The 210,000-nt window shown below is 35.4% G+C and overlaps 11 protein-coding genes and 1 long non-coding RNA gene across 13 annotated transcripts; 5 read left to right on the top strand and 7 right to left on the bottom strand.

Moving 5' to 3' along the window:
• Positions 1 to 25,275: 25,275 nt before the first annotated feature.
• Positions 25,276 to 28,449, bottom strand: LOC144444364 (uncharacterized). The gene is made up of 2 exons (XM_078133777.1): positions 27,686 to 28,449; positions 25,276 to 25,510 (listed from the first exon to the last, which is right to left on the bottom strand). Exons 1-2 carry the CDS (start codon positions 28,447 to 28,449, stop codon positions 25,468 to 25,470), a joined length of 807 nt encoding a protein of 268 aa, XP_077989903.1. The 3' UTR covers positions 25,276 to 25,467.
• Positions 28,450 to 35,584: 7,135 nt separating this feature from the next.
• On the bottom strand, positions 35,585 to 45,705 carry LOC144444365 (uncharacterized). Its single transcript, XM_078133779.1, has 7 exons — positions 45,536 to 45,705; positions 42,354 to 42,473; positions 41,027 to 41,223; positions 39,356 to 39,506; positions 37,976 to 38,194; positions 36,766 to 37,501; positions 35,585 to 36,291 (listed from the first exon to the last, which is right to left on the bottom strand). Exons 2-7 carry the CDS (start codon positions 42,424 to 42,426, stop codon positions 36,249 to 36,251), a joined length of 1,419 nt encoding a protein of 472 aa, XP_077989905.1. The 5' UTR covers positions 42,427 to 42,473; positions 45,536 to 45,705; the 3' UTR covers positions 35,585 to 36,248.
• Positions 45,706 to 52,403: 6,698 nt separating this feature from the next.
• Positions 52,404 to 76,058, bottom strand: LOC144444666 (ADAM 17-like protease). The gene is made up of 20 exons (XM_078134168.1): positions 75,884 to 76,058; positions 72,991 to 73,254; positions 71,603 to 71,691; positions 70,781 to 70,878; positions 69,600 to 69,703; positions 69,038 to 69,165; positions 68,081 to 68,167; positions 67,212 to 67,307; positions 66,175 to 66,310; positions 63,409 to 63,516; positions 62,479 to 62,603; positions 60,792 to 60,861; positions 59,542 to 59,674; positions 58,193 to 58,357; positions 57,761 to 57,834; positions 56,863 to 57,002; positions 55,989 to 56,067; positions 54,485 to 54,573; positions 53,695 to 53,748; positions 52,404 to 53,080 (listed from the first exon to the last, which is right to left on the bottom strand). Exons 1-20 carry the CDS (start codon positions 75,936 to 75,938, stop codon positions 52,970 to 52,972), a joined length of 2,205 nt encoding a protein of 734 aa, XP_077990294.1. The 5' UTR covers positions 75,939 to 76,058; the 3' UTR covers positions 52,404 to 52,969.
• Positions 76,059 to 76,345: 287 nt separating this feature from the next.
• LOC144444520 (sperm-associated antigen 1-like) lies at positions 76,346 to 112,123 on the top strand. Its single transcript, XM_078133963.1, has 22 exons — positions 76,346 to 76,397; positions 77,186 to 77,321; positions 78,489 to 78,566; positions 80,440 to 80,524; positions 81,840 to 81,959; positions 82,608 to 82,809; positions 83,285 to 83,343; positions 86,111 to 86,210; positions 87,107 to 87,184; positions 87,836 to 87,942; positions 88,414 to 89,236; positions 90,267 to 90,441; positions 91,147 to 91,513; positions 91,813 to 91,920; positions 99,013 to 99,102; positions 99,683 to 99,796; positions 100,369 to 100,530; positions 103,387 to 103,944; positions 104,683 to 104,788; positions 105,421 to 105,495; positions 106,004 to 106,099; positions 106,999 to 112,123. Exons 2-22 carry the CDS (start codon positions 77,197 to 77,199, stop codon positions 107,091 to 107,093), a joined length of 3,723 nt encoding a protein of 1,240 aa, XP_077990089.1. The 5' UTR covers positions 76,346 to 76,397; positions 77,186 to 77,196; the 3' UTR covers positions 107,094 to 112,123.
• On the top strand, positions 95,076 to 96,406 carry LOC144444521 (uncharacterized). Its single transcript, XM_078133964.1, has 3 exons — positions 95,076 to 95,157; positions 95,508 to 95,840; positions 96,065 to 96,406. The coding sequence occupies exons 1-3, from the start codon at positions 95,100 to 95,102 to the stop codon at positions 96,295 to 96,297; spliced, it is 624 nt and encodes a 207-aa protein (XP_077990090.1). The 5' UTR covers positions 95,076 to 95,099; the 3' UTR covers positions 96,298 to 96,406.
• Positions 96,942 to 98,664, bottom strand: LOC144444850 (uncharacterized). Its single transcript, XM_078134401.1, has 5 exons — positions 98,531 to 98,664; positions 98,236 to 98,385; positions 97,730 to 97,999; positions 97,395 to 97,460; positions 96,942 to 97,137 (listed from the first exon to the last, which is right to left on the bottom strand). The coding sequence occupies exons 1-5, from the start codon at positions 98,662 to 98,664 to the stop codon at positions 96,942 to 96,944; spliced, it is 816 nt and encodes a 271-aa protein (XP_077990527.1).
• A 4,996-nt stretch (positions 112,124 to 117,119) lies between the features above and the next one.
• On the bottom strand, positions 117,120 to 120,918 carry LOC144444659 (zinc finger protein 706-like). The gene is made up of 4 exons (XM_078134161.1): positions 120,855 to 120,918; positions 118,651 to 118,822; positions 118,394 to 118,488; positions 117,120 to 117,321 (listed from the first exon to the last, which is right to left on the bottom strand). The coding sequence occupies exons 2-3, from the start codon at positions 118,783 to 118,785 to the stop codon at positions 118,399 to 118,401; spliced, it is 225 nt and encodes a 74-aa protein (XP_077990287.1). The 5' UTR covers positions 118,786 to 118,822; positions 120,855 to 120,918; the 3' UTR covers positions 117,120 to 117,321; positions 118,394 to 118,398.
• A 1,412-nt stretch (positions 120,919 to 122,330) lies between these two features.
• Positions 122,331 to 132,202, top strand: LOC144444439 (RCC1-like G exchanging factor-like protein). The gene is made up of 11 exons (XM_078133850.1): positions 122,331 to 122,930; positions 123,627 to 123,756; positions 125,379 to 125,507; positions 125,781 to 125,899; positions 126,517 to 126,601; positions 127,859 to 127,969; positions 128,830 to 128,900; positions 129,389 to 129,473; positions 129,797 to 129,970; positions 130,858 to 130,943; positions 131,687 to 132,202. The coding sequence occupies exons 1-11, from the start codon at positions 122,367 to 122,369 to the stop codon at positions 131,762 to 131,764; spliced, it is 1,632 nt and encodes a 543-aa protein (XP_077989976.1). The 5' UTR covers positions 122,331 to 122,366; the 3' UTR covers positions 131,765 to 132,202.
• LOC144444440 (uncharacterized) lies at positions 130,803 to 136,527 on the bottom strand. The gene is made up of 4 exons (XM_078133851.1): positions 136,434 to 136,527; positions 136,011 to 136,329; positions 134,340 to 134,518; positions 130,803 to 132,846 (listed from the first exon to the last, which is right to left on the bottom strand). The coding sequence occupies exons 2-4, from the start codon at positions 136,322 to 136,324 to the stop codon at positions 132,539 to 132,541; spliced, it is 801 nt and encodes a 266-aa protein (XP_077989977.1). The 5' UTR covers positions 136,325 to 136,329; positions 136,434 to 136,527; the 3' UTR covers positions 130,803 to 132,538.
• A 128-nt stretch (positions 136,528 to 136,655) lies between these two features.
• LOC144444426 (uncharacterized) lies at positions 136,656 to 158,258 on the top strand. The gene is made up of 21 exons (XM_078133837.1): positions 136,656 to 136,735; positions 137,464 to 137,577; positions 139,301 to 139,378; positions 140,001 to 140,150; positions 141,013 to 141,269; positions 141,688 to 141,849; positions 142,461 to 142,571; positions 143,221 to 143,362; positions 143,664 to 143,806; positions 144,430 to 144,599; positions 145,603 to 145,734; positions 146,064 to 146,212; positions 146,993 to 147,177; positions 147,957 to 148,184; positions 148,875 to 149,014; positions 149,672 to 149,890; positions 150,944 to 151,196; positions 151,708 to 151,874; positions 153,252 to 153,447; positions 154,361 to 154,519; positions 156,037 to 158,258. Exons 2-21 carry the CDS (start codon positions 137,508 to 137,510, stop codon positions 156,298 to 156,300), a joined length of 3,375 nt encoding a protein of 1,124 aa, XP_077989963.1. The 5' UTR covers positions 136,656 to 136,735; positions 137,464 to 137,507; the 3' UTR covers positions 156,301 to 158,258.
• A 1,906-nt stretch (positions 158,259 to 160,164) lies between these two features.
• On the bottom strand, positions 160,165 to 194,320 carry LOC144444686 (uncharacterized). Of its 2 annotated transcripts, none has more exons than XM_078134199.1 (5): positions 194,211 to 194,320; positions 165,870 to 165,962; positions 164,957 to 165,099; positions 161,464 to 161,581; positions 160,165 to 160,771 (listed from the first exon to the last, which is right to left on the bottom strand). In XM_078134199.1, exons 2-5 carry the CDS (start codon positions 165,898 to 165,900, stop codon positions 160,641 to 160,643), a joined length of 423 nt encoding a protein of 140 aa, XP_077990325.1. In that variant the 5' UTR covers positions 165,901 to 165,962; positions 194,211 to 194,320; the 3' UTR covers positions 160,165 to 160,640. The 2 variants fall into 2 exon arrangements, with proteins under 2 accessions (XP_077990325.1, XP_077990324.1); XM_078134198.1 differs by lacking the exon at positions 194,211 to 194,320 and adding an exon at positions 170,964 to 171,137.
• On the top strand, positions 176,851 to 179,842 carry LOC144444524 (uncharacterized). The gene is made up of 2 exons (XR_013481850.1): positions 176,851 to 177,353; positions 178,122 to 179,842. It is a non-coding gene; the product is annotated as an uncharacterized LOC144444524 (long non-coding RNA).
• Positions 194,321 to 210,000: the final 15,680 nt, after the last annotated feature.

Raw genomic sequence — 210,000 nt, forward strand, 5'->3', positions numbered from 1 at the left:
CTTACCTGTGCTAGGCCTATGTTCTGGACCAGATAACTATGCATGTTGTTTAGGTAAGAATGTGTTCATACCTCTTGGTGGTACAAAGCTTTGCATGTTTTGATGTCGCTGCAACCATGGTATCTCTTTTTGCATTTGATACAACATTTCATAATGAGAAACTTTTTCTGTTATGATTTCCAATACCAACGTCGATAATGTGACAATATCATTACACAATAAAGTTTATCGCCAAGCAACGATAAGCATTTCCAAGAAGATGTTTTTGGCTATATCAAAATTGGAAAAACATATCGATTTTATGATTAAATAATTTTCAAATCAGTGTTACTGCATTGTTATTTGTTGCTGTAAAGTATATCAATAAGTTTATATTAGACTATTGTGACTTAAAGCCAGCATTACGAACTAGAATACTACTAGGCTAGGACAATAATGAAGTGTGGTTGTTTTTCTCAACTATTAAATATAAGGACTTGTTAGGATAATTCCTCAATTGTACAAAAAGAGTATACCTTTCTCCTGTTTTGGTTTGATAGAGTATGCCCATGGAATGTATGGCAACATACAAATTTACTGATATAAGCCTTTGAGGCCTCCTAAACAATGTTTATTTTAAATCGTTCATATCTCTATCTGTAATAGATCCATGTGAAGCTGCTCCGCCATATGGTTTTAATGGAACTTGTCAAGACCCCCTTTTACTACCAGATAACTACGTTTGCGAGAATATTGGATGCTCCAACGAAACAAACTCGTCTTACTGTTGCAAAAGCATTGACGGTAAGGATGGTAAAATAATGTACAAATACAATCCGATGATAAAGGAGGGTAACGGTCGGTGTTGATACTTTTTCCAGCTAGCGGTAGCATATAACAAAACAGACAGAAACTTTCTCTGATCAAGGAAACCCCATAACTTTAAATCCAATATGAAGAATTTCCCCGGTAACATACTTTTCAATTTCCAGGTTGTTAGGCTCGTGTAATATACTCTAATGAAAATATCTGACTGAAAGTGTTTTATCCCTCAGTTGTTGTAAATCCGGATCCAAATGCATGTCAAATCATGGGTGGAGTTTGCCAAGATACAAGGCTACTATGTGCAGGATGGTGCCAATTTGGTCTGTGTTCAGGACACCCTCCATTTGTGCAATGTTGTTTACCGCCCGGAAGTAAGAGCAACCTATAATGTTTTTGTTTTTTAAAGTTGTGGCTATTTCTTTTATTATGGTTTCAATGAAAGAGCTATTCTCTTTCTCGAGATCTCTACTATGTACCAACTATACAATGCAATTGAAAAAACAAATCACTTTGTACAAGTCAACGACGTTGTGTCATATTTTAATTGAAGTCGACTTTTACAGTTGACCATGTTTTATTAATTTCACCAGCATTGTAATACAAACATATATATTTTAACAAGAGTGTGTTTTGACCATTTGTCATATACTCTTAGATGAGAGAGAGAGAGAGAGAGAGAGAGAGAGAGAGAGAGAGAGAGAGAGAGAGAGAGAGAGAGAGAGAGAGAGAGAGAGAGAGAGGAGGGAGGGAGGGAGGGAGGGAGGGAGGAAGAGAGAGAGAGAGAGAGAGAGAGAGAGAGAGAGAATAAAATGTTTTATATAATTATTTGGTGTATAAAGCGCTGGTGTGCTGATATATGGATTTACCATCATTTCTGAATGTTAGCTGTGATGTAATTGTCGTGACTGTCGTCATAAGAACAATTTTACTGCATGGTCTGACTAACGTGTAATTTTGAGTGTGTATTATTTGGTTTTTAAGAAACGATATATAAACCACTGTTTTACTAAAGTATTTCAATACTTGATATTTTAGATGATCTCGCATGTACACTACTGGGGGGAGACTGTGTGGACTTATTTAAGGGATGGTGTCTGCCTACAGACCGACCAGTAATAGGCTTTTGCTCTGGACCACCACTCAGTTATCAGTGTTGTGCTGGTAAGAAGCGTTTCATGTGCAATCCCTTGGGAGTCAGGCATTCTTAATTGACTCGGGGGTGTGGTGTTTTTGTTGGGGTGGGGGCAATTTGAAAAACACCACTTGAAGTGGAGGGCCACTTGTGGAGCACCTCTTGAAGTGGGGAGCTACTTTGAAAACAATATACAATTAAAATGTATTTATCATTTGATGTAGCTTTAGTTTTAATGAACGATTTGTACAATTGATGATTTTCAGTGTTAAGCTATATCTTAATAATGCACTTCAATTTCAATAACATCTTGTTCAAGCAGAAGTATTAATTTTGATGACTCATTTGCATAAATAACGATTTTCAGTAATTTGGTTATATCTTAACAATGCACTTTTTAAAATTCAATTTGAATTTTGTACATATTTTAAACTTAATTAATCGCATATGTTCTGTTGCATTCCAATATTTATTGTTGGTAGGAAGAAAACCTCAAAAAACTTGCCCTTGTGGAATGCGCAACGCATATTTCTTATATATACTTTCAAATGATATCAATGAGAAAACATTTTTACCATGTCACGTGATATTTCGAACCATATGTACATGTTAAATGTGACTTATGCTTTCCACAAACAGATCCATGTCAGGATCCTCCACCTCTTGGCAAGGGTGGAGTATGCGTACCCGTAGGACCCGGAGCGTGTCCTGGTGGTTGGTGCGAGAACATTTGTTTAGGTCGGGGCTTTGGTGTGGAATGCTGTGTACCAGCACCACGTAAGTGCACTACGTGTATTAAAACTCACGGTGTCTATTCTTTGTCAGTGTGGATTCATCTGTAGTTCGGTAAGGAAAGAGATTGAAGAGAGACAGAGAAAGAGGAACCTTTAGGGAGAGAGTTGGTGTGGATATTGTGGATTATATATAAATTAAATGCCATTGACCGTACAGAACTGTTTCGTGAGGTGTGTATTCCTCACTCATCAGGGGTAGAATAGTTTCTACCCCTGATGAGTGAGGAATACACACCTCACGAAACAGTTCTGTACGGTCAATGGCATGTAATTTTGTTCATATTTTCAAAACCTGTATATCATCCGCTTTACTAACCTTATTGAGCACTTTTTTGTGGTTATATCAACACCCAGTCAATTATATATATATATAATATATATATATATATATATATATATATATATATATATATGTGTGTGTGTGTGTGTGTGTGTGTGTGTGTGTGTGTGTGGTTCGTTGATAGTGAAATATATATCGTGCCAAATGAACACAACGATTTATTTAATGTAATCATAGCTTAACATGTGAACTAGACATACACTCGATTGAGCTCAAATGTTTTGCAAATATTCAAATGATTGAATACTGTTGTTGATGGTTGTGGTGACGGTGGCGGCAGAGGTGGTGGTGGGTGTTTAGTTGCTTGTTCGTATATTCACAGAACCTGACCCTGGAAATGCGTCTATATGAACAAAACAGTGCATGTAAAACATGTTATTTCTTTTCACAGCTGCCCCACTATGTGCATTTTGGGGAGGTGTTTGTCAGGACCAAAGGAAGAATCCATGTCCAGCTACAGCTCCAGCTGTCGCAGGCCTTTGTCCTGGACCTGCCAATTATCAATGCTGTTTAAGTAAGTAGTGTCTCAAGTTTATTTCATCACATGTTATGCACGATTTAGTGTCATCGGGTTTAAAGTTTTTAATGCTAGTCATGTTATAAGGCTTGTTATAATATCTGATGTTACACTTCTCCTACAAAGCCTATAAAGAGAGTTGTGTGTATCTTAAATATTTACAATAGTTTATACATATTTTGTGAGGCATGCAAGTGTTACAGAAGGGTGGATGGAGAAGTAAATTGTGGATTGCCTAATTACTTAATTAAGACACATTACGTTTAACACGGTATTATTCTTTCTTTTCAGAAGCTAACTCCTTCTTTTGGATGGTAGGGTGTCTTACTAAAAATTAGGGGGCAAACGATACATTGTGAAATTGCTTTATAAAAACAAGATTTTATTAAATTGTGAATTCACAAGGTATTATTACCCTTTAGTGTTTTCGATGTCCATGTCATAGTATTCATAGCATTATGTTTTCATTTTAGAAAAACAAGTATAAGTTACACAGCATTCTCGTACCAGTCATATTACATAACATAGGAGGCAGATGAGCAAATGCCAACCCAACGCATGTCATATCACAAAATCTTATAAAATGTTAACTAATCAAACTAACGCTGGTAAAACAATCACTTTTGTCTATCAACAGGTCTATGTGAGGCTCAACCACCTTTTGGTAGGGGTGGAATATGTATATGGCCAGCTTTATGTATTAATGGTTGGTGTGAGCTAGGACTGTGTCCAGGAGCTCCGTTAATAGAGTGTTGTGTACCACCTGGAGGTAAGAAAAACTACCATTGAAAATAATGACGTACAAAGGACGATAGCTATAACTGTAAGTGGAGCTGTTTTTATTTATGGTGACCAGCTTATTGCAAGGACGGTGTGTGTAATTAACAATATTTCATCAGGGCTTGGAGCTTTATTTCTATACACACATACATACAAACAGATAGGCAGACATGCAGGCTGGCTGGCAGGCAGGCAGACAGACAGACAGACAGACAGACAGACAGGCAGGCAGGCAGGCAGGCAAGTATATGAAATGACGAATTTAGTTTGAAACACTTAAATGTACCATGATATAGTTTCTAGAATATAAACAGTATAAATGATTGAAATACAGTTGTTTGACTAAGATTCCATATACCATATATGTTGTTGTTTTCCAGATGACACAAAATGTACAAATTTAGGAGGAGTATGTCAAGATCAAAATAAGTTCCTTTGTGAACCTTTAACTGTTGCTACCCCGGGTCTTTGTTCTGGACCAGCCCATTATATGTGTTGTTTAGGTAAGGAGCCTGTTAACTTTCAGATACTATTGCGTATTGATACTGTAAAAGTGTTACATATAAATGTTACAAATAGAAGAGATTAATGAATTCTTTATAAAGAGAACCCGGCTTTTTTTTAAAAGAACACACTTTTCAAAGTGCTTTCCAATGATAATAGTTAGGCGTTACGACAATCATTCCCTATTGGTACAGTGAATTTCATGACACCGTGCAGCTTTTCTGCTTGATACAATCACTCAAAATCATCAAACGATATTGTGTGTATCATCAATATAGTCGAAGGGTAAACATATTACCCTTCCTTCTAGATGCAAAATGGTTGTATATTGAGAACATAGTGATTTTGATACATGGTCCTAAAGAGTAATGTCACAGCTGTATATTATGATGTTACGACATCGATAGTCATATATTAGGCCCTGGAACCTGTATCAAAGGACATAATTAATTTGGGATTGTTTAGTTGATGTAACTGGACATGGATTCTCCCGTTGGTCCTAACACACCACCTCCCCTAACGTATTGTTGCCAACAAGAGGGTAACAAAAGTTGAACTGAATTCTATGCTTACCAACACATGTGAATTTCCATTTGGTAATGGCAACTTGATAAAAAAAATGCTGAAAAGAATAACATGTGTAACATAAGGTGTAAAAAAAATTGTGTGGTTCCGATTACATTCAATTTTTAAAATGGTGGGGTAGGTAGATTTTTTTTACTATATATTTTTTTTTTCATATGTGAGTGTCTAGTTAAGGTTTTCCATTGTTTTCCAAATGGTCTCTGTGTTCTTTATTTCTTCCTATCAGATGTACAGCCATTACAGATTGGAAGAATAGTTTTATATTGTCTTTTTAAGTTGATGTCAGTTTCCGCACCCATTATTTCTAGCGAGACTTCACGATTTTCGGATTTTATTAATGTTTTTTCTCGAATACGTAAAAAAAATTAGGATCGGCGTGAAAAACTAGATGGGGTCTGGTAACCGAAACCAAACAACTTTCTTTATTTGGCCCAAGCGTAATGTTTACTTTTGTGGTATTCTTCATCAAAAGATCCTTGCGAAACAGATCCACCATTTGGTGTGGGTGGAACTTGTCAAGATCCATCAGAGCACTGTGATGGTTTCGAAGCTCCTGCACTGTGTCTTGGTAATTTGACTTGTTGCTGTCCTGCAGGTAAGAACAAGTTTAAACAAAGAGAATCTGTCGGGATATACCACTATTCCCTCATTCACTATTGAAATATTAAGTTTACTTCTATTTTATTATTCACTGTTTAAAATAGGTTAATCGTAAAAACAGTCTGTGCACATCTCTTCGAAGTATGTGATATAAACATTACAAACAATTCTCAAAAACAATCATTTCAGCCCCTCATGTGCATTGTGTTATCTGTCCATCCCTTCTTGTGTATGAGCGTTTGATCGATTGCCAGCCATGATTTGTAATTAAAAGTTAATATTTACCAATTCAAAACAATATATAAATATGTAATATATAAATGACACACAGGTGCCTACCCTATATTATCATTTGAAAGACACAGCCTTTAAAGACATTGACCTTGATCTACAGGGTAAATTATCATATGTTCCTGCATTACAAAGTATCGCCATTATGTTAATATCTTTGTATGAGTATTAGACCCACATCATTACCTTCTGTGCCATATATATTTGTTTTAAATTACGTTCATCTGTTGGTCACACAGCAGTAAAGTAATTGAGAGGTCGTGTCTTATAACAAGATTTGTGACGTTTACACCATGTTTAAAAGGCGGACATTACGTAGTAAATGTCGTAAAATATTATTGCTCCAGTAATAGATGTTAAATATAATATAATAAACCGTACTATTTCCCTGTGTCTCTCCTCGAAGGTACTTTAAAAGGTGATCCGCATTTAACAACGTTTGATGGTCATCGCTACGACATGCAAGGGATATGCTGGTATACATTAGTTAAAATCTGTTCTGCTGGTGAATATCCTTCATTCGATATAATTGGGTTATTTGAGGCACGTGGACATGAACATCCTGGACATGAGCTCAAAACAAGAACTGTCACTGTAGTTATAACTGTTGATGGAGAATCTGTGACATTGAATAGGGATAACACTGTCTTGGTGAGAATACATTAATTTGTTATAGAATGGTACATTTAGCTTTAAATATAAGATTTAGATTTTACATGTCCTTAACACATGATCAGGTACACACTTGCAAACCTCGGACCACGTGTTATGAAAATCTAGCTAGTACTTGGGGCCTTTGAAATCATGTGTGTCCGGGCACAATTGTACATAATTACGAAAGGTTCGCCAAGAGGTGGTCAGAGATTACGATGGGCAAAGGTTTACAGAGTGGTCAAAAAAAGACGCTTGAATTTTTAATATACTGCTTAATTGCAGAAAACTATTAATTATGCAAATGCGTCCTCGGTATTCATAGTATGTATAAAAAAACAGTTCTTGCTATTCTCTGAAGAGACATGTATATAATTTCCGTTAGAATTGATGCAGCAGTTTTTGAGATGTTGTATTCATAAGTAGCCAGACAGACAGACAGACAGACAGACAGACAGACAGACAGACAGACCACGTCATGCCTATAGTATGTTACTTAATATACTTTGCCGTGTGGGGAAATGTTACTGACCGTGATTGTTATCACACGATATGCCGCTTTTCAATCACGATTTACCGTTGCAGAAAATGAGACGTGATCAGAATACTATTATTAACGATAACAAGGTAGCAGAGAGAACATTTTCCAGGTCGACAATATCATCTACTGTGGAATCATAACACATACTATTAAGATCTCACAAATAAAAGGTGAAGTCACACAGTACATTGAAATAAATATAGTCAGGATCTCCCCAAATAGGTGTATGACCAAACGTTCCGTGCCTGTGTAAGGCATACATGTACATGTATAATGATATGGAGTGTTCGAAAACTAGATATAAGTCGGGGTGATCCAGTGAAGCTTTGTTAACCTATACCATGTTTGACCATTTCTCAGGTTGATGGCGAATTCAAGGTTAACCCAGAAGCAAAGAAAATGAGTATAACCCGTGATGATGACACAATTATTGTTCGCCCACATGACATAGATCTCATAATAACATGGCAAGGTCGAAACCACAAATTCTTCGCCAAACTTGGCGATCCAAGATACAAGGGAGCAGTTTGTGGACTTTTGGGTAATGCTGATGGAGATAAGACGAACGACTTCCAAAAGCGAGATGGAGGATTCACTCTTGACATAACTGAGTTTGGAGAGAGTTGGAGAGTTCCGGGATTGAGGTATTTGATGGATATTTACACAACAGTCCTTATTTACTACATGCACTAGTGTCTGATTGTCTCAACTTTTTCATTCAATATATTCGAAAGTTCTTTGCTAAATATACATTAACAAGAATGTGGAACAGTTGACTTCACTTATTCAAATACGACAGTATTTCATTCAAATCTTCGACTTTCATTCATCAATACATTCGAATTCTTCAATTTATTACATATAAAATGTTAGATATGCTGGACTCTGACTGAACCGACTAATTTTCGTGTAGCTGATACGGATGCCATTTCATAGGATTTTACAGTGTATACCTAAACATTCATCCAAAAGAAAAAAAACGTAGTATTGGGCAAAATATCTATACTGTACAGAATAATACCGCCTTGCCCGAGTCAATATACTATGTAATACTAAACAGTTTCTAATACAGTGTTATTTCTCACACACAGCTGTTCATCCAGCTCAATAAACATTTCCGGAAAATGAAGTCCCAAGTAATCGATGATATGGTTGACCTGCACGCCTTATTTAAATTTTATGAACTTTTACTCGAGCATCACAGGACATCTACAGGGAACTATAGATCTTCTTGGGTGATGCATTAATAGAGTTTCTGGTGAAGAAATCGTCAATATTGTTAGGAACCAATATCTAGCAGCATGTTCTAAGAAGTATCCAGTTTCATCTCGTTCCAGTCTTTTCTGTCTACGACTAACATCAAGTACATATTAATGTGTTGATTCATTATGGTGATTCGTTTACTATTTTATTTAAAATATATATTTTGAGGTACGAATGTCACTAAGGTATGGGGTTTGAATATTGATAGGGAGAGTTGAATTTGAAATCTGTTATGTACTTGCTCTTCTAAATGGGAATTAAATGGGTAAAATGCACTTATTATTTGTCTATAGTACTTCGTATGTATGTATGTATGTATGTATGTATGTATGTATGTATGTATGTATGTATGTAAGTATAGGTGAGAACATGTGTTTGTATATTTGCTGATAGGCAAGTGTACTTTGAATATAGCATAAAAATCATTGAATACAGATACAATCATTTTATCATTTAGATAGTCAATTATACTGCATTCATTAAACTGTATAATTTTGATTTAAATCTTACTCCTCTAGCTGTTACTGAAATTTCCACACCTTAGTAAAGACACTGCGAGTGATACATACATGAATTCCATACTGAACCAAATGTGAACTACTGGTAGACAAGTTACAATAGTGTTTTACAGCAATTCTTATTCATACACAAGTACAAAACAGTTGTAATTTTCTACTATAGTTTCATACTTCACTGTGGGCTTTTTCAAGAAGTACAAGTACTTTTCAATCCCCAAATTTTAACTTAAGTCAATTTTAATTCAAATACTGCCATACTTAAAAGTGTCCATTGAAACATTGACTGGTTCAGCCGTACCGATACTTAGTTTATTTGTTTCTATTGTCATAACAGATTTTCTTAGAATACCACGAGGTATACGTCTAAGGTGTGAAAACAAGTCAAAGATTCACGTTATTTGTACTTATTTACTGCTGATAAATGTAACCTACATGTACATGTAATTACTTTTTAAACACACTCCCTGCCTAGGGGATCACTTCAAGTTAATATACATGTAAGTCAATCTCATTTGTACAAGACAGACTGTCTAAATTTGCATAAAGTGTTTTACATAACACACTTAGTATCGTCATTTTGTTTTGTAATCATAAAACTATAGACTTAAAAAGTAGCAATCAGTTTGGAAGATTCTTTAAAGTTACGTCAATTAAACAAACAAACAAACAAACCAATCAGCCAACCAACCAACCAGCCTACATACACATTCATGCATACATACATACATACATACATACATACATACATACATTTATACATACATACATACATACATACATACATACATACATACATACATACATACATACATACATACATGCATACATACATACATACATACATGCATGCATACATGCATGCATGCATGCATACATACATACATACATACATACATACATACATACATACATACATACATATACATGTCATTGTACATACATACCGGTACTTACATACCGGTACCGACAGATAGACAGACACATACATACATACATACATACATACATACACACACACACACACACACACACACACACACACACACGACTTCAGAAAATAATGGTAGCCCCCGGCCCCATTCCACATTTGCATATTTTGATCTTTTGAAAATGCCCCTTAATTTGTCAATATAAGTGATGTTTTACGACCACAGTCTACATTTACCAGACGGTTTTACTCTTTTCGAACATGATCCAAAAAAGGTATTGTATTGCAAAATGCATATGTACGATTATTGACTAAACATAAGTGAACCCAAATTTTGAGAACGTTGGTCCTGAAACCTTTCATATCACTGCCTTCCCAAATCATTAAGACAAACAAAAAAAAGTCGTGATATAACAAAGGAACAAGAAATACCAACAAGAAGCCTTGCCAGCAATCACTAAATGCCTACATTACATTACATTACATTACATTACGTTATTGTACACTTCACTATACTCCACTTCACTACACAATGCTGCACTACACTACACTACACTACACTACACTACACTACACTACACTACACTACATTACACTACACTGCACTACACTACACTATGCTGCACTACACCACTACTTTATAGTACACTCTGCTAAGCTATGCTACACTACACTACACTACACTACACTACACTACACTACACTACACTACACTACACTACACTACACTACACTACACTACACTACACTACAATACACTACAATACACTGCAATACACTGCACTACACTACACTTCCAAACTATATCTGACAGGTTGTCAGCATTGCTTTGAACAATCTAAGTGGGGATCTGAGATCTACGTACAAGAATTTAGTTTTATTATCTTACATTGAACTATAGATCTCGCACCGTATTGTATATGTGAACTAACTCATGTCAAATAGCCCACTTGTCGGTTCCTGATATTCTATAACTGAGGTCGCTAATTGTAAAATTCCACTAGATTTCTATTACTTTCTTCAGAACTTAGTATCCTTTCTATAAGTGCAATTTTTGAACATCAACAATTATATCAACTGCACATGTAACAAATTTGAAGTAGCAATGTAGGAATTTTAAATTTGTAGCATGTTTTTTTGTAAATACAGATGCAACTAATAGTGATGTCAATAAACCCTGCGTGGACACTTTATTTATTTCCGAACTTTTTCAATTTAAGTACACCAGTCAATCAAGAAAAATAACCACGTTGGCTAAAATTATATATGTTTCATAGTGATGTGATATTAAGAATATAGTTATGCAGATGTGGACGCTTATCTATGTTATCTTCCCTTTTATGTGAGGACCTGTGACGAATTATGTATGTTATACCATCTATGTCTGCTAATTATCTTATTAGCTGTTACGATCGTGAGATGATTACAGTTAGTCAAACTAAATCATTATTTTATGACGTCATTTTGAGTGAACCAAAAGTATTGCTTCAAGATCATAAATAATAAAATGCTGGATTATATACCCTGTGTCACCGTCTTTGTGGTGCTCGCTATATGGCTTAAAACGTTCCAAATTGCCATTATCTATCACAAGTTTTCATACAATATGCTTGAGGAGGTAATCATATTATTACCCAATATATCATTTCATTCAGCCGTAAAATACTGGTGAACGAGCGACTCGTAGTGACAAGGCCCCCTTAGGTCGCTTGTATTTCATCAGCTGAACGACGACAAATATCGGATAATAATATTTAATTATACTCACTCCTTTGTCCAAATGAGACATTTTAGTTTCATATAAGCATTTCACTTAATAGATAAAATTAATAGTTGCTCAAAATAACCCATGTCCCTCTAATTAACACCAAGATGAATAAAAGCTCACTTTATCATACAGTATTTATCATACAGTATTCAATGATATACACAGTCGCACCCTAAATACACATATATCAATATCTGTAGTGAGTTGAATGTATATGGCTAAATGTTAGACATAACATGACGTCATATTACAATATTCCTCCATAATAGTATTCTACTTCAAATATCACCTTTTATAGGAAGTAATTCATCTTGCTTGATTCCAAATCTACAATATTTAGTTGCCGATTATTACTCATGAAGTAAGCTGCTCATGAGCGGTACTGTAAAAACGTTACTGTAAATACTCCTAGTTACAATATTTCTCGATGAGTATCAAGTATTATAGTTCAAATACCACCTTCTATACAAAGAACCAGTCTCCTTTATGTTGTTGGGTTCCTGGTGTATAATGTTTATTTGGCCAATAATTATATTATAAAGTTGGTGTACAAGCGTTGTTGTTATTTCTTTCAGGCTTGACCGGACATGATGACGTGAAGTCGCGTTGTTGACACCTGCTTGATTTCAAAACCCTGCAAATCTCAGGACTTGGGTTTAAAGCTGGGATTTATCCATTGTATTCCGGTTTAGTATTAAGTTTTAATTCATTTGTAACTATTCACCTGCACAGACCTTCATCATGAGAATTTCAATTTGTATGGACGGTAGTCTGTGACGGGGTGCCCTCACACATCGGCCAACCCCTAACAAAGGAGCCCGGTGAGGGCGAAACGTCACGACGTATCTTACAGTCTATATGGAAGGCTACCTTAGGCGAAGGCAAGGATAATTCCTGTACTCGAAGTAAGCAACCAAGACCAGTCACATTATTAAACACCTCATATACTAACAATCCTCACTGGTAAAGATTAGTTCCACATCTTGTATGACCGAATGCGCGAAGTCTTTGTGATACAGTTTTGGTTTCCAAATGGATACTGAAAAAGTGTTATAATTGAAATGAAATGCAAAATGAAATGTAATTTTTAAACCGCTTAGATCCCTGAGCATCCGGTGTTTAAAAAGTTTCATCGATCAAGAGACATAGATATGCTTTCATTCTTGATCCATTACTCGTCATATCGACTGCGTGAATTGTAACGCGCCACCAACCTGAAAATGAAGAAAAGGGTTCATCATTTAAAACATTGATGTTGTTATCAAATGTTATGATCCATTTTGTTGTTTAAAGATCTCTAGGAATTTCTATTGTTTCCCTCAACTGTGGTTACATTTTGTTTATCCCCATGTGTGTGTATGTGTGTATGTGTGTACATTTGTATCTGTGTATGTATGTATGTATGTATGTATGTATGTATGTATGTATGTATACATGTAATAAATGTTGTCCGGGTAAATACTTGCCGATGTAGGAGCCGTGTATTGCCCGGATGGCATTTATTTTGTACCCTGGCTAATTACTCAATGGTGTCATATTCTTCCCAGGAAGAACTTCATACACTAATCGTTTATGTTTTGATTTTCGATGAGACACCCTGACGCCAACGTGACTTCCAATGGAAGCTGACACGTGTCAAAAAACTGGATACACGCCTGTGTCAACATTCAATGTCACACACGAATATCACTATGTTGCACGACGAAAATAGCAATTACATCCCAATGGACAGTGTATTTCATACCACTCTGTATTTTCCATACCACTATGATATTATTATGCAGGACATTCATACTACAAACTACTCAATACAATCACATCCATCATGATTGTGCAACCAGTGATATGAAATTTAATCGCCACTGATAAAACAAACCATGACTACTGACACCAAAAATACAACTTTCAGCGAAATTGTTTGTCTGTGTCTTGAAGTATGTCCTCAGTTGTCATAACAGCAAACCGTCGCTTTCTTTCTGCCATTATACCGTCTACCTTGCAAGTACAAATTGTGGTATGTGTATTTTATTCACCTTCTAAATACACTCTGAGGTAATGTTTATTATTACGAAAATAGTGTTCAACTTGTGAACGGAAGTTTTATCTGTTCAGTCACAGTCAGGGGTCATGTTTTTGTTTTGATTGTCTGCGTCTAATCACTCTTCCCTGGATGCTATTAATTGGATCTCATACACAGAAAATACACTCCCGCCACCGACATTTGATAAATTTGCTACTCTGCTGATAGAGCGGTCTTCACGCTTTTCCCTGATTGGTCAATAGCCTCATTTGTAACTGTCAGTCGAAATTTAACGTCCACGCCGGAGTACATTTATGTATGTATGTATGTATGTATGTATGTATGTATGTATGTATGTATGTATGTATGTATGTATGTATGTATGTATGTATGTATGTGTGTATGTATGTATATATTTGTGTGTGTGTGTGTTTGTTTGTTTGTTTGTTTGTTTGTTTGTTTGTTTGTGTCAAAGTGTGAAACAATATTATGGATCGAATAAAAAATGTATAGTGTTAACTGACTAGTTTCTCGATTTTAACAGCATGAGTTTTAATTTCCTTGAAATCCGTAAGATTGTTTTTACCAACATAGAATACGTCATTTTTAGATTTAAATACACCCACTCTGTGAGGACTAAAGTAGACTCACCTCACTTTGTCCTTGTTCTCGATTGATTCTATACACATGAAGAACAATGCTATTACTATAATGGAGATGATGGCAACGACTCCTACCACACAGAAGAATACGGAGTACCATGGAAGGCTAATATGATGACTATCAGTTCCCTCAACTATTTCTCCATCTGGTTGAGTCGTGGCATTTGTTCCATTGGTTGTAGTAACATTTGCAGGTTGTGATTGGTTAGTTGGTGAAACTGTTGTTGAGTCATCTGAAACACGAAGAGAGAATTGACTTTAACGTTGACATGGATTTTTATTTGTTGAATAAGTAAAGGCCATTATGGTGTGACGTACATCCCTAATCTACATATTCCACTCATTTAGGAATAATATATCGAATCCCCACAATAGTATACATTTGTAAAACGTTATCAACTGAGGAATACTAGCAGTAAAATAACCAGAGAGAAAACAAGATACACACAGTGGCACATCGAGTTAGTAAAACCGATAGATAGATAGATAGATAGATAGATAGATAGATAGATAGAGAGATGGATGGATGGATGGATGGATGGATGGATGGATGGATGGATGGATGGATGGATGGATGGATGGATGGATGGATGGATGGATGGATGGATGGATGGATGGATGGATGGATGGATGGATGGATGGATGGATGGATGGATGGATGGATAGATAGATAGATAGATAGATAGATAGATAGATAGATAGATAGATAGATAGATAGATAGATAGATAGATAGATAGATAGATAGATAGACAAACTGCTTCATTTCCTGCAAAATCAGTCGCTGTATACGTCACGTTAGTTTTACCGATCGGGAAGTAATCTCCTGGGGTATGCGATGACGTAATATCAACGTCATTATCAACGTTATCATGTGCGGTTGGAACTGTCCAAGAGATTGTATCTTCAGGACAGTCATCAAATGTAGAGGGTCCCGTTTCTGTTGGAAATACTTTATCGGGTTTAAAGATTGATATTGAAAAGAGTGGGTTTTTAAGTGTACCATTTGTAACCCCTTTAAATTTAATGTTAACTGAAAATCAGGGAATTTTTTAAAAGATAAAAATGAAAATATCTCAGACATAAAAACGAAAGTTGTTCTCGTGTCGTTTAATGAGGGCGTGTGTATACGATCAACTTTTAGGACGGTTGGAGTTAATAGGGACGAGCGGCAACAATTACCTCTGCAAGAAAAAAACTTTGTTATATTGCTGTTTTTGAAAGAAAAGAGTAATATATTATCGTAATATAATTGTTTTCATACGCATAATAACTATTTCGTCAAGCGAATAGAAAAATGTATGCAAATGAGATCATTTGCATACGTTCAGAGTACGATTGGTGTTAATGCATGTAATGGGAGCGAAAGCCAACATTGACATCTGTAATTAAAGCTGTCGACAAGCAAATATTATTATTGTTATATTATCTTTAGAAAAGTGTAATATGTTATCGTAATGACATGTCATATACATAACAAGGATTTTGTCAAGCAATTATAACTATGCATACTAATTAGACTATTTGTATAAATAATCATCATTATGCAAAGCTGAAATACATCATAAAGACATGACACATACCTATGACTTGGTATTGGGCGATATATCCCTGTCTGGTAGAAGTAGTATCGCTGATTAATGTTAACTGAATGTGGTTAGACTCGGATTCATAGGTAAACGGATCTTTGAAACCACAATATTCTTCCGTAGCTTCGGTAACAACATCCACAATCTAGAAAACGTCATAAGTATGTTCTCCAAATGATGAACTTCCATTTATATACAGGATGTCACGAAATTAATTTATCAATTTCACAATGTCTACAAAATATGTTTTCTTTTAAAACTGCCTCACCAAACCTAGTAATATAAAGGGTTTTATACGTAACCCCACGCAAACCAAGTTGAACATGTTTGGGCAAAAAATATTGGATATATAACCCTGGTCGATCTATGTCAAGACAAGACATATCTATTTCATTCATACTTCCATATAGCATTCGAAATATGACTCAAAACATTCAAAGTCACCATCTAGCATCTTGGTTTTTCGTAAACTGTTCTTGTGCAAGAATAATTGTTACTCCACAATTGTGACCTTTATACAATCTGAAAACCATTATGAACTAATCATAGTTCAGTGACTTCTCATCTTCAACTCAAAGTGACAAGGCCCCCAAGTCACTAGAATTTCCTTTTTGAATGTGTAACAACATTGGAGAAGAATATTTGATTATTGACAGACGCAGTACTCCGAATGATGATGACTCACAACCATAAGCAATAGTGGAAGAAAATTATCTCTTCTTCTATTTGCATGCAATAATTTAAACATTGTGAAGATGATTCTTAACAATGAATGATCAATAGATACTCTCAGACGATGCAGTCCAATCATTTGTGTACACTTGAAGTAGTGATACGGATGTGAAATAAGCGAATTGTCAATTAATAAAACAGTTTTGGTTTCCATTTGACTAAATAAAAAGATGTGGAAACAGTAGATACCAGGTCTGTGTTTATAACCCGTTAATTGCAAAACAGTTTTAAACTAGATGTACACTGAAAGGGCAACACAATAGACTTTTGGGTCCTGCACACATTGTTGGATTGCAAAATCCTGAGCTATAGGTATTATACATGATGTACCCGATACGTGGAAAATTAAACCAACAAGCTTTAAATGGCACATACACTTCGTTACCATCAATGCATGTAAGTAAATTATTTGACATTTAGAGCTTATGTGCAAAACTATATGGAATTTGAAGGGTGCATTCTTAAGATATCGCTTAATCATTTCATCATCCATATCAACAAATTATGTCTTTATTCCTTTGTATGTGCTTAAGAAAAGTCGAGGAATTCGCTTCTATACGGTCATCTGTTCTAATTATGCCAGCAAACAATTATAACGTTATAGAAGACATACGCCAACATTTACATTACTAGAATATGGTTTAATTGGGGTTTTATGTAAGTAATCCCAATTGGGTAAAAAACTCAAACTCAGTTTGTACCATTCTCACAACGTGATATCATACTAACTTACCCTCAACTTATCATAGCATTTGCCGCCAGTTTCAGGTGGTTCAATTTTAAAATTTTGGAAAAATACTGCAATCCTGAGACCCTCAGCTACGTGTATATCGTTCGTACATGCTACATTTACTGGATAATTTTCTGGATAATTTGGCGACTTTATTTCTCCCTTCACGTCGGTAAAGTTTAAATCACACGATTCTCCTACTAGAAAGAATGGAATAAAAACAAATTGGATAATTTTTTTGCACATATATTCTTGGAAACGTTTGATGTTCTCAACACGAAACCACTAAAAATCTTGAACCTAACAAAATCCTTATGGAGAATAGATGTTCGACAGTGACGTAAAGCACATAGAACAGTGACGCCTAAGTGTATAACTGACAAAGGATAAATAATGATGACGCTACACACAAACGTAACAACACTGCGAGGTTCAACATGAATAATAATGATACTAAGCAAAACAAAATACCTGTGCCATTAAGCGCACACAACTGTGACGTTAAACACAACAAATAACGATGTCCATATAAAGAACGAATTTGTTGTCATATGTACACATATGTTACATTGGCTGTAGCAGAAATATCATGGTACACATATCACTCATTATAACAACTTGTTAGACTTGTTCTATGATGGAGACACCATCTTTGAAAATGAAATTCACAGATTAACTGGGAAAACATCATAAAAGTAATAAGAAAGCAAACTATCTGCTAAAATTGTAGATTTTGGTAATATTATAGACAAATAGCAAGGCGAATATGTTGTGTTGAGTTCGAGTTGCATTGCCAACAGCCATAGTTTCGCGCGCGCGCGCGCGCGCGCGCGCGTGTGTGTGTGTGTGTGTGTGTGTGTGTGTTTAAATGTATCTTATATTCCATATATGGATACCAAGAACTGAGTAGTTTGTTGCAAATATAAACGTGGCAGTGGACTAAGAAACCTGAGTTTAATGGGAATGTACCACAAAACGTTACGTTAAAACACGAAAGATGATTACCACTGATCGGACTATATCACGTATATATGGCGGAAATGAATGCAGTTGACACTTACCTCCTAATACATGCTTGCTATTTAAGAGAATTAGTAACAGTAAAATACAGACATATGCCATTTCAGGAACCATTTATAGAAGTTCTGTAGATAGAGATGAAATCTATAGGCCTAAAAGTGAACATCTTACATTCTTATGTATGTATGTATGTATGTATGTATGTATGTATGTATGTATGTATGTATGTATGTATTTATGCGTGTGTGCGCGTGCGTGCGTGTGTGTGTATGTATGCATATATGTGTGTGCATGTATGTATGTATGTATGTATGTATGTATGTATGTATGTATGTATGTATGTATGTATGTGTGTGTGTGTATGTATGTATGTATGTATGTATGTATGCATGTATGTATGTATTTATGTGTGTGTGCGTGCGTGCGTGTGTGTGTATGTATACATATATGTGTGTGTGCATGTATGTATGTATGTATGTATGTATGTATGTATGAATGTATGCATGTATGTATGTATGTATGTATGTATGTATGTATGTATGTATGTATGTGTGTGTGTGCGTGCGTGCGTGTGTGTGTATGTATACATATATGTGTGTGTGTGTGTGCATGTATGTATGTATGTATGTATGTATGTATGTATGTATGTATGAATGTATGCATGTATGTATGTATGTATGTATGTATGTATGTATGTATGTGTGTGTGCGTGCGTGCGTGTGTATGTATACATATATGTGTGTGTGTGTGTGTGTGCATGTATGTATGTATGTATGTATGTATGTATGTATGTATGTATACACTAAATTCAATTACTGTATTTTCGTACATTATACACAAACACATCTACACAAGTATATCGCAAAAGTAATAATTGTACAGATGTATTTTGAACTGAAATTGTGACGTAATGTAATGTAATCGAAAATGGAAATGCACCCCTTAAATATCATACAAGTATAGAGTTGTGAGTGTGTATAGACGTAGCAGAGAGAGAGAGAGAGAGAGAGAGAGAGAGAGAGAGAGAGAGAGAGAGAGAGAGAGAGAGCGAGAGAGAGAGAGAGAGAGAGAGAGAGAGAGATAACTAATGCAGATGATGAAATACTATGTTAGCACACCTCTTTTGCTGCAACTCGTCTTACCAAAAGTGGCCTTGTAATCATCCGTGTATATAAATAATTGAACTTTCCTTTCCATTTTTAAAATGTGAACCCGCATGTTCAAAACACCAACATGTTTTGTGCTGGTAGATGCTATCTCATAGTACCACAAAGGGCCATGTTTTACTTTAGACCCACGAATACTCCTATGGTGTTTCATCACGTTGTACCTGCGTGGCGTGGGTGAATGTTGTTTTCACACAACATATGTTTCCAACATACTGCTTCGAACTGAAGGCAGACGCACCCAGTGCATATAAATATACTGGAATAAGGTCATTTTTTAATAAAATGTGATGAGGCAATTAAATGATACAGACTGCAGACGTACATGAACATTTTATGATATGCCAATTTCACTAAGCACATTAAATTAGTAAGACATCTGAAGAAAAATATTATTGCCGTCGATCCGCCTATATCAAGTTTTGCTATAGCTATTTCAATTGTTTGAGAGTATACATTAAGCCATTCATTTAAATAGTGTATTAAGCATAATGATATAATAACCAAGCTAAAAATGAGGCATTACTAAAAGATGAGCATTAAACATGGATTTTTGGATTAAAGTTCACAATAACACTATCAATTATCCATTTACGATCTCTAGTGTGTGTGTGTGTAGGTATCATATTGCGTTGCCTTGACAACACATGAGTATTGTAATTATCGTTTCCGAATATTTTTGGCCCTAGATCATGACAATTGCTGTATTTTCTTTATCTACAATATGCACACACATGCGAGGTATAACAATTTGTTGGAGTTGTGAAATTCTACCACAAATATTGTGGAAAGCAATAGATAAGTGAATGGATAGAAATCACATACACACACGAACACACTCACCCGTTATATGCCTTAGGACATGTCTCGTGTTATCAAAGTTTGTTACACTGGGTATATGAAATAATTGTATCAAAAATGTATTTCAAGTGATGTTGTTGTTGTAGTTGTTGTTGTTGTTGTTGTTGTTGTTGTTGTAGTTGTTGTTGTTGTTTTTGTTGTTGTTGTTGTTGTTGTTGATGATGATGATGATGATGATGATGATGATGTAGTAGTAGTACTACTGTTGTTGTTGTTGTTGTTGTTGTTGTTGTTGTTGTTGTTGTTGTTGTTGTTGCTGCTGCTGCTGCTGCTGCTGATGCTGCCACAGCTTTGTTTATTTCATATTTCTTTACCATAATCGCCTTGGTATTGATTCACAAACCGTGTAACATTTTATGATTGACAAAGCACACAGTGAACATGGTGTTGAAATTGTTTGAAATGAAATAAGTATTGACCTAGATTTGAGCAATTAAAATCCGTTCGTTCCTATGTCGTTGGTTCTAACAAAAAAAAATTCCAAACAGTTTATTATAACTCGCAAACTCACATATCCCTTTGTTTATCACGAGGTATTGTAATTATGGCCTACAGTCTTAGCGATAGCTAGTGCCAGCAAACTAAACAATTAATGCAACAAAATGGAAACCAATATCACATACCACGTACAACAATGAATGACATGTTCAACATATTTATACACAGGAGAGTGTGATGTCATTCTAGAACTGACCCCAATTTAAGATGATCAGTTTAATGTCACATTCAGTTGTAATATTAACTGATCACAAATGGATAGTCTTTTAATTATGTTAAAACAAATCAACTGAACGGTAACTACGAATTATGCTAGTTACGGCTATGTAGCACGCGGTATTCAAGCAGACAATATAAGTACCGTACAGTTGGGGAACATTGTTTGAAACATTGATCAGATCAGTAGAGACAATGACACAATTGAGATGTACATAAAACGAGAGAGAGAGAGAGAGAGAGAGAGAGAGAGAGAGAGAGAGAGAGAGAGAGAGAGAGAGAGAGAGAGAGAGAGAGAGAGAGAGAGAGAGAGAGAGAGAGAGAGAGAGAGAGAGAGAGAGAGAGAGAGAGATTTAACTATGATAGTTACTATTAAAAATCTCATGTTCTATGACAGCGATAATGATGAACGCTGGACCATTAATTGTAATTTATCATTTCGATTCGTTAATTTAAAAAAGTCTGTAAATCCAAAATCTGTAAATTTCTAAGCTTCCATATGGAAGAAGCGTACCTTTACACATGTATCTATGGAATAGGATTGTTATCAAAGCTTACCTTTGGCGTAGTTGTCGTGCATTGACGGAAAGAAATACTTCTACATTGAACCAATTATTGTACTCCTCTTGGTACTGTTTAATTTGATTGGTAAAGTAGATACGACTGCTCTCATGAAACACTATTGAATCGAAAGAAAAGATGCGGAACATGTAACAGCTACGCTTTCCTACATTAACTGTGCACTCTGCTTGAGGCTGAACTACTGTATATTGTCATGGACACTCGCCTACACGTACCAATAATTTTTTCAATCGCCTCGCTTACCTCGCTCTAACGTATGAACACTTCAGTTGTACAGTTCTGTCTCTCGAACTTTCAACTACCCGTTATATGAAAACAGACGTGCAGTTTATTTAAACACGGTAACAATTTACATTCCTACAGGTGGCTGGCTTTTATATCGATTATTTGTATTAAACGTATCTCAACCATTGGTTTATATTATTCCCATTGTTTAAGCAGTGTCGTGTTTTAACAAGAGCAGCTGTTGAAATTACCATCCATCACCATCGTGCGTACATATAGATGTTATTGTTAAAATTGACGCACTGGTGTGTGAGAGGTCAGCCTCTGTTGAATTATGATTAAGATGAAAATTATTTGAATTATGATTTTTCTAAATCATTTGATGCACATGTCATACAACTGGTAAATGCTAAGTACAGATTTATGTTAGATTATATCCTCATTTCATTCGTTCACTATCATCGTTATAGCCAGGCAAAGTATCATTGAAATATTGAATTGCTACCACATTCCTATATTTTCTTAACAGACTAAAAGGTTCAAATAAACAAACGGCCTCTGTAATCAGGAAATTTAATGTATGTATGTATGTATGTATGTATGTATGTATGTATGTATGTATGTATGTATGCATGTATGTATGTATGTATGTATGTATGTATGTATGTATGTATGTATGTATGTATGTGTAGGGAGGGAGGGAGGGAGTTAGGTAGCTAGGTAGCTATTCAGGTAGGGATGGATGGGTGTATGTATGTATGTATGTATGTATGTATGTATGTATGTATGTATGTATGTATGTATGTATGTATGTATGTGTGTGTGTATGTGTGTGTGCGCGCGCGCATGAATTTATATTTTTGCATTATTTGTTATGTAGGATGTGAGTATTTGGGTGGAGTTGGTTCTAATTACATTTACTTATGAATCCTACAGAAAATAGCCTCTCAGGTCACCTGAATGTCTTTTAGAGCTCATGTGATGTGTAGTTTTACATCTCGAATTGTTTTTTTTTTTCATGTACACGTAGGGACCATGATGGATTAATGAAGCAAATCAAAACACAGAACGAGTAGGTCACTCAGTCTTGTCACGCATCAAGCAATATATGAACTCTTTGTTATTTAACCACAAAACATATGTTGGGGTATAAAACATATTTCATATTCCAGCAATACAATATGTGGCACAATAAGCGTTGGGATTGAAGACAATTGGCGTATAAAGATTGTCAAGGCATCTGTATAGATTGTAATATCAACTAGTAAAATATAAAAAATTAAAAAGAAATATAGTTCGTGCTTGAAAGCCATTAAAATAAAAAGCTATATTTTGGTTCGTGACATATTTCATAAAACAGACATGGTTCAGTATAATTTACACGATTTTAGGTGTGTAATTTACATTGGTAAGCCAAAATGAATTTTGAAGGACCGAAATATTGCTATATATAGACAAAGAAATTGACCGTGGTAAGATTTAAAAAGAAATCGTATTACAATACTACATTCGTTTCCATGGAAACAATATAACGAACGTTGACTACTTAGAGGAAAGGTCACATGATGCCAGGGAGATAAATTAAACAATATATATATATATATATATATATATATATATATATATATATATATATATATATATATATATATATATATATATATGGGGTTTTTTTAATTTGCCAAGATTGGATCAGTTGTGATAATAAAGAATTAAGAATGTGCAAAACTGAATTAGAGAGATGTTTCAGATCATGTCTTCTAAAGTAATACTATGAAATAATTTGTTAAAAATTGATAATATTATTTTAACCTAAGAACTAGATTTGTTAGTTACAACAGCTGTGTTGTATTTTCAGTCACATACCTACAGAACCAATGATCAAAGTATGCATAAAAATACGATATAACATTTAATCCTTGATAGTAGATTCTTCAATTTAGATTTCTTTTCCAAATTGACACAAAAAAGCTTCTGTAGTGATCTTCGTTTGTGATCCCTTTTTCTATTCTATGTTTAAAATAATATTCACATTCAACTACAAAATATAATTGGAATCTTATCTGCTGAAATTTTTACAAAGTGTTGCTAAACCATCAAACATACACGTACATGGCTAGGGTATGGAGATGACTAAGAGCATCAAGACCAATATGCCCACAAAGCCAGGGAGCTAGTTGACACATCAACTTGTAGTTTGACCTTAACATCATCATCGACAAGAATATGAAAAGTATATGTAAAATCAACAATGAGGCTCAAATGTGCTCGTTCTGATCGTTTTATGGATCGATTGAGATATGCCTTGACGACCACAAGGATAGAGGTAATTTTCATGATACACATTCAGAATCACTGAGTTACCATTCAGTGTTTATGTTAGTACACGTTTATTGTGAATATTCAAAGAAATATTCTTATACGTTAATTATAAATAAAAGAGTTCAACTCTGTCTAATTTGTGAACTGTAATATATGATGTGTTGTGGCTACCCAAGCTTCTAAACCTGAGAGTTAGGTGATAGCTGATAGCATAGAATGAATGAATGTCGCATCGTACAGACTGTCTGATTTGCAACTCTTTTCAATAACAACTCGAGTAAATAGTTATACATTGTTGCGATATCAGGGAAATATTTTTTACCGTGGCCTCTAAAATTACACGTTTTAAAACTTGTTAACTTTCTGTACAATTAAATACCTTATAAGTGGCTCTGTTAAGAGAAGGGACGAGAAACAATTCTAAGTATCGACACTGTAAATATAGTAGTATTTCAATAAATGCAAACCACATCTTTCAAAAAATAACTGACATTAGAATTTTTTCTCGAACATCAACATCATGTTTTTAAAAAAATGTATATTAAAGACAACAAATATTCGAATTGCTAGGAATTTCCAAAGAATTTAATTCTTGATAAAATTTCTTAAGATAACAAAGTGTTATGATAAATTGCCTTCTTCCTGAGACGATCTGTAAATAATGGTGTTCTATAACAATTTGGATATTCATTGGAGCCATTTTATTTTGACTAGTGAATCAGTGTAGCCATTCGAGGATTCTGCCCACTACTTCAAAACCGTACAGTAATGACTGCAAATGTCCACTATACATCAAATGGTTAAACATCGATCACTGTACTCATAGTCCTTCACTTTTGTTTACTCCAATATTTCTTGTAATGAGCAATCAGCCTGAAATGAAAGACACAAAAATATGAATATATGTTTCGAAGTCACCTTTAATATTTTCAGAAGTCGCCGTCATTATCTTTACCGTCGTCGTCGTCGTCGTCGTCGTCGTCACTACTACCACCACCACCACCACCACCACCACCACCATCAAAATCATCATCATCATCATCATCGTCGTCGTCGTCGTCGTCGTCGTCATCATCATCATAATATGGAAAGCCGGTTGGGACCATCGTCGTCAACGCTATATTGCATAGAAAAAGCCTATCAAAGTCGTCATCGTCATCGGCTGTTGTCGACGATAAAACTAGCTACACACGCCAATGTGGACCTTCATCGTCGTCGTCGTCATCACCATCACCATGCATGCAAAAGTTTTCGTCATCGTTGGCCAAAGTATGCGACATCATCGTTGATGCCTTTTAACAAGTCGTCATCGTCGATGGCCTAATATACTAAAAATAGCCTATATGCGACACCATCGATGTTGAAAAACGCACATGCGCAGAAGATGCCTTTTAAAAAAGTTGTCGTCGTTGGCAACTTTGCAACATCGTCGTTGGCCGAGGGCGACGATGACAACAAGAAGTGCATGCACCAATGGCACTCGGACAAAACAGCGTCAACAGATAGCGTTAAGGACGTAAATGCAACACTTTTATCTTGTTTATTTCCGGCTGTTTATACTCATAGCTTGTATTTTCAAAGAATCTGGGTTGTATTCATGACTGACATTTCTAACCCCATGCCTGGAACTCGGCAGTGTTCAGTATACATGTATATCATGTCAAGTTGTCATAGTGTGTAGGGAAATAAATTTAGCTTGTCATTTTGAGACAAAGTCATCATAATCATTATGATATTTTGATGATCCCTTGGGTGTAGTTTTGGTTTTCCTACTTGTGTTTCGCTAAAAATATTTTTCTCAAACAGGGCTAAAAGTAAAACATAATATCATACAAACATAGTCACACATTCAAAACTGTCGGGTGAAATTAGAGATCAAGAAAAAATCGTTTATTTACTACACGTTTATTTACACTTAAGGCGTTACGTTTTTTATGGGTTTGTTTTTCATGGTAAGTATCGCCGTGTACCGGTGTTGGATAACGTTCTGAATTCCGTCACTAAATGACTAATTCCAGGCATTATCATGCAGGTATGCATACGTTTTTCGGCATCGATGGTGTCGGATTTAGGCTATTTTTAGTATTTAGGCCATCGACGAAGAAGACTTTTTAAAAGGCATCTTCTGCGCATGTGCGTTTTCGGCATCGATGGTGTCGCATACTTGGCCAACGATGACGACAAATTTGCATGCATGGTGATGATGGTGATGACGATGACGATGAAGGTCCACATTGGCGTGTGTAGCTAGTTTTATCGTCGACAACAGCCGATGACGACGACGACTTTGATAGGCTTTTTCTATGCAATGTTGCGTTGACGACGATGGTCCCAACCGGCTTTCCATACTATCATCATCATCATAATCGTCGTCGTCGTCGTCATAATCGTCATCATTGTCAACATCTCCGTTGCCGCCATTGTGTCGACCATTTCCGTCCTTATCATCATTATACGAGGTTTCTGTCATATAATATGTCAAACGTACAGTAACCAATAAAAAAATAAATCGTCATAATTAGAATTATATATTAGCGGTTTATCGGTCAACAAAGACAGGCTTCAAAAGTATGTCTTTTAAATAGGCAAGATTGTTTAGATCCAGGAGTAGATAGTGATGTTCTACAATATACGGCCCTAGTTGTATTCCGTTTGTCTCTTATACAACGCTCATGTTGAGATATCAAAAATGTTGGTAATTGCGATTTGAAAATGTGCGCCCAACAACCCGATTATGACCATGTCAATTTTATTCAAATTAAGTCATTATGTAAATGTACACGCACAGTAGAAATGAACACATGAGTTAATACATGAAGCATATGGTGTAGGTATGTGATGAATATGTAACTATGTAAAACCAACATACAATTGTATTTGATAACAACTTCTGGGGATGTTGCTTGCTCGACAATTTTCAAATCTTAATTTACAATTGTATTTCTTCACATTTTCATCACAAGTGTGGTATGAGAGACAAACGTAGTACCACTAACTCCGTAACCAGGTGAGATGTCGTCTTGATAGGTAAAAACAGATACTGAATACCTGGCTTGTTCGATGGTGTCAAGCCATATAAAATAGACACCCATCACGATAAGAGCGACGATGAACACAAAACATGACACCCCGAAGAATATATAATACCAGGCTACGCTAAGATCTTGTCCGTCACTATCCTTTCTTTTTGCAGGTTGAACACTCTCTGTGTGTGTTTCTTTGGTCTTGGCAGTATTTTCACTTTGTGATGACATTATAGTCGTATATGCTGCCTGCGTAATCTGTATCTGCGTCGTTGATTGGCCGGTAGTTTGTGATGCGTCGTTATTTGTAGCAAGGGACTGAGTCGTTGATTGGCTATTTGTTTCAGAAACGTCACTACTTTTTGCAACAGTTTGTGTCTGTGCCGTTGATTGGCCAGCAGTTTCAGAAACGTCACTACTCGTTGCTATAGTTTGTGTCTGGGTAGTTGATTGGCCACCAGTCGCAGAAACGTCACTACTTGTCGCTACAGTTTGTGTCTCCGTCGTTGAATGACCAATGGTCCCAGGTACATCAACACTTGTTGATACAATTTGTGGTTGTTCTGTGGTTGTTTCTGTTAATGTTGTTGCTAGCGCTGCTGCAGATGTTGCTATTGTAGTGGATTCTTTACTTTCCATTGTAGTGGTTGATTTTTGTGTCTGCAACGTTGTCTGATATGCAGTACTAGTTACGTCGCTTGTGACGATTGTTGCAGATGTCGAACTTTGTCTTTCAATAGTACTTTCTTCATTTGTAGTTGAGTGTGAATGATGTGAAGATGTTGGCATGGTAACGACATGGCTTTCAGATGTTGCAGGTAGAGTAGTGACTTCTAATTCGACGTCGACTGGAACGACAGAAAATATAATAAGTAGAAAGATAGGTTACTCGATAGTTAACGCCTTGAAAGTTACCAAAGCAACAAATGTGCTATACTCTACAAGCAAGAAGACCTTATGCAACTTCTGAAAATTGTTATACTTCATGGAAATTAATTTCTGCTTATGGTCTTTGAAGAGTTTTTTTAGATGAAATTTGCTTCGGGGAGAAGAAGAAACAAATATTGTTCCACAATCCCATCCCCCTCCCCTGGATCATTGGAGCAGGTGGACTTAATACACAATTCAATTCATTCACTGTCACCTAGGTCGTTAACTTTTCCATAGTGGAAAGGTTTCTAATATTATAATTATAGTGTGTACTAAACGGTATACTATTCCTTTCTTCTACAGACCAAAATTATTCGCAGTTTAAAAATCGTCTGGCTCTGAATAAATGGCTCATTCCAAAATTCAACTTCTTTTAGGGCCGTCGATATACTAGTATTATCTTCACAATAATTCTAGATCTAAAGTCTATACAAGGCGTTACTAAATGCTTACAACTGTTCAAATGTTTCAAATAGGTTGTGCTCATTTTAATGTTCTATTTAAGTGTAAACACAGGAGACGGAACAAAAAAATGGAGAAAACAGATCTAGACGATGATCGTAAAGGTAAGTAATAAAAGTTTCATCACGTGTGCATTCTATCGGTAGTTTAACTATAAATTTGGAATGACAGACGAACAAACAAGCGCGCGCACACACACACACACACACACACACACACTGACAGTCAGTCCTAAAACAGGAAACAAAGACAGACAGACAGACAGACAGACAGACAGACAGACAGACAGACAGACAGACAGAAACTTACCGACATTGACCGTAAAACTACATGTCGCCCTGTTGTTTGCAAAATCAGTGGCAGTGTACGTCACAATGGTGTTACCAATGGGAAATGTAGTACCCGGACTGTGGGATGACGTAATGATGACGTTAACGTCCAGGTTGTCAACCGCAGTTGGAGCTGTCCATGAAACTGTTTGACCAACAACTGCATTGATGTTATCGGGGCAATTTACAAGAGTCGGTGCCTCCGTCTCTGTAGAAAGAAGTATATCGTAGTACATGGAATACAATCGATGTTGTTGTTTATAGGCATGAACAGGTACTTTGATCTACGACCTTGGTGAATGCGTTCAAACCTTGCTAAGGTATATATATGATTGAATTATTTTTGCTGGTTAATGTAAATAAGTGTTTCATTCGTCACCCTCTTGTCTTAGTAGGCGCTATTCATATAGAACATGAACCTCAGAGCTTTGTGATGGGGCGTCATGTACATAAAAACATGAACAGTGGTAAAACGTTTAACAATGAAATGATATTCATGTTTCCATTTCAATGTGAACAACCTGTCCGAACAGTTGGAAGGTCAGCCGCCTTGGCCAAAACTGTAATGTAAAGTGGCCATACAGATGAGGATTGGGTATTTATTTGCGTTTTTAATAAGCATTTTTATCACGACTTCCTACTAGAAAAACCGACGGGAAACAACATAGACCAATATGTCTTGATAACTCAATATACTGCAAAAAGCTAAAGGGTGTGTAAAAAGTACAAAAACAACCAACATTTTACACATTTATTAAAATACAATGTATTGGGTTACAAAGAAAGATTTGGCATATGTTGTTTCACATTGATATTTCAAGTAGGAAGCCATGGAAACTATTTGTCTTATAAACTAAAAATCCAAAATAGCCACTTTAACATTTATTAATAACTAAATAGATAAATACCCTTTTTTTTACCTAGGACATGATAGGTGGCGCTGTAACCAGGTCTAGCGACTTGAACATCACTTACAAGTCTTAGTTTGATGTGGTTGGATTGTGAAGTGTAATTGAAAGGTTGTTTATAACCACAATATTCTTCCGTCGTCATAGCAACGACATCCACAATCTACACAAGAATGAAAGAAAGTTTGTATTTGACGTGTGGAAAAATCCATGGGGTTGTGCTTACACGTTAATTTTGCAACTCTGTGAAAATGAAACATCTGGCATACATTTCATAAACAATACACAATAGTGATATGCTGTAGTGATATGCTAGTTGACAGGTTTTTAAACTCCCTCTGTTTGATAATCAAATAGACTATTTACAATTATTGGCAAATTGAGAAAACAAACATCTCAGTGGCTGCACTACTGATGAACGGATTGACTCGGTAGAATCAAATGTATAACGTATCAGAACAGTTTTCCTATACATATATATAATTAAGTCATATTACAACTTTTTATAATTATTTGTTTCCTCCGGAGAGTTTCCATGTATGTATAATATTCATATATGTATGATGTATATACTGTTTTAATTGTGTAATTGGGACACTCGATAAATTGTTCACTCAACGTTGTAATTGAATACAAGAAAAAAAGGAAGTGTGGTTATGTTGTAACTGCCGAAAAACATCGTTGCGATTCGTTGAATGGAGTGACCTAAGGAAAGACTTCGCGCAAAGAAAAATTAGCTTAAAGACAAAAAGATAACTGATACAAGAAGATCAGAAGGTGACTCTTATATGGGTTGATGCCATGCTTATATCGTTTTGTCAATAGGCGTATCTGTTGAAGCTATTGTATGTATAATAAACTTCAAAAGAAACAGTGCACTCGCGATCGATTGATGTAGCGTTCTAATCAGTAAACATGGTCTGGGATCCAGGATCCCGTGGTGTTTATATCACAACAAATTGCCGACACTAATTAATTACATAGTATGTCTTTGCCTGAATCTTGTCTCAATCTTGACTGTCATAAGCTAGCAAACGCACCGGCGTTATTTCGCGAGTTGTGGTTACTTGTAGCCATTACTAAGTATGACAATAGCGAAGATTTACATATGAAAATGGTAAATCGAAGGCAAATGAATCGCAATGTGTATGTTGTTAGAGAATAGCTGTTATGTGCAGTACGGCTGTGGGCATGAGGCTTTCCTTGGAAGTGTACAGAATATCAGGCTTAAAATTACAGAGAAAATTAAAAGACCGTGACAAACAAACGTTCTCATACATGCTTTTTTGAGGGGCAAACGACGTGTGGGAGGATTGTATGGGACGAGGGGAATTGAAGACGTCTGGCACACGAGTCAGCAATTTATAAGAAAGAGCCTTAAAAACTATAGCTATTTGTATATAGAACACACTCCTTACCTGCAGTTTATCATAGCACCTCAAAGAATCATCGGGCGGCTCAATTTTAAAGACTTGGAAATAAACTATAATATTATAACTACCCTGTACATGTATATCCGTTGTACACACTGTGTTGATTGGATATATCGACGGGTAATTTGGTGACGTAATATGTCCATATGGTTCTGTCAGTGTTACGTCACAAGATTCATCTAATAGAGAAATCAAAATACCGGATTTAGGTGAGATAATCGCATTTTATGCTTGTATAAATAGTGTAGATACATGTACATGTGGAATGAAAGTCACAAGTCTCGTGTATTTTTCATCCTGCCAAAAGTTTTCCGTTCGCTTTTCAAAAGTGTTAACTGACTTGGCTGAGACTATATTGCTTAACAATGATTTCCAGGGGTAAACAATACAATTTGTCAAGGAGTGCATACTGCTTGAAAAGTTTCAGAAGGTGTCCATGAGATCTGTCTGATGTGTTGAGTGTTAGGACATTAGCAACGGATCTATCACACCATCCATTCACGATCTTATAGGTTTCTATCGTAGGGCATGTTAGTTTTGACAGTTACCGGGTTAGTTTTTCTAGGCTGACTAAGGCTTAATAGCCGTACCCGAATGCATAAGATGAGGTCTGTAATGTTGATCAGCTTGTATTCTTTATGTATTATATATTATTCTTTATCATATGTACCGATTCAATTTGATCTAAAAATGTCAATCGCACAATGTAATCGAAAATGCACCCCTTAAAACATCATAGAAGTACAGTAGAGTTTTGATTATCTACAGATATAGCATAACATATAGGAGAGAGACAGAGAGAGACAGAGAGAGAGACAGACAGACAGACAGACAGACAGACAGACAGATAGACCAGACCAGATCAAATCAGCTAGGAGCATCGATTTATATTGTTACTGTGATCGTGATTTGGACCCCTAACAACAAATATAGACTGAAAACAAGTCAATCCCAGTAAGAAAGGTGTAAAGGTGAGGGTGAAACCCGTTCTTACCTGCAACTATTGGACTTGTGATAACCACAATATGTAGCACCCATGGCCAAATATAGATAACTGCCATTTTTCTTACCGTCGCAGATCTTCCCTTCTAATGACCCAAAATAACATGTGATAAATTGTAATGAAAAATACGTATGCAAGAGAAACTTCGTTAAACAGTATTAATACAAAACAAACCCATAATGTTCCACATGCTATGTGCTTTCAGGTCCGTAGATCACTTGTTGTGCATAAATCCATCTAAAACCTGTACATCTAACGTCAGAAATTACTTACTGAAAAGTATACCTGATCCAACGGTAATATTTCTTTTTAGATTTTTTTAGATAGTAAAGCAAGTGAATAATATACCATGTACCCAAAAAGGAGGTCAATCGGTATGAAAAGTAAATTGTATCTAAATGAGTCGTTTAGTGTGGTTGTATTTGCATATCATTCTACTCAAAGGTTAGTTAGTACTATCAATAAACTTGAAATGAGTTATTTTGATGAATATAGCAGTTGTAACATGTAACACTCAAATGAAACGTTTGCATGATTTGCCACAATGTTTTCTAGCATATATCATACTTAATTATTAATACCATATGCTGTGTATGAATATACTCCTTATTGCTTGCAATCATGTTTGCCCAGTATGTTGTGTCTAGCCTCTTAGCAATATAATCAAACTGTAAACAATGTTAGTAGTGCAAAGTAAGTAAATAGTCAATGACTAGAGTGTAAACATTGACGTAATAAACCATTGTCCAGATCTCTAAATACAATTGTAATGGTTGTTATTCAGTGTAATCAGACTGCTCTTAGCACTGTTTACAAATTGTCTACTTGACAAAACTACATACTGGGCTTATAATTAAACCAATTGACAGGGTACACTTTGTCACTTAATATGAATGTTATAAATGAGTGTGACGTATATAGAAAATACTTTACTTCAGTGTTAAGGTTGCATTATGATATAGACTTCAATTTAGTTTTCGGAAGCAAAATAAGCTCTATTATATTAAGTTAACTACATTATAATAACTATGAAACAACTCTCAGAAAAGACATTTCAACAATGGCTTTATTAGAGTGTTATGTAGAGCTTGTACGTTTTGATATAAATGTGCTTGTTTTAGTTGAAACAAGACATTATTCTGCAACATATGTATTTTATTGGCCTTTACGCTGTTGTAAAGTCGGGCGTAATAGGGGTTAATGAGAATTTACGAGAACATAATGGGAAAAATGAAGTTTTGCAAATTGAAGCTTGGTGAAAAGAAAGTTAGCATTGCATGCAAAATGATAAAATGAAGGAATGGGCAAACATTTCCAAAGAGTAGAAAGAAGGTTAGCAGTATGTAAATGGGGATGTTCATTAGGTTTTTTGTTTGTTTGTTTGTTTACCAGCTAGTACAAACGTTCACTACATACAATTGAAGGACGTAGCATCAACACAGGACTGTTACAAAATGCACGACAGAAAAAAATGAATATTTCACCTTGCTGACCAAATACTTACTCAGTACAGCAGACATATTAGAGGGACAGAAAGATGTCGTAAATATTGTAAATGTTCTAATACAAAGAGTGAATGATGCATTTTCGATTTTGATTTTATATAGAATTTATCATTTATTTTTTTAATTTATTTATTTTTGCTGTAAAACCCCATCTGCCCCTTTTGATAGATACACAAATAATAGTTTCATCGTTCGTTGCCTTAAATTGTTCTTTGAAATGACTAAATCAACAAACGCCTACAACATGATTCTATCAAAATGACCATTACGACAGACGTCAGACTACTAGTATATCTAATATTCTGTTTTGGTGTATCTTTGCCTTGCATAGAGCGACTATGAACATTTCCAAATATCAGTGTTCTTAGAAAAGTTGTTATAGCGACAACAATCATACATACGGCATGTATATGATAATCGACCTTTCTTGTTTTTGGAAGTGGATATATGTAATAAAAGCACACTTACCAACCTACAAACAGCATTCAAATGATAGATTTCACCACCACGAACAAGTCAACTGGTGTTGGACATCATGCTTGATCGCAAACTCTTGATTAGCGAACCCCTGTGGAAGTCGGTAATAATTGCCATTCCAAAACCTGCGCAAGACTCTTCCTTTCTGGTGTCAAAGTTCATGCAATAGTCAGTAAACTACTGATGTGAATTAATGTTCTCATTTGCGCGAGCATTGTTTGAAACATTGTGCTAACGTAATCGCAACCTAAATTGAATGGTTAATCACCGACGTGTGAGGCGTAGTTTACCTATCGATGCGTACCACCTCATTTGAACATACGTATATGTCATCTGAATGTTATGCGAATTTGTCCATGACTAATAGCAACGGCCTGTAACTATTTCATCATAGCCTGCAAATAAGAATGAACTCGCGAGAAATAATATACAATAAATTTCATATTTATATTTATCAAACCAGTATTGTACGTCATAGACTTTAGAACCCTCAAATGAGAGAATGTTCAGTTTGTTACAAAAGTGTAATTATTGCGGGTATTTACTGTCACGACTTACAATGTTCAGGTTTTGTACACATGTATATGCTGGTAGTCTGGTCAACGTTCCCTTTCGAAAATTATAACTATCAGGTGTGGCATGCAAGCTTACGACCATCTGTCACTGGGTCAAATTACTCTCTTATTCACGGGAGGCATATCTCTCTCTCTCTCTCTCTCTCTCTCTCTCTCTCTCTCTCTCTCTCTCTCTCTCTCTCTCTCTCTCTCTCTCTCTCTCTCTCTCTCTCTCTCTCTCTCTCCTCTAAAAGGGGGTTAGGAAACAAGAAAACACAGTAATTTCTTTAGAAACTATCTCCGTGTGTTTATTACCTTATCTCACTTGTGTAACAGTCAGTTATTAATGATCGTAATAGATGTATACTTGTCACTGCACCATCAAACGTGTCACATGATTGAATTTGTATGTTCTCTTCTAGTGTTTATTGAGTTCAGACACCTTCACCATTTAAAGGTGCAAGAGTTACTTTTATGATTCCGTGTTGTTTGTACCTTGAGATATCTCCAATATTGTCCTATTTTCAACAAAATAATCCACTTCCTTGTTTTATCAGAAAAACATATACTCTGATATCTAACACAATATTTTCCGGAAATGTGGTATGCATGTACGTGTAGTTGACTACATTGAAAAACTATATTTGTATATTGAGAAGTTTGGATTATTCGTCTAAGTTCATTCATAGACGTTGGAGAGAAATTCTTTTTGTGTGTTCATAGGAATGTTTTAATCATGACGTCATTGTTTTTTTTTAATTAATCTCATTTATACAATCAAAATTAGTTGATGAGAAAATAAACTTGATAATGATAGACCAAAGTGACCAAATTCGCAATAATTAATTCGTTTTTGTTGGGAAAATAATTATCAGTCAACAATGGGAAGGTGTACCTATTAATACGACAACAATGTTGAAATTTGCTTATCAACATATCATGTGATGATGCCGATGGGGTATTTCCGTAAGATATCGTGTACTTTCGTCAAGCATCGTAGCGGGAACGTGTTTTGTAATGGGCTACCAACCTGTACAATAAAAAATAAAAAACCCAAAATAACTAAGTTCATCTACATGGAATGTAGAACATAGGGAAAATCCGGACACTATAAACATGATAGAATCGATTTCTTTTTCATAGAGGTTGTTTCCCAATACGAATAGTAACAGCAAAGTTTACACCTACAGTGTATTAGAATGGAAGTATTTGTCAGCAGTCATTGAGATGTTAATTATACATACATACATACATACATACATACATACATACATACATACATACATACATACATACATACATACATACATACATGAACGCAGGCCGGCAGACAGACAGACAGACAGACAGACAGACAGACAGACAGACAGACAGACAGACAGACAGACAGACAGACAGACAGACAGACAGACAGACAGACAGACAGACAGACTCAAAAGTATAAACATACCTAAACCTAGGTGAGCTAAAAGTACAAAAGTAGAACTGTAAAAACTATACTTACTTTATTTTATTTTTGTTCCGTTTACCTTCAAGCCATATGTAGAAAGCTACCATTGTAATAATTAAGAGTGCGGCTACAACTCCTGCCACAGCGAAAAACACAATATACCATGGAACACCATTATCTTCTTCTCCGCCATCCTGAAACTTTACGGGTTTATTATTTTGTGTAGTCTGGTCCTTTTCTCCAGTTGTCACAGAGTGCTTATACGTTGTTGGAGTACTAGCAACGTTGGTTGTATTGTCTTCTGTGTTATTATTAGAAGAAGCTTCTGTAGTTTGGACAGTTGCTTCAGGTGCATTCCTGGTTGTATCACTTGCTGCTTTTGACGTTTCCGTGACAATTATTATAACTGCTTGTTCTGTAGATTGGCCAGCGTTTGTTTGGGTTTCCGTTGTCGTTGATTGGCTTGTTGTTTGGGAAACACCACCACTTGTAACACGTTGTGTTTGTGTCGTCGATTGGCTTGTTGTTTGGGAAACACCACCACTTGTAACACGTTGTGTTTGTGTCGTTGATTGGCTTGTTGTTTGGGAAACGCCACCACTCGTTGTAACACGTTGTGTTTGTGTTGTTGGTTGATTAACTTTGGATGTCTCAATGATTGCATTTGATAGCGTGGTTGTACTTTGAGTTTGGACAGTGCTTTGGGTAGTTTGTCTCTCCGTTGGAGCAACTGACAGAGTACTTGTTTGGGTCCGCGTAGAGACTGTTGTTGGAGTCGTTTGGATGGTGCCTGCAATGTTAATATTGATTGGAAAAGACACAAAAAGTTGTTATTTTTATAGGAGTATTTAAAATATATAAAACATATATTTTCATACATAGTCATTGTTTCATTCAATTGTACGCCTTTACTTCTTAATCCTTCCAAATATTTGACAAATATTTTTTCAATTTCATTTGATAAAAGAGGTGATTGATGGAAACTGTTATACTAAGTCATTTAAAAAGGTATTGATTTGTAATCCCAAAAACGTATTCAAATATATTTTACTATTGATCTCAACTGTTGTCGTTGTTACCTGTATAGATCCTTAAACCCTGAATGCATTCCCTCACTGTCTGTTTATTTATGAAAGGCCCATAGCTTAGAGTGAGAGACAGACAGACAGACAGACAGACAGACAGACAGACTGGCAGGCAGGCAGGATTATAAAATGTAAGGTGTGAATGTGACAAAAAGAACGGATGGAATAACTAGACCTACCAACAGTGACTACAAATGAACATTGCGCAGTGTTCGATGCAGAGTTTGTAGCAGTGTACGTCACAGTTGTTTGTCCAATCGGAAAGGTATCACCAGGGTTGTGAGACGATGAAACGATGACCATACCACTTGTATGATCAACAGTGGTTGGAGGTGTCCAAGATACAGTCTGACCCAAGATCGAATTGATGTCATCCGGACAGTTTTCAAATATCAATGCTGTTAAACAATATAAATTGTTTTCATAATTTCAAATTCAGTTCTTCAAGTATCTTCAAATGGGAATATTAATTAGTTTCAAACAGTTTTACACTTTACCATTCGGCAGAGGTTCTTAATATTTCAATTCCAGATTCTCGCTTTAAGAGTTATCGTATCAGTTGAGCTGTACTGACTACATATGATGATTATTCTATTGTTCTCCGCCGACTTTTTCTATAATTCTTCCAGACAACCTTTAAAACCTAAATTTGAAAGTGACTACATGGATGAAGATTGGGTTCTTATTTTGGATTTTTAATTTATATTTTTTTTATCATGGCTTACTACTTGAAAAATCAATGTGAAACAACATATGCCAAATCTTTGTTTGTATTATAAACTGCAAAATATTAATAAATGTGTCAAATGTTTGTTATTGTACGTACAAACTTATTACACATTTTGTAGCCTTTTGCAATGTATTAGTTACAAACGCAGAATAAATTAAAAATAAATAAATACCCAATCTTCATCTATATAATTATTCACTTTAATATCATCCGCGATTAACGCTTTACTTAGTCGTCTGTCAATAGGAAACTTGCAATCCAGACTGAGCATGCTCAGACGCAAAGGACTATGGGATTATCAGTGGTTATTGTAACAGCTAATCTGGAGCTACCGATAAAATAAATCTCTCGCAATGTTAAAGGTCACTATGAATTGATCATTCGTGGTTACAAACAATGTAATATTATTGTTTATGATGCTAATTGGTAACACTAAGTATTTAATATCACATTTCCCATGATGCAACATTCAACATGGCGGGTTTGCAAGTTCCCTATTAGAGTCTCTGAATCTAGAATCGTAACAACGATGCAGCCAATCATAAGAGTAAATTGCTCCTATACATTCCATTTCAGGTTTCTGGATCGTTAATTACAAAAATGTTTCTGCATTCGGCATATGTTTATGCAATTAGAATCAGAATCGCCATTCATAACACAACGATGCATACGTACAAGACATATTTCAATATAATAATATGTAATGTTCTGAATAAATTTGATTTTAAATGTACAATCCAGAAATGTTGGCAATATTGAAAAAATACTATAAATGCGCTTTTATTTCTCATTATCAAAGAGAGTAGTCGAACACAAATATACCGCTTACCTAAGACCTGGTAGGTGACACTATATCCAGGTCGTTCGACTTCAGTGTCAGTTATAAGAATTAACTGGATGTGATTGGATTGTGACGTGTAATCAGGCGGTATTCTATATCCACAGTATTCTACTGATTCCGCAGCAATAACATCAACAATCTAGAAAAACAGTAATATGTAATGCCACCAAACTATACATGAACAATTTGAAGCCAAGAATACGATACACTTGAGTTCTTATTGTGACTCTAGTCGAACAGGGGACCCAGGAACCATGTGACAGACAAAAAACAAAACAAAACAAACAAATAAATAAATAAACAAACTATCAAATAAATGACAAATGAACAAGGAAACGAACGACAAGTATATGGACAAATAAAATGAGTAAATAAATCAGTAAATAAACAGAAACTCGTGGGGGTATACCTAGATAAGTTTTTTGTACCCATCACACAGGGGACCCAGGAACCGTGTGACAAACAAAACAAAACAAAACAAAACAAAACAAAACAAAACAAAACAAAACAAAACAAAACAAAACAAAACAAAACAAAACAAAACAAAACAAAACAAAACAAAACAAAACAAAACAGAAAACAAAACAAAACAAAACAAAACAAAACAAAACTAAGCAAACAAATAAACAAACTATCAAATAAATGACAAATGAACAAGCAAACGAACGAATGACAAGTATAGGGACAAATAAAATAATTAAATAAACCAGTAAATAAACATATACTCGTGGGGGTATACCTAGCTACGTTTTTTGTACCCATCACTTGTGTTGTTTTATAGTGATGGGTACAAAAAACGTATCTAGGTATACCCCCACGAGTATCTGTTTATTTGCTGGTTTATTTAATTATTTCATTTGTCACTATACTTGTCGTTCGTTTGCTTGTTCATTTGTCATTCATTTGATAGTTTATTTATTTATTTGTTTGTTTTGTTTTATTTTGTTTGTCACACGGTTCCTGGGTCCCCTGTGGTCGAACCAAACAGAAAATGTCTTTTAAAGATGACATCATTTTGTTACCTACTTGTCTAGATAAATATGCCAAAGGTCTCGACTTTAGTTTATCTCAAATAATCTATCTGGGCTGGTTTTGGTCGTGGGTCAGTATATTCTTAGCATACCAATGTACTCAATACAGAGGCATACACTAGGACGTCTTCAAATACAAGAGATTTCGTCTTTGCTTGCAAATGCTATGAAACGATGTATCAAGATCAGTGAGACTGGTCACAAGGTTTCATGTTGAGATAGACATAATAAAGATAACACATAGTCATCCCTTACACAATGTCTGCTCTATATTTTGTTACATTTGTATTTGTTTTCGTTATCATTAACGAAGTTGGGATATTTGTGTGTTATATTTTACTGACATGTGAATGGCATATACATCAGAGCTGGAATTAACATTGCTGATTTGCCTGACACTGAAAATGACCTTTTATAGTTCATCAAACTTTAGTTATATATGACGTCATTAATGCCTCGTCACTGCCGTAAAACCACAGGCCTCTTTACGGCTCTGTCCATGACAGTGCATGTAACAGTTGCAAAGAATGCTGAAACTGTACTATAAAGGCATTACTTTTGAAAAGTGTGCAGTTAACTATTTTTACTTAATGAAAAGGACATTGTTTTTATAGTGATTTTAATTTACCTTCAACTTATCATAGCATGAAACGTCATCCGGTGGTTCAATTCTAAAATCCTGGAAATGAACTCCAATTTGGAGACCTTCACCTACATGAATATCAACCGTACATACAGCCCCGGAAGGGTACGGTTCAGGATAGTTTGGTGACGTTACTTCGCCACTTGGTGCTGTTAATGTGGCGTTACATGTACTACTGGTATCTAGATGGGAACATGAAAGACATCTTAGAACGGATATTCAAAGAAATTCAACCGTTAGCATCGTTGATTAAAAATTACTGTGTGACCAGAACGTCGTTTACAAACAAACACGTATACAAACAAACAAACAAACAAACAAAAACAAACAAACAAACAAAAACAATTAAACCGACAAATGAGTAGCTACATACATGAGTAAACAACAACAAACCAACGAACGAACAAACAAACACTACCCCCCCGCAATTTATAATTTATAAGTTTGTTTGTTTGTTTGTTTGTTCGTTGGTTTGTTGTTGTTTACTCATGTATGTATCTACTCATTTGTCGGTTTAATTGTTTTGTTTGTTTGTTTGTTTGTTTGTTTGTTTGTGTGTTTATTTGTTTGTTTACTTACTTGTTTGTTTGTGTTTATGTCTTGATTGTTTGTTTACTTTGTGTTTATGTCTTGTTTGTTTGTATTTAAAACAAAACTAACAAACAAACACTACCCCCCCCCCCGCAATTTATAATTTATAAGTTTGTTTGTTTGTTTGTTTGTTTGTTCGTTGGTTGGTTGTTGTTGTTTACTCATGTATGTATCTACTCATTTGTCGGTTTAATTGTTTTGTTTGTTTGTTTGTTTGTTTGTGTGTTTATTTGTTTGTTTACTTACTTGTTTGTTTGTGTTTATGTCTTGTTTGTTTGTTTACTTTGTGTTTATGTCTTGTTTGTTTGTATTTAAAACAAAACTAACTGAGCCTGAGCTCCCTGTGACTAAACTTCATGATAGCAAGATTGAATGAGTTAGTTCCTCGCTACAATTTCCCTAAATGAAATGATCAAACATACCACAGTGCAGACATCAGATACAGACTCCAACACATTGGTGCCCGCATGTCTGCGTCTAGTTGCATTGCATGTACATAGTTTATTTCATTCAGAATAAATGTCGCTAGAAATTGCCTTCTTATTATAATGAAGTGTAGAATATTCTATTTCTTACTTGTTTGTGCGTAGTTGTATCAACCAGAGCCAGAGAACAGTATCATGCAACACGCTGTATATAACGCTGTGGTGGATATTTGTAAAAGTCAACCACATGAGCAAGGTAAAAAATATTCCCCATGTTAACTCATTGTTCGACTTACCTGCTAATACTGTACTAATCTGTACCAAGAAATACAGGACCCCAAAATACACCAATGACACAGACATCTCCATTTGGTAAATAATGTGCTATACTTCTCACGTGAGTTTCAGCTTATAACCTTTTGTAAAAAATAATATTACAAAGAGTGTCTGTGAAACCGATAACATTGCATTTAAATAATTCAGCATTTTATAGTCAATATATTTTAAATTAGGGAATTCAAATTCAAATCATCCACCCTCAAATCAACAGGACAAAGGAAACTCAATCAACTCTTGTAAAATCTAGTCAAACTGGATATAAGGATGTCATGATGTAGAGAAAGATAGTTGAGGGAGGGCCCCTTTTAGCACGGCGGAGTCGGGGAGGGTCACGTTTTACACAACAGTCCGGGCCTAATCCCCCCCCAGCCCTTCATGTGACTGTTAGTTGAGTGTTTACTGCATCAACAGATTTGTTACGTTTATGACTTTGGAATAGATAAAGTTGAAAGTGGCGTGGGATTAGTAGTTTTGCACATACATTGTTTTACTGCAGAGTATTACTTCGTAGGTACATCGAAAACATGGATAGCATATGACATCTTAAAATACATGCAACTATATATTTAAAGGCCGAGTTCAGATATTAAGGGATGGAACTTAGGTGTGAAAGAATAGTTGTCAGGTACAGTTATAGTCTAAACTATCTAAACTCATAGGAACACGGCGAATTCAGAATTATACCATAATTCCATCAAGAGGATAACACGTGGACAAGACACATCCTCTTAATCCATATTTTGAAAAGTTCCCCTCTGGTCGCAGATTCCGCGTACCAAAGGCACGCAGGAATTTTTATAGACGTTCTTTTATTCCATCAGCAATTTCAATTTCAAATTCCAGGGAACTTTAATTTCACGTTTATGTCGTCTCTATAGCTGTTATCTCATCCAATTCCCATTTTAACTTGCTGTTGATCAGTACTGTCTCTGTAATTTTAGCCTGTCTTGTTGTGATGTTTTTATTTTATCTGTGCTCCTTGATTATTGAATATTGTATATCACTGAAATCGATTTTCCATATAGACTCTGTGGACAATAAAGTTATTTCTCTTCTCTTCTCTTCTCTCCTCTCCTCTTCTCTTCTCTTCTCTTCTCTTCTCTTCTCTTCTCTTCTCTTCTCTTCTCTTCTCTTCTCTTGTCTTCTCTTGTCTTCTCTTCCCTTCTCTCATATTCTATTCTATTCTATTCTATTCTATTCTATTCTATTCTATTCTATTCTATTCTATTCTATTCTATTCTATTCTACTTTTAGTCTACAAAAAAAAAAAGAATTTCGCAATGTTTGCCTTCTGGCTCCACTGATGAGATAGTTACACCAATGCAAGAACCTGGGATAGCAACTCTAGCCTGATATAACTTTACCTATCATATGATTAGTGACCATGTGCGAGATAGGTCAGGTGTGAAGTGGTTTGAGGTCAGAAAAGATCTGTTTTGTTAAATCTCACAAAATCTATGAATATCCAGGCCTATTCGGTAAGGTGAACATGAATTCACGCTCACCAACGTTTGATATCATCCTCGCCTCACTGTTAGTGATAAAAGAGAAATCGAATACCAGTAGATGAGAGAGAGAAAAATACACAATATTTTGAGCGACGATTTGTGCTGGTATGTATATTATATTCTTTCATTGTATGCATCATACCGAGGAAGGTTTCTCGTTTATCTCATGTACACATTTGCATAGACATTATTGATTTAGCGTCGGCGTTTCCTTGGTTACGGGTTGATTGATAAAAAGAAAAGCTAATACGACAATATGCTAGCTGCAATGATGTCATTTATTGAAAGGGCAAACAAGGTCACATAAGAAATGCAATGGCCTAGAATTGGACTTTATCTTAAAATTCCTATTGATGTTTTGTCTTGTTTCTTTAAGGGTTGAACAATTAATAAGAATGGGCATGAATGGATGCTACGATAACTTTTGATACCTGATTTTGTGTCAAATCTCCGAAAATTACTTGCCTTGATATTTGTCATCAACACGTTTATCTCTACTTGTTTTTATAAATGTTATTATTTCTAGACTTAAACACAGTTTTCAGTTACACTTTCTTCTGTCCAGAAAACGCAATCGCGCTCATCACAACATGCCATCCGTTTTTTTGTATGTGTCACATTATTGACATTGACAAAATAACCAAACTAACCATCGCTCAGTCTTTACTACGGTGATATGAATGACTTTCAAACCATTAATTGACAGCATGTGTGTTTTATTGGTACGTGTCATGTTATGGTGTCGATGTAGTAGAGGTTTATGAAGTGTTGTCATAGGCAACGAGTAATTATCAAGGTCAAGAGGAAAATGCGTGAGAAAGGATTGAAGGTGACCAAAGAGATAATGAAAGAGAAATGAAGCAATACCGACCATAGGTGGAGACTAATCGATGGATAGGGAGACAAGGAAATATCGACAGACGGACAAACATGCAAACAGAGATACAGCCAGCATGAGAAAGAGACGAACAAACAGACAGACAGACAGACAGACAGACAGACAGACAGACAGACATCGTCTGTTAAACCAAAAGTATATTTTATACATGCATGTACCGTGGTGTTCAAACGGTTATCTTTTAAAGCAGCCTCTGGTTTTAAACATTGCATACAACTACCGACAGAGATCGATGGTTTGTACACGAATAAACTCAACGTGAAGAGTTAATGAAAACTTAGTTCTATGCATTATCCATAACTATATGTACTCGGCATAATTCAGGATATATAGCGTGAAATTACTGATGTGCAAAAGGTTGATAGAATATAATTTATTTTAAATCGACCCATTATTCTGTTATTTTCCTATATTAAGCCCATTATCCCAGCTGTAACATCTAATTAAATTTGTATTATTCAGTTGGATACTAGTTGAGCATTCGAATGATGTCGGTGAGAGATCAACACACACATTGCAAGTTGCCCTAATAAATACGGAATATGTGAGGTTAAGAAGATATTAGTATACCAATTTTTGGCAGTAATAGAATGTTCTCAACTTTTAAACATCATATCACTTTCTAAAACAAGGAGGAATTTATGTTTGTTTGGCAAGACTTAATAAGGATTTACAGAAAAATAACCCACAACGTTATTAACTTATATGTGATGCCAGTGATAGAAGTACTTACCTACAGCGATTACACGATGGGTTTAAACTCACATGGTTTCAAAAAAGTAAGTTTGATCGACGCTATTAAAAGTCCACAACAATCGAAAATATTAACCTGCAAGCACTTCTCCGTACTTTGAATGGTATAGGCAATCAATCAGGTTTGGGCTGACTTTATCACAGGCGCTTCCGTCATCAGAAAACAAACTACGATTGTTATCTACGAAATTATAACAGATGCAGAGTTCTACGTCACACCTGTGACGTAGAGATCCCATCACACTCTCTTTAAACAAAGGTTTTGACATATGGTCGCGAAACTGTAGAAAACAACAAAAGAATATTTTACAATTTAAATACAAAACTTCACCCATTATATGTCAACAGTAAAGTTTTGTAGTCAACCCTGAACTGAAATATTGTATATTTGTTTTGGGGTCCACGTTTATAGGTGTTCTTCACCTGTGTGGACTACGTGACTTTTGCCAAATTTATATAAATAAAATAAATATACATTACTCACCTTGTGCTAAATCAACGGTTACATATGCTTTAACAAAAGCTGACATAGTACACATTAAATTATGTGGTAATGTATTCATTTTTTTCTAGTGATTGAAGGTTTGAATTCTATAACTCCATTCATTTTTTAAATGGTTAATCTACTTTGCTTTTAAAATTGTGCTGGGTTAAATACTTTTGAACAGTAAATAACCATCACAGTTGCCATTTCATATCCGACATTACTCAGGGCAACTCTTAGTAATGTTAACCCATATAATGTGGTAATAATGACAAAGGAAATCGACTTTCGATTTTTAATATTTTTAATAAAAGTTTATTGCAAGTTAACAATGATCACATATATTATCATCTTTGTTGACTGAACATTTTTCCCTTGACAGATTCACTACAAAATCAATTAAATATACAAAATCGCAATTCAAAGATAGTTGAATGGTGATGTAACATCCGATACTGTGTATCAAAGCAGTGATTTACAAGACAAGCACTAAAGACTTCTAAAATCGATTAATATGTAGAACAATGAACTGACAGTTTAAGAAATACCCATTTGTTTTAAATTTAAGGAGTTTATGTTAGGGCTATAGTTAGGTTAGAGGTAGGGTTAGACCCCTTAACATATACCTGATTTCTGCTGTTCAGTGCAAGTAACCACTGTTCTATCTGTACGCCAAAATCACTTTACATAACAGGTACATACATACATACATACATACATACATACATACATACATACATACATGTACATAGTACAGCTTCCTTATTGGAGTCTAGTTTTTGAAGTGACTACCTAACTTTCGTCCGAATCACTTAGATGTCATCAGTCTAATGATGTTATGCTGTTTGGCATGCCATTACGCTGATGACGTTTGAGTGATTCGGACGAAAGCTAGGTAGTCACTTCAAAAACTAGCTTCAATAAGAAAACTGTGTATTATATTATCACTATATCTCTAACAGTTTCAAAAACTAGCTTCCAATAAAGTAATTTCAATATTACTACTGTATAAAATGGAGTCAAGTATCAATTTCTATTCTACTAGGTACATACATGATTACAAATAACTATATAGTTGTGCAATATAAAAGATATTCAAAGGTTTCGGTTCAAGTAGTGGTGCTTAATAGCATCCCACCACCATGACCCCCACCCCTACCCCAGTCCCTGTAGAATAACTCAATGCCATGATCAGGGGCCGCATATTTCTTGAAAGTTTTATATTTTCAATCCACAATTCTCTATATAAAAAGATAACACTAGAAAAGAGTACAAATCCTCTATGCTTCTCTTTAGTTAAGTCATTTCTGTCCCATTTGGTCACTCATAAAACACATACACAATTTGTAAATGTAATAATATGGAAGAACCATTTGTTTTCGTGCAGGTGTAAACATATTTAGAAGAAAGTTGACACAGGCACACTCAACTAAGTTATTATACAGTAGTTTAGAATTAGTGCAATCATATAGTCAGTCAGTGCTGGCAAATTAATTAAATTACAAGAATTTCAACTGATCAGTCAACTGGTTAAGAATGCACTGTCTATTTAAAGACTGCTATGTTCCTTTAGAATGGTGCTGAAAGTAGATGGTGTAAAACATTCTGATTGGTCAATAATTTGCAGGCTAATGACATTTCTGGGGTGTCCTTCATAGCTGAGAATCTCCCAGTGTCTCCTGTGTCGTTTCTATGAAGGGAAGTGGAACAAATACCACTACTCATTAAAGATGGATTATCTATTGCACTTTACATGAAATGGAAACACAGTCACATCTCCAGGAATCTCTATACAGTCTCCAAAAACTAACAGACAACTTGTGGTTCTGTACTCAAACTGTAGATAGTATATTTTGACTAAATCACCTTCTTCAGCTGTTACTGAACACAGTTCAATGATGCAGTCTTCTTGCATGAGTTGTCATATTATCCAGCTTTGGAACTACGACAATATATAATGTTAGTTTTTATATAGTGCTTTCCGACTCTGTGCTCAAAGTGCTTTATAAGTATCTCTGGCACAGATCTATAGTGGCACAATGGCCCTTTACTTGAACTCCCTGGTGAGCATATATATCATTCTATAGCATGGAAACAACCTTTTTGGTTAGACAACTCATTCTCCTAACTCATAATAATGTTATAAAAAATACAGCACAGGTGACTTATTTTGTACAACACTTGAACCAGTTACTTGACAGGTACAAGTGTATTACAAACATGTGATGCAATATTTCATTTGGATGAACACCCCAAAGTGGGGTATGGCGAATTTATATAATAAAACCATTCATGCATTGTTTTGAACACCTCAAACATACTGTAAGAAATTCAATATATCATACAAAATATGTAGACAGCCTGCATAAATTAAATATTGCATAAAAATCATCTACAAGTACAAAAAACTAAAGAAGCTATCAATCAATTCTCGGTACCTGCTATAGCATTTTACCTCACGCTAGGGGGTCAAAATTGGACAAGAATGTCGACTTATTCTTAGAACCTACAATAGCATTTGACCTCATGCTAGGGGGTCAAAATAGGACAAAGCAGATTGACTTTATTCTTATGTGCCCATATATAGTAATGTATGCATAGCACATGAAGCAAAAGTCATTCTGTCAATCAAAATATCATATGTTAGTTAGGCAGTAAAATGCTATTTCAGGTAATGAGAATTCCTTTCAATGAAAAATTAAGCAAAAAAAAAATCAGAAAATCAAGAACTACTTATTATCAACAATTATATATAATTACACTTTTCTTTTTAGAAAAGAAGATTAATGACTTACAAGTTTTTCAGCCTCAACTCTCCAAAAAATGTCACAAAATGTCAACAATGAGTAAATCCATACAATATCTTCAAAGTCTACAAACAGGATTATGAATTCATTGGTTTATGTATCATACTAACGAAAACTGCACATATCCTAGACACTATTTTCACAAACTAGAGCTGTTGTTTCTTCCACGACACTTCAAAATAATGGGCGGTACATCGTGGACGGTGCTATAAATGAGGCTTGGGTTTTAGAATGATGGTAGACACTTTCCCCCTATATTGACATTTGTAAGGAGCCTGATGGTTTCACTCATGCTAGCTACGTTCACAACATTCCAGGATTAATGTACTTCCACACTAGACTATCATAAAAACCCTAAATTGCATAAATAACAATAAATATATACAAATGAGAAGAAAACAATGATAATACAGCACACAAAAGCTAAATAATGGAAAACAAAATATCAAGCAACCTGACTTGACTATTATTTCTTATACTATACATGTAGTTTGAGTTGATACAAAAAAAAATGTACATATTGTATATACTAGTAAATGATATACTATTACAAGCTATGAGGTGTCCTACAAATCTATGAATACTTGTGCAATATGCAAACCCACTAGTTTTAATGTTTTTGATTTAGCAAATGTGTCAGTAATATAAGCTGACTCTTATAGAAATGTTGAATCATTTCATATGTTCTGGTTTTAATGTTTATTTTTGACAAATTGTTAAGGATATTAAAGTATAATCACTGCATTGGTCATCAATAAAAGTACATTAATTGTAATCCTCATCACAACGATCAACAATTTCAACATCAAAGTACCACCACCATCACCATGGTTACATCATGTTCTGGATTGTGGGTATGTACATGTTATTCCCCAAAAATTTTCATCATTCAGCCAAGGAAAATATGAGTCACCTTAGGTGCCTTTGTCACTATGAGTCATTACAGCACAAGTATTTTTCAGGCGAATGAAGACAAATATTGGAGAATACCATAATTATACCAGCATCAGTAATATCAAAGAAAAATTTGGGAAAGTAATGGCAATTTTGACTCTATTTCGAACACAGCAGAACCAGTGATGTAGACACACGTTGTTGTGACATAGATGCATGTTGTGATGTAGAACGACCAGAGTATATATTCAATATTTTTTGTTGAACCTGGCTTGTGCATGGTATGTGTTCTTAGCAATCATTTGTAATGATCTGTATCATTACTTCCTTTCAAATATTTTGTGCCAAAACACAACAATAAACCATGATAGTGTACACAAATAACAATCAATCTTTGACACAAGTACTTTCACTTCAATTCAAATCAAGTAAAAAGTAACACCACCACCACCACCACAGACACCATTCCTACACTGAAAAGCTTCTGCGAAGAGTGCAAGAAACTAAATCATTGACGTAATATATACTAACTCCCATCTAATAATTTGTGACATAAATACCACCACCACCATAGTAAGGACCATCACCAAAAATACAACCAGCACAAAAATCATCATTATCATCATCATCATCAACTTATTATTGTCATCATCTTCATTATCATCTCAAGTAAGGATCCTCCATTATATTACTGACTGAGTCAATAATTGACCAAAAGGACCACGGATATGAATAGCTCTCAGAATGAAAATGTTCAGGAATTCTATAACAGAAAGTTTGCAACAGATTACCAGTCAACCAATCATACTGCAGTGAAAGTGGTGCTAACAATAGTAACATTTATCAGTGAACAACTGCCCTGCTAGTGTAACCATTGTTAAGTGACCTTATGCTGTAGAACTGTGGTGATAATACACTGGTTATGTGAAACATTATGTTGGTGGTAGTGTTAGCACCTTTCATACATAACAATGAACATACCTTCTGCTAGTGTGATCAAATTTGACATTTTGTGAGGAATGGTGGCGTGTAGAGACTGTTCATTAGAATTGACCCATTAAGGATGGTGGTGAGGTTTGAGAAAACAGTGAGTATGCATCTCTGCTACCAGGGTGAACCAATGAAAACCAACCTACTATATATATATACCAGGTTGAACCACTGGAAATCATGATACCAGAAAGCATCTGTGCCACCAGGGTAGACCAATGAAAACCAAGCTATTAGAATGATGAAATCAGAATGGTGGTAAAACTTAGGATGGAGTGTAGAAATGTATGCAACAGTGATGATGGTGACATCTGTACACAGTAATGAGAAAATCTTCTGCTATGTTACTGGATGGTGGTGTTAGTACACTTTTCACATGCTCTTCTTGATACACAATGTCTAAAGACAGTAATTGCAGCACATTTAGTTTCAGCCATTCAGAATCACATTATATCACCTGAATATTATACGCTTCTGTCTCGAAGACATTTCAGATGCCTGGCTTGCAGGTCAGACCAGTAAAAGTTTCCCGTTATTCCTACCGCAGTGTGAATTTTAAATCATCTGTCTACATCTTAATACCGTTGTCATGGTGTCACTTTGTATATTATAGTCATTATCAATGATATTTATCTATTTGAATATTTTAACTGTATTGTTGTTTATGTATTTGTTTACTCACAAATGCAAATTGCCCAATTTTAGGATACATAAAATGTCATATTGATATTGATACAGTGAGCGTGATATATATATACAGCTGCAGTGAACAGATCTTTCAGTAAAACCAATTTGACAAACTAAATGCTGCAGCAGTCATTGAATTTTGCATGTTTGAGTGGTTAGCACCTGGCATGTAACATCACAGTACCTAGTATTGTATTCGTATGTTAAAATGTGTATTTTTATATCCTTTGTTATTTAAGTTTTAGCATTTCACAGTTCTGTGAACTAAACAGCAATTTACCACAATGTCAAGGATATAACAATCTCAAAGACCAAACAAACAATTTCCGCATAACCTTAACTGCAAGCTTTCTTTGACCGATGTCCTCTAATGTGGTCTGTTTTGCTGCGAAATGTTACGTTGTTCTAGGTTTTATTAAACTCTGAAATCCTATGCTTCCACAAGAAATTTTATGTGTCACATACAATGATATCTGTTTCATACATGGTCATGTAATTATAAATAACACTATAATGTCTTGTCTTTAGTCAACATCTGAAAATAAAAACAAACATCAGATTTACATATCTGTGCCACTGCCCCATTTACTGAGCAAGAACAAAAAAACATGATCGATGTCTAATGTTACCGTTTAAATTATGACAATTTCTTGATTTCATATCATTAATTTCAGTGAAGCATCTGATGCATATAATCCATTTATTGCATTGATGATAATTATTGCGATAGCTTACGTCGAAATTAACCTAATGAGTAAAACTATGCTATGTCAGCTTCTTGAAATGCAAATTTACATTCTAGACAGACTTTTCTCTATGCTATATACAGTCATGTGGATGAAAGCCTGTCAAAGTACTACAAGCTTGCATTCTAGGCGCAAACCATTGCTTATGCATTTCTTTTTAATATTGTATTTCTTATGTTAAAATGTATAGTTTTATAACTTCTTAATATTTAAAGTTTTAGCAGTTCACAGTTCTGTTCCCCTAGATTCTCATTATATTATCTTTAATTAATCAATGTTTGATCGGCTTCTTAAACAATGCCTTTAACTAACTAACTAACTAACTTATATTTGATTGGTTGTTATAACAATGAGTTATCTACCTGATATTTGATTGGCTAAATGAATATTACATTTGATTAGGATGTTTGATTGGGTATTTAAATGTTACATTTAGTCACCTGATGTTTGATTTGTTATCAAAACACTGCATTTAATTACAGGATGTTTGATTGGCTAATAGTATTCAAATTAATTTTATTATCCAATGTTTGATCGGCTATTCAAATGACATATTTCTTACCTGGTTTGATTGGCTATTAAAATTTTCCATTTATTTACCTGATCTTTGATTGGCTATTGAAACACTGCATTCAATCAAGTGGTGCATGATTAGGTCATAAAGATAACGGTTACATCAATGAACTGATGACTGGTTAGTAATTTAAATGTTAGCTTTCATTGTTGTGATAATATTTGTTTGACTGGTTAAATGTTACCATACACCTGCTTTGAGTTTAAGAACATTTAAATTTTCGGGAAAATATTCATATCTGTGACTCCATTTCAAGTCTTGAAGTATGCCAATGGTGTTGTTGTGGTTTCCTGTAATAAGAGATGACCTTTTCCTTGTCCTTTTTTATAATTAAGTCTTGATTCTAGAAGAAAGAAAATTGAAGTTTATGATATTAGGAATAGGAAATCGTATATTTACGTAAACTCCAATATTTGAATCCATGGTTTTGGAATCAAGCAGTAACATCGTATCTGTGAAGACATTCATTTTGACATGCCCAACTCTTTCCAAAGTTCTGCTTTAGAATTTTTTTCTTCACATTATATGATATTGGCCTTTTTAGGCTTGTAAAAATTAAGAATTAACTTTAAGAATGATGAAAAATGACAGAGAGTCTACCAGTCTCAAAATAAATAAAACTTTTGTTTCACATTTGTGAAATTATCTATATCTATAAAAAGACATACTGTAATTAATGAAAACATAACTGTGACTTGGTTGATATAGCATGAAATTCAGTCCCTATTAGTCAACTTTGAAATACATCTTAGCGACGTGTTAGTGTATGTATGTATGTGTGTGTGTGTGTGTGTGTGAGGGGGGGGGGGGTTGGGGGGGGGATAGTCTATGTGATAACAAATGATAATGCTATTCATTGTAGACTAAGTGTATACTGTCTCATAGCTTTAACACAAAATACTCTAATGTTGAAATTTTAGCTGTGTATCACAAAGAAAAATAAAAACTGTATCTTACCGTGGGATGCAACCATTTGTTAGCTTCTTCGGCCTCTTTGTCTCTCTTGGTATCCTGAAAATGAAAATAAAATGTATTGCCTATTGTGTTCTATTTGCTAGTTGAACATCAATGTTGGAGTTTTTTGGTTTGAGTTAAGTGAGAGAATGTGTGTCATATTATCTGTGGAGTGACCAGCCAGCCTTGGCCTTATCAACAAATTATATGCCAGGGAGTGAAAGATTATACTGTGATCAATAGAGAAAGTGGCTGCTAGTAGGTAGTTTTACTACTACTACTATTACATTTGTACTACTACCACTACTACTATTACTACCACAATTACTACTACTACTACCACTACTACTATTACTACCACAATTACTACTACTACTACTACTACTACTACTACTACTACTATTACTACTACTACTACTACTACTAGTCGGCAGTCACTGGAATTTTAGAGTTTCACCCATTCTATTCTGTTCTCCATCACATTTCACAAGTCTTCTTGCAGCACCCCAATATAGGTATTTTTACCACAGCTTGAGGCAGGCAGGTTATTGAGGTATGCTTGGTCAAACATTGTTGTACATGTACTATCACTCAGAGCAGGTGCAATTGCATAAAAGAATACTTGACTGGTTCAATATATTTACTGCTAGAAATGACAACAAAACTAGACTCCTCCTGTCACTATACTAGCTAAGGGATAACAGAACTCATGAAATGATTCTGCTGTAGATATTTATGTTAAACTACATGTCTGAAACCTTACATGTATACACCAGTACATTTTGTAACTTACCACATAATGAACCACACAGCTACATGGTACCCAGATGACAAGTGATAGAACTATCACAGTACCTACAATATTGTCTTCCATAAATTGAGCTGCATGAAATTGAAGAAAAATATATATTAATTGTATTTAATACAGCAACATCTTGAAATTAAAGAAAAACTACAGAAAAGGCTATAGGAGCAATAGTGGTAGGAATGACTTGGCCAAAATTGGCAAGGCATAACGAGATGCATAATTTGTATAACTAATTGAACACAGAAAAACCAGGAATCCCATTTATCCATGCTTTGTGAATCAGATGTCACTTGGGTGTCCAGTTTATGGTGTAGACACAAATATTGATTATTCACTATGTGAGTAACTTACAAAGAATGATGTAATCAAGGTGATAACAGTGTTTTGATGATCAACCGAGACATCTCTCTCTCTTGATTTTGGAATTTATTGATCTTGTTGTGTTTACCTATTATCTTTGCATGACATCTGTGCCTAACACACACACATACATGAACAAGCAAAGACAACACCACAAATATTCATTCACAATTTGAAATTTCTGCATCATTTTCCATACACACCAATGTCACATATTGCATTATATTGTATATTGTATTGTAATGTATTGTATTGTATTGTATTGCATTATATTGTATTGTATTGTATTGTATTGTATTGCATTATATTGTATTGTATTGTATTGTATTGTATTGTTTTGTATTGTATTGTATTGCATTATATTGTATTGTACTGTATTGTATTATATTGTATTGTATTGCATTATATTGTATTGTACTGTATTGTATTGTTTTATTTTCACTATGTATGAATATTAAACATACATAACAGACACTACAGGTATACAATGGTGAAGGACATGACAAAAACTGTAAGAGCTAATGAGACATCATAGATAGTAAGATACCCTGCCTTTTGAATAAACATTACCTCAATACAGTTTTACGTGAACATTACACTCAGCAAGAAGGTATGGGAAAACTTACAAATCTAAATATTTATTTGTCAAACTGTTAAACAAAACATACTTATCAGATAATTGATACTATTATATTGATTAAACAGTGTAAATTTTAAAGTAAATTATAATATTTGACAACCATGTACATATATTGTTACAGTTAGTAATTTCCTTTTGAAAACAACTCTGGAACCACACTGTACAGAAAACCGTAATTGTTATTACAACTGCATTGAAAACTACTATGCTACTCTCATTACTGAAATACAATTTTACAACCGACATTTTACAGTAGTTATGTGTATGTCATAAAAATAACAACCATTCAATATCATGATAACACCACAACTTCCACTGAAGATGCTACACATGCATTACCACTGGGTTAAATAAAAATAAATCAAACTTCATGTTCTATTTTGACCCTCCAATATGACGTACATGTAAACTATAAAATACTATTACAGGTATGGAGAAATGATGACACAAACAATCAAACATCACCAGAATAACTAAGGCATTACCCACCTATACTATTGATATTAATGTCTTCAATGACATCCCAAAATCTTTTGATAACATCTTGTGTAGACTTCACACATATACCCTGGTAGACAAAAATACAATGTGATTAAACTTGCTCAATTCATGAGTAAATCCCAAAGTTTACCAGCATGTCAATTATTACACAAGTACCAGTGATTACTTGCACCAGTGCTTGTGCATACCAGTGGTATTTGCACTGTAGTGCAATACTGGAAACTTTATTGTGTATGCAAATGATATGCAAATGAGTCCATAATTCTCATTGTACTTGAAATGTCGTGATCTCAAAACATGATTTTTATGGAAATTTGCTATTTCAGCAAAATATATGTAGCAATACAGAATGCATAACTGCCAGTGTGGGTACTCTGGGGTATTGTGATTTTAATAGTCTAGTCTTTGTGGTGTTTTCTGCTGCACTTTCACTTGCTATGCACATGAAAGGACAACCCTGGAGAACACCTCTTGCAAATACCCAGAGTATGCAACACTTGTACAATGTACTCACATATCATGGGGTTCAGCCATAGTGTTCTTACACAATTTTAATTTATTTTTTCATGCAAATACACAGACAGTAAAGAAAACTATTTCTCTGTAATGACTCAATCTGCAACATGTAGAATTGGTGTGAGACTATGTGTGGTCATATGCATCATACACTGGCATATACATGTATGTAAGTATGAACCATTAAATCTTTGGGCAAGATTATTGGACACACATACATGTAATCTGTGTTTAAATCTATTGAAAAAACAAAGTAAACTATAATTCTTCTGGAGGTTTCTTCTACCATAACTTGGAAGGTTGAAGGAATACATGTGGTCTATCTATAGCTATCTGTTGTACTTACCCCTTCACAGAAGCCATTGCCACATGGAATGCCATCAGGCAGCATAGTCCTAGTTGGGTATATATCGTCAGTGTAAATGTGGCAATCTTCTATGGAATCCCCATTCAGTGGATGACAGCAACGATAACAAGACTCTGATACTGACAAGTACAAATCAAAATCTTGGTTATTCTCAAATTCGTATTCCTTAGACAAAATTTGATAGCGACTATTTTACATATGTTATGTGATGCCTTCAGTACAGAAAACTCTTCTCTCTGTTCTGAAACAGCCAGCATATAATATCATGACGAAGGCTGAACATTTCTAGAAACAAATTTTGTCAAAACATTTTTCACCATTTAGGGCAAACATACTTAATTCTTTGTTTTTTATTGTAACACCTTGAAATTGATGGGTTGGTAAGTTGGTTAAAAAAATGTAAAAGTATTTATTTTTTTAAAGTAAGTATGTGTACATGTTGGTGATACTTTTATTTCATTATTGTACTAGCATTCTGAATGACTTAGAAATGACAATTAAAATCAGATGGAAACTTTGAGTAATTTGTTTTATTATAGTTCCCAAATTTCAGCAATAAATGATAATTTTTGTTCAGATACATGTATGTGGAGTCACAATCATGCAATCAGTGATGTTGTGAATTTTACTAATCTATCCATCCATTTTTTTTTTTTATTAAATAAAAATCATTTCGCCAGATGGCAGATACATACGTTCAGTTGGGTCATGAGAAACATATATTGTGGCAACATTAGTTTAAAATGTGTTGTCAATTTTCCGTATGAAGTCTGTGTGTGGGGAGCAATTTTTCTGGCCATTTTACTAATTAAGTGTCCAGCTTTCTCGAAAGAGGAGAATTGGGAAGAAAAAAATCTATATTTGTGGGTCCACTTACCTACTGGACATATACATGAGACGTTGCCTTGGGCTTCACAAAATGGCTGACAGTTGCCATTTATACATTCACCACTGACGAAAGAGAAATTAAATTATCATGAAAAGGGTATGGTTGGAAGTTAGGCAGGAACGATCACTGCGCCACCTAGTGATAAATTATGTGACTGCCCCAAATGAGCACTAACTAAGTTATCATTGCGCAAAATTCTATGATTGATTAACAAAGACATGATGTTAATGACTGTGGGTGGCTTTGGTTGAATTTGAAATTTCATCTCGGGACCTCATTAAGCTAGACATAAAGAGATATCTTGAGATTTGATGCCATAAATAGCAGAGAAGAGAGACAAAATTTTAACCACTATATGCCATCAGTTTGTGAACTAGATGTGACATCTCGGAAAGAGATAAAACTTGCATATAGACTTACTCTTCAATACATTCAGTGCCATCATCTGCTTTGTCTGACAATGGACAGTCTTTGGTATCACCACGACACTTTGCTTCCTTTAAACAGCTGATATCATCCTTTTCCCGACATATCATCCCACTCGGTGCAAATTTACAATTTTTACAACATGCCGCATTAGCATCACTGGAATCAAGGAAACAGTTGCCATGGAAATAGTTTACACCAACAACTGAATCACATTTCACAAGAAGTGGCATATCGAGATTGTTGTTACTATGAAAGCATCTAATACACAAAAATTTAGTATGTGACCATTGCATTCACTTCTATACTGTTATTGAGGTAGTATTGATCATGTTAAATTGTATCAATATAATTATTTTTATTTTTTATCTGAGAGTGTAATTTGACAAAAAGTACAGAATATAATACATTTATCACATTATGAGACTACAAGAAGAACAATATGTTGACATCAAATAATCTCCTCTATTTAAAAAAATGTGAATTGCATTGCGTAAACGTAAAGTAACAATTTACTTACAAGTTTTTAAATATCAATAATGTGTAAAATAGGCGAGAACACAAATTTCAAGCAAAACTTTTTAGCACTGAGCTTTCGATCTGTCTTGCATGGTCAATGATGATCTTCATCAGAATTACAAATTCGAGAGTTACAGCTGTCCTCTCTAGTCAGATCAATAGCTCTAAGCTAATTAAAAAAGTTAACCTGTTTGTGATTTGTGTAATATAAGCTTTCTAATTCATTTGATGGACTGAGCTGACCTGATGAACATTTTTTGTCTTAAATAATGTATGTAAAGCAGCAAGTAATACTGTTATGTATACTAAGCATTTACTCTGCAGTGCATCCAATTGCAGGAATAGTCTTAAGGTCCAGCACATGTAACTAAAATATATTTATTATGTATTAGTGATTACTTGCACTGGTGCGCATGCATACCAATACTATTTTACACTGAAGTGCAATACCGAAAAGATTATCGTATACACACATGCAACTGATATGCAAATGAAAGTACGATAATGCTTTACCCACGAAATTGTGTGATGGCACACTATGAATTTTAATAAAATTTGCTGTTTCTGATACAAGACAAATGTACTGATAACAGAACCCCATGCCACATGAGTGCCAGTGTGGGTACTGAGGGGTATTTGCACTCATGCTTGCAGTGTTTCAAGCTTTACTTTAAGTTGCTACATTTGTGAAAGTATGACTGAAAAGACCACTGCAAGTACTCATGCAAATACACAATAGTATATGCTACACTTGCACTCATGCATCATGGAGTTCTGTCTTAGAAGTTAGTTAGTTGTAGCAAAGGGACTGGGGTAATACCTACCTACAAATTGCACCACTTTTAAAGTAGCAGTACTTGTCGCAGCAAGGATCATTATTTTCTAAACCAATCAAACCAGCATCACATTCCTCATCATCTTCAACTTGAAAGTTGCCACAAAATGAGCCCTGACTTGCTGTAAAAAAAACAGAACATCAACAAAATGAGTTAATAATCACATGTTTTCGGAAACACTGGGGAAAAACCACACAACAAGCCCTAACTTGGTAAGAAAATGATTTTACAACAAATTAAAGTTTTAACTTGGAAAGGAAATACTGTAAAAACTATCGGTACTCCTTATATGAGCCAAACTTTCTAGAAATGAAACAAAGGTCACAGAATTTTGATATTAATATACTTAGAGAAAAATCAAGAATTAGGACCTAAGACACAGCAGACAAATTCACAATTAACCATATACACTGTATCTAGGGTCTAATATCATACTGAATTGGTTACTTTCTGGTGGAAATACCAAAAAGGTTCCATATTTCTAAATGAATCCTGATATCTCTCACAAATAAAGAAAATAAATTAAATGATTGCTTGAATTGCATTGACACAAACTTACAAATATGTTGTAGTCAGTGAAGGCCCTGAACAAATTACAAACACATCTTTGCCAAAGACATAGTCCACAACATTTACGGTTACCAATTCATATTCTAAATTGTATGAAAAATATGGTGGCCATTTGGTTGAACTACCGTGAAGGTCACAATATAAAGTGATACACATATTGAACTATACTATCTGACAATTATGCTAGGTTTGATTGAAATCAGCCCATGCTTGTCAGATGTGTACATGATTATACAGTGTATATGTATGTATATGTGTGTGTGTGTGTGTGTGTGTGTGTATGTATGTATGTATGTATGTATGTATGTATGTATGTATGTATATATATATGTATCTATGTGTGTGTACATGTATGTACATGTATATTATATGTGTGTATGTGTGTATGTACATGTACGTACCATACATATGTACATACATACATACATACTTAAACATAATATACGTACATGTACGCAGTCCTACATACGTACGTATCATATCTGCACCGGTGCAGATATGATACGTAAGTATGTAGGACTACGTACATGTACTTACAAACACACACACACACACACACACACACACACACACACACACACACACACACGCATGTATGTACATGTATGTATAATATGCATCATATATGTTGGTAAAAATGAGCATAATATTCAAAGTAGAAAACTTACGAACAAAGCATTTATTTGCCTTTGCCTGTAAAACTGGACCAATGAATCTCTCACTACAGGGTGAAAATTGCTGTAGGAACAAAAAATATACTTTTTAGAACTTTTCTATGGAAATAAGTACTTTAAAACTAAAATAATAATATCGGTAGTAACATTCAGAAATCTAACATATCAGGAAGTTTGCTGTAAATGTTACATTTGAGATTGCAAGAACATTTTGATTTTTGATGTTACAGAATGACGACAACGCTGCACAAGTATACAGTAATTAAAAGGTAAAAAATATTGTAAGTATTGACATACACTTTGCATTACATATTACTGTCCCCAAATATGGCCATTTGAATATGAGGATCAACTGGCATGAAGAGACTGGATAGCTTATGAATCTTAAAGCACAAATGGCAATTTGAAACTGTAATGAATTCATACAAGCCGAGTATACTTTTTGTAAAATAATTATAATTTTTATGATTGCTAACACCAAAAAATAAAAAGAATTGTTTCTGGTCAGGACAGTTTGTCTCTTAAAAGGTGTGATGAAGCAAAAATTTTTTTATTCTCAACAAACCTGTCACTCAATCTACTATTTATGGCAGTTACTGTTCTTTTTATTTAGTACTTTAGAGCAAGTACGTATGTGGGGCAGATGTCATTTGCTTGTTCATGATTGGCTCTGCAGTTATCTTCACTAAAGTAGAATGGGTTATTTTTGTGTTTCTCCCCCGGATCAGATTGCATTGGCTGGACAAACGTATAAAAAAAAGACTGATACATGGGTATTAAAGTTTGGCCTAATACATGTTTCTGTGAGAATCTTATGAAAATTTGAGTTTTGAAATGTTACTTCTTTGTAATTAATATTGCGTGGGGCAAGTTGATCGGCAAATTTCTGGATGTTCTAATTTGAAACAATGCATATGAGGCAAGTCATAAAAATAGTAATTCATCAGGAATCGGGACTCAAGATAATGAAAAATATTTTCTTGCCCACTGGACAAGTAGAAATTTAAAAAAAAATACTTGTCCAAATCAGAAGTACTTGTCCACAATGTGGTTTTTTTTTTTTGTCATCAAAAGAGTTTCCATAACCTTACTGCCAGTTTGAATAAACCCAGGAAATCTATGCTGACTAAATCATTTGTATGCTTCTGTTCATATGTTAAAATATCATTTTGAAAGTTTCTGCAGGGACAGGAAGTTTTCCTTGTACATGTATTAGAATGAGTAAGCAGAGGTTTTAAAATTGAAAGCCATGAGAAATTCTACTTGTCCATTGGGACAAGTACTTTCTAAATCACTTGCCCAGTGCTTCAAATCACTTGTCTGGGACAAGTAAAATGTCCAAGCCTCCAAGTCATATTTTTGAAAGTCTGTGATTGTGTGTTTTTTGAACAAAAATCATATTTTTTTCCCCCCAAATCACACACCGGTGGTAAGATCATTTTGATTTGAACAATCTCCCAACTAGACACCCAAGGTAATATACCCACCAAATATCATGGCAATGGGGCCGGCACTTTTTGACTTTAAGTTGTTTACACAGACAGACAGACAGACAAACAACAGACAGACAGACACTTTTCAATGCCTATACATGTAGCACTATTGAACCTAAGAAGTTCAGTTGTGCTAAAAATGATAAAAATTTCCAGTCCATATGAGGTGATATAGTTAGTATAGATACCTTATTATGAGGTTCAAGACCACTAACAGCTGCAGGATACATGATGTATTTCCCACCTTGGCTTCCATCAGGTGAACATGTAGTTGTACCAGGGTCATGTTCTGCACCAAAATTATGGCCCAGTTCTAGTGAAAATAGAGAAAATCAACACCAAATTACGGCCTAGCTCTGGCAAAAACACAGAAAATCAACATCATACATACTGCGAAAGTACAGAAAATTAACATCAAAATTAAGGCTCACACAGCAGCACTAGAAAAAGTGTAAAAAATTAGCATAAAAATCACACTTTCCCCTTTTCTGGGTCATTTCTTTTCTATAAGGGTTGATGTGTTATTAATCGTTCCTCTCATCAATTTATTATACGTAATTAAATGATTATTATTTTAAGTGATGTAACAGCATCTCTGTACCATATTCAACATATGATATCGGTGATAAAATAACGCTGCAGCAGTAATTCAGTCAACTTTAAAATCTTGTAAAGATGTCCTACTGCACTTGACATGTGTTCACCATTTTGAGGCATTTCCTGCAAAGGATTCTGGGAAAGCCTTCCATGAAGCCTTCACAAATATACTAATCTTTTTGTCTTGACTCATTATACATAAGTAATTATGACAAAAAAGATAAGGGTATTTATGGTGTCATCACTAGTTTTTCCCATAAAAATATGCAGGAAATGTTCAAAACGACTGAACATCGATGAAGTGCTGAACAACTTCTTTATAAGAGTTACATTGTACCTAGGTTTTATGCTATCATCCAAAATCATATTATAAGGTGATAATTAATCAATATCAAGTGTTACAGGGCAGAAACCCAGTGACAGGACTTTTCCTTTACTCAAGTTAAGTAACATTAATGAGAAATTTGTTGAAAGTTGACATCAAAATTAGAATACAATAAAATAAAATAAAATAAAATTACCATGTGCTGTGACTAGATCAGCTTCCTGTGTGAGAATCCTTCGACTCCAGTTAAGTGTTGTCGTCAAACCAGTGTTCAGAAACAATTGTCCATTACCGGAATAGTACGCTACAATATTCAGACATTTACAAAAACATTCTAAATCATAGCCGCAATGTTTTCAAATATAATACGCATGACATATTTACAACATACCATAAAATATTTCAGATCCTGTGTCAGAGAAATTTAAAACAAGGATGGGTAGGAAAAAACACACGGATGATCAACTAACGCAAGAATAACATATCACTTGTTCAGCTTCTAAGTTCTATATTGCATAGTCAATATCATACATACAATTTATCATACATACAATTCTATATGTCTTGAAATCAAGAAATAATGCCTTGAAATAAAGAGTGAATTTTTTGTAATCTCTCTTTGCTGACTAGACTAATTGACATGGTAAAAATTCCATGGAGTCATTAGTGATATGACTGTTGACACTATTCTTTAAGTTTTTGTTTCGTCATTCTGTTCTCTCATCAAAACAATTGTCAATAATTGAGAGTTAATTAATGTAGAAATCAAGAAACAATAATCAAGTACTATCAGATGGTTCAGGATTTTTTGTAATTTTGAAATCATATAAAATGTATATCCCTGTTGTCATTATGATCACTTCTCCAGTCAAAACTTATACCCAAAAGTATTTTTGCTGAGGGATGATCGAACAATGTCACACAAGCTCAATAAACAAACTCTGTTCGTTTAGGATAAAAAAAAACCTGTCACCCCTCCACCTAAACGAATGTTCACATGTGCGACATTGGCACGTTTATATTTGTTATAACCATGATGAAAATTGCAGCGCTCACACCATTATGATCGATACAATGTAAACACATTAAAATACTACCTGAAACCCAGCACTGTATATACACATTATATATTGACATTACTGTAGAAGTAAATTTTAATCAACTTATCAACATCTCTATAGTAAACACAGACCCTGCTATCATTGAAGGTGTGAAACTTTTTGAAATTTGGTTAGAAGTGCGAAAATGAAGTTCAGCAATTGCACTGATGCTAGAGCCCCCCCCCCCCCCCCCCCCCCCCCCCCCCCCCATGAACATAGTTCGTTTATTGAGCTTGTGCGACATTGTACAATCATCCTTAAGGATGATTTGTAACTTTTCCCCAGATACTTTGACATTGGATTCGCCATCAAAATGACGCTACAAGATATAGAAATCTATACATTTACTTTTACTACTTTTTTCCAAACTTCAACAAACAACATCACCCATGATGATGCCTTTTTCATTCACTACATAAGAGCTACCATAGAGGGTGCTCTCATTTGAAATTGTGTGTTTGTCATTCTATATGCAGTTCTTCTCCTTCTTTTTTCATTGCATGTATTTTCCGATGATCTGATTGTTTGGTATTTAAAGAACGTAATTTGGTAGTCAAAATAAACACTTCCCTGAATCATCATATCGAATAGGGATCTCACAAGTTCAAAATGTCAAAGTACAGTCTTCGATTGTCGGGCCTATGTTGGATATGTTAGTAAGTTAGTATTTCTTTGTTGTGTTATTTGATTTCATCTGATTAGTGGCACACAAGCAGCTAGCAATGTGCAGAAGTGGTTAAATAAAAGTGTTACGTTGCACATGCATAAATTAGTTAAAATAACAGTGAAAGTTAAATTTAATAGAATTAATACAACACAAGCATATACTCTCAATATATGAGATCTGCTGTGAAAACGTTCCATTAACATACTGCCGTTGAGGGCGCTGTTTGATTAAAATAGAATTCGTTGTATTGGAATTGAGCCACTAGTACAAGTATGGTGGTTCAATGAAGCGCTATAATATGCCTCTTAATTGAACCAAACAAGTGCATTATCTGAGCATTTTTTGCAACTACTTTCATCACAAAAACAAACACTTTCTTTTGTCAAATGCATGTCATCATTTACATTCTTCTTATCAATTAATAATTTGAACAGCATACTGATTATTGCTCATACATACTTTTTTTATTAAAATATTTTTTTTCAATAATGCAGCTAAAAAAAGGCAGTGCATTGCCAATTTTCTTTCTGCTTATCTTTGCTGTGTGGCTTTTTGTCTAATAATTGTCATGCATGGCACAATGCAATTTTTCTCTTTACAAAACAACTTGAAAAGAATCAATAAACATTTTTTTGCAGTTTTAAATGCAACTCTAAAAGTTGCACACATAAATTCATTTTTATCAAAAAGATGAGCAAATCACATATATTGGACATGTAGTGAAATGTCAAAACTATATATTAAGGAGATATTAATAGTGTAAAACAGAAGACGCTTGGGTAGAATGTGCCTCAGGTCAAATTTCTCTCATAACTCAGACCACTATCTACCGGTCTGAGCTCATAATCAAATTTCTCCAAACATTGCCATGTCAAAGCTCGCTCCTTTTTCTTGTTACAGTAATAAACAAAATTTTGGGTTCACCATCATGATCTTGTTTCCAAATAAATTGACAACCTTTCATTTTCATTTATAAGTGTAAACAAACATTCGGCAGCCATATTGGATTCTAAAACGGCTTATTTTTGACATGACTTCTGTTTCAACAATTTGTATGGTGACCCCCCCCCCTTTTTTTTATTTAAACTTTGAATGTTTCAAGTTTTCTTGAACAAAGTACCATGTTTACAATTGATATTTCTGAGGTGCATTCTCTCATAAAAAAGAAAACAACAGAAAATAAACTAAGCATTACCATTAGAACAAATGCCTCCTACTGCGTAAGATCTAGGGGTTGCGATATAAGCAAGGCCTAACACACCACCACTGAAATCTTGATGCGTAAAAAGATGCGATAAGCATACGGATGAGTAATCATGCTTACTGAACTCCTGCAAGTAAAGGGAAAAGATCTTATAACCTTACTTGGTGAGCAAATTCCTCCTTGTGAACCTGGCCTTGGGGTCCCTATGTATGCAAGCCCTAAGACACCTCCTGGAAAATCTTGAGAAGTGAAAAGATGTGCCAAGCACACTGACGTGTAGTCATGTTTACTAAACTCCTGCAAAATGGAAATCTAAAAAATGTAGCAAATGTGTGTGAATAACATTGTTATGAGCCAATCACTCAAGGGCTTACATCGCAATGTGAAGACTTCCATAAGGTTTGCTCTGATTGGTTAGCAAGCCTACTAAACACCTGGAATAGGAAATCTAGAAAATGTTTGTGAATAACATTTTTTATGAGCCAATCATTCAAGGGCTTACATTGCAATGTGAAGACTTTCATAAGGTTCACTCTGATTGGTTAGCAAGCCTACTAAGAATGTATATGTTGTCCAATCAGTGAGACCTTTCAGGGAGTGGGGAGGGGGTGGGAGGGCTTGATGTTAGCATCAGAGACCATGATGATATGTATGTGTACATGTACAATATATATGAGACACGTCTAGTCAGAAAAGGCCACAGTATCATCAAATACAACACAAACACTTTGAATAGGCCTTTTCAAAATTTGCCATGGGAGCACTCTACTTCCTGTATGTGTGTACCTTGGGGGTATACATGGTATAGGTTACTCTGTTAATCATAGAGCACTGCTGCTTTCCTCGATGTCTGAACAATACGAAAAACATCCCTGATTTACACTTCTACAGAATACTGAGGGACAAAGCTCTTCAGAAATGGTACTATGAGGTAATGATACCCCCAATTTGAGTGAGGGCGCTGTAATATTAATTTCCTGTTTGTCGTCTGGAATAGCCTATTGTGGCAAGATTTGCTCAATTCTCACCGTCAACAGGTCAGACACATCCCAGGGTGACGCTGTCTTCATATTGTAGTGAAGTTGACCAGCAGGTACGTACGTGGAATCTGTGTGTACCAGAATCTGACATGAAAAAAACGAAAACAAATTTACGATCGGAAATCATGAATGGATGTTATAGTGCCATTTTAGTAATGTGTTAGGTGTAAGAAATGTACTCAGTTAAAGTCAATTTATGTCTCAATTGTGAGAGAAATAGACTGTAAGTTTTGTCATTGTTGGCACTCCTGATAACTATTTATTAAAGTGGCCATATGGATGAGGATTGGGTATTTATTTTGGATTTTTGATATTTAAAACTATTTTATTATGGCTTCCTACTTGAAAAATCAATGTGCAATGACATAGACCAAGTCTGTGTTTGCAACTCAATACCTTGCAAAAAGCTAAAATATGTGTAAAAAATTTGTTATAATTATATGTACAATAACAAAGACTTTACACATTTATTAATCTTTTGCTATTTATTGAGTTACAAACAAGGACTTGGCATATGTTGTTTCACATTGATTTTTCACGTAGGAAGCCATGATACAATTATTTTATAAATTAATAATCCAAAATAAATACCCAATCCTCATCCATATGGCCACTTTAATTTAACACTAATGAGTAAATCAAGGGGAATACTGAGAATTAGTCAACCTTCTTGTTCCATTTTGACCCTCTAGCATGAGGCAAAATGCTATTACAGGTACTGAGAATAAGTCAACTATCTTGTTCTATTTTGACCCTCTAGCATGAGGTAAACAGTTATTGCAGGAACTGAGAATTACTAGTCTAAGAGTATTAGACACATGAAATACTGAAATATGAAGTCAAGAATTTATACATACCTCCTTTATCACAAAGCCATAGTTTGATAAACCTCCAGACCAATATGACTGTCTAAATATAAAATCAACTCTGTCTACAAGACCAATCTAAGAAAAAAAAATGAAGAACTAAGAGATTATTTCAACACAATAATAAAATAAATGTCATTAAGGGCATCTTACTTTATAGTTTATAATTTACAATTTGACACTTTCATGTGGTGTTTGAGACACAAACGTGTCATTAAAAGTTATTGTGTTCCTCTATACCCTTTTCTTTTTTATTTGAAGACATGAAAACACACACAGCTTGTACACTTTGATAGACATAGACATGCAACAGTTTTTACAAATTGTATGTAATGTAAGTATGTATGTATGTATGTATGTATGTATGTATGTATGTATGTATGTATGTATGTATGTAATGTAAGTATGTATGTATGTATGTATGTATGTATGTATGTATGTATGTACATGTATGCATGTATGCATGTATGTATGTATGTATGTATGTATGTATGTATGTACATGTATGCATGTATGCATGTATGTATGTATGTATGTATGTATGTATGTACGTACGTACGTACGTACGTACGTGTGTGTATGTATGTATGTATGTATGTATGTGTGTATGTGTGTGTGTGTATGTGTGCATGTGTGTATGTGTGTGTATGTATGTATGTATGTATGTATGTATGTATGTATGTATGTATGTATGTATGTATGTATGTATGTATGTATGTATGTATGTATGTATGTAACATTGTATGTATGTATGTACGTATGTACATACGTATGTATGTATGTATGTATGTATGTATGTATGTATGTGTGTATTTATGCAAGTTTTGTGAGTGCATATGTGTATGTGTGCCTTTCTGTCTGTCTCTCTGTCCATCTGTCTGTCTGTAGTGTAGTGTAAAGGGGTACATATACCGGTACACTCTTCTTATACTGCTAAGTTACACTTACCATATAATTGACTGTACTTGATACATCATCTCTACCCATACTATCATAAAACTTGTAATCTGCTATCAGTAGCAAGGGACAGGTGTTTTTAGGTGTTGCTCTTTTTGCTCTGTGATGCTGCTTCTCAGCTACAAACACAATAAATCAATTAACAACGTAGTTAATATACACTATAAATAAAAACAAACTTGAGCAGACATAATTAGTTTTAAAAAAATGCATTCTCTCTTTTCTGTCAGCCTGTCTGTCATCCTGACTGTCTGTCTGTCCGCTCTCTCTCTCTCTCTCTCTCTCTCTCTCTCTCTCTCTCTCTCTCTCTCTCTCTCTCTCTCTCTCTCTCTCTCTCTCTCTCTCTCTCTCTGTCTGTCTGTCTGTCTGTCTGTCTGTCTGTCTCTCTCTGTCTGTCTCTGTTTTACTGTTTGTCTGTCTGTCTGTTTGTCTGTCTGTCTCCTCTCTCCTTTTTTTTTTTTTTTTGGGGGGGGGGGGTAAATAGTTGTATCACACTAAGCCATCTTGAAAACTTGTTATATTGACCCTCCTAGTACTGGTCTTTGTAACTTACCTGTCATGTTAACGTACGCATTAGGTGAATACTTCCATGCCTGACGATGCTGTTCTAAATCTTCCTGCAGTTCTTCTGGTAAATGGTGACTGTGACCACAAAAACTGTTGAAAGTCAAAAACAAAGAATTTTGATGAAATCAGCAAAACATCAACACAGGACAGAAGTAAATCAGCTTGAGAGATTTTTGCATGTATAAGATTTGTTTACTTTGTTTTCTTTTTTCCAAACTTATCTTATACGTGAAAGTTTCCCTGACCTGATGATGCTATATGTATATGTATGTATGTATGTATGTATGTATGTATGTATGTGTGTGTGTGTGTGTGTGTGTGTGTGTGTGTGTGTGTGTATGTATGTATGTATGTATGTATGTATGTATGTATGTATGAATGTATGTATGTATGTATGTATGTATGTATGTATGTATGTGTATGTGTGTGTGTGTGTGTATGTATGTATGTATGTATGTATGTATGTATGAATGTATGTATGTATGTATGTATGTATGTATGTATGTATGTATGTATGTATGTATCATCTATGTATGTATGTATGTATGTATGTATGTATGTATGTATGTATGTACATGTATGTATGTATGTTGTATGTATGTATGTATGTATGTATGTATGTATGTATGTATGTATGTATGTATGTATGTATGTATATGTAAAAGCTATAATTACAATTTTTGAAACCTTTTGAGTCTACCTTTATTGAAAACACCCAGGTTTCATTTTGTAGGGTTTTGCTCACAAATCCTATTCTAACATTATTTAAAACACATGGTAATCCAGCCCTCGGTTTAAGAAGAAAGATGCAAACTAAATCTATTGTTCTTCAATGTGGTAGATTACACATCAAGTAGGGGCTAGCAGTTCCTCTGCGATAGTAATCATCCTATGATCAATATAGCATACACATTGGAAGTCCCAAAACAGCACTGCAAGTTCATGTAACTCTAGAAACTCAGACCATCCTGAGCTCTAAATAAACTAGTTTTTAGAGACGCCTCCCTACTGAGACTATAATTAAACCAACCCACTTATCACTGTTGTATCAATATATTGAACAATAGTTAACTTATAGTTTGTGTCTATCTTAGCAAATCCAAGGCTCAATTACCAGGGTACTAATACTAGTAATAGTAATGAGGGTATAAACAGACTTTTTCTTACCCTGTTGGTCCATTTCCTGTAAAGTTATATTTCAAATCTGACTCCCTATAAGCTATCATCTTAGAGTCTTGGTCCCCTGAAAAGTGTCTCCAAGATGGCTGTAAAAAGAATAAAAGGACAGATAAATAAACACTAATTTGATATTAATAGTGTTGTATTTCACATGTTTTCATAATACAGATTCACCACATAAGTGTATGTACAACCTCAATGAAATGTAATGAAATGGACACGAAGTTATCATAGATAAGAACTTTTTCAATAATTTTACCTAAGTTAGGAAACCATCTACCCAGTATATTAAAGCATAAAGGGCCATATTTGTATCTGTACAGACCTTGAAAATATGACACATTTGTTATTTGACTTAACAATATAATGACTATATAAGATGGTCTTTGCATACACAAAATACATGCAATGTTGATATCTGAACATGTACATTGTACATGTACTTAGCCCATTTGAAAATCATTTTTGAATTTCAATTGTTTCTAAATATCTGATTGTGCCTCTAATAATTCTCAAACTTTCTACACTAAAACTCCGACTGAATGGTGGTTGGTACCAGTCAACTTATATGTATATGTATATGTATGTATACATATACAAATGTACATGTATGTACATGTACTACTTAACAATAAAAGTTATGATGAGACCAGGTCACGAGGGTCGGCTAAAGTTGAAGATGATGGCATCCATGCTTGGTACTAGGTAATGTTCAGAGAGATTTCTGATTCAATCTGCATACAATACATGTACCTTTACCAGAAATGCAAGAAATAAATACTGGTATACATGATGGTAAGGTCATCTTACCTCAATGACGTAGACATCTTCTTCTGTACTTATTGTGGCAGTTAAAGAATCATGTTCAAGAGTTGCCCTAACATGGGTATCAGCTTCATCTATATCATAAATGACAACACATGGATCTCATTTATACCAGGTGAATAAGATAAAAATATGGAATATATACCCTGTTCATTCTACATCACGACAATGCATGTCTATGTCACGACAATGTGTGTCTACATCACTGGTTCTGCTGTGTTTGAAATATGAGTCAATACATTCAAAATTACCATTGATTTTTCTTTGCTATATTACTGATATTACTCCAATATTTTTCTTCATTCTGCCAGAAAATACTCTTGAAAGTTTTGTCAATACTTGTCTAGTGACTCGTAGTGACAACAACCCCTTAGGTCTTTCATATTTTCCTATTGTACTATGGTAGTAAGACCTTGGATCTGAGCCTTGGGGGTTACTGAATACAGCTCAAGGGTAATGTCTGGGTGTAGCTAGCACCCTCAATGGCAACCTTAGGTCACTTTTTAGAGAAAGCAGAATAGCCAAAGGGGTATATAGATAGCAGCTAGACTAGGGTATCCCTTGCACAAATCTCTTAGAATTTTTATTTGTAGGGGGCTCACTCTAATAATGGCTTCTAAAATAACTTAATTTTGATATTATTTTGACTGCTATTAAAAAACTAAATGCATGGTGACCCCTGATTTTGTTTTCTCAGTTTTAATTGAAAATCAGCTGGATTTTTTTGAAAACACCAACAGCAACCGTTTAAAACTGAGATCTCTGATTTGTATATTCAGGGATGTACCTAATTTTAAAAGTAGCAAGTAAGAAGGGGGGGGGGGGGGCAATATCACTTGCAAGGGAAATCCATGCATCTGCTAAACAATGGATACATAGTTTTTGGAATTCCAGACAAAGTAGCCAGCACAAAAATGCAGAGCAGCCACTATTTTTTATTTTGCTAGCTACCAGCCTTTATCTATATCCCAGGTACTATATCATAGATACAACCCATGAACAATCACCGATGTGTTTGCTTGCTTGTGGTAAGCAGGAATGAGACAAGTTTCATGTAAAGACATACAATGTAATTAGTGTTGGTAACTTACCAAAATATAAATACCACATAAGCCCTGGTTCCCATAACTCTGTTTATGATACATTTGTAGAACACTACACATTATAAGGTTGGGGTCTGACTGTTACTGTTAATTATAACTATCCTACAAACTGATAAAAGTATCAGGTATTGGCCTAAATGTACATCATCATGATATAATTGCTTTTACCTAATTTTGTATTTGTGTGAAGTCTTTATTTGGCTCATTTCATTCAAGCAAACACACCAGCATTTTTTTTGAAGGTTGTATTTTATTTCAACTTTTTCTTACCAGCCAGATGTCCATGGTACAGTACATTTGTATCTACTCTGTGTTCAGCTTTCTTGCCATCTCCATTGACAGTGTGAACTTTGAAATCGTTCGACAGAATTCCAGTTCTTGGGTAGAGGTGAACATTAAAATCTCGTCCCAAAACAGAAAATGAAAGTCGTTTGATATCTTGATGGGTGCTGTCTAAATCTCTCTTGACAATAGAATGTTTGACGTCATCCATGTGAAGTGTCTCATAGTGATGCAATGCATCATATATGGAGCCTACAAATTAGGATACAGATAGTACATTTAGCATTATGCATATACTTAGATATGTAGAGCTTCCAATGCAAATTTCAATAGGGAACTTATACATGTAAACCCGCCATGTTGAATGTTGCATCATGGGAAATGGGATAATAAATACTAATCAATTAGTATTTAAACAATAATGTTACATTGTTTTTAACCACAAATAATCAATTTATAGTTACCCCAGATGGTTACCCTGATTATTCCTACATCAGATTTTAGTTATACTGGTATGATCTGTGGAGAATTAACTCAATTATAGTCTACACAATGTAGTTCCACACAGGACAGTATTAAAAACTTCATTAAACTTTTCCAGTCTAGTCAAGGTCCCGAACAACTACATATAATTCTGTGCTCCTCCCACAGGGTTCACATAAACATGATGACATCCTCACGTCCGCACGTGATCTTAGTTTAAACAAACTAAGTGGAGGAGTGAAACATTTGCATATCATTATTACGTGCTAAAGTCTCACGATACTCAAAACATGGTCAAAACAGCTGTATCAAATGTACTGTTAATGAGCAATGACGACAACCTGTTAATTTGTAATGGATTACTACTGACATGCGCCATTTGTTCTTAGCTCACCATGACGTTCAAACACACTTGACACCTTTTGTTGGGACCTTGACTAGACTGGAAAAGTGTAATGAAGTTTTTAATACGTAATACACTGCTGTCCTGTTTGGAACTAGACTAATTCAATTATTGATTTATAAATTCTTCTCAATCAAGAAAAACGAACACAAAAAATGGACATTTCCATGTAACATAATATCTTACACCACAGTCCCTCTACAATGCCAATGAGCATTTTCTCTTCTTATTAATATTACAATCATTTAAATGATTAAGTTCTGAGCTGCATGATATGCAATTTAAAATTCACCCACAGCCTCTCACACAGTCATTAACATCATGTCTTTGTTAATCAATCACAAAGTTCTAACCAATAACACAGTCCCTCATAAAGTTAGTGTTTATTGGGACAGTTATGTAATGTCCGACTATGATATATTTGTCAGCTCAGGATGTTATTTATACACTGTTTACATCACTATAACAGTTGGGGTTCACTTTTTGGATGAACAACTTTTTGTGCTGATAAAGGGACTTTGACCAGACGTTGGCATCCAGACTAGCATTACCATAGCATCTAGTTAGGAGTTAGGCCATTCTCACTGGTTTTATCATTGTCGCTTACATTTGTACAATTAACTTTAAAATCAATATTGTCCGAGACAGGTGGTAACTTAATGTTTTATGGGAATTTCTGGTGATAGGTTTCTCAATTCAGTTGTTGTGAAAGTATGAAGAACAGCTAATGTGTGTACACTGACTGAATCAGTGTCACTTCTAATATGGCAGACCAACCAGATGAGGTTTTTGCAAGTACATGTACTAGCATAGTCTAGTTCCAGACAGGGACAGTATTACATAATAAAAATTTCATCACTTTCCAGTCTAGTCAAGGCCCTGACGAAAGGTGTTAATTGTGGTTCTACCCCATAGTGAGTGAAGCGCAAATGGCCGCATGTCAGTAGTCCATCACAAATTGACAGGCTGTCATCATCATTCTCATGTTTCTAGGATCTAGGACTGATATGATACATGTATGTAAATGTCCAAGGAGGACTCCACCTCCAGTCTATTTAAACTAAAATCATGTGCGGATGCACTGACATCATCACGTTTATATTAACACGGTTGGGGGCACAGATGTCTGAGCTTGAGCAATGGCCTTGACTAGACTGGGAAAGTGATGAAGTTTTTAATACGTAATACTGTCCCTGTCTAGACTAGTACTAGCAGTGGTGTCTATGAATGTACTTTCCCCTTGCATTGTCCGTCAAATTAAAGTGGACATCACAGATCATTACTTGCTATTCCTTGAAATATGAAATATGCCAAAATTATGTTTATATCATTTATAACATTCTCATTGTTGACGAGTGTCATGATACCACATAATTATTATATTAAATCACTCTTGTCTCCGAAAAAAAAGCCAAGAGTGAAAGCAACTACTCTATAGAGGCCTGGAAAATCCATGGGAATGACACCGCAAATTTTGAAACGTTCAACATTGCAAATTTCATTTGCCCCATTTAATAGCAAAGAAAATATTGTTATTTGTTTATGCATTTAAAATTTGCCATGTTGCATCTAAATTTGGTGCTAAACTACAATGAAACACTAACACTGTACTTAGTATGATTTCTGGTAAGTTTCATAGCATGTCTAAATCCTACAACAGTTAATCATTTGGAAACAAAATCCGGAAGTAATTACAGCAGTATGAACAATGCAATGTCAACAATGATGTATGGTAAATGATTCAATGTCATGCACCTCTCAAAACAGAACTAATCTTTGACATACATACATGTATATCTCTAGAACTGTTTTTAGAATATCAACGTCACTTACAATCTCAAAGTTGAAAGCCCGGTGCATACAATTACGCTATACGGTAATATTGTTCCGATTTTATTTTATAAGAAAAAATCAGTGAACAGATTAGCAAAATGATGGTATGTGATGTCCTTGAGGGAAAAAATAATTTTGTCAACAAACAATGTCATTACCCACCTCTTGATTCCTGGAAAAACACGAACAAAAATAACACCGACAATTTTAACAACATGATTAGGTGCAAATAACTACGTATAAACTACAACTGTGCGAACTGTTTGATTTCAACTACGATTTGATTTATCGAAATAAAGCACAACAGCGCGAACTCGTCTGCGTTATCAACTGTACAGCGCCATCTTGGGGAAATACCCTTCCCAGAGTGCAACATAACATAAGCTAAGTTTTGGCTCGTACAAGCACAAGTTAGCTTCCAGTTAAAATTTGCCTAAATTCCCTGTAAAATATTGTATGCGCGAATTATAGCGATTCTTAATAACTTTAAATATTCATGGGTAAATCTTTTCGATTGTTTTGTGAGGTTTTGTCTACATTTGACAACTTTTAATCGAAGTGGACATACTTGGAAAATTTCTTCTAAAAAGGGTGACCCCAAGCGCCATTTCATATCTGGGGTCACAGCTGTGTTAGCAACGTTTCGACGGACCGCCGTGTTTCTGGACTTTTCGCCGTAAGTATTAGCAGAATTCGCGACTAGTTTTACCTTTATCATTTTGGATAAGTTCTTTTAAACCCATTTTCAAAATTTGAAACGATTCTGTGTTTATTTTATTGACATTTACCATCCGAAATCGTTGGTAAACGTTTCTGTCGAGCCCAAATTCCATTGGACTTCTGCCATCACGTGTTTCCCCCTTTACGTCTTCATCGTGTTTTGTCGGAAACGAAAAGTGAAACTCCAACACAAACTTCAGACATGAAGTCAATAGTTATTAATACTCTTTACTAAACATTTAGTTCACTATTAATTGAATTACAACATAGCATATAATGACAAACAAAAAACCGGCTCTCAATGATGGCGCGGCAATCAAACCGTCCAAAAATGTAGTTCCAGGAAGATGACTGGTGAAAAACCAGCATCGTGCATTTAAACGTCAAGGTGTCAACTGCACAAACATACTTCCCTTTTCACCACAAAATGTTTTAATGCATTGTCGAATTACAGATTATAGCACCAGAAAAAATTGTGTCATTAATGTTAAACAGCCAGGCATAACGTCCCAATCTAGACATCATAACCACAAGAAATTTTGATACTGAGCTGGTGACACTGATACTGTGATAGAGAAACTGTGACTTGATATTCGAGAACAATAAAGTTAACAATTAAAATATCTGCCATCATCACTAGTTTCATAATCAGAAGTGTGAATTATTTATTGTGTTATTTTCTGTGTTTTGTTGATTGATTGATTGATTTATTGATTGATTGATTGATTGATCCTTGATTTTTAGGTTGGTACAAGATGTCTGCCAACATGTTTGGAAGTTCAAGTTCAACAACAAGTGTCCCACTTGAACACCTTGACTATAAATACATTGGGAATTGTACAGATATAAAGGAACTGGGGAAAATACTGAGAATTCTGAAGTGAGTACAGTGTGTTTTGCTAAGATTATAGAAATCAGGTAACAGTTGATGGAATCCTAGTGAAATTAATGTTGTGTTTTCTTTTGGTGACAGATCATTTGACATCATTAAAGAGCAAACGTTATTAATACAGCCCAAAGCTGATTTTGTAAGCTGTGTTATTTAATATGAACAACTACAGTCGCCACAGTTTGATATGCAATTGATATTCTTGAAGTTCAAATCAAGTGGCTAGGCTACATTTTTTGTAGATTAGTTTTCTCAAAACTATTTTCTAGTCTCTCACCCACAACTTTAAATCGTTTTCTTTTTTTAGATGTTAATGTTTACTTGTTATTGGTATGTTTACCTCTCTTGTGGGAAATAAATTTCAATTCAAAAGTACTGAACTTGAAATAATCAATGTTTTGGGTAACGGTCTTTCGGTTTCACCAAAAGTGATCATTAGATTGGGCATATGAATAATACAATGGAGTCTTGTGAAGTAAATGAACAATGGAGTCTTGTGAAGTGAATGATACATTGATATCAATAACAAGGATAAAATGATAACTATGTATGTATGTATGTATGTATGTATGTATGTATGTATGTATGTATGTATGTATGTATGTATGTATGTATGTATGCATTTATGTATGTATGTATGTATGTATGTATGTATGTATGTATGTATGTATGTATCATGTATGTGTGGAAAGATCTAACTAAAAACACTATAGAAGGAGTGTGTACATACACTGGTTTGATATCATGTAAATCATTTCAAGAGTATAGTTAAATTGTCACAAGTAATAATTACTGAAGCTACAAATTGTAAGCTGATATCATGTCTAGAAATTATCATACAATGAGATACTGACTGAATTACTTGGTATGTGCATTAGGGACGCAGATAAAGGACAGTACATGTAGTTGGCAGAAACTATGTATTTTTTCGTATAGTCAACTATTTTTTTGAAAATTCTTTGTTTTGACCACTATGTACATGTATGATACATAGGGATACTAATTACTATCTATAGTTGGGCAGATTCATACATGTAGGTCTCCTGTGTAGGTTTGACCACCACCATTACAGTTTTACCTGCTAATTTAGATGAGCTTCGCCCCAGGGCTTGGGCCTGAGTATTAATTACAACTTTCCCAACTTTTTACTTTCTTCAGTTCTGGAGATGAAGGTTACTATCCAGACTTGATTAAATACTGTGAGAAGAGAATTGAAGAAATAGAGGGACCTGGAAGGTATGACACAATAAATCATGTGTACACCAATATCTATTACATCATCAAATGTTGTGTTTATTACCTGTATATGTTATGTGTGCAAAATTATTTCATTCTTATTATAGATTCTCCACTTTTAAAATAAGCACTTTGTTGAAAAGTAAGAAGATAGTATGATTCCTACCACTCAAACCTTTGATGGTGAACGACCAAATGTTTGACTTAGGAAGTGATTAGTGATTTGTGAATAATTTCCATTTTGTCATTTCTGACATTATCATACTAGATCACAGTTGAATTTTTTTTTTTACAAATGTCCCACTTTCCTAGTGTCTCAGAGATAACCAATATTCCACAAGTGACTCTTCCACTGTCTCAAAGATACGACACTGGTAATCCACCCTTCGATTTAGTAAGATAGGCGCAATCTAGATTATTCTATTGTTTTTTCAATGTGGTTGATTACACAAGTAGGTGATAGCGGTTCCTCTGTTGTGTGACTAATCACCCTGTGATCAAGATAGTGTAAACATTGGAAGTCCCAAAAGGGTGTACTGCGGCAAGTTCATGGAAACTCTGTGATGCCTATAAGCAAACCAACATCCATTCAATAGCTTATCACTATTGTAACAAAATGGTTGCGACAATAGTTTTAGTTTGTGTCTATCTTATTAAACCGAAGGCTCAGTTACCACAGTAATAACATGAATAGCTGTATCTATGTATATTGGAAAATCTATGTAAGGAAGAAAATATTCCCCGAGGCTTTATATTTAGGAGATATATGTTACTCTGTGATTGCTTGTGAACAGTGAAGGAGAATTGGCATAAATGTATATTTGAAATTCTTTTTGAAAAAAAATGTGTTTATTGTTATATACAAAGCTATCATGTAACAATAGAAAAAGTATGCACAGAATCCCTACAAACACAGAGATTTGTTGCTTAATAATCAATTTTGACCAAAATAATCTCATCACGTTGCAAAGTCAACAAGTCACTAAATGGAGACCACTTTCTGAAATGAATGTCCAGCATTGTAATGATAATTATTGTCATTAATTCTTGAAAGAATATAATTCAATTTCATATAATTTCATAAGAAATAAAGCAAGACCAGTGAAAGATGGGATTTTATATATTTTAATTCTGTTGTTGTATCACGGTTTTCTTTAGTCTGTAAGGTACGCCGTGACGGGGCGCCCTCAACCATCGGCCAACCCCTAAAGTGTGAGAGGAGGCCGGTGAGGGCGAAACGTCACGACGTATCTTACAGTCTAGGTTTTCTTAAGACTCTCACTGTCATTGTTGTCTGGTAATTATTATAATACCTGGTAGGTAGCATGAGATGTATTACAATGTTGAATCTAGTATGACTTTATCATGTTTGTAATCTGTAGTTTCAAGAAAATATTGATAACTTCTCCTGGTAATGATATTTAAAAAAATAAAGTACCTTGGTCAGACACCAAATGTCATATAGCAGGACACTCTATACCCATACTTAACTTGACAGTGGAAATATCGCCGAAAATTAATAAATACACCGGCTCTCTGACCTGTCTATAATTATCATAACTAAATATGTGGAAAATTATGTGTCTAGATGAGAACAGTAAAATTTTACCAATCTCATGCCCTGTAGTTTAATATCACTAGAGGGCAACAAGTGGGCCCTCAAGTGATAGCCAAATTTTGTTGTGAGTCAAAATGATAAAAACTGGCATTTCTTATGAGTCATCACATAGTAAGAGATGGGGAAAATACTAAATTTTGGTGTAACACTAGAAATTGTGTGTGTCAATGGTGCATCAAATTGTCTTAGAGGGCACACTGGAGGGTGCCATTTCATAAGAAGCAATCACTAGTGGTCATTTATGTATTTTTTCAGTAAATACTTGAGGAAAGACAAACCATTGACGACACCAAGAGACCTTGACAAGGATGAATGGAGTCAGTTAGATTCAGGCTTTAAGGTAAGAAATTTTAAAGCTTTACAAGGTGAATTTTCACCCTTTTAATTCTTGGATGAAAGTACTTTCATTAATCCTCTCTCTACCAGGGTGTGTTGGTTTGTACACACAAACCTATAAGTTGAGTAAAATAGGATTAAATATACCTTGATTTTTGTTCTTGTATAAAATAATGATTATGTAAATGTTAATGTATGCCTTTGGTGGTATTCAAAATCATCTTCTGGTTTTGTTAGTTTAATTGATGGAATTGGGTAACATTGCACTTAGTTTTCCATGTTGGGAAACTCCTGTAAAATGTGTTGTTAATCAACGTAGATTAACCTTGTTTTTGGCCTCAAAGTTAGGGCAGTGAACTCCAGGGGTAATATATGTGTACATCTGTGTCTATGGAAAAGGTGCATTAAAGTGGCCGCATACATGAGGATTGGGTATCTAATTCGGATTTTTAATTTAGAAAACAATTTTACCATGGCTTCCTACTTGAAAAATCAATGCGACACAACATAGACCAAGTCAGTGTTTGTAACTCAATACATTGCAAAAAGCTTACAGATGTCTTTAAAAAAAAGTGTGTTATTGTACGTACAATAGCAAATATTTTACACATTTATCAGTCTTTTGTAATGTATTGAATTGCAAACAAGGACTTGACATATTTTGGTTCATGTTGATTTTTCAAGTGGGACACCATGATAAATTGTTTTAGAAATTAAAAATTTAAAAATCAAAATAAATACTCAATCCTATAAGGATTATAACTATAAGGAAATAAGTAAACATGTATATTGATATTGAACCCAGACATGTTTCTGTAAATTGTCAAGTACTAATTGTAAGACATGACATTGAGATACATGTATGGTAAGGCCAAATAAAAAAAATAATGTGTTTCCAATAACACAACCGACCCTCCAACCCTAAACATTTTTTTGCATGCAAAAATGTAAAATGGTAACAATTTACTTCTATTTCCATCTACACCTTCATGTCTTTGTCTCATCTATAATCACTTTTTTTCAAAAGTCGAACTCCAGAGAGAAACCAGGTCTTTTTAGACTATAACAGTACAGTCTGCATAACGTATTCATCTAATTTACTTATAATTGTCTTCATTTACTTCTTTAACACCTCATCAAACTCTCATGGAAGTATTGTGACCAATGTGTCTTATCTTGGGGTTGAAGTAATTTTTTAAATATTTAAAAGAAAAAGAAAAGAAAATTCTGCCTTAATACCTACATGTACTCTAATTTCTGATGTCATGCGATCAGAAACGGACATTTTTTTTTATTTTGCCTATTTATTGGGTTTGTAGGCATGGACCAATGAGATGCAAGAAAAGGATAGTTCTCTGAAGACTAATCCAGCAACGTCAGCTGATGAGGCCCTTCCACCAATCAGATCAGGTGTTACAATTAACACTAACACAGGAGAGGTGAGATGAAAATTAAAAAAAAAAATTAAAAATAAGAAAGACATGATACTGCTTTGATATGTCAGACATTGGTATCAAAGCAGTATCATGTCTTTCTTATTTTTTTTTGATTTGATTTGATTTGATTTGATTTGATTTGATTTGATCTAAAAAAAAAAAAAAAGAAGACATTCAGTAAAGTAATAATAATAATACATTCTTGTACCACAACCAAGGGTCCTTATTACTTACGAGTAATGTTTCACCTGATCAGTTTGACAGGTGCTGTCAAACTGGCCATTTGTTGCCGTGACTTTCCCCGCTAGACCTGAACAGGTGAACCATTACTTGTAAGTAATAAGAACTCTTGCTCATAGTACAAGAACGTATTTGTTATTCTCAAATTGTTCAAATTACGTCCAAAAGAGTGATTTTCTATCAAAACAGTCCTTCTTTGGACACTTGGAAGTCTATGAGATATGGTTATATAATGTTAAACAATCACTTGGCTAAAGTCCACGGGATGTCCCATTATCCTGTAGGGGTGTTTTCATGTTTGTAGTGTGTTTCTCTCACTGTATGTGTATGTCAGACATTGAATTTCAGTTATACACATTGCCATTGGCAGTATTTTTCTCTAACATGAATTGTTCTTTTTTATTCCTTTAGGTTACAAATAATGAGGAAAGGCCATTCTACCAACCATCACCAGATCGTATACGGTCTGGTGAGTACCGGAAATGGGATAAATTTGATGTTGACAAAGAAATCGAGAAGTTAGATGAGCAAGAAAGCTCAAACACACCAGTAAACAATACAAGTGCTGGTAACAATAAAGCACCTTTGATTGAAGATACCATTGATGCTACTGGTAAGTGGATTGATATATTTGTACGTTATCAGCATTAAAAAAATGTGGATATGCATGACTTTATAATCCTATGATAATGATTGATTGCTGGAATGGAGGTGAGGTGGCGTGGAAAACATTGATGAGATGAGGCATGACGGTTGAATTGAATGTTTTAGTGACAGCTACAGAACTTACTACAGTCACCACACTGATGCTTGTGTATGTGTGTGTGTGTGTGTGTGTGTTTGTGTGTGCGTGTGTGCGTGCGTGTGTGTGTACGTGTGTTTCTGTGTGAATGTGAGAGACAAACAGACAAGAGAGAGATTTATGTATATCTTTGTAATTATTTATTAAGTGGTATACAGTCTGTAGTACAGTCTGCAAGTGACATGTATACACAAACACAAAAAGCAGTTTGACCATACATGTATTACATATTAACTATTTTCTGCAAGCATTGACAAATCTATGAATGATTTATTTATTAACTCAGGTCTGTCTTCTCAAGAAAGGGAACTGAAGGCAAACCGAGAGAAAGACAAGGGAAATGAGGTAATATAAATAATATTGGCTTTTTGAAATAACAGTACTCAATTGTTATGCATTGTTAGTAGGATATAAAACTTAACAAGACAATACACATATAGTATCTGGTACTAAGAAAGTCTAAATTTGGTAAAATGAGATTCATGATTGACTTTTTAGCTCCGCTGTCAGCGAAAGCTGAAAGCGTAGCTTTAGGTATAGGTGGGTATTGAGGTATAGAGAGTAGAGTGAATCATAGGTGTCCGTCAAACTTTTATATTTTTACTATCTACTCCGGAAGTGACAGTCGGAATTCTTCGATATTTGGTGTGCATGTTCCCTGGGGGGAGGCTATTCAGATTTGTTCATGCCAAGTTGATCTGTGCCATTTTAAATTTTTTATGATTTTTTTTCATAAAATGTCATTTTCATCAACTCCTTGAAAACCTCTTATTAGATTGCTTTGATATCTGGCGTGTTGATGCGCAGGGGGTAGCTTACTCAGATTTGTTAATTTCAAGTCAGCACATCCTCATTTTTATTTTTTATGATTTTTTTTTTGTAATTTGAAAAAAAAAATGAATATGTTAATGAGCATAATGACCGACGCCATATTGGAAATCAGTCGACGAGACTTTAAGTAAACTGCCACTTTTCAAAAGACACTATTGACGTCAAACAAGCAATGTAATATGTGCTATAGTCATAATTCTACGCATTGGGCGCCCAAATGACAAGCGTTTGTTCGAAACAGGGTTGTAAACTTCAAATCAGTCCGCAACATCCTCATTTGCATACTCTATCCTGATTCGACCAGAAGCTGAAGGTGACCTCATTTGACCGAGCGATTTTCCACAGCAAGCATCTTGAGTATCAACACAGGACGTTCTTGGTACTCACTAAAATCACACTTCAGACCCACTATAAAAGTGTGATGTTTTCAGATAACATGTAACTTGTGGTTAATTCTATATTGTCGTGCAATTTGGAATGACAGTGAACCAGAATTCAGACAACTTGCGTAAGGAAGGGCATGCCAGACATGCGGTTGAAGTTATGGCCGACAGTTCACATGTAAAGTTAAACGACATGAACGTGTCTTGCCTTTCCAAAATGCAAATATTTGGCAAGTAAAAATAATTAAAATAATTACAACTTTAATTTGGCTTCAGACTTTGCATTATGTTTTGCGTATCTTTCCCCGTTTTACATGTAAATCCGAAAAGGTTCTCTCTCATCATGTCATCAGTGTCAGTGATCATACCGCGCGGGGCTGCTTTGAGTACGAGCGAAGTGAGGCATGTTGAGGTATTTTGTTGAGAATTATAAATATTGCGAAATGTCAAGTACAAGGTTTAAATACAATGGAATGATGAAAAAAATGGCAGAGTCTGCTGACAGGCGCCGGTCACAAGAAACACTGTGAATTAAAATATCAGACGATGTATGTATTAATCGCCGACAATCCACCCGTATGCACGAGGGACTAACCCGGAAGCAAGTCGTTGTCAGCCATACGTTACAGTGGTAACATCGTCCGAGAAATCGCTGCGTTCAGAGTGTCATTATTCACAGAATTGTTGTTTTCGAGTGAAAACCCGTCTTGAATTGTATAACTCTAACAAATGAAGACATGTCAAGTTATATTTTGAAAGTTGTATCGCTAGTTTGAGACGATTTTCTCACGTACTATAGTACTATCGAGGCTTACTTGGAAGTAGTAGGACCTTACTCCAGTTCATCGGGAAGTTTAGCCAGTCCGATAATTCTTTCTGGTTTAGTTTACAACACTTTTGATCAATCACGCAGATTTTGTTGTTGTGATGAAAAGAAATAAAAAAAAGATCATTTCAACCATTTCGTTGTGTTTTCTTTGTGAAAGGTAACCGAACATGAACGAGTGTTACCACTGTAACGTATGGCTGAGAATGACTCTCTTCCGGGTACTTAACTTGAGATTGTCGCCGTACGGAAACTAAGATGGCGATTAATACATTTCTTCCCTATATATATATCTACCACAACTAGTACAAGTTGAATGTTGTTGACTTTGTAAATTTGTTAGAAAATTGAAATTCAAATTGCCTCAAAATTATTTTAGATCCCTAGTTTATTTCATTCATCATTAAAATTTTCCAGGGTTACAGCTGTAAGACACTGGAATTATTTATAGCCAACCTCAAAATCCTCTTTTTTTCTTTTTCTTGTGTGCATTTCCCAGTCATTTTTTTCTGAGATTTTGTGCAATTTTTCGTAACAGTAGATTTTTGTTATAAAATGGTGACTATGGTATAAAAGTACAATACATTACCAACTTCTGTGTAAAATGTGTTTTATAGTGAGACATCATATGAAACCACTAACCACTTTATTGCATCGCTAAAACAAAACTGCATAGTGAAGACCTGAACCACTTCTACATGTCACCAAAATAAAAAATTAAATTAAAAAAAAAAAACAGCGGAGCTATTCTGACCGATAGGTCGCTTGTATTTCATTATATTGATATAAAAATCAACAAGAGATGAAAGTGTGATTCTGTACTCACCAATTTTTATTTCCAAGATTTCATATAAATCAGTCATTCAATATCAATCAGATTTCTATAGCACCATTATTTCTAGAGCAATTTTCTGTTCAGTAGCGCTGAATGGCTAAAGCACACCATATACATTGTACTTTAGTGAACAAGTAAGTCTTCAATTTTGTTTTGACAATCCAGGCTGGCGGCTTTGCGAATAAATCATTCATTCATTTGTCAATATACTGAGGTCATATGTTACTGTATTTACAGGCATTCCGTGCCAATGATTATGCTGAAGCTGAGGTTTACTATTCTAGAAGTATATCTTTAGTACCATCACCTGCTGCCTATAATAACAGGGCCTTAACAAGTAAGTTACACTTTAAAAGCTGAATTAACTATGCCTACTTAATATTGGGCAATGAGTGTGAGGCAGGTTTTGCCTATTAAAGTGGCCATATGGATGAGGATTGGGTATTTATTTTGGATTTATAAAATAATTTTGTCATGGCTTCCTACTTGAAAAATCAATATGAAACAAATCCTTGTTTGTAACTCCATACATTGCAAAACATTGATAAATTTGTAAAATTTATTGTACATATACAATAACAAACATTGTACAAATTGTTAAAATAACTTTTTATAATTTATTGAGTTACAAACACAGATGTGGTCTATGTTGTTTCACACTGATTTTCCAAGTAGGAAGCAATTGTTCTACAAATTAACAATCCAATTTGAAAATAAATACCTAATCCTCAGCCATATGGCCACTTTAAGCATAATTTTTCATGACCAAAAATGTTCATCAGCTTGGTATGACAAATGATTTCTATTAGCCTATTTATGGCACCTGTGATATATTCTGTTCAATATCTCATACCTAAGCTTTTAACTCGAATTGCCAAAAGCTGTTCATATGGTTTGAAAATCTCAATGCATTATTGCCCAATCAGCTTATCGTCACCCTGGAGTATTCAAATGTATGCAGATGACACACATGCAAATGGAGTGTATGCAGATGATACACATGCAAATGAAGTGTATGCAGATGATACACATGCAAATGAAGTGTATGCAGATGATACACATGCAAATGAAGTGTATGCAGATGATACACATGCAAATGAAGTGTATGCAGATGATACACATGCAAATGAAGTGTATGTAGATAAATACATGTGACATGAAGCTGAGATGCCAAAACATTGATGTGTCAGATTTTGTATATTTATACTTTGAGTTATTCTTTTGTCACATTAGGAATCAGACAGAAGAAATTCAAAGAAGCCTTAGAAGATTGTAATGTTGTACTTGCACTTGAACCTGACAATGTCAAAGGTAGGTGTATAGTTCTTAACTTGAACCTGACAATGTCAAAGGTAGGTGTATACATGTAGTTCTTAACTTGAACCTGACAATGTCAAAGGTAGGTGTATAGTTCTTACCTTAAACCTGACAATGTCAAAGGTAGGTGTATAGTTCTTACCTTAAACCTGACAATGTCAAAGGTACGTGTATAGTTCTTAACTTGAACCTGACAATGTCAAAGGTAGGTGTATAGTTCTTACCTTAAACCTGACAATGTCAAAGGTAGGTGTATAGTTCTTACCTTAAACCTGACAATGTCAAAGGTACGTGTATAGTTCTTAACTTGAACCTGACAATGGGTAAATTATTTACATTCAGAGCCATTACAAAATAGAGGAATAATTTTCTTTAGAATATGTTCACAAGAGTCCTAACAGGTATATGTTGAATCACAGAAGAGGGTTATCAGATGGCTGGTTTGATATCATATTTGCATAAAGCGAATGTGCTATAATGGTGATTTTCATTTTATCAAATCACAAAGGCAATCAGAAATCACAAAATGGTTTGATGTCCTTTGTTACCTTGTTCATGGAGAACACTGTGAACTTATTCAGTTATATTACCATTGTATCGTATAGAGTTAATTTCAATAATTCCAAAATTACAATTATGTTCCAGGCTACATGAGAAGAGGAGTTGCAAAGAAGGGACTCAAGGATTATAATAATGCTAAGAAAGATTTCCAACATGTGTTATCTCTTGAACCCAATAACAAGAAAGCTAAGGTAAATACATTTACTTTGACTGAGATGTCTAACATATTGCATTCTTTTGATGCAGTACATAACTTTAAGTGAAGCAAAATAATGTCGCTCTGTAAGACTGCATATTTTGTGAATACGTCTTTATTTCCCATCCTGTTGTGGCCCTTTAGAGGGGTGATTAGTGTAGGGCTTCTTTCTACTTTTAGTGCTATGTAATGTTCTGTAAACGTTGTGTCCCTCTGCCTGCAATGCCCCCCCCCCCCCCCCCCAGGCAATGGCCTTGCTCTGTTGATGTGTGAGGGCGCCCCACAAAGTGTATGCACCTTAAAGACTACATGCATTGTACTAGAGGTGCATTTTTCAACAAAGTGCGCCCTCACCCTTCATTCATTATCTCAGATAGAGTTGTTTCAAAGAATACTTTGTAGTATACACTTATTATGAGATGTTATGATTTTATGATGTACACATTTGTCATTGTAATCTCAACAGGATCTACTGGCAGAGATTGCAACTGAGGAAGCAAAGCAACAGAAATCATCTCAAAACAAGAAAAGTTCATCTGGTAAGAGGGTCATGATTCAGGAAGTGGATGGTGATTCTGATGATGATGAAGAGGAAGAGGATTCTGGGGCAACAGGAAGTGATGTCAGTGGCACAGGAAATGATGTCAAGGAGAATGCAAATAAGGATAGTGAAGTTGTTGACACTGTGAAGTTTCTTCCCAATGGTGACATTGAAAAAGAACAGAAAGTTCCAAATGATAACCCAGATGGGAACGTTTTAAGAACTAATGTAAATTCTGAGAAAAGTGCTGACGCATTGTTAAAGGAGCCAGAGAAGAATGATTCAAAATTAGGAGATATATGGACAGAGGAAGACGATGAAGATGTAGAAATGCAGGAAGTACCAGAATATGATGATATGCAAATGAGAGAAGAGGTCACAGGTCAGGATGCAAATGCAGAGGGTGCTTCTCAAGATGAGGCTAAGAAAGCCGAAAATCAACAAGGAGTTGAAAAAGTAAGCTCCGAAACTACTTCAGAAGCAACTGAAAATGTTGCAAACTCACAAACTGATGATAATGCTAAACGAAGTTCAGAAAACACTAAAAATGTAGAAACACGTAACTCAGGAATTGTTGAGAATGAAAACGTAGCAGTGAAAGAAGAAGCGCCACAGGCTGTACAACCTCCACCTCCATTGCCAGATTCAGTAGTGTTCTTGAAGAATCACGGTAACGAGTTGTACAAAGCTGGACAGTATGGAGAAGCCATTGAAAGATACAGCAAGGCAATTGGCAAACTAAAACCAGGTATGATTGATTATGACGTGTATTTCATTTAGTATAAACTAGTATTAGATTTCCATACCTAGTAGTACTCTGATTTTTGGTTGGAATCCCTGTAAAATACCTCAAGATTTTCCCTAAAATTTAAATTTAGAATGCTACTTTTTGGCTCGAACTAACAAATTTTGTAATGCATATTGTAAACAGAATGTTGTAGTTTGGTTGTCATTCTGTGTTAGTTTGTTCACCCTCATCCAAAGTAATCCCCCAATGTGTTACCCCACAGTAGTGAGTGGTACCATGAAAATAAAGTAATAATACACAGTCCATTCTGTGCTTGTGACTTCATTGGTACAACTTGACTCTGACCTAATCCAGAGAATTTGATACATGTACCGTAGTTGCTGTCTTGAAGTTGAAAGAACGCCAAGGGCTCACATCTGTAGGAAAGGCTGTCAGTATCCTTCAATTATGCTGCCAGGATTAGTGTGTTGACTGTCAAGCAAACATGTGACAGAACGCCATGATGCACGAGGCATTGCAGATGTGATGTGCTTGGGGTATTTACACAAGTGCTTACCATGTTGTCTGCAGAAGTAGTGAGTGAAGTACAGCAGAAAACACTGCAAGCAAAAGTGCAAATACCCCTGCGTATGAGTACCCACACTGGCACTCATGCAGCATGGTGTTCTATTATTAGTATGTACATTGTAATGTTTATCCGAAACAACAAATTTCAGTAAAAATGATACTATGTGTTCACACCCTTTTCTGTACAATGAATGATAGCATCCTTATTTGCATATAATTTGCTTACAAATATGCAGTAATGTTTTCGGCAAATACCACTCGTTAGTAATATGTGCATGCACCTGTTCAAGTAATCTCAGAACATATATATGTAGTAATAACTTTATCTATTATAGACCTGGCTACCATTTACAAGCAAGTACAACAATCTAAAATTGAAAGACATCTACATTTCAGTAAAAAGATGGCTCTGTATCTAGTATGTACTACAAGGATTAACACTTGTCAACATTTTATTTTTCAGAGAGGGCGTTACATGCAGTCAATCTGTCAGTATTGTATAGTAATAGAGCTGCATGTTACAGTAAAACAGGTGACTGTAGACTATGTATACAGGACTGCAGTGAAGCCTTAGATCTGTATCCACAGTCATCCAAACCATTGATGAGAAGAGCAATGGCATACGAGACTCTTGAAAAGTAAGTTGTTGCTCTTTACTGTACACTGCATCAAGTCTTTGGACATTTTTCGCTTTTTATTTCCAGACTTTTTTTATTACGATAGTGTTTGTACATGTGAAATAGTGACCCGAGAGACTGATTGTGAACAGGTGGGTGAACACTAAGCCTTTAGTAACTGGGGAAATTTTTTTTTTAAATTGACCTTATTTTCCTTCACGAAATTTGAAATGAAACAATTCAAAACTTTTGAAGATGATGAGACAAAAAAATTTCCCAATGGAGTGGTGCCAGTCTAGTTTTACAGATTAACGTTCTCCTTGAACAAGGTAACAACTTAAGCAAGGGTGCAAAGCTTTCTTGGAATTATTTTAAGCACCTTCTTGTTAAAATGAACACACTCCCCTAAACCACTTTACAGCCCATTTCAAGTTACCGTTCACCAGCTCTGTTTGATACATCATGCTGAAAGCAATATGAAACTCTACATGCTAAACTTTAAAGATGGCAAGATTGAATGAAAACAGAGCAAATGACATCTAAACATTGACGCCCACGTGTCTGCGTATAGTTACAATACGTTTAAATTGGCTTATTTCATTTTATAGACAAAATATAGCTGTAGGAAATTGTGATCTTGCTAGATCTTAAAGTGTAGAACATGTGGTTTCTTATTGTTTGACTACCAGGTAATCTTTGAAATAACTATTCCATTGTGTACAACAGATATAGAAATGCATATACTGATTACCAGACAATCTTTGAGATGGAGCCATCCAATACAGTAGCACAGACAGGTGCTTCAAGAATTGCTAGAATTCTTCAAGAGTTAGATGGTCTGAAATGGCGAGACAAACTGCCTAAGAAAACACTCGGTCCCACTGTATCAACATCTCCACCAATCATGACAACTGTAGCAGCACCTAAGGTTGCTACGGAAACAGTAACAACAAAGGCAACCAAGGAAACGCCACTGATGTCAGCTGAAGCGAGTGGTAGCACTCCTAAAGTTTCAAGTAAACTTAATAAAAATATGACTAAACAGGAGAAATTCCAGATTATGAAGGATGAAGGAAACGACAAAGTCAAACAGGTATTTTATAAAATGTTTATTACTACAGAAATCAAGCTATAGGCAAAGTAAAATAGACACAAACTAAAACTAACGGTATTGTTGTCGTATGTGATAGATTACATGTACACAAGTGAGTGATAGTTGTAATTGTAATATTTTTAACCTAAACAAGAATTCTGGATAAATACTAAAATATTAACCAATGTGTACCCTGAGAGCTTTCAACTGTAAACTGTCAGTCTTGTTTACACTATGATGGCACTGTTCATGAATATACCCATCTTACAAGTCAATTTCTTTGTACTTTACTTTATTAGGGACTGTATGAGGAAGCTATTACATGTTATACGGACTGTATCGCTGTAGATGACAAACAACCTGTCAGTTACACAAACAGAGCTTTGTGTTATCTCAAAACTAACCAGGTAAGGCTGTTGCACCCACACTGACATGGTGTGTTTGCCAAGGTTTGGGAACACAATTTGGTAACAGGAAGGGAGAGTCTGGTAAAACTAGCAGAGTTCCCAGAAAGGGAGACTCTGGTAAAACTACCATAGTTCCCAGAGAGGGAGAATCTGGTAAAACGATCATAGTTCCCAGAAAGGGAGAATCTGGTGAAACTACCATAGTTCCCAGAAAGGGAGAATCTGGTGAAACTATGATAGTTCCCAAAAAGGGAGAATCTGGTAAAACTACATGTACCATAGTTCCCAGAAAGGGAGAATCTGGTGAAACTACTGGAGTTTCCAGAAAGGAAGAATCTGGTAAAGCTACCATAGTTCCCAGAAAGGGAGAATCTGGTAAAACTACCTTTGTTCCTAGAAAGGGAGAATGTGGTAAAACTACCATAGTTCCCAGAAAGGAAGAATCTGGTAAAACTACCAGAGTTCCCAGAAAGGGAGAATCTGGTAAAACTACCAGAGTTCCCAGAAAGGGAGAATCTTGTAAAACTACCAGTGAGAGTTCCCAGAAAGGGAGAATCTTGTAAAACTACCAGAGTTCCCAGAAAGGGAGAATCTTGTAAAACTACCATAGTTCCCAGAAAGGGAGAATCTGGTAAAACTACCACAGTTCCCATCTATTGCACTCTGGTAAAATAATTTTTGAATCCTATACTGTAGCTACTCACCAAGTCAGACTGATATTTGTTGACATATATAATTATGTAATATTAATAATCTAAATTTATACTGGAAGGTTGTATAGTCCAAATATTTCAATGAAGCCAAGTGTGGGCCAACTCTCCTCAGCACAGTATATTAAGTTTGACAATGTTTAAATACAGCCAGTGTGCGGTGCACTGCACATTATGTGAAAACCCTTGCTACATTAGTTGTAGGCTAACAACCCAACTTTGTAGCTGCCATCCATATATTTGTTTTCAGCAAATTCTTTGTCCACATCTTGGGCTTTTGTTGCATGTTTCAAGGAAGGGGTGACCTTTGACCTTGATTAAAGGATAAATCAGGTATATAATAGTACTCCAAAAGGGTATCTGCGATTTGGAAGTGCGCCTCGTACAAACTCAAAAATGATGTCTGCGCCTGGTCGTACAACGTATCTCCGACTGGTCGTACAACGTATCTCTGATCGGTCATACAACACGAGTGCGATTGGTCTTTGCTTTCCGATGTCCGTCATTTCCAAATACCCAAATACCCTGTTTTGCGTGCGTGAATGTTTACTAGACTATAATCATACTACGATATTTCAATTTGATAAAGAATGCGATTGCATGCGATAGTTGAAGCCGTGTAAAAAAAATCAAACATGCCATCGATGTACACATGCGTTGATCGACGTACTAACGGGAGGTGGGGGCCCCGGGAGGGGTCACTTTCATTCCGCACTTCGGAGTTGTGGTCCCGTGTACACGGTGTCGGTAAGCTCCCTCTGAACTTTGTCGAAAGGCAACGCAATGCTGCGACAATCGTATGAAGGACGTCGGCACCGACATTTGATTCTTTGTGGTCTGTGAAACAATTGTACATTGTAACAATTTAACAAATCTGTAGCTAGCTCTTTACCGCTTCTTTCATCATCGATGTGTTATAATAGTGAGACAATACATCCATGCCTTCCAAAAACTCCGCCAGAGTCTATGGTATTTTAAACAATTAGGGCAGTTGACACCATGCTCCGACTCGTAGTTATAAAACTTTCAGCGACTTTGCAACTCAACTCATTGTCGGCTTTCATCATTCAAAAATCAAGCGTAACGCATTGCCTAGGCTAAAGGGTGGCCGAATCTGTCAACATGGTCAAGTACGAATGTACAAACAATATACAAACATTGGTGTGGCTTCTTATTACGTGCCAGTACACGAGTACATGGGTGTATTATTACGGAGATGGGAAGTTTCGTGGACTACGATCACACTACGATTATAAAAAAAATGTGATAGTTCTAGCCTTCGAGACAATCACGAAAGCACTGAATGAAACAAAAACAACAATCGTAATAATAAAGCTAATGAGTTGCCGTGCAGGCACTTCGTCGTGTCGCATCAAATGTACGATCACAGCGATCGATGACCGCCATTTTTTTTCTAAATATTACATTTCAGCAATGATTTTTGATGCAATTTGAAATTGTTACCACGAATTGCTATTATCATTTTATTTCTAACATGAATGCAAGTAGCGATGTCCGAACGCTCTGCATCACCGGCACCATAAACGAACAATGGGGGGGGGGGGGATTACCCTTCGTCATTCGTGTAACTTTTAAGGGCAATCAAGGAGAGTCAAATTGTTTCATTTGTTCAGATGAGACTTTGATGTATGTAGGCGTTACCGTTCCACCTTTTTAGCTCAAATAACAATAAGACCGTTACACCTAATTGACTAAAATTGACACCTTCGGAACAATGGTAGTCAGTTGCTCGTAGGGACCGGCCTCAGCCAAAGGGGTCGGCGAAAATCTACACTGAAAGTTTATAATCACCCACTATTAGCACCAATGCTAACGTAATATAATGATGTAAATTGAATGTAGATGATGATTCGTTGTGGTTTTAACACAAAAATAATCCATTGTGAAAAAGATATAAAACGACACAAGTTTTTCAAAATTACACCACACTGCCGAAACGAAAGTCGAAGCAACATCATGCCAAACTTAACGAAAACGCAATTGAACAACTGGAAGCAGCTGAAGAAGAGGTCCGACACATACATGAAGAAGACAACCCTAGAAGCATGCGTCATTACCACATATTATGATAAAATAACGAAAAGTCGAAAGTTTCTTGTCCATGGTAGTGATGTCCTTGAGAAGTCGATAACCAGCAGTATAGCAACTCTCATGGAAACCTACCAAGAAACAAGTGTCAGCAGTGTTACTCCTCATCCATCTACAACTAGTCCAACTACTGCTACTGAGAACGAGCTACCAGACCTAAGAGAAACAACGGAAGGCAAACTATCTCAATTACCATATTCAGTACTTAAAACCCTTGTACCTGAACTGGTGAAGGTGTCTGAAAAGAGACTAAAACCATACTGGGGTAATGAAAACCATATCCCAGTGTGGTGGCCACAAACCATTCCGTACTGCAACCCAAGTAAAGGACCCAAGTTGTCTCCAGGTACTTGGACAAAAATGCTGAAATCTGCTGCAAGAGCCTGCTACGAACATCATGGATTAACAGAGTTAACAGGTAGGTTAACAAACAATTTATATGATACAAGTTCAAGTCTAGACTGGTACAAGTCGCAGGTTTTTTTTTTCACATTATTATGGCCATTTTTTTCCATATCTTTTACCCCCACAATTTATGTATAGTTACAAGGCCTTGACTAAGGCTAGGCTCTTGCGAAACATTAGTAATTTTTTTCCTTCCGATTTTCCGACACTAAGGTGACTGACAAAATATTTGATCGAGTTGCTAGGCTAATCATTCCCAACACACCCTAATAGGGCTAGTTGATGTTCAAGTGAAACAATGGGTTATATTTCAAGTCCATGTTTATAGATATTAATTAATTTGTTTCTACCTTTATTTTACAGGGGAGTCGGAAGTCACAATGCCAGACATACACAACACCATGGAACCAATACACAACACAGAAGGAGAACGATTCAGAGCACAGCCACAACGTATACAACCACTCACACTCAACACAGAGGAGCAACCACAACACACACCACCACTCACCACAGAAGAGCAACCACAGCATACACCACAACACACACCGCCACTCACACCACCACTCATCACACCACTCACCACAGAGCAATCACCGCACTCACAGCAAATACACCAAACAATTGAAGACGATTTTCCAGATGTGTTTCAAAATATCCTAGAGTATGGGACAACGCTGGATGAATCTCAATTAGGTATGTCTTCGATCTATTTTTGAATATTTCAAAATCAACAGTGTATTGTATACATGTACATAAAAACTTACTATTTCGACACATTTATTGATGGCGTTATTCCTGGTCTTACAATAACCAAACCATTATCAGCTTTCCAAATACTGTAGTTCTAAATATTTCAATGGTGTATTTTTTCATTCCAACACTGTCATTAATTGAAGTTTATTGTTTCTTTATTCTAGCTATCCTAGGTTTTGACACATCACCCCTTCTCCATTCAAGTTTGCAACCAAGTTTAATTATGACGGATGAAAGTTTATCGATCTCAACTAGCAGTTCTATTGACCAAGAAGCACCAGCACAGCATCAACCAATTACAACTGTTCGGAGAAGTACTCGTCCTGTGAAACGTACGTGGAAGGCAGTAGAAAAAACAAACTCACTGCAGGCTAGAAAACGAGTGCACAGAAGATAGGTTTTTCAGTTTTGTAATTTATTTTATTTCTTCAAATTTACTGTATTGTTTCTTCATTTAATAATATTGATGTGATGTAATGTTGTTAATTAAGTCATAATGTTCAGAATAACCAGTCTCTTTATTAATAAAATTTGATTTTGACACCGTGAATACCACTGATATTTTGTCATCTTTTGCTGTGAATGTGTTTGTGTGTATCAGAGTTTTTTGTCACTGAGTACTGCATATACTTTGTTTTGTTAAGTGTGTATGGGGGGTTACCTGCAATTTCAATATACTTATCAACAATAATTGACAAGCTTTCACTACCACCATCTTTTCAACAAGAGAACTTCACACAAGCAGTCAGACTCAACTTCAAAGTCAAAATCAAGGGAATTGCTCACATCAACAAAACAGTCAAATTTATGTAACAATTTACTATCAATTTCTTGGTGTAAAGTGAAATTCTCCATGTCAAAGGGATTTACTACTGTTAACTCATGTATATAAATATACATTTTCTGATTAAAATAGATTATCAAGCATGTTTATGACTAATTACAGGAGCCGTCAGTAAAATACATGCAATAATAAATTCTTGGAAAGAAAGTTCAGTGATTAATTAGCTATCTAGCTACATGCATTGTTGTATACTAGTACTAAGTTGCTTTCTTCTTGTTGTTTGTGACTGCAAGGAAGAGTGCTGCATGGAAAACAAAATTATCAAGGAGCATGTATGCAAGCTGTGACTTAATCCTGGATATGGTGGCATTTGTTTGCTCGCAGATCTGGCTGTTCAGGTTGCTTATCTCTATGTTCGTCTTGTACGTTTTCATATTGTAACCTGATGAACATCTATGTAGAAAGAATAGAAAAAAAAAATGAAGTGTCAGATTAAAGTTAAAGTTCTCACAAGTACATAGAAATTAACTTTACTCTTTTTAACGCTAGTTTTACTACAAGTACATATAAATTAATTTTACTCTTTTTAATGCTGGTTTTACTACAAGTACATAGAAATTAACTTTACTCTTTTTAATGCTGGTTTTACTACAAGTACATACATATCAAATTTACACTTTCTGGAAACAATTAAAAGTGTGGTAACTTACCCTGTGTGATTACACCAATGAAGCCGGTCCACAAGGAACATTGTGTTCTTGAAAAACACAGGTTCTCTGTAAATAAAAGAGATTGGCTCTCAGCAAAATATATCAATTTATTCTAAGGATAGGGAGGGACATAAAGCAAGATTCAAGATAATGTACAAAATGAATAGTTTTACCATGGTTTCACAGTGTAATTTCAAATACTACCTAAAAAAAAGCTCCCTGGAAATCTGTATTTTTTGGTGCTTTATTTTTATTTTATTTTTGAAAATTCATGGAAGATTGTTACTAGTGTTTATTAATAACAGTAGTAAGAATACTATGAAACTGATACTCACCTATTCAAACAATATTGGTGCAATTTGCAGGAGTTATCGTAGACAATGATTCTTGGTGCTGTTTTAAATCTTTGCTTGATTATTTTAAATGGCAAAGCTGGGGACTCATGTTGTTCCATTACTTCGAACCCAAGACAAACTTGATGCTGACAGTAAAGCGTGAAAATTCCAGGTGATAGAGTAGGATGACCTTTTGAGAATTTATTACAAGTATCAGGACCTCTACAGGGACGTTGTTTGCTTGTCTTTTCAAATGTATAGTTACCTTTCCTGAAAATACATAAAAAAAAGTTGCCGTAATTAACAGGTTACATGTCAAGATAATTTTAGAGTCTCCACAATTTACTTTCAGTTACAGATACGGTTTCAGCTATTTAAACTACATACAGTATAAATAACAATGATATGTTTGCAGCTACTACTGCAAATGCAGTTTTGTGTGTACCATTTAATGTTAGGATTTTGAGAAATGTGACCACAAATTTATCTCAAAACAATAGACTTACCCATGTAATTGAGGCAGATTTGGGAAAAAGCTCAATGGATTAGTCTGTCTAGGTAGGAGGTACTGGTGGTTAATGGATGATTCAGCTATCTTACATCTTCTGAGAACTTCTTGCAGGAGCCGTCGAATATCCAGAGGCAATTTACCATCACTAAATACACCTTCAATGAAGTTAGAGAAGATCGGTGACGTACGTGCATGGTAAATAAAATGTGCTCATTCGAGTCGTCAAGTTCCCATATTGCCCAACTCCCAACTTCTTGTTTTCACAGTTTCAAGAAAAACAAATGACTTACTTTGGTTGTTTCCTCTTCTGAGGGACGTCTTTATCGCAGTCACTCTTCACTACCGCCTTCCTTTTTGTTGCTAGTGATTTCAGCATAGCTGTTGTCTTCTGCTTGGATTTGTAACGTTCAATAAATGATGCCATCGAAACTTCGGACGTGGTGATCGGATAGAACTTGTTTTAATAACTCTCGAAGTACTAAATGAAATGATTCGAGAGGTCCTGTCCTATAACGTCCGGTTTTAAGCTTTGCAGCGAATCGCAAACACGCTATGCGACCAATCGCACTCGTGTTGTATGACCGATCGGAGATACGTTGTACGACCAGTCGGAGATACGTTGTACGACCAGGCGCAGACATCATTTTTGAGTTTGTACGAGGCGCACTTCCAAATCGCAGATACCCATTTAAGGTACTGTTACATACCTCGATAAATGGATGTACTGTACATGTTGCTGATGTTCTGAAATAGATTGTTGTTATATTCACAGCCTTTAAAAGCAGAGACAGACTGTAGCACAGCATTAGGTCTGGAACCTGACAATATAAAGGCCTATTTCAGGAGAGGACAGGCTAGAAAGGTATGTTACAAATGAAAGAATGATTATGTTTTGATTTTACTACCTTTGCACCAGTTGTCTAGAAGTGATGCTGATCAAAACGTTGTTTTATCAGTGGTGGACTATTAAAACTGGCTTTGTAGGTGCCTAAAAGTCTTCTCCTTATCACACTATCAAACTGTCATATTTTGATACAAATATAATAGCGGGTGCCTCAGTTGTAGATGCATGTGATGCTTAGATTATCGTTTATGTCTGTGAAAAATTATATGTATTTTATATGGCAATATGACTAACTTTCACAGGCATAAACAAACTGATAAGAACATGGAGGCTGGAACATGGCATGAATTTACATCAGAGACACCAAGCAATATCATGTGACCTGTCAAAGCCAATGAAATCCTTTCTATGTTGATTGACTTGTATTACATTAATATGGCACTGTGCCAGCAATGTCATGTGACATATAGAAGCCAATGAAATCCTTTATGTATTGATTGACTTGTATTACATTCAAATGGCACTGTGCCAGCAGTGTCACATGACCTATAGAAGCCAATGAAATGCTTCACTGACATACCTTGCTTTCTTTTGACAGGCACTACAGCATTATAAAGACAGCTTACATGATTTGTCTAGATTGCTACAAATTCAACCAAGTAACAGTGCTGCCAAGAAAGAGTTGGAGATAGTCAAGGATTCCTGGAGAAAGGTAAATAACTGTTTGGAATGTGTTTATCATGTTGTCGTGCCTTGAACCACATGTAGGCTGTAACTTCATTCTGTAGCAGAGTTTGTACAATCTCTGAAGTGATAATGCAGAAAGTGGCGAGTTATACATTTAACCCTAATATGTAGCTTTAATTATTATGCAAGATCATTCTTTTCATTCTAACTACCTGAACTAGACACTCACACATGAAAAAATAAATAAATGAAGTACCTACCCCACCTATTCTAAAATTGATAATCGTAATCGGATCCACAGGTTTTTTTTTATTTTTTAGGCCTAATCCTAATTAGAACTGAACCTTTACTTTTACATTTCACTCTTGCTATAGATAACATAATCATAGGGGAAAAAACATGTGATCGTGAAGTCATACATCAATCTCATTATTTAGACAAGATTTGGAATATCCCATTATTCTTGTGGGGGGGAGCTAAGTATATGTTCGAGGAGGAATGGAGCAATATATCTTAATTTTTAGATGGCTTCATTATCCTATGTGAAACATATTGGCAACAATTGATGCTAATATATCTGACATGTTTATTGTACAGGAATTACGGGAAGCTCAGAAGGAGAGCGACAAGAAAGAAACAGAGAAGAAAGCATCAAAGAAGTCGGCAAAGAAGACGACAGAAAAGAAACAACCTCAGAAAACAAAAACTAGAAATCGTCTGACTATTGAAGAAGTTAACAGCAGTAGTTCTGAAGTAGAGGTAATGTTGTCTGTGTAAACTTAGCGTAAATAGTTTGATAAATTAGTTCAGTTTTAGGGTGCCCCTTTTTTAGTCTATTTTTCTCATGACCTGACTGAACCTATATTTCTAAGATCCAAAAAAAAATATTTTGATGATTGATGCCTACTACACCCAGATCAGATAAAATCACACCATTCACTGATGGTAGGGTGGCAACACCACTAGCGTGTGTTTGAACAAAACTTATTTATCGTTGAAATGTTGGACCACAAGTTGAAAAGAAGTCTAGCCAGGCTTACTTCTGCCTTTAGTACACTTGTATTGATTACTGCTATCAACTTAAAGGAAAAGTCCAGTCAGACTTATTTCTGCCTTTAGTACACTTGTATTAATTACTGCTATCAATTTAAAGGAAAAGTCCAGTCAGACTTATTTCTGTCTTTAGTACACTTGTATTGATTACTGCTATCAACTTAAAGGAAAAGTCCAGTCAGACTTACTTCTGCCTTTAGTACACTTGTATTGATTACTGCTATCAACTTAAAGGAAAAGTTCAGTCAGACTTATTTCTGCCTTTAGTACACTAGTATTGATTACTGCTATCAACTTAAAGGAAAAGTTCAGTCAGACTTATTTCTGCCTTTAGTACACTAGTATTGATTACTGCTGTCAACTTAAAGGAAAAGTTCAGTCAGACTTATTTCTGCCTTTAGTACACTAGTATTGATTACTGCTATCAACTTAAAGGAAAAGTTCAGTCAGACTTATTTCTGCCTTTAGTACACTAGTATTGATTACTGCTATCAAGTTAAAGGAAAAGTTCAGTCAGACTTATTTCTGCCTTTAGTACACTAGTATTGATTACTGCTATAAACTTAACGAAAAAGTCCAGTCAGACTTATTTCTGCCTTTAGTACACTTGTAGTGATTACTGCTATCAACTTAAAGGAAAAGTTCAGTCAGACTTATTTCTGCCTTTAGTACACTAGTATTGATTACTGCTATCAAGTTAAAGGAAAAGTCCAGTCAGACTTATTTCTGCCTTTAGTACACTTGTATTGATTACTGCTATCAACCTAAAGGAAAAGTCCAGTCAGACTTATTTCTGCCTTTAGTACACTAGTATTGATTACTGCTATCAACCTAAAGGAAAAGTCCAGTCAGACTTATTTCTGCCTTTAGTACACTAGTATTGATTACTGCTATCAACTTAAAGGAAAAGTCCAGTCAGACTTATTTCTGCCTTTAGTACACTAGTATTGATTACTGCTATCAACTTAATGGAAAAGTCCAGTCAGACTTATTTCTGTCTTTAGTACACTAGTATTGATTACTGCTATCAACTTAAAGGAAAAGTCCAGTCAGACTTATTTCTGTCTTTAGTACACTAGTATTGATTACTGCTATCAACTTAAAGGAAAAGTCCAGTCAGACTTATTTCTGTCTTTAGTACACTAGTATTGATTACTGCTATCAACCTAAAGGAAAAGTCCAGTCAGACTTATTTCTGCCTTTAGTACACTAGTATTGATTACTGCTATCAACTTAAAGGAAAAGTCCAGTCAGACTTATTTCTGCCTTTAGTACACTAGTATTGATTACTGCTATCAACTTAAAGGAAAAGTCCAGTCAGACTTATTTCTGTCTTTAGTACACTAGTATTGATTACTGCTATCAACTTAAAGGAAAAGTCCAGTCAGACTTATTTCTGCCTTTAGTACACTTGTATTGATTACTGCTATCAACCTAAAGGAAAAGTCCAGTCAGACTTATTTCTGCCTTTAGTACACTTGTATTAATTACTGCTATCAACCTAAAGGAAAAGTCCAGTCAGACTTATTTCTGCCTTTAGTACACTAGTATTGATTACTGCTATCAACTTAAAGGAAAAGTCCAGTCAGACTTATTTCTGCCTTTAGTACACTTGCATTAATTACTGCTATCAACTTAAAGGAAAAGTCCAGTCAGACTTATTTCTGCCTTTAGTACACTAGTATTGATTACTGCTATCAACTTAAAGGAAAAGTCCAGTCAGACTTATTTCTGCCTTTAGTACACTAGTATTGATTACTGCTATCAACCTAAAGGAAAAGTCCAGTCAGACTTATTTCTGCCTTTAGTACACTAGTATTGATTACTGCTATCAACTTAAAGGAAAAGTCCAGTCAGACTTATTTCTGCCTTTAGTACACTTGTATTGATTACTGCTATCAACTTAAAGGAAAAGTCCAGTCAGACTTATTTCTGCCTTTAGTACACTAGTATTGATTACTGCTATCAACCTAAAGGAAAAGTCCAGTCAGACTTATTTCTGCCTTTAGTACACTAGTATTGATTACTGCTATCAACTTAAAGGAAAAGTCCAGTCAGACTTATTTCTGCCTTTAGTACACTTGTATTGATTACTGCTATCAACTTAAAGGAAAAGTCCAGTCAGACTTATTTCTGCCTTTAGTACACTTGTATTAATTACTGCTATCAACCTAAAGGAAAAGTCCAGTGAAACATATTTCTGCCTTTAGTACACTTGTATTAATTACTGCTATCAACTTACATAAACAATATAATTTTTTGGTTTTAAAATAGCACATCGGTAACTTGTTTTAAATCTTATTTTAAAAAAAGCAAGTTGAACTTGAGATGTGTGGGGATTTCCTGCAAGGGTTTATGGGAAAACATAGCAAGAAATGACATCACATTTTAATACCACAAATACAAAGTCCTGACAAAGACAGTGGTAAATGTAATATTATGTACATGAATACACAATGAAAATAAAAGCCATGGAAACATTTGATTGATTCTATGTCTCGTATAATCCTCAAAAATTCTACTGTAGCAGTATTCTACAATATTTTAACTTTGTTGTTGCAGGAGGAACCTGAACCTAAGCAGACACAGAAGAAACAAAAAGGGAAATCCAAACGCAAAGATTCTGAATCAGAAACAACTACAGAAGCAAACTCATCACAGACATCATCAAAATCAGAAAAGAAATCCAAAGATTCTAAAAATACAGAACAGAAAAAGAAAACCCCACAAAAGAGCGAGTCTACGGAACATAAGCAACCAGATGTTAAAACAGAAGCAATTAAAATTACAGTGCAAGACAAGAAGGGTGAATCAAAAAGACCTCCCTCAGCATCAAAAGCAGAAAAGAAAAGAAAAGAAACTAAAGGACCTCACACAGAGGGCGCTAATGCTCATCAAAAAGACACTCACATTGCAGACTCGCAGCATAAAAAAGACTTGATAACAAATGGTACAATGAAGCAGGATTCCAAAATAACTGTTCTAGATGGAACAGAAGAGAAAATAAAAGAAGTTGAACCAAGGGTAGAAAATAAAACGTCAAAAGGTAAAAAGAAAGGGAAAGGAAAGTCTCGAGCACAGAGTCCACCAAGACAAACTGCTGATCCTGTTCTTAGCAAGGTATGTACCGTAATCAACAACTTTCCCGCCCAAAGTATACAAACAACTAATTTTTGCATCATTGAAGAATTTTTTGGCATGATTCAACTTCATTTTCGAGTAAAATAGTAAAAGTGGTACTTCATGAAGAGTTAATGGCAAAAGTTTATTGAAGTTTTCATATTTTTAGAAGATATTTCATAGCAAGTAGTTATATATTCTAATATTTGATTGTCATGTTAAACAATTAGATATATGTATAACAACGACAACTTTACACCATTGTGGGATACTAGATAATGTGGTTAAGCTGTCAAGGTTTTTTTTGTTGAAAATCTCACCACTATAGGAAGTTAACTTTTAAGACATTTTTTAAAGGTTGGACCTTCCTTCCATTGTTCTAGTTCACTAATAATGTAACTTCATACTCCAGTTATTATTAATGCAATACAAATATGTTGGTTGGTTGGGCATCGTTTGGTTAAATTATGTATGATATCAATCTGATCATTCAATTGTCCTTCCCGACCATTTACTGAAACATCAACTTGCAAGAGACATACTGTGTTTTGGTATGGCAGAATTCACCATTGATAGTGTATGTTATCCCCACACACCAGTAGAGGGTGCTATATTCTCCACTTCCGGTTTGCATTGTAGAAAGGGCTACTGTGCAAACAAAGAGAGAGTTGCTTTAGGAAAGTGGACCAGCTGTCATGTACTAGTAATAATGCATAGCTGTTTATTTTCCTCCTCTAGGCAACTCCTTATGAATTCTTACATGCTTGGTCTTCAATCAAAACTAAGGATACCGCTGTCTATGCAAAAGTTCTCAAACAGGTCAAACCTGATGACTTTCCAAGGGGTAAGTCTATTAGTGTTAATCAGGTAAACTTGTAAACTTTCCAAGGGATCATTATCGATACATTTTGATGGAGGTATTTTAACAAGTCCAACCATACTTTGGAATCATTGATCATTACGATAACTGTGTTACAAATCAAAACAGCACTGGTTAAGAAAATTTCAACAATTTTCAAATTTGTGTTGTCTTTGGATAATCTTTGGTCAAAGCTGTCTGTCACCTATTGATCAAGGTGATTGACAAGTGTAGGTGTCACTAGGTAGTCGCACCTTTTCTCATGGTCGTTGTACCATTTGGTATTCTTTAGCAGCTGTTATCGTATGAAACCGGAACCATGGCTTTAAAAAAGAGTACAGGGGTAAATCATATTTTTATTTGTAAACAGTGAGAGAAAGCTAAGTATAGAAAATAGGACACCTAAAGTGATACCCACAACTTAGCCAAAGAAGGAAAAATTTAAAAACAAAAAAACATGAGTTAGTGAGGTGCAACTTATTAAAGGGGCAACTGTATTATATATTTAAGTCTGTAATTTTCAGAACTGAATGAATTGAAAACCGTACAAACTCATGAATGCTCTTAAAATTTGTTACCTTGTTCTTACTTTATTATTTTCCTTTGTTGTCTTTCAGTGCTGAGTAATAAACTAGAAGGTGATATGTTGACTATGATAGTCAAATCAGTAGCAGAACACTTAGTTGGTAAAGGTAAGACTGACTAATTTACCTTCTAATTATAATATATGTATGTGTATATATGAACACGAACACAAATGGAAGGGTTAGTACCTGTACCAGTCCTATGTTAACACCTATAGCCAGAGGTTAACATCAGGCTAGCTCCATGCTTAACACTGGGCTGGCACTAACACCTCACCATTGTATGTTTAACATTAGACCCTACACATGTACATGGGTCTATGGTTTAACAAATGGAAGGGTTACCTGTACCAGTCGTATGTTAACACCTTTTCAGTGTCAGATGTTACGATCAGGCTAGCAAATTGGAAGGGGATTCTTGGGCTGTAGTGTTGTCAAATCCATCTTGGACACACTATTGTTTTTGTCATCAAAAGTTTTCATTTAACCCAAAATTCACATTTTAAGTAGCAATTTTGAAAGTGACAATTTTTAGCAAGTCAGTCCAAGTGTATATCATGCCTACTTTAAAAACTATATATAAAACTGTGTTTATTTTGTTGCTTGTTTAATACAGGTGAAGAGGATCTTGGGTATCAGTACTTACATCAACTTTGCAAAGCACAGAGATTTCAAGTAGTAGCTATGTTCCTATCAGACAAAGATAAGAAAAGTAAGTATACCATGCAATCAAATCAAACTATATGTAAATTAAAAAGCCTATTGACATGTGTAGGTAGTTGGAGATTCAAGTTAGTTTTACTCTCGTTCACTGGAGGCAATTTTAGTATTTTCCCATGCATGCATTGTTTGCTAGAGGCCTAAATGTTGAGCCACCAATTTAAGGAGCTTTGGTTGGAAGAATGGAATGGAGATTTTTTACCACTGTAATATATAATTCAGAGCAAGAAAACATTTTTTAGTTGTGCATGAGTTTAGTTTTTTTAATTTTTAAGATATTGTCCACATCACCTACATTTTGTTGTAAAATCTTTTTGGAATTTTTTTTTTTTTTTAAATTCTTATGGATTTCCTGTTGATGTTATTAGAAGTCTCCAAGCCTTGCCCTTCATGATCAGTATCAAATAAATGCTATGCATATTTTTGTTTTGAAATAGCTTCAAAATATATGTATCCTTTCTTGCATTCAGCTAATGTTGTTAATACTATTCATAATGAAGTTTATGCATGGAGTGTGGAATAGTATCTACAACATGGAAAGTAAACAAAATGAATTGGATTAATAATAACACTTGGCTCAGCATGTTGGAACAGCAAAAATTATATTACACACCATATAATAAAAACAGTGTTATGGCCTCTTTATGTGTACATGAAATGCCAGGGGAACTTGTAACTTGTTTATGAACTTGAACTATTATTTAAAGAGACCATAAAACTGTTATCAAATGATGAAATGTAATACAAGTCTTTGTACTTCTAACATACTGTGCCAAGTGTTATTAATCCAATTCATTTGTTTACTTTGCCTGTTTGTAACAAGTTCCGTTTGTCCACTGTGTGATGTCTGCAGTTGTAATACTAATAGTCTGAATTCTTCTCTTACCACAGGTGTGAAATCGGTCATTAGTAAATTAACAGCTCGTTCATCCAGTGTGTACAGTGATAGGGACTTACAGGAGTTAATGGAGAGTTATGGAATTTAGTACAGAATGAAGACGTCTACAGTAGCATACCAGTGACTCGTCATCAGTTTGCTGAAAACTGTCAAGATTATCAGGAACTTGATAACATTTGCTAGGAGGAAGGGAAAGAAAATGAAAATAAGGGTTTTACAATAAGGCAAAATTTAAAAAAAATGTTTGTTTCCGATAACATGACTTCAGAAAATTGGGTAGGTAGGTCAGAATTTCTATTATTTACTTTTGAATTTTTAAAATTACTTCAACTCCAAGATAAGATACTCGTCACAATACTTTCGAGAGAATTTGATGAGGAGTAAAAGAAGTAAATGAAGACAATTATAAGTTATATAGATGTACACATTCTGTGGACTGTACGGTTATACGATGTAGTCTAAAAGTGACTACAGATGAGGCAAAGGCATGAAGGTGTACACGGAATTAGAATTAAATTGTTACCAATTTGCCTTTTTGCATGCAAAAAAATGTTTAGGGTCGGTGGCTTAGACTAGGGCCGGTCAGGTTATCGGAAACACACTATTTTTTTTTACTTAGCCAAAGTATAATGAATATTTCAGTGTGATCTTTGGTCTTATTATAGTTCCTTCTTCATTTAGCTCACATTTCATTCATTAATTATGTTGCAGTAGCACCATGTATTTAGGTTCATGTTCTTGGCATAGACATGAAACACTGTGTTTGATGCTATCATTAGAGTGCCATGATAATGGTTTGATTCAACAAGTTGAAAGAACAAAAAGAGGAACAGGCAGTCATAAAGGCAAACATTTCCTTGTTGAGTCACTGCATTATATTACTACATGGTGTTCCGCTGATAGCATATTAAACTGACATTTGCAATGTAGTGCAATACCATAAACATACTTGTATACAAATTAGCATAAATGTATACAAAATTAAGTTAGTGCGTTCCATGTATGCATAATCAAGTGAATGCATACTGGTATGCAAATGAGCATGAGTGTTCCATGTATACAAAATCAGGTGAACCATGGTTCTATATTTATGATATGAAATGTTTACTTTATGTACTAGTAACATAACCCCATGATGTGTGAATAAGATTATTAGCATGCATGTTTGCAATGATTTCTGCAGCACTTTTAGAAGCACCTAATAGAAATACTGAAAGAACTAAATTGAAATATGCTTGAGTAAGTACACACACTAGTACTTGTGAGTGATGGGCTTCTGTTACATTATCAACTGTGCCATGTTGATGTAAACTTCACACCAAATATTACAAAGTATACAATTGACTAGTACATGAATTTTTACTAGTTTCACTCATCAGCAGGTTCAAGAAATATAATATAATTTCACAGCATAGAGCTAAACAAGTGGAATATTTAAAAATAGTGAGATCGATGTAAGATTTGATTTCCAAGTTCCAAGTTCCCCTCACTCTCAACAACAAATTGTAACAACAAATTGTCTATAAAGTGTGCTGAGTTACAAGTTTAGAGTATAAACTACAGATTTGAGTATTTTGTGACAAATCTGCGGAGGAAATTTACAGTCTGTTGGACAAATTAGTTTGGTCAAATTTAGAAGGAAACATTATACAGATTACATTATACAAAACTTTCAATTATTTTGATTGAATGGTATTAGGTATAGATTACATGATTAATGTGAATTAACTAACTGTTGTGTGCATTGTGCACACATCAATTCGTTGTTTATGTGAACATTCATCTACTACTTCTAAAACTGTGCATAATAATCCGGTTAAAGAAATTATACAACTTTGAACATTTGGAATGAGTGTGTATACTGGGTATGGTTTCAGAGGTGATTTGTTTTCCAAAGTTGTCTACAATATTGTTTGATGGCCATGTGATGCATTACATCAGGGTTGGAATGTAGTCAGGTGGTCAAAATACTCTCTGACCAGACCAGGTCATTGATAACTCATGAAAAAAATGTTGGCCCTGAAGATTAGAAATGTAACAAATACACACTTTATATTTTGATATAAAGCTGGGAACTTTCACCTGATGACTGTTTTCACCTTCTAAAACAGCTGCAGCACAGATCTAAACTTACAGGGCTAACTCAGATAGTACTAAGGCCTCATAAAAACACAACCTAACATATTTGTGAAAGTTCTCCTGTTTATATTGTCTGCATTCCATCACCTTTAAAGTGATGTTGGAAAGAGTGAACTTAGTGTTCCATCAGAAAAAGAAGGAAAAGCCAAAAGTATCCTGAAATTGAGAACGTAAACTGTGAAGACAGCTTCAATTAATGCTACTCATGAAATTGGAACTTATGTTGTCATGGTTACAATGTGTTTATGTTAAACCAATTCTTAGAACAAATGTGCATTTTCCTTATTGTAGTTCATATTAGAATAGTTGATAGTATTTGCACCCTCTCTGTACACAGTCATACAGTGTTTATTTCTTTAAAAAAACAAACTTAATTTGTGATGTAGACTGTAAGATGCATCATGTGTCCTCACCAGACACCTCCCCTGACTGATGTGTGAGGGCACCCTGTCAAAGCATACCTTACAGACTATTTGAATGTGATGTTGTGAATGTTACTTTTTCATCTTGTTTTATTAGTTTTGTTTGTTTGTTTGTTTGTTTGTATGTTTGTTATATAGTTACATTTTTCCTTTCTAAAAGAGAGACGTACAGAAATACTTTCAAATTGTTACTATCTTGGTGTACAGGTGTACATTTACTACCAATAGGTTTACAGTTACTGTTACTTAATTGAGCTGATTTTATTTTCTTTTTCAAAACAAGAATTCGTACCCTTTTTGTAGTTTTATTTATCTTTATTCACTTTAAAATCACATGACCAATTTATTTTGATATTGCAGAATATCCCCATTCTTTTCTACAGTTAATTCCTCCACTGAATTTCACACAGGGTACAAATAAATGGTGATGTCTTCTTTTACCAAGGAAAGGTTTCTGTTAGTATTTTGTACATTTCCTATTACTATAGCAGCACTATAGATTGTTTTCAATAGATTGGACGTTGTTAAAATCGAATCATTGAGTGTACAAGTGTATTTTCTATTTTCCCACAACAAACTCCTTAGGCCACTGATTCAATGATTGGTAAATGCTCTGAGACTCCTTAACTTCATAGGCCTTAACAAAATATTGAATTTCCATATTTAAGTTAAAGGTAGAATCATAGACCGTGAAGCTCAACTGTCTATGATAGAATGCACCCCAGTGACAAATTTCCCTGGAAATTAAAAGTCTCTTAATCTCTCCAAACTTTGCCATATGAAAACTTGTTCCTGGTCCTTTTCAAGTAATATTGGCTCACCATCTTTTTTTCCAGGAAATCAGTAAACATTTTAATTTCCCAGATGGACAACACTGAGTGTTCTGTACGCACAAAGGGTTGTATACACACTACTCAGTGGTCACCTGATTGTAGCACCCAGGATTATAACCAAATCACGATTATAAACCATTTCTCTGTCATTTTTTTATTCTCTGCTCTCTAAAATCACTCACAATTACAAATTACAAACTTTAGGTCAGTATGTCCTTATGTTTCATTATGTAAATGTCCTTTCAAATGATGAAGTTACAAGCCAAAAAGTAACCATAAAAGGTGACGTCATCTCATACAGTGCTTCTTGGAACTACAACAATTGACTGTTCTTAATATCAGCAGATACAAAGACATTTATCTGATCAAATCGATACCATTTAAAAGTTTGATTATATATCTTGATCCGCTCCCAACATTTGAAATCAAATCAACTCGAAGTGTAACTTTTTTTCCACCATCAATGTATGTTGCTTTCTGATTTGGGTGGTGCCCTCTACTTTCTAGCCCATTGTCACGGTTTCAGCCCCTCCATCACATGGGTGATGTCAAGAAGTATGTTTCATTGTCAAACTGCATCATTCTGCTACATTTCAAATATTAGGATAAGAATAAATAAGGCGTTAATCACTAAATATTGTTCTGCATGACTTTCTTCCATGTGTATTATAAACTTTTACGTTCAGATTACTGTGCATCACTTCTTTTGAAATCCAAAGAAGTTCAACCAAAGGTTTCTTCATGATTAAAAATCTGATGATGATGTGAAACTTGACAAGTTAAATATTGAAATACCAGTATTGAAATTAAAAACATTCTGACTCGTAACCTAGAATATAGATTATACCACTGTATGTGTTATGGTGTAAAGTAACATTATGGGTGTAAAGTAACATTGTGGGAAGACTTTATAAAAATATTCAGCATAACTTTGAGGGAATCTTTTGTCATGTATATTATAAGGGAGACAAACTGAGTTTTAGAGGTGAATTTTTATTACGTATAAAAAGTTACCCGTAGTATTCTACTTACTGAAGTATACTTAATCCTGTATTTACCAAGTTGCAGTCTTTTGTGTACAAACCTAGAATAGGCCTTTGCAAAATTTGCCATGGTGGCGCTCTACTTCCTGTCTGTGTGTACCTTGGGGTATACATGGTAAAGGTTGCTTGGTTAAGCATAGAGCACTGCTGCTTTCCTCAATGTCTGAACAATACGAAAAACATCCCAGATTTACACTTCTACAAAATGCCAAGGAACAGAGCTCTTAAGAAACAATACTATGAGGTGATGAGACCCCCAATTTGAGCGAGGGCGCTGTATCCTCAATTTCCTATTTGCAGTCTGCAATGGCCTATTAAGTATGGCCACTCTGAGATGAAATCAGCCGCATTTGTGTTCCCTTAAAATCAAGTTTGTACTTAAATATTCCTTGAAGGTTGTTGAAGCAGTAGTATTAATGTAAGTTTATAGTTATGCACAGTATTGTAGTCATTAGTCTGAGTAGTACATAGTCAAGGTTGTTTGGTTGTCTAACTACATTATCAGTCACTTAGGTTTTAGTTTCTATCTTTCATTTTGTTAAAACTTTGTTTTTGATACTGTTCACAGTTTGTAAGTTACTGTAATGATATGCAGCATATTTTTTCTCTCCATCTTTGATAATTGTGTGTGAAACTTTACAAATAAATAAAATATGTACAATAAATGTGTTTATGGATATGTATTCATGATGTATATTGCTTTGATTGGAAATAAATTTATTGTATAATCGTCAAATGTCAGTTTTGTTGCCATGTATACCTCCTATCAGTGTGTGTGTGTGTGTGTGTGTCATATAAAAAAATTATAACTTGAAAAGGTATCTAAGGCCAAAAAAAAATGTTTCTGGTCATCGTGCGCATCACTTTACATACGTCTATCTTTTCTTTTTTTACGTGTTCGTCCAGCCTATGCAGTCTGCAGATCCAGGGGAAAACACAAATTTAAAATAACCTTCCCTACATTACTTCTGAATCAGTGAAGACAACTGCAGAGCCAATCATGAACAAGCAAATTACATCTTCCCCTATAAACACTTGCTCTGATAAAGTACTAAATAAAAAGAACAGTAACTGCCATAAATAGTAGAAGTAAAGAGTGACAATTTTGACAGTTAAACAACATCAAAAATTGTGTCATCGCACCACAATAGGCAAAATGTTTTTTTTTGGTCTAAGTAGTACTATTATAGTAAGTGCTATACCAGGACACTTTTCTACATATATTGCTAATTGTTCCCTATTGCCAGTGATACTACCTACAGTATACTAACCCTGCTACATATAAAACATCACTGCCAGCATATATATATGTAGAAATGTCAACCAAAGACAGATGCTGAGATGGTCACTCATTATCAATAGTTACATATATCTAAATTTTCTAGCAGTAATATTGTGACTCTAGGCGTATTGTTGATCAATTTTTATCTCTGACATAAAGAGGAAATTACAAAATAGAGCTCAGTCCCAGAAAAGTGAAATACTGTGGGGGTGCTGTTCTGTGCGTTCTATGAATTCTATGAATATGTTTGCATTGTTTATGGTAGGCAGTGATGCGGCATAGAGGTTCACTTGGTTAAAATACTATATACTGCCTGTATTTCTTTCCTATCACAATGATTTGCATAACTCAGTCACTGAACTCGGTTAGAAATATATGCATTTTTACACCAGATTTTAATATTCGGTGACTAATTCCATGGTAACATTACGTTCATTTGAGTCAAAATGGCTATGCTGCATCATACACCCACTTTGTAGGAACAACTTGAAGATACAGATATGAGTTGATTTCAGAGTTGATTTGTCATCAACAGTGTCACCACAGGGAGTTCAGAGGCCGTGTTACAAACAAACAAATAAGCAAACATGCATGGGTAAATGAAACGTCATGTTAAACATGTATACATTTTGTACATGTATATATGGGCCTGTATACTATTGAAATAATATACTATGTTTCTATACATATACTATCTAGATAGACTTTAGTATATATAGAAACATAGAGTCCATACATATATGTTTATAGTCATCCACGAGTTTTAACTATATTTCATTTACCAATGCATATTTGTTTGTTTGTTTATCATTTATTTATTTATTTATTTATTTGTTACACGGTCCCTAGGCTCCCTATAGAGTTACCCACAAACTTTAGGTATACTACTTAATATATACAATATTTAGATTTATCTTCTTCAATGTCTGATTTGCCATCAACAGTGTCACAAACAGCGATACAATTTTATCTACAATATTTATTTTATGGATAAATATAAACAAACTCTGAGAAGCGAAACATCTGTACAGCAAGTTGCTGATAAAGTACATGGAGATGATGAAATTCAAATGACCAACCATACAGTGCAGTTCCAGAGTTCCCTTTCCTAGTTTGCTACTTACAATGTACATGTAGGTGTCGACTTGATGTCAAAATCCATCTACCCTGGTACGAATACAAATACTTATACAGGTGTGCAAAAGTAATGAGTACAACATTCCTGATAAATAAATTAAATCCTGACATTTCAAATCAATATTCTTTCTCAAAGGGTATCAAGGCCAGTTCAGGGCTCGAAATTAACAATTTTTTTCTTTGGTAGTCCTCGTGGGCTACCAAGTTCAGAAATTGGTGACCAGTAGTCCCATATTGATGAACTGAAAACAGAGTTCCTCTATTGGATATATATGTGTTATTAAAATACTTTCATGTCCACAAATCTTCCATCCTTTAAATCATCACATGATCAGTGATAGCCTAAGCAGGCTACCCCAGCTGCAAATTATGGTAGCCCTAGTAACAAGAATTGGTAGTCTGTTGACATGGGATTACTGTTAATTTCAAACCCTATAGATAGTAGGTCATCACCTACATCATCATTCTGACTGCCAGGCCGACTTAATCACATACAAAATATCTAGTCTGAAAGGTCCAGCCATTGGTAATAATTATATAAGTGGAAGGAACGCCTGGATCTTTCAGACTACTAAATGCCCAATAAAACGCCAATTATCCATCACAAATTAGTCACAAAAGAGAGATGCAAGTTTCTGAAAGGAATTTATTTCTGTAATATACAACGCATAACATAGGGGAAGTTGAATACTAAATAAAAGGAAAATGACGCAATTTGCATAAATTATACATCTGGTTAATCTTTCAATGTTTCATCCTATTACAGATAATCACACCACAACATTTATTTACTAACCATTCCGATAGAAAAATACTATAAACATGCATATCAAAAAATTGTCAGTGAACAGTTATGATGTTTTCATTGGTCACCTAAACCTGATATTTCAGTATATTGATGTTTGATTAGCCATTGTGTTGCTTACACTAATCTAAGAAATTACATGTCGCTTGTGAAATGCCAGCATAATACATTGTATATTATATATGTTTCTACCCAAACTGATTAACATCTGATATTGTGAATACGGCTCACTTTGTTTATTTTAATACCTTGTTCCCTTCATTCATTTATTGTTGTTTGTTTTGGTTTTGTTGTTCCGTGGCAATCACTCACAGAACATCAAAATCGAAAACAAACGACACTACATGAAAGAAATAGAGGTAAATAAAGAAAGTGAGTTGTATTCACAACATCAGATTTTAATCAGAGTGGTTTCTACCTAAAACTTATCTAACTTGAAAGAGACATGATAAATAACAAAACAACATATTGCAGGAGTCATCACCCAGTTAATAATAGTGACCTTACCCTTTGAACTTTGAACTCCCTGAATTGTGTTCATAACAGACATAAATGCATGCGGTAAAATAAGTCAGAGAAAAAAAAATGGGTTCATTTCTCACATTTGCTCAAGTGAAAAGTAGACTGCTATTTGAACTGAATTACATTATGACATTTATAGTGGCTTAGCAGAAAACACACATAGTGAGTCTACCATTATGTTTAAGTTTTTTGTTACTGTTCACAGAGAAAATGCAATGAGAATAAACCAATCATTGGCAATAATTCATTGCAGAATTACTTGTCGAGGTCAAGGCATGTGAAGTCAAAGGTTGACGACCATGGACAGAGAGACAAGTCCCCAACTATATAATAATTGCAGAAAAGCTAAGTACATTCACCTATAGATAAAATTACACAGAACATGTCAATACTTCACTGAATTGTACAGGGTTCTCCCCATCCCTGAAAGAGTGCTGATCAGTTAATTGATATTCATAAGTACGAATATTCATCATGTACATCAATATTATCATGTAATGTATGCTAATTGCCAAATGGTAGAAGAGAAATATTAGGCGAAATAAACAATGGCACCGATTGGAAGGGATGTTGTTGAGATCAAATTTCCTGACGGCTGGTTGGTACGGTTCAGTGTTCCAACTGTATGGGGATAGCCCTGATTGTCAAGTGACAAGCTTTTGAGATGTACAGATTTCCTCTGGAGTGCACAAAGCAAGATGGCATTTGACGTTACATATTGGTTGCCTATATACTGATTATGTGTCATTAATAATTTTCTAAAATCGTCATATTGCAAATGGAGTAGTATCCTAATGAAAACGATGTAATAAATATGTCTATTTATTAAGACTTCATAATGAAATGTAAATCAAACATGAAAGTGAACACCCTTGTTTATTTTGTCTTTTGACAAATCCAGTCACTACAACACTTATCACATTAGAGAAGGAACTGAAGTTGACAGGATTTAAGGTAACTCTTTTCTGTGGAATTTGGGGATGTACTGCTCATTTGCATAACAGTGCATTTGATTGTTATGTACATTTAGTATTATATCCCATTCCTAAAGTTACAGCACAGAGATGACAGGCCACTGTCATGATAGAACAGTTCAATGGAAAATGCTGCATTTTAGGTTGCCGCCATTCTAGAATAACTCAATGGCGAATACTGCAAAGTAGAATATACTTCTCATACAAGAGAAATTCACAGAAATGATACTCCTAGTAATAACAGTAATTGACAAATGACTCAAAACAATACTAACAGTACTCGGGTTTCTTATTTACACTATTTTCATAATTTCAAAAAAAAAAATTTTTTAACTTGATACAAGTGTAACAGGACAGAATCCCAGTACTTGGTAAAGTGCATGAACAATACATGTATACTAATCTAAGTTTTATAAGTATTAATTATGAGAGATTTCATTTGACTAATGAGATGCATTTCTTTCTATTCCAGAGGGATATTTACTCTTGAAAAGAATTGATGACAAAAATATCTTAGAAATGAAAATTTCAAGTCAGTGTCAATATTTCTTGGAAGCCAATTCCAAATTTTCGCTGATGTCTATTCAGCATCATCAGGGGTGTACTACACTTTGGGATTCACGTCCACGAAATATTTTGACTCTGTGAGTAGAAATTTTCATTACTAAGTATGAACAGTCATTCTCGCAAAAGATACAATGTTTGTGATAATGTATTGTGAGATAATACAAACTTGAAATGTCTAGCCAATACACTGGTAAAATTTAAATCCTCACAAATCGCATCATCATAAAAGTGTACCTGAAGTTGAATATCAGATCCAAAATCAGACATTTCAGATGTTGTTTTCACTAGGTGACTTTTGGCCATCACTTTTGAAATTGTCATTGAGAACAAATCTAATTTCAATGACTTGTTGGCCTACCCCCTAACCCCCACCCCCCACCCCCACCCCCTGAAATTTCACTGAAAATTAGTCCAACTATACACTTCTTGAAAAATTCTAAATTTCTCTCCATTTCTTCATGATGTCAAACTCCTGCTGAGAGGTCTTGCTGCTTTGCAGTCATTACACCTTTTTTTTCATATTGGTGATTACGATTTCCCATTCTGTCTGTCTGTGTTTTTCATAAACTACTGTAGAAAATATACCATGAAGCTGTAAACAAACAAACAAGACAAACTATGTAAAGATACAAATGTATGATGAGATGTGTCGAGTTCAATCTTTAAAGTAATCTCAATTTTTTACGTCTGAAAGACAAGTGCCTTGGGGTTCTGGAGTCATTTCAAGATTTTACCACACATAATTTTTGTTTGGTTGCCAATTTGAAATTCTTGTTCACCATTATTGTTCCTTCAGTGGTACACAATTGCCTCATGGGATTATCATTCATGAATATTTGTTAGATGCACACTGAATATTCATGACTTCTAAGACATTATTTCCTTCAGATAAAGTCATGAATATTCAGAGTGTGCATCTAATAATTATTCACAAATGATAAACCCATGAGGCAATTGTGTACCACTGAAAGAACAATAGAGGTGAAAAAGAATCAGAACCCCAAGGCGCTGGTGTTCCATTGAAAGAGCAACAAAGGTGAAAAAGAATTACAATTTGGGGTTTATTAGCAACCAAGGAAAAAAAACTAGTGACATTAAAATTACTAATGTGATGTTAAAATACCCCCCCCCCCCCCCCCCCCGAACCCAAAGTTTATGAAAATACCTTATTTCTTGGAGTGTGGTTCCCCTTTATGCATGAAACGACAGACCATGCGCATGTGTGCATGAGTTTGTGTGTGTGCGTGCATGTGCATGTGCATGTGTGGAATTTACCAACTTGCTGACCTGGTTACAAACGGCTACAATATGTAAGTACACAATATAATGGATACTTAGGCCAAATAAAAAAGTTGTTTGGTTTTGGTTACCTGACCCCACCTAGTCTTTCACGCCGACCCTAAACTTTTTTTTACATATTCGAGAAAAATAATAATAAAATCAACCTAAAAAGACAATATAAAAACTATTCTTCCAATCTGTAATGGCTGTACGTCTGATAGGAAGAAATAAACGACACAGAGACCATTTTGAAACAATGGAAAACCTGAACTAGACACTCACACATGAAAAAAAAATAAATAAATTAAATTTAAAAATCTCCCTATCCCACCTATTTCAAAATTGAATGTAATCGGAACCACAATTTTGTATTTATGCCTTACCTATTTTACAAATCTTTAATCGCATCTGGCACGGGTGACTTTGGATGTTTACTGTCAAAATGTTGCTTGAATGTCTTTGGATCCGGCATTTGTGTCTGTGAATAAAACATATATACAACTTCATTTTTTCTATGAATTATTACGCCCCGTGAGTTCAGACCCAATGACCATGGAGACTTTTATATGTTAGTAAGTTGGGATGAGGTTTCTAAAAATGTCCCAGTTGCAGCTAGGGCAGGTTTAAGCTTGATACATACCTTACAAACAGGACATTGATAAATTAAAGCCTTTTTAGCAGCAGCTTTTGAGTCAGCTCCTTTAGCTTTGTCCATCTTCTTCTTCTTCTCTGCATTCTTCTGCTGGGATTGGATCTTTTGTTGTCCACGTGCCATGGTTACTCAAACTTATGGATTGGCTAGTAAAATAAACCTGTGCAGACAATAGTAGACAATGAAATCTGGGATAAGATGAAGCCAATATAAAACAATTTTGAAAGTTTCTTCAAAGCATTACGGTAATATACATGTAGTCTAGTAAAGTAAAAACGGACAGATTTCACTGAAAATATAGCTAAAACACCTGCTGGGGAAAGGCTGAAAAGTGCATGTCAGCAGTAATGCAGTTGTAATTGGTTACTTCATTCCACAACAGTTGCTCACTAATCTTCAATCACTACGGCCATGTTTGATTAACTCAGGAAGGAAGTGATGACATTATCACAGATTATATCAACTCGCCAATACCATTAAACTATCGCTGTCAGTGTAAGTTGTAAGGGCTAAAAAATGAATGTTGTGCTAGAGTAACCAGTTTGACTATACGATGGAGACGATTGTAGTTATCGTAATGCGTATACGAAACTATGGTACATTATTTGAGTTGAAACCCTCAGATATATCAAGTTTCTTCTATATATGTAAACGTCTTTCAGTTTTTTACTTGATATGCATTTGACAGGGAGAGAGGTACACAGTTACACTACACAATAACTGATGCCAAAAGTGTAGTAATTAGTTTCCAAAAAACAGAAAGTGTGACACCAGTTCAAATATTATACCAGTTTGTTGAAAATCAATAAATTACAGTTATGTTTTTTGGGTTTTTTTTAACTTGCTACAGTTTATTTGTACAATACTGGTTTGTGATGTGGTGGTTTATTATGGCTAGCTAGGGAGTCCTCACCTACAGAAAATCACACACGTGTAGAGGCTCAGGTTGGAATAGGAACACACTTTGGCATAATTATAAAGAAAAAGTGGCCCAGAATAACATAAAAGATATCATCAGTGTGCCCTCCTCTAAGGCCTATAAAAAATTGTTTGGTTCCGATTACACACAATTTTAGAATAGTGGGGTAGGTACATTTTTTTTTTTTTTATTGCATTTTTTTTTCAAGGTGTGTGTCTATACATCATTACATGTAGGTCAGGTACTTGTGTGTTTTCCAAATGATCTCTGTGTTATTGAAATCTTCCCATCCTATGTACAGCCATTACAGATAGGAAGTTTTTTATTGTCTTTTTATTAGTTGATGTCAGTTTCTGCAGCCAGTATTTCTGGCAAGACTTCACACAATTTTTGTGATTTTACCACATGCCTTTACTAAGTAGTCATTTCAGCCTTTTTGTAATTATTGTAAACATTTTGTTGTTTTTAGCTTTATTATATTGTTTTACCATGCTTTTAAATCTATTTTATGTACATCGCTTTTGAATACTAATAAATAGAAAAGGCGCTTTAGAAAATAAATAAACTTTAAACTTTATTTTATTATTTTTTCCTTGAACATGCAAAATTTGGTGTTCCTCTATCTCTTACTATGTGGTGACTCACAAGAAATGTCAGTTTTTATCACTAGCACTTTGACTCACAACAACAAAATTTGGCTATCATTGGATCATACTCACTAATGTGAGAATAGCTACACGAATTGTAGCGTTTGTTTGATTTGGAGTTGTTCTTTCTTTCTAGTTTTGACCGTTTTTCGTTCTGTCGTTTGTTTCCGGGTAAACGACAGAACGAAAAAAGATATAAAAAAACAGAAAGGAAAAAAATACTCAAATCAAACGAACGCTGCGCTACTATATTACTAATAATTACACCTAATATGAGAACTAATGTTAGACCATGCTTTTAAAATTACACCAAAAATGACTTTCAATTATTGAATGTTATTTCTCCAGTCTATAACCTTTGGTTACCGTTATTGTGGAGTAATTTGAGATTCGGGGCTTTCGTAACAGCTTGCAATGCAATGTGTCCATACGGAACACGCTGAATGCACGTCATTCATGACATATTCACACAATAAAACATGTGACAAGTTGATAACCCTACCCAAAATGTCGATTTTTGGAGACGTCTATCGAAATCCAACAAAACCCAGATCTTCACTGTGTTTCGACTAACCCAAAAAACAACCCAGATGTATTATAAACAAATGATATTTAGTTTTTCTTACCTACAGATTCTGTCGAACACTGCGCCCTGTTCACCGGATGTGTTAGCTAGAAATGTATATCCCAACATTCACTAAGGCAACTTCTCGGGGTCCACACAGTTGATTGACTTGTGGCCTATTACTAGACAGTGTATTTTGTGGCGTAATTGTTCGGTACTAAAGCATTTTTTAATCATGATACGATAACATCATCGGTGCCGTAATATATTTGATAAGTTTAAATGAGTCAAGTGACAATTGAATAACGTATTTGATACGATCTGAGTCAAATTATTACAAGACTTCTGCAGATAAACCTCACACCTCGACTATATGGGGTGTCCAACCCCTTGACGGACGAGCCGGCCACTTGTACTTGCGTCCGGATCCGGTGATCATAAAATTGACAGAACCAAGCCAATCTTATTTCACATATCCTTCAAAACATATTATTTGTAATTTTTTTTAAATAAGCATACCCTCATATGTCAATACCTTTTGATATAATTATCAAAACATGTCGCTATTCACTGTAATCTCGCGGGCTTTTATGTAACCTCGCGAGATTTAATATTTTCCAAGATGTCTGCGCCCATTTGAGGTAATGTGCATGCGGGAGCCAGTTTTTAAATTGTGTCACATAAATATATAATCATAGCCTTTGCTTACATTTCGTAGTGATAGAGATAGCGGAAAAGATCGTTACACTGTTGCTTTGACCAATTACTTTATTTTACCTTACTTTGATTTTAATTTGTTGCTGGTATTCAATTGGGGAGCGAAATGGAATAAAATTGTTGATATCGATGACGTAGTTCTGCTTGCAGACGGAGTAAAGTTGGGGCTTGATTCGCGCCCCGTAATTTTCTGCAAGTAGGACTAATGATGATGATGTTGATGATGACAATCTAGTTAGGTACCTGTGCTATTAGAATATTTAAATGGGCGGCCCGCTGTTTCATTTATCACTCATTCAAAGTCATCCAACAACAGCAAAGATGATGATGATGATGATGATGATGAGGGTGATGATGATGATGATGATGATGATGATGATGATGATGATGATGATGATGATGATGATGATGATGATGATGATGTTAGTGAAAGTGATGATGATGATGGTTGTGATGATGATGATGATAATGATGATGAAGATGATGATGATGATGATGATGATGATGATGGCAACGATGACAATAATGATTGTGGTGATGTGGATGATGATGATAAGGTGGTGGTGGTGGTGGTAGTGCAGGGTGGTTTAGTAGGGACTATAAAAATATGAAATATTTCGTGAATGGTCCATGTGTACACAAGCATGGCATAGAAGCTACTTTACAAGAAATACTATACACAAGTGATTACCTGTATGTATGATAAATATGTGAAATAGTTTCTTGATGTCTTCATTAATCTCTTTTACCTTTATTAAGATAAATTAGAGTATTAAATTGCTGTTTTTTTATGTGAAATTTTGCAGATGTGTAAAGACATATCAAGTTAAAAAATTACAAGCCATTGTGAAATAAAATGTTGCTGGCACGAAGCGGAAACCTCAAAAATCACCATTTTGTGTGTAGTCTAGTCTCGTATCTGGAAACCAAAACATATGATGGAATCTATTCTAAGTCTCTTTGCGCATTTGCTTATATGCATAGACAAGGACATTCATTGACTTCATTGAGGGATACAAACAATGCAGTCTTACTACCAACTCCCTCACATCAAAGCAAAAATATAAACTGTACAGAATTTGTCAGAAATGACAGAATGCAGTTCAACAATTATTACTCAACTTTCAACACTTCAGAATTCCTGCGTAAACAAATTCGACAAAGCCAGTTACTTTTGAAAAGAGGAAAAACCAAGAAAAACGTTTATGAAAAGAAAATAAAGCAGACAAAAGATGATGTTGAAAATATGCCAATTTTCCAGTATGTAGGTGAAACAAGTAAAAGAGCTCAGAGATTGTATGTTTGGGGATTTTCATTCACTGGTGCATTAGGAATTCCTACATTTGTGAAAACTAAAGGCACTGGGAAACATCGAAGGAAGTGTCAGATGACGCCATACCGATTAGATCTGGATGAAAGGGTGAGAAATCTATTCTTAATTTGTTCAGAAATGTATGTGTATCCAGTGGATTCTGAGTATGGATGGGTAAGAATGATCACCTCTTTCATAATATCTAAGACTCTCAAATGCAGATGGGAAGAGGGTGCATAAATCGTGGAAAGTTGTGCAATTTCAAACAACCCATAGAAAGCCATGGAACAAAAAATTCAAATTTACTCAATCACTCGTTTAAAAAAAAGTGACATTGTCAGGTAACTATAAATGTACTTATGTAGAAGATTGAAATGTACAAATGACCAAAAAAAAGATTTAAGACTTTTTTGGTGTGCATTTATTGAGAAAGTTGTTCTTTCTGTTCTGATGTCTGTCCAAGTTGGTTCCCTTGACAACAGACTACAGTTGTCATTTTCACAAGTCTTATTTTCATTTGGTTTCTGACACAGAGAGAGAGAGAGTGTGTGTGTGTGAACAATCAATAACCACCTGCAATGTGCTGTAGTATGCATTTATTTACCACCATACATTTGTATAATGCTGCTGTTGTCAGAAAATGGCAAAACAGAATGTGCAGTAAAAAAAATATTGTCGCCATCTTTTTTGAACAGTAAATGATGTTTTAGAGCAAAGGGTTATTCTGTCATATAACTACGCAACTAGGGAAAAATCAAGAAATGTTGATTTTAATATCCGACTTTCTATATTTTGTGTGATCAGATCACAGATATATCATGTGGGTATGGTTTTACAGTTCTTGCCAGTAATCAGAAGGACAGTAAGAAAGTCTGGGGTAGTGGCATCAACACAGACTCTCAGCTTGGACTACAAGAAATGACTGGAGCACCAGGTATTATTACACCAATTATGTACCAGTGATTTCTAGCATTGTAGGTTGGCATGCACTCATATACATATACTATCAGTATTTTCATTACAGTACATGTGCTCAAAACAGTATTGCATACCTCTGTAATTTATGGTAGGAGCTTCAAATGCAATATACATGATTGTAATAAGAATAATATTCGTTAAGACACCACCAAGATACTTTTTGTTCATATCGTTTTTTCAGAAACGTTTGTTCTGAGGAAGGCAAAAAATAGTCTGTAAGGTATGCCGTTCCGCAGCGCCCTCACACATCAGTCAACCCCTTACAGTCTAGGCAAAAGTGACATTGCCGAAAAGTAGACATGCACAAAAAGTAACTTGATTTTGTACAAACATGCAAATATTATTGGGTTTGGGAAAAGAAATGACAAGTCATTTTGTCTACGTTAAACTTTAATTTTTGTTACCATCGTTTGGACCTCACACAGGAGGTCTTCTTCAGGGTAGAGTACATTGTTGTAGAGTGTGTCAAGCTGGTAAAAGCGGACAGTGGAGAAACGTGTATGGTGTGTAGGTGAAAACATGTTATTCCAAAGATTATTGTATACCTGTTTGTAAATTAGCATTCAATCACTCTATGTACACAGAATCACATAAATTCACATTTTTAGCACAACTGAACTGAGCTTCAGTGTGCTGTAGGCATGAAGTTTTGTCTGTGTGTACACGTATGTCTGTATGTATGTATGTATGTATGTATGTATGTATGTATGTATGTATGTATGTATGTATGTATGTATGTACATGTATGTATGTATGTATGTATGTATGTATGTATGTATGTATGTGTGGGTGTGTATGTATGTGTGTGTGTGTGTGTGTGTGTGTGTGTGAACAACTTAAAGTGAGAAATATCAAAAATATCAAATTTGGTAGGGACATTGCTTATGGTGGTGTGCAGATGAAAAATTGTTCAAATGAAAGCGATCCGATCAGTGGTTTTCAAGTTACATCCAAAAGAGTGATTTTTTGTCAAAATAGGTTGTCTTTTACAATGGAAGTCTGTGAGGTATGGTTGTATAATCATAGACTTGTAGGGTCTTTGGTATGATGATACATAATCACTTGGTTAAAAGTCCACATGGGATGTTCCATTATCCCGTAGGGGTGTTTTCATGTTTGAGGTGGGTTTCTCTCGCTGCATGTGTATGTCAGACATTGGATTTCATATGTATACATTTATTTTTTAAAGGTAGATTTTTTTTTTTTTATTTTATTATATATATTTTTTTCTGTGTGAGTGTCTAGTTCAGGTTTTCCATTACTTTCCAAATGGTGTATGTGTTGTTTATTTCTTCCTATCAGATAGATGCACAGCATTACAGATGGGAAGAATTATTTTATTTTGTCTTTTTAAGTTGATGTCAGTCTCTGCATCCACTGTTTCTCATGAGACTTCACAATTTTTGCGATTTTATTATTTTTTTCTCGAATACGTAAAAAAAGTTTAGGGTCGGCAGTGAAAATCTAGGTGAGATGTCGGGTAACCGAAACCAAACAATTATTCTTTTTAGGCCTAAGTTTTCGATATTTACTTTCTTCTGCAATGTGTAATGAATCTTGTTATTTTTCTATTTGTAGGTAGAATACTGGACTATGTCATCAGACCAACCCAAATAAATGTACCCCTAAATAAACCTCTGGGTACCAGGGTACAACAAGTATCATGCGGAAGAGCCCACTCGCTCATTCTAACTGACCAGGAAGGAGGTATTAGAAAAATATATCACATAATCTCCTATATTTCTAGGGTTTGTGTTTTCCCCTGTCTACCTATTAGGTTTTGGGGAAATTCAAGGACAGCAAACAAAGTATTTAATTGATGGAGTTTAAGGAGGAAAGCCGATGGGTTCTGTCGGCTAGACTAAGTAATAGACAGGCCAAAGTCTGTCTCACAAAACACAAACACTTTAGCTCAAAATAAGAGGAAAACCATTGATATGAGGCTCTCACAATGAATATTGTAATTGTATTGTTTTACAGTATTTTCTCTAGGTAATAATGCACAAGGGCAGTGTGGAAGACCAATTGTTGAGAATGAACAATATCAAGGTAGTGCCACCATTCACAGGATCAGAAAACTTGGTGATACAGTCAAACAGGTATTATTGCAATCCTGTGATAATAATTTGATGCATACATGTGTAATTCTGGGAAATGATTTGTTCTTTAGTGTTTGTATTACCCTGGAAGTTGAACCTTCGGTTTTCTAAGATAGACACAAACTAAAACTATTTTCGCAACATATTGATACGACAGTGATAACCTATTGAATGGACGTCGGGAAAACTAGTTTATTTAGAGTTCCATGTACTTGCAGTGCTGTTTTGGCACTTCCAATGTTTACACTATCTTGATCACAGGGTGATCAGAATCGCACAACAGAAGAAACACTATCACCCACTTGTGTAAATCTACTAAATTGAAGAATCGATTAGTAAACCAAAGGCAGTGTCATACATGTATCATGACCAAGAGTTCTGAATATCGGTTGCAATGAGTAACATCCAGTCTGTCCAAGTCAACAGGCTTGGCAAAGTGTCAAACGTAGCATTGGGCATTACAAAATAATTCAAGAATATCATTTAACAATAGTCCATTGCTTGGACATCATCAGTTGTGGGGTGATGAAAACTTGAATTGCTGCAATCCTGTTCTATCAATATTAATACTGCCCTCTATGTCATAAATCCTTTATCTTTTGTCTTTCACACCTTAGCTTGCCTGTGGACATGATCACAGTTTGTTTTTAACTAAGGATGGTGAAGTATACAGTTGTGGATGGGGAGCTGATGGACAAACTGGTAAATTTTCTACCCTTATTAGTTGCCTTGCATAGATTTCAACATACACCTAAAGCAGGGTTAGGATAGAGACAGGAGTCAAATATTGAAACAAGTATTAACAATCAGATACTGAAACCGAGAATCATCTCCTAAAAACCCGTAAGTCACATACCAGTTTTCTCTGATTCACCATGTGGGGGCGCAAAGACGAATTCTTAAAAAATTTGGACCAACATGTACTGTACTGGTGTATGTGTGTTTGCATTGGTGATGTTTCGTTTTTGTTTGAGATATTGGTCAAATATAAAAATATTATTACTACTAGTACTAAGTATACTATGCACATGCAATGACCATGTACACTCCAGTATGGTACTACAATTTTTATTTTATTTTTCTTCAAGATAGGCTTGAACCTAGTAATGATTTTTGTCAATGACACCCTCCATGTATTTTGACATTGGATGGGACACGTTTAAGATATCAAATCTAAAACTGCATGCTGAAAAGTAACACAAGACTTCCCTTCGATGCTGCCATTTTGGAAAGTTTTGCCCACACATGGTGATTCAGTTTGTGACTTACCGGTTTAGGGGATAATTTCTGGTCTTAGCGTATGATTTCATTGTTTCAAAATTTGACTCCTGTCTCTATCCCACCCCTGTCAAGGGTCAATGATTTGAAAATTTAAGATGGTGTAAAATTTCAAGCACGTGTTTCTTAATAAATAACACTATGCATGCATATACACTAATGACTTGAAGCCAAATATTCTGGAATCTGTATGATGAAGCATAGCAAAGAAAGTTGAGAATTCTAGTTAGGCAGGAGATTGAAAATTTCCACATTCTTTGAATGTGCTAACACAGCTGGCAGGTTAAAACTGTCTTGTTTTTGATTTTTTGTTTCCAAAAAAAGTAAAGGTATTGTAGAGTCAAGCAACAAATTGGATTTATTGTGTAGTGTTAATCTCAATGGGCAGGCTACAAATTGACGACAAAAACTTATTTCACTCGAAATTTAAATAAAGGTCTTTATAGTATCATAGCCAATTAACCATTGCAAGTGAATCCGGACAGTAGCCTTGCACTTCAGGTCAATCTTGACCATGACCTCAACTTAACCCTAATATGTTGCTGAATGCCATTGCCTCAGGTCAATCTTGACTGTGACCTCAACTTAACCCTAACATGTTGCTCAATACTTTCACATCAGGTCAATCTTGACCGTGACCGCAACTTGACCCTAATATGTTGCTCAATACTTTCATCTCAGGACTTGGTCATTACAATACATCCAGTGAGCCAATGAAATTGCAGGGAGACCTTGAAGGTGAAACCGTTACCAAGGTGACATCCTTTGCGGACTGTTGTTTAGCATTGTCAGGTAACTATAATTTGTACTTATGTAGAAGATTGTACTGTACAACATACAAATGACAACATAAACAAATTAGATTTACCACTCTAGTAATCCAGCCTTCCATTTACTAAGATTTGCACAAACTAAATCTACTGTTCTTCAGTGTGGTAGATTACATAAATGGGTGATAGTGATTCCTCTGTTGTGCGATGCTAATCACCCTGTGATCAAGATAGTGTAAACATTGGAAGTCCCAAAACAGTACACTGCAAGTTCATGGAACTCTAAATAAACTAGTTTTCACAGACACCTCCTACTGAGACTATAATTAAACCAACATCCATTCAATAGCTTATCACTGTTGTATTAACATGTTGTGACAATAGTTTTAGTTTGTGTCTATCTTAGTAAACTGAAGGCTCAACTACCAGAGTAATATATCATGTGGTCTCATTGTACCTGGTTCAGTAACATGCTCCAAAACTCCAGTTTAAATTTCGAAACGAGTTTTGTTAACTGCAATCTAGCCCTACTCCCTAGCTAACTGGTGAAATATATAGATGATGAACTTGTATATTTAGTACACTGAGATACTTTTTTTTTAAGTGTGCATATTCCAACATAATTTTGAGTAAGTATGAATGAGATATTTTTTGTTTGTTTCATTCAACATTTTACAAAAGAGTGGGAACTTAGCTGGATAGCAGAATGTCACTTTCATTTGACACTGTAATTATCAACTATTTGCAATTTTCCAAAGGTTATGTTCATGCATTACATTATGTATCCTTGTACTGGTGTGTTTGTGTGTGTGTGTGTGTGTGTATGTGTGTATTCTTTGAAAGTGAAAGACCGTGTTTGATTATTTTCATTATTCTAATCAGACAAAGGTGAAGTCTTTGGCTGGGGAAATTCAGAATACAATCAGTTGTCATTGGTTACAGACACAACACAGGTCAGTATTTGTATCAGTACATGTATGTTGTTGGATTCTTTATTCACAAGGAACACTATTCTTCATGTAGTTAGTGCAGGTTTTGTGATTATGTTGTTTGTCTGTCTGTCTGGATCATTGTTTTCTGAAAAAGCTGACTCAATTCAAAACGAAATTTATTACACACATACTTCGGGATAATTGCTAGAAATGATTATTTTTGGGGTTGAGATCTGTGCAAGGTAATTAGCATAATTGGCATAAACAATTTTTCGTCAGTGGTAGATGTCCCTATGTAAAAATGGAATAGTCCATATATCCACACCCTCATTGTTGGTAGTGCTCTTACAATGGTACATACATACACCTACAGGAGGCATTCATTTCAAATTTGGTTTACTTTTGTTGTTTTCTTTTCATGTTTAAAATTATACTGCCTAGGTTGAAAAAACCAAGGTAACGATTTTACTGATAAAGAAATACTTTAAATGTGCACTTTATCATTTCAGGTAAACTCACCAACATATCTTCCTTTCAAACTTGGTAAAGTGGTTGACATAGCAACAGGAGGTACAATTTGTGCCATATTGAATGGTAGGTCATGATTAGTATTAATTTGTGAAATGTACAGATCCTGTTTTTTCTCAACTTGTAATTATTTGTGTACAAACAAATGAGGATTAATTTAATTAATGCTTGAGCATGAAATGAATTTATTATACTTAGTTTATTTATAAATATTATGTCTGATATTGTTCCAGATCATTGTGTGAAAAAACTGTGGCTTCTAGAGCATTCGAGTAGTTGAATTTCTGTTTCCAAGATGTATTGCTAATGCTGTGTGTGAATAGTATTATGGGAAACATGGCTGCTAATTAATTAATGGCATTACTAATGCTAGCAATTTCTGTATTCAGAGGCAGGTCAGGTGTTTGTATGGGGATATGGTATTCTAGGAAAAGGACCTAATCTACGGGAAAGTAAAACTCCAGAACAAATACCACGATCTTTGTTTGGCTATAGTCAATTTAACAAAGATATTAAAGTGTCAAAGATAAGGTGTGGACTTCATCACTTTGCAGCAATCAACTGTAAGTCATGTCTTGATATATCTACAAACTTCTTTTGATCAATCAGTATAATATTACAGTCATGCGGAGTCACGATAAACAAATGGTTAGAGTGGCCAGCTCAGAATCTGCAAATTTCGTTTTGAAACTAGTCTGTAAGTTGTGCCGTGATGGGGGCGCCCTCACACATCGGTACAACATGGACACCCCTTTCACATAGCACAGGCCAGCGAGGGTGGAGCAACACGATGTATTGTACAGTCTAGTTTGTGTCTGAATAGCTCGTCTGTGGGCAATATTTGAACAGTGGTGGTGCCCCAGTCTGCACAGCTGTATAATTGGGGACTTGGCAGGATAAAGGTTGCAATGTGGATATGTTTTAATCCCATGCGCTTATTAAGGTTGCAGTGGATTGTATGCTTCCCACGTATGTGAGGAAAATATAAAGTCATTGTGGCATTATAGGTCTGTGCCAGGGGTAATAGTTTTATCTAATTCATACACTCCCGAAATGTCCTCAAAGGACTGTTGGAGAAATGCAGTTGAAGTATCAATTAGATGATATAAATGTAGAAAAATAATACATGTTGACAAATAATATGTACTCCACTGATGAACACTCATGGAAAATGACCAAAGTTGATCTGATTATTTTGGGAAAACTGACGAAAATGTATGGAAAGTCCTGAAATTTCATTTGACCTTTAAACGTATGAACTGTGTTAGAGCACTTTGATCGCAACATTCGCTATGAGGCACTGTATCATCTGTATCATTTATTACCACCCCCACTCCCGACCCCCCACTCCCAACCCAAGGACACTCACAAGTGTGTGATAAGGAGTGCCAGCTATAAGAAATCTTGCAGTTTACCTTCCAATACATATACTTCCAATACTTTTTTTCAGCAATTGGAGAACTTTTTACTTGGGGAAGAAATGAAACAGGATGTCTAGGATTGGGCCATACGAATGATCAGTATTTTCCAATGAAGGCAAGTTTGGCTTTATCACAGAATTCTAAGACTTAATGACAAGTTAAGGATTAAGATTGAGTTAACATGGTCATGGATATATCTCTACTAATTATTACTGTTTAGTGAAGAGGAAGACCAAATGATGTTCACAGTGAAAGTTTAATTCTTTTCAGCTGAATAGAGCGAATGATTATGACTACATAGGACACATATACGAAGAGAGTTGTACGATGCGGTGTGATCCTACTCTCCATGACAGGTTTTTCCTTGGATCTCTAATTCTCAGTACCTGCAGTAGCATTTTACCTCATGCCAGAGGGTCAAAAAGAGAAAGAGGGTGGCCTAATTCTAATGCGTGCCTATACTAATACATATGAAGGTCATGGAGTGTAAATTAAGATGTTGATCAAGAAATTGAATGTTCGTTCTTTTTATGATGCGCCTATAGGCAGTAATATTCTATTTCAGGTACCGAGAATTTCCTCTTCCTTTAAAACTGAGAAACTTAGATGCTTCAGTGGCAAACATATTTAATTAAACTTTGGATGAATTTAACCTATATTATTCATTACAGCTGTATGTAAACTTTAAAACATACAAATACATAGATTGGAAGATTCAACTGTCGTGCTCATGCTCAGTGCCAACACCAGAGGGCAATGTTCATTTTAAAGCAATGGAATGTAATAGGTTAGAACGATGTGTAATATTATGTATAACATCAGCACAGTGTTATATATTGCATCTGTTTGTGTTTTCAGGTACATGTTCCAGGTGAAGTGACCAATGTAGCTTGCGGAGTGGACCACACAGTAGTGATAGCAAGAACTTTCATCTAAATCTAGCAACAGAATATCGAAATAAACTTCTTTGAAAAATGCAACCTCACCACTCTTTGATCAGCCAGGTGTTCATAGTAATTTTATGGGTCACATGATTCGAGTCTACACTCAAAGTACATTTCTCAACACATTCAGCAAGTCTTCATCAAATGTGTTGCCCCACATTTCAAGTTATACTGAATTTTTTCGACAAATGTGGCAGTCATTATTGCACCTGTTGGAGACTAAAACTACCTGTATACAAAAGGTTATGGTGTGGTTTAACCATTCAACATCACTGAACAGAACAATGCTCTGGAGTTTGATGGTTTATAAATTTAAGTGATTGATTAATTGATTGATTGATTATTTATCTATAAAGAGATGTTCGGTGCAGTATACATTTTTTTATCACAAATAAAACTAATCTGTATTTAGGTGCAGATTTATTTCTTATAGTCCTGAAAAACACTTGTCAATTCTTATTTATTTATAACTAACTGTGTACACATAATGAACTGTAATATATTCTAAAGACAATACAGTATAACATTTGTTGATGCTACATGCATCCTTTCCACAATGTGTCGTAGAGGGCACCCTACTTCCTTGACTAGATTACAGTGCAGAACATGCAGAAACTCACGTCCAGATTTCTAAAAACTACTGTCACAGTGTTTTATTCCTCTCTTTATCAACTAAATATGGTTACCATATGGAAAGATATGTTACAAAAGTCAGAATGACTATCAACAGTTTAGTTAATACCCCTCCTCCCCAAACCTCTTTTAATCACATCAGCTTTTGTTTCAATATATCAATAAGTGCAGATCTCTCCTGACTCTCGAGACGAAAACGCTCTTCTCGTTCTTTTTGTTCCATTTGAAGGCGCTGCCTGTCTAATTCAATCCGTTCTCGCTCTAACTTAAGTTCTTCCCTTCGTAGAGCTAATTCCTCTTTTCTCAGCACTGTATCCTCAGCTTGTTTCTGTTTTAAATACAACAGGACACCGTCTGTTTGGGCATTACACGTACAACATACTTTTGATGGTTCTTCTGCCGTATTTGAGTAGTTGTTGTGGCTAATTTTGTCATCATTGCCTACAAATGTACAACAATGAAAAAAGATATAGTCATTTTAAAGTGGCCCAAACTGAGTTTAAACCTTTTTTACTCACACATCCCAGTATAATTTTGATGTCAATGTTGACAATACAATTGTCTTGATTTGATTTGGCAAAAAAAAAAATATTCGAAAAATCACAAACTGAAATGGATATACAATACGACAGCTATCTAATTCATAGGAGAAACAAAACAGATACATCACTGAATACCTTTTGCCGAGGATGACATAACAACTTATTACCATTGTGGTCCTCTCACACAAAGGATACAAAGACCACTACAATACAATACATAACAGACAAAATATACTAAAAAGACAAAATCTGACCAGACCAAATATGGATGAAAATGTAAATAGAACGAAACCAGACTATCAGAAATAAACAAACTCACTTTCATCTAATTCGGATAATTTCTCATACGTAAAAGCTTTAAGTTGCACTGAGTTTGTATTATGAATATGTGGGGGTAAGCTGTTCTAAATTTTTGCGCCAGATATACGGAATGAACGTTGACGCTGAGTATTGAAGGTTGGAATATAAATAGGGAAAGAACTTGATCTAGTGTGATATGAATGTCTACTGATTAGACTGAAATGGTTGGAAAGATAACTTGGGGCACTACTGCTCTGCACTTTGTGACATGATTTGTTCAACTCATTCAGTAGGAAGCCACCCCAATTGTCTTATGGCATGGTTAGAACAGTTGATTGCATAGTAGGGATTGCCAGAACATGTTTTTATATATATCGTAAATTACGTCATCATATCATTTATGAGTTATATCTTAATACCAGGTTTGAGTTCAGTCAAATGCTAGTGGTGATTAAGTGTGCTTCAATAGGTACAATAATACGAGTACCGTTTTAAATATGCAGTACAAATAATCCCAAAACATGATTAAACTCAGTTTGTGACCCTTAACGTATGTTATTAAAGGATGTTTCAGAAACTTGTCAATAAGTTTAGGTAGAATTAAGCAGACAGCAAAGCAGAGCATAGACCCTCCCAAGTCTATGAGCACAGCTAACTTTTGCACATTCATTCTGATAGTATGGTGGGGAGGTGACAGAGCCTAATAAGCCATTCTGCAACTGCTCTCTTTTCTTCATGAAATGAAAAATTGCAGCAAATGAGCTAGGAAGATTTTTATTGCTTGATGTATTGAGGTTAATAGTGGTTGACTTCCAATTTACCCTCAGACCAACAAACAGCTGTGATTCACTCGGACCATATAATACACCTAGTTCAGCAAATACATTACAAATGTCAAGAAAGCAACTCAAATCAAGTTATCTAACACAAATATGAAGGCAATAACTGCAAGTTTCAGGTGTATTATTACTGTCAATATCATTAAATGTTACTTTCAGAATCTTCTAAAGTATCACATACTGTCTGTAATCAGATTTTTATACATTTGAGTATTTCAGAATAAAGCTTTGTAAGTGTATAAGTCAAACATACCACTTGTGATAGGTGTTTCCATAGCAGCTGCAGCTGTTTTTTTCATCTGTGATATTTTTTCTCTTTCATAATCTTTGTTTACAACAAGCTTTATCCGCAAGGCAGTTTTGTTGTCTTCTAGTTTCTTAATGTCTTGGAGTAACTTCTCCTTCTCTCTGAACTCCTCTTCTGTTCCTGTTCTGATATAGATTGGAGGAAAAAGTATTTGCTTAATTGTGTAAATTAACTGGATGAAAAAACTAAAAAGAGCAGAAAATCAAATCCCGACCTACCTACCCTATTTTGGTAGGCCATGTTATCGGAAACACAATTATTATTTTTCCCACCTTTAATAGTATTAATAATTTTCAGTGTTGGTTGTTTGAAAAAAAAATACCCTTTGCACATTTAAATTTAGCTCTCATTTTCAAAATCTTGAATGTATAATGCATCTATTGGTAAGAAAATGAGGTAAGTGGAAATTATTTTCAAAAGTACGTGAATTTGGGGTATAAATTCCATCTTGCTATACAAAAGTGTGTCTTATGAAACAAGGTTATCCTGTAACATAATTTTGCCCTAGCTACCACAGGACATCTTTCAGAGCTAGAGGAAGAAGCTGGATAGTGGTAAAATAATTTTAAACTATATACTAAGTCTCCATTGAGATCATTAGGACCTGAAGAGATCCTGTACTAGCGGCCAAAACACCTACAGTCACTGAAATCTCAGACCACTAAATGGATTTAGTGGTCTGAGCTGAAATCAATATAATTACTAAATATCACATGTACTTTTGCAGAATTCAATGCAGGGCTCAAAATTAACTTTTCTTTGGTAGTCCTAGTGGGCTACCAGTTTCAGAAATTGCTAGCCGAAGTACTGTGACCTGTAGCTTGATATTCCTGAACTGAAAACAGATTTCCTCAATTGGAAATATTTGCTTATTAAAATACTTTCATGTCCATAAATCTTCCATTCTCATCACGTAATCAGTGTTAGCCTGAGTGGGCTATCAGCTGCAAACTATGGTAGCCCCATGACCAGAATTGGTAGTCTGTTTGCAAGGGACTACTGTTTATTTTGAGCCATGATTCAATGTGAGTGTTTCTGTCATGGGTGATAAGTAGGTAAAATCTAAACGAGTTACTTTGTTATGACCAGAATTGGTAATCGTCTTTGGGCATGGGACTACTGTTTATTTCGAGCCCTGATACAATGTCAGTGTTTCTGTCATGGGTGATAAGTAGGCAAAATCTAAATGAGTTACTTTGTTATTTTACCAGGGTTCCCCACCAATAGTATGGGAAACTATGCCAGTTTTAACAGATTTACACCCTTCCTGTTACACAGTTCCCAGCCCTTGGCAAAAACACTGAATGTGATATGCCGTGGAACTACATACCCCAAGTTGATTCTTAATAGTATTTGAATTTCAATAGTTGCTCAAGTTCAACTTTAGTCTGTTCTGAATTGACTTTTATAAATAATTGGTTTTCATTCACAAGATGAACTGGTGAAATATTTTGTACTGGTAAACACTTAAGTTATAAATTATATAACTTATAAGAAAACGAAATGAAATAGGATGAAAAATAAGAACTTCATTGCATCTCTAGAATAAACTAATTACAATCATAAACTTTTTCTCTATACACTCCCCCCTCCCCCAATCATCTAACCCTCTCTTACCTTCGCAAACTAGTAAAGTCCTTCTGCTTGTAATAATCTAGAAGACGGTATGTCCTTTCCCTACACCTCCGACTGTCGATTTTAAACGACTCATCAGTTTCCATGAGACGTTCTGCCACCCTCCCCCACGCTTTTCCCGATTCTTTGAGGTGTACTGCGATAGGATTCTGTGCTAACACCTCTCGCAGGAGTAATATATCATGTCTGACCGAGAAACGCATTATTTTCTTTCTGGGACCAGCATTTTGACCAGCATCGTCACATTCAACTTTTGGAGCAGTAACCTCGACACCAGGATTCGCCCTTTTCGACATTGCGCCTGAAAATACACATGATATATTGAGTATTATGAATCAACCACGGTGACACTGATCATACACTGGTGAAGTCTTTAGGAAAATAACATGAGATTGTCATACTTACGCGTATTTACATTCACGATTACATGTAGAAATATGGCCTCGGCGTAATAACGTCTACCGCCCAAGCGCGAGCAAGCTGTCTGGTGGTCACATGTCAATGACGTTACACGTTTGCGGTTGATGTCACGACGCATGTGACGTAGACAAAACCTCTACACATCATTTGCACATGAAACCGGAGGCTGGGATTATCTTTTGTTATGCAAATTACCACTGACGTCAATGGTTACTGAGGTAATACCTGAAGCCATCGCAAGACCGTGACAGGGAAACGAACGAGAAAGCAAACCTGTTCTGTCCGAGGTAAGTTATTTTGCTAAAATATTATATCTAACTTAAGCGTTGGCCCCAGACAGTACCCGTTGACACACCAGTTGAAACTTGTGTTGATATTCCGTTCGACAGCGCGTCGGAGCATCAATGTACGTCTTGGGATTGTGGAGATCAAGTTCACTAGATCTTGATTGAGCCGGACACAGATTTGAAGCAACAAGTATTCATCAAATCAACTGCGACTCAAAAAAACATAAATACTGTACTTAAACAACATCAATGTAGTATATTCATGTAGCATGTTTTAATTTTGATGTCATTTTGATCAGAATAAACGTTGCGGTCCACTTTTTACTCGGATTCTTTGACTCAAGGAATCCAACATGGCGCCGTGCATTATTTACACGAAACCCCACAACGTCAACAGGTGTTATATTTATCCGTAATTTCATTGTTTATGTGTAGTGGAGTGTTCGTATTTGTTTACATATAGTCAAATAAGGTTATGTTCTATTTCGAATCAGAATTGGATAGTCGACTAGTACTGTTGGCAGTCTCTTCGCAAACGAGTCGGACTGTTTGTAAACAAAAGTAAATACCATTGACTGTCGAGTGTCGTAATCATAAAGTTACACACACTCAGACACCAGGGAAATTGTAGCAACTTCAAATAAAACGAGGTGCAATGTCAACATAAAACTATTTTGATCACCTTTTCATTTTCTGATAACCCATTGTATACTGTTGTTAATCCATAGATTCATAGCTGTATTGAAGGTCTCAGTACAGAAATCTGCCAATTATGGCGGACTCAGAACCACTGAAGAAAAAGAAGGCAAAGCCATCCAAAGTCACCAAAAGAAAGTCAAAAAGTAAGTACTCAATCAAGGTGTTTATTTTTATCAAGTTTTCTTTTGTTATTTATCTGTTTCATGTAATTAGCTCTAGGTATAATAAAGCTGCTTTCTAAAATAACTGCCTAAGCTCCAACTTTTTGCAATATAAACAATAATATTTAATTGCTATGCAATAACATGCTAGTCTTGTAGTAAGACATAAATCTGCACTGGAAAGGTTGCTGAATACAAGCCGAGGATTACAATACCTCTGTTACACCAGCGTCTTTTGTGCTAGCTGACATGTGGTTGCTGTTGAAAGTTTGCCCTTGGGTCTCAGTCATAGCTAGACTATAACTTACAATTGTTTTGCCAAAACAGGTCATGACCAAATCTGTTTACTGAAGAGGATGATCCCAGCCAAAATATTATATTTCTAAGTCTTAAAATGTCCATTTTGTGATTTTGTTGAGTATGAAGTAGACATGAACAATAGACAATTACAACTGTTGACACACAAGCAGTGACAAGCAGAACTTGTTATACACAGGGAAAGTATGAAACAAATGAATCGAATTTATATCACTTCTCACAGCATGTTGGAAGTAGGGAGATGTGTATTACAGTCCATCTTTTGATATAAAAACAGTTTTATGGCCTCTTAAAATAAAAGCCCACATTCACAAAAGAATTTCTAGTTCCTCTGGCATTTCATACACATGTAAAGAGGTCATAAAACTGTTCTCCTTAAACCATACATGTCTCTGTACTTCCGTCATGTTGTGCCAAGTGTTGTTAATCCAACTCAACTTTGTTTACGTCCCCTGTTCACAACAAGTTATAAATTAGTTGCTATGCCTATTGCCCACAGCTCAGCTTGCAAGTACTGAAGATGAAGTGCCTGAAGTGCAAAAAGAAACTATTAGTACTCCTGACATCAAAGATACAACAAGTGATACTGATGTAAATGAAACAAAAATTGTAAAGGATGGTCAGGATGATACAGCTATTGATAATGGTATGTGTTAGTAAATAACTCTAAATAGACAAGGTGTGAAAATATGAGGACATGTTGGAAAGAGGATAAATTTTTGTGTTTGTGATAATTTTTAATGTTTTTTTTTTTTTAACGCTTTCCCACTCTGTGCTCAAAGAGCATTAAAATTATCATCCCTGGCACAGATCTAAAGTGGCACAACGACCCTTTATACTTCCTCAACTCCCTTGACAGCATACAATCTATTGCAGCCTTTATAAGCGCATAAGATTAAAGCTGATGCTAGTGCTGGTACTGCAATTCAATTAATATGTAAAACAACAGAATAATCCCCAGGTCTTCTTGAAATAGCCTTCATTTCATTTCATGACATAAGACATGCCTCTTGACCGGGTCGGAGGTCATACAAGACTACACTTTCATATGTAATCTGCAGTTTGACTAACACAAACTCTTCAAACTGATTTCTCATATTTCCATGTCATGTATTGGTAAAAGAAAATATTAAGTATATGTATAATACCTACAAAATCTCAATTATCAATTCTTGATACACCCTGTCAATAATTGCTAGTTATGGGTGTCTTGAGTCTTTGGTGTGTGCTATAATATACAGGTTTGACTGTATCACAATCTCTATACATGTATGGTAGAGGGACTGTAACTACCAATTTTTAAAAAGGGGACAAGATATATTTTACAAATTGAGCACAGCAAAACACTTATGTAAAGATTGAAATTAAAGTTTTGTTTGTGTTTCAGCTGACAAGAAAGAAGACATTGCTGTCCCTATAGAAGATGTCGAGACACAAAGTATCACTGACAGTAAAGATGTTACAGGTATGGTTGTGCTGACAGTGTTACAGTTTATAAGGATACTTGACTGTACAATTTTACAACTGATGTCTAACCAAAACTACAAAATTATCAACAAGGATTTGTACATTGTTGGTTGTTAAAAAAAACATAAAAATAAACTTATCAACAATAGATTAAACATATTTTTTAGTACAGATTCATACAATACAATACAATACAATACAATACAATTTTACAATGCAATACACTGATGCAGTGATAGTCAATACAATACAGTACATACAATAAATTGCAATGCAATACCTTACAGTACAATACAATACAATAAATACAGTACAGTACAGTACATATAATACAATGCAATTCAGTACATGTAATACAATGCAATACAATACAATACAATACAATACAATACAATGATTAAAGTATACATATTACAATGTTTGAAAAACCATACACAAGTTAAAATAATTATATACAGTAAACCGAACACATCAAATTGACTCAAAACAACAAACACTAAAACTATCTGAGAATTTGAGCATTCTGTACAGCGCCAGGATTAAAACACATTGTATTATGATTACTTTTATAAACTTGCATACAGTAAAAACAATAAGTTAAATATTGTCTTCTATCATAGAACCTGAACCAGATGCAGGACAACCTATCTCAACAACTGTTATAACAACAACATCAACGGAAACTTACGACTATCAAAGCAGAGATTTTGATAATATTGATCCACAAGAATTGGGTATTGAGGTGGAAGAAGAACCTGAATATAAATATGGTAAATTTGTTAGAAAATATTTTATTATTATTTGTAGATCACATACTTTGATATTAGTTCTCAACATTTTTCTACATTCAGCCAAGGAAAAGAACGAGTGGCCTAAGGAGCCCTGTCACTACAAGTCAAAGACAAGGTGTGACAAAACCCTTGGGGTCATGATTGTTTTCCCGGCCAAAACCCTTAAGTCATGAGTATTTTCCAGCTACATGAAGCACACTATTTGGGAATGATATAACTGTACAAACATAATTTATGGAAATTGGTAACTGTGAACGTTTTTACTCATGTTTTGAGCACTGGCAAACCAATGACTTATATGTGCCTTTTCATGACATAAAACAACTGAGAAATAATTCCATGTTTTTGGTTCAGATACATTCAATATGGCTTGCATGAGGTACAAAGTGTTCTATGGCTTCAAAAATAAGTTCAATGATATTAGATTGCATATGGTATTATAGTGAGCTCAGAAATTATTTCTTGGTTGCTAAAATTGAAATAATTACTGTCACATGTTTTGGGCAATTGACTCTTTTTTTCTGTATTTGTAAGACTGTGTCAGCATTTTGAATGGACAAACCAGGTGGTCCATGCCAAACTGGCAAACATATCATTGAAATAGAAATCTCTTGCAAGAATGAATGTTCATGAACTCTGAATTCATACTTCGTAATGAAATTTGTACTCAGAGTCAAAAAGATTTCTTGGAAGTGAATCCAAATTTTCACTGACTTCTCATCAGCATTGTCAGGGATGTACTCCAATGAGATGTTGACGAAAATTTGGGATTTGCTTCAAGAAATTTTTTGACTCTGTGAGTAGAAATTTCATTACTTAATAAAATCTCTTGTCAAACCAGAACCCCCAGCCAATGATGATCTACCTGACCTATACAAGCTGATTGACACACTGGAGGGTGGTGATACTGAGCTTGAAACCACCAGAGAACCACCACTGCTGTTCACCAAGCCAGAACACGAACCACAGTACCAAAAGATCAAAGAATTGACCCTTGAACTTGAAAAAGAGGAGATTGACCCCTATGTGACTGAGTTTGATGATAAAGTGCGTGATGATGTATTGATGATTGGTAACATATCACTGGAAGATGTACAGGTGAGAATATCAGTAATTTTTGTCATTTTTCTGATTTTTTTTTTATGTTCATCAACTTTCTGTTACATATTACAAAAGTCGGAACAAATGCCTAGTTTTGAATTTTGAGGATTTTTTTATGTACATAAAATTTCTGGTACATTTTGAAAAATATCCTTCGCTACAATATCTATATACATGCATTAATTCACTTAAAAATACTAGCATTCTCTGCACATGAAATATGTAAATCACAAGTGAATGAAAATTTCTACTCACAGAAACAAACATTTTCTTGCAAGCCAATCACAAGTTTTCACTGAAACCCATCAGTATTGTCACGGTTGGGATTCAGTGGACTGTCATCTCGTGTCTCAGAACAGAAATATTTTAAAGTTCATTTCTTTTGAAAATTTCTTCCCATATTTCTTGAGTACAGGATGAAGAGAGAAGACTTAGAGATGAACACATCGCATACCAACAACAGGAAATGTTATTGGCTAAGAGAAGACAGGAAGATATAGCATTGAAGGAAGAGGTGGCCAAGAGACATGTCACTCAAGTTATGAAAGAGAAGAGAAGGGAACTACAGAAGAGAGAGGTATGAATCAAAATTGATTTCTCATTGATTAGACATGATTATGATTTGTGTATGTATGAATCATTGATTGATTTATTAATTGATTAATACAATGATCTGCAGTTGCTGTGATTTATGCAATATTTGTTATCGATCAGCAAACAATGAATGTTTAAATTACAGTGACCAATTATTGATTGATTGATTTACATAGGTTATAACACACAAGCAGTACAAGATTTTAGCATTGAGCTTTCGATCTGTCTTTGTCGATGATGCTCATCAGAATGACAAATTCCATGCTTGATTGATTGATTGATTCTCTATTGGTTTTTGAGTGTTCAACAATTTGTTGGTTGTTGGTTGGTTGGTTGGTTGATTGATTCATTGATTGATTCATTGATTCATTGATTCATAAGTCAGTTAACATTGAGTAGATTGAGTAAAAACAGCTTAGCTGACAAACTCCTAGATTGGCCATTATTTAATGCATGGTATCAAAGCTGGTCACCTAGATTGAGTTTGCTTGTTTTTAAAGACCACAATATCCAGTATACATGAATTTAACTTCTATTTCTCAAAAATGAGAGAACTGTTCCATCTATTATTCCCTTGACATTTTTGTTTTACAGGAACTTGCACTGCAAAAAGAAAGAATCCAGCAAGACATCTTACACAAGGTTTTCAGAAGATCTGAAAATCAGCTGATAAGATCACTGGAGATCAGAAAGGGTGAAGTCAGGGTAGGTTAGCCTAGGATGTTCTTTTGTTTGTTTGTTTGTTTAATGTTTTATTGCTCAGGTGAACTAATAAGATGGGAACACTATGAGAACAGAATCACTTAGATCCGAAATTGATAGACACCGTAATACAAAAAATAGCATTAAACAGAAGGCAAAAAATTGCATTCTTGTCTGTAGTGTTTATTGGATAATATTTCTTGAAAATTTCGTGGTAGTGTAATTGTATTTTGTTCTTCTCAATAACTTTGTAGTATACATTATTCTTCATTGAGCTGAGGAAAATACAAGTGACATAAATAGATGTTATTCCCCAATATTTTTCTTCACTCAGCCAAGGAAAATACGAGTGACCTAAGGGTGCCTTTGTCACTATGAGTCGCTAGATGAGTAGTGACAACCTTTACGTCACAAGTATTTTCTAGCTGAATGAAGACGAATATTGGAGAGTAACATAATTATATCACCACCAGTAATATCAAAGAAAAATCGGGGAAAGTAATGGCAATTTTGAACGTTTTGACTCATATTTCGAACACAGCAGAACCGGTGACGTAGACATGTGTTGTCGTGATGTAGAACAACAAGGGTATAAATTCCACATTTATGGTTTATGCTTGGTATAATGTCCTCTATCCTTTGTTACTTGTAGACTATGTATGGTGACTTGACCATGGCTGATGGTCAGTACGGTGGCTCCAAAGGTAGACGATGGAAGGTTGACTGGACCAAAACACCACAACCCATACAGATCAAACTAAAATGTCTTAGAGGAGTAAGAGATAAATTACCAGGTAAATCATAATTATGTTAAAGTGACCATTTGGATGAGGATTGAGTATTTATTTTGAAATTTAATTTAAAAACAGTTGTATCATGGCGTCGTACATGAAAAATAGATGTGAAACAATATTGACCAAGTCTGTGTTTGTAACATTGCAAAAAGCTATTATAATAGTAAAGTTTGTTATTGTACATAAAATAACATTTTACATATTTATAAATCTTTTGAAATTTATTTATTTACAAACAAGGATATGTCCAAATTTACAATTAGTGTTGAATGGATTTCTAATGAATTCAAATCAATTACAGGTGGACGATACGTACTTATGGTGTCGTTATACGACCGACTTGGAGGTCATGTATTGAGATGGTCAAGGTTGAAAGGTCAACAGTGGGGTGGTGCTACACTACCACTTCAACATGATGGTTATTTCTACAATATAGAAATGAAGGTAAAATAGATTTATATTTCAGTCACTAGATCAGCAGTGTTATCAGTAAAAGTTAATTTCATCAAGAAAATATCAGATACTTTCAATATTTCAACCTTTGACAATCATTTTCATATTGAAACAAGGCCATGACACAGAATAAGGTCAAAGGTCACATCCTCAAGTGTAAGATGGTGTATATAGGGTTAGTACTCATTCATCATAGTAGTACATTTGAGGTTTGATGTTGCTGTTTTTTACAGTTGACCACTACACAAAGTCTAATTTACCCACCGTTACCCAACCTTTACCCTTCCTGTGACCTACCTAACCACCATGTCTGTCCAGCGGTAGTACGAGACGCAGTACCACTTTTGACTGTCTACAGACCCCCCCCCCCCCACCCCCACCCCCCCGGGGGAGAGATCACAGGGGTAAATTAAGTCAACGGTGAAACTTCATCTCATACTCACCATATTTACACATTCTCTGCTCAAGCTTAAAATAGCCCAGGTGGAAAGACATGGTCAAATATGACTTTTCGTGTAGTGTCGACGTGCAGTGTCCAGTGTAAACAAGTGTTCAGTCACAATCCCTACTAAACAGCATCACTGTAATTACAACAATGACATTATCATTTGCAGGTTGACCAAAGTGTGTTTACAGTATGTCCATCCAAACCTAATGTCCGTCCTGGTATGGTACTAGTCTTTGAGTTGTTTTTACTGCGTGGTTCTCTCCTTCCCATTGATAAAGTCGTTGGCTGGGGTGTCTTCCCAATCTGTGATGCACAGTTTAATATCATTGATGGAAAGTAAGTAGAAATTTACTATAATTAATTACTTCATCTCCTTGTTGAGAGCACTAGTAATTATATATTTAAAGCGGTCATATGGATGACAAAGGGGGATTTATTTAGGATTTTTAATTTATAACACAACTGTATGATGTTTTTCCTACTTGAAACTAAATGTGAAACAGCATCGATAAAATCCATGTTTGTTATTCAATAAATTGCAAAAAAAAAATATTTTAAAAATGTGGAAATATGTTTTTATTATATGCACAATTATAACAAACATTTTAAACACTTTAATTTTTTGCAATGTATTGAATTACAAACAAGGACTTGGTATATGTTGTTTCTCATTATTTTTTCAACTAGAAAAATATTAATAGTAAATTTATTTTATCAATTTATAATCCAAAATAAATACCAAATTCTCACCCATGTGGTCACTTTAAAATGAATGCATATTACTATTGTGCAATGTATATTTTGATTCACAAGACATTTTTTTGAGTTCGGCATCATTGTCTTTTCATCTCTATATCCTAATTAACTTGTATTTCTTAGTTGCAAAACTTGTTAACTTTTGAGCCAAGGTCTTTTCAAAATTACTTAATATATATATCATTATTGCATAATCTATATTGTACTCTTCTTATGTATATTTTCTGGTGAACTGAAAAAAAAGGAAAACAGTGTTTGTTTTTCCATCCCAATGATACATTTTTAAGTTTCTCAATATGAGAATTTTGAAAGTAACGTTTATAGATTGTCATGAACATAGACCAAAGAATGTACATTCTTGATTACTGGTGTAAATAGAGGAATCACCTGATGCAATATTTGACGAAATTCAATATAACATCCATACATATTTCTGAATCATAAATATTTGGCTTAAAATATCTACTCAGTATTGTCATTGTATAGAAGTATTATTTTTATAAAAAATTTAAATGTAATTTCTATACTTGTTTCAAAATCATAAATTCTTGTAAGGTGATGATGTTTGCGTTGTCTATTTCAGGTACAAGACTCCATTCTTGAGAGGTGAAATGGATTACCGTATAGAAAGACACGAAGGAGTTGAACGCTTGATAGCCAGTGATATTGACCATTGGTTATGTAATCTCTACTTTGAAGTTGTCAAGTTGCCAAGGTTAGTCATTCTCATGATTTCTAGAGATATGTCAGTGTTAGGAATGATGTTAGACAGTAGTCCCATCTACACGGCATTGAAAATCATACCTGAGGTAGGATTCAGAGACCCCATGTAGACACAAATGCATCCTGACTTTGGACAACTTTGAAAGGTTTCCTGAAACCCTTCTAACTTTGGCCTGCATGCTTAGTGGATGCATTCCGACCTGAGGGCCTCCTGACCTGTTGTAGCACTGAAATTTAACAGATTTGCAAAATTAAACAGTTTTTTGTTAAGTACAATGTTTATCAATAATTTTGATGAAAAATTCCAAACTTGCTTCTCAGGTATTTGGCAGGTCAGAAGGAGTATGAAGTGGAACTACAGTTTTCTTCCAATATCCTGAGTTTTCCAGACCGTGTCAAAGGTGCAGAAGAACCAGTAGACGGAGAAGCTCCAATCCCAGGATCCAGACAGGATCTGGCTTCTATAGAAGGTAACAGATGTAATACATATCTAACCACTCTGATCCTCCCAAGGCACCTACCCCATCACCACCACCACCAATATACCCACTACATCATACCTACCTCACCCACAACTGCCATGGTCACTTCCAAAATACCCAATGGTCAACATCAACACACTGTTGTAACAATCAGTCAGACAGAGTTGAGGATGCAGCAGAACTAACAATACTTTATTCAAGTTAATGCAACGCAACACTCAACTAAGTTATACATTAACATAAATTAGCAGTGACGTCTATGTGTAAAGTGTATTCAGTGTTCACTGACAGCTGATCATCAACACACCATGACGTACAGCATAGAACTCGACATCCACTACACCCAAAACTGTCATACTGACTATCAAGACAACCATCACCATCACACCCACCAACCCACATACCACAACACCCATCTCCAGTAACTCTCACCATCAACGCACCATGACATACTGCATAGAACTCGACATCCACTACCATGGTACACCCAAATTTGTCATTATGACTACCAAGACAAACATCACCGTCACACCCGCCATCATTGACACACCCACCAACCACTATACATGTACATACCACCAACACACTCATCTCCAGTAACCCTCGCCATCATCAAAAATTTTCTTTCAAAGGAAACACTTACTTTTTGAATCAGGTGCATTGTATTTTTTTGTATATACATGTACCAAAATAGATTACTTTCTATTTTCTTTCAAATCATAATTTTGTAGTTTTCTCATGATTTCCTGATTCTTGATGTGTTTGCAGGAGACAGTAGCCAAAATGTGCAATCATCCAAAGTCAGTATAGGTGGTGGGTCAGCTCCTGGCAGTGAACCGTCTACATCTAGCAGTGACCAACCTAAAGCTATTCAAGCTAAGAAAGATGACGACTCTGTGACTAAGGGAAAGATTGATGACAAGGGAAGTAATGATAGCATCGCAAAGAAACAGGTATATACTTTGAAATAGGTTATCATTATCAAAAATACGACATTCCGGTTATCTACCGTGAAGTCATCCCTAAATCAAAGAAGGTCTCAAGATGGTGCTCCATCTAAGGAAAATTTAGAACTGAAATGACATGGCAGTACATGAACATGACAACAAAATGTGACAAAACAACTTGAGTTCCTGAAAATTGTTTTATAGGAAGCAATGTTTGTAGTCAAATAATTTGTATAACTAGTTGAGAATGCACCCAAATTTTTGTTGTGATAAGAATGCAATTTTTCAACACGGCTATAGTACTCAACTATAGTATCATAGCAATCACTTCTGGTACAATAGTTTTTTGAGAACAGCACTCCTAGTGGCCAAACTATACAATTTTTTGTCTTTCTGATAACTATAATATGATGCATTGCAAGAATGTATATGATTTAGATAATCTGTGAAGGTTTCAAATTCAACGCCTGAAGTTGAACCCTCCTACCTCCCCTGTAACCCCACCAACCCCCACCCCTCCTCCATTTGTTGATGAAGTGAAGTGGAAATATTGCAAAATAGAGGGAAAGGGGATATTCTTGAGGTGTTTTTATTAGCTTTGATTTGTTTTCTGGTTTGTCAAAACACATGTGAAACTTTGTTTCTTTTAAGAACGGAATTTTAAGATAAATTGAAAATATCACAATTACACAAACAAGCTGAAGAATGTTTAGGTGCAAAAAATAGATTAGTTTTGTAAGTAAAATCAATAAATTCAAAATGTAACTCTTGCCTTGTTATAACAGGATTCTAATGGATCACTAGTTAGCATCAAAGATGGTGTACATTTGAGATCAGCTGGTACTGGTGGTGGAGTGCGTCCAACAACTGTCATCGGTTCTCGTAAAATCATGGAGAAGGCAGAGAAGTTTGAATCTGACAATGAATCGGATTATGATGAAGAAGCAGCTTATTTGTTGAAGAAACAGGAAGATTTCATTCCAGTGTCAGGGGAGCCAGGGGTATATTACAAGGTATGCGACTGACTGTAGTCAGTTATTGCCAGAGAGGGCACCATTCAGTGTCACGTTTCATTGTTGAAGGGGGCTGGTTGAGATAACTTTAAATGGTGATACTTACTAGACATAAATGTCACTTCAGTACCACAAGAAGATTAGTGTAAGATATCACCAGAGAGGGCACTTTTGAGTATCATGTTTCACAAAAGTGGGCACCGGTTAGGTGTACAATATCACCAAAGTGGGACATTTTTGGTACTTTAGTGTTATAACTTAAGTATTGGCATTTTGCAATAGATATATCCAGAAAGTACAACTTCAAGTAACAGACTCCTACCAGTCAGTCAGAAAGTCACACAAGTTGAAAAGGAAAACTTTCATTGATTTGGTCTAAAATAATTTCAGCTGAATGTAAAACTCCTGGCAGTGATTTTATTAAAGGATGGTGAATAGCTAAAAATCTACCTGTTATATGTTCCCCAGTCACTTTACTGCAGTTCCCAAACAGAATCCAGATATAATGTAAATAATTCTGTGGCAGATTAACTGGATTTGTCCCTCTTTGTTACTGGGGTACGGAATGTCAACCTCTTAAGAACACTGACCCCTGGTATTGAGGGTTTGTCAAAAACTTTTATATGTACTAGCTAGTCCTGTCCCTTCCTCAAACAGTTAACAATTTAATAAAATAAATGTATTCTACAGAGACACATGAACAATCCAATGGATGTATACACCAAGAAACTCTTCTCCATGTTACCAAAAACAGCTGTCTTGAACAAGAGGAAGAAGAGAAGAAAACTGACTCACCTAGAAGAGTTGGATACTCACACATTTGCTGTACAGTAAGTATTATGGGATAGAAAACTTATCCATCTAGAAGACTACTATCTATACTGTACTCATACCTTTCCTGTATAGTAAGTATTATGGGATAGTTAGATATGCACACATTTGCTGTACAGTAAGTATTATGGGATAGTTAGATATGCACACATTTGCTGTACAGTAAGTATTATGGGATAGATATGCACACCTTTGCTGTACAGTAAGTATTATGGGATAGTTGTATATGCACACCTTTGCTGTACAGTAAGTATTATGGGATAGTTAGATACACATTTGCTGTACAGTAAGTATTATGGGATAGTTAGGTGTACTCACACATTTGCCAGAAAATTTACCCATTTAGAAGACTACTATCTACTCATACCTTTGCTGTATTATGGGATAGAAAATTCTGGCTCACACAGAACCACATATTTTCAATTGCAGTCTGAGAAAAAAATGTTACATACCAAATTTTACCAAAGAGCAAAAGTTTTGTCCTCTTAATTTTGGCAGTAAAGTTATTTTCATTCTCAAGCACTTTCGACAGGGAAGTCATGCATACTTCTTGCAGGAAGGTTGGTCAAATATTTTTTGTAAATGTAAATAGAACTGCCCTTCTTCCCTATAGCTTTGCGGAAATATACTTACAAGTACTGTTTGTATTTCTACAGGAAACCTTTTTCAACCAAAGGTCACACAGTATCAAAAGGTCATGAAAGAGCTGAATATGTTGGTCGTCAGTTCCTAACTGAGATAGGATTCTCCCAGTGGAGGTCCAGGGAATTCTGGGGAATGCTGATAATGCTTATCCTGGTGTGGTTTATCCGTACATATCTCCATTACATTGGACAATGGATATTCCTTAACCTGATAACCATTCCCATCAATCAGTAAGTTTTCATTATCAACTCACTGCCAGTTTATTAAAAAGACAAAAGATTGTATACTTTTGGACACTGGGGTGCTATTCAGGAGCAGGAAGCGCTTGTAGTCTGAAAGCTAAGCCCTGCAGTTGTTGGCCCGTTTATGTAACCACTCGCTTTACATAAACAATAACTGGATATTTCAGGATAGAAGCACTTGTAAGTTGTAGACAATTACAAAGTAATGTAGAACAAGCATGTGTTCTGTTTTTATCGGGACACAAACTAGATTCAGTTCTAACCTTTGGGATCAAGCCCCGTATGCATATGATAAAATCACATCAACATATCTGGCCCCAGTTCATTCAATCTTAAAAACAAAAGATGTTAGGGTAAAGTCTTCCTTCCACCTTCCCCAAAATTAGTTTCAATATTATCCCCTCGATGTAAATGTTTAAAACTCCTATCATAAAAAATCATTTATTTTGTAAAATATAAGTATTTAATTGCCTCTCACACCAAAAGGAACCAGAGCATACAACACGTAATGGTTATTACTCAATTTGCCTAATTGTGCTTTTATATATCTTAATTATAACATGAATGATAGATTAGACATCCTTGGTTTAAGGTGGAGATGCACAAAGGGAAGATTTTAAGGGTGACATATTTCTCTGATCAGAGGGTTTGTGCTGCATGTTTGTCTTAACTGTGATTATGCAGTTGTAGTAGAGCTCCCCCTTAGCAGACACAAGGAAGGAATTTGCCTCCAAAATATAGAAGTGTAACCCCCTCCTCTGATATAGTACCCTCCAGGATGGTTGGGAGAAGGCCGTCTTCTATAGCCAAGACCATTCAGTTAGATATAAGGGCCTTTACAGGAAATATAGGACTGTTGTTTATGCAGGATTTGTCTATAGTGCAGGTTTTTACTATAAGTTTACAGACCAGGTATTCTGTCAAGTAACTTTAATATAATAGTGTTAAACTCACCACCGTAAGGTAAGCTTCACAATAAAGTGTTTAAATATCCAAAAACCCAGTATTCATTGTTGTGATCTCAAACTTGACTCTTTACAGATTCCAATTCCTGCCATACACAGTAAATCTCAACTATCAGCAGAGTTTACTACATACACGTGAGGAGATAGCAGTGGTTATACTTGGTCCATTCACCAACATATTTATGTTGATAGCTTTGGTGTGTATATCATGGCTCTGTCAACGAACTCTAGGCTCCTTCCCAGGTCTTGGTTCTAAGTTTATCATGGCATACGGTATAATGACATTCCTTGATCCAGTGTGGATTCTAATCGTGGATGCATGTATTGGGGTGAGTACATCGAGTTCACAAGATATTCAAAGTCATGAACCCCAGTCCTTTTTACAGCAGTATTAATTAACATATGCTCCCTTGAATGAAGAGGCTGTGATTTGATAGGATTTATACAGTGAGCAATTTGCCTTTTCTAGCTGGTGACTATTAGCCAATCAGAGAGCTATAAAAACTTCTTTGTCTTATAAACAGCTGTAACATACACAGATACAACATGGGATATGTGTAGTATCATCCATATACTAAGTATACAGTACCCAGGAAAATGACAATTTTCAAAAATGCTTAAACCATAATTGCTGTTAAATATATAGAGAGTTGATGAAAATTATAAATTAATTTGAAATCATTTTCGTCCAGTCAGTGACTCTCACAGATCTTGACAGTGGTCATGTTGCTCCTCCTTACAATAGACATAAATGTTCCAGACTTCCAGACTATACATATATATAATATTTGTGATATCAACATTTGTAACAATTTGTATCATTTTTTCAACCTCCAACAGAGAGTCAAGTATGACAATGGAGATGATCCAATAGCTGATGCCTCCAAGCTGTATTACAACTTCCTACGCCTACAAAACAATGGATTGGTTGGAATATTCATGACCATATTCCTGTACATATTCTGTATGTTTACCACAGTTGTCATCGTTTACATGTATTTCCTCAGGTAGGTATATAATATATTGTTATCATTATTAAACTTTATGTAATAATGATAATAATGGTTTATTTCCAAACATTGTGACGTAATGGTCAAATTACGATCGTTACATTACATGAAAAACAAACAAGGACAAAGACACTGCTAGCAACTAGAAAGTATGATAACATGACATTTGAGATTATGACTGTTTTGCAACAAATTCTAAACAACTGGACTGAGTTCTTTTCACTTAGTTCTTAAGTTAAATTAACTTTCTGTCAAAAAAGAACACAATAATGCTGAAAACATGGCTTAAAAAGATAGAAAGGGAAAAAATACAAATATGTACAAGTCCGTTTCTCGGAGTGTCAAAAGATTTTTTTTGTTTTGATATATTCTTAATGTAAGTATTTTATACAAGCTTTCTCAGCAAAACAAATATAAGCATTGCTTCTTTATTTAGATAACTACATCCAGTCCAATTTCAGGTGTGTTTTCTTTAAAGTGATTGTATGAAAATATGAATTATTCAGCCGCATAGAAGTGTAGCCCTGTTCTTCTCAAAACAAAAACTGGTGTGAAAATGTTCACCATTTTGTGAGCAGATATTGTAATCGGAACATTTAAGTGCACCACAGGACCTATTGGAGACTGTAAGATACATTGTGACGTTCCGGCCTCCTCTCAGTGGGAGGGGTTGGCCGATGTGTGAGGGCACACCATCATGGCATACCTTACAGACTAGACCTATTGGTGCAAGCGTTGAACTTTGACACAGAATTGATAATGGAACATCTAATGACTACATGATACTACCGTACACTTTCTCATAACATGATTCCCTCATAGAACACATATGTTATAATTCAAGTGCATATTAGCGACTTTCATGCTCTGCTGTTCTTACAAGTTACTGTGTGCCAAAATGCCTGAAACCAGTACAGATGTATAGCAACAGTTATTATGCACATTCCAGTGACTACTTGCATTGGTGCACTCTTTCATTGGTGTACCAAAAACATTATTGCATAGCTTTATGCAAATTATATGCAAACAAGTTCATGATCATTCCATATTAAATGAAATCACATGCTCACAGAGTATGATTTTACATAAATTTTGCTTGTTTCGAATAAACATATAACACTAATAACAGGACCTCATGATGTCAGTGTGGGTACCCAGGGGTATGTGCACTCTTGCTTGCAGTGTTTTCTGCTGCACTTTCACTCATTACACTCATGAAAGTATGACTGCAGTGAACACTGCAAGCACTTGTGCATATACCTCGACTACACCGAACTTGCACTTGAACATAGTGGACTTCTGTCATATTTCATGCACTTATCAAGGACATAACACGCACAATGATTTAACTACCTGTTACTTATTTACTTCCAGATTACACAACAATGGACGTATGTTGGATACATTCCATCGTCTGAGTGCACTAAATGATGAGTTCTTTGTACCCTATGACTTGGAACTCAGTGTACATGAACTGAGCTACATCATCAAAAAGGCAGAGCAATGGCGAGGTGAAGAAGGAGAGAGAAAGAAGACTGCTGTCTATGACTACATCTGGGAAGAAGAATCTGTAAGTTATTAAAATGTTTGAAGTATTAAGATCTGATGTGTTTTCATATCTACTAGATGTATCTGTTTTACATTATAATTATATTTTCCTTAATTAGGTTAGAAGTCAAGCATAGTTTGAATGTTGCCTGTTCAACTTTGGCCACTGCTTGTTGCAATTGCCATAATACATGCATGTTCTATTGTTCTAGCCATCTCATAGAATTAAGCTCTTAGACTGATTGGTTGTTTCTTTAGTCAATTATGCTAACAGGGATAGTTTAAAAAAATACTTCTGAGTGCAGCCGAGAGTGGATATGAAACATAGTTGGACTTTAATTTTCTGTTTTTGCACTTGTTTATAGCAAAAATCATCATTTCTTTACCTTGTTTATCCAAGGAATGTACAAGTGACATATGGAGTATTGTCTCAGTGACTCAGGGATAGAAATAAAGAGATGTTCAAAATATCACAATGTGATATAAAATATGTAGTTTATTCTTAGATACATGGACACATGTCCATATGCCTACAGAACTCACTTTGGTTGTACACATGGTTAAAAGGTAATACATCATACAAAATATAACCCTAAGATAAAAGATGCATTCGTAGTTCGGGGATTCTCTTTTCGCCTCATAATGATTACAGTGAGAACTTTAAAACAATGCTGTCACATGCTAATAGACTATTTTCTCACAGTGTCCAAATTTCCATACAGCAGGCACTATTCATTTTCTATTTGCCCTAGGGCACTGGTACAGGCTCATTAGCCCTATGCCATGTTGTCGCAATGTGTATGATGCAGTCTGCCGAAAATGAATCAGGAATAACTGCAACATGACAGCCCTCGTTATGATAGATGTCTTTTAGTGCCCTCATTAAGGTGTGAAATAGTGCCCATATTGATTGTGTGTGTTTCATTGTTTTACAGGTTGAGGAGGTGATATGGGATGAGACTGGAGAACACCGACAGCAAAAGAAAGGCAAACAAGAAATTACAAGTCATGTCTCTGTGCATACTATTCACCTTGATGGCTTGAGAGAACTCTTCAGACATTTCTTAAGACTTCCAGATGGAGCCATAGTAGAAGTAAGTCATTTTTTTTCTAAGTTTCTATAAATGGCAAGTACTAGCATGGTTACTTCCAACTTATATGCATGTCTTCATATCAGATGCTAACATTTTAGACAATTTGGTAAGTATAACTTACAGTTCAGTTGTTACAGTTCTGATGCACATGCCCAGATAAGTGTTGTTTTGCTTGTTGCAAACATGATGTTTCTACAGAATCAAATATTTCTCCCAAATTTTCACTGTCTCATCAGCATCATCAGGGGTGTACTACAATGGGCTTTTGTCATGTTCATTCTTGCATGGTATTTCTTGTCGAGATACTATAAAACTTCCGACCCATCCAAAGTTTCAACCACCACATTGAATTTGTATGACACGTAATAGTTCACTTGGGGGGGAAAGGCTTTCTTAAATGATGAAACTACTGCTCAAAGACAAAGTTTTGTTTGAGTGTTCGTAGTTATTGCCGAGGCTTTTGTAGCATAATTGGATGACTGCTGTTTGCTGAAGTTTGACTTTCAAAGAATAAACTTTCTTTTCAGATTTTATTGATAAAAATACAGAAACATTTGAGCCTGGAACAGAGGCATTAGATCTAAATGATATTACTACCAAATTAGAATGACTATAGAGTTTCAACGGTTTTTGTTTTGAATTATATAAAACAAAATACAGACATGAGCAAGCATATGTATAAAGTGATACAGTTTATTTTGCTGTTGAAACAAATCAACATCACTGTTGGATGAAACAAGGAACATTCAAACACAGAACTGTCTATTTGCGTTCACAGTGAAATAAAAGGTAACATTTCTATTCCCTGTGTGCTGTCAGTGTCTGTATTTTGTTTGCGTAATTCATGACAAAAAACGTGTTAGATGTTAAAAAAGCATCATGTTGCTTAATACTCTAGGGAACTTGCAAACCCACCATGTTGACTGTTGCAGCATGGGAAATGTGATAATAAATAATAATCAATTAGTATTGGAATATATTGATACATTGTTTGTAACCAAAAATAATCAATTCATAATTACCCTGACAATTGTTGGAGGTTAATTTTATCAGTAGCTCCAGATTAGGTATTACGATAACCACAGGTAACCCCATAGTCCTTTGCATCTGAGCATGCTCAGTCTGGATTGCAAGTTCAATATTGAAACTCTACAATCTTCCTGATTTGGTAGTATCGTACAGTTTCACAAAGTATTAGTCTGTAAGGTACGCCGCGACGGGGCGCCCTCACACATCAGTCAACCCCTCCCACCTGTGAGGCAGGAACAGCAGGACATATGATACAATTAACAAAATACATGAATTAAAGAAAACCAAATTAGATAACCATAGTAGTGAAATAAAAACTGAAACACTAAAGATAATAACATAAATTTGTTTTCTACAGTGCGCAGGCCCTGTTTAACAAATTCATATTGTACATAATTAGTCAGTACAGCTTCTTATTGTTAACATAATAATGTCGTAGTTTTAATCAAAGTATTTAATATATTACTTTATTTCTGTACGTAACTTAGGTGTTTGGAGAGATGGGAGTTGCTGGCATGGACAAAGACATGAAAACCGCATTGCAGAAAGGTGCCCAGGGTGTAGAGAACCTGATGGGGTCTCAGTATAGTCTCAGTAAGATACGTAACCGTCGTCCTAAAACTTCAGGTGGGCTGGGCTCTTCAGATATCAGAGAGGCTTTAGGAGAACAGAACCGAGCACCAACACCACCCGGACAGGACCGTACTTCCACACCTGTGAAACTGAAACCCACTGCAGAGAGTTCTGCTTAATAAGGTATTCAGGGTTAAAATTGTATACATAGGTCACAGTATATCTATATTATCATAAATGTGCTACGGATAATACAAAAATGTAGATTTAAAACAAGTATAATATGTAAATTTATCATGTTTTGGTGTGGAACCAGACGCCTCTCATTTATCAACTCAAAATGGTTTTAAAATGAAAAGATAAAATACCATTTACTCTCTAAGATGAATGAAGGAATCATATTTTAATCATAATATTAATAATTCAAATTAATATTAAAAATAATTGAAAGTAGCAAATCATGCAGTCGTGGTATATGTAATTAGAATCAAAGCCCTTTAAAAATCTCTTGGATGTGGAACTAACTGGTCAGAAATGCAAGCCATTGTTATACACATTCAACATGGCAATGTATTTCTTTCTATTTTATAGGAAGACTACACTGTATATCCAAACCTATGTGTATATTTTTGGTCAATTCTCATGCATATTGCCACACAAGCATGTTCTTGAATGCGGGGAAAGGGCTTATATTTGAGCATCGGCGTGTAAATTGAGAAAACATAACTTGAGTGTGTGCAGATGCAGAGTTACTATTGTAAAACACAAAGTAATTACATACACATACAAATAGGATATGTAGTATTCAACTATCCTTAAACCATGTAAATAGGCAAGAACTTTGTATTATTGTGTAAATAAAAAAACTCCTCCAGAAGCAATTTTATATTGTAAGAAACTTATACTTATTTTCATGCATCATTTACATTTTTCACATAATTATTGAAGTATTTTAAAAGTGATAATAGGTGTATTTCATCATAAAATAAATCTTTTGCAAGTTTAGAATGTGACATACTTTAATTTTCTCCTCCTTTCTTCTAATATTTTAAAAACTTGTTCATGATTATACGTGGTATTTTATTTTATCATTATTACCTCTTTTCAATCCTTTAGCTGCAGGTCAGTTATTGTGTGTTTTGGTTATTATCATTAATGAGAAATTAGAAATCAAATTATATTTGTAGAACAGAAAAAAAAAGAAATTTCCGTCCGACACAGAAGGTAGTTACCTTCAAAGTTGTATATGATATAAAATAAATACATTCTATATACTCATCACTTACACATTCCCTTTTATGTAATTTTCATTGTGTTTTTTTTCGGCAGACTTAAAGTACATTTATTGTTATCTTTTGTTATACATGTTAAAATTCAGAAGTGTTAATACTTAGTATATAGCAAAAATGAAATGTTTAGCCCTCTAGATTAACTTTTGGAAATGGCATGAACTTTTAAAAGCAGGGAGTCTTTTTCATCAGATGCAAATTCAACCTTGTTGCTTCAATGTTGTCTGTGGCGGAGTGGTTAAACCACTTGCCTCTTACCACTGCAGTCGGGGTTAAAATTCATTCTGGTTTTGATTAAATTTACCATGCTGTATTTAAGTACGAAAAGTGTCATTCAGTTTGACTCTACCGAACAATGGTTTTCCCTGGGTACTCCAGTTTCCTTCTGCATTAACATTGAACCTTCCTACTGTTATTGGGCAATACCTATTGGATGGTATGTAAATAAATATCAATCAGTCAATCAATCAATCAATCAATCAATAAAAAAAATTCAACTTTCCACCTGAGGAAGGAGACTTACTGCTTTCAAATCCTATGCCATTTCAAAAACCATTTAATCCAGAAAACCAAATATCAATTTTGCATAGTATATACATAATATGCATCGGACCAATTTCCCACAAACTGTACAAGTGTGTTATGTTTTGTAAAGATATGTACAATTTTTAGAGGCTCTATGTATTACAATGTTTAGTTTGTAACTGACTGAACTTGTGCATTGTTGCAATAAACTGTGTTTGCAATGTGAGACAAGTGTCACCAGAACATTATATTTACAATTCTTGAATATGTTGTATATCATTATGAAATGTGTACATAAACTTTGTGTCAGATTCTTAATAAAGTAGCTAAATACATATTTCTTGTGACTGATTTCTTTGAATATTAACTGAAGCTGATTGGTTGAGTAAGTTATATGATGCGTATACATATTGAATGTTACCATACACCTTTCATGTAGGGTCTATGATACTACACAGTTATTGTGTACATTGTACTTCTTCAGAAAACACTGATGAAGCCATTGTGGATATGGTACTTGGTGAAAGCTATGGTTAGCTATTAATATTTCTTGGTGCAAAATAACGTTTAGCCTTAACTTACATATTCCTGATGGGATCATCATATCATTAACAAATCCTAATCTATACACACCTAAGCACGTTCCCATCAAATTTCAGACCAATCTGCCCAGTAGTTTTTGAGCTTAAGTTTTTTTTCTACCAAAAATGACATTTTGTGACCCAAATCCCACACCTGTTATGCAGTCATTTTGAAACTTGCTTTAAACAATTTCCCAACTAGACACAAAAAGTAATATCTCCACCTAATACCAAGACCAATTGGTCTGGCAGTTATTGAGTTTAAGTCGTCGCACACACGCACACACGCATGCACGCACACATGGACGGACAGACAGACACTGCACCATGTCTATAGCACTACTGAACTTTATCATTTCAGTTATGCTAAAAATGGGGGTTCAAAGGGTGGGGGCATGAAGATTCTAATGGTTTGGGTGTGAAGGGGGGGGGGGCACGAAATATTTTGCTCATGGTTTGAACATAAATAAACCACAGGAGCAGATGTTTGCAAAGTACATTTGAAAATGTCTAAAGCCTGTATGGAATGATGAGTTGGGTGACTGCTATGCGAATGTGTTATTCTCTCTCTCTCTCTCTCTCTCTCTCTCTCTCTCTCTCTCTCTCTCTCTCTCTCTCTCTCTCTCTCTCTCTCTCTCTCTCTCTCTCTCTCTCTCTCTCTCTCTCTCTCTCTCTCTCTCTCTCTCTCTCTCTCTCTCTCTCTCTCTGACTGACTGACTGACATATACTGGGAACCTTGTACATCCTAGCACAAGGCACACCACTTACACATCTGTCAGATCTAGGTATATGTTACACCTATACACATGTACAGGCATATAGGAACCTTACATACTCCTGTAACATTCACATATCTAGGTCAGGGTAGCGCACATAGCTGTACCAGCTGAGTGGAGCCACAGGTACAGTACCAGGTATGTGTACAATATCCCTGTAACAGCCCTGGCCAACGCACTTGGTGTAACATACCTAGATTTGACAGATGTGTAACTGGTATGCCCACATCAATGTAACATGGATGTTAAAAATAGCAATGTAAGCTTTTATAACATCCACGTACACAAGCTTTTTCCCACAGCCATGTACCAGCTATGTGAGCATATCTGTAACGTATGTCAACATTGTTGTAACAGCGATATTAACCACAGCAATGTACCACCTGTATGAGCAATGCTAGTCAGATATAAACGAAAGAGTTGCTTCTGGGTATTATTTCACTATAGCTGTTACATGTACATGCGCAACTGTGTGCTAGGTGTGCAGTACGTAGCTATGGTACTGGGAATGGGTGTACAAAACAGTCGTGGCACAGAGGCAGTATTCCACATCTATGCAACAGGCATATTTTTCACAACCATACACCGGGGCTGTGGAAAAGTATACCCTGTAATGGGGTGTGTGGCACATAGCTGGTACATAGTTGTGTTCTTCTTCCTAGCACTAGGATGATGAACAAGATTTCCTGCGTAATGTGCTGGCCAGAGCTGTTACAGGGATATTGTACATATAGCTGGTACAGCCCATGTGACTCCACTGTACTGGTACAGCTATATGCACAATTCTGTCCTAGGTATATATGTGAATGTTAGAGGGGTGTGTAAGGTTCTCTGTGTAAATAGGTGTTTGACGACATACCTAGACGAGACAGTGATTAATTGATTACTGTTGTCTTTATTTAATTATATAATGGTGTTAGATAAAGAAAGGCAAATACAGGCAACAATACATTTCTATTGTTATTACATACATTTTACACCTGTTAGATTTAGTATTATAATAATTTCATACAATTTATATGTGTTATCAAACAATCATATGAATAATAATAAGAATCACTCTTTCATAAACTGAATACGTTTGACATAATTTCGCTGAATTGATTATACTATTAGTATGATAATGTGAATGACAATATTAAACTATTCTGTTCTGAGTTTATTTACCCAAATATTAATATAATTACATATCTAGTCATAATTATCTAGTCATCACATCACTTTAATTTCTTAGTCAATTCATGCACGAATTTCCAGCATTTATGGTAGGTCCATTTTCAATTGGTGCACACGGATCTCCACCATTCATAGCAGCCCATAGTACTTCAACGATGATGATTGATTTGTATTAAGTGAAGAAGACACCATTTCCAATCAATATGATACACATTAGCCATACGTTAATGAGTATGACGTCACCCGAGTTGCAAAGATGCTCTCCACAGCACGATTTGCAAACAAAGGTTGCGCCAAATGAGTCTGTTCACAATATACAAACATGAGGCGGTTTAGTTGCATACAATGAAATGAATTATAAAATAATGACATACTAATCAAAAATTCATACAAACGTTCTTCACCAAACATAACTGCCTTTTACCATACGTAAACAATTATTTTGTGTTGTGCCGAGGTTTTCAACAGTACTGGTAGTATTACTTGCAATTGGCTCGAATGCATTTGTTGTGGGAAAGATAATAAAAACTCGCTGTAAATATCAGTTACGTAAATATATTTCTAGTTCTTAATATAAATAATAGGTAAACCGACGTTGCCTAAGCGCTATACTCATTTTTTAAGCCCTATAAACCAACAACAACATAGGAACCACACACAACAATTCAGTTTCTATACTTACATGTTTGTGTGGTATGCTAATCTCCGATTTCAAACTGAGTGTGGCACTTCTGTTGATTATTATTTATTTGAAGTTTCCTATTTTTATCTTAAAAAAAACATCATGATGTCCAATAAGTGAAACGCCAAGGCAACTTCAATTTTCCTGTAATTCATCGATTACTTTACAATGGTTCGTTTAATTAAGCAAACAATTCCTGATAACAATAACAGAAAGAAAAATTGTTGAATAATAAGATTTATCACTACTATTTACTAAATACGATCTGTCCATTGGGACTTGTGTGCGACAACTAATTGCGCGTTCTAATTACCTTCCCTCATATCATCAGGTACACGATAACAATCACTTTCAGTCCAACACTCAGTAGCATTCACACACAATCGACCAATGACTATAGTATTGCCGTCTTCACCTTCATAACGAGTGACCTGGACAATTGAAAACATTATTGTCATAATCACAAAAGTATGTATTGTAGTTATTATCGCTGTTCAATATTGTTGTCTGTTAGTGTTATGTCAGTAACCATGTTGGCGGTGATTGCGGTTGTGAACTTGTGATGATGATTTTACTCCTGTATTAACATGCCACGAGGTCATTCAATACTCTCTTCTTTCTCGATATTGTCATTCCTATCGCGAAGTAGATCATTGCAAAACTGTTTTGTAAACGGTAATGGACAAGGACACAACAAAACTGTTTTAACATTACAATATTTAAACATTTACTTAGATTAAGCAAATATTTAGGAAGCTTGTAAATATTTATATCAAAGTGTAACTTTGACACATAAAATTAATATCCTTTTGGTGGTCTTGTAAAAATACCTATTGAAATTATTATACTTAAAGGTAAAATGCCCCTATGAAAACTATCAGTCTAGGCTATAATGGTTATGACCTTCTATCATTCAAGACCATAATGGTTATGACCTTCTATCATTCAAGACCATAATGGTTATGACCTTTTATCATTCAAGACCATAACGGTTATGACCTTCTATCATTCAAGACCATAATGGTTATGACCTTTTATCATTCAAGGCAACTATGGTTATGACCTTCTATCATTCAAGACCATAATGGTTATGACCTTTTATCATTCAAGGCAACTATGGTTATGACCTTCTATCATTCAAGACCATAATGGTTATGACCTTCTATCATTCAAGACCATAATGGTTATGACCTTTTATCATTCAAGGCCATAATGGTTATGACCTTTTATCATTCAAGACCATAATGGTTATGACCTTCTATCATTCAAGGCAACTATGGTTATGACCTTCTATCATTCAAGGCCATAACGGTTATGACCTTCTGTCATTCAAGGCCATAACGGTTATGACCTTCTGTAATTGAAGACCATAACAGTTATGACCTTCTATCCTTCAAGGCCATAACGGTTATGACCTTCTGTCATTCAAGGCTATAACGGTTATGACCTTCTGTCATTCAAGGCCATAACGGTTATGACCTTCTGTCATTCAAGGCCATAACGGTTATGACCTTCTGTCATTCAAGGCCATAACGGTTATGACCTTCTATCATTCAAGGCCATAACGGTTATGACCTTCTATCATTCAAGGCCATAACGGTTATGACCTTCTGTCATTCAAGGCCATAACGGTTATGACCTTCTATCTTTCAAGGCAACTATGGTTATGACCTTCTGTCATTCAAGGCCATAACGGTTATGACCTTCTGTCATTCAAGGCCATAACGGTTATGACCTTCTGTCATTCAAGGCCATAACGGTTATGACCTTCTGTCATTCAAGGCAACTATGGTTATGACCTATTATTCAAGGCCATAACGGTTATGACCTTCTATCATTCAAGGCCATAACGGTTATGACCTTCTATCATTCAAGGCCATAACGGTTATGACCTTCTATCTTTCAAGGCAACTATGGTTATGACCTTCTGTCATTCAAGGCCATAATGGTTATGACCTTCTATCATTCAAGGCCATAACGGTTATGATCTTCTGTCATTCAAGGCCATAACGGTTATGACCTTCTGTCATTCAAGGCAACTATGGTTATGACCTTCTGTCATTCAAGGCCATAACGGTTATGACCTTCTATCATTCAAGGCAACTATGGTTATGACCTTCTGTCATTCAAGGCAACTATGGTTATGACCTTCTGTCATTCAAGACCATAATGGTTATGACCTTCTATCATTCAAGGCAACTACAGTTATGACCTTCTGTCATTCAAGGCCATAATGGTTATGACCTTCTGTCATTCACGACCATACCGATTATGACCTTCTATCCTTCAAGACCATAACGGTTATGACTTTCTATCATTCAAGGCCATAACGGTTATGACCTTCTATCTTTCAAGGCAACTATGGTTATGACCTTCTGTCATTCAAGGCCATAATGGTTATGACCTTCTGTCATTCAAGGCAACTATGGTTATGACCTTCTGTCATTCAAGGCCACTACGGTTGTGACCTTCTGTCTTTCAAGGCCATAACGGTTATGACCTTCTGTCATTCAAGGCAACTATGGTTATGACCTTCTGTCATTCAAGGCAACTGTGGTTATGATCTTCTGTCATTCAAGGCCACTACGATCGTGACCTGTCATTCAAGGCAACTATGGTTACGACCTTCTGTCATTCAAGGCAACTATGGTTATGACCTTCTATCCTTCAAGACCATAACGGTTATGACCTTCTGCAATTCAAGGCAACTATGGTTATGACCTTCTGTCATTCAAGGCAACTGTGGTTATGATCTTCTGTCATTCAAGGCCACTACGATTGTGACCTTCTGTCAATCAAGGCAACTATTGTTATGACATTCTATCATTCAAGGCAACTATGGTTATGACCTTCTGTCCTATCCCCCAAGTCGTCGTTTCGTCAAGCTAGTGCATTGACCGTGTAAGATTTGAGTCGCTGCATTCGTCAGTCTAATTCAGACATATCCAGAAAAAAACATTAAAAACTAAAGTTTGTCCTCATGATTCTACGGTTTGATGTGACTAGATTTAGAGGTCACCAAAAATAATTTTTTTCTTCAAAATTTGGAATAAAAACGTCATTTACGTAACGAAATTTCGCGTTATGAATAAGTGAATACGTTCAGCCCTTGCGTCTCCATGTTTATGTACGGACGCCACGTGTTGCGGAAGATCGGATTTCTCATCTCAACTTGACCATTTAATAGGAATGTTACTGTACTGTACTGACGAACATAAAAAAGTGGTTTATTCTTTTAGAACAGGTCAAACAAATACCCATTTATCGACGACATAAAAGTCAAAACCGTACTTCCACAACCCGGAAATTCAACTGCACTTCCCAAGGCCCTAGTATTGACATGCGTGAGCTTGTAGTATGTCGACTATTAAACGCGCCAAACTTGTAACAATTTCTAATCGTGGTTGGTGATCGGGCTATGATGCTTTGATACTCGCTACAATGTTACGATAATCTTGCTAACAGACCTACAGTTAACCCCGGTCGGGACTGTTACAATATATTATTATCACAAAATATTTCCAATTGTGTTACACTACTTTTGAAAATTGAGAGATCTTCAAAAATCACATGATTTGGTTCTTACGTGGATTATAACAACGTGCATGTGTTCTATAATGCTTAACTTGTTGGTGTAGTTTGTTTGCAGAATTAATACGTCGTTTGCATAATTACCTTTGGTAATTATGCAACAATACAGTAAAGCAAGCTGCATGGTAGTGTGTGAAGGAAGTTAGGAAACAGATTGCTTTTCTCCCGTGTGGGAGCCATTCAGTTTACTATTAAATCGCAAGTTGCGAACTTACTCCACAAGCATCTTTATCTTCAGTGCAAACTTTCGTCTTACCCATATAGTCAGTTTCGCATGATGCTACTGACGTGTGTGGAGGGTAACCGACACAACTGTAACACTCCAGTGCTGATGTCAATTGGACAATTAGCATAAATACTGAAAATGAAAGAAAAGATGTATTGGGTTTTTTTGGTCAACATATAGAACTTTTTCACAAACCACACTGAGATAGTGACAGCATTGATACTGAAGTTGTGTTCATACAGATATAAATCTTTTATACTCTAATATTTAAATGTTATCAATTATTAGAAGTTTGTCAACCCATAATAACAGACACCACAGTAGTGTAAAGTCATTTATCGACAACAGGTAAGATTCAATGAATTTAAATCATTGACAAGGAAATATTTCTAACGACGATTTTGTGTAATTTCTCTCTGTCCATATATTGAATCATTTTTGCTAATATTCATTTACTAACAAAGTTTTTCATTTAAAACTGCACTAGCTGTAACAGGAGTATTTTTTCCGGATCACACAACCAACAATATATTCGGTGAAAATTGTTGAAATATTAATATTAATACTTAGACCTTTCACATGTTAATTAGAGGCCAGTTTCATTCATAAGTAGAACAGTGACATCGTGATTGAATTGGGTGGTTGATTTTTGAGTACTGACGCAAAATTCAATTTATTTGGATGTATTGTACCACATTATGTAGACAGCTTCACGAACTTGGGTAGGTGATTCAATATTGTTCAGGGTTATGGGTAAGTTATCGTATCTAACAAAAACACTTTATTTTCGCACTTCTTACCACATTATAGAATTATAGTGAAATTATATCTAAATCACGCGAGAACATATATACATTCTCTATCGTTGAAAGTTTTATTTACAGTTTCTGTCATTTATTTACCTGCTATTTGAAAGACAAATTTACACGCCATCTTGACTGCTTCTTCTAACACTTTCCTTGGTACTGAAAGACTTAATTTTCAGATTCAGAAACCTGTAAATTCAGAGTAATAAAAACAACTTAAAGTAATACGGTGGGATTTTATTTTACTCATACCACTTATTTTGTGAATCATAAAGCACAGACTCACGAACAGGGATTAGCAATGTCATTCCTATTCTAAAGTGGTGTTGTATCTATCAAAATTAGCAAAAGATGTAATCAGTAAATCCTCAATTATACCATGCACCAGCCAAGTTGAGCCAAATATATGGAATGTATACTCTGGTCGTTCTACGTCACGACAACTCGCTTCTATGTCATCACAACGCGTGTCTACGTCACTGGTTATGCCGTGTTCGAAATATTAGTCAAAAGTTAAAAATTGCCATTCCTTTCCCCGATTTTTAAATGATATTACTGGCACTGATATAATTATGTCATTTTCCAATATGTTTTCTTCATTCAACCGGAAATTAGTCGTAAGGGTGAATGGTCGATATCACTGGTCGATAAAATGGTCGATATCACTGGTCGCTTAACTGGACAGTGCCTTGATCAAATGAATGGCAGTTAAGGTCAGTTGCTCTGGTTTGATGTATGATAGGTACGTTTAGCCTTGACATTATTACAGTGAATTTCATAATACCGTTCAGCTTTCCTGTTTGATAGAACCACACAGAAACCAATAAGAAACTTGACATGCTACACTTTAAGATAGCAATATTGAATATGAGCACAGTTTCTTGCTACACTTTGTCTTAAAATGCGATTTTGCTATTGAAAGGTGGCATATGCAGTTTCTTGTTGGCTTCTTCGGGGTTGTACGTATCAAACAGAAAAGCTTAACAGTATTGTGAAATCACTGCAACATTGTTCGTGACAACACAAACTACGTTTCCAGAACAATACCACATAGCTAACGAGACCCATTTTAACACAGTGTAACCGACATGTTTGATACAGAGAACCCCCAAATCGCCATTTCATCTACTGAAACATTTTTACACTGTCCCAAAGCTGTAAATATCAATGTACAGGACAGTATCTATACACTGATTGATAGTAACTGAAGTATAATTTAATAACATATCTGCCTACTGACCTGTGAGGGCATTTACATTACTCATTACTACATTTCATTTAATTAACGAGACCCATGAATGATGAGGTGTAACTGTCCTTTTCTCACCTGGACATGTTTGCCCATTGGAAGTGGCAAGTCGTGAAAGTTAACCCCATAACTTAAGTAAAAGTTACAACAGATGAACCAGGGCCCATTGTCAATGTTTATTCGACTGTATCAGCATTTTGAAATGTTTGGACATGTTAATTCACTGCAACGTCGAGTTATTGAAATCCTGAATTTCACGATCGTTATAATCACCCCACCATCAGGATTAAGTCACGTGACGCAAATTTACTAATATCGAGAAGACCTTGCCTCTAAATCAACAAAACGACTACAGAACGACTACAGCCAGTTCCGTATGTAAAACCGCTCCTAAAAAGAAAAAGTGAACGATAGTGAACACAGAATTTGGAAAATTTGCAATTTCCTATCATAGTACTGTATTTTGGAACAGTTTATCACTTGATCTTAGAGTTAAGTCTTCTAGTAGTGATTTTCGGTACTCACTTCAGGAATTACTTTTTACAATATAAGCTATGAGCAATGTGTGAATCTTATTTATTCATAATGTAAATCTCTCTCTACATGTATACTGCCCTCTCATCAGTAAAACTATATATAAAAAATTCAATTATACAAATGTTGCACTGCCAGTGTCCTAGGAGACAGACTGGACTAGCTTTGCTATTTTCCGTTCTCCCTTTACCCTTTTACCTAAGATAAGAATGTAAAATATTTCTTTTTTTTCAATGCTGTAACAAATGGGTAATACACTAAATAATAAATATAGAGTTAGACACAGACTGTAGTCACTTGCCTGAACCGAACACATGGCACAAACTCTTAACTAACACCACTAAAACGTTCCCATCAAATTTAAGACCTATCTGCCCAGTAGTTTTTTTGAGTTTAAGTTTTTTGACCAAATATCACATCTTTTGACCCAAATCATACACTGGTGGTAAGATCATTTTGATTTGAACAATTTCCCAAGTAGACACCCAAGGTAATACACCCACCAAATACCAGGGCAATCGGTCCAGCGGTTTTTTACTTTCAATGTGTTCACACACGCACACGCACACACATCCACACGAACAGACAGTACGTACATACATACATACATACATACATATACACACGCACGCACATACATACATACATACATACATACATACATACATACATACATACATACATACATGCATACATGCATGCATACATGCATACATGCATGCACACATGCACACATGCACACATACATACATACATACATACATACATACATACATACATACATACATACATACATACATACATACACACAATCATACACACATATGTGTGTATGTGTGTGTGTGGGGGGGTGTGATATCAACGATTCTGTAAAAATAATCAAAATGTCAAATTCCAAAATCACTGTGGCATTTTCTAATGTTCCTTTAATATAAATACTTTTAAACAGGCTAGTGTTAGAACATCGACGCTACAAACAGGGGTTTGTGACCAGTTATGTGGATATCAGGTGGGTTTTGTTTTCAATGAACTAACAGTTTCACACGTACACCAGGTCGTCGACCGACACAGACAAATCCATCTTCAAAGGAGTTTAATCATGCATGTGATATATTGTTACTGAGTTACTCGGTAAATAATGACCCAAAGTTGAACCCGTCATGTTACTATGTACATGATCAAACCTGTCATGTTACTATGTACATGATCCAACCTGTCATGTTACTATGTACATGACCCAACCTGTCATGTTACTATGTACATTGGTAATGCATTTGGTGTAGGAAAGTGAAAGCTATATTTTTCAGACCTAAGTGTGCATAAAATCCTTAGTTTGCTAGCACTTCATGACTACCACAAATGTCTGACATTAGATAGTTATTGTGTTATGAGTATAAATAGATATTTGAATACACTATGTAGGTGATGTGATGTCCTTAGATACTCCCAACAAATGTCCCCACTACAGTTTTTCACAAATCACGCATGTGAATGTGTGTTTACTCTGTGTCTGTGTTTCTGTGTATGTATCAGTGAATGACAGTTAAAACCACCACATCAAATGCCTTGGTATTAAGTGATGACTACTTATGGTGTCTAGTTGGGAAATAAACAAGATTATACCACATGTGTATGATTACATGTATAGTCAAAATGTTTTATTTTGTTTTGTTTTCTAAAAAACTTCCTCTACAACTACTAAGTTGTTTGGGCTGAAATAGTAACATAATAGGAGTACCAAAAGAAATATTACAGTTGTGCTACAGTAACAAAAAAATTTGTACTCTTTTTAGTTACTGTAGGGGGCAGGATATTGTGCACTTTTTTTTTCTTTTTTTTTTTTTGGGGGGGGGCCATGAAATTTTTATACTTTTGAAAGGGGGGGCTGTGAAATTTTGGTCACAGTGGATGGGGGGGGGGCCAGGAAAAAAACCAAGTCAGAGATAATTTCTCCCCAGGCCCCCCCCCCCTGCCGTAAATTCTGTCCGGTCCCTAACATCAGTATACAAAACACTTTACAAAACCAACACAATTTAAATACCCAGTAAAAAATCACTATATAAAGGACTTGTGTGTCAACTTTAGGCGTTTTTAGTTTACAGTGGTTTGTACTAAGAATTTAGACGGAAATAAATGCTGGAAACGGGTCTTCTGTCATCGCAAAACTGGGTGTTTACATGCTTTGTGGATTCAGTATTAGTAATAGCACGTAGTGCACTGGTTTTCAAGAAATGTCTGTGTCGAGACCAGAAAAAAAACTGATAAATAGCATAGAGATATAAGATGGTCTAGTGTTGTAGTTACACCCGTTTTGGAGGATGGTTACCGAACAAATGCCGGGGATGACAGTACCACTGATGAAAAAGTGCATCTCTCATAGATATATAGTGAACAGTCTGTAACTGTGCCAGGTAAACTCAATGGAATGCCTAGACTTGCAGTGAGTTTATGTAGACCTCAGGCGTAAACACCCTCGGTGTGCAACCTTCGGACCGGACCTTCTGTAAATAGATAGTTTTGTCTACACTGACATTCCGTCACTTAAGGTTATAGACCACGATAAAGCTAGAAAAAATTACAAAATTTTATTCTGGTTAGGAAGCGTAATAACAAATCAGTACAAGATATGTGTGTTACAGTATTTAGATGCGTCTACATTTTATATGTCAATTACCTCACATGGTTTATCACTCTGCCTGGAATGGCATCACTTCTCAAAGTCACGCTAACCATCTCATACAGTAGCCAATCAACTGACTACTCTCAACCTTGAAACCAATGAATGGTCATGAAAATCCCGCCACAGGAGATTACACCAACGTCACTGTGGCGTCACCTTGCCACTCACTTTACTCCATTTGTATCCAAAACAACAAAAACCTCTCCAAGGCTCAACATAGCTACATTAACCGTGCCGTCAAAACGACATTTTCACGCTTTTCTGCGAACCGCTAGAAAATATCATATGATGGTGAAAAAATTACCAACGATAACGTCTTTATCTCGTTAAAATTTAGAAGTTCTAATCACCTGCAAACGTTATAAGATACTGGTACCTTGTTTTCACTGAAAGATTGACCTAAGGGAGGTGTAGTTCAGTTTGATTCTACCCTATAACACATATTTTACATGGGCACTCCAGATTCCTCCTGCATCTTGTGTGACAAATTTATAGAAATGTCCAATATAATTACAGATTATTAGACTATATCTCAAAGCTAAATTAGTACCAATAATGTTTATGTGTTCAAAATGTAGCATCATGGTTTTGAAAGCAAACACTGTCATTGAATTCGGTGAAAAGAAACAGAATATTTTGATTTTCATTATTATCTGTTTACAACAGAGTGTATGTCAAAAGAATGCATGGAAGGACACGATTCTGAACGAAAATATAATCTGCTTACCGTCGTGTAAACTTGGATTCTTGAAAGTACGCCTGTTAACAGTGTCTTGTCTACACGGTAGTTAAAGACTGCAGGTCAGATTGACCAACTGACTCGGGGATTGCTATTTGTTATTAACATTGCACGCGTTCTTGTTGGTGGTGGTTGTGTTGACAACGATGTTTTCAGATTGACCAACTGACTTGGGGATTGCTACTTTTGTCCTCAGTATCAACATTGCGTTGCTGGTGACAACCATGTTTTCACATGGATTGTTAACATTCATATACACTACTACGTTTCTAAAGCAGTCTTGACCAATTGTTAGACCTCTTTGATTTGTGATCTTCTTGAGATCTTGCCAAATTTGTTCAAAAAGACGTAGGTTGGGGTCAGATGATCGAGTATTCTATGGTAGATGCTTTATTCAGTAGTACGTAATGCACTTTATATAGAGCATGCAATTCTTGCATGAAGTGAATAATGTTTTAGACTAGTTCTGAACTCTGTCTACTACCACATTTTGTTACTGCAAATCCTAGTCTTTTCCAACTCTCTCGCCCTCTCGCCCTTTCTCCCTCTCTCCCTGTCTGTCTGTCTGTCTGTCTGTCTGTCTGTCTGTCTGTCTGTCTGTCTATCTTTGTGTCTTTATCGCTGTCTGTCTGTCTGTCTGTATGTATGTATGTATGTCTGTCTGTCTGTATGTCTGTCTGTCTGTATGTCTGTCTGTCTCCGTCCCTCCTCCCCCTTCTTTCTAGAGAAGTTATATCGTTGATTGAATATTCGAGTTGTCTACATGTGATGCAATAACAAATCTAACGATTACCAGTAACAGCAAAATGTAGATTAACTTATATTTGGATTACAGAATCATCAGTCCTATGTAAAATATTCAAATGAAGCAAAAACAACTCGAGAAATACTACGTAAACTTAGAGCTTGATATGTTTGCATGGAATAAATATATTACACCACAACCTCGAAACATATACTCTAAGATAAGACAGTGTATATATTACCAAGATGCAGAAGTTGAAATTGCAATACGAAGTAAAATGTATTTAGAGAAGATGGAAAATGTTGGTGTCTTTACACCTATTAAATTATACGTTAATGTTTTTGATGAGAAATGGATTCTCATGATATCACAATCAATACCATAACCTGGCGACTTTGTATTTAGGACAATGGTTATGTGATTTACGAACTCTGTCTTATATTAAAATTGGGTGATATATCGTGAGAGGTAAACAAAAACAACGGTGAAGTTGATTGATTAAGTGAATGCAACATATTATGGCTGTGCGTTACAGCGTACCAATTCAACATTGTCAGTCATAAGATTTCCCGACTTAAGGTGGTCAAGAAGGCGTTCTCTGGAGCGATCATCCGTGTCCCGACTCAACCGATGTGCTTTGCCAATCTAGGTCACGTCAAAACACAAGCGACCTTGTTGTCAAAATAGCTCTACTGATTGCGTCTGTTTGTTTGTCTGTTTTGTGTGTCTGTCTGTCTGTCTGTTTATGTCTTTCTCTGTTTGTCTTTGTCTGTCTGTCTCCCCCTCCCCCTCTCTGTCCTTCTCCTCTCTCTCTCTCTCTCTCTCTCTCTCTCTCTCTCTCTCTCTCTCTCTCTCTCTCTCTCTCTCTCTCTCTCTCTCTCTCTCTCTCTCTCTCTCTCTCTCTCTCTCTCTCATGATTGAAATACAACAAAACTAAGATATCAAACTACTTAGATTTGCCCTGTAGGTCAGTTGATCGGTTCATCAATGATTTACAAAGACTAAATAGATTGTCACTCATATTGCAATTTCAATTTCTGTGTCTTGGTAATATAGACACATATTAGAGTGTGTTTTGAGGTGGCAATGTACTATATATTTATCCCATGCAAATATAGTTTACGTAGTACTTTGACTCAATAGCCGAGGCAGTCAATTGTCTAAACCCAACCTACATCCATTTAAGAAACATGCAAGACCCAACATATCATGGCTGTGTGTTATAAAGCGTACCAATTCAATATTATCAATCATAATCACGACTTAAGGTGGTCAAGAAGGCGTTCTCTGGAGCGATCATCCGTGTCCGACTCAACCGATATGCTTTTTTTCAATCTAGGTCACGTCAAATATAAGACAAGCGTAAGAATAACCATAGTATGGAAGTGTTTGAGATATTTGGTCAATATCACCTATAAACCCGCTCAAAAACGTCCCTCCAAAACATATCTGCCACCAACATTAGCTTATACAAAATAAAGTGTCTTCATTCTTTTGTCGTCAAAGCTAGCATTTGTTGCGTTATTGAGGACAACGATGGTTTGACAAGATTCGTTACTACTATGTGTACCATTCAAAATTAAATATTGTTTGCTTCAAGTGAATTAGAGTTATCGAAAAAATAGAACGTTTCTCCTTTTCTTACTTTACCTATTAGGCCATGATTGTGTATATACAAAAATATTTTGTTCATAAATCCTCACGGGCGCATCTCATGAATATGTACACCTTTTCCCATCAGTATTGATCCAAAGAAACGGGAAAATCGATTGATGGAAGGTAATTTACCTTTTCAGTATTAATTACCCACAATTCTCTGTGTGCAAGAAATGGTGATCAGATTTTGCATAGGATCACGGGAAATCTACGAAGAAGACATCTATTGTTTACGTGTTCTTTCAGCATGTCTGACTTCTAAGCCACCATGCCATGACACCTATTGAAGCCTTAAATGGCTTGGTTTCAGTTCCAGGTCATGTTTACATTAGTGTTGTTTTATCAGTATAGCCATGAGGATTACAGAGTCATTTTTTTGTTCTGAACCACCTTTTTTGTATAATTCGTTTATAACGCCTAGCTGTTAATCCTAAATTCAAAGTGGGCCTTTCATTATATGGTACTGATAATACACATGGGTTGAACGTTTGTGCATCTATAAGGCAATACATCACTGATGACAATTGTTGAACTTTAATCCATGTAATACTGTCAATGCAAGGTTGACTGCAGTAATGCATTATTATACGGACTTCCAAACACCACAATACACCTATTACAACGTGCGCAAATATAGCGGCAAGGATTATAAAGCGTACCAAGACGTTTGAAAACACATCTCCAGTTCTTATCAGTCTGTATTGTTACCAGTTTGATTACAAAATTTTACTTTTGACTCCAGTGTACATAATATGTGATATGTGCCATACTCACTGAGTCGCACTCTACGTTCTACAAACATGAATCTGCTTGCAACACCAACACCTTACAGACAAGTCACCTATGGAGGTCGTTCATTCTCATATGTCACCCCCCAATTCATGGATTTCTTTTCCACTTGGCATTCGCCAAGGCGCCAGCCTGGATTGTTTCAAAACAAAACTGAAGATTTATTTGTCCACCAATGCCTATGGTGTGCTTTTACCAGCGCTTTTGAACAGAACATTGCTCTGGATATTGCCACTATAGCAATTTGATTGATTGATTGATTGATTGATTGATTGGTTGGTTGGTTGGTTGGTTGGTTGGTTGGTTGGTTGGTTGGATGGTTGGTTGGTTGGTTGGTTGGTTGGTTGGTTGGTTGATTGATTGATTGATTGATTGATTGATTGATTGATTGATTGATTGATTGATTGATTGATTGATTGATTGATTGATTGATTGATTGATTGATTGATTGATTGATTGATTGATTGATTGATTGATTGATTGATTGATTGATTGATTGATTGATTGATTGATTGATTGATTGATTGGTTGGTTGGTTGGTTGGTTGGTTGGTCCAACGTGGCCAGGTACACGAAAACAGTTACTCTTTCACACCAAATGTCGTTTTTATCAACGATTTCTCTACTGTTCTCTTACAATTCTTCGTGATTTTACCGTTGAATTTTTTTCATTTTTGTTTACTGTCTAATTTTGTTACATACGTTGTGTATTGTATTTGTAATACGTAACTTGAGTTATACGTTCGTGTGTGAACAGATCAATTTCCCCATGGAGATTAGTAAAATCTCATCTCATCTCATCTCATCTCATCTTAAAATTATTGTTATTTTAACACGTGTCATCTAAATGGCTGCAAAGATCTCCACGTATTGCTTTATAAGCAGCCACAGCTATTGAAAGTAGCCTAGAGAAACTGATAGAATATTGTGGTTTCGAAAGATATTTCCGAGTTTTACCGATTACAATGTGCTGCATGTCAAGGGAAGAGAATATATTGGCGAGTACGATTCTGAGTGAAAATATTATCTACTCACCGTCGTATAATTCCGGATTCCTGAATGCCCGCTTGTTGACAATGTCTTGTCTGTATGGTAGCGAGAGGCTATAGACCCGGGACTACAATTCTTTTATATATATCTGCTGGCCAGGTTTTGTCCTCAACATCAACTAGTTTGCGTTGTTGTTGACAACGATGTTTTTACATTGGTCGTTAAAATTCATAAGCACTGCGTTTCTAAAACAACTTTCCAATTGACCGATTGTTACTCCATTTCGACTCGAACCCTTCTTGCCAATTTTGTTTCAAAAGATGTAGTTTGGGTCAGATGATCGTAAATTAAGGCGGATACTTGCCTTTTGAGTCAAAACTAATTACATTTAGAGCTTTCAATATACATAAGCTGTAACTTGGAATAATAAGAACAACAATATAAGTAAACCCATATACCATTGCTTTGAGACGAGCATTCCATTCAATATTATCGTGACGGAAGGACACAAAGCATCTTTAGCAATGTCTTGGCTACATAATAGCGATAGACTACTCGTCCCATTGAATGACTGCTAGTTTTGTCTTCAATAGTAACATTACATTATTGGTGACAACAATGGTTTGGCATAGGGTCATTGCACGTTTTTACGCTGGCAATTGAGAATAAATAACCCATTCACCAAAAAACAACCCATTCAACAAAATTCGATATCTTTTAGAAGTATTTGTATTGCGGGGGGGGGGGGCAGATTCCATTAAAAGTAAAATCATTTTTGTCGGATGAGAAGTAATACGGTCCAACCACCACAAACTAAAAGAATTGAGTTTGTTATTCTACATTGAACTATTGATCTTTCCCCTATCTTTGATGCCTTGGAAGCTGGCACTGTGATTCTAGTACTGTGCTAAGTAAAATAATTTATATCATATTGAATGTTGTAAACTCAAGAGCTCAAAGTGATGTATACCAACGCAACTATAGGTAATTACCAGATCATACAAACTGAATGTCTCTCGTCAAATTTTGAATATTGTTCACTCTATCGATTCGATAAAACGGTAGTCTTAAAGGGCAACAGATAAGTTTCTACAATAATGTATAACTGCACATACCAAGTTTGACTGACTAACCTTGAAGCTAAAAGTCAAAGGTCAAGTTATAAGAAAATAAAAATACCCATCATCACTTCATTATTTTAATTACTTTTCATTATGTATGGTTTTAATATCTTATACGCTAATAAATGTAAACACTTAATAATGCACATCCTGGTATTTTGATATGCAACATTCATAATATCAACATAATTAACAGAAATAAATTTGTTATTTCAGTGATTCATTCATCTATCAGTTCAAATATGTGTAAAATCCATAAATATGTGAAGGCAACGTAACGTTATTTGTTTGTATATGTGTGAAGAACATGTCATACTAAATTACGCCATCTAATCTATGGCGTTTCATTGGGGCCTTTATTATGTACATCTTATTTGATTCGTCTCGACAACTTATTTGGCAACTCGACATCTTATTTGACTCGCCTCGACAACTTATTTGGCAACTCGACATCTTATTTGATTCGTCTCGATAACTTATTTGACTCGCCTCAACAATTTATTCGGCTCCTCGATACCTTATTTGCCTCAACAACTTATTTGGCTCCTCGATAACTTATTTGACTCGCCTCGACAACTTATTTGAGTCGTCATCTGCATATTCGCCATGTGTACATCTCATTCAAGTACTCTATCGCACGTTCTGCTGGTAGACCTAATTTGAACACCCCAAGTCACTGGAGATGTTTACCATGCCAAATAAGTTATCGAGCATCAGAAAAAGGAGTCGAGTCAAATGTGACATGTATTATTCTTCGAATACTTTTCAGTAGGCTAGAGGTACCGTTGTATCATGACCCGGAAATACATCAGACGGTATGCATACCACTCAGAAACCATACGTTGCTGCTCGAGAGTATCACAAATCTCACAATACAAGACACATCGTCATTATCCATATTTATATCAATAATCAGATATCGATCTGTGGAATATCCTAGAGGCATTCAATCAATTTGTGTCAGGATGGGTGAAACTTGAAAGAAGTGTTTACGTTCGTATGTCCACAATGAACTACGACTCGTACGACGACGACTACTACTACTACTACTAGTAATTGTAGCGAGGCACTGCCACAGGTAAGATTTTCGCCTATGTTTTCAATTGAAAACTAATTTGAAGTGCAGTGGTTATATTTACATAAACTATAGAATTTATATACTATTCCTCATATATGTAGCGTCACTTCACAATGTCAACGAAGGTGCTGACACTATTTTTGAAGGACCACCCTCCGCCTTCCCACATCCCAATCAAGTATTACATTGTGCCAGCAGTTTTGAAGTTGAAAGAAGCATCATTGCTATGTAGCACACATTTAACGAACTCACTTAGTTGTTGTATCACACTGTTGTTTATCATTTAAAAAAAAAAAAACCATGTTGATAAGATACATGTCATATGTATACACAAACAGCTGGCACTGATTCAACACACATTCATACATCCCATAATGATCACATCACTTTTATAAGAAACAAATATAGAATACATGTGTGTAGTCTAGTGTTTGAATATGCTTTGCACTCCATGCACAATATAAACAGAAGTCTTTATAATTAATCATCTCTAATCTATGCTGATTAATTGTAATGTTTTTGTATTGCATGATAATATTGAGGATAAATCAATTGTCCCTAATCTTAATTGATTTTGAGATTCTCGTCCTAGAAATTATTGAGTAAAACAAACTGAGATTCACTGTGCCAAGTGTTTTCATGTGAAACAGAAATAAACATGCCATAGATGAATAGAAACAATATTTTACCATAGCTTATTTTGATATAGGCATAAAATATCTAATCAGTATTGTAGTAACCTGCTAACAAAATATCTATTTATTTTAGGTCCTGTATTGTCAGCACTTGATAAAGAAACCACTGAATCCATGAGTGATTGTTGAGATTGGTGGAAAGATAGTAGCAGCTCACTGATTACATGGCTGGTCTTGGTGAATGCTGTGCTCATGGTGTTAAACAAGCCTTAGATGAACCAAAATTAATTAACTGCAATAATAATTGATTAACTGCAACCACAGTTGCAGTTAATCAGGGTACAGACAATATTTTATTGCCATGGTCACAGTTACTCAGTCCACAGGCAATCTTATCATGCCATGGTTACACATGCTCAGTCTACAGACAATCTCACCAGGGTTGCAGTTACTCAGTGTACAGACAATTTTCAAGTTTTGCAATTCTAAAGTTTTATCATTTTCTAGCTCACCGTTTTCAGTACCTTTCTGCCATTTTTCACTGTAATAGAAAGGTGGAGTGCTTTGTTTAATCAATTTAATACATTTAGTTCTGATCTTGCTGGTTATTAAAGCACCCCATTTTTATGCAAAACCAGACATGTCTGTGAATTGTGTTTTGCATATTTTTGTGTGGTGATTATTTGTAAGAAGTTGTTTTTTGTGTGTAACAATTTAGCTGCATTATTATTTTAGCTTGAATTGAGGCATCTGTGAAAATCAAAAACAGCTACATTTGTAGACTAGACTGGGACAATGCCTACTGGTTACTTTATTAGTGACTCTGTGCAAGTCAGACAGTCACTGAACAATCATTGAAACTTAGTGTATGTCAGTCTCTGAATCCCAGTCTATGAATCCAGTTAAAAGAGTATGTGTTAGTTAATCAATGAAAATCGGTGTAAGACGGTTGCTGTATCCATTATGTAAAAAGTATATTTTATAGTCAGTCATTGATAATCATTGAAACTCTACCCATGTCAGTCACTGAACTGGATTAAAATGGCCATATGGATATGAGGATTAGCTATTTATTTTGGATTTTAAATTTATAAAACAATGTGAAACAACATATGTTAAGTCCTTTGTTTGTAACTCAAATTCTGAAAGATTAATAAATGTATAACATGTTTGTTATTGTATGTACAATATCAAACTTTTTACACATTATTTTAGCTTTTTACAATGTAATGACTTACATAGACTTGGTCAGTATTATTTCACATTGAAGGAAGCCATGATAACATTGTTTCATAAATTAACAATTCAAAATAAATCCTCATCCATGTATGGCCACTTTAAGGTAGTGTGTATGATTATAGACAAAAATAGCTTGACTGAAGAATTGAAGAGTCTTTTCCTGTGTATTTTAGTCACATCACTATAAAGCAGATATGTGTGTATGCTTTTCTTTAGTGCAATCATACCGTTTCCATGCTATAAACAGTCTAGCATGTTCAAGGTAGTGATAATCTGCTGTATTCAAAGAATTCTATAAGAAGAACCTATGGAAATCAAGATGGTGGACAATTTGAATTCATATGATTTATCCTCAGTATATTAGTGTGAGCAGCACATTCTACACTGTTGTTACAGTACTTTACTTGAGGATCTGTAGACTGAAAGATCCAGTCTTGTGTAAACTCCTTCATTACATCTGAATGGAATATTGAGTTGCTGCCCTGCAGCTTTATATCCTGAGAATTTGACATGTGTTACTGTTGTTGACTGTGAATGATCATGTAATATTCTGATGTAATACTTACCTTGTTGGGTATGCAAGTTTTTTATATTAAAATATAATTTTCAATTTGATTTATTTCATGTTTCTATACATTATGTAATGTAATGTAATGTAATGTAATGTAATGTAATGTAATGTAATGTAATGTACTGTAATGAAATGTAATGTAATGTAATGTAATGTAATGTAATGTATGGGTGGGTGGGTGGGTGAATGGATGGATGGATGGATGTACATAGGGATGTAGCTAATTTTAAATGTAGCCAGTAAAATGTGAAACATAGGCAGTACTATATTATCTAAGAGTGAGACCAATGATGGAAATATAGTGGTTGAAACAATGATTTTGTAGAGAAATCCATAAAAAAGGAGTATACTAACCATGCAACCACCTATGGACACATGCTCATATGTATAACTGTGTGTACATGTAAGTTAAGACAATGGGCCACAAGTGAAAATAGAAAGTTAAAAGGAGATAATGAGGGGTTATTTAGAACAACAACTACAACTGTGATTAACTAGAAATATTTATTTATAAGATGAACGCCTGGTGACTTACATTTCATCTTAGCTACTATGTCTACATACTGATGTGATAGGTGTTTAGTACTTTGGCCTTGTATATATTTCAAAACAACACAAATTAATAGGTATGCCCAATTTTATTCAAATATTGCTACCCTTAGTTGACTCTAATTACTAAATGTGGGTCTCAAAATACAGTGGACTCAGGCATAGGTGGCCATTACTTATAAATTCCCAAAGATTTTTTTAATTCTTCATTCAGCCAAAGAGAATACAAGTGAGTGAGTAGGAGTCACTACACAAGTAATGAAAACAACCTCTATAAGGGCACGAGTGTCATCAGTCAGCCTGAAGAAGCATCCATGAAAGGATACAAAACTGAAGTGCAGTAGGATGAAACAGGATACTTTGCCACAAACGATTCTAATTATGCTTTAAGCTAATCAAAAATTCAAGCCAAGTTTTGTCATTGCCAACAATACTTATTGAAATTTAGTAAATACTGTACATGTACCTTTCAACCAGACTGAATATAATACAGTCATTATTGTCGTGAAATTTAAGTCCGGTATAAAACTTCACCTTTTCATTATTAGCATCAATGGTTTAGTAAAAACAGTAAATTCTGTTGAGTCCGTCTCGGTGCATTTCTCAAATTATTAATCTCTATATATAAAGTCTCATTATCTCTGCATGAGAAATATCTGTACCACTGCACTGTCTGTGTTGAAATGGTGCGATGTCCCTCTTTTAAAGTCTCGGTGTCTATTAAACTCGCTACTGGTTTAATTTTATTGCTGGAAAATATGTAGAAGGGAACCTCTCTGATGTCCACTGAGTTTTTTTTCTGACCTCTGCATGGTTTGTTCATATCTTTCCATTCTGCCTGTGGATGGGGATTGTGACACTGTATGTCTCATGTGTAGAGAAGGAACTGGATTTGTCGAGTAATACAACTTTGAAGGCTGACCTGTCAACATAAAACATCAAACAGAACAATGTTGAGTCATCATTTTTAATCTCAAAATGAACATGAAAAAAACACTCAACATAGGAACCAATAGTTGAAATTGGTGACAGAATAGCTATGTAATAGAGCCCTAAGAAATAATAAGGTGTGTGTGTGTGTGGGGGGGGGGGGGGGTACTTTTTCCAAATGGGTCCTCAGGGAGGGCCATAGTTTAGAAAATGGAAATTGGTGTGAGGAGCAGAGTGGGTCTCACAGTAGTAATGGGGGAACAACATTACAAGATATTGGTAATAATGTGGTGGAGTTGAGATGTTGACCAATCAGCCCTGGGGTTGTCAGTTGTGCACTCCATCTAGGATTTGGTAGTTCCAGCCTTCAGCTCAGCCAATAGATCAAAACACAGGCTTTGATACAAACACAAACTGTGATGCCTTTAAAAATTATCAATGTGGTGGGATCTTACTACAGAAAAATTATCTGTTTCTAGTGGGATTGAACCCAGGACCTCCTGACGACTAATCTTGAGCTCTAACAACTATGCCACAGAGAGGCAGTTAAAAATGTTTTTCATTAAAATCTTTTTACAGGGCATGGTCATTTGTTGGAGAAAGAAAATTGAGGGAGGGTCACTTTTTACATCCCCCCCCCGGCTAAAAAAAAACATAAGTAGAATTACATGTTTCTCAATTTGACAACTTTCAGTTTGGATATTATTGCTTGCATTACCTGCAATGAATGTAAAACATTTTGGAATTGAAAAATGAAAATAAACACGACTACAACTTTACACTCTACAAAATGGAAAGGGAAATAACAACTCAAAATAACAACATTGGCATTTATCACTCATCATCATCATGTCCCTGTAAACAGATTCACTTGGCAGCTCAGTATCACATGTATTAATCTCGTTACATTTTCACAGCTGGTTATCTGGGGACATGACCTTAAAAGTTCAAAAGGGTCAAGACAAAATTGTTGGTTCGAAAAAATAAAAACTTCCAAACACTATTTCACTTTCAGTCACTGATGACATTTATCATAATAATTTGTGTTATTTATCACTCAAACATTTGCCACTATTGCACTCTGTACTGAGCCTCAGTATAATACTCATGTAACTACACTAAAGTATGTGCAGACTATTCAACCAAAATTGTTGGGGCTGACAACTAACAGTTAAACAAAACACACAATTTAGTCAACATCAGGAATGTGCTAATGATTACAGTTTAAAGTCACTTGTGAGCTTAGGGACCTGTCAGTTTCTTCAGCCTGGAAGGGGGGGGGGGGTTCTTAAATTGGGCCGACAAAAAGTCACTGACCCCCCTATCTGTAAAACCAAAAACAGGCTGACCCCCCGCCCCCATATATATATATATATATATATATATATATATATATATATATATATATATATATATATGAAGTTTAATAGCATCTTGACAGTGAAAGGTATGGGAAAACTTTAGCAGGGAATATGTATATCTCATTGGGGGGGAGGGGGGTCCTATGGGGTCTATAAGCCCTGGAGGTTTTTTACTTACATCTTGACAGTAAGAGGGGAGGAGCTTGAGACTGGGATATGTCCATCTCATGTGGGGGGGGGGGGGTGTCCAAGGGGGTCTCCCTCTAGAAGCCCTGGAGGATTTTTACTCTTATAAAAGCCATTTTTTAGGCTATTCAGACCCTTTCAAGCAATAACTCAATCCATGCTTTACAAGACAGTACCATCAAGTATCAGAAACTATTCTTTATAACTTACATAGGGTTGAAATATGTTCTTAAAGTTAAACAGTTAAATGGCATCATTAAATACATGTAGTAAAGGTCAGCACATCTACTGGTAGTATCATTGGTAGGGGAGATTTGGAGTTTAAGGCAATGTTAGACTACCTTGGCAAACATTTCACATCTTTAAAAGACAATATCATCTCAAATTACAATTGGGTGAAAATATTTAAGAAAAGTTCAATACCATTATGACAGGTTGTTGGTGCATCTGATTGTTGGTTGAATGCAAGAGTGGCCTCTGGGGGTGAGGGAGTCCTTGGGGTTTTCCCCCTGGCAGATCTGCAGTTTTTGGCTTCTATTAAGACAATGTTTAGGTTATTCATTGCCTTTGAGGTAATATTTCCAAGCTTCGAATAGCTAACGTAAATGTAAGTTTTAAATGAGTTTCCCATGTCACATAAAAATGGCCCTGTAACATTGGTATAGTGGCATTAATATTGCATGTACAGTAAAGTCACTGGTATGTTAGAGAACTTTAGGAATTGTCATACCGAGTGTATAATAGAAACTGGAATCTGATGAGATGTGGTGATTTGTAGTGTCAATAACATGTAGTGTCCAAAATAGAAAGTGTATTAATCCCTTCTGACAAGTTCATAGTGACGAGTAAGGAACATTTTAGATTAACTTCTTTTATAAACTATCTATGAAGATTACCATTACAAAACCTTCAAGTTCACTTTTGCCCCAAAGTGCAATATAAGTGAAGCACTGATTGTGAAACAGCCAAGCATTTACATGACATGTTCTGTAACTAGTGTGGTAGCTAGGTAATACATGTATATGTATATTTATTGTTATGCGTGAACTAATAAGAAATATTAAAGAAATCATGTAAGAAACAGGGAGAAGAACAAATATTGACATGTACCACATTTCAGACAAGGCTATATGCCATTGTAGAAAGAGGATTTTTTTCTTCCATCACAATCCAAAACACAATGACCCCCTATCCACAAATTTGAAAACAGCATGGACCCCCCCCCCCCCACTGCCAATTTCAAAAACAGGGTGACCCCCTCCCCCCACCCCCAGGCCGAAGGAACTGACCGACCCCTTAATCCTATTCAAGAATGGTGATGGGTCATAAGTAATGGTGTTATTTGGTATTTACGATATTCAAAACTATTATCAATGCTGACGGTATATTTTGAATATGACGATGCCTGAATAGAACTATTAGCTCACAAGTGACACTGACTGTGCTGTGTCACCGTGAACGTACACAGAACGATCGTCAGACAGTAATAATGGACGGGATCACAACAAATAATTAAATAATAAATAGCGTATTGAATATTTAGATAAAGTTTAAATTTCTCTACCTGTGACAAAGTACATGTAATCTCCACAGACTAGACACGCGTGACGTATCCGATACTCTGTTGTTTCCTTCTCGAGATAAAGCGGTAAGCCATCATTAAGTCCTCTCTCCTCTCGGACAGCTCTGTTTGATCTCTTTCTCCAACATATTTAGAACGTATACTTTGGTTATATAACATTTACTTCCGCGTTTCCGGGTCAACATTGTGAGGACCCACCAGTCACTCTTCCAAAAAACTACACAAAACTTTGATGACGCTCTTTGACGTAACAGCAGATTTTGTATGACGCGAAGTGACGTTTGCGCAAGAGAGCACATATTTACTGAAGGGGAGCTAGGGATGCTAAAATATCGCCTACAAGAGAACGTCATACATGTTGACTAAATAAGTTATCGAGGAGCCAAAGAAGTTGTCGAGGCGAGTCAAATAAGTTGTCGAGGAGCCAAAGAAGTTGTCGAGGCAAATAAGTTATCGAGGAGCCAAAGAAGTTGTTGAGACGAGTCAAATAAGTTATCGAGGAGCCAAATAAGTTGTCGAGACGAATCAAATAAGATGTCGAGTTGCCAAATAAGTTGTCGAGACGAATCAAATAAGATGTCGAGTTGCCAAATAAGTTGTCGAGGCGAGTCAAATAAGATGTCGAGTGGCCAAATAAGTTGTCGAGGCGAGTCAAATAAGATGTCGAGTGGCCAAATAAGTTGTCGAGGCGAGTCAAATAAGATGTACATAATAAAGGCCCCAATGAAACGCCATACTAATCCTTAATACAATATGACTAATACAAAGTTTTAATTCTGACAGTTGCAGGTGATAGTTATGTATACTTCAGTAAATGGAATACTAGCTAGAGGTACCTTGTTGGGCATCAAACACACCCCTATAAAAGGTACAATTTCAGCTAATACCACATTAAAATCCAACGACGATGATATGCACAATTGTGCTTTTTTGAAAATACCTACTAGTTTGTTCACCTTCTGTTGCACACCTTCAATTCGGCTGCTTTCGTTTTTTCTCTCATGTGAAAACACAACAACATATCCCAAGTATAAGATGTACGATGCAAGGTAAACACAGTAGATGTGTTAGAAGTAAACAAAGAAACACAGAGCAGTTTCTTCTTTCTACCTCATATATCTCGGATTGTCGACAGTTTGTAATAGTTGCTTTCTTTTCTGTTTGACATATGAAATATCATAATTCACTAGAATTGATCGAAAACATGCACGTACACACTAATGTTTTAATTTCGGTAGAAGACAACATATTGCCAGGTTTATCACATGCTTGGAAAGATACTGGCATTATTGAAGGTAAATAACAAAATTTACTGGTAACTGTAACTACAGTGATGCAAATGTATATCTGTCTGTGAAACTGACCATTAGCAAGTTATTGAAATCTACTGAATACATTTCAGTACTTTTCGATTTTATTTCCTGATTTTTAGTCAATATTTATTTTAATTTCCTGCTATTTTTCTGCTATATTTTAGTCACAATGTTACAGTTAAGTAAGTTGGTCTCTAAAATAATTCTCCCATGTTTACTCAATACATCGAGCACAATTCTCCAAACTTATATCATCGCAGCGTGCACACACGCACACATGCTTACACAGACAAGTGTGCATACACACACACACACACACACACATACATACATACATACATACATACATACATACATACATACATACATACATACACACACGCACACCCAAGTACCCTCACATACACAAGGATAGACAGAGATATACAGTCAGTCAGTCAGTCAGTCAGACAGACAGACAGACAGACAGACAGACAGACCATTAGACAGACATACACAAAAACCTAACATAACCTCCCCTTATGGGAGGTACAAATCGGGTATGGGCCAAATTCAGACCCTATTTTTGCCAAGTAAATACACACACTTTAATACAAATCTCGTCTAGTGTGGTATTGATTCATATAACAGCTCAATATAAAGCTTGACTGGTTTGTATTTGCTAATTTTCTCCACGATCACGAGATTAACAACGTCTCATTCTGGATGTACAGAAATGGTAAATCATGGATTGATTATTCACGTGCCCTGCATGCGATGAAACAGATCTCACGATTACCCGTAATGGAAAGTTTTACAACAATCTGTGTTTCAAAATGTAGAACAACCTAGTGTATAATTTTTCAGATGAAGCAAAAATAACACGTCAGGAAATTAGTTCAAATTTGTTCTATGTTCCTTTAACGATGGACACATCACATGCGTTTCGTTTATACGGAATCGTGAATTTTAGAAATGCAAATACAGTCGACGTGTAATAGGAAAACAAAGAAAATCGAGGAAAAGTGAGTATTTCCTTAATAATGAATATATTACTCGGATTGTCCATAGACCCTCTGTGGAGAGCCTATTGATTGCCTACAGGTTTGTAATGATTTGTTTGCTTTTCTGTCTCACATAAAGGTTATGGAATTGCACCAGTCCAATCAAACTATTATTTCATTTCCGTAGGTTACAAAATTCCCTGAGCTTTCACCTTGTTTGGAAAGCATACCAATGTAGGGAATAACTTCATTGTCAATATGAGACTCTCCAACCAGTCCACGGGATCGCTATTAGCTGTTTTATATGTACCCACTATCTACCGCATAATTTTTACTGGGATATCTTTGTACCGTGGGCGCTCATTGACTGCATAGTGCTAATCATTTATTGACGTGTTACTGAGACTCCATGATATTGCGATACCAACAAATGGTCACGTCAACAAATGATTAGCACTATGCAGTCGATGAGGGCCCACAGTACAACTATGCACAGTAGATATTGGTACATACAAAATAAATGTTTTAGCGATTCGATGCTCCAAGGACGGTGAGAGAGTCTACTGTCAAAATACATCATCAAAGACATAAAGTTACGAACTGTTAAATGTTATCAGATTACTTAGTTGAAAGCAAAAGACGAACTACTATCATCATTGATGGAGAAGATTATATTGTATAAGCTCCATAAATGACTATCTTAGTCTACAATAATTATATGCTAAAACTATCTGTAAAAAATAGCCGTAGGTGGCGCTTCAATAGTCAACACGTCGCATATTATTGTAAATAACTGTGACTTAAAGATTACAATAAACTTTCTCCAATCAAACAAGATATGCTTAGTTATTTAACTTACTACACAATGTACTGTTCGTGTTTTACCTACAATTTTAGGTAAAATAATGCAAGAAGGTGATTCAGTTCTCAATAAGATAATTAATGAATTATTCCTAGAGCACTTGAGAGCACTGTGCCAACACTATACTGAAAGATTCGTTATTATATATGTACACTATATTCTGTTAGGTATATGTACATCATGATAGGGCGCCCTCACGTATCGGTCAGCGTGCTGATAGGCACATACACTCACACACACAGCAACACACAGCAACATAGGCAGACAGACAGACAGACAGACAGACAGACAGACAGACAGACAGACAGACAGACAGACAGACAGAAGACAGACTAGTCTTTACAGACTTAATTAATAACGTACTGACGGGAATACATAAATGGTGGATGAAAACATACATACATATGAAAGTGAATAATTGATCACTGTTGTTTTTATTTAATTATATAATCGCGTTAGATAAAGATAGGCTAATACAGGCAACAATACATTTCTATTGTTATTACATACATTGGACACTTGCTAGATTTAGTGTGATGATAATTTTAGATAATGTATATGTGTTATTAATGAATCATGTGAATAATAATAAAAATCACTCTTTCATACATGTAAATTGAAGATATTTGACATATTGTCGCTGAGTTGTCTTTTTGCTTATACTATTGGTATGATAATGTAAATATTACAATATTAAACTATTCTGTTCTAGGCTAATTATTCCAAATATTAATATTATTACATATCTAGTCATAATAATATAATCATTATATCACTTTGATTTCTTAGTTAATCTATGCACGAATCTCCAGCATTTATGGTAGGTCCATTTTCAATTGTTGCACACGGATCTCCACCATTCATAGCAGCCCATTGTACTTCAACGATGATGATTGATTTGTATTAAGTGAAGAAGACACCATTTCCAATCAATATGATACACATTAGCCATACGTTAATGAGTATGACGTCACCAGAGTTACAAAGATCCTCTTCACAGCACGATTTGCAATTCATGGCTACGTCAGATTCGCCTATTCACAATGTACAATAATGAGTTAATAACATGTTAAGAGGTCGTTTAGTTACGTAATTATAATCAACTAATTAATAAAAATAATTAAATATCGTATTAATTGGATCTAATTTACAAACGTATACATTTTTGCAAAGTTTTCATACAAAAGTTTTTCACCAAACATAAATGCTCTTTAACATAAATAATCATTCTGTGTTGTGCTGAGGTTTTCAACAGTACTTGTCCGTGTACAAATAGCATTACTTAGCTCTAATGCATATGATGTGGAAGGGATAATGAAAAACGCTTTGACCATTATGTAAATATATTTTTGTAGTTCTTGATATAAATAATTAACAGACTGACAAGAGAAATGAAATCTTTGAGTCACTCATACCGCGTTTACAGAAAAATTGCCACTGCCTTGGCGTTACACTAATGGGACATGGTGGTATTTTTTGCTTAAACATTTTAAAATGGCCATGGATGAGGATTGGGTATTTATTCATTATTTTTTATTTTTTTATTTACAAAACAATTTTATCATGTTTGCAAACCAATACGCTGCAAAGAGCTAAAAAAATATAGAAAATATTTATTCTACGTACAATGAGAAACTGTTTACAATAAGAAACTGTTTACACATTTAGTAATCTCTTGCAATTTATCAAGTTTCAAACAAAGACTTGGCATATATAGTTTCATATTCCAACTAAGAAGCCATGATGAAATTGTTTCATCAATATGCAAACTTAAGCCTTAAACTGACAACAGCAGAGAGACCATACACAATAGGTTTCTGTGCCTTGACCATGTGCGATGACGTAGAGAACAATGGTGTTGCTGTAAATGCGTTTGATACTTTCACCTTGACCACCCTGAGATCTGCCACGAGATGAAAAACGGCTTAGTGTTTGACAGCATTGTGTGGTATGATATGCTAATATAATTGCAAATATATCTGTTGTTGTTTATTTTCGACTGGTTTGAAGTTGTCTATATTTATGTAAAAAAAGATCATGTCACCTGAGTGAATCGCCAACTTGAAGGCAACTGAATCAACTTTCCTGTAAATTCAACGATTACATTGCAATGGTTTGCTTAGTTAAACCAAACAAGTCCTGACAACACTAATGGGATCAAAAATGGCTGAATATGATTTACCACTACTTTTTACTAAATGCGGTTTGGCCATTGGAATTTATATGGTACAACTAATTACACTCTCTACTTACCAACTTTCGAACCATCAGGTGCAGCTACGCAATCGCTTTCCGTCAAACAATCAGAAGAAGTCCCACACTGTCGACGAATGGCTAGAGTATCGCCGCCTTCACCTTCAAAGCGAGTGACCTGGACAATTGAAACCATTATTGTCATAATCACAAAAGTAAGGGCCTCAATATTAATGTTTCTTATATAATTATTATCACTATTGAATATAACCGTTGTGTATTAGTGTTAGTAACTACGTTGGTGGAGTTTGCGGTTATGATAATGATGAACGCCAACTGTGACATATCAAGATGACCGCCCTGCTCATTCCACTTGTCTATACACAGGTGCCCATTGCAATTAAATTATGTCTGTTCAGTTCACTGGTGTTGAGTGGTAGAAAAGAACCCATCTTCCCCAAAGCTCAGGTCAAACAGTGAGATTGCATCTAAGGAAGATGTGGTAAGTATTTCAATTAAATTGGACCTACTTCTTATATGGATTATAACAACATAGGACGTTTCTTGTTTTTCGTTTTCATACGTCGTTGGCATAAATAATTACATTTAGTAATTAGGTATTAAATAACATATGAATGCAAGCTGTATGGTAATATGTGAAGGAGTTAGGAATAACTATAACTTTAGAATATAACTTTTTGTCGGTGAGGAAAGCGTTCAGTTTACTATTAAAATTGCGAGTTGTAAACTTACTACACAAGCATCTTGATCTTCATCGCAAACGGTTTTATCCTCATAGTCAATCTCGCATGATGCTACTGTTGTGTTTTGCGGAGGGAAACCGATACAACTGTAGCACTCCAGTGCCGATGTCAATTGCATAATTAGCATAAATACTGAAAGTGAAAGCATATGGTTTTTTTAGTTCAACATATATAGCATTTTCTCAAACACCCGAGATATAGTCTTGCTACCAGACTCATGATTTTAGTAAGGAGCACAAAGCCGCAAGAAGCGAGGACGACGAGTATAAGTCACTCACTTCTCACGGCTTCGCCGCTCGGGGCGCACTTCGTGCTCCTTACAAAGCGTTCATGACTCTGGCAGCGAGACTAACTGAGATATATATTGACGACATTGATACTAAAGTTATGTTACTACAGCTGCTATAAATGTTCTATTCTTTTATATATAACATATCCATTATTAGAAGTTTGTCAACCCATAGTAACAAACGCCACAGTCGACAACAAAGAAGATCCAATGGATTTAAGTCATTGACAAGGAAATTTGTCTATCTACGCTTTTATGTAATTTTTGTCGGTCCATATTTGTATCATTTTTGAAAATATTCATTTACTAACAGTTTTTTGTTAATTTAAAGTTCCACTAGCTTTAACTGGAGTATTATTTTTTTCGGATCACACAACCAACAATATCTTCGGTGAAAATTGTTGAAATATTAATATTAATACTTAGACATTTCACATGTTAATAAGAGGCCAATTTCATCCATAAGTAGAACAGTGACATCGTGATTGAATTGGGTGGTTGATTTTTGAGTGCGGACGCAAAATTCAAATTTATTTGGATGTATTGTATCATATTATGTATACAGCTTCACGAACTTGTTTACTCACAGTGATTCGACATTGTTCAAGGTTTATGTGGAAGTTATCGTATCTAACCAACATTTTCAATTTCGCACTTCTTATCAAATTTCGAAAAAAATCGCGCCTTTAATGATAACAAGTTCTGTAAATAGAAGATAAAGTGCTGGTTTTCCAGTAGTACTTTAATGTGTTTACCATCATGTTGTTACACCGTATCGATCTTAGTGGTGTGATCACTACAATTTTCACCATGGTTTACATCATATATAAATTAAACGTGTCGATGTCACACTTGTGCACGTTCGTTTAGGGTGAGGGGAGGAACTTGTGCTGCGCTGTGCGAGTAAACTTTTAGTCAACATTTTGTGAACTTCCGGTATTTATACTACCGGTATCTTAATTATAGAATTATAGTGAAATTATATCTAAATCACGCGAGAACATATATACATGCTTTAACGTTGAAAGTTCATTCACAGTTTCTGTAATTTATTTACCTGCTATTTGATAGACAAGTTTACACGCCATCTTGACTGCTTCTTTTGACACTTTCCTTGGTACTGCAAGGCTTAATTTCCAGATTCTGAAACTGTAAAAGTAATAGTGGGATGTTTATTTTACTCATTCCGCTTATTTGTGAATCATAAAGCACAGACTCGTGGACAGGGATTAGCAATGTCATTCCTATTCTAAAGTGGTGTTGTATCTATTCAAAATAGCAAAACATTATGATTATGATATGATAATTAGTCCTAAAATATACAAGCCTCAACCATTAAAACTATAGTTTCCTGATGTCATCAGTATATCCTCAATTATACATACCATGCACCAGCCAAGTTGAATAAAATATATGGAGTGTATACTCAAATTGCTATATCAGAATGACGATCGTCTAATTTTAAATGCGGTGTAAATAAAAAGGCCAAGTTGTCTAGAAACGAAATCTTAATTTATCAGAAGAAATTAAATCAAATGAATTCAAGAAGTTCTGGTATATAGTACTCTAGTAATTTAGCCTTCAGTTTTCTAAGATAGACACAAACTAAAACTATTGTTACAACATGTTGATACAACAGTGATAAGCTATTGAATGGAAGTTGGTATAATTATAGTCTAATTATAGTAGGGAGTTTAAGATCCATAAAGGTGCATGTAGTGTTTTGGGACTTCCAATGTTTACACTATGTTGATCACAGGGTGATTATAATCGCACAACAGAGGAACCGCTATCACCCACTTGTGTAATCAACCACATTAAAGAACAATCATAGAATTAGTTTGCCTTTATGGTAGAACCGAAGGCTCGACTACCAGTGTCGTATCTCTGTCCGAGGAAATCCTATTTTTCACAAACTAAAATAAGGATGAACTTGTCGTAATAACGATACATCTACTATAAGCATGATTTTGCTTTGGATTGGATTAATTCGAATTGGTGTTCTTTTACAAAATCTGGTCGAATCCAATATTACTGGTCGCTCAACTGGACAGTGCCTTGACCAAATGAATGGTAGTTAGAGTCAGTTGCTCTGGTTTGATGTATGATAGGTACGTTTGACCTTGACATTATTACAGCAAATTTCACAATACTGTTCAGTTTTTCTGTTTCATATAACCATTCAGAAACAATAAGAAACTTGAGATGCTACAGTTTAAGAGAGCAAGATTGAATGAGTACAGTTTCTTGCAACATTTTGTCTAAAGTGAAGTGAACTACACATGCCACCATCCAGACATCAAATGAACATCGCAAAGGACATTTTACGTGCCCTTCATCGGGGTGTGACTGTTCTTTTCTCAACTGGACTTGTTTGCCCATTGAAAGTGGTAATTCGTAAAATGTTAAAGCTGTACGATAACTTAAGTAAAAGTTCAAACAGATGAACAAAGGCCCCTTGTCAATTGTTTAGTCAACTGTATCAGCATTTTCAAATGTTTGGACACATGCACTGTCATGTTATTTCACAGCAACGTTGAGTTATTCAGATTGAAATCCTGGATTTCATGATTACACTTATTAAGTTATAATTACCCCCAACATCAGGATTTATCTTTAAAATGGTCGAATCCAATATTACTGGTCGCTCAACTCGACAGTGCCTTGACCAAATGAATGGTAGTTAGTGTCAGTTGCTCTGGTTTGATGTATGATAGGTACGTTTATTCAAGGTTTTGGGTTATCGAATATATTAACAAACATGTGTGTACGTGTACATGTGTGTGTGTGTGTGTGTGTCTGTGTCTGTGTGTGTGTACAAGGTCCAGCCCAAAGCAAACAGGACAACTCAATGGAATGCCTAGACTTGCAGTGAGTTTATGTAGAACTCGATGTGTACCCTCAATGTGCACCCTCGGTGTGCAACCTTCGGGCCTAGTTTAAATAAATTATGATGGGGGAACAATTATCCACGATAATTTCTTTATCTTGGATTACGCGTTTTAATTTAGAAGTTCTAATCACCTGCAAACGATATAAAATACTGTTATCTTGTTTTCACTGAAAGATTGACCTAAGAGAGGTGTCGTCAGTTTGATTCTACCCTATAACACATATTTTACATGGGCACTCCAGATTCCTCCTACATCTTGGGTGACAAGTTTATAGAAATATCCAATATAATTACAGATTATTAGAGTATATCTGAAAGCTAAATTAGCACCAATACTGTTTATGTGTTCAAAATGTAGCATCATGGTTTTAAAAGCAAACACTGTCATTGAATTCGGTGAAAAGAAACAGAATATTTTGATTTTCATTATTTTCTGTTTACAACAGAGTGTATTTCAAAAGAGTATATGGAAGGACACGATTCTGAACGAAAATATAATCTGCTTACCGTCGTTAAACTTGGATTCTTGAAAGTACGCCTGTTAACAGTGTCTTGTCTACACGGTAGTTAAAGACTGCAGGTCAGATTGACCAACTGACTCGGGGATTGCTACTTGACTACTTGAGTTCTTGTTGGTGGTGGTTGTGTTGACAACGATGTTTTCACATTGATCGTTAAAACTAATAAACACCGTTTCCAGAGCAACTGTCACCAATTGTTAGATCTCTTTGAGATCTTGCCAATTTTGTTCAGAAGACATATAGGTTATGGTCTGATGATCCAGTTAATTATGACATGGATGCTTTAGGTAGGAGTCAAGAGAAATGCACTTTGTATAGAGCGTGCAATTCATACATGAAGTGAATATTATTTTAGTTCTGAACTCTGTCTATACTACCACATTGATTACAAAACTCTGTATGTCTGTCTTTTTCTGTCTGTTCGCTTCTCTGTCTGTCTGTCTGTCTGTCTGTCTGTCTGTCTGTCTGTCTGTCTGTCTGTCCGTCTGTCTGTCTGTCTGTCTGTCCCTCCTCCCCCATTCTCTCTAGGGAAGTTATATCATGGATTGATTATTCGAGATGTCTACATGTGATGCAACAACAAATCTAACGATTACCTGTAACAGCAAAATGTAGATTAACTTATAATTGTAGAATCATCAGTCCTATGTAAAATATTCAAATGAGCAAAAACAACTCGAGAAATACTACGTAAACTTAGAGCTTGATACATTTGCATGGAATAAATATATTACATCACAACCTCGAAACATACTCTAATATAAGACAGTGTATATATTACCAAGATGCAGAAGTTGAAATTGCAATAGATATCACAATCAATATAACAACCTGGCCTGTTATATTTAGGATAATGATTATGTGAACTATAAATTGGGTGATATATCGTGAGAGGTACACAAAAGCAAAGATGAAGTTGATTGGTTACAATGAAATTACAATATGAAGTAAAATGTATTTAGAGAAGACGGACTTGTCTTTACACCTATTAAATTATACGTTAATGTTTTTGATGAGAAATGGATTCTCATGATATCACAATCAATACCTAATGGTTATGTGATCTATGAACTATGCCTTATAAATTGGGTGATATATCGTATATAACGTGGACGTTGATTGATTAAGTGAATGCAACATATTATGGCTGTGCGTGTACCAATTCAACATTGTCAACCATAATCACGACTTAAGGTGGTCAAGAAGGCGTTCTCTGGAGCGATCATCCGTGTCCCGACTCAACCGATATGCACGTCAAAACACAAGCGACCTTGCCCGCGGTCAAAATAGCTCTACTGATTGCGTTTGTTTGTTTGTTTGTTGTGTGTATGTGTGTGTGTGTGTGTCTGTCTGTTTATGTCTTTCTCTGTCTTTGTCGCTCTCTCTGTATGTCTGTCTGTCTCCCCCGCCCCCCTCTCTGTCTGTCTGTCTGTCTGTCTGTCTGTCTGTCTGTCTCTCTGTCTGTCTCTCTGTCTGTCTCTCTGTCTCTCTCTCTCTCTCTCTGTCTCTCTCTCTGTCTCTGTCTCTCTCTGTCTCTCTCTCTCTCTCTCTCTCTCTCTCTCTCTCTCTCTCTCTCTCTCTCTCTCTCTCTCTCTCTCTCTCTCTCACATTAATGATTGAAATACAACAAAACTAAGATGTCAAACTACTTAGGTTTACCCTGTAGGTCAGTTGATCGGTTCATCATTGTCACCACCTTGTCAACGATTTAAAAATAGGATAAGTTAGACCCTATTTTCTATCTAGTAAATACACACTTCTACAAGCACAGACTCGTGGACAGGGATTAGCAATGTCATTCCTATTCTAAAGTGGTGTTGTATCTATTCAAAATAGCAAAACATTATGATTATGATATGATAATTAGTCCTAAAATATACAAGCCTCAACCATTAAAACTATAGTTTCCTGATGTCATCAGTATATCCTCAATTATACATACCATGCACCAGCCAAGTTGAATAAAATATATGGAGTGTATACTCAAATTGCTATATCAGAATGACGATCGTCTAATTTTAAATGCGGTGTAAATAAAAAGGCCAAGTTGTCTAGAAACGAAATCTTAATTTATCAGAAGAAATTAAATCAAATGAATTCAAGAAGTTCTGGTATATAGTACTCTAGTAATTTAGCCTTCAGTTTTCTAAGATAGACACAAACTAAAACTATTGTTACAACATGTTGATACAACAGTGATAAGCTATTGAATGGATGTTGGTTTAATTATAGTCTAATTATAGTAGGGAGTTTAAGATCCATAAACGTGCATGTAGTGTTTTGGGACTTCCAATGTTTACACTATGTTGATCACAAGGTGATTATAATCGCACAACAGAGGAACCGCTATCACCCACTTGAGCAATCATAGAATTAGTTTGCCTTTATGGTAGAACCGAAGGCTCGATTACCAGTGTCGTATCTCTGTCCGAGGAAATCCTATTTTTCACAAACTAAAAAAAGGATGAACTTGTCGTAATAACGATACATCTACTATAAGCATGATTTTGCTTTGGATTGGATTAATTCGAATTGGTGTTCTTTTACAAAATCTGGTCGAATCCAATATTACTGGTCGCTCAACTGGACAGTGCCTTGACCAAATGAATGGTAGTTAGAGTCAGTTGCTCTGGTTTGATGTATGATAGGTACGTTTGACCTTGACATTATTACAGCAAATTTCACAATACTGTTCAGTTTTTCTGTTTCATATAACCATTCAGAAACAATAAGAAACTTGAGATGCTACAGTTTAAGAGAGCAAGATTGAATGAGTACAGTTTCTTGCAACATTTTGTCTAAAGTGAAGTGAACTACACATGCCACCATCCAGACATCAAATGAACATCGCAAAGGACATTTTACGTGCCCTTCATCGGGGTGTGACTGTTCTTTTCTCAACTGGACTTCTTTGCCCATTGAAAGTGATAATTCGTAAAATGTTAAAGCTGTACGATAACTTAAGTAAAAGTTCAAACAGATGAACAAAGGCCCCTTGTCAATTGTTTAGTCAACTGTATCAGCATTTTCAAATGTTTGGACACATGCACTGTCATGTTATTTCACAGCAACGTTGAGTTATTCAGATTGAAATCCCGGATTTCATGATTACACTTATTAAGTTATAATTACCCCCAACATCAGGATTTATCTTTAAAATGGTCGAATCCAATATTACTGGTCGCTCAACTCGACAGTGCCTTGACCAAATGAATGGTAGTTAGTGTCAGTTGCTCTGGTTTGATGTATGATAGGTACGTTTATTCAAGGTTTTGGGTTATCGAATATATTAACAAACATGTGTGTACGTGTACATGTGTGTGTGTGTGTGTGTGTGTGTGTGTGTGTGTGTGTGTGTGTATATGTGTGTGTGTGTGTGTGTGTGTGTGTGTGTGTGTGTGTGTGTGTACAAGGTCCAGCCCAAAGCAAACAGGACAACTCAATGGAATGCCTAGACTTGCAGTGAGTTTATGTAGAACTCGATGTGTACCCTCAATGTGCACCCTCGGTGTGCAACCTTCGGGCCTAGTTTAAATAAATTATGATGGGGGAACAATTATCCACGATAATTTCTTTATCTTGGATTACGCGTTTTAATTTAGAAGTTCTAATCACCTGCAAACGATATAAGATACTGTTATCTTGTTTTCACTGAAATATTGACCTAAGAGAGGTGTAGTTCAGTTTGATTCTACCGAATAACACATATTTTCCATGGGAACTCCAGATTCCTCCTACATCTTGGCTGACAAGTTTATAGAAATATCCAATATAATTACAGATTATTAGAGTATATCTGAAAGCTAATTTAGCACCAATAATGTTTATGTGTTCAAAATGTAGCATTGTTTTAAAAGCAAACACAGTCATTGAATTCGGTGAAAAGAAACAGAATATTTTGATTTTCATTATTTTCTGTTTACAACAGAGTGTATTTCAAAAGAGTATATGGAAGGACACGATTCTGAACGAAAATATAATCTGCTTACCGTCGTTAAACTTGGATTCTTGAAAGTACGCCTGTTAACAGTGTCTTGTCTACACGGTAGTTAAGGACTGCAGGTCAGATTGACCAACTGACTCGGGGATTGCTACTTGACTACTTGAGTTCTTTTCACATTGATCGTTAAAACTAATAAACACCGTTTCCAGAGCAACTGTCACCAATTGGTAGATCTCTTTGAGATCTTGCCAATTTTGTTCAGAAGACATATAGGTTAGGGTCTGATGATCCAGTTAATTATGACATGGATGCTTTAGGTAGGAGTCAAGAGAAATGCACTTTGTATAGAGCGTGCAATTCATACATGAAGTGAATATTATTTTAGTTCTGAACTCTGTCTATACTACCACATTGATTACAAAACTCTGTATGTCTGTCTTTTTCTGTCTGTTCGCTTCTTTGTCTGTCTGTCTGTCTGTCTGTCTGTCTGTCTGACTGTCTGTCTGTCTGTCTGTCTGTCTGTCTGTCTGTCTGTCTGTCTGTCTGTCTGCCTGTCCCTCCTCCCCATTCTCTCTAGAGAAGTTATATCATGGATTGATAATCGAGTTGTCTACATGTGATGCAACAACAAATCTAACGATTACCTGTAACAGCAAAATGTAGATTAACCTATAATTGTAGAATCATCAGTCCTATGTAAAATGTTCAAATGAAGCAAAAAACAACTCGAGAAATACTACGTAAACTTAGAGCTTGATACATTTGCATGGAATAAATATATTACATCACAACCTCGAAACATACTCTAATATAAGACAGTGTATATATTACCAAGATGCAGAAGTTGAAATTGCAATAGATATCACAATCAATATAACAACCTGGCCTGTTATATTTAGGATAATGATTATGTGATCTACGAACTATAAATTGGGTGATATATCGTGAGAGGTACACAAAAGCAAAGATGAAGTTGATTGATTACAATGAAATTACAATATGAAGTAAAATGTATTTAGAGAAGACGGACTTGTCTTTACACCTATTAGATCATACGTTAATATTGTTGATGAGAAATGGATTCTCATGATATCACAATCAATACCATAACCTGGCGACTTGTTGTGTTTAGGACAATGGTTAAGTGTTCTATGAACTATGCCTTATAAATCGGGTGATATATCGTATAGAACGTGGACGTTGATTGATTAAGCGAATGCAACATATTATGGCTGTGCGTTACAGCGTACCAATTCAACATTGTCAACCATAATCACGACTTAAGGTGGTCAAGAAGGCGTTCTCTGGAGCGATCATCCGTGTCCCGACTCAACCGATATGCACGTCAAAACACAAGCGACCTTGCCCGCGGTCAAAATAGCTCTACTGATTGCGTTTGTTTGTTTGTTTGTTGTGTGTATGTGTGTGTGTGTGTGTCTGTCTGTTTATGTCTTTCTCTGTCTTTGTCGCTCTCTCTGTATGTCTGTCTGTCTCCCCCGCCCCCCTCTCTGTCTGTCTGTCTGTCTGTCTGTCTGTCTGTCTGTCTGTCTGTCTGTCTGTCTGTCTCTCTGTCTGTCTCTCTCTCTCTGTCTCTCTCTCTCTCTCTCTGTCTCTCTCTGTCTCTGTCTCTCTGTCTCTGTCTCTCTCTCTCTCTCACATTAATGATTGAAATACAACAAAACTAAGATGTCAAACTACTTAGGTTTACCCTGTAGGTCAGTTGATCGGTTCATCATTGTCACCACCTTGTCAACGATTTAAAAATAGGATAAGTTAGACCCTATTTTCTATCTAGTAAATACACACTTCTACAAGCCTCGACTAGTATCATGGTATAAATATTGATTCATGCCTTGAAATGGGAATGATACTATAACAGCTCAGCAACATGTTTGACTGGTTATATCTTGATTATTCAAGTTTCTAAATGTGATGCAACAACAAATTCTTAGACTAACGATTACCTGTAAATGCAAAATGTAGAATGACCACTCCTATCTACTTGTCGAGACGAAGCAAAAACAACTCGTGAAAATAGTTCAAATCTGGTATATTCCCCCATGAACTATAGACGTGTGGTTTACACGACCCTGTAGACCTTGTGTTACATTGCAGACGTATAGCAATTACAACAACAATATACGCAAAGCACTGTATCATACCACAGCAATTGATATGTGTAGTTAATTCAACATTATCATTAACAAAGAGAAGACCACCAGATGCATCAATAAGTGTCTGCTAGTTTTGTCATCAACGTTAACATCGTAGTGACATGGGCTGTTACCCCCACATTACGTTTCACAAACACCGATCAAAGTATTCGACCATTTTGATTTCAGACCCTGTTAGAGATCTTGCCAAATCGATGTAGGTTGGGTTTATACAGTTGAGTGAACGCAGTTGTGGTCCTCATTGGTTGCTTTAGCTAGAGTCATGAGTCAGAGTACTACGTAAACGTAGCGCTTCCTATATTTGCATGGAATAGATTTATTACATTGTCACCTCGAAACACCTCTTAATTGTATATGTTACCAAGATACAGAAGTTGAACTTGCAACAGGAGTAAAGTAAAATGTAATTAGAGAAGATGGAAAATATTTGACTTGTCTATAACACCTATTAAATCATATTTTGATAAGAAATGGATTCATCACGATATCACAATCAATATCACAACCTGGTCGATTTGTTATAATTAGAACAACGGTTATGTGATCTACTGTTCCTTATAAATTGGGTGATATATCGGGAGAGGTAAACACAAAAAGCAACGGTGGAGTTAATTGATTAAGCGAATCCAACATATTATGGCTGTGCGTTATAAAGTGTACCAATTTAACATTGTCAACCATAATCACGACTTAAGGTGGGCAGGAAGGCGTTCTCTGGAGCAATGATCCGTGTCCGGACGTCCCGACTCAACCGATATGCTTTTCCAATCTAGGTCACGTCAAATATAAGACAAGCGACCTTGCGGTCAAAATAGCTCTACTGATTATGTTTGTTTGTTTGTTTGTTTGTTTGTTTGTTTGTTTGTTTTCTTACCTTTTCTTACATGTTGTTTATACCTGAGCGTTGTCTTGAAACAGTTCAGTTAAGAGTAATATAACTAGAGTATGGAAGTGTTTGAGTTCTCAGGTCAATAAACCCGGCCTCAAAAACGTCCCGACAAAACATATCTGCCACCATTATAGCGTCAAAATAAAATTTCTTCATTCTTTGTCGACAAGGCTAGCATTGGAAAATTAAATGGATCGCTGGAAGGTAATTTACCTTTTTACAGTATTAAGTATTAATTACCCACAATTCTCTGTGTGCAAGAAATGGTGATGAGATTTTGCATAGGATCTCGGGAAATGTGCTAAGAAGACATCTATTGTCGTGTTCTTTCAGCATGTCTGACTTCTAAGCCACCATGACATGACACCTCTTGGAGCCTTAAATGGCTTGATTTCAGTTCCAGGCCATGTTTACATTAGTGTTGTTCAGTGTAACCATGGGGATTACAGGGTCATTTTTTGTTCTGAACCACCATTTTTCTCTTTCTTTACTTAAACAACCGTTTTTTTAACACCTAGCATAGCTGTAAATCCTAAATCCAAAGTGAGGCCTTTATTACGATACCGATTACACATGGGTTGAACTTTGTGCATCTATAAGGCAATACATCACTGATTACGTTCGTTGTACTTTAATCCATGTAATCCTGTCAATGCAAGCTTGACTGCAGTAATGCATTATTATACGGACTTCCAAACACCACAATACACATATTACAACATACTCAAATATGGCGGCAAGGATCATCGCGCGTACAAGAGTTTGAAAACATATCTACACTTCTTTCAGTCTGTATTGGTTACCAGTTTGATTACAAAATTTTACTGTAAACATATAAATCTCTGAATAGCCTGACTCCAGTGTACATATGTGTTCTTCACCAACCAAACACAGCTAGTCGCACTCTACGTTCTACAAACAAGAATCTGCTTGCATCAACAAATTACAGACAAGTCACCTATGGATGTCGTTCTTTCTCATATGTTGCTCCCAAACTATGGAACTCTTCGCCACTTGACATTCGCCAGCCTCGATCCTCCAGAGTGTTCCAAAACGAAACTGAAGACTTGTTTGTTAACTAGAGCCTATGGTGTGCTTTAGCCATTCAGCGCTATTGAACAGAACATTGCTCGGGATATCGCTATGGAAATTTGATTGATTGATTGATCGATCGGTCGGTCGGTGCAATTGGTTGATTACTTATTGAAGTAAACAGTCACATAGTATAAACTCTATAATGACTTCAAACGCTGCTCACTAGCTCAGAACGTTTGAATTAGTTGGGTTATAAAAACGCCAGCTAACCTATTTAACATCACATCTTTGATACCTAGGATCTGTTACTCTAGCAGTGCCATGTGAAAGAAGCGGTCACTTCTAATGATGCAAAGTATGTCAAAGTGATGTGTATCAAAACAGCTACAGATAAGGGGGCAGTCATTTTTAGCTGTCTATGAGCGGTGTGTTGATGTGAGTGTGTGTGTGTGTGTGTGTGTGCGTGCGTGCGTGTGCGTGTGTGTCTGTGTGTGTCACTTGTGCACGCGCGTGTGTGTATGTGTGTTCGTGTTTTTGTTTGTTTGTTTGTTTGTTTGTTTGTTTGTTTGTGTGTGTGTGCATGTGTGCGTCTGTCTGTCTGTCTGTCTGTCTGTCTGTCTGTCTATCTGACCGTCGGGAGGAAGGAAGGGGTCATTTTGAAAAAACACCACTTGAAGTGAGAGAGGGATGTCATTTTGAAACACAACAAGATAATTAAGTGTATTTGTCATTTTGGTGCCGTGAAATAACTCATCAGGAACAGTAATTTGTCAAAAGTTTCTACATCAGGGAGAGGATACACCCTCCCATTCCCTCCCCATCCATATTTTGATATATGCATATGCCATGCGCACTATTTCTAAAATTAAAAAGTCAGCCATATGTTACTTGGTATATAGTATTCAAGAATGGCTAGTTGTGTATAAGGCTAGAATTGGGGTTAGAATTAGACCGTGACGTATCTTTCATTTACTTTTGATTTATTTATTTCGCCATAATATGGGGAGATAATATTTTAGCATTTATTATACCCACAGACACTGACAGTTAGTGAGAAAGTGTGAGTAAATATCGGTAAATGTTGGTTAATAAGACATGTAGACTGTAGTTTTTGTTTACTGATGTCTATTACACCCACCAACAATGTATTTTTTCACAATGCTGTTGAGTTTTATTCACCTGTTGACTATGCTCGTCATAGCCTTAGTGCTAACCATTACTCCTTATGACGTCATAAAATCACGTGGTCTAGGTGGACCGGAAATACCCGAAAACTCTCGAAGTAAATCCGAAGGGAACTGACTGAAAAAAGGTCAGACTTTTTTTATAAGTTTTAAAACCAGAATGCGTTTCACAAACATGTCGTCTAGCAAATTAGCGATAGTGAATGTAAGCATTTTGAATCACCTTTAAGTTTCACTAAATTGACCACAGGGGATATTAATCCACAAACAGCATTTCAACTGTTATTTTTTCATAATCATAATATGTTAATTTGTCACCCCCCCCCCCTTAATATAAACTTTTTTTCTGAAAGAAATTGTAGCAGCATTATACATTCTAAATGTATTAAGGGAAGCTATAAACACATTGGAAGTGCCGTACAATTAATTTACATTTCATACTGCAGTGCATGACACCACAAACAGATATACCGTTGTCAGAAATTAGTTTATATTGCATTCTGCCAACATTTGCTAAATTTGTGAAGAGCAATATTGATAGAATGAATTTATTAACTGCATTGGAATCTCAAAAACCATACGTTTATGCTGTGTACTGCAGAAATACTTTGATGCATATAATAATAGACATATTTCATAGATTCCGAATAAACATATTAAAAGGAATTGAAAGCCCAAATGATAATATTTAACAACATTCGAGTAGCGTGTACAGCAATAGAGTAATACTTTTCATAATATTAATTAGAAATATTTTTCATGAACGCAATGTCAAAATATACATGGCGCTGAGGGGTGGGGAAGCTCATTTTGGATTTGAAAATGTGGTCTTTCCTGAGGGTCACCTGGCTTTTGGATCGGGGGGGGGGAGGGGGTTAGTTTCGGAAACCCATGTTCAACTTCAAAACACCGCCCTCCATGTACAGTCAGTTACAAATAGCCACCCCTAGCCCTAACTTCCAGATACAAACTGAATGTCTCGCATGAAGTTTTGAGTATTGTGTAAATTTAAATAAATACGCCTCAGTATGGGCCTTTATCCTTGATCAGCATGTCTCCTCCAACACCTCATTTTATTTCTGTATATGATATTATATCTCATCAAACTACTTGCAGATCGTTCTAAGCAAGTATGTAACGCGCATGCGCCATTACGTATACCTCACATGATAGCGCCCCAGCGTCGCATGACTAAAATCAATATGCATGATAATTGTTTTCAAGTTCTATCAATAGAGGACGCTCTGTGCATTCCTTCGCTTTTGAGTAGACATATTCTTTTAATTACTGTTATAGCAACATGGCCAGGTACACGAAAACAGATACCCTCCCCTTGCCTTTCCGGTCAACGTTACGATATATGCCCTTCTCTTATTACCAGCTGCAGGAGGCTGAAATACAGAAATATGGCAGCAAACTAGTGGATTACCAAAGATATGCTCATAACTTAAGTGGGAAAAGGCAGTTTTGCTTTTCACATAGACACCCTAATTACGTGCATACTTACCGAAGAAAATTAATTATGCATCAACACAGACATACTCTGAAAACCCAACTAAATGTCTAATTAAATTGAATATCAAAAACTGATTTATTGCAGTACAAAACTCCATCAATGTAAATATATTACAAACAATATAATATGCAATCAAAATATACATATGAATGCTGTTTGCTCACAGCATTATTTGAATATAATCACACAATATATATCCATGCATTCCATGTACTAGAATGTACAACATTCAAGCGAATAAATATTTACAATTCTTTAAAAACAAATTTGAGTGTCTCTTGGATGAATTTATCGCTTAAAGTAATACTTGTCAGTTTGTATCATAGAGACAAGAAAAGGAACGGCCACAGTGTATGAATAGTCTAGAACTGATATTGAAAGTTAGTGATTACACAAACAATTACTAAAAGATAAAAACTGTGCTACATGACCTATAGCAATTTATACCGAGATAGTTTACTTCAAGTTCTGTCAATAGAGGACGCTGTATACATTCCTTCGCTCCTCAAATATCTAGTTTTGGTGGGAAGTGGCTTGCAAAGGGATTAACCCGTAGAAAGGAGTCGTCGAATATCATAAAAATATCTATTCACTCAAACATTTCAATTAAAATTCATTAATGTCTTTGGTTTTATTTGTAAATATGGTTTTAAATATTTCATACATGCTTAAATTAAACATACCTAGTCCTGATATGTTGATATGCAACATTCATAATATATAACCGGAATTTTTTTTTTTTATTTCAGTAATTGATTAATTCATATACATGATTTTCATTTCATGGCAGTTTTATCTGACAATATATAGTAAAAGGGGAAACCCATAATACTGAATGATGGTAGTCAATGTTATTTTTTTGTATGCGCGTGAAGGACAAATAACATAAATACTGAAGTACTATCCCATAATATACAATAATAATACATTGAATTCTTCTATACACTGTACTTGTCATACCCTTGACCCTTAACACTGCTGTCCAAATTTCAGGTAGCTTCCGTTACAGGATGGATGGGCGGTCGCTCGACCTCTGGCGAGTGTCCTCTCCACAGAGAAAGCTTGCCAGTTCCATCCAGCCAGCTACAGTATTAGTACAGTGGTTATGTTTCTGACTGAATATAAGTAGAACCTCTCGGTGGTGAACATAACTAGGGTTGTTGCGCTTTGTGATATACGCAGCACCAATAAAATTCCTGTGATATTATTAAGAATAAAATATGGTACATACAATCCACCGTGTAATTTCAGCGTAAAATTCTAGATGGTTTAAAAATACACGAATGTATAGACTGTAAAGATAAGTAATTAATTCGTGTTTTTTTTTTACTTTACTTATACTTTTTTTACAGTTTGAAAAAACTATATCATTTCAACTAGCAAACACCTAGCATGGACAGATAACCAGTCTCATATAATGTTATATCACTGTGGTGTATTATACAGGTAATTAATATTACAATATATTATTTCAGAATATTTCTCTCCTTAAAGTATTTACATCAATTTCATCATCGTTTCGTAAATATTTGGCACATGTCACAACCTTGGTAAATAAGTCAACCCATTAAAATATTTCTTTTTGCCTAAATTTAAATAAATTTACATATTTACAATAGTGCAGTTCAGTTTAAAAAATGGCTGAGGCAGTATGATAACTTGGTGAAAATTTGAGATGTTATCACTGGACGGTAAAATAAGCATTTCATAACTTTCCAAATATTATCAAGTTGTGTATTTACATATTGTTGTCAATCCAGTTACGAAAGGACGTTACCCTTGCATACACGCCTGGTTTGTAAGGCCTTGCACATCCTACACCCCAGCTGACCACCCCTGCAAGATACCACTTGTAGTCGTCCATGTAGCACACCAATGGACCACCGCTGTCTCCCTAGAAAGAAGAAAGGTGAGATACAGGAAAAGATTACATTTTTATTGTTTATTAGATTCTGCAGGTGTTCCGTTGTAATGACGAGTGTTGGGAATTCATGTCTGGTCAAGACTGTATTCGAGTACTTTACCAGATTTGACGTTTTACCTTTCGATTTGAAAGCATTTAGAAAGGGTGTTTATTTAATTCCCGCATACGTACCACACACACTCACATACACGCACGCACGCAGGCAGGCAGGCACTGACTCACTGACTCACTGACTCACTCACTCACTCACTCGCTGACTCACTCGCTCACTCACTCACTCACCCACCCACCCACCCACACACACACTTTTGCTGTATAGAAATATCAAACGTACGTACCAAAATGTTATTTCATAAATCATAACCAATTATGATTACGTTTGAACTATTGTAAACCCTTAGGAATCCAAACAACTAAAGACAAGAAAACAAGTATTCTATGGTGTAATAACCTGTACCAGATATTAATCATTACCTGACAACTATCAATGCCTCCTCGAGGATATCCAGCACACATCATACGTGTTGTAATGCCATCTAACTGTAATGCACATTTGGCATTGGATATAATTGGTACACTAGCTTCTTGTAAAACGTACGGCACTGAACCTGTAATAGAAAATTAATGGAATATGAAATGTCCCCATATTTTTTCCATATAAAAATAGGGTCAATAAATGTTGAAAATGGAAAAGAGGGAATTATAATGTGTGTTCACAATTTGTACAAGTTATTTCTGCTCCAATCCCAGAGTAGTTGCCTGAACTATCAATATATAAGTCAAACAATGCATCACAATTTCTTTGAAAGAATCATACATTTATCATGAGACCTAAAACAAACTGTTTGGTTCCAGTTCTCCGACCCCCACCAAGTTTTTCACTGCCGATACTAATTTTATTTTACGTATTCGAGAAAAAAATAAAATCATGTGAAGTCTCACGAGAAATTGTAGATGCAGAAACCGACATCAACTTATAAAAAGACAATATAAAACTATTCTTCCAATCTGTAATGGCTCTACATCTGATGGGAAGAAACCAATAACACAGAGACCATATGGAAAACAATGGAAAACATAACTACCTGAACTAGAGAAGTTCGTGAATGACACTCACACATGAACAAATAAAATATTAAATTTAAAAATAAATTTGAAAAAAAATCTACATGCCCACACCTAAAATTGAGCGTAATCGGAACCACAGTTTCTGGTAGGCCTGATCAAAATGTGTTATATTCTGATTATTACTTGCCATATTAGAGTACAAGTGTATACCTTCTACTCTGAGGATCTGCTATAAACTCACCTCCTTCTTGCGTATACCCCCAACCCGATATGACGCAGTATTTTCCTACATCAAACTCCATGGTAGAGGGCGGTAAACAGGCAGTGCGAATCGTGTCGTTCAGCTGGACTGGAGAACTCAGTTGTAATAATGCTATGTCATTGTCTGACGTTTCATCATCATAGTCTGCATGCATAATGATTTGACTGACGCTTCGTGTTGCTCCTGTTTGTGCCCATTTAGCCAACATAGTCACTCCCATGGCGACTTGAACATCACTAGTTGTGCTGTGAAGAAATTTTTATCATAATTATTATTTATTTATTACCCATTTGTTACAGCATTGAAAAACAAGAAATATTTTACATTCTTATGAACAAGGGGTAAAGGGAGATCGGAAAATAGCAAAACTAGTCAAGTCCGTTTCCTAGTAAACTGGCAGTGCAACATTTGTACAATTGAAATTCTTTAGTTTTACGTTATTATTAAAAATAAATTATGGTTTCTTAATCACTTTTAAGAAATTAAGAATCCAACAAAAGGATAAACTTAATTCAAACTTGTATACCATTCTGGACAGGTCTTATTCGTAAATCATGATTCTGAAAAGGATTTTGCCCCACCAAATAGAGAAATTATAATTGACCACTAGAGGGCGCAATAACTCGCGAGTTACACATTGATAACCCATCTCCAGAATGTTGTGTATAAACTATGCATCGTTTCAAAAAAAGTAAAAGTTTTCATGCCTTTATTGATATGATTTACAGTTTAATAGTCTTGTGTGATGTTTGTCCACCTGCAACAGCGCCACCACATAAACATTATCGAAGTGCATCGATATCTCAACTCAAGACTAGTACAATTTTGTCTTTTTTAGTTAGTCTTCGTTCCTACATAGACCCTCCACGTGGAGGGTCTATGGTTCCTACAACTACAACCACAATATTCTATTTTCTTGCAACATTAGATAAACATTAAATTGCACATCAAATGCTAAATTGCCCTTTGATTTAAGCATTTATCACAGGGAACCATATTATTACTCATATGGCAGTACTATTGTTTTCATAGAGATATATCACGCACTATTCTTTCTATTCGTGATCGATACTGTGACCTGCAAACTGGAGATTTGCGTACAGTACACATAAATCTCTTTAGTTTTCAGACATTCTAAACGTACGTACTAATGATTGGGAAAACTTACAGGCCAACGAGGCAATGTGCAGCAGTAAGTACCCACTCTGGATCTATGAGAGTACCGCCACAGAAGTGGAAATCACTTCCCGGACTTTGGATCGATACCTGCCAGGGTCTTTCTCCAAGTTCAGAGTTGATGCCACCAACGACACGTGATTGAGCTATAGTGACAGTGCCGCATTCTGTTAACAGAAAAAGACGGTTATAGTTAGCGCCCTTTTTCTAGAATCGATGACAGTAAAGTACATAACAACATTCACTGACAATTACTCTGAGGAATTAACTTCATACATTTTCCAGAGCTGTTATTTCTTCCGCGACACCTCTTGACGGTGCGTCTTGGATGGTGCTGTAAAAGAGGTTGTGGTTTACGACGACGAATTCATATATTGCAATGAGTACGCATAGGCTTTAACATTTTTAACTCCATGCATGTTTTGATACACATATATTTGATCACATCAGAACAATATTAAATGGCATATCCGTGTGCTGTCGTGACTGAAAAAGAGTAGTGAACAAATCCAATATTTTCCGTTTGAACGTCTACAACTTGGTTTGAGTGTGGTAAAGTGGCTTTGACTTACCACAAACTGTTTCATCACTGCTATCGGCACAAT

This window comes from Glandiceps talaboti, chromosome 13 (assembly GCF_964340395.1).
Source record: "Glandiceps talaboti chromosome 13, keGlaTala1.1, whole genome shotgun sequence".
NCBI classification, from domain to species: Eukaryota; Metazoa; Hemichordata; class Enteropneusta; family Spengelidae; genus Glandiceps; species Glandiceps talaboti.

What these genes read in the sequence shown, in the direction of transcription:
- LOC144444364 (XM_078133777.1), bottom strand. Translation starts at nt 28,449, where the DNA reads ATGCCAACATCTTCACATCATTCACACTCAACTACAAATGAAGAAAGT. An exon ending in GACACCATCGAACAAGCCAG is followed by an intron (nt 25,511 to 27,685) that starts GTATTCAGTATC and finishes CTTTCATTTCAG; the next exon opens with GCTGATTGCTCATTACAAGA.
- LOC144444365 (XM_078133779.1), bottom strand. Translation starts at nt 42,426, where the DNA reads ATGGAGATGTCTGTGTCATTGGTGTATTTTGGGGTCCTGTATTTCTTG. An exon ending in GATTAGTACAGTATTAGCAG is followed by an intron (nt 41,224 to 42,353) that starts GTAAGTCGAACA and finishes GTTCCCATCTAG; the next exon opens with ATACCAGTAGTACATGTAAC. An exon ending in CATGCTATGATAAGTTGAAG is followed by an intron (nt 39,507 to 41,026) that starts GTAAATTAAAAT and finishes CTGTTTTTCTAG; the next exon opens with ATTGTTGATGTTATTGCTGC.
- LOC144444666 (XM_078134168.1), bottom strand. Translation starts at nt 75,938, where the DNA reads ATGTTGTTAAAATTGTCGGTGTTATTTTTGTTCGTGTTTTTCCAGGAA. An exon ending in ACAGGAAATGGACCAACAGG is followed by an intron (nt 69,704 to 70,780) that starts GTAAGAAAAAGT and finishes GACTTTCAACAG; the next exon opens with TTTTTGTGGTCACAGTCACC. An exon ending in AGGAGGCATTTGTTCTAATG is followed by an intron (nt 63,517 to 66,174) that starts GTAATGCTTAGT and finishes TGAATATTGTAG; the next exon opens with CGTACTATTCCGGTAATGGA.
- LOC144444520 (XM_078133963.1), top strand. Translation starts at nt 77,197, where the DNA reads ATGTCTGCCAACATGTTTGGAAGTTCAAGTTCAACAACAAGTGTCCCA. An exon ending in TGAACCTGACAATGTCAAAG is followed by an intron (nt 87,185 to 87,835) that starts GTAGGTGTATAG and finishes ATTATGTTCCAG; the next exon opens with GCTACATGAGAAGAGGAGTT. An exon ending in AATTGGCAAACTAAAACCAG is followed by an intron (nt 89,237 to 90,266) that starts GTATGATTGATT and finishes TTTATTTTTCAG; the next exon opens with AGAGGGCGTTACATGCAGTC.
- LOC144444521 (XM_078133964.1), top strand. Translation starts at nt 95,100, where the DNA reads ATGCTGAAATCTGCTGCAAGAGCCTGCTACGAACATCATGGATTAACA. An exon ending in TGGATTAACAGAGTTAACAG is followed by an intron (nt 95,158 to 95,507) that starts GTAGGTTAACAA and finishes TTTATTTTACAG; the next exon opens with GGGAGTCGGAAGTCACAATG. An exon ending in GCTGGATGAATCTCAATTAG is followed by an intron (nt 95,841 to 96,064) that starts GTATGTCTTCGA and finishes TCTTTATTCTAG; the next exon opens with CTATCCTAGGTTTTGACACA.
- LOC144444850 (XM_078134401.1), bottom strand. Translation starts at nt 98,664, where the DNA reads ATGGCATCATTTATTGAACGTTACAAATCCAAGCAGAAGACAACAGCT. An exon ending in CAGAAGAGGAAACAACCAAA is followed by an intron (nt 98,386 to 98,530) that starts GTAAGTCATTTG and finishes AGGTGTATTTAG; the next exon opens with TGATGGTAAATTGCCTCTGG. An exon ending in CACCAATATTGTTTGAATAG is followed by an intron (nt 97,461 to 97,729) that starts GTGAGTATCAGT and finishes TTTTATTTACAG; the next exon opens with AGAACCTGTGTTTTTCAAGA.
- LOC144444659 (XM_078134161.1), bottom strand. Translation starts at nt 118,785, where the DNA reads ATGGCACGTGGACAACAAAAGATCCAATCCCAGCAGAAGAATGCAGAG. An exon ending in ATCAATGTCCTGTTTGTAAG is followed by an intron (nt 118,489 to 118,650) that starts GTATGTATCAAG and finishes TTTTATTCACAG; the next exon opens with ACACAAATGCCGGATCCAAA.
- LOC144444439 (XM_078133850.1), top strand. Translation starts at nt 122,367, where the DNA reads ATGTTGCTGGCACGAAGCGGAAACCTCAAAAATCACCATTTTGTGTGT. An exon ending in TTGGTGATACAGTCAAACAG is followed by an intron (nt 125,900 to 126,516) that starts GTATTATTGCAA and finishes TTCACACCTTAG; the next exon opens with CTTGCCTGTGGACATGATCA. An exon ending in TCACTTTGCAGCAATCAACT is followed by an intron (nt 129,971 to 130,857) that starts GTAAGTCATGTC and finishes ACTTTTTTTCAG; the next exon opens with CAATTGGAGAACTTTTTACT.
- LOC144444440 (XM_078133851.1), bottom strand. Translation starts at nt 136,324, where the DNA reads ATGTCGAAAAGGGCGAATCCTGGTGTCGAGGTTACTGCTCCAAAAGTT. An exon ending in GACTTTACTAGTTTGCGAAG is followed by an intron (nt 134,519 to 136,010) that starts GTAAGAGAGGGT and finishes AATCTATATCAG; the next exon opens with AACAGGAACAGAAGAGGAGT. An exon ending in GGAAACACCTATCACAAGTG is followed by an intron (nt 132,847 to 134,339) that starts GTATGTTTGACT and finishes GTACATTTGTAG; the next exon opens with GCAATGATGACAAAATTAGC.
- LOC144444426 (XM_078133837.1), top strand. Translation starts at nt 137,508, where the DNA reads ATGGCGGACTCAGAACCACTGAAGAAAAAGAAGGCAAAGCCATCCAAA. An exon ending in TTTAATATCATTGATGGAAA is followed by an intron (nt 144,600 to 145,602) that starts GTAAGTAGAAAT and finishes TGTCTATTTCAG; the next exon opens with GTACAAGACTCCATTCTTGA. An exon ending in ATAACCATTCCCATCAATCA is followed by an intron (nt 149,891 to 150,943) that starts GTAAGTTTTCAT and finishes GACTCTTTACAG; the next exon opens with ATTCCAATTCCTGCCATACA.
- LOC144444686 (XM_078134199.1), bottom strand. Translation starts at nt 165,900, where the DNA reads ATGGCGTGTAAATTTGTCTTTCAAATAGCAG. An exon ending in AAGATAAAGATGCTTGTGGA is followed by an intron (nt 161,582 to 164,956) that starts GTAAGTTCGCAA and finishes TCAATTGTCCAG; the next exon opens with GTCACTCGTTATGAAGGTGA. An exon ending in ACCTGATGATATGAGGGAAG is followed by an intron (nt 160,772 to 161,463) that starts GTAATTAGAACG and finishes TATTGTGAACAG; the next exon opens with ACTCATTTGGCGCAACCTTT.